General features: G+C 36.1%; 9 protein-coding genes, 1 long non-coding RNA gene and 1 pseudogene across 13 annotated transcripts in view; 3 read left to right on the forward strand and 8 right to left on the reverse strand.

The window, feature by feature from the left end:
• LOC148166779 (uncharacterized) overlaps window positions 1-753 on the reverse strand; it is a 7,792-nt gene extending 7,039 nt beyond the window's left edge. The window contains exon 1 of the mRNA XM_088048452.1: window positions 189-753. The gene's annotated coding sequence lies outside the window, so the exon portion shown is untranslated. The remainder of the gene's footprint in view (window positions 1-188) is intronic.
• Window positions 754-7,968: 7,215 nt separating this feature from the next.
• Window positions 7,969-10,555, reverse strand: LOC148166780 (protein FAM200A-like). Its single transcript, XM_088048482.1, has 6 exons — window positions 10,281-10,555; window positions 10,002-10,218; window positions 8,370-9,904; window positions 8,242-8,334; window positions 8,038-8,200; window positions 7,969-7,995 (listed from the first exon to the last, which is right to left on the reverse strand). Exons 1-6 carry the CDS (start codon window positions 10,553-10,555, stop codon window positions 7,969-7,971), a joined length of 2,310 nt encoding a protein of 769 aa, XP_087904608.1.
• Window positions 10,556-56,655: 46,100 nt separating this feature from the next.
• LOC148166781 (zinc finger MYM-type protein 1-like) lies at window positions 56,656-57,927 on the reverse strand. Its single transcript, XM_088048433.1, has 3 exons — window positions 57,907-57,927; window positions 56,921-57,847; window positions 56,656-56,724 (listed from the first exon to the last, which is right to left on the reverse strand). Exons 1-3 carry the CDS (start codon window positions 57,925-57,927, stop codon window positions 56,656-56,658), a joined length of 1,017 nt encoding a protein of 338 aa, XP_087904559.1.
• A 6,348-nt stretch (window positions 57,928-64,275) lies between these two features.
• On the reverse strand, window positions 64,276-65,540 carry LOC148166782 (uncharacterized). Its single transcript, XM_088048434.1, has 2 exons — window positions 64,738-65,540; window positions 64,276-64,681 (listed from the first exon to the last, which is right to left on the reverse strand). Exons 1-2 carry the CDS (start codon window positions 65,538-65,540, stop codon window positions 64,276-64,278), a joined length of 1,209 nt encoding a protein of 402 aa, XP_087904560.1.
• Window positions 65,541-65,557: 17 nt separating this feature from the next.
• LOC148166783 (uncharacterized) lies at window positions 65,558-66,952 on the reverse strand. Its single transcript, XM_088048435.1, has one exon. It carries the CDS (start codon window positions 66,950-66,952, stop codon window positions 65,558-65,560), a length of 1,395 nt encoding a protein of 464 aa, XP_087904561.1.
• Window positions 66,953-68,540: 1,588 nt separating this feature from the next.
• On the reverse strand, window positions 68,541-69,043 carry LOC148166784 (uncharacterized). The gene is made up of 2 exons (XR_015770932.1): window positions 68,984-69,043; window positions 68,541-68,934 (listed from the first exon to the last, which is right to left on the reverse strand). It is a non-coding gene; the product is annotated as an uncharacterized LOC148166784 (long non-coding RNA).
• Window positions 69,044-69,213: 170 nt separating this feature from the next.
• LOC148166785 (uncharacterized) lies at window positions 69,214-70,024 on the reverse strand. Its single transcript, XM_088048467.1, has 2 exons — window positions 69,724-70,024; window positions 69,214-69,671 (listed from the first exon to the last, which is right to left on the reverse strand). Exons 1-2 carry the CDS (start codon window positions 69,925-69,927, stop codon window positions 69,243-69,245), a joined length of 633 nt encoding a protein of 210 aa, XP_087904593.1. The 5' UTR covers window positions 69,928-70,024; the 3' UTR covers window positions 69,214-69,242.
• A 10,122-nt stretch (window positions 70,025-80,146) lies between these two features.
• LOC148166786 (SCAN domain-containing protein 3-like) lies at window positions 80,147-82,295 on the reverse strand. Its single transcript, XM_088048436.1, has 4 exons — window positions 82,275-82,295; window positions 82,123-82,210; window positions 81,795-82,075; window positions 80,147-81,697 (listed from the first exon to the last, which is right to left on the reverse strand). Exons 1-4 carry the CDS (start codon window positions 82,293-82,295, stop codon window positions 80,147-80,149), a joined length of 1,941 nt encoding a protein of 646 aa, XP_087904562.1.
• A 10,654-nt stretch (window positions 82,296-92,949) lies between these two features.
• LOC148166787 (uncharacterized) lies at window positions 92,950-198,098 on the forward strand. Of its 4 annotated transcripts, XM_088048465.1 has the most exons (6): window positions 151,651-151,873; window positions 156,831-157,036; window positions 176,472-176,651; window positions 192,279-192,437; window positions 193,554-193,703; window positions 197,298-198,098. In XM_088048465.1, exons 3-6 carry the CDS (start codon window positions 176,480-176,482, stop codon window positions 197,543-197,545), a joined length of 729 nt encoding a protein of 242 aa, XP_087904591.1. In that variant the 5' UTR covers window positions 151,651-151,873; window positions 156,831-157,036; window positions 176,472-176,479; the 3' UTR covers window positions 197,546-198,098. The 4 variants fall into 4 exon arrangements, with proteins under 4 accessions (XP_087904590.1, XP_087904591.1, XP_087904589.1 ...); XM_088048464.1 differs by lacking the exons at window positions 151,651-151,873; window positions 156,831-157,036 and adding an exon at window positions 92,950-93,152; XM_088048463.1 differs by lacking the exon at window positions 156,831-157,036 and having other exon boundaries at window positions 151,652-151,873; window positions 197,298-198,096.
• A 14,228-nt stretch (window positions 198,099-212,326) lies between these two features.
• LOC148166788 (uncharacterized) lies at window positions 212,327-214,232 on the forward strand (annotated as a pseudogene).
• A 27,536-nt stretch (window positions 214,233-241,768) lies between these two features.
• Window positions 241,769-245,600, forward strand: LOC148166789 (uncharacterized). The gene is made up of 6 exons (XM_088048438.1): window positions 241,769-241,901; window positions 241,965-241,983; window positions 242,026-242,057; window positions 242,114-242,266; window positions 242,408-242,539; window positions 245,092-245,600. The coding sequence occupies exons 1-6, from the start codon at window positions 241,769-241,771 to the stop codon at window positions 245,598-245,600; spliced, it is 978 nt and encodes a 325-aa protein (XP_087904564.1).
• The last annotated feature ends 23,966 nt before the right edge of the window (window positions 245,601-269,566 follow it).

A 269,566-nucleotide genomic window follows, 5' to 3' on the forward strand; every position in this document is an offset into this window, starting at 1 on the left:
GCGTTCTCACAGTTTTGAAGAAACTCATAAAAATCTCGTCGATCTCCCGAAAATGAATCAGGTATTAAAGACCTTATATCAGAGAAATTATGGACTGGAGTTGCTGGAGTTGTTGGAGTTTCAGGCATGATTATAACAAGCAATAACAAGTAGCACAAAAACAGCAAGAAAAATAAATCTCTGCTTACCGCGAAAGAATCCTGCGTTTTCTTTGGAATGTTGATCCCGATGGTTTCAATCTTCCAATGCTCCCAATCGAATGCTTCTAATCTTCCAATTAAATGTTCCCAATCCCACTTCTGACACCAATTTTTTGTTATGGGACCTTCTTGGGACTTGTCGTCGTCAAAAAGGGAAATCAGTGATGGGCACTCACAGAGACACTCAATGTACTTAATTAAAATGTATATTCGACAAAAATACGTTTACAGGGTAACCGCAACGTACGATGGTAAAAACGGAATTGAATTATAACAGGGTGGTGGTGGTTTTATATGAGTTCTAACAGATAAAAATGGGTTAAAGACCAAATGTCTAATGGGGGTCGCATCCGGATCAAAGATCAAATACATAATTTCTATTAGAAATACAAATTAAGAATATCTACCCGGATCAAAGGGCAGACGTCTATATTAGGGTAGTATCAGGAGCAAAGGTTAAGCTTAGTTATCAGAGATAAACCTACCACCCACTATACTTTAAGTAATATGAATAAAAATTAATTACAAATACATGAAATATTATTAGTGATTATAACATTTTTCCACGACCCAATATGCACTAGGGTATTATTGATAACTTTAAGTAACCATTTTATTTAAAAACGGCGCCATTGAAAGCCTATTAAATAAGCTTTCTAACGAGCTATAGAACTCAACCATGGGATCAGTAATTTCAATGATATTAAAATACTAAAGTTATTTCCGAAATCCAAAAATGTCACTTTTAAAAGAATTCCAGGCAGCGACACTATTGGTGGTTTTGTTTTGGGTACAAAACTAAATCTTTTATCGGTTTTCTGGTTTGTATGGCAACAAAAGGTTCATCTTGCACGAACAAGGGCTTTTTTCGATCTTTTTTTACAGCCGTGACAAATAGATTCTTAAACCACAATAATTGATATGATGGAAAGAAAAAACTATTATGTTATTTAAAATTTACTGGAATTGTACATAATTTGCTTTTGGAACGATTTGAGTCTCGTATTTGGTAATGAAACTAGCAAATTATTTATAAGCGCGCGTTAACTTATTAAAGTTAAGTATTTGCTCGCTTTTACTTCTGATGAAAGCAAGTGAGTATCAGTTAAGTAGTGTTTGATGTACCGGATGAAAAATATACACAAGAAATGTGCCTTTTCATAGTCAATATAAAATAATACGCATTATTGCGATGGTAATTAATGAGATGTTGTCTTATAAAAATGTCAGAGCCACCGCGTGGGGGCGCTGATGCAAGTTTTATGCGATATTCCTGTACTCGACGCGCTCAACAGATATAATCTTAGATTAGGATACAATAGATAGGTAACCTTCCCAGTCTCAACTTGACATGCAATTTAGCTCAGTCTATCAATACCCGGACGTACTAACGCGGTATCTAAGGCATGAACCACACCAAATAGCGGTTTTTGTCTTTACTAACTTTGGCATTGGTTTATGTCTTTGATAATACTTGAATCACTGGTTTTTGTCTTTGCTATTTTAACTTTTTTTTTTAATATTTGCTGGAAATTAAAACAACACAAAGATATAAAATAAAATTGTATTACGAAACAATAAGTAATGCAGTGTTAACAGATCTAAATTTTCAACAGTTCATAGCCCAGACAAATATTAACTGAAAATATGACAAAGTAATCAATTAATTATCAAAAATGCTTATGTATGTAATTTGTCTAAAGTATAAATGTAACAATCACTCAACAAAATGTGAGGCACATCTCAAGTGATACTAAACTGAAAATATATAATTTTTCCAACAACAAATCGAAAATGTCTAAATAAAATGATGTATATATGTAAATGAAGAGAAATTTCGTAACTCTCCTCCATAAAAACATTTTTCGTGAAAATGTATCACGCAGATCCTGGCACTCTTTGAACAGTCACTTATTCCGGGGTTATTTATCCGACTTTGCTATATATTTCATACGTTCGTCTTGACCGGAATGTGTACTCTAAAAAAATACTTTATTATAAATCTGGATCTACTAAAACGGTTTTGATTTTTACTTTTTGGAAGTAGTGTTATTACACCCGGGCACACAGTATCCTCTTCCTCCTGGAGTCATTATATGTCACAAACAGTTCAATTGTTCAAAAATTAAGCACTAAACTTATAATACACTAAAGACTAGGCACTTAAACCACTAAACTAACGCAAAACATTAAAATAAATAAGAAACTAACTTAAATATATAAAAAGTAAAAAGAAAAATCAAAAACTCTTAAAGACAACGGAACAAAGCCAAAAACTAAATGAAAGTGCAACTTTGCTGAGTTTGCACAATATTTGAATTCTGAGAATCTTGTAACGATTACAACGCGTGCGCTTGTTTAAAATCTGAGCGCCATCTAGAGCCAAATATAAAAGCAGTGGCTTTAGTTAGGTCGGGTTTTGATCGATTGATCAAAAGTAGCCAAAAAATTGGAGCATGACCGAATGAAGACGTCCCTTCAAAAGTTTGGTTCACCCACCCTAGACCTTGGCGTGCAGTTCAAATGAGGGATGAAATACTATAACTTCGCAATTGTTTTTTTGTAACTAAAACAGTATTGTCACCGCTGCAACTCGCTGCACTTATTTGACGAATGCGCGACCCTCTCTAACGAAGTAAAAAGAGACAATTATTGGTAAAAATAAAATGGAGTACAAAAATCTTTATTTACAAAATAATTATTGTAACTATTTAATCACTCTCGGACGAGCAACTAGAGTCTTCTAAATTTGTAATTAATGGCTCCACCTGTGTCTCTATAATTATATCGAGCTGCCACATTTTTTTTTTGGACCTCATCAACATGCCTAATTGCATTTCGCCAGTTGTCGGCGGTACCATTAGAGATCGCAATGTTGAACAGATTGCGAACATCCGAATTTTTAAATGTGGTAGTTTTAAATGAGTTCAATGGGATTTAATCCGCAGTAGTACGGTGGCAATCATAAAACATTTCGGCCAGTTTCTTTGGCTAATTCATCAACCACACTTCTTATTGTTGGTTTATTTGCCTTCACCAAAGCCAGCAATTCTGCTTTCACCATATTTTCATCACATGTAATATTTTTCCACAAAGCCACCCTTGAATTTCACCTTTTCAAGTTGCACTTGTCGGATTTTTTTCGAAGTGACGACTATGATATGAGGCATTATCCAATACTATCGTGCAACCCTCATCTAAACGCGGTAGCACTTCCTTGAACCATGATTCAAAAACTTCCGCGTTCATATCTTCATGGTAGTCGCCAGTCCATTGTCCAGAAAACCGTCCTTAGAGCCTATATGTAATGTTATTAATCGGTTTCCTTTCTCTGATGGATTCTTTAATCCTGTCGACAACCCTTTAATGAAAGCATCTCTTGGCGTTTTCACTGTTGTGTCTATCCAGACTTTTGTTACATTTACCCAAGTTTCATCCAAGTAGTAAATGCCCGTATTAGTTTCTTTTAGTTTTTTAATTTCTCGTAGATATCGCCTCCTCCAAGTTATGATGCAATCCTTTCTTTTTAGAATACTATTACGAGATCTTCCTTTAAATTTAAAATAACAGTTTCATTGTTTAAACGCTTACTATGTTGAGTTATTTTGGACTTTCGAAAAGTTTATAGATTTCAGCAACTTTCTCCTTAAAATTATAACCTTCAACTTCATTGTCTTCATTGATGTTCCTCGTTGGACACTTATCGTCATCGAGTACTCACTTTCAGTAGTTGAGGCCTCCAAGACAGTCTGTTCCATGAACGGTCCCAGGTATTCATCCAACTATGTGATGTTCTCCTGACTATCAACTTGTGAGGTTTCCATTTTAAGAACAATTGCTTTTCTTGATTACAAATCAAGAATAATTGATATCTTTTTTACTGTTGGCGGTTCATTTCGTAAAAAAAACGAGTGGACAGTTCTTCGTATAAAATTTTTATCTTCTTCTGATACCTGATCTAACACTGGGTTTGCTGGGTGGTACTTTTGGGTATTTTTATATTCACGGAGCACATTATATGCACTGGGTACGCAAGAACCTACAATTTGTAGTGCAAGGCGAAAATGTTTTGGATTGAATCCTCTCTTTTGCCTAATTTGGGAATTTGGGTTTTTCTGAAAAAGCATATTACAAAAGCCGGGTCTCAATCCTAAAACATTTATCCACTTTTTAACTGTAGATACTGCGGGAAGGTTAAAATTCAAGTAGTGTCTCATAAATTTGTTGCATGAAGTTTACTTATTGCAAGTTTTTTTCTAGTTTGCCTTGTATGTCTTCTTTTATATTTACTTTGCATTTCGATAAAAGTGCGAATATTACTATTTGTTTTAGTTTGAGGAAATATGTTATTAAAAAAATTATTTACTGTAGTTTCTTTTTAATTCGTCTTGTCGTTTGTCTAGATGTAGCAAAATTTTTCTTTAATCGTTTTTTAAGCGTTTTTTAATCTTTGTTGGGTATTGAGACAGGTTTTTCTCAAGAGGGCGAATTTTCAAACACTGATTCAGTTAATTTTGGAGGAGTTGAAACTATTGGAGTGTCCGATGTTTCAAAAAGTTATCGTTCCGATGTAAAAATATTTGATAATTTTGATTTAAAGTAAGTTTTTTAACTGTTCCGATTATTTTTTCTGGAGTAATAATTGCCTGCAAAAAAGTGGAAATTAAAAAAAATCTTATGAATTTATTTTCCGTTTCAATATTGCAATCTGAAGTAATTTATATTTTCAACATTATCTTGTGATTTGTACACGGGATCCGCAATACCCAAAATTTATAACTCGAGATCTACTATTTCCGTATCTTAAAAAAAATTAGCGACATATTCTACAGATTTCTTCCAATTTTTTTTTCAAATACTGCAGATTGTACAAAATTGATGTTTAATAAATTGGACTACATTATAAAAATACTGACTATTGATAGTTAAGGAAATGAGTGGCGTATTGCATCCACTAAAATTTACACTAGTGAAAAGTTACATGGAAAGGTTTTATTTTAAAGTAAAATATACTAATATATGGCATATTAAATATGGTTATGAGTAAATTTCTTCGCAGTTATGATGATGAAACGAATTATAATATTTAACGTTAGTTAGCAATGTTCAAACAACATTACATTTTTACAATTCTATTATTAATGGTTACTTAAATAATGACACTGGGACGTAATTTTAACGTAAATGCCAATGGTAATTGATGATTTAACGTTAGTTCGAAAGGTTTATGTAACGTTGTGTTTTCACATTTCCAATAATTGCTAATTAAATAAATACAATTTAACGTAATTAAGACGTTGAAACCAATAGTGTTATTTAACGTTACTTGCTAACTTTTATATAACGTTTCATTTTCACATTTTTATAAACTGTTACATTTAAACGTTATAGTAACGTCATTTAACTAGACGTTTCAAATTAACCATTTTTGTATAGTTTTAACTGCAACCTATTAACGTTTTATTAACTTAGCAAACGTTAAGTAACGTTACTAAAAACGTTTGTGTGCTTCATGGGTTATCAGATGGACAAAGAAGAATTTACCCTAACTAAAATTAAAATTGAAATATCAGTAAACACCAACAAAATATTTTTCACACTAATTGGCGATTATTAAAAACTACTTTGTCACGAAAATGTACAAGAACACTACAGTTTGAAATATTTACAATGAAGAAAAAGTAATGCTTTAATTGCTCTAAATTGAATATTAATTGAAAATAAAATTAAATGAATAGAAAAATCTACGCGAAACAATCATGTACACCGTGGTCCACAAGTGATAATGAGCCTGACTAAACTCAAACTGCAACCCAACATACATTTTCATAGCTGTCGTAGATATTTGAAATGAACGTCAAAATTGACAAATTTTTTGGAACAATTTACTCACGTTATTATGCTTTTAATTTATGAAGACTGCTAAGTTTTAGCATTGCTTTTACCTGCTTAAGGTTTCAGAGATTCCACATGCGATTAGAAACTGTCTTAAGTGAAAGAATTTGTCGAAACTCTGACAGCTGTCTTGTTGTAAATATAAATTTGGCAACGAATGCTATGAAAATGTATGTTGGGTTGCAGTTTGAGTTTGGTCAGGCTCATTATCACTCGTGGACCACGGTGTATATCGCCATTTTTTCAAAGGATCTGGATTTTCTGGCAAAGTGGATTTACCAGCAGCGAGCTTATTCAACTGTTTCACATAATTGAAAATGTATATTTTCAAAAACAAATGAAAAAGTTTACTTTTGATTGACTCGCTGTGGTGACATGCATGAAAATCAAAATTAATTGTCTCTCGTAGATGACTAATAACTCGGGCTGAAATTTGATCATTGATCAGTGGAAGGTATTAGAATTTTCAAATGATTATAAAGTTTGAGTAAAACTTTAATTACATTGATGTTCATATACTGCAAGCGTCGCTTGTCATCATAATATTCCCTCAACTCTACTAATCGATGATGAAGCTGATCCGTCTCTCCATAATGTTTTAAGTTACATAAGCAGATTTCACATTCGTATTTTTCAGGGGAGATGTCGTGATAGAGAAATCCACCTATATAACCTAAAACATTTGTGTCTGTAGACACTTTAGCTTCTTCATCAATTTGTCGAGGAAACCACCGATCGCTCCCAGTCTGCCTCCGACTTTCAACATTGTTTGATCTAAATAATCTCTAATGTTAATCTGGAGTTGTTCAGTTGTTCATAGGATTGAAAATTCCCAATAAGAAGTGTCTTGTAAAAAGGAATAAATGCGTAACAAGATGGATTCGTGTTTCGCACTCCACGTTGTCTTATTTGAACAAAAAGGTTTTTTATAGGGTCCTGGTTAAAAGCCCGAGCCGAAAAAGACTTTACACCTAGTTTGTTTAGAATTTTTTTGATCAATATAAACCATCCAGAGTGCGAATCCAACCATCCAAAACTGGAGATCGGGCTTTATCAGATGGTTTTGATTTTATGAATTCCATACTTGAAAAGAATTTTTTCCCTTTTATCCAGCACTTCAAATGAGGCGATTTCAATTCTATTTTTCCACACAATGGAGTCCAAGCACACTTTCCAAAACCCCCGTTAAGCACTATCAAAAAGACTATTTAGATGTGCACATAGAACGGCAGTCTGTCATCAGGCGGTAAAACCTCTTTAACAAAAAAAAAATTTGTATTGAATTTGGACGAATATGAATTTCGGAAAGTTTCGGTGCGTGTGCACAAGTTCTCTCGTGTCTAATTCATACATTTTTACAATGTGTGCCTATTTTGCCACCATTTGTTCGTCACCTTCCTTGAACTTTAAATTTTTTGTTAGTAAATTATTTCTTATGCTTTTTAAGAGATGAGGAAGATCAAATAATGGAATAATTTTGTCGTTTCCCACAATTACTACATTATGTTGTTTCCCCTCATCTCTTAGACTCTGCTGCCGTGTTTGTTCAAGGAGGGTGTCAATCGCCTTAACATTTGTCTCACAAGTTGAGGCGACAATGTGCAAACCAGTATCAGTAGCTGCTTCTACAGTGGCCTTGAAGTAGCGGACTTTTGTTTCTGCCTTCATTGTGGACTTGCAAAATGCAAACCCTATTGGTTGTTTCCACCTTCTGACCACTCCGCGCAACATAAAGACATTAACATGATCCGCTACCTCATTGATGCGTTCCGAGCCATCATCTGCAAAACCCATTATTGAATCGGAATAATTTAATAGTCCAGATGCGGTTGAAGCGACATTTCGTCAAAAAGTAGATTGCAAAATTTTAACTCTAATCTTTTTCGACTCTTTTCCGCAACTGCCTCGACTGGTATTTTGTTAAGTATTGCCTTTAAGGTACCGACAGTTGGTAACGTGAACAGTTTTGATAAAAGATTGTACGTCCTTGGACCACTCTTCCATAAAGCAATGGCATCTGCCTTGTCCTCGAACGTAAATCTTCTCCCTTTGCTGGAATGGAGTCAACTGCTCTAATTGCTTGTGCAACTCCGTATTCGCCACCGCTATAGCCGCGACTTTTACTGAGTTTCAACCATTTGTCTACCTTCTGTGCCATGGTGTAGAGCAGTGTTTTTCAATCTGTGGGTCGCGACCCCTAGGGGGGTCGCCGATTGAAAGAAAAAGGCAAGGTCTAACACTACAATATAAACACAATTTTAGTGAGAAGAATGCGCTTGTTTATTTTTTAAAAATTTATCAAATCGTGGTACTATTTTCGAAACGTTAACAATTAAATCCTTTTCTAATTGCAGTCTATTTCTTTTTTTAGTTTTAATGTCTACCATGGCAGAAAATGTCAGTTCACATAAATATGAAGTGGCGAATGGCACTAATAATTTTAGAGCTTCCCTTGCCAGCTCTGGATATTCGTGTTTTCTTTTCATCCAAAATACGTCGACACTTTGCGAATAAAATTCCATTTTAAGCATGCTATCGGCAGCTAAATCTAGAAGGCATTCTTTCATATTTGTGGTGACATCAGCGAGATCTACTGATTTGTCCAAAAAAGGGTTTAAAATCCATCTTCGCCCATTGTCAGCTTCAGAGTGCAAGTCTGGAAAGTATGTCAAAAGTTTGTCTTGTAAATTATGCAAGCTCTGTATCATGCAAGGAATGTGAGCACTTATTACAAGACTTTGGTCTGATGCGTTTTCTTCAATAATCTTCTGAACACATGGAAAAGACTCAAATATATTGTTTTGCAAAGAGGATGACCACAAGCGAAGTTTTGCGTGAAATGCTTTGACTTTATCTTTGGCTGTTAAAATATTTTCTTCTCGACCTTGGAGGTTGTTGTTCAAACTATTAAGGTGGCTAAAAAGATCTGCCAAAAATGCTAATTTCAAGAGCCAAATAGGGTCACAAAAACGACTAGCATGTTCAGATTTTGTATCTTGTAAGAACATTAACAATTCAGCTCTCAGTTCTAGAACTCTTGTAAAAACCTTTCCTTTGGATAACCATCTGACCTCTGTATGATAAAGAAGATTTTGATGAAGCGAGCCCATATCTTCACAAACGATTCTGAATAGCCGGGTTTGCAAGGCTTTACCTTTGATAGAATTTACAATTTTTATTACCTCCTTGAGCACGTCATTTAAATCAGAAGGTACTACCTTAGCAGCTAGAGCCTGTCGATGAAGAAAACAGTGTGTCCAGGATATGTTTGGCATTATTGATTTTAATTTCGCAACGAGTCCGCTATTTTTGCCAGTCATAGCTTTCGCGCCATCGCTACAGATAGCGATACATTTTTTCCAGTCAATATCGTAGTCGCTAGTGCTTTGTAAAAACATATCGTACAAACACTGGCCAGAAGTGTTGGCAGGAAGTGCTTTGCAAAATAAGATTTCTTCCATGATACTCTCGTCTGCTTCAAAGCGCACAAATACTACAAACTGAGCACAATCTGAAACATCTGTAGATTCATCAAACTGCAAAGCAAAATGTTGGCTGTTCTTTAATTTTTCGACTACTTGTTCTTGAATATCATTGACCATATCGTTTATTCTGCGTGAAATAGTATTATCAGAAAGTGGTATGTTTTTTAACTTGTTTGCCTCCTGCTTACTGACCATAATTTCAACCATATCTAGTGCTGCTGGCAAAATAAGATTTTCGGCAATTGTATGTGGTTTCCCTGCTTTAGCAACTCGATAAGCGACTTTGTAGCTAGCTAATAATGCTGACTCATTGACACCGGATGCCTGAAAATATACCAAACAATATAAAAGTGAATAGCCTTGACTTGAGCTTATGGCTTAACAACACTTTGTGGAGACTAGGAAAACACTATTTTAATACCTGAATCATAGTATTTTGCTGCTGACTAAGAGCTTTCAACTTTCGTTCGAAGAAATCCAACGGCTTATCAGCTTCTTTTTTATGGTTGGTTGTGAGATGCCGCATAAGCTTTGACGGTTTCATACTCTCACGTGATAAAACATCACCGCAAATTACACATTGAGGTTTATTATTTATGACTGTGAACCCGTATTTCAAATAGCTGTCATCGTAATGTCTTTTTTTTTCGGGTTTGATTCACCACCACCGGTATTGACACTCGTATCAGATAGTGCAGGCCTTTTAAGAAACTTATCCATATTAGAAAAAACAAAAGAATAACGCACGTACGCGCTTAACTGAGTGAGACAGTTGAAACAAAAGAAATATGCGGGCAGCGGCGCGTCCTGTCGCCGCAACAACAATACGGTGTGGCAACGTCGCAGTGGTACGCACGGGACGCCGCGCCGCGTACGTGTACTTGCGGGGGATTCCCAACAGAAATTATCACTTAAAGGCGAGTTCACATTCTTAAAGCTGATACATATGAAATCAATTTGCGCATGCGTCTCCATCAGAATGAGCTGCAGTTAAAACTACACGCTTCGCGCTCGAGGCATGCAAAATCATTAACGTAGTCTTTTAATTAAATTTTATAATTTCTTTCTCTTTCTATGGAACAAGGGGGTCGCAAGAATTTTTCAATCTGTAAAGGGGTCGCGAAATCAAAAAGATTGAAAAACACTGGTGTAGAGCTTCTTGACGCCTGGTGATGTGAAGCTGGCTTCCAACTGACTACAAATTATCAAAATAAACATGAACGATTGTGACTTTGATTAGGACAGTCAATTAATGAAGTTTAGCATTATATTAGAATTCTGTATTACCTACATTTGACGTTTTGTCGAATGTGGCCCCTCTTTAGATTTATGCCCACACTAAAACAATTGAGAACCAAAGTCGCCTATAAAGCTTTTACCCCGTGGCTAAATGTTTCTGCTTTGACACTTGCAACAGGACTCTTACCCTGCCGTCAAGGGGATGTTGACCACCCGGTTCTCTACCCCCATTAGTGTGGGAGGGGGTACAACCCGACCAGGGATTGTAACATACATAATTTGCAATATAATTGCATGTTTTGCAATATAATTGAGCCTAATATTTGAATATTTTTCAGCCGTAATTTATATAAATTAAAATGCGATGATTTTCTAAAGGTTCTTAGTCATACGAATGTTGTAACAATGACTTAAAAATAGTTTTTTCTACTAAGTTTCTACTTTCTAAAGAAAAAAATGAAACCGTTATTTGCAAAAAAAATAAATGAAATTTTATTTTTTAAAATTGATTACCGCTTTCTCCCAAGGATCGTTTAATTGATTCTTCTGCACTCTCACAATTACTGATTATATCAGTTGATGGATATATCAATCCGCCCTTATTTATACATCAGTGAAGCTCCATTGTTGAGCTTTCTTGAAACTCAATTAATTGTGACACTTATATTTTTTTTAATAAATATTTGACTACAAAGCTCGCAATGTAAGTAATTATAAGTTTTGACATGATTGACACATAGGTATGGTTAGTGTCTTCGGTGACAACTAATTCTTAAATTTTTTTTATTCTGCTGTTTTGAATCCAGAAGTACTTAAATTAATCCTGGATTCAGAACTCAAGGTTTTGCTATATAAAATAATGGTATACAATTCTCCTCAAGGTGTGATTTTAATTCCAAATGAATTAATTTTTTTAATAAGTCAACATAAATTGTTGAACTGTCAGGTTATTGTTACTTCCCGTATGCATTCTTCTTATAATTGTAAAAACAATTGTGTGCTTCTGACGGCTCTTTTGACTAGAGGTTCCCTGCCATTTGTGCTCTGGAAAAAATTTATTTTAGTGAGACGAGCCTGCCCAAAGGCCGACCCTGGTGTAGTGGGCGCAAGCGTTTCACAAGTGACCAAGGAAACCCTGCAGAACTCTGCTATCTGAAACAAAAACAACACAACACGAAACGAATCAACAAACCATTGGGTGCTAGCACTCAACATTTCCAGACCTAAAAGAGAAACGGTTAGAAACTCAAACCTGTCGTCGAAATCTTCTGCGTTGACAGCTCGACCTGGTGGATTGTGACTTTGTGGGCACGGGAATTCTGCAGGATTCTAAAAGCTAAAACATGTTGGCATATTGGTGTTAGTCCCGTATTAGTATCCCAAAATGTTAGTTTCCCAATAGTTAGATATGGTTATAAAAACCCAACGTTAACCAAATGGGAGTATTATTTTCTTATTCTGATTTATTTGCGCACTTATTCTAAAACTTATTTTATACCTTACTTTCTAAACTTATTTGCTAACTTATCCAACTATACTATGTACAGGAGAGCTCTGAAATAAAGACATTAAATAAAAGACAGAAGAATCACTGAAGAAATAGGACTCGGAATTTGAAACAAACAGAAATAAGTGAAAAGAAACTAGGTGGCCTTCGGAGATCAGTGGACCTCGCTTTTTTCGCGAACCTCGCTTTTCCGTGGCGTTGGATTTTAATTTAAGATTGCTTATCGTTATATTATTAAACAAAGAAGGCCTCGGAAAAGTTAGGTCCACGACAAAAGCGAGGTCCACAGATCTCCGAGGGCCACCTAGTAGATTGTCTTTTGACATACATTTAACATTTAGCAAAGAAATCTGTGAATTTCGGTTTTTTCGTGAACTTAGGTTTTCCGTGGCGTTGGATTTTAATTTGAAATGTCTTATTTGTTATAAATACTATCAAAACATTTTTACATATGTTTACATATTTTAATTTAACTTTCTAAAAAGAAAAACTTCTTAATAAATTTATCATGTTTATTTAGTGACAACACAGTAGCAACAATGAAAAACATTGCAGTTCAATTTCAAAAAAAAAAATCGAATAACCGTTTGTAATGAATGTATTTGAAAAAATGAGTCAACCGAAATTGAATTTGAACTCCATTAACAAAAACCATTAAAAAATAAACTAAAACAAAATAAATTTCTTTTCAAGCAAACTGAAATCGCCGTGTGACTTAAAAAAAATAAAACTTTTAACGCTAGACATCGGTCGGATGTGGTTCAAATGCTGTTTCTAAAAAAAACACGAACAATGTAAATGAAAATATTGTTGGATCTGAAAGACCATTCAGATGCAGTCCAATTCTTTAGTCTTATGGTCTTCGAGAATTATCATCTTTTGGAAAATGGAAATTCCAAAAAAGTCCATCCATATGGAAAAACAACGCCTTCGTCAACGTTTGAGTCGAACACTCTCAAATGTGTTGTCGAACCTAAAGGATCATCTTGAAATAAGTGAATATTGAGTACATGCGACATCCAGCTAAAAAGACAAATTTAATAAGGATTTTCAATGAAGAGGAATATTAAAACAAATCAAAATAAAACAACGTAATCAAACTTTCTGTGTCATTCATTTTCTCATAGTCGACATAGGTTCTCTAAATAAAACATGTTGTAATTGTAATTCTCGGAAGCTGGAAATCGAAGATAGTTTTCTCAAAAATTTCTCAGCAAGTTTGATGGATGTGATGTGTGTTGAAAAGACTGCTGCTATATTATTGTTTATCTCGTCTAAAAATTGATGTAATTGATATTCATAAATGTAAAATCTGACGTTTTTGTAAAGTGTTCGTTTACCAAGCCATGTGTCAAGTTTAAATTTGTGGTCTATCGATCTATCGCTTTTATTTTTTTTCTACTTCGACTAGAACTTGGTGTATCTTTGTTCATCTAAGTCTTCTTTAACTGTTTGTTTTGAGTATAATTTATTGATCTTTGGAACTACTGTAGTTTTCTACAACTGTTGGCTTCATTGGTTGGTTTAACGATCTCGCTAAAGCGGTCTTAAATTTTGATACGTTTTTACCTCCGCATTCTGTTAGTAAGAGGATTTATTTACAACAGGATTGCTGAATTGCTGAAAACCTTAGCCTTAAGGCTAGCTGCGTATATTAACGTTGTTACAAGGGTTGAAGAGAAGCAATTTGATATTCCGGCTGCCAAGTTGTAGCTCTGACAAATAAACATTCAACATTGTCAACAAGAGCTCAACTGGAATAACCAACCAATATTGCCAAAATATGTTAATTTATCTTCGTTTAATTAGCAGTCTAGTTTATTTAAACGTTCATGACCTTCATGAAGGTTATTCTTCGTCGGTGAAGACGAAGAAGTCTTCAGGAGCCTCTGGTATTGTTGGTCAATTTCGGAGGCTGCTGAAGAGGTGGTGATGGTGGTGGTTGCTGAGGTAGTGTGAATAAGTTTCATTATTCAAAAGATTCCGCCGTTCTTTAAGTTGTTGTTCTTTTGAAACTTCAAAGGAGGGTTGTAAACGCCGTTTACTTTTAAGTAAATGTAAAGACATGCGTGTTGGGTTGACCCAATGGTCTTTCATTAAGGGACACTGAATTAGTTCTAGGGAGAAAATAATTATAGACATACTCAAAAATGTGTTTTTTTTTCGTCCATGACTCGCTTTCTGCATCCTCGCAGGGTTGTTGCATTGGAATCTTCTTCTCTTGTGGAGCTCTGTGATGAAAAATGTGTCTCCTCGTCCTACACTTCTTCTTTTAACAACCTCAATTTTTTTTCTCTGGATGGCGTTGTTTGTGGCGATTTTTTTGCATTTAATTTCCTCAACGCAAATGGCACTAAAGGTAATTAAACGAAAGGATTTAAAATTTTAAATAATCAAAAAACGATTTATAATAGTCAAAGAGAGCAATTTTCTCTCTTTTAACTGGAGATTCTTTAATTCGACTCTAGTAAAGTATATTATTTGTAATGTACTAAAAGTTGTAAGATTAATTTACCTGCAGGTAAATTTTGGAGGATTTTGACAGTTTTTTTCTTCCTCTTCAGAACAGCTTTTGACCGAAATCTAAAAAAAAATAGTTTTTAAAATAAAATCTTTTTCCAGATATAAAAAGAAATAAATATTGAAACGTTGACAACTTGCTGTACCTTACATGTGTATTGATTGATTGATTTTACATTTATTTCCCTCAGACCTGCCATATGAGACGATCTAGGGGGATATAAATTTCCAAATTATGCTATTTTTGGAACAAAAGGTTTCAATATCGTCGGCTTAAGTCATTAAGTTGCAAAGTCCATTTTGTTTTTTTTGACGGACGTCGATAAATCTCAATTTTTCACATATTTGTTGTCAAATCTGAGATCTGAAAACTTGGAGACCGAAAATAGATTTCATTCTGAAATTATAACACATAAAAGAATCGAACGGTAAGTTTTTTGGATTTCATTTTTACAAAATCGAAAATGCGTTTGATCCAAAAATGGACTTGGCAACTTAACAACTTAAGCCGACTATATCATTCTTATTTGCTTCGTGCTCAAAAAAGTCTGCGATTTTTTGAAATTTATTATTGGCTCTCACGAAGTTAGTACTGTTGTTTGAACATATTTTATTAAATGACATAAAAAACAATCGAAAGGCCACCAAAATCTATAAAAAGACAAAAAAAATAATCGAATAGTCACAAAAAACTATAAAATGACATAAAAAACAATCGAATGGTCACAAAAAACTATAAAATGACAAAGAAGCAATCGAATGGCCACAAAAAAACATTAAATGGCATAAAAAACAATTGAATGAGAAGTAATAGTTCAATTAATTGCTGAGAATTTTCGGTGCGTGCTGCGTGAGTCAAGTATAATTTTTTACACGTGTCGTTAAAACCCCGTTTTAAAATTCTTGTATATATTTTATTTCTCTTTCTTTTTCTTTTTGTTGAACTTCTATATATTTTCTTTCTCTTGTTTTTCTTTCTTTTATATATTTTCTTTCTCTTTCTTTTATATATTTTACTAAATAGATCCATCCAAAAGCAAATCCCAAAACAAGAACAACGAACCAAACAAACTCATGCTCCATATCCTCACCAGCTTTAACAATTAACACAAACACCAGAGATTTCTTAGTAACCTAGATACGGTGATCCTATGCACAAGCGAACATATTTACTTGGTGGCCCAATATAGTATCCTTGTTTTTATCATTTCCCAATCGAACCTACACGGCAAAGGAATGAAATTTGTTTCTTAACTCAAACCAATTTCCACTATTTGATGGACCCATTACTTGTTTTAGCACATAGTTTAATTCTAACTCGTAATTCTTTAAGACTGTTTCGAATTTTCTCAATAAGGATGCAATTGCATTTTTTTTCCAATTTTTTAATACTTCCACATTATTGGGTAAATTTCCCTTCAATCTTTAACGCACTATTTGATATTGTGAATCCACAGCCTGCTATTATTTAAATACGATTACAAAATTTAATAAAAAAATATAATGAAACAATTAATTTCAAGAGTACAAACTAATGATTTTGAAAATTTTTTTCCCTCTAAACTTCCATATATTCCTTATATAGTATACAAATAGTACAAGCAGAGCCTTGTTCAGTGGTCTCGTTTTTACATGTTGGACATTTATATTAGATAGGTATAGGCATGTTGATTATGACAATACTTAACAAGTTATGGTAATAAAATTAACAAGTGAATTTATATCAAATCTGCTACTTATATATTTAATATGTTGCGACAAAATCTAAAAGAAAAAAAACACTAGAAAATTTAACCATCTTCAGCAGTTGTTTCATCAGAATTATAGTCTACTCTTGAATTTCATCTGGTAAATGAAAAGTGCCTGAGCTTTTGTTTAATAGTTTTTGGTAGAATAGATTTTGCTACAACCCTATTGACATTATTTTTACTTAACAACAGATTTAATAGTGGAAATGAAAGAAGAACATGTAGGTTTAGAATTCGGCCCCGCGTAGCCTCTTACGCATGAAAAGAAATATTCCAATGGATCTTGGTTGAAAGCTCTTGGCGCCATGTAGCAAAAACCGCGAGCTTTCAACCGAGTCCATAAGTAAGAAAAGCCACGCAGGGTGAAAATCCAATTTGAAAGAGAAGGTATGATTTTAGTTTGTCGAGTAGAAGGTGAAACAAAGTACATAGACTCAAGAATAGGAAAGGCAGAACGCCAGAAAGAAATGTGTGAAGAATTCGAGCCAACTGCGCACCTCAGAACCTTACCTTTTTGAGGCTTTAATTGGCTACCGTTGACACTATCAAAAAGCTTGTCGAAGAAGAGAAGCAGGTCACTGGTGTCCGACGCCTTCGGATCCAGATAAAATTCCGAATTTGGCGATAGTTCTGCGCTATGAAGTGCTCTTACTTTAATAGCGCTTGCTACTCTCTGGCTAAAAACCTGTGTGCAGTGTCTAACACTCATTGTTTTACCCGGTTAGGAACGACGTGTTTATCGGTCATTTTCAAAAATGAGCTGAATGGCCCTAACTTGCTATCTAACCTATATGTTTCTAGAATATGCGACGAGGATGCCACCTTCGCCTGGCCGTCCTGCTTAAAATGGAGATCCTTATTCAACAAGGAATTGCGAATACCTTTCATAAGATGCCCTTAGTGGAATAGAAAGCAATTGGTTGTTTCCACTTTCGGCGCATACCTTTCAACATAAAAACAAAAGCGTGATCCGCAAATGCAACCGTCTTATGTATGCCACCCAAATCAAAACCGAATTGAATCCGTACGACGGTCGTACGTCAATTCCGGTTGAATGGCAATTTAGTCAAACATCATGACGCAAAATTTATCTGAGGCATCAAGCTTAGCTACAGTTACCTTCAAATGCTCAAAAATCCGCGTAATGATTCCTCATCCTCTGCAAAAGACTTCGTAAAGTTTTTGCAGAGGGTAAACAAAACATCCGTTGAAGGTATCTGTAACCTATGCTGCTTTGTTTCATTAGAGGCAAGGCAAATACCTTATCTTCTAAAGAAAATCGTCTACCCCTGCTTGAATAGGGCTGATTTCGAATTTGTGATTTAATAAACAAACGCATTGGCGCCGTTATGTTTTTGAAGCAGCCAAGCAACTCCGGGTTTTTATTAACCGAACGCATCTTCTGCCTTTGGGATTGCTGGCTGCTTCTTGACAATTTTAGTTGTCTACGAAGCCCCGACAACTGCTTCCGGAGAAGACTTATAATGAATGAAAGGTAAATAAAATCACAAGAGTGGCATGCGCGCAAAAATTAATATGTGTACGAAGTTAATTTTGATAAAACTAATTTTCCCGTTTTATTTCTTCACCGACTTTTTGTATTCAGTATTTAGAAGGGACGATGGTCAGTTCGAAGTTGAGGAGTGTTTGCCAGATGTTAGGGACTAGGGGAATACCGGATGGGTTTTATGGGATCAGGTAAACGGTTGGGAAGGATGGGAAATTTCGAACTATTTACAGTGTATAGAAATGAATAAAATTTACAAACTTGTCTGTCTGAGTGGCTGAAATGCCGCCACCGTTTCCGTTTTTAGTTCAACATTTCATTCTTAATAAATATCTGATGGAATCCTTAAAATTCTAAAACTTGGAAGTAATTTTTTAAATGTAATATTTTTAGTAACTGAACTCAAATTGACCAGATAACGACGGATAACGATAAGAAATTTTGAAAAATACTGAAAAATTCTAAATTAACACTTATTACTCATCAATTTAAATTTGGTCATTACTTACCAACTTGTCTATTTGCGGATGGCCTCAACTTTGGTGGTAGTGCCACTGCCAAAGGGGTTGGTTCCCACACATCAAAACTCCGCGAAGTTGATGGAACTGGCTCGCATGTTAAAGAATGCGATGCCACTTTGCGTTCAGATACATCAGAATCAACTAAAAATAGATATAATTTTCTTACGTATATTCAGAATTAAGTTTTAAATTATTTTTTATCTTACTTATGAATTGTTTTAACTATTTTTTTTCCAATATCACATTAAAGTTAGTTTACTGCACTGTTATAAAAAAAATTATAAACATGGAAATCTTGCAATTTAAGTATTTTTTTATTTCAAATAATTTGAACTTTCAATTGTGAATAAACGGCATTTGTAGTTTTATCACGTTAAATCCACTTAAAAAATTTAAACACCCAAACCACGTTCTCGTGCTTTTTATGAAAAACTAGCTAATTATTGATTATGAATGAAACACTATAACGTTAAATTCATACTTACAGTCAGAAGTATGAGATAATTTTGCTCTTGATCCCCTATAAACCCTTTGAGTTTTCGTTTTTCGGAGCCTTGGTTGGGGACTTATATCTTCTTTTTCATGTGTCTCTTCTGAGGAGGTCGACATCCCCAGACTTCTAGCCAACGATTCTGTTAAAAGTGTTAATTAATATATATAAATATTTAATTCCTTGCATAACTTAACCATTGTACTTCCTGATGGTGGATATAGGAAGCAATTTTCATCATTTGCTTCCAAATTACCATCTGTAAAAATCATTCGTAAAAATTACCACAGTCAACACAAGTTAACAATTATTTCCCAAGCAAATTTAAAGTGGGCAGAGAAAAAATTTTAGTGTGCCTCCATAAAAACATCTGCTAGCGAAATGACCCAAGCAAACTGTATAATTTTTGGTGGACTCGCCAATCCTAGGATTATTTATCCGCTTCAGCCAAACATTCCTAATATTTTTGTTAACTGGTATGTGTACTCTGAAAAAACTTAGACATGTATCTTTAACTATTGAAATAATATTACACTTTTTCCGTGTAATTCTTCGATTTCCGCCGTTAGTGTATCAATCCCTTGTTTTTCGGCGCGGAGCTGCGTTCTTTCCCATTCTATGGGGTTGCTGGTCGACATGAAGGTGCAACTCTTTACCTTCTTTCTCATTTTGGGAAAGCACAAATTCTTCTTTGGGTGTGTTATTGTTTTCTCCACTTCAAAATGACACTTTCCAAAATGTAATTCTTTCAAAATATGTGCCTTCGTTAAACGAAGTCTTGACTACTATGGCGTCCAGAACTTTTCGATATTAAGAAAAATCTCTTTGAGGGCAAAAAGCTCTACTTTGACGCAGATTTGTTCGTCTTGGAGGATGTGTGGGTTTCCAATTCACACGTCCATTTGGAGTCCGAGCTCCGAAATTAGTGGTGTCAAGGGGGCTAAAGTCCCACTGGTGACAATCACACAGTGGAGCCCTTGCTCCATTAACATGTTCATTCTACAACCGAAAATTAGAAATGGGGATTATCATCTGAGAGAAATTACCCGAATCCGGGGCTAAAGCACCAACAACTTAAGACTTTGTTTTTAGAAGTTGCGTTAGATGAACTCTCTTCAATACCGACATGCACCTGGAAAGGGAAATTACTACAAAACAACGAAAATTCAACTCACTTTGTATGACTTCATCTAGAGGGCTTTCATCTATAGTCGTCAAAAATTGGACAATCTTGTCAATTAGGGTACGAATTGAGACCAATTCGTGTCGGTGATCTGCAACAAAGTTAAGTTTTTGTGCAGTGGCGGGCAAAATGGAAACATCAACTACTAATAGGGCGTTAATTAAACTACTAATAATAGGCACCTAATAGGTGTTTATATATGTTTCTAGCATCAAGGGTGGCAATAAAATGTCAAAGACATTTCCCGCTCATTATAAATGTGGGTTTAGATTTTTCAACTGACGTTTGTAGTTAACTTCAATCATCGAGCAAAGAAAGTTTTATGAAGAAAACTGTTCTAGTTGTGGTTTGAAACCTGAAAATCAAAAATTTGGAAACAAAACCGTAACTAAAACGTCGTTGACGTAAGAAACATAAATAATTTTCAAGATAGTTATATTCACTCTGAAGACCAAGCGGCAAAGTAGTGCACGACAGGAATTCCAGAGCCACCCTTGATGCTAGAAACATTTATAAACACCTTGTACACAGCGCAATTTTTGAAAAAATGTGGTCCAAGACTCTTTAACTTACCCCGGCTTTTGCGAACAATTCAAAAATGTAGGTTTCTTTTCTGAAATCAGCTAAATTAACTCTTGCAACTAGTGAAATTTGTTTCCTTATCAATCGTCTAGTTTTTGCAGGGTAAGTGATATAATTTTTATAAATTAATATTTTTAACCACTGGTCTTGCTTTTGCCAGCGCGCTATCGGCGTGTTTTTGCGCGTGAGTTAAAAGTGCAACAACTATTTGCAATGGCGAACTGTTGTCATTGCTTTTATCCGACAACTCAGTCTACCGCAAGTAAATGTGATGTTTGCAATGAATTGCCGGAGAATTTGTTGAGTTTAGCACAGATACAGTGGCCACTAATACAAAATTAAAAAAGAACCTTTTAAAACAAGCGTCAGACAATTATTTATTACCAACCGGTCATTTCAAAGATGGAAGCATTGCTGGTTGTAGCCAAACAGTAGGTTCATTCAAAAAACGTATTGACATCTTTTTTTCAATTTAGCAGTTTAGTTATCTATTTTCTTACTTTTTTATTTTTATATTCATTTTTTGTCTCCTACTTTTAAAATATGTTTTTTATATAGACGCTCAATAAGGCTCGCCTCTGCGTCTCAATTTTTTTTAATAAAAATGATAATAATAAATATATGCCTTCGTTAAACGAAGTCTTAATAACTATGGCGTTCAAAGCTTTTTCGAAATTCAGAAAAATGTCTTTGAGGGCAGAAAACTCTACAGCGAGAAAGTCTTTAGGGATTTCTCTGCTATTATAATCTAAAATTGGCGTTCATTGCCGACATTATTTCCTCAACACAAAGAGTGACATCAGAGGATTTAAGCTGGATGTATGTCGACTCTTCACAAGCCTCAATGTTGTGACCTTCGTCAAAAACTACGATATTGTTTGCTAACTCCAGACCTAAAGCTGTTCTAGTTTTCGGATCAAGTACAGTGCTACCTCGATAATCCGAATTAATGCTGCACGAGCGTGTTCGGATTTCACATTTTTCGGATTATCGAATTTTTGCGTTTTTTGAAACAAAACAGCGTGAAATATAATTTAAAATTTTATTATCATAGATTACATTGTAATCAACAAACAAACGAACAGAATAAACGCCAAAATAAAAACATAAACTATTTTATAACTTTATTAAAGTTTTAGAATACATATATAAGTTACATATAGGAGTATTATTTAGGTATATATTATAATGCCTGAAAAAGTATGCTTTTATAATTAAACTCAACTTACTGTTCCAACAGCAAGCGCGGTAACTAAACAAAATTGTTCTACCGTGCAAAAATTGCGTTTAAATTCAGTTCCATAAGCGTCGAATAACGGGTAATCAAGGAGGTTTGCCCTATTAGAATATCGATTTTTTTTGCAGAATCATTATCTACAGCGGTGTCGGATATTGTGGTTAAAATCTTTGACTTTATTCGGGTTTACCCTGTATATTGACAATTCAAAAACTTTATCCTGTTCTGACCTTTTACACGCTTGAGGTCGTCTATTACAATTTCTAAGTAGTGATTTAATAAACTCCGTAGTGACAAAATTTAAATTTTCTTCAATAAAGGCAAATCTATTAGTTTTATACAAATCACTAATATTATAAATCACTTTACTATTAAAAAGGAACGATTAAGCTACAATTTAAAACAAAACTCACAACTGGGCCTTGCAAAACATCTACAAATTTTAAGAAATAGTTTATAGCAAAATACGTAATACATTATGTAATACATTGTTGTTGCACACAATTTGAGGTGCAAACCTTGCATTTTTTCGGATTTTTTTCCCATTTGAATTTTTTGGACAACCAGTTGAGGTTTTTGGTCTCTCAAACAATTTTTTTTTCGGCAATAAATGTCGAATAATTGCCAATCGATTGTCATAAAACGACATCTTAGCATCAACATACCACTTTACATACATAGTAAAATAAAATTGATGTTAGTTAGGTTTAGCAAAGTATTCATAGGATTTTAATAGAAATTTCAATTTTGTACAGAAACGAACGATACAAATTGCTAAAATTAATTTTACCGGGGAATTGGACTAAAAATTTGTTGGACTTTTGAAATGGAAATTTTTGTAAATTTGCTCGTGCCTCCCAATGAACAGATCCTTGAAGGTTTTCCACTTCACTTTCTGTTTAGTTTTCTTCAGTTAAAATTTCTTCGACGGCTTCTTCAGCATGCTCCGGTTCTTCTTCAGAAAATTCTTCATCAGTCCCCAGCAAGTCTGTCTCATCGAAATCCTCGTCTGATTCATATAGTAATTTCTCCAGTTCATCCTCAGTTAAATGTCGCTTTCAGGGAGTTTTTGGGGTCCTAATTTGGACAAGATGGTAATTTTTTCTCAAGTTTCCTTGTGATAACACCAGTAGTGTTAACACTGCTAGAGGAAGGAACTATAGAAATCTTTTGAGAGTACCAAGAAAGCCATCTGATTCGTCTTGCTCCGCAGTTCGAGCCAACAGATTGAGAAGAAACCAAATTATTAATTATTAATGCTTTTGTTGAAGAAGCAAAAGATATGGGTCCTGCATAGCCTCTGATACAAGAAAAAAATTTCAACTGGTCTTGATTTAATGTACGAGGTGCCATAAATGCCCTGATTTTTTAACTTTTCCCAGTAATAAAAAATATCACTTATTTTTTTAATAATCTAATTTTAATTTTAATGATTTATTCAAATTATGTTTATGTATTGAATACCAACCTTAACATATTGTTGGAGACTTCATACGGCCATAGGGGGTTTATGCTGTTTGTGTCCTTTTGGGCTGCCTGCAAATAAGAAAAAAAAATTAAATTAAATTTTTACGAATTACTTATTCTTCAGTTAATGAATACGTATAGTAATATAAAGCTATTTTTGTTTTTGTTTTTTGAACAGCAGTTTTTACCCTTTTTATTAGAATTCAAAAATTCTTAATTAAAATCCTCCTTCTTGTTCCTCTTCTTGCTCCCGCCGCAGACGAAGGCGTTCGCGTTCTTCTTGGTCTTCTGATGCCTTTATTTCGGCATCGGATTCGTTGTAACTTATTATATGAATTATAAAATATTTTTTAATAATAATTAATAATAATAATACCCTGTATGGTCTATGCTTCTTTAGGTCTGTCCTACAGCTTGGTGGTCAGGAAAGGTGAGGTTTTTATTTAGCTTCTCGTATGCAGATGGCGCCTTAGATCGGTAAAGTAGATCCTTGTTTTTAGGCAACGGGCCTAAAGAAGCATAAGAATGCATTAGAATACTTCTTTCGTAATCTTAAAGATAAAACGCTAAAAATCAAATTTTACTGACTGTTTCTTTAAGTAGGTACAGTACATATCGCTGCAGCATGAGTCAAATGTTTCCCACCGGAGTTAACTGAGAACCTAGTAATACAAGTTAGACTGATTAAATAAACGCAACTAATTAACAGTAAAAATTAAATCCGATGATTGCATGCAATCAATCATGCAATTGAGACCCTAAAATGATTGATTGCATGCACTCAATCATGCAGTTGAGACCCTAAAATACAAAAAAGTCAAAAAACCGGAGAAAATCAAATTTGTGATTTTGCAAAGTCAGGAGAGACTATATTCAGATACAAATGGGTGTGCCTATTTGCGATCACGAATGCTTATATAAAAAACAGTTTTGCAGTTGCATATTTACTAAAAATGATCCAAGTCACAATTGCGAAAAATAGTAGTAGATATTTCCACTATTTAATACCCTTATTTTTTACAAGTGCTTACTCTTTGACAACAATTTGAAACTTCAGCGATAATCTACAATATACTGAAATTTCAGTCTCATTACTTGAATATTTAAAATAACGATGACTGCCTGGCAGTCGCAACAATAGAATGATTTACAGTTTAAAAATAATTGTATCAATTGAAAACTATTTGAGAGCTATCATATTCCTATTGTATAAAAGCGATATCCGTTACTATATCTTGCTCAAAAAAATAATTTTTTAAAAACAAATTTTTTGGCCCATCGTCGGGCCTAAAGAAGCAATTTTACGCCGGTCTGGCGTGGAAAATGGAAAATTTTGGTAACAAAAATTATAAAAAATAGCATCTAAGGCTTTTAAAACAACTAATCTTTTTTAAAAAGTAATCTGTATCATGTCAGGGTTCATGCAATTTTACTAGAAATTAGTAAGTCGCAATTGCAAAAAATAGTGATGAAATTTTTTAAATGGTTAGTAGCAGATATTTCTACTATTTAATACTCTTATTTTTTACAAGTGCTTACACTTTGGCGACAGTTTAAAATTTCAGTCATAGCCGAAAATATACTGTAATTTCAATCTCATTACTTGAATATTGAAAATCACGAATTTATGACTGCCTGGCTGTCGGAACAATAAAATGATTTACAGTTTAAATAATTTGGATCAGATGACTACTATTTGAGAGCTATCACACTCCTATCTACAAAAACGACATTCGTCGCTATCCAGCTCCAAAAATTACTTTTTTTTATAACAAATTTGTTGGCTTATTGTCGGTCCGAAAGAAGCAATTTTACGACGGTCGGGGTTTGGGAATGGAAAGTTTTGGTAACAAAAATCATAAAAAATAGCATCTAAGGCTTTTAAAACAACTAATCTTTTCTGAAAAGTAATCTGTATCATTTCATGGTTCATGCAATTTTACTAGAAATCATCCAAGTCGCAATTGCGAAAAATAGTAATAGAATCTTTTATATAAGGAGTAGTAGGTATTTCCACTATTTAGTACCCTTATTTTTTACAAGTGCTTACTCATTAGCGACAGATAGAAATTTCAACTATGGTCGAAAATGTACTATAATTTTAATCTCATTACTTGAATATAAAATGACAAATTAATGACTGCCTGCCAGTCGCAACAATAAAATGATTTACAGTTTAAATAATTTGGATCAGATGATTACTGTTTGAGAGCTATCACATTCCTATCTATAAAACGATATTCGACGCTATCCAGCTCCAAAAATTATTTTTTTTATAACAAATTTGTTGGCTTATTGTCGGTCCTAAAGAAGCAATTTTACGACGGTTGGGGTTTGGGAATGGAAAGTTTTGGTATCAAAAATCATAAAAAATAGCATCTAAGACTTTTAAAGCAACTAATCTTTTCCGAATAGTAATCTGTATCAATTTAGGGTTGATGCAATTTTACTAGAAATCATCCAAGTTGCAAATGCGAAAAATAATGATAGAATTTTTTATATGTATAGTAGTAGGCATTTCCACATTTAATACCCTAATTTTTAACACGTGCTTACACTTTAGCGACATTTTGAAATTTGAACCATGGCCGAAAATATACTCTAATTTCAATCTCATTACTTTAATATGTAAAACAACGAATTTATGACTCCTGGCAGTCGCAACAATGGAATGATTCACAGTTTAAAAATAATTGTATCAGAAGATCACTATTTGACAGCTACATATAACATTCATATTGTATGAATACGGTTTTCGTCATTATATCTTGCCCAAAAAAATATTTTTTTTGAAACAAATATGTGGGCTCATCGTCCGTCTAAAAGAAGCAATTTTACGACGGTCGGGGTTTGGGAAAGGAAAATTTCTGTAACAAAAATTGTTAGAAATAGCATCTAGGTCTTTTAAAACAATCAATCATTTCCGATAAATAATCTGTATCATGTTATGGTTTATGTAAAATTTGTAGAAATCATTCAAGTCATAAAGAACGAGACTCTAACGATTTGAAAACGCAACACAAAATACACCCAGATAAACGTAGGTTGGCGTCCATTTTGCACAATTTATAAATTTTGATCGCTTGGACCTTATTTTGCATGCCTGAAACAGTTCGAGCTCTAGTCAATCTGTCTTTTGCTTAGTTTGTGATTAACGTAGTTTCTAAAGACCTAAAATTTTGCTCTAAAAGATGCTACCAGGTTACCTTCGTGCAGAAGGAATGGAATAGAATTTTGCTTACACTTTGGCGACAATTTGAAATTTCAACCATGGTCGAAAATATACTCAAATTTTAATCTAATTACTTGAATATTTAAAATGACGATTTTATGACGGCCATGCAGTCGCAACAGTAGAATGATTTACAGTTTACAAATATTTGGAACAGAAGATTACCTGTTGAGAGTTATCACATTTGTGTTCTATAAAAACGTTATTCGTCTCTATTCTGCTCCAATTTTTTTTTTTTATAACAAATTTGTTGGACCACTATCGGTCCTAAAGAAGCAATTTTACGACGGTCAGGGTTTGGGAATGGAAAGTTTTGGTTTCAAAAATCATAAAAAACAGCATCTGAGACCTTTAAAACAACTAATCTTTTCCGAAAAGTGGTCTGTATCATTTTAGACTTCAGGAAATTTTACTAGAAATCATCTAAGGAGTCAATATCAAGTCGTTTGCGACGTTGCTAAGGCAGCTGTGATGTGATTGACGTTGCTACGTCACAAACACCTTTACCGACGTCGCTGAATAACTTGAAATTGACTTCTAAGTCGCAATTGCAAAAAATAGTGATAGATAGCGTAGTAGGCAGTTCCACTATTTATTACCCTTATTTTTTACAAGTGCTTACACTTTGCGACATTTTGAAATTTCAACAATGGTCGAAAATATTCTCTAATTTTAATCTCATTACTTGAATATAAAAAGACGAATTTATGACTGCTGGGCAGTCGCAACAATAACAATGACTTACAGTTTAAATAAATTGTATCAGATAATTTCTATTTGAGAGCCATCAGATTCCTATCTATAAAAACGATAGTGGTCGCTATTCTGCTCCAAATTTTTTTTTTTTTAACAAATTTGTTGATTCATTGTCGGTCCTAAAGATGCAATTTTACGACGGTCGGGGTTTGGAAATGGAAAGTTTTGGTAACAAAAATCATAAAAAATAGCAGTAAGACTTTTAAAACAAATAATCTTTTTTGAAAAGCAATCTGTATCATTTCAGGGTTCATGCAATTTCACTAGAAATCATCCAAGTCGCAATTGCAAAAAATAGTGATAGAATTTTTTAAATGGTTAGTAGCAGATATTTCTACTATTTAATACTCTTATTTTTTACAAGTGCTTACATTTTGTAATAGCCGAAAATATACTCTAATTTCAATCTCATTATTTGAATAATTAAAATCACGAATTTATGACTGCCTGGCAGTCGCAACTATGGAATGATTTACAGTTTAAAAATAATTCTATCAGATGAATACTATTTGAGAGCTATCATATTCCCATCTATAAAAACGATATTCGTCGCTGTCCAGCTCCAACAATTATTTTTTTATAACAAATTTGTTGACTCATTGTCGGTCCTAAAGAAGCAATTTTACGACGGTTGGGGTTTGGGAATGGAAAGTTTTGGTAACAAAAATCATAAAAAATAGCATCTAAGACTTTTAAAGCAACTAATCTTTTCCGAACAGTAATCTGTATCAATTTGGGCTTGATGCAAATTTACTAGAAATTATCTAAGTCGCAATTGCGAAATATAGTGATGGAATCTTTTATATAGGAAGTAGTAGATATTTTCACTATTTATTACCTTTATTTTTACAAGTGCTTACTTTTTGGCGACAGAATGAAATTTCAACCATGGTCGAAAATATACTTTAACTTTAATCTCATTACTTGAATATAAAAAGACGAATTTATGACTGCTGGGCAGTCGCAACAGTAGAATGACTTACAGTTTAAATAAATTGTATCAGATAATTTCTATTTGATAGCCATCAGATTCCTATCTATAAAAACGATATTGGTCGCTATTCTGCTCCAAAATTATTTTTTTTAACAAATTTGTTGATTCATTGTCGGTCCTAAAGACGCAATTTTACGACGGTCGGGGTTTGGGAATGGAAAGTTTTGGTAACAAAAATCATAAAAAATAGCAATAAGACTTTTAAAACAAATAATATTTTCTGAAAAGCAATCTGTATCATTTCAGGGTTCATGCAATTTCACTAGAAATCATCCAAGTCGCAATTGCAAAAAATAGTGATAGAATTTTTTAAATGGTTAGTAGCAGATATTTCTACTATTTAATACTCTTATTTTTTACAAGTGCTTACATTTTGGCGACAGTTTAAAAATTTCAATAATAGCCGAAAATATACTCTAATTTCAATCTCATTACTTGAATAATTAAAATCACGAATTTATGACTGCCTGGCAGTCGCAACAATAGCATGATTTACAGTTTAAAAATAATTCTACCAGATGAATACTATTTAAGAGCTATCATATGCCTATTCTATGAAAACGATATTTGTCGCTATCCTGCTCCAAAATTTATTTTTTCTATAACAAATTTGTTGGCTCATTGTCGGTCCTAAAGAAGCAATTTTACGACGGTCGGGGTTTGGGAATGGAAAGTTTTGGTAACAAAAATCATAAAAAATAGCATCTAAGACTTTTAAAACAACTAATTTTCTCTGAAAAGTAATCTGTATCATTTCAGGGTTCAGGAAATTTGACTAGAAATCATCAAAGTTGCAATTGCAAAAAATAGTGACAGAATCTTTTATACAGGGTGGCCCATCTAAGACTTTCGGGCTCAATATCTTTGTCATTTATGAACGGATTTTTCTAAAATTTAAAATATAATTTCTTGAATAGGTAAGGATGATGTGACATTACCAGCGTCTCCCTGTCTTAAAAATGTTAATTTTACTTGTCTTATTTTAAATTTTAATTAGTTAAGATTTATGTCATTTTATAAAACATCAATAATTATCCGAGTGTGCCAAAACTCAACCGTCTAGCTAGTCAAGTTGCCGAGAAAAAGAGAAAAAAGACCCTCAACATTTCCAAAAGATGCAAAATCATAGTCGGCTATGAAAAAAATAATTTCCCACGCCCAATTTTGGACATCCCTGCGTTCGGTCTGTCAATAATCGCTGACGTCAGTGACGTTCTTGACATTTGTAATATTTCTCATTTGAGGTTATGTTTACTTTTGAGCATGATGATGAAAATCATTGATTTAAACTTGCGCAGAACGATTTATCTCGATCTTTTGAAATTGGAAACTAATCACAATGCATCAGGCAACGTTTTGGTGCAAAAAATGCGTAGGCACAAGGAAATGTGAGTAAAAAAACTTGTTGAAAGTTGGTTATCACCAGAAAAATGATTGCAGATTGGTTTGCTATGAGGTGCAACTAGAATTCACGACTTCTTTAGAAATGTCACTGGTTTATTGGAAATGGAAATTCAGTGACACGTATGCAGTGAAGCGATTTGACTCATTTATGATTGCATTTACGTTAAAACAGTTATTTCAATTATGATGGAGACAGAATTAACTGATTTCATCCTTTTTCGGCAAACTTCTTTACTGCGCCTATAAAATGTAGGGTACTAGATACTTTTAACATTTTTCTTTTGTTTAATCATGTCATTAATCCAAAGTAGATTAAGCTCGAAGCTCCAATATGTGAACTGCCGTAGTCAAGAAGTCAAAATTGGTTCACACTACGTATGAAATCTAGGACGTAGTGCTGCTATCGAAAAATGCTGGTGCAGTCGGTATAGTTGGTATGCAAAAGTAACGAAGAATGCTGTATCGTTGAGTGGCTTAGAACCTACAAGAGTAACGGCAAAGACAAGCTTACCCACGTCAAAACGGAGTTTTGTGGTATTTAGTGGCTATGCGACTAATAAATTCGTATGTTTCAATTATGATTTGTAGAAACAAAGTCGAATCGACAAATGTAGGCACAATTCTGCACACTTTCAAGACCGCCATGCTAAAAGGTGTTATCATGAAAGTTTTTTCAAGTCCAAATTGGTCGTACAGTACCATTAATATTTGAATAGGAAACCAACTAATGATACCAAGACGTATAAGTAATATGGAAATCAGATACATGTACTTACCGACAACTAAGCGGTTTTGGATCACCAAAAACGCATAATAGTGAGTTACATTTTCTAAGGTCATTGCAAATTGTAGGAACACTGTTTACATCTGATATTTCAGATTCGTGTTTTTGAACTGAATATGGTGCATGATGTTGCGAGTTGTATTTGTTGCTTCAACAAACCTTGCGAACTACCTAACGATCTAGGACCACTATACCCCTTCTATTATCATATGAAAAATGTGCTTGCACGGTATCAAGACAATTTCTCACTAAGAAAGAATAACGAGTCAAAGAAGTAGTGCAAGAAAAAAATGAAACAAAATGACAATGAACATCATTTATAACTGCGTTTCTAATGAAAATTGCACACATGATATTTCTAACAAAGTATCGTCGGTCGACTCTTTCAATGGGATAATTCTTTAAACAACCAATTAATAATTTGGACGAGTGAAAAAAGACGAACAAGACTGAAAGCAACACACTGAAAATGATACTTCAACACGGACTGTTACTTTCAATATTGAACCTGTTTTTTCTCAATGAACCGCCAAAAGATGCAAACATGTAAAGGACTCTTATTGACACCCTATCGTACCCTGCTGCAAGCATTAAGAACGATTGCAGAACGTTCTGGACGGTGTTGTTGACCACCATGAACGACTATGCCACTTGGATTCTTCTAACATGGGTGGATATGTTTGACGGACAGTAACCAAGCTGCTAAAAGTGCAAAACCCTGCTTGTTGATGAATTCGATGAAGAGTCGCCGCAACATTAGATGGTAAGTGTTCAGCGAAGGAAAATGACTAGTATCATCGAAGCAATTGTTCCAGTTGAAAGCGACAAGCGATTTGCTCGGACCAAGGGGCCTCAAATTCATTCTTCGCCATCACAGAACATATCCAAAAACTTATGCTGCCCCTAATTGTTTGTGTCCATTTCGTTACAAGAAAGTTCAAGAAATGAGTTGCTAGTAAAAAAAGCCAAATCTCATCGCATCGCCAACAAGCAAAATGACAGTGACCAAACGCTTACAATATTCCAGCATTATTTGCACTTGTTATAAATGTTCAAAGTACAGACACATGTTGTAACAGTGTAAATATCTGATACATTTGTAAATTTTTGTACATTCGTTCATTACTATTGTAGAAAATATGGTGTTACATTGCCATAATTGTCACTGGTATAGTTTATTCACTGTTAAAACTTTGTACCTTACAAAAAAATACCTTGTAACAAATTATTTGTTAATCAAAGTAAAGTAGTTTCCTGAAAAAGGACGAAATCTTGTGATCATCTAATTCTGTCTTCATCATAAATGATATTACTGTTTTAACGCAAATGCAATCATAAATGAGTCAAATCGCTTCACTGCATACGTGTCACTGAATTTCCATTTCCAAAAAACCTGTGACAGTGCTAAAGAAGTCGTAAATACTAGTTGCACCTCATAACGAACCATTCTGCAATCATTTTTCTGGTGACGACCAACTTTCAACAAGTTTTTCGCTCACATTTCCTTGTGCCTATGAAATTTTTGCACCAAAACGCTGTCTGATGCATTGTGATTAGTTTTCAATTTCAAAAGATCGGGATAAATCGTTATGCGCAAGTTTAAATGAATGATATTCATCATCATGCTTAAAAGTAAACATAACCTCAAACGAGAAATATCACAAATGTCGAGAAACGATGCTCGGTTCAATGCATTGTGATTAGTTACTAAAAGATCGAGATAAAAAATCGTGAATGTGCATGTTTAAATCAATAGTCCTCATCATAATGCTCAAAAATAAACATAACCTCAAATGAATGTCACAAATGTCATGAATGTCACGGATTCATCAACAAGTCAGGGATGTCCAAACTCTAAACTCGCTGTAGAAGTCAATTGTTTCATAGCCGACTATCAGTTAGTATCTTTTGGAAATGTTGAAGTCCTTTTTTGTCTTTTTCTCGGCAACTTGACTTGCTAGACGGTTGATTTTTGGCACACGCGTATAATTATTGCTGTTTTATAAAATGACATAACTTTTAACTAATTAAAATTTAAAATAAGACAAGTAAAATTAACATTTTTAAGACAAGGATGACGCTGGTAATGTCACATCATCCTTACCTATTCAAGAAATTATATTTTAAATTTTAAAAAAATCCGTTCATAAATAACAAAGATATTGAGCCCGAAAGTCTTAGATGGGCCACCCTGTATAGGGAGTTGTAGGTTTTTCCACTATTTATTACCCGTATTTTTTAAAAGTGCTTACGCTTTGGCGACAGATAGAAATTTCAACCATGGTCGACAATATACTCTAAATTTAATCTCATTACTTAAATATAAAATGAAGAATTTATGACTGCCTGGCAGTCGCAACAATAGAATAATTTATAGTTTAAATAATTTGGATCAAATAATTATTATTTGAAAGCTATCATATTCCCATCTATAAAAACGATATTCGTCGCTATCCTGCCCCAAAATTAATTTTTTTATAACAAATTTGTTGACTCATTGTCGGTCCTAAAGAAGTAATTTTACGACGGTCGGGGTTTGGGAATGGAAAGTTTGGTATCAAAAATCATAAAAAATAGCATCTAAGACTTTTAAAATAACTAATCTTTTCTAAAAAGTAATTTCTATCATTTCAGGGGTTCACGCAATTTTATTAGAAATCATCCATGTCGTAATTGCGAAAAAAATTGAATAAATCTTTATACAGGGTCCGGCAACACTTGTGTCCACCCCCAAAATCGTCTTTAATTTTAAAGATAAAATTTTGAAAATTTGCATACGCTCACAGTTGACAAAGCTCTAGAAGCTGACGCAAAAATTTGTTATTTATCACCAATAGTTTTGGCGTCGCGACGCCTTAAAAATGTAATTTTTATTTAATTGTAAGGGTTTGTGATATCAACCCCTAATTTAATTTTTTTTGAATATAAATGTGTTAAAAATATCTCAGTTGTTATTTTAGATTCAATGCAAATTGTCTTCAAAATTTGAGAAAAAAATGCTGTTTTATCAAGTTAGTTTTCAATTTCATTACGTCAAAATTGGGAACTACGTTTACACCGGTCTGTCAACATCTTGTGTCACAAATGACATCTGTCCTTTGGCCCGCTTTAGATTGTAACAAAAGTCTTAATTAGTGAAATTGTCGCTTTGTCGATGTTAATTAACGATGTCTGGTGTCCATCAAGTGCAACATGCCCGTGTTAATCAAAATTAACCTTTGTAAAAGTGAATAAAGTGACTTGTGAAATTTTGGTGTAAACGTAGTTTGCCACTGCGCTGTCATAATTTTAAAAACTAACTTGATAAAACAGCGTTTTTTTCGCAAATTTTGAAGACAATTTGCATTAGATTTAAAATAAAAACTAAGATATTTATATCACTGTTATGTTGAAAAAAAATTGAATTCGCGAATATTTCCGCAAAAACTCAAAAGTTGCTAAAAATTATACTTCTTAGGCGTCGCGACGCCAACCAAACCGTGATAAAAGACAAATTTTTGCGTCAGCTTCTAGACCTTTGTCAACTATGCGCGCGTGCAAATTTTCAAAATTGTAACTTTAAAATTAAAGACTATTTTGGGGGTGGACACAAGTGTTGCCGGACCCTGTATAGGTAGTAGTATTCCCACAATTTTAATACTCTCATTTTTTCCTAGTACACTTTGGGGACAGTTTGAAATTTCAGCCATAGTCGAAAATATACTCTAATTTTAATCTCATTACTTGAATATTTAAAATGACGAATTTATGACTGCCTGGCAGTCGGAAAATTGTCGAGCTGTAAATCGGTGAACAGTCAATTAATTTTTCATTTTTAACCCCCAACAACCCCCAACAAAATGTTAGGGAGTATAGTTCAGTCAAGTTAGTCTGAGCCACCATAAAATCATAAAAATTAGACGGCAACCGCAACCGAACAGTTTGCGGTATTTTGTCATTCATGACAAGACATCTGGCCTGTTTAGGGATATACTTTTCCAATTTGAGACTCGTTTTTATGAGGGTGCTGCTTTGTGTAAAAGTTAAATTTCTTCACAATGCAGACCATAAATTGCGGTTGCAGCTCATCACTAGGGTACGACCAGAACCGCACCGGACACAAAACTTGCATTTGGTGCCAAAGCTATCCGTGACACTAAATCCTGAATATTTTCTTTTATTTTTTTTAATATATTTACGAATTTTACTAGGTAGTGTTAAGATTTATTTTATTTGCTAAATTTTAAAAAGAAATCAGAAAAAAAAATTAATAAATGTCAGCCATTCCTGGTTTGAGATCTCTCGGACTACCTAGGAAATAATTTATGGCAAGGTTCTTTACAACCTTGAAACCACTGATAATGTTTGCGGTAATCGTTATTGCAGGGCCATAATAACGAGTCTCAACTTGGAAAAGTATACTGTTCTTAACGCAGGGTGCAAAACTTGAGCAAATAAACCCTCATTATGTGCACTTGAGAATCTTTTGGAGCTGTTCTATTGCGGTAGCCCGCAAATTTTTATGCTTTTATGGTAGCTCAGACCAACTTGGCTGAACTAAACAAATGTTTTGAAAATGGTATATGTTTCTTATTACATCAAATAACAATAAATGGATATACAACATTTATATCATTAGTGATATATCTAATTCAGATCAGTATTATATTAAATCGAGTTTCTTAATTTAACGAAAGTTTTGATGAAAAAAAAGATAACATTGATATCATTAACAATTAGTTTTCAGGGTTTAGCCTTTAACGCCAAAAAAATATTCGATTTGTTTTACATTTTTTCATTCATTCATTCCTATTTATTTATGAGTTCTTTCGATTAATTCGTCTGACATGTGATTTACCTTTTATTGATTTTCCGAAATTTGATTTGACTGCATCTTTCTTAAATCAACTTAAACTGCCTAAAAATGATCTAAACCGCCTTAAGAAGATTTTTTTTGAAATTGCTCTTAAGGTCACATTTACCTGTACATTTCTAATTTTTACGATTGAATTGTGATGATTTATTGAAGTTGGTGTAAGTTAAACAACTAATTTTTGCTAATTTATTATTATTTTTTTAAGAGTACATATAGGGCCATCTGTTGGAAAGTAGTGCTTCTTCATTTAGTAGCTGTTGGAGGGAGACCAATTTTATCAACCCGCATGCAAAAGCAGACGTTCGTAAACCGCCCTAAGCAGACGGTTTTTTCTGCATAGGCCCGCCTTTGACACGGGGCTAAACACTCAAATTATGTCGAAAAACGGGCCTAAAGAAGCAAGTCTAATAATAATAATTAATTAATAATATTTACTTAGTTTTCTCCATTAATGCTTGGATTAGACATGCTGCCAAAAATATAAATATAAAAATTTAAACATACTTGCAAAAATAATTTCTACTTACACTTCTTTCTTCGTGTACTGACAAGTTGAAACTGAAAATTGAAACGACAAAAGAGACTAATGGCCATCTTCTTCTTCGGTGGCTACTCGAGGTCTACCGGAGCTTTGCGTTTGCAATTTCTTGACTCCGGTTGATCCATCTTTTAACTTGCCAGCGCTACAGATAAAAATTTATGAATCAACTATTTTACTAATTTACTAATTATAAGTTATTTGACACGCATCAGTTTCGTGAAGTTGCCAGACTTGAGTGGTTGTGAGAGCCCAGTTTCTGATTGTGTACTTATGGTACAAATTTGGGGTGTTTTAGTTTGAGTGATCGTAAGAAATTGAATTTCTTCTGACGCGAGGAGGTGAGGAGGCGTGTTGCGAAGAAGTCGCGGAAAGAATGGGCGAAGTAGAGCGTGAAAGGGATTCACCAATTGATGTCGACTGGCGAACCGACGTGAAAGTGTGCTCCATGTCGCTGACACTTTATTTTTTTTTGTTATTTTCATAGGAACTTCCTTAAGGTGACCAATTTTTTCTTTTCCTTATGTGATTATTTTGCCTTTTTTATATTTATAACAAAACGGATAGAGTCCACGTATCTAACTAACGGTGGACCGCTTCTCGGCACTCCTTGCGAAGTTGACGGTTCCTCTCAAGTGATTCCTTCTTGGAATTTTTTGCAACAGCGGCGCCTTGCTGCTTTTCTCCAACATCATCAGGTACCGCTTGTTGCTGCTCATCTGAGATTATCTCGGGTTTCTTTGGAGGCGGAGGAGGCATTAAACCGTCTTCGTCACCGTCGTCCGACCAATCTGTAAAGAAGGTATTATTAATCGAATAGAAAATTTTGTTTTCAATCTCCGTATTTATAAGAAAGTACCTTTACTCGACCGGTTGTTATTAATGGTCCCCAGGTCGGTCTGACACGTTGAGCTGGTGGTCGCTACTGCTGCCTCTGGTAACGTTTCGCTCAGATGTCTCGGCAACTTGATTGGTGATGGACAGGGTGACTGTTGTTGATCAGACGGGTGCTGTCTCTTAGTCCTTGTCGTCGTCCCGATTTCGACAACTTCCTCCTCAGAGTCGCTGCTTGCGACCGAAGATACCTCTGAGTGGGGTTCGTCAATGGTGGCAGCATTCTTTGTATTTTTGTTGACGCCCTTTCGTCTCGTTCATCGGGACTTTCTTCCCTTCCTGGGCATTTTTAATTGTTTTTCTAAAAATTTAAATTTAATTTGGTAAAATAACTGCTGGTGTTTGTTCTGACAAATAAAAATGTGATCTCTGGACACTACTACTTGCACTGTCAACTACTAAAGAGAAAAATGCGCGAATCAAGACTAATTTCTATAATCACCAAATAAATATGAACATTTTAACTTACATTTTAAACACTCGAAACAGTTTGGAAATGACTATTAAATGCACAAAAACGCACAACAAACGTTGAATCTGTTGATTGCTGTTATTTAATTTAATTTAAATTTAATTTTTTTGCATAGCCAACTTTAGAAGGGTAGTGATTGACGTATGCAAAAGCGGTAAATTTAAATTTTTGCAATTACCAACCTTACATATTGAAACACCTTAGTGGGCAAAAAATCGGCAATAAATGAGAAAACTATTTATCGATACATATCAAACCGAAATGGAATGATTGATAATGTTCATTTCATTATGAGACGTAAAGAACGTACAAACTGTAATCAGAGCAAGAAAACACCTAAATTTTATCTCAACTATAAATTTGAGCAATTTCGGTTCGAATTGAGCTAAATGCGTGAATCAGAGCTAATTTATAGAATTACGAAATCAATTTGAATGTTTTAACTTACATTTTAAACACACGAAACACTTTAAGCCAAAAAACTCACAATTCACAACAACAGTTGGGTGCGGTTTTGCGTTTTATAATTTTTTCGCAAAGCCAACTGTAGAAATTTTTTTACATTACTTTTTTAGAGGGGTAGTAATTGACGTATGCGAAGGCGGGTAATTTAAATGTTTGAAATGTCTGATTTATAATTTATAAAGTTGATTTTGATCCTATTATATTATTACAGTCCTTGGTAGCTCAGGAAATTAGAGAAATTACTGGTTTCAAGGGGGCCAAAGTCCCACTGGTGACAATCACGCAGTGAAGCCCTTGCTCCATTAACATGTTCATTCTAAAATCGAAAATTAGAAATGAGGATTATCATTTGAGAGAAATTACCTGAATCCGGGGCTAAAGCACCAACAACTTAAGACTTTGTTTTTAGAAGATGTATTAGGTGAGCTCTCTTCAATACCGACATGCACCTGGAAAGGGAAATTACCACAAAACAACGAAAATTCAACTCACTTTGTGTGACTTGCGCAAGTTTTCCCTAAACTCCGCAGACGAGCTGGCAAAAGTCATCGATAATAAATCGGTAAATAATTGCAGCCCTGCGGCTTTGCGCGTCCAAGAGGGCCTTCATCTGTGGTCGTCAAAAATTGGACGATCTTGTCAATTAGGGTACGAATTGAGACCAAATTCGTGTCGGTGATCTGCAAGAAAGTGAATTTTTTGTGCAGGGGCGGCCAAAATGGAAACTAAACTACTAATAATAGGCACCTACTTTAAAAGCGGGTTTTACACAGCGCAATTTTTGAAAAAATGTGGTCCAAGACTCTTTAACTTACCTCGCCTTTTGCCAACAGTTTAAAAATGTAGGTTTCTTGCAAAATAGTATCCTTAAAATCAGCTAAATTAACTCTTGCCACTAGTGAAATTTGTTTCCTTATCAATCGTCTAGTTTTTGCAGGGTGAGAGATATAATTTTTATAAATGAATATTTTTAACCACTGGTCTTGCTTTTTTGCGAGCGCTCTATCGGCGTGTTTTTGCGCGTGCGTTAAAAGTTCGCAATGGCGAACTGTTGTCATTGCTTTTCTCCGACATCTCAGTCTACCGCAACTAAATGTGATGTTTGCCATGAATTGCCGGAGAATTTGTTGAGTTTAGCACAGATACAGTGGCCACTAAAACAAAATCAAAATAGAACCTTTTAAAGCTAGCGCCAGACAATTATTTATTACCAACCGGTCATTTCAAAGATGGAAGCATTGCTGGTTGTAGCCAAACAGTAGGTTCATTCAAAAAACATATTGACCTTTTTTTCAATTTAGCAGTTTAGTTATCTATTTTCTTACTTTTTATTTTTATATTCATTTTGTTTACCACTTATATATTTTTTATATAGACGCTCAATGGGCTCGCCTCTGCGTCTCACCTTTTTTTAATAAAAATGATAATCATAAATATGTTAAAGGGATAAAGAAAGTCTTTATTTGAACGAATTTTTTTAAAAACTGTCGGAATTATGTACAATTCAACAACTGAAAAACTATCAACTTGACCAGCCTTGTTGATTCAACAAACTTCATTTTTTAATGCGACATACTGCCATAGTACTCCCCCAAATAAAGACCTTCTACATCCCTTTATTTGGTGACCCCGACGTGATGAACAGCACTGTGAGGAAGTCGATCAGCTATTGATGAAGTTTCCGCGATTTCTTCCGATACAGCTTTTCTAATTGCTTTCTCCTCGGTAGTGAGAGTCCGATCGCCATCTTTTGCTTTGACGTCAATTAACTTACACCATAACATTGAAGTTGCGTAATACGCTGCCTCTTCTTTCGTCACGATGCGGTCAATCTGCTTCTCGTCCGCACGATAGTTCGCGAACATGTCTTGTGAGATGTCGACAACCTTTGCATAATTGCAAGTGAACGACTGTCTTGGTGCGATTGGCACTACACTCACATCCACTCCAAATATCGCTTCAGAAATGATTGACTCATTTCTTTCGGAGTTGATTCAACAAACTTCATTTTTTAATGCGACATACTGCCACAATGTGCTTTCGTTAAACGAAGTGTTAATAACTGTGGCGTTCAGAGCTTTTTCTAAATTCAGAAAAATGTCTTTGAGGGCGGAAAACTCAACAGCGAGAAGTCTTTAGGGATTTCTTTCCCGTTATAATCCAAAATCGGCGTTCATTGCCGACATTATTTTCTCAACACAAAGTGACATCAGAGGATTTAAGCTAGATGTACTCGTATGTCGACTCTTCACAAGCCTCAATGTTGTGGCCTTCGTCAAAAACGACGATATTGTTTGCTAACTCCAGACCTAAAGCTGTTCTAGTTTTCGGATCAAGCACAGTGCTACCTCGATAATCCGAATTAATGCTGCACGAGGGTGTTCGGATTTCACATTTTTCGGTTTATCGAATTTTTGCGTTTGTTGAAACAAAACGGCGTGAAATATAATTTAAAATTTTATTATCATAGATTACATTGTAATCAACAAACAAACGAACAGAATAAACGCCAAAATAAAAACATAAACTATTTTATAACTTTATTAAAGTTTTAGAATACATATATAAGTTACATATAGGAGTATTATTTAGGTATATATTATAATGCCTGAAAAGGTATGATTTTATAATTAAACTCAACTTACTGTTTCAACAGCAAGCGCGGTAACTAAACAAAATTGTTTTACCGTGCAAAAATTGCGTTTAAATTCAGTTCCATAAGCGTCGAATAACGGGTAATCAAGGGGGTTTGCCCCATTAGAATTTCTATTTTTTTTTTGCAGAATCATTTTCTACAGCGGTGTCGGATATTGTGGTTAAAATCTTTGACTTGATTCGGGTTTACCCTGTATATTGACAATTCAAAAACTTTATCCTGTTTTGACCATTTACGCGCTTGAGGTCGTCTATTACAATTTCTAAGTTGTGAATTAAAAAACTCCGTAGTGACAAAATTTAAGTCTTCTTCAATAAAGGCAAATCTATTAGTTTTATACAAATCATTAAGTGTCTACTTTTTCTCGTTGACTTTCCAACGCTGGTTTTAATTTTGCCAACTTTGAAACAGTATTTCGATGAATTTTGTGCATTATATTTTTTTTTGGGCGCTAAATCTTTCTTTGAAAGATTTATTTTTCCCAAAATACCCTCTGTTCACGCAGCAGACAAAAATATTTTGTAGAAAATGAACTTCTGTTACGTTCTCACGACGGCTAAATTCTTATTATTATTTTCATTTCATTTTGTAGTTATTCTAATTTGTACTTTATATTTTTAATTTTTTTTCTGTCGCTTTTCTCTCTTTAAACTTGTTTATTTTTTTATTTGGCTTTTTTTTTGTTCTTTGCGAACTGCGAACTATACAATGAATGTTCTGCTTGACATATCGGACAATCCGATGTTGATGCAATGAGAATAGAATAGAATAGAACAGGGCTTTATTATAATAGTGTTTACAAGTTATGTTTGGGCAGTTGCCCGATACATGGAATTTTAAAGTTGCATTTCCTGTAAAGCATGCATATAGGAATTGTTATCTGGCCCCCACATATGCGAAAAAGCCGATGGTTGTTTGGATTATTTTTAGTAATATTTTCAGGTCTGTTTTAGCTTGGCGAAAAACACTAACTTTCTTGTTGATGCAATGAGAGAACGAGATTTTCTCGGCCTAAATTCTGGTTTAGGCACCACTGATTGCCTTGATTTCTGTTGTTTTAGTTCTAAACTTTTTAAGAAATTTGCTCTATTGCTTAAAAAGGTTTTGTACTGTTGCAATGTAGGAGGTTAGGAGGTTTAACACCCGATTTGTGTTCTTCCCATTTTCTTTGACTTTTCTAATTTAGAACTTGACATATGTATGATAAGAGAGTCTCATTAATCAGCCGGCTGATCCAAAGCATTTAACAAACAAAGATGTTTCTCGATGTTGTCATAAAAATGTCTAAGATTTTGGGATGACTCACACGACAACTTTTCCAAATCAAATAAATCTTTTTTCGAATTTGACGCTCTAATAGGTCCATTAAAGTACTCAATTTGGAGTCGTTTATAGGTATCTATAAAAGAACTCAAAGTAGGAAATTTTGTTTTTTAAGAATTGGCAGAACTAATTAGTCTGACTGTCATCTGTTTCCGGTCAAGTTCTTGGTCAATTTGGATTTAACGATTCGTGTTTAATAAATTGCTGCGTGAATAAAAAATGTATCAATATAATTGAATTGTCCTTTGCGGCTAACAATAATTGTCCCTAAATATAATAGATGTGATAGTGAAACTCAATAAATGTCAAATTTTAAACTGAATTTGAAAATCAAGTGGCAAGTCGTGGTTACAAAACCATTACCAATCGTGTAAAACGAAAAGTCTTTGAATTGGAAAATTTTAATTTTTTATTAAAAAAAGGGTGCAAATTCGAAAAAATAGTATAAAGGACTTGTCCCATCGCCTACGGCTCGTTTTGTACACCGGGAACTCATGCACCAAATTGGCCATTATAAAACACCTTCTTTAATATATTGTGTGATTCATTAAATTTTCATTCACAGTTTGCTTTGAGGAAAAAAATCATGTCGTAACTAACACCATTACAGTAGTTTCGACTTAATATTTGCTAGTTATCGAACAAGAAGTCAACGCACGTCCAAAATACACGGCCTACCTAGAATGGAAATTTAATGAATCACACGATGTTATTTTATGTGATTGTTGATAAGAAGTCTCTTATGTATCGAATCTGTCATGCATTAATTTCCAAGCTCGGTTGTAGTTAGCTTCGCTAACATCTAATGATTTTATGGCTTGTTTCGCTACACCAGTTAAGAATTCTTTTAAATAATAAAATTTATGAATCGGCTGTAACTCGGTACGTTGATGGATTAAAGAGTTGAATGTATCTCGAAACTAACCAAGAATTATAATCCCCACCAAACTTGCAGCCGAAAAACAACGAAACTCGGCGAGAAATCGTCGTTTTGCATCGAAATAAGCGGATTTCTCTAAGAATTTTGACGATTTCGTGCAGATTTCTGCTGTTTTCGTGCAATTGAGCCATTGAATGTTGATAAAAATTGGTGGTTTAGTGGATTTCGAGCTCTTCTTTGCGAAGACAAGCCAGAAAACGGCGAAAATCTGCGAGAAATCGTCGTTTTGCATCGAAATAAGCTGATTTCTTTAAGAATTTTGATGAATTCATGCAGATTTCTGCTGTTTTCTTACAATTCAGCCGTTGAATCTTGATGAAAATTAGTGGTCTTGTAGATGTCGAGCTCTTCTTTGCGAATTCAAGCCAGAAAACGGCGAAAATAAGGGAGAAATCGTCGTTTTGCATCGAAATAAGTGGATTTGTCTAAGAGTTTTGATGATTTCGTGCAGATTTCTGCTGTTTTCTTGCAATTCATTCAGCTGCGGGCAATTTTATGTTTGATGACAATGGGTGGAGTGAATATAAATGTAGTAAACGCTTTTACTTACAATTCTCTATTAAACACTTAGAAAAGAGTGAACAAAATTGAAGCCTTAGTTTAATCTAATAAATTGTAGTAATTAGTTTTAGATTGATCTAGTTTTTCCAGCTAACGCTTTAAATATGTGAACAAAAACAAGTGAACACTGATAATTTTAAGTAATAACTGTAAATTTTTGTAGCATGCCTTTGTCTATGCTAAAAGTTGTTTCAGTTTTGACAGTTATGGCAGTGTTTATGCACGCTAAACACAGCGATTATAAAAAGTTATATCAATTTTTCGAAAATACAGTTATGTGGTTAGCAAACCATTTCTTGGGGGAGAGTCATGAAACGCGATTGGGTGCACTGACAAGATGGAAATATTTTTATTCACAATCATTCAATAACGTACATCTTTCCTAACCTCTTAGAGGTTAGAAAGTTAGCTATTCCCATTTCAGCGGTCGAAAACAACTTAAAAGCGGTCGGTAATGAGTCGTAATCGGTCAGAAATAAAGCTCTTCCCAATCTCTGGGGGCGCCACAGACAATTTTGAACCAAAATTTTTAAATTAAGATAGCTGGATTATGTAAACAAGCGTAGATGGTAACCGCAATCGAGTTTTTTGACAAGTGATTAACCTCATTTTTGTTTTAAAAAGTGAGTTAGTCTTTATGACACTTATCAACAGCGCAATTCTGGAGGAGTACACTCTACTTCACTGTCGGACATTGTTTTTAGGAAACAATCACGAGGAGAAAACCCACATTTATTACGACCTTTGCCAACAAGCTGACAAGATGGGCACTCGAGCTCCAGGCATTAAACTTTCGCGTAGAACAACTTGCCGGATCACTTGTCGCGCAATCCATCAGAAGAGGTGGTGCGAGAGTGCGAAAATCCACGGATGGCGCGATTTGCGACAGAGACAGAAGTGTTGGTGCAACTGCAGGAGTGGAAACCGATCGCAGAAGATTTGCTAGGGCGTGCCGACATTGGCAGACGTTACACTACATGTCAGCTCCATATCCCCAAGGCAAAACGGAACAGACCAGAGACCGAATGGGACAGACTGATTCCGGACGCACTGTTTCAAATCCGCAGAAGGAGAAGCGCGGTCACGGGATTGTCACCAAGCAAGATACTTCTTGGTCAAGATTTACCGTTTCTCGGAGCGTGGGACGTTCCAGCTGAAGAGGGTGAACCACCTCGAGCAGAAGAACGCCACGAAGAAGCCCGCCAGAAGCAAGGGGCCTATTTAGAACGACGCCGACGAGAGATCAATAAGAACACGCCCACCTTCGGCAACGGGGATCGGGTGCTCGTCCGGCCGGCCGAAGATAAGCGTTACGGTCCGTTTGAGATTAAGTGGCTTGGACCGCAGCAGGTCCTTCGAAGACGACACACTGTGCTGCACGCGGAGCGAACAAAAAAAATCGAGTAAGTGGGAGTCAAAGGCGAAAATAAATAGCTTTGCTGCGTCAGGCTGTTGGACACAAGTTCCAGTATGGACAAAGACAAGAAAAAGCTCTGGACGTCAACGTAATCAATACTTCGTTTAACGATGGCACATATTTTGAAGGAATGCACATCTTTGAACTGTTGGCAAAAGCCGGGGTAAATTAAGAGTCTTGGACCAAAAAACGTTGGTGTTTTAGCCCCGGATTCGGGCAATGTCTCTCAAATGATCATCCCAGAGATTTGGAAAATAATTGATAAGGGGACATGGCTAAAACTATTGGAAACGTATCTACGACTTGGTTTACAACTTCGGTCCTTGTCTGTTGCATGCGTTCAATGCCTGCAAAATAGTTCTATCTCTCTTGCAAGGATGGAGAGTTACGGATTGGTCAATTTTAAAATTTGACATCTAGAGTGACAGGATTCGAAACTCGCTTGGAAGTGTCTCTCCAAACATCGAGAAAACATCATCCAACAACTCCAGGGTCTTCAACTACCTATTGGAAAATCAAGTCCAGGGTCCGAAACTACCTATTGGCAACCTAGTTTGTAAGAAATCAAATCAAGAATCAAGAATCAAAGATACCAAGAAACAAAGAAATGAAACCTTATTGTAAGACCTTTTAACCTTTTAGTCATAAGTAAACTGTAATTTCGACAATTAAAAATTCATGAATGATATTGACGATTTAGTTAATAACTTAGAAAATTTTAATGTTTTAATATTTTCCACATTTTGAGCAGAATTTGCGGGGTGTCTCTTGGCAATTAAAGCTTCTTTCCGCATCTCCAACACTGCACCTCTCGTGTAGCCTTCATATCTCTTGGCGGTTTCGTCTCCGTTTTTACGCCTTGAAGGTGATTTTGCGACGTTCAATACTCCATTGGAACTTTTTCTCTTATGTCCATGGAGACGGTGAGGGCATGAAACGGTTCTTGGTTTGCTTGATTTTGGCATTTAGTCGTTTAAGGCAGATCGCTGACGGACATGACTTCCAAAATGTAAATTCTTTCAAAATATGTGCCTTCGTTAAACGAAGCCTTGATTACTATGGCGTTCAAAGCTTTTTCGAAATTAAGAAAAATGTCTTTGAGGGCAAAAAGCTCCACTTTGACGCAGATTTGTTCGTCTTGGAGGATGTGTGGGTTTTAAATCCACAGGTCCACTTGGAGTCCGAGCTCCGAAATTAGTGGTGTCAAGGGGGCTAATGTCCCACTGCTGACAATCACACAGTGGAGCCCTTGCTCCATTAACATGTTCATTTTAAAACCGAAAATCAGAAATTAGGATTATCATCTGAGAGAAATTACCCGAATCCGGGGCTAAAGCACCAACAGCTTAAGACTTTGTTTTTAGAAGTTGCGTTAGGTCAGGTCAGGTCAGGTCAGGTCTCTTCAATACCGACATGCACCTGGAAAGGGAAATTACTACTACAAAACAACGAAAATTCAACTCACTTTGTATGACTTCATCTAGAGGGCCTTCATCTATAGTCGTCAAAAATTGGACGATCTTGTCAATTAGGGTACGAATTGAGACCAAATTCGTGTCGGTGATCTGCAAGAAAGTGAATTTTTTGTGCAGGGGCGGCCAAAATGGAAACTAAACTACTAATAATGGGCACCTACTTTAAAAGCCGGTTTTACACAGCGCGATTTTTGAAAAAATGTGGTCCAAGACTCTTTAACTTACCTCGCCTTTTGCCAACAGTTCAAAAATGTAGGTTTCTTTCAAAATAGTATCCTTGAAATCAGCTAAATTAACTCTTGCCACTAGTGAAATTCGTTTCCTTATCAATCGTCTAGTTCTTGCAGGGTGAGAGATATAATTTTTATAAATTAATATTTTTAACCAGTGGTCTTGCTTTTGCGAGCGCTCTATCGGCGTGTTTTTGCGCGTGCGTTAAAAGTGTAACAACTATTTGCAATGGCGAACTGTTGTCATTGCTTTTCTCCGACAACTCAGTCTACCACAAGTTAATGTGATGCTTGCAATGAATTGCCGGAGAATTTGTTGAGTTTAGCACAGATACAGTGGCCACTAATACAAAATCAAAAAAGAACCTTTTGAAACTAGCGCCAGACAATTATTTATTACCAACCGGTCATTTCAAAGATGGAAGCACTGCTGGGTTGTAGCCAAACAGTAGGTTCATTCAAAAAAACGTATTGACATCTTTTTTTCAATTTAGCAGTTTAGTTATCTATTTTCTTACTTTTTTGTTTTTATATTCATTTTTTTTCTCCCACTTTTAAAATATGTTTTTTATATAGACAGTCAATAAGGCTGGCCTCTCCGTCTCACCTTTTTTTAATAAAAATGATAATAATAAATATGTGCTTTCGTTAAACGAAGTCTTAATAACTATGGCGTTCAGAGCTTTTTCGAAATTCAAAAAAATGTCTTTGAGGGCGGAAAACTCTACAGCGAGAAAGTCTTTAGGGATTTCTCTGCCATTATAATCTAAAATTGGCGTTCATTGCCGACATTATTTCTTCAACGCAAAGAGTAACATCAGAGGATTTAAGCTGGATATATGCCGACCAAGTCTCAATGTTGTGACCTTCGTCAAAAACGACGATATTGTTTGCTAACTCCAGACCTAAAGCTCTTTTAGTTTTCGGATCAAGTACTGTGCTACCTCGATAATCCGAATTAATTCTGCACGAGGGTGTTCGGATTTTACATTTTTCGGATTATCGAATTTTTGTATTTTTTGAAACAAAACAGCGTCAAATATAATTTAAAATTTTATTATCATAGATTACATTGTAATCAACAAACAAACGAACAGAATAATCGCTAGAATAAAAACATAAACCATTTTATAACTTTATTAAAGTTGTAGAATACAGTGAAATTTCTGTTGAGCGGACACCGCTGGGACTGTGACAATCTGTCCGCTCAAGGGGAGTGTCCGCTTAAGAGAGAAAATTCAACTTAACAGCTTATATGAAGTTTATTTATATTAAACTGAATAATAATATGTTTTTTCACCAAACGTCACAAAAGTCACTATTTTTTAGTCGTTTTTAGACAGTTAAGTGGACAATTTTGCTACAAGTAATGAAAAGCGCTTGTTGACATGGAAACACTTTTGCTGCCTAGACAGAAAAAGTACTTTGTGTGACGGGTACTATTTGAGACTTACATTTGCACGATCTTAACTTTGAAACCCTTTGAAACCAATATTTTTCACAGTAAATGTCATCAATGACAACTACATGCATAGCCACCCATGTTTATATGTAGTTCAATTTGCGTTCACTCATTGTCGGTCGTGGAACTGAATTTAACGTTTGGAGAAAAAATAGTATTTGTTATTTGGCAGAAAAGTGGCTTTGCTGTCTCGCAATTTTGCATACGCTCGCCAACGCTAATGCAATTTAATTGCTCGACAAAAAGTACCACTTTTCTGCCGTATAACAAAATTTACTATTTTCGAATATAGTAAAATTTACTTTAGAATTAACAAAAACACTTTAACATAAATTAGATTAAACTACAATAATTATTCAACATTAAAATATTCCATCAATGTGGTTTGACGGGTATTGTTCGTAAAAATGACGTCTTCAAAATGTAGTTGCAATTGAGATAATATTTCCATTGCATCAGAGTCTCTCTTACATTTAGCAAATTCTTGTAAATCTGTTATCATAGCGATGCCTTCTTTATAATTTGTTACTTTCATGTCATCTGCACCATTATCTTTCTCATCATCTGACTCGTCAGAAAGATTAGTGAGGTCTGCTTGGTGTTCTGGTACAATAGAAGTTTAGTCTCTGCATTCAATTCTACATCTTCTATTATTAAATGTTCATCGACATTATAAAACTACTGTTAATGTTTAATGTTTTCGACATGTCAGCCAAAATTTTCAGTGGTATGTTATCTTCTACTGAAAACTGATCATCAGTTTGCACACGACAATCGTCGTTGAGAAAACCAGCCTTCCGAAAACAATTTTGGATTGTTTGTTGTGCTACCTGGTTGCATGCACTGTTTATAAAGTAAACATCATCTAATAAATGTATGGCCTTGGTAAGCCCATGGAGACTTCCAATTTCGTTAATTTTTGATAACAGCTGCTTCACAAGACCTAGCCTGTAATGTGTCTTAAAAGTTTTTATTATTCCTTGGTCTAAGGGTTGCACCACTGAAGTACAATTTGGTGGTAAAAAAGTTATTGTAATATTCCGTAATACTATGTAAGCCAAGAAAAACTGCTGGCGGGCATTCCTTTCGGGAAACACTTCTTTATTTCGGAACGCTTTCACCAGTCACAATGATGAAACAATTATTAAATAAATAAATAAATACATTTTCAATAACTTAACTTCACCTCTACGTACAAACTTAATAGGAAATTCGATTGAGAACTTCAACAATATGTTAAATTGGCAATATTTCTTGACTGGTCCTTGCGGTTGTTCTGAGAGGTTCACCCACCGTCGTCTTCCGTCTGGTTCCCGCAGAAGGAAGCGATACCTTCCCCCTGGTTGATTTGTTAGCCTTGGCTTCCACAGGGGAATTCGGCACCAGAAGTTTGGGGTCGATGACGGGAGGGGTATGTCGGCTAGCAGGTCTGGCAGTTCTGGTGGTACCGTGACAGGTGGGGGCGGTAGTAACCACCAGTTTGTCGGAAGCGACATGGGGGCAGCAACTGTGGGGGCGATAGGAGTGGCGGCCTCCGTCACGATTCCCATTTCTTCACAGAGCGAGTCGATGAGTTCCTGAATTTTTACTTCTGTTTTGGTATTCCCTACCAGACCAACCGCTGTTATCTCTTCTATTAACTGGTGTAAGTCCTGGGATGTTGACTGATGGTGATACTAGTTTGGGAATTATCCACTTTTGCCGATCCCCAGAAGTCCCTGGTGTCGCTGGCTGGGGCGAGACGATCGCCGGTATTGAGGATAATTCTGGTGTCTCAGGTGTCGCTGGTAGGGCGACGTGGTTAATTCCAGCCAGCTGTTTGGACTCTAGAAGTTGCGCCGCCTTTTTGCCCAGTCTGTCACATTTATTCTTTAAGGTCATAGACGACTGGCGATTTGATTTTTGTCACGACCAAAGGACCGACGTATTTTGGAGCAAGTTTGGCCGCAAAGCCCTCTTCAAGACTTGGTCTCCTACAGCTGATGTCCATGGTCGTCTTCTTAGATCGTAATACTTTTTCTGCTTGGAAAACCATCGACAAATTAATGACATCTTTGAGATGATTCAGCCGACTTTCGTGCTCGTCTTAGCGGGACTTGGATTCTCTTCGACTTCGACCTCGTCAGGAAGGTTACACAATCTCTTCGGTATTTCCAGTTTTCTCCCGAAATTGAGAAAAGTCGGCGTGAAGCCTGTTGACTCGTGTTTTGCGGTGTTTATGGCCAGCATAAAGTCGCTTAGGTCCCATTTTCGTTGATTCTCTTCACAAAATTGTGCCACCATGGTCTTGATAACTTTGCTTGCGGAGTGTACGTTGGTGTGAATCGTTGTTCAATGCCATAGTCTTTCAACAGGTGACTTAGAGCTCGGCTATCAAACTGCACTCCGTTGTCACATTGAATCACTTTTGGACATCCAAATCTGGCGATTATTCGGTCATAGAGAGTCTGGACAACGGCGGCAGCGGTGACAGTGCGAAGCGGTTGAAATTCTACCCATTTCGTGAACCGGTCTTGGCTTACCACGATGAAGGTGTTTCTTTCGTTGAACGTGGTAGTGGACCTATCAAGTCGGTGGTGACCGTATGCCAGCGATGCTGAATTGTGTACGGTTGTATAGCTCCTGGAGTCTTTGGCTGCAGACTCTTAAATCTTTATCAGCTTTCACAGGTTCGAACGTATTTTGCAATACCCCTGAACGTTCCAGGCCAATGATATCCCTCCAGGTACGGTCTCATTTTTTGACAATGGCCAGACATTCTTTCTCGGTCGTGGAATGATTCTTTTCTCGTGGCGCACAGTGGAGCCGCCGTGGAAAAAATTCATTTTTTAAAAGTGACATTTTTGATGAAATGATCTACGTACTTAAGACTTAATAAGTTATAGAATAGAAATATAATAACGATTTTTGGATTGAAAAGCGTTTTCTATGTGTAAATCCGACTAGAAGTTGAGAAACCGTAAATCCGGCCAACATAGCAGCATTTTCCAGGACTTCTTGTCACTCAGGGATTTGTTTTTAAAATCATTCACCACAATCTACTTTTCATTTATGCTCTTTAGTATCCAATATATGCATTGATTTCTAAAATAAAATGCATCGCAATGTTATTTCACAATAAATACTCATTCTTTCATGATTGTCGTGCTTTTCTTCACCTACAAAAAAAGCTCCGGCTTCCTCCGCTTTTGGACTAATCAGTTTCTGTATAGAAGAATACTGTGTACCAGCTATGTGAATTTTATCTGCCTATTCCTGCCTATCTAATCGCAATACAATTTTTAATGTGACGATTTGGTAGAAAACAACAAAACCAAACCCGACGATCCTATTTAGATTTAGAGTTTAAAGAATCTAAAAAGTTAATTTCAAGTCATAAATTGCGTAAATATTGTTAGTTAGATTTGTAAAAAATATAGTAGACAAAATCATAGAAGTTAAAAAATATCCATAAAGTAAAGTTATATGAACAGGTGAATAAAATTTGATGTTTATTAAAAAGAATCTTCCTGAAAATAGATTTAATGACTTTGGAGCATATATTAAGCATTATGTCAAATGCTGATTGTGGAATTGTTTTAATCTTTATTAATTCTTACTATGACGAGTGTTAAAAATTGACTATCAAAAACTGACCGCAATAAACAAATAATATGAAATATGTACATTTGACTTACAGAGTCTATACAACGATTTTATTTCATATATCATCCATTCAAAACTACTTAAAAATAAGCAAGATACGGGCGTCAACATTCTATCAATCACCCTGTATACGTATACATTTAACCAATCAGACAAATTTGTCGATCATTTTATGTAGTTTTTTATTCTGAATTTAATGAGACCATTCGTAGTTCAAGGCGGTTATCTGTTTTCGAGAAATTGATTTTTTCCGTGTTTAGGCGACTTCGCCCCATTGTGTGGCGTGAGGGTGCGACTTGCATTCGCAATAACGTGATTGCTGCCATTGATGTTTTGAATCAAGGCAACTCCAAGTCCTTGATCCGAACCATCTGTTTGCAAGATAAATTTTTCATTGAAGTCTGGACAGGCCAGAACGGGCGCTTGTGTTAATCTTTCTTTGATGTCCTCGAATGCTCGGCTCTGTTCTTCTTGCCAAGTCCACTTCTGTTTTTTCTTTAATAAAGTAAGTGGGGCAGCGATTTCAGAGAAAAATGCAATAAACTTTCTGTACCACGATGCAATTCCCAGGAATCTTCGAAGTTCCTTGATAGTTTTCGGTTTATTATTGCGTTCACCTTCTCGGGGTCTGTTGAGATGCCATCTTTTGACATGACATGCCGAAGATACTTGATTGATTCTTGAAGAAATTTACATTTCTCCCTATTTGGAATTAATTTAGCAGCTCGGAGACGATGAAAGAATTTTTTTAAGTTTTCCAGGTGCTCTAAGGTTCGACCCAGAACTATGATATCGTCTAGATAGGCGAGGGCTCTTGACTACATTTCAGGTCCAATTATTCGGTGCAGTAATCTCTGAAAGGTCGCTGGTCCCGAATGTAATCCAAATGGAAGGACTTTGAATTGAAACAGCCCTCTGTGTGGTGGTGTTGCGATTGGTTTGCTTTCTTCAGTGAGTGGTGGGCAAAATGGAAACATCAACTACTAATAGGGTGTTAACTAAACTATTAATAATAGGCACCTTAAACGGTGTTTATAAATGTTTCTAGCATCAAGGGTGGCAATGAAATGTCAAAGACATTTGCCGCACATTATAAATATGGGTTTAGATTTGTCAACTGACGTTTGTAGTTAACCTCAATCATCGAGCAAAGTAAGTTTTATGAAGAAAAGACTCTTTAACTTACCCCGGCTTTTGCCAACAGTTCAAAAATGTAGGTTTCTTTTCTGAAATCAGCTAAATTAACTCTTGCCACTAGTGAAATTTGTTTCCTACAATTGTCTAGCTTTTGCAGGGTAAGTGATATAATTTTTATAAATTAATATTTTTAACCACTGGTTTTGCTTTTGCGAGCGCACTATCGGCGTGTTTTTGCGCGTGCGTTAAAAGTGCAACAACTATTTGCAATGGCGAACTGTTGTCATTGCTTTTCTCCGACAACTCAGTCTACCGCAAGTAAATGTGATGCTTCCAATGAATTGCTGGAGAATTTGTTGAGTTTAGCACAGATACAGTGGCCACCAATACAAAATCAAAAAAGAACCTTTTAAAACTAGCGCCAGACAATTATTTATTACCAACCGGTCATTTCAAATATGGAAGCATTGCTGGTTGTTGGCAAACAGTAGGTTCATTAAAAAAACGTATTGACATCTTTTTTTTAATTTAGCAGTTTAGCTATCTACTTTTTTATTTTTATATTATTTTTTTTTCCACTTTAAAAATATATCTTTTATATAGACGATTTAAACTGACTGTATGCCTATTCTTCACAAGCCTCAATGTTGTGACCTTCGTCAAAAACGATGATATTGTTAGCCAACTCCAGACTCAAAGCTTTTCTAGTTTTCCGATCAAGTAGATAGTTGCATGGTGCAAAAATAATGTCTTTGTCGTGCTTCAGTTCCTTTGCCAGTGCACTTGCCCCAATTTCACCAAATCTTCTTTTGATACACTTCAATATCAAATAACAGCCTATTTTTCCCTACTATTAAATCAGTCTATCAAAATAGTTATTTGTGTATCAAGGCGAAAAAGTGTTTCTTTTTTGGCCGAGCCTTTTTTTTAATGAAAGAAGCAAGGAGAGGGTAAATATAGCACTTTTTGTCCGTGATACACACAAGATTTTTTAGGCGACATCATTAAATTTGCAAGTGAATTAATTTTTATTTACGATTTGGCATGTGTAGCTTCACAATTTGTATGAATTAGGTTTGATGTGCTTTTTGCTATTGTTGCAGCAGCACTGCTAGACATGTTTATTTTCAATAATTTAACACGTCTTTGTTGCACTTTACAGCAGTTTGTCGATTTGATTTTACCCAAATAATTATTAAATTGGTGATAATGTCGGCATCTTGATGTGATATGCAAAACTATGGATAGATGGCGCCACCATAGATCGGGCAAAAATGTTGGCGACCAGAAAAGACTTACTTTTAGGCCGCTTTTGAGGCCTAAAAATTCCATTTTTAGTTTACGTCTCTTAAAAATAGGTTTTTTTTTCAAACGTCATAAATTTGACAGATTGTTTAACCCAATTGTCACGGTAAAAGTGTAATTTTTGTGCAAATGCGGACAAACCACTTTATATGGTCAGGCTCCATCGTAAAAATAGAAATGTGTTCATTGCACTGAGTCTGCATGAATATAATTTTTTAAAGTAAAATTGACTAATCTAATTTTTAAACGTTACAAAGCAACAGATATTAGAGAGACTAAAAATGCAAGTGTGTATGGCTTAACTACGCTATCACAGTACTTGATTTGTTATTTATGACACGTACCGACATCACTCCACACCTCTCTTCCCCAGAAAAAAACGACCATCAGACAGCGATGCTAGGGTGGTACATTTTTCAAATGTGTGTCATCGAAAACAAAATTTAAGAATCTGTTAATTCACTGCTTCTTAGTCCTTTTGTGTCACTACTACTGTGAATACTCCAATTAGGCCATACAATCATTAATTGGTGCCTGCAATAATTGAAGACTTGACATAAAAACCGAGCTAAGCGCCAAAAACGTGTTATTTCTTCCATTGCAACGTTCGCATCCTTGCAATGCTATAATTGTTGAAGAATTGGTACAAAACTTGAGTTGTTTGATCTTTTGCAAGCGCGAAGCAGCTGGTAATGCGTTTAACTGTTCGCATGCAAAAAAAACATCTGATCAACTTCTGTGTCGCTAAATTGGTCAGATATTCTTCGTTAAACTTCTTGATCAGCTGATTTTTGGTCGGTTTTTTATTGAGTTTGCTTGTTATGATCGCCTTACGTTTTTCAGCGGCAGCTTCGGCGAGTTTACAATTTTCTTCTAAAAAATCGATCAAATCGCTAAATTTTGGTGTTGCGATGTGTTTGCGTTGAAGATGTCTTTACCAATTGTTCGTGCGTTCCGAATCAATTTGACCGTTGTCACACCGATTAACCAACAAATCCCGGTTTGGTAGTTGTCATTCGTGACTTCTATTGATTCTAAAACTGGCTGCGTCACCTTTGGGGCAACTTAGCAAATAATAGAATTTTCTTATGTTACTTTGTTAACTTCAGCGTGGGAAACCGGTATTTTGCACTTTTGCGACTGATTGGGAATTTTCTGTTTGAATTTGACTTATCCAAAATGATCTTTTTGCCACGCTTCCTTTGCTTCATGGAGCGCAATTGCACGCTCTCTTGTCCAACAATGGTTCTACTTTTTCCAAGCCTGTCTGAAGTTGAACAAATTGATCGTCTTGATACTTGTCAAAAAATTTGCCGACTTTTGTTAATGTTAATGTTAATCCAGGTCTCATCAAGGAAAATTATATCATCTATATTTTCTTGAGCAATTTGGCTTAGGAATCGACATCTCCACGCTGGCCTTTCGACTAATACTTTACGTCCATTGAATTTTTTTTAATTTGAACCCAATATCATCGATGACTTCTTTTAATGGGCTTTTGTTGCCGTGAAAACGTCAAAGAAGCGCACTTTTCTGAACTACATAATATGAGTCTTATTTTTCTGATGAAGTAACGAATCGTTTGCTAATTACGATGGCGTTTAGAGCTTTTTGGAAATTAAGAAAAATGTCTTTGAGGGCGGAAAGCTCCACAGCGAGAAAGTCTTTAGGGATTTCTTTCCCGTTATAATCCAAAATTGGCGCCTTATTGAGTAAGGGCTTTTATTGTCGACATTACTTTCTCAACACAAAGTGTGATATTAGAAGATTTAAACAGGATGGATGCCGACTGAATTTATATTTAATTTTTCGTAATAACTTCAGGTCACTTTTTTATTTTTTCGTTTCTAATTAACGCTTCAGTTTGATCCACAAAGCGAAGTCGAGAAATGCCACCATATACAGGGTCTGGCAACACTTGTGTCCACCCCCAAAATCGTCATTAATTTTGAAGATAAAATTTTGAAAATTTGCGTACGCTCACAGTTGACAAAGCTCTAGAAGCTGACGCAAAAAGTTGTTTTTTATCACTGATAGTTTTGGCGTTGCGACGCCTTAAAAATGTAACTTTTAGTTAATTGTGAAGGTTTGTGACATCAACCACTAACTTATTTTTTTTTTAATATAAATGTGTTAAAAATATCTCAGCAGTTGTTATTTTAGATTCAATGCAAATCGTCTTCAGAAATTGAGGAAAAAATGCTGTTTTATCAAGTTAGTTTCCAATTTCATTACGTCAAAATTGTGAATTACGTTTACACCCATCTGTCAAGATCTTGTGTCACTAATGACATCTATCCTTTGGCTCGCTTTAGATTGTAACAAAAGTCTTACTTGGTGAATTTGTCGCTTTGTCGATGTTAATTAACGATTTCTGGTGTCCATAAAGTGCAACATGCCCGTGTTAATCAAAATTAACCTTTATAAGAGTGAATGAATTGGGCCAATTGAATTTTAGCTGGAAGTCTGATTTACTCTGCAACATTTTGAGAGTTCGTTGATGTTTGCCAGAAATCGGAGTAGCAATGTCTACACATTAGAAGACGAAATAACATGAAAATCGACGAAGATTTCACGATTAATTAAATTCCCGCAAAACTGCAAATCTTCTTGACAAGTGTGACACTAGAGTTGTCAAATTTTTGATTATGTTGTGTAAAGGAGGCTAGCCATTCCTTGATTCGACAAATCCAAATCGTCATTTGTCCATGTGGGCGGGGTTAAACCAAAGTTACAAAATTCCGACTATAAAATTCAACTTTTCTACCTTTTTTTTGGCAAATTTATTTATTACCCTATCAATATTTAACGAATCCAAAATTTCTGCTTCAATTGATATTATCGCTAGATCGTTCAGTCGCTGTTGGGTCATTGTTGATCGCAGATAATTTTTTTCCAGCTTTAGTTTTGAAAAACTGCGCTCTCCTGTTGCAACTGAAATTGGTAGTTTCAATAATATTCTTAAAGATGTACTGACGTTTGGAAAAGTAGATAACAAACCGTTTTCAAAAATATATTGCAAAATTTTTAATCCCTGAGCAGATCTATCAAAATTATGTAATTGAAGCGATTTTATTTCATCAAATAATTCGGTTCCGGATATATCACGTTCTTCGCGGGTATCATCTTTAAGTTTACACTCAAGATTTCTGCAATTTTTTAAAATTATAGCGTCTTCTATAGTTTTATCTTTAATTGAATAAATTAAAAAGCCAAATACTTTCTGGTAATTTTGTAGCATGTCAAATCTTTCTTTAATAGATGTAATTGTTTGGTCAAGACTTGAATAGAAAACGTTGATTTTAAAATTAAATGTAGCGTCATTTACAGATTCATCGCTGTGTTCATAGTTAAATTGTCGTGCTTTTTTTCGCTGTCTTAAAATTTCAACAGGTGGAAACTTTGGTTCGACATCGAGCTCACCAGCTAAATCTGAAGCCTCATTCAAAATAATTTGAAATCCTTCATCGTTGCGTTGATCCAACATGAAAGTGATCAAATTATTCACCAAATTTGCACATTCGTTAATTTCTGTGTCCAAATTTTGCATCATTTTGTTTAAACTATTAATTCTTGACAAAATCTTATGCCAAACTACAAGCGAACATAAAAATTTAAACTTCTGAATTATCAAAGCCAGTGATTTTGCTTTGTGTTGCACAGTTTGGTCAAGATCGTTAACCTCTGCCATATGATAAAGAAGGTCAAAAATTTCTGAAATCTGGTAATCTGCATGAGTTTTCAAGTGAGTTGTAAATAAAATTTGGTTGTCTGACGCACCCTTGTATTGGGAGCGCGCATAAACGCCGGTGGCGCCCTCGTCCGGCGAAACAGTTCTCGTATTACATATACACAAGATTATTTTTGTACAGGTTAAAGTTGCTTACAACTCAACAGTGTTGTATTTAAACAACAAATAGTAAAATTCGTACAATGGAGCCAACGAAAATAGGCTGCGGGCGTGTTAGTTGTACAAATTGTTGCATAGTGGGATGTCACAACAATTATTCAAACACCGATAAAAACACAAAATTTTATAGTTTTTCATCCAGACCACATGAACAAGACCGGCGAAAACAATGGATAAATGCCGTTAAAAGAAATACGTAAGTGAAATTTTGAAAAGACCAGTTTTACTAACTTCAATAATTGTTAACATTTATAGATTTAACAGAAAAAGCGCTTGGGAACCCAAACCCTATTCGAGAATTTGCAGTCAGCATTTCATTGGAAACATGAAATCTAACCACCCTCATAACCCTGCATTTATCCCTACGATATTTCCAGAGGTTTGTGAAAATATGTGTTATATAGCACTAATTAATGCCAATGATAAATTTCCAGATATATAAAAAAAATGCTTTTGACATGGAAAGTAAGACAAAGAGATTTGAGCGACATGTTAAAAGAACTTCTACAAAAGAACTTACCTTGGCTATGAAATGTTCTGAAACACAGCAGGAGTTTATGATAGAGCCACTGACTGACAGTAATGTAATGATTGATGTTCCAAAATTTGTAAATTCAAGTACTCAATTCAAGTCTAATAATGTTGAAAAATCGTTTCTATTTGAATGTGAATATTATGGTAATAATGAAATTGCAACATCATGTAACATACCTTTAAATAACGATTTCAAAAGTTACGTAAATAAATGCATTGGTCCAAATAAGGAAGAAGATGTGTGTGCAGGCTTTCATGGTTTTTCTTCTATAAAAACTGATGAACAGATAACTAGCTTGGCAGGCATTCATTTTGAAATGTTTACACATATTTTGTCATTACTAAGTATTACAACACATGGAAATGACAAAATTTGTCTTAAGGGTGGAACACCGTAAAGCAAAATTTCAGTTTTCGTAACTATGCAACCCAACTTGCAGTTGACCTGACAGCTGTCAATCATCAATAAGGGTGCAAATCCTCTGTAGAAATTTTCTTTTGGAATGTTGTTTTGGGATCCAAATTTTCTACCTAAAACTGCCCTGTCCCGCAGCCACCATTGCACACAATAGAGTAAATGTTGTAAAAAATCTTTAACTAGCCGCAAGTGTGTCCTTCAATGCCAGATGTTTGTATCTCTTTGGCTTTTAAATAACTACGAAAGATTTGATGTGTTGATGAATACATAATAGATATTTCGCGAGCTGAGAATTACATACAAACTGACCTGAAAACTATAAGGTTCTAACTAACATTTGCATTAAATTGATCAGTGTTCACGTTATCAGTGATATCTTTTTAATTTATTAAGCATTTATTTAAAAAAATGGCCTATTTAAGTCATTTTGGCTTGTTAAAATATTAACTCACTTCTTTTTTATTACAAGGTGATTTTTTAAAAACGGCAGGTCTTGTAGAATTTTTATTTATAAACCGAATTCAAAAATTTTAAAAACAAATTAAATGGTTTTTAATTTCCTATAAACTAATGATTTTAAAATTTTTCTAAATGTCTTAGTATCTTTTGGGCGATACTCAACTTTCTTATTTTAAATTGACACCCATATTTTTTTTTCATAGTTTAGAAGATATTAATTTTCTTGATTCAGAAATGTGTAATATGTTCTACTTTTACAAAAAATATTAAAAAACAAAAAACATCAAAAATGAAAAAATTTACTCAATAAAAGTTAATAAAATCTACGTGCGTGGTGTCAAATAACACAATATCGTTATTGTAATGTCAAAAAGCAGCAAATAACAGAAAGTTTTCTTTCAACAAGATGGGGCTACACCTTACAATGCACAATGCATTTCTCATAGGTGTCAATTATGCAATAAAAAAAACGGAATGGCGTTTCAGCAGTATTTTAATTAAATTAGGTAGTTGTTTTTTCTGATTTGTAATTATTATTGTCTTTTGTTATTAATAATTTCAAGAAAAAATGCCGATCCTTTCTGTTATTTGCTGCTTTTTGACATTACAATAACGGCATTCTTTGTTTGACACCATGCACCTAGATTTTATTAACTTTTATTGCTTTTTTTTCAATTTTGATAATTTTTTTAAAAATATTTTTGGTAAAAGTAGAACATATTACACATTTCTGAATCAAGAAAATTAATATCTTCCAAATTATGAAAAAAAAATGGGTTCCAATTTAAAATAAGAAAGATGTGTATCGCCCAAAAGATACTAAGACATTTAGAGAAATTTTAAAATCATCAGTTTATAGTAAATTAAAAACCATTTAATTTGTTTTTAAAATTTTTGAAATCGGTTCATAAATAAAAATTCTACAACGCCTGCCGTTTTAAAAAAATCACCCTGTACATGATAGAAAATGTTTAAAAAAATCGCAAAACAGACAATTTAAATTTTCACAAAAAAACACTTAGAACCTTATAATTTTCACGTCGCGATATTTATAATTTATTAACTATTTAATTAAAAACGACAGAATCTATTACATAATATCATTTTGGGCTGATTAAAGTATTAACTTACTTCTTTTTTATACTTGATAGAAAATGTTAAACAAAATCGCAAAACAAAGAATTTAATTACATATTACAAAAAATCACTTAGAACCTTATAGTTCTCAGATCGCGAATTATGTAACCAGTGGTGGGATAGAGACATCATTTTAATTATGAGTGTGGTGAGTGACTTGTCAAGGGCGTTAGCCCGAGGCATGTAATAAGAGCACGAGATTATATGACTGCTATTCTTCGTGTGAGATACAACGTTTTATCTGCGACTTCCTAATAGCCTACTTTTTTAATACAAAATAAAAATTGCAAAATTAAAAGAAAATTGTTGGATCAACTCTAGGTGTTGACAAAAATTATCAAAAATACAAATTTATTCCCACCAATTTGATGTTTGGGAATAAATTGTATTTTTGATAATTTTTGATAAGCAAAATTAAAAATCCAAGTAATAAGATATTCATGACAAATAAACCATCTTTCGAATTGCAAATTTTAGTAATTAAAGTTATACGGACTACGGTAAAAACTGTTGTTGACTCGAAACCCATGAAGTAAAAATTCTATTTGAAAACTCGGATTCTTTTATGACAGGATGAAATTTTGGGTCTCTTCACTGCAGGCATAAAGGGACAGACACCCCATGAAGAGTATTAAGTACTTAACTGCACATCGTAAATCATGCATCCAGAAGAATGTTGAGTTGCCTATCTTCGCAAAAATTGCCCTATTTTGTGATGGACTTTTTTCACAATAACTAAAAAAGTTGCGACTTTTAAGAAAAAACGGTTTCGTACCATAATGTAAAATAAAAGTTGCTACAACCTCGGCACTTTTTTAAAACGGTACGGCTTATAACTTCTTCTGAAAATGGATTTTAGAATTTAAACGTTTTATGTTTTATAAAAACAATTAATTTTTCAAAAACCTGCTTCGTACCCTAAAACAAAAGTGTTTCAGCAACTTATTCATATTTCGTTCACCATTCCAACTCATAGGATGTGACCGCAATTTGGATTTTCGTTTTGCATTGCGAAGCGGTATTCTGCGCTTCACGGTGCGGGACCCTTAAGGATAAGTTATTAATATTTTTAATGAAAATGAAACTTGGAATTTCCTATTCTGCAGTAGGAGTGTTGTTTGGAGTTCATAGATCTACTATTCAAATAATATTCATCGCACTATTGGAGGAATTAGCACAGAAGATGAAAAATTATGTTTTTTGGCGTAGCAGAGAAATTGTGTCAAGAACAATGCCAGAAGTTTTTAAAATCAAATATCCCAATTGTCGTGTTATCATTGACTGTTCAGAAATACGAATTCAACAACCAGGACCTGTAGATCATCGCATTTATACTTATTCACATTACAAAGGCACTTTTACTGCTAAATTTTTAATTGGAATAACTCCGTGTGGATTCAAATCATTTATATCTGATTGTTATGGTGGTCGTTCTAGTGGTGGTTTTATAACTAACTCTTGTGGAATCCTAGAACTTTTGGAAAAGGGCGACTTATGTTTAGCTGACAAAGGTTTTCCAGGTATAAAGTGTGAAGATGTTATAATTGTAATGCCACCATTTCTTCATGATGGACAACTAACCGTAGATGAAGTTGAAGATACTTACAGTGTGGCCAGCTTAAGAATTCATGTAGAACGGGCAATCCAAAGATTAAAAATGTACAGTATTTTAGATCATTTTACCAATGACATGCTGCCTGTTATCGATCAAATAGTATTTTTATGTTGTATGTTAGCAAATATGCAAGCACCAATAATTAAAAATAAGGTGTAGGTATTTCATGCAAATAAAATATTGTAATTAAAATGTTTTATTTTTTTTCTTTACAAACAAAATGTAACATGTATGAAAAAAAAATTCTCGTAAGTTTTGTTTCAAGATTTTTAATGAACGCATCATCCCGTTCAACGTTTAGAATTTTGAAACTTTTGTCCTTAGGACAGTAGATTACAAACTTACAAAAATTAAGTCCCAAAATATATAAATTTAATTGAATTTGAGCATAATACGCATGCTTCTTTTTTAACGCGTATTCGTTGTTTTTAAAAGTGACAATCTTACATGTTTGAATTACGTCCAAAATTGTCATATTACCTCCTGTAAAAAAATGATAAAATTTTATTACGAAAACAAAAAATGTACTTTACCGAGTGTATCGGTTTGTAAGTGAACTGTGGCTTATCCTCTTCGAGATGGACTCGAAGGACCAGTTGTTTGACACTTCGTAATTCAAGTAAAAAGACAAAAAAAACACTCGACGATTTTTTCACGATTTTACTGATAAATGGACAAACAACAAAAATGAACAAGTAAAGAATCTCGACTATTGCGGACTTCGATGTTGATGGTTGCAAGTCTTAAGACGGACTCTCTTACAAAACTAAAAACTACCACTAACTTAAACTAAGGGTGGGGGTGCCAACCTCCGAAAATGGTGTTCGGCTAAGAGCGGAACATGCTCCCCCCGTTGAAGAATTCAACTAATTATTAAATATATTAAAGAAACTATTAACACACGCAAAGATAAAACAAAGGTTTGTACTTAATTAATGTCTGATTGTACGAGTGGACACAAACTTTTGATGGCTCGTTTCATGGTTCCGTTTTTAACTCGCACTGTCACTACACGCACTTTTTTGTCCGTTCCTGGATGAAGACTTTCGATGCGTCCCAAACTCCAGCACAACGGCGGCGTGTTGTCGTCCTTCAAAATGACTACGTCTCCGACGTTAGCCGATGGCCCTGATGTCAGCCATTTTGCCCGTTGTTGAAGCTCCCCCAGGTAGTCGCGTGTCCATCGCTTCCAAAAGTGTTGCCGAAGCTGTTGGATGCGTTCCCAATGACGATGTCAAAAAAGTGTAATAATTCTTCATACGTTAGTAGGGCTTGCCCGACAATTCGTTTGAAATGGAACTTCATCGACTTGATTCCTGCCTCCCAGATTCCGCCCATGTGAGGCGCGCGTGGCGCAATGAAATGCCAATTAACATTGTTGGCTTTTAGATATGTCGTAAAGTTTTTAAACTCTTCGGAAATGTTCAACAATTTCTGTACGGTTTTCAATTCGCGATTTGCTCCCTTAAAAGTGGTTGCGTTATCTGAATAGATACCTGAAGGGTTTCCACGACGTGCAATAAATCTTTTAAAAGCCGCCAAAAAACCTTCTGAAGTACAATCAGTGACTAGCTCTAAATGAATCGCCTTTGTGGCCATGCAGATAAATAAACAAATATACGCCCTAATGGACTTCTTTTCCCGACCTCTTCCTTCTCTCATTAACACAGGACCGGCATAATCCACTCCTACATTATAAAAGGGTCTCACGAAATTGACTCGAGCGTAAGGTAAATTACCCATCAGTTCCTTATAAAAAATTGGTTTTACACGGCGACATTTCACGCAATTGTGTAAATATTTGCGTATGATATTCCGTCCGCCGATTGGCCAGTAGGTTATTCGTATGGCGTTAAGGGTTAATTGTGGACCGGCATGTAATTGTCGCAAGTGTTCCGCTTCGACAATTAATTTTGTAATGTGGTGTTCTTTAGGAAGAACCAATGGAAATTTTTTATCATAGGCTGCATTGGAATTTACTATGCGACCACCGACTCTGATTAATGAGTTTTGATCAATGAATGGGTTAAGTTTTAGTAATGTACTGGACCTTGGCAATGTGTTGTTTTCATTTAGTTATGTTATTTCTTCGGAAAAACATTCTCGTTGAACGCATTTAATGATGCAATCCCGTGCTTGCTGAATTTCGTTTTTTTCTAAATTTATCTCGGTGTGATTCAGTGAATTACTGGGCAAAAGTTCTTTATTGTTCGAAGCCCATTTTCGCAATTCAAAACCGCCGCGTTTTAAACATTCGGTGATTTCGATTTTTAATTGTTTGGCGTTTTCGACCGATTCCGCGCATGTGATGAGGTCGTCTACGTACATGTCGTTCAAAATGTGAGATTTCGCGTTTGGAAACTGATGTTCTTCATCTTGCGCCAATTGATTCAATGTTCTAATCGCCAAGAATGGAACTGACGTTAAACCAAAAGTTACCGTTTTTAGTCTATATGTTTTTAATTCTTCGTTCTCGTGGTTTCTCCAGACAAAACGGAGAAAATCGTGAAACTCTGGATGCAACGCGATTGGAGATACATTTTAGAAATATCCGCTGTAATAAACGCAACAGCATGTTGTCTAAATCGAATTAATATTTCGTAAATGTCATTTTGAATTTTTGGCCCAGACAAAAGTAGATCGTTTAAGCTTTTATTATTTGATGCTTTCGTCGAAGCATCAAAAACAATGCGTAATTTCGTCGTAGCGCTCTCTTTTGTCACCCCATGATGTGGCAGGTAACAAATCCGAGGGTTGTTAAGCTCCTCTGATAGGACTATTTCGGCAACGTTATTGACAAAGTACTCATTTATAGCACCGCAATATAAGTTTTTAAAACCAGGGTCTTTACGAAACTTTGCTTCTAACTGTGAAAATCGCTTTATTGCTGTGTTTACCGAAATTCCCAGATCTTCTTCTTTGTTCTGAAATGGTAATGGTACCGAGTATTTACCAGAGGACAACCGTTTATAGCCTTCTGAGAATATTTTCTCACAGAGTTCGTCATCTGGCGACACGATTTGTTTTGAGGGCGGCTGAACATCCTCAATTTTCCAGAATTGTGTTACTAATTTTTCTACCGATACTGTCGATTTAATTGATTTACAGAATTTTACGTTGATTTGGCCGCTGGGTTCAGTTTTTCCAGTTATGACCCAACCGAGTTTTGTATCTTGAATCGCGATTTTGTCGTTTACGACGCGTCTTTCTGGTTGTAAAATTTTAAAAAACGTTTGTGTTCCAATTAACATATCTACCGGTCCGTTATGACTATAGGTTGGATCCGCCAACTGAATGTTCGGTTGCAAAACAAAATCTTTAATTTCAACGCGCGGCAGCATTTCCGTAATTTTTGGAATTACCACACATGACAAATAGTTTCGTATTCATTGTTTTGCGATTTTACCCTTAAGTTTGTCATCTGTTTCGGAGTGGTAGAACATTGATTAATTCCGGCGATTGATATGTCGATAGTTTCAAATCTGTTGCTTAATAAGTTGGCTAAACGAGTAGAGATAAAATTTAATTGTGACCCACTGTCTAGCAATGCTCGTACAGAAAATTGTTTTCCTGACGAGTCAAGAATCAAAACTCGCGCTGTCGGTAAAACGACATTTGAAAAGTAGACTTGCATTGTTTTTAAGACTACTGATTGGTTATTTGGTTCTGCAGAATAAAGTAACGTATGATGCAATTGTTGACAGATTCTGCATTTGAAATTTGATTTGCAGTGCGCGGTGGCGTGATTATTTCTAAAGCAATTGTCACACAGATTTTTGGCTTTAACGAATTTACTTCGTTCTTGCACAGACAAATTTAGAAATTCTGAACAATTGTACAGGTAATGTGCTTGCTGACATTTTAGACACGTACTTGATGGTGGTGACTTACAATTGCTTCGATTTTTGTGTGACGCGTGAACCGCTGTTTTTGAAAAGCATTTTTTTTGTTGTTCTGAACTTGTGTATGGTTTTCCCGACATGTGGTCGAGAGACTCTAGTGTTTCACATCGTTTTTTGAGAAATGTGATGAATTCATTCCACGTAGGTACTTCGGATGTTAGTTTTGACTGCCATTCGCGTTTGGATGCGTAATCTAACTTTTCCGCGATTATACAAATTAAAATAAACTCTTTCAATGTTGCATCTGATAATTTTTGCACCTTCAATGCTTCCAATTGAATGCAAATTCCGTCTACAAGTTTTCTTAGTAGCGTATGTGACGATTTTGCCACGTTAGGTTGATTTAATACCTTGAAAATGTGATCTTGAATGATCATCCGCTTGTTTTCATATCTGTCTTGTAATGTTTGTAGCGCTGATTTGTAGTTTTCAGCCGTTACCGTTAATGACTCGATTAGCTTGCCTGCTTCGCCTCGAAATCGCGATTTTAGATAATGAAACTTATGAATTTCTGTTAGATTTTCATTAGTATGAACTAATGCAGAAAAGGTGTCGAAGAAAGGAGTCCATTCCGAATAGGACCCTTCAAAGAATGGTAATTCTAGTTCGGGTAATTTTACGCGACTGATTGGGATTACGTTGTCGATTGTTTCGCGATCTCGTGTTGCATTTGACGAGGACGGAATTGAAAATTTGTCGAAAATCGACGTTAACGTTGTTAATGCGCTGCGATACCTTATATCAAAAGCATTAGCCTGATCGGCACTTGAAGTTTGTTTGGCTTCTTTCTCTAAGTCCTCTATCTGTATTTGAACGTTTATGAACGAATCGTTAATTTTTTCCAAAATCATCGATCTTATTTTGAATTAATGTCTTGGATATCGCGGCACCCGATGTTTGCAACTCTGCGATAAATCCCTCCAACAATGTTAATTTACGCTTTACCGTTCCGCGTTTGGATTTTAGCTCTGTTAAAGGCTCAGTCATTTTTCTGACTACTTGTATGAATGAGTTATACACTTATATGATCACACTGATTATTTGGGATATGAATAAAAGGAGTGATGCACTTACTGATTTTCCCCTTTACGTCCGGTTCTCTGCTTTTGGAGACGGCTTTCGACGTGTTTTCTTCAGGGATTCTTCGATTCTTTGGAGTCGTCTTGAGTTCTATGTACCTGGATCTCTGCTTCTGGAGATGGCTTTCAGGCGTCTTGCGGTGTCCAAGCTGACTTCAGGCGTTTCGACCTGGACTTGGGACTGATAGTCGAGTTCGGCGAGTTGAGCTTTTACTTGATGCTGATTTTCATCCGGCTCGAAGGACCAAAATGTATCGGTTTGTTTTTTCTGGGAGTGACCTTTTTGTTTGGTAGGCTTATTTCTTGAATCATCACCTATATACTCTTTCAGGGAAACTGCTTGTTTCTCTATATTAGAGGAAGATTGTGGTTTGAACTCTGGTGCAGACCCGGACATATTGCTCTTTAGGAGCAAGTTTGCATAACAGTCACCTGCTGTCTGTAACTTCTCTGGATCTCTGGGTTTGGTTTGATGAGAGGAATCAGACGGGCTCTCAGAAAATAAAGTGAGAGTTTGTTCAGGTTTATCCGATGTGAACCCACCATTCTCCTCAGTCATAATATCAAGAACTGGCGCAAACTGCTCCATATCTAGTTCTGGTGTTGGGCTACATAGTGTAGCAGGAGCTTCTCTAGGGATAAGGTGTTCTATCTCAACGGATTAATTCATCACTTGGGCTAGCGCATTGTTTAGGACAGGTATCCTCATCACAAGTTATCCCCTCGTCCATATTATGCAATAAAGGTTCCTCTACTTCTATTTATTCTGTGGGAATCTTTATATCTCCTCTTTGGACCTTCAGTATAATATCAAGGAGATTTGGATCAAAGGAATACTCAGTTCTCCCCGTTTGTAGAGATACTGATGGGGTTGATTTGCTTGTGTTTTGTTTTAATTGTTGGAGAAATCTAGAATTGTTTTGTATTGCAGGGATAGTATTCTCCTTTTCTAGCTCGATAAGGACTTCTGGTTGTCTTTGATTTCCTTCGGTTCGAGCTGTAACAAAAGCTTGGTTTTGTTTAGTTTTTTTGGATTTGAAAGGCATTGGTCTTTTTTTTGAATCCACGGATAAACTGCAAAACTGCAAATCGATTTTTTTTGCGATTTCGACAAAATGGTTTCATTGTATGTTCCTTTAAAAATGAAGACTTTTGTCGTAGAAATACATTACTGTAACAATAATGTAAACATTTTTAGAAAAATTTGCCTAGATAAAAACGCGTTTTGTCGCTCCTGTAAAATTATCAAAAAACGATTTTGTATCGATTTTACTGATAAATGGACAAACAACAAAAATGAACAAGTAAAGAATCTCGACTATTGCGGACTTCGATGTTGATGGTTGCAAGTCTTAAGACGAACTCTCTTAGAAAACTAAAAACTACCACTAACTTAAACTAAGGGTGGGGGTGCCAACCTCCGAAAATGGTGTTCGGCTAAGAGCGGAACACCGAGCTCTGGGCATTTAATTTCTAGAAGTTTCTCTGGAATCCCATCATTGCTTAAAATAATCCCATCAGCTGAGGCAGCCAACCAGGATTTATTTTTATGGATAACAAGTCCCACTTGAAAAACCCTAACATTTTCGCTTGCCTCAAACACTGCCCTAGCCTCATCTTCATATTTTAGGCCATGTTTGATTGCTGGAGTAGTAAAAGATTTGGAATTAATGAACCTGTTAATTTTGGCCATCCATTCCTCATCACTTGTATTTTTGTTTTTATTTTCACCATACGTGAACAATTGATAACACCTAAAAAGACTTTGGATTAATTAACAATCCATGTCTTACTTTTTATTACCTTGATGCTGTAATTCGGAATTTTCGCTCTTTCAACCAAACATTTTTATTTTTGGTGGTCTTTAAACATATTCGGCTACATTACCACGAAAAATATTTTCTAATGTTTTTTGACAGCAGTCATGATGAAAAACAGTAGAACCAAGAAAACAATTGTTGCAAGTTTGCTCTTGCAACTCAAATATTTTTGAAACTACCATTTCAAGTTCGCTATCATCATTCCTAAAACAAACAAAAAACACACACAGCAAAAAGGACAACTAAATTGCATTTTCAGAGTATCTTAAATAAAATTGCAGGACCTCGATAATATGGTCATTAATGATTTGGAATGTATACAACCTGTCAGTATCATGGTGATTTTTGTGTGAATTTTCAGCTGCACCTAAAATCGCTTTTAAGGCCGAATTCGAAATGTCGCTGCTCGATGGTAATGGCACAGCAGCGAACACTTTTTTCTTTGTCGGAGGAGTGTACATCTCAGAAATTTTGCGACCCTTGCTGTATTTCACATTGCCGGCCCTTTTGGATGTCGCTACAGTTCCTTGCCAAGAATTTGCCGAGCTAGTTTTACTGCTAGCAAACTCTTCATTGATGTAAATGACAAGGGCACTGATATGTTTACATTCATGTGCCACACCAGCCACACAACTGCACACAGCTTTGGTGATAAGCCGTTCTTTGTTAACCTACAATATAACTTCTTTAGAATGCCATTAACCAAAAAATGTTGTAACAAACCTCAAGTTCCACGGAGTACGGGGGCATATTCACGTTGGTTTGCCGTATAACATTGGCCTCTATAATTGAAAATTCTACGAATTTTCGCTCTAGAACGTTAAGCACGTGACCGGCTCGAACCAAAGCTATCCCCTTTTCTTCGGTCGTAGATGTTCGATGAACAAACTTAACACTTTCAAATCCAAAATGCAGTTCGATTTCCATATCTATTAATTATAACTAACACTACCAAAACACCACAATAACGCACAATCACAAAAACCTCACAAAAACTTTACACCAACCAGTGACAATTTATATGTAAACATTTCAGCTGTCACTTGTAGGGGGCACTATATTTAAAATCCGCGCGCTCCCAATAAAAGAAAAAATACAAAAACTGACCGCTCAGATCTCAAGCAGACCAACCCAAAAGTTCTAGGTGTAAAATGTATTGTTGGGTGCATATTCTATTCATGGTGCATTATTTTTGAACGCAATTGTACATCACAGAAAAATGAGAAAAAAATAATACAGAAATTACTATGTCGGAAATAGATGCTTTTTTCAATGACTGCCTAATTCTATCTTTGATTTAATTTATTCCATTATTCCTATGATGTATTCTAATCTCAAGATAGGTTCTTAATATAAAATAAATAAGAAGATTGAAATGGTTATTGATGGGGGTCATGTGATCTTTTATTTCCCGAAATAAAGGAAGCACATTAATTTCCCTAAGAGCTGGAATTTATTAATTTATTTAAATCATAATTATTTGTAGTTAAACTAATTAATTTTAAGATTTGAAAATAGGAAAAGCTGGTTCATTTCCTGACTACAAACCCAGAAATGCACTTAATAACATTGTCTACGTACTGATTGTTTTGTTGTTTATAAACGTTGGTATTATTATTCTGTGATCCCCTTTTTACAACGATTTTTGCTCAAATTATTTCTGGAATTTGTCCAACAGAAGGCAAAATCGGGCGGTAGTCGCTGGTCCTTCAAACTCAGGCAATTGCAAATCCTCCTCACAATGTTGTACCTGTACGGCTAATTTCACCTTCATTTTTTCTTTTTCGTAGCTAATATGCCTACGCCTTATGCCTTAGCAAGATGAAGCCTTTTGTCTTCCTGTAAATTAACTATTTTTTTATGAAATTTTATTTTACAGGCTTTATTGTCTTCATCAAGTAACTTCTCTAAATCCCCTAACGAATTGCGGCTTGCCAAGAGGACGTCTTTATATTATTTTTGGATTCATTTTTCGATCTCCATTCTTCAAAATGAAAATTCTATTTATCAAAAATATAATTTATTCCCAAACACCAAATTTTGTCCAAAAATGTTGACGCGCGTTTCGCTGGCAATGCATCATCAAACTTAGTTTAATCATCGCTTTGATGATGGTAGCATTGGTATTGACCGTATGAGGTCAATAAGGCTTTATCACTTTAGAACAGTGTTTTTCAATCTGTGGGTCGCGACCCCTAGGGGGGTCGCGAAGCCTTACTCGGGGGGTCGCCGATTGAAAGAAAATGGCAAGGTCTAACACTACAATATTGTCACGTCTGTGACGGGGTCTTTCAATGACGACACGGTTATGGGAGTATTTATTGTTTATTCTTAACTAATTCCTACTAACTACATTGATACTAATCTAATAAACTTAAAACTACTTACAATATGCAGATAGGGGTAGGCATTGTCCCGCTTGACCCAAAGGCTCACTAACTTAATAATAGTCACTGTTACCACTCGATGACCGCTACCACTCACTCCGTTATCTCTACTACTGGCTAACTACCCCTTGTACGTTGCCCATGTCACCTCGTTTCCGCAAGCTGACTTTGCTAGTCCTCCGTTTTGGAGTGCTAGCTAAGCCACTTGCGAAAACCCGGTGCAACGTACAAAGGTAGTTAACCTCTTAGTCGCAGCAATTATTAATTGCTGACATATGCCCACCCCTTAAGAATTGTCGTCCCGACAATTAACTTATAGCTTAAACCTTAACTAAATTATCCTAACCATTTACATCTCTATCTTATGCCTAATCTCCTCTTCTGTCCCGCACTTCCCTCATGTCCGGAAACGTTGACTCCTTGCATCCTGTCACTAGCTTCGACTAGAAGAACAAGCAGAACTTCTCCACACCTCGGAGTGGAACTCTTCCAACCGCACTGACGGGTCTTTCTACGTGCGAAAACTCGTACTGCTCTGGAGTGGGGCTTCGTCTTGGTCACTCTTGGGTTGTACGTTCTTCTTGACCATTTAGGAACTCTTACTCAGGAGGATCTTACTTAGGTTTTCAGGAAAGTTGCGTGGTTACAGGATTCTCAATAAGGGTGAGGTTAATGTAAGCAGGGAAAAAGAATGGTCGGTCTCGTTGTCCTCGCCGCTCCTTCGGCACCATGTATCAACTCAAGTAGCTTGACCTCCAGCCGTCCCTTCCAGATCACGCAGTTTCTTGTTGGTTCCGTTGAGTGGTAACTCTGCCTCCACTTTGCCCTCCGGTTCTTTGATGGTACTTCTGGAAGTCTGATGTTCCCTCTAGCCTACCACTAGGACAGTCTGGTCTTGTCGTGACATCTCGGACGGTCCATCGGTGATGGGACAAACAAAAACAACAATTACAAACTAAAATACTTAACTCCTAATCTAACCTTACAAGCTATTTACAAATTTCTCTAGCGTTTACACGTATTACCTTACTCTAAAACTGCTGACAACAAGAATGCGAAAATAACATTGTTGTTGTCTAGCCGACCTTCACCGTTTGATCAGCTGTTCCATTAATCGCGTATATCTTCCAACCCAAATAAAATTTAAAATATCCCTCTTTAAAAAAGTTTCCCGTTTTTTCCCATTCTTTTTTTTTCTGTGTCTGTTGGCTTACCTTGTTTTACTCTCTCTCCTCTTCGCTCAAATTCCTTGGTGGGTAGAGTGTAATACTGGCACTCTGCCCCTTTGCCAATCCGAGTAGGGTCTCCTTCCCTATCTCCACATGGCACGTGCTCTGCGTTACCCTACTGTCCTCCTCTGGCAGTCTCCGAGACCTCTCTTCCCGGGAAGGGTAACCGTTTTCTTCATGCTTCTTCCTACAAATCTTTCTAATCGTCCTGACGATTAGATACGAAATTAATGTAAACAACACAACAGACATTATTATAATGATCGATTGGTGCCACCGTTGTTCTTCCTCTCCCCATCCATGTGCACCTGGAGTGGTGACGGCTACCAATCCAATTGGGTTTCGACGCACCAAGATATAGACCAACCCTATAGATAATACGATGTTCCATACCAGTAGAATCGAGTCTCCGTGGACCGCGTATGTTTTTCCCAGTTCGTCGGAGATTCGATGTTTCTCCAAGGTCCTCACGATTTCGTCAATTCGCTCCCGAGATGACGTTGTATTCAAGTGTGGAACGGTGAATGTCCAATTGCTGTTTAGACACTGTCCAATGTGGTTAAATTTCAATGGCTCGTTGGTTTCAAAGTGTTTCACCACCAAAGATCCGATTGTGGACCAAGTAGCTGGCAGGACGTGGGTGGTGGGGCTCACGGGAATGTCGTCTCGATTGCATGGAAATCTTTGATTGATGATAACTTCGCCGTTTGCAATTAGTCGACAATTACATGGAACTTGCAATTTTTTTGCACCCGGGTGCTGCTGTCCTTGTCCGATTAATTGTATGACTCTGCTCCCACATTTAAGGTTTGTCCCTTCCGGCATGTGGCTAACCATGTACGTATCCTCTTCAATTTCTGTCACCGTTGTTGCCGTTGATCTGTAACATGTCATGGGGCAGTGCCTGCTCAGTTCTGATGCAGACCCTCCCCCGATTAGTTTCTGAATACACGATGGTCCGTGTAGGGAGTCAGCCGAGAACCGAGGTAAGAAGCACAATTTGTTGTTGTAAGGCTTGCAGTGGTGTAGACTGATACCCGAAATGGTTCTAATTTCCCTTGCTGCTCCCCTCGACACGGCGACATAGACGCTTTCGTGCTGGAGTTTGCAAGTTTCGTTGTACCAGGCGAAGGGGACTGTGATCATCTCATAGAGGGACCAGACGTGGGCTTTAGTTCGAATCGGAATCCTTACGTGGATGGTTAACGTCTTTTCGGTAATAGTGCAATCGCAAATTGGCAGTGTGTAAAGTATCCAGACATCTTCTTCAGAAGTGGCCATCTCCTGATTGTGATGCTGAATCCTTTCCGCCAGTTTGCTCAGATCAGCCCTAAGTACCGATGGTGGTAAGATCTGCTGTGGGATCATGTGATGCTTACAAGCTCGGGCCACCTCATTCTGCTCGATCGCAAACGCTAAATTTAAAATTCTCTTCAAATTTAGGTAGGTGCCATAAATCGCTGCCAGTGACATCTTCTTTTCTTCTGCCATTTGCACTTCGACATCATTATTCATCTCGTTGACAACTTTCTCTATCAGGTGGATTTTATGTTCTATGAGCCCAAAAGTAATTGCCGATTCGTTCTGAAACCTCGCGAACTGGTCCGACTCCATCCCTATGTTCTTTAGTGAGTCACACAGTCCAGCTTGTAGCTGCTGCATTTCTATGTTCAGCTGTTTTTCGTTCGTCGCGAGCGTTTCGAATTTCTGTTGAGTTGCAAATCCACAACACCACTCGAACCCGCTTGCAATGAAATCAAGTGCCCTTCGCCTTCTTGGTTCTCCATTTCTTCCCATTTCCGTTTCGAAAAACTGCCGTAGCATGGACCTCTCCTTTTGATACAGTCTCGACAACCTTTCCATTTCCTTTATCACCTGACATCGCGAAGATTTCTCCATTCCGACGCATCCCATGATTAATCCAGGCGTGTAGGCTCCTTGTTCACGGTCCACCTCCCAATTCGTCGTGTAGATTAGAGGAATCGTCGCCTCATATGAAATTGTATGGGGTAACGGTTTCCAGTACACCCCCATACTGATTTCGACTAAGTCCGGTTGAACAAAGTTGCCATGGCATAAAACTAACAATAACCTAAAATCACAAGAAATTTTTATCCTAATATTAAAAAAACAAACAAGGAAAAAAAAAATTGTATGCCTAAAACTTAATAATAACATATTTTAGACGTCATCGCTACTGGCCGGACTCGTCCATGGGTCGTAATAACTAAGTATACGACTGACGTGAACAATTTCCCTTTTTGATTTGTTGTTTGAACCCCGTTCGATTTCGTAATTGACGTCGTTAACCTTTCTGGTGATTGTGTATGGTCCGAACCATCTGCACATCAATTTTGGACTTTTGCCCTTTTTTCTTGCACGCATGAACAATTTTACCTTATCATTCACCTCAAATTCCAAATTTCGATGTTTTCCATCATAACGTTGTTTGTCGTATTGTTGACGTTTCGTGATGTTTTCTGCTGCGTTTGCTTGAATCGCCAACAGTCGTTCTCTTAGCTGAATAATATCCGCGTTCTCTATCTCAGCCTCCGTGAGATTTGCCTGGGAAGGCAATGTTGCTAACCTACCGAAAATTACCAAATAGGGTGGATACCCCGTCGTTGCTTGCACGCTCGTGTTGTATCCGAATGTGACTGCTTTCACGTACTGGTCCCAATCTCGCTGGTCAGTGCTCGTAAACATGGCAAGCATTTTAGCAAGAGTCTTGTTGTACTTTTCGACAAGACCGTTACACTGCGGATGGTAGGCCGTTGTGTACAGATCTTTTGCGACTCCCATTAGTTTAAGAAGTTCGGTTACCATCTGACTCCTAAAAACTGTTCCTCGATCACTTAGAAAACAACGCGGCGCCCCGTATATACAAATTAAATTCTCAAAAATAAATTTGGCTACACTTTTGGCTGTGGCATCTCGCAGCGGTCCAGCTATCGCGTATCTGGACACATATTCCGTACATACTATAACCATCGTGTTTCCTGATCGAGATTTTGGAAAAGGCCCCATTAAATCTACTGATACCATTGACCAAACTCGGCCAACCGGAATTGGGTGTAGCAGCCCCGCTTTCTTCTTAAAGTCCTCGCCTTTTTTGGACTGACAGTCTGTACAACCCCTAACGAACTTCTCAACATCCTTTTGTAGTTTCGACCAATAGTACCGTTCCCGAATTTTGTTCAGGGTTTTTGTGGTGCCTAGATGTCCGCTAAGAGGATCGCAATCGTGGTTGTAAAGGATTTCTCCAATTAGATCTTTCGGGATAACTAGCAGTTCGTCAATTCCAGTTGCATTTGCATTCTTTTTATACAACACTCCATCCTTTATAACAAAGTTTTTTGACCTTTTCCTAACTCCGATTGGTAACTCATTGTCACTTTGTTTTTCTATTGCTGTTATGAGCTCTTTTAACTCGTGGTCTTCCAATTGTTGCTCTCTCAGTTCTTGGTTTGATGTCAGATATGTGGGAATTTCATCTGCCTCTATTTCGTCGCTGACCTTTCCAATCAATACTGGGTTTCTTGACAGGCAATCCGCGTCTTGATGCTTTGAGCCGCTTCGATGCTCGATGCTATAGTCAAATTCTGACAACTTTATTGCCCATCTTGCTAGTTTTCCTGTTGGGTCCTTAATTGTTTTTAACCATCTGATAGCGCTGTGATCAGTTATAATCTTCACATGTCGTCCATGAATTAGATGTCGTAGATAAGACAAAGCCCATACGCATCCTAAGCATTCCAGTTCCGTAATTCCCAAGTTCCTTTCATTTTTTGTTAAGCTCCGACTGACGTACGCAATTGGATGGCTTTCTTGTTCTTCGTTTTGTTGTAATAAAACGGCTCCTAAGCCTTGAAGACTGGCGTCTACTCTCAATTCACAATCCTTGTTCGGGTTAAACCGTTGTAGAACTGGAGCTGTGGTCATTTTCTCCATTAAAGTTTTAAACGCTTGCTCTTTTTCGTCATCCCATAAGAATGGCGTGTCCTTCTTTGTTATTTCGTGCAGTGGTCGTGCGATGGACGAAAAATTTTGAATGAATTTTCTGTAGTAGTTGCACATTCCTAAGAAACGTTGAACTTCCTTGACTGTACGTGGTGTAGTAAATTTGGCGATACCCTCTATTTTCTTTGTATCCACACTAATACCGTTTGTACCCACTCTGAAGCCAAGGATATCGATCTCTTTCTTCATGTACACACATTTACTTGGTTTAAGAGTAAGTCCCGCATCTTGTAGACGCTGGAAAACTCTTTTCAACTTATCAATGTGTTCCTCTATAGTCTTTGAAAAAATTATAATGTCATCCAAATACAGTAAGATGTCCTTCCATTTCATGTCGAAAAATAACTTGTCCATGAGCGCCTGAAATGTTCCTGGAGCATTGCATAGTCCAAACGGCATGACTTTGAACTGGTACTGCCCCTGACCTTGAGCCACAAACGATGTGTACTCTTTGCACTCTTCTTTGACGGCCACTTGCCAGTAACCACTCATTAGATCTAATGTAGAAAACCAATTAGAGTCGTGCCCAATGTACGTCAACACATCATCAATGTTCGGTATGGGATAATTCCATTTCTTAGTCACTTGATTCAACTTCCGATAATCGATACAAATTCTCATATTTCCATCTTTTTTCTTCGCCAAAACTACCGGAAATCCCCAAGGACTATTACTGGGTTCAATTACATCGTCTTGTAACATCTCCTGGATCTGGTCATCAATAATATTGCGTTCCTTGTGAGACACTCGGTAGGGTTTACATTTGATTGGCTTAGCATCTCCGACGTCGATGTCATGTTCCACCAATGTGGTTTTACCTAGCTGCGATGGTAAACTGGCGAAAATTCCGGAAAAATCTTTTAACAATTTCTTTAGCTGTTGCTTGGCTTCATCATTCAATTCGTTGTCGATGTTATGGTCTTCTGTACGCACTTGATCAGTCTCGAGTGTTGTTTGCAAGGTAACCTCATCCGCATTTAATGTGACCGAATCTTCTTGTAACCAAGCTAACGTGGTGCCTTTAAAAATTTTTATCGGTGTATTTGCCCTTGTGCTGATGACAACGTCCAAAGAGCCTTTGTTGCAGTCCAATTGTTCCAAAAGTAGGCCTTTTTTGACTAAGAAATTCTCATTTTTCGCAATCACTAAGTTTTCTGCTGAGTTGGGAATTCCCTCGACACTTAACGTCATTTGTTTTTCTTTTCCGGGTCGTATGACGCAATCTTGGGATGCCGTAACTTTAATTCTTTGGTCAGCGTTTATCGTTGTCTGTAGTGACGTCTCGGCTGGGTCATTGAGTTCTGACCTGATTACGTCTGTCCTCGTGTCGTCTTCTTTCTTGAAATGAATTTTTCCCTTACCAAAGTCAATTATTGCTGTTTCCCGCATTAAAAATTGTACGCCTAAAATAAGTGGACTTGGCAAGTTCTCTACAATGATGGCCTCATCCTCGAATTTCTGATCATCCACCATTATACTAAAATCCGTTTTTCCCCACGTCGACACTCTATGGTTACCTACCGTTTTTAGAAAAATATGACTACCTCTTATATCTAAATTACCTACCCAATCTCTTGAAATTAAATTAGCGCTACATCCCGTATCTATGATTATGTCTATTAATTTACCCTGTAACCTACCCTGTATTTTTAAAATATCCTGTCGCGCCTGTATACCTAACAAACTATTTGCGAGGACGACATCCTGACGCGCCCGCAATGCCGCCCTTAAACTTTTGGGACATTTTCCTTCGTTCCTTGCTGACTCGATTTTTTGTCTGGATTGAATTTGTTTCTGCAATCCCTAGCAATGTGACCAATTTTTACGCAAACAAAGCATTTTCTTCCATCCTGGTTCTTTTGGGAATTGCGACAAGCAGCCGCGAAATGACCTGGCTTTGAACACACAAAACATTTGGGACGTCCATCTTTTGTTCTTGTGGTCGGTAGCGTTCTGTTGGTCGAAAATTTTGAATTTCCGGTCTCTCGCGTATCCTGGTTAGTCCATTGGCTATATTCCCTCGTCGGACTTTGAGTTGTCAAAAATGCTGCGTCCGCAGACATGCTGTTTATTAGCGTCAGTTTCTTAACCTCGCTAATTTTGAACGCTAAGCATTTAATGTCGTCCTTAGTCATGTCCGGCTTTGCAAACATATAGAAAGTTTCGGCTAATGCCGGTGATAGCCCTCTCTCAACTCGAGATCTGAAGGTCTCGTCAGACATCGCGGGGTCAATTTCCTGTTGCAACGCCAACAGTTCGAAAAAATATGCCTTAATATCTTCATTTAAACCCTGTTTTCGATTTTCAAATCTAGTCCTAACCGCTCTTTTGGAATCACCGCCTCCAAATTCTCTGAGAAAATCCTCCATCAATTGTTTCCAATTCTTTGTCGCGTTATCCGGTTTTGTTATGTATTTCTGGAACCATCCTAAAGCCGCTTTTTCCAAAAACACAGGTAAATAAGAGATTTTCAATTTGTCGTCCCTGGAGTTCATCAAGGCGACCCTGTTGTACGACTCGATGAAACTGGTGGGTTCAGAACTTGCCGGATTAAATGTGGGGGGTGCCAAAAATTTCGGTAAAGCCGGTGTCTTATTTGAAGACAGTGCATCCCGTAACGTCACGTTCGCCATTCTGTTCTGTTCTTTATCCTCGTCTTCGACTTCGTCTTCGCTTTCGCCCTCTTTACTACTACTAGAACTTTCCAACGTAATAATCTCCGAGTTTTGTTCCTCGCGTTCTAACTCAGAACCCTCTGCTTTCCCCAAAATCCTTTGAATTTCGCTTAAAGTATCCTCAGGTACGTTTCGCGCCGATAATTCAAGCTTTACGTTAGCTCCCGTATTTTGAAATTGTTCAGTACTGCGATATGTTGGCTTGAATTTTTTGTATTCCGCTTCCCTTTGTCTCCTACGTGTTACAGGAGGTGATCCCCGGTCCGTCATTCGAAATTTTAACTAGCGCAAAATCGACTCCCATCACTATGTCATCTTTACTCGACCCTTACTACTCACACGATCACCTCGGTACTTTCTCATAGTTGAGATGAAACAAATATGAAGATTTGTTTCCTGAGATCAAAACACCGCGCCTCCACCATATATGTCACGTCTGTGACGGGGTCTTTCAATGACGACACGGTTATGGGAGTATTTATTGTTTATTCTTAACTAATTCCTACTAACTACATTGATACTAATCTAATAAACTTAAAACTACTTACAATATGCAGATAGGGGTAGGCATTGTCCCGCTTGACCCAAAGGCTCACTAACTTAATAATAGTCACTGTTACCACTCGATGACCGCTACCACTCACTCCGTTATCTCTACTACTGGCTAACTACCCCTTGTACGTTGCCCATGTCACCTCGTTTCCGCAAGCTGACTTTGCTAGTCCTCCGTTTTGGAGTGCTAGCTAAGCCACTTGCGAAAACCCGGTGCAACGTACAAAGGTAGTTAACCTCTTAGTCGCAGCAATTATTAATTGCTGACAATATAAACACAATTTTAGTGAGAAGAATGCGCTTGTTTATTTTTTAAAAATTTATCAAATCGTGGTACTATTTTCGAAACGTTAACAATTAAATCCTTTTCTAATTGCAGTCTATTTCTTTTTTTAGTTTTAATGTCTACCATGGCAGAAAATGTCAGTTCACACAAATATGAAGTGGCGAATGGCACTAATAATTTTAGAGCTTCCCTTGCCAGCTCTGGATATTCGTGTTTTCTTTTCATCCAAAATACGTCGACACTTTGCGAATAAAATTCCATTTTAAGCATGCTATCGGCAGCTAAATCTAGAAGGCATTCTTTCATATTTGTGGTGACATCAGCGAGATCTACTGATTTGTCCAAAAAAGGGTTTAAAATCCATCTTCGCCCATTGTCAGCTTCAGAGTGCAAGTCTGGAAAGTATGTCAAAAGTTTGTCTTGTAAATTATGCAAGCTCTGTATCATGCAAGGAATGTGAGCACTTATTACAAGACTTTGGTCTGATGCGTTTTCTTCAATAATCTTCTGAACACATGGAAAAGACTCAAATATATTGTTTTGCAAAGAGGATGACCACAAGCGAAGTTTTGCGTGAAATGCTTTGACTTTATCTTTGGCTGTTAAAATATTTTCTTCTCGACCTTGGAGGTTGTTGTTCAAACTATTAAGGTGGCTAAAAAGATCTGCCAAAAATGCTAATTTCAAGAGCCAAATAGGGTCACAAAAACGACTAGCATGTTCAGATTTTGTATCTTGTAAGAACATTAACAATTCAGCTCTCAGTTCTAGAACTCTTGTAAAAACCTTTCCTTTGGATAACCATCTGACCTCTGTATGATAAAGAAGATTTTGATGAAGCGAGCCCATATCTTCACAAACGATTCTGAATAGCCGGGTTTGCAAGGCTTTACCTTTGATAGAATTTACAATTTTTATTACCTCCTTGAGCACGTCATTTAAATCAGAAGGTACTACCTTAGCAGCTAGAGCCTGTCGATGAAGAAAACAGTGTGTCCAGGATATGTTTGGCATTATTGATTTTAATTTCGCAACGAGTCCGCTATTTTTGCCAGTCATAGCTTTCGCGCCATCGCTACAGATAGCGATACATTTTTTCCAGTCAATATCGTAGTCGCTAGTGCTTTGTAAAAACATATCGTACAAACACTGGCCAGAAGTGTTGGCAGGAAGTGCTTTGCAAAATAAGATTTCTTCCATGATACTCTCGTCTGCTTCAAAGCGCACAAATACTACAAACTGAGCACAATCTGAAACATCTGTAGATTCATCAAACTGCAAAGCAAAATGTTGGCTGTTCTTTAATTTTTCGACTACTTGTTCTTGAATATCATTGACCATATCGTTTATTCTGCGTGAAATAGTATTATCAGAAAGTGGTATGTTTTTTAACTTGTTTGCCTCCTGCTTACTGACCATAATTTCAACCATATCTAGTGCTGCTGGCAAAATAAGATTTTCGGCAATTGTATGTGGTTTCCCTGCTTTAGCAACACGATAAGCGACTTTGTAGCTAGCTAATAATGCTGACTCATTGACACCGGATGCCTGAAAATATATCAAACAATATAAAAGTGAATAGCCTTGACTTGAGCTTATGGCTTAACAACACTTTGTGGAGACTAGGAAAACACTATTTTAATACCTGAATCATAGTATTTTGCTGCTGACTAAGAGCTTTCAACTTTCGTTCGAAGAAATCCAACGGCTTATCAGCTTCTTTTTTATGCTTGGTTGTGAGATGCCGCATAAGCTTTGACGGTTTCATACTCTCACGTGATAAAACATCACCGCAAATTACACATTGAGGTTTATTATTTATGACTGTGAACCCGTATTTCAAATAGCTGTCATCGTAATGTCTTTTTTTTTTTCGGGTTTGATTCACCACCACCGGTATTGACACTCGTATCAGATAGTGCAGGCCTTTTAAGAAACTTATCCATATTAGAAAAATCAAAAGAATAACGCACGTACGCGCTTAACTGAGTGAGACAGTTGAACAATACGGTGTGGCAACGTCGCAGTGGTACGCACGGGACGCCGCGCCGCGTACGTGTACTTGCGGGGGATTCCCAACAGAAATTATCACTTAAAGGCGAGTTCACATTCTTAAAGCTGATACATATGAAATCAATTTGCGCATGCGTCCCCATCAGAATGAGCTGCAGTTAAAACTACACGCTTCGCGCTCGAGGCATGCAAAATCATTAACGTAGTCTTTTAATTAAATTTTATAATTTCTTTCTCTTTCTATGGAACAAGGGGGTCGCAAGAATTTTTCAATCTGTAAAGGGGTCGCGAAATCAAAAAGATTGAAAAACACTGCTTTAGAAGACCACTATAAATGTGTGGACCCTCATTTTTACAACAATTATTGTCCCTCTTCCCACTTTACAACCAGTAATGTCGTCGAAAGTGATTTTCTGGTTATAAAATTAAATTGGTTAGTTGTCAAATTGACAATATGATTACACATAACGGCCTTTCAGGATGTGCTAAGGTTTTTCACTATTAATCCTTTAATTTGCAATTCAACAGACTGTAAAATTTTTCCGATTTTCTTTGTACCATGTCTTTGCGCAAAATATCCTTTAGGTAACATTTAAATGTAAAATTATTGCACAGAAATCGTTAACTTTCGCATCAAACTTTACCTCTTTAATCCATCATGTCTCGAAAAATTGAAGACATGGATTTTTTTAAACATTTTTCCGGTGATCTGTGGCATTGTCCGATGATACACTTTCACGGTGGTGCGCGACTTTCCGGACACCCTGTATGTAATCTGAAACTTTCAATTGATTTGTTCAATATTTCACTTGTGGCTTGGCTTATTAAATCCTTAGTTTGAAAGTTCGTTAAAAGGCTTTCCTGGTCAGTAATTTTTGAAATATTCCTGCTACATTTTTGCTTCAATTTTTGGTTTTCTTTTTTAAGCTAGATCAATTTCTCTTGTGTTTCGAAATAAAGTTTCTTGTAATCCTTTATCGGCATTACAATACGCATGTTCTATTTTAATCTAAAAAGAAATTGAAAAATTGTATCCATGTTTTAACAAAATTCAAAACACACCTGCTTCAATCGCTCGTCACTGTGCCATTCTAATATTCTCTTTTTCGGTTTTGAACATGCTTTGCTATGAGGGGTTGAGCATATATTGAACTCTTGGGCACTGCAGCCTCCAGAGGATTTCTAATAATAACTGCTAAAAATAAAATTTCTTTTCTAAAAACATGCATTAACTACACCCTTTTAGACCTATTATGACTACTATTGTACTACCTATGTTTTACCTTCACAAAAAATAATTCGGTCAACATTTCCACTGGCAATTGCTGGAATTAAGCCATTCCAACACCTATTTACCAAAAACCTCTTGCAAACCTTTTCATACTTACTGGTAATGCATTCAAAACTAGTTTTAGCAGATTATGCAAAAGGATAAACAAAGCGCATGCTACTAATCCACTTTTTAAAATTTGTCGTATCGCATGTTCCGCCGCTTTGCAGTCCGTAAGATCGTTTGAACCATTTCGAAGACGAACATTTGAAAACAAGGATTCAATAGCATCAGAGCTAAAACTTCTAGTTAGGATGTAAAAAAACTGCAATTTTTGAATAAGGTATTTTATACACATGTGTGTACTTCTTGCGCTAAATATTAGAGCTTCTGCCGTTTCTTTAGACAAAATTCCTTGTGCTGCCGAAATACGCTGTATTTCTTCAATGTAACTTGGAAACTTTTGCTCCAACCACAAAAGTAGTTCATCTGAACAATCCGTATATGGAGCACTATTGACGTCTTTCGTTACGACGTCTTGAATCCGATTGCTGACGTCGTGGACTTTGAAAAACTTGTACATATACTCTAAACATTTGACTGTTGCCAAACAATTTTTAAATTGTTCACCACCGTAATGAGCCAAATATCGCAACGATGCGCTAATTAGTGTTGAGAATATCTCAACAGCTAATTTTACTTTCATTTTTTTCAAATTTTTTGGAAAGAGATGTTTCCTAGTTAAATGACGAACTGGTTTGATTATTAGATTTTGTTGCATATCTGCCAATTCTTTCAAATAATCGGATGAAATAACTCCTTCCTCTGTAGCCATATCATGATCGAGGAATTGGTTTCTTGCATTTTTTATGAGATGGCAGTAGTCGAAACTGACGAGCAGCTCTAAGCCGGGACTGAAACAGTTTCTCGTATTGCCATATCGTCCAAAATTAGTGAGCACACTCGCTGTGACATGTCCAAGCATTGGATTTCAGATGTTAGTCTGTTTTTTATTAAGTTTTTATTTTCACATCCGAAATACTTTTGTAGTGTGGTATTGCAAGGTAATTTCATTATGTTTCTTCTCGGAAACTCATATCCCTTTGGGGAGCAAAATCTCCACGCAATACAGTGTCTGATGGTGGTCTCTGACCATTTTGGCTTTTTTTTTGGTAGTTGTTCAATTGATCTAATATTAAAGCAGCCCTTGGATTCATATTTGCGGCGTCCTTCTTTATTTGCTCCAAATTTTTGCACTCCGCTTGATTGCTTTTTTCTTTTTCTGTTTCAAGTTGTTGTTTAATTTTATTATATTTCAGCTGCAGGCGTTTTTAATTTGATTGCTTGTTAAAGATGTTTGAATCTCTGAATTACAAGTTGCGCTTGTACTTACACTCTGTGCTTCCAAATTAGTCGAACTATTATTTACTCCAAGCTAAAATTTACCAAAATGTATTTTTAAAGTAAAAGTAGCAGAGTTATATCATACAAATAAAGACGGCACAGCTCCCGCTGTTTGAGGAAATATAAGGGGTAGAGGGTAGATGAAATGAGGTAATCAACCGCTCTCGATGAATGTTATTTTAACCGGCTCGAAGGACCATGTTTGAGGAAGTATAAGGGGTAGAGGGTAGATGAAATGAGGTAATCAACCGCTCTCGATGAATGTTAATTTAACACTGTATATTCTGACTATCCAACAATAATTTACATACTATTGGCCTATTTATTTACAACTATTTCTACACATTAAACTATATTTTGCTGAGTGGACAAATGAAACTATTGTTAAGGTGGCAATGATGCCTTAACATCTTTCCGGGACGAGAAAAGATAAATCTGCCGGAGTGTTGTTGAGCTCCTTGTCGCCGGGAGACGAAAGTGGTTGCATCTCGACTTCGTCGATGACTGAGCACACTCCGCTGGTTGGCTGCGGGACGCGACGGCTAGGCACCGGGCACCGTGGACTTTGGTCTGTCTGTCTGTAACGAAGCAGTCTCGTACAACTAAAGAAAAGAACAATTATTAAAATGACAAGGACTACTACTGTAAGTAGGCTTGTCAAAACGGCGTGATGAGTAATCTTGGTCCATCTTCAGATATCTGTATCTGTCTATACATTTTTTCTATGTCTGCAGTGAATGATATTTTGTGGAATCTCCATCTCACAATGATATCACTGAGTTCTTGTTGTAAGAGTGGGCCTGCTAGCATGATGTCGTTTAAACTTCTGGAATTTGTCGTTTTGCACTATGCATCAAAAACTACACGCAGTTTTGTTGTCAATGATGAATCTCGGATTACGGCTTGATGAAGTATGTAATAGGCACTTAGGACCAGCACTGTTTAAACGTATTCGTATACGACTTGCAATGCTTTAGTTAGGACTGCGTGTTGTGAAAAAGCGAGCGTAGCGTGATTTTCTTGTTTCTTTAAAATGTCAAAAAAAAATTAAATCAATCAAACATGGTAAAGTTGAAAGGTAAGTAATACGCCCTACTATTATACTCGTCTAAAATGGTAATTTATGCATTTATTAAACAAATATAGATTCTTCTTGGAGAAAATTATGTATAGCTGGAGTAATAACAACTCAATACTACTGGAAACTGTGTAAGAAACGAGCACTACAAAGTAGCCGAATTTGCACTTATACTAGAAAAAAATTTGATTTATCAAACTATTCGGATGACGATTTAAAAAATTTGTTTCGTTTTACTCATTTTGAAATCAACACACTGCTGAAGTTACTGCAGATTCCACAGAATTTTAGTGTTTGCAGAAGTCGATGTACTGGTAAGAAGATACCTAGTTACTTGCGAGAAAGTGTGTATATTAAGGTAGATGTATGTATATGATATTTCAGGAATAGAAGGATTATGTATATTACTTCGTCGCCTAAGCTATCCAAATAGACTATGTGATCTTGTGAAAATCTTTCATAGAGATCCGTCTACAATTTCACGAATTTTTAATTACATGTTAAAATTTGTTTATTTTCGCAACAAACATCGTCTACAGTCTTTAAATCAAAATTGGATACTGAATAGATTGGAAGAATTTTGCCAGGTTAGATGTTAATTAAAAATAGCCAACTCGTTAAATGTTAACCATTACAGTGTTGTGTAGAAGCAGGATCATTATATCCCAATATTGTCGGATTTATTGATGGTATCGGTAGATCCATATGTAGGCCAACATACAGGCAGAGAGATTTTTACAGTGGATACAAAAAACAACATATGTTAAAGTACCAAAACATTGTATTTCCAAATGGGTTGATTGGTAGGCTGGACGGTCCATTTATTGGAAGAAGACATGATGCAGCTATTCTTAATCTTAGTAATCGACGGCTAGAACTGGCAAATGTGTTCTCTACACGTACAAAAAACTATGCTTTGTATGGTGATCCCGGGTATTCCAATTCCCAATATATTAAAGTTGGATATAAAAATCATCAAAATCTAAATGAAAAACAGAAATTATTCAACAAAACTATGTCCAGTTTACGTGTGAGTGTTGAATATGGATTTGGTAAAATTTTACAATTATTTGCGTTTGTGGACTTCAAAAAAAATCAGAAACTTTACTTACAGCACTTAAAAATGCAATATTACGTAGCAGCGTTTTTGGTAAATTGTCATGTTTGCATGAATGGAAGTCAAGTATCAGATTTCTTTGCATGCCTTCCGCCTAATATTCATGAATATTTACAATAAAACAATTTTCATTAATATTTTTTATTTTTTGATCAACAACATAAATAATTCATTCATCGTCACGTCGTTTATTTTCTTCTTCTGTAATTCTCATCTTTTCAGTTTCAAGTTGAAGTTTTTCTTGCTCCAAACTAATTCTTTGACGCTGTAGTTCATAATCCATTTCTATTTTTCTTTCTTCAAGCTTCAGGCGTTTCAACTCTATTTCATGATCTAGTTCTTGTTTGATCTTTATTAATTCGTCTTCAGGGAGCAGGGCACTACGCTTTCTTCTGAATGTTTTTGGTCCAGGAGTTGTGTCTTCTATGTTCACACTTAAAAGCTATATAATTCCCTCTGTTTTATCTACAGGGTCCGGCAACACTTGTGTCCACCCCCAAAATCATCTTTAATTTTAAAGATAAAACTTTTAAAATTTGCATACGCTCACAGTTAACAAAGCTCTAGAAGGTGACGCAAAAATTTGTTTTTTATCACTGATAGTTTTGACGTCGCGACGCTTTAAAAATGTAATTTTTAGGTAATTGTGAGGGTTTGTGATATCAACCCCTAATTTAATTTTTTTTCACTATAAATATGTTTAAAATATCTCAGTTATTATTTTAGATTCAATGCAAATTGTCTTCAAAATTTGAGAAAAAAATGCTGTTTTATCAAGTTAGTTTCCAATTTCATTACGTCAAAATTGGGAACTACGTTTACACCCATCTGTCAACATCTTGTGTCACAAATGACATCTATTCTTTGGCTCGCTTTAGATTGTAACGAAAATCTTACTTGGTGAAATTGTCGCTTTGTCGATGTTAATTAACGATTTGTGGTGTCCATAAAGTGCAACATGCCCGTGTTAATCAAAATTAGCCTTTATAAAAGGGAATGAAGTGACTTGTGAAATTTTGGTGTAAACGTAGTTTGCCACAGCGCCGTCATAATTTTGAAAACTAACTTGATAAAGCAGCATTTTTTTCGCAAATTTTAAACACAATTTGTATTTGATTTAAAACAAAAATTCAAATATTTTTGTTACAGTTATGTTGAAAAAAATTTGAATTCGCGAATATTTCCGCAAAAACTCAAAAATCGCTAAAAATTAGACTTCTTGGGCGTCGCGACGCTAAACAAACCGTGATAAAAAACAATTTTTTTGTCAGCTTCTAGAGCTTTGTCAACTGTGAACGTATGCAAATTTTCAAAATTTTGTCTTTAAAATTAAAGACGATTTTGGGGGTGGACACAAGTGTTGCCGGACCCTGTATAGTTAACTAATTACCAGTCTGGCTTAAAAGTTCATCTCTTTCCATGTCTGCAGTTTGTTTTTCAAGACGTCTTTTTGCTGTGACACAAGATGTTGCTCTAGAAGGTTGGGGTGCAGAAATTTCAATGTTGTTGTTTGCTTCAACTTCATCTTCAGCAAGAGACTCAGCATTTGTTATCTGGCTTATAGGAACGTTACTCGCATCAATATATGCAACAACTTGTTCTAGAAGATTGCCTAATTCAGTGTGTTCTTCTTCTGTACCAGTTCTAAAATGTGAAAATATCATTTGCAGCTTTTTTTATGTAATTCCTTGTTTGAAGCTTACTTATATGTTAGCTGTTCCTGCTGATATTTTTCCACCAATTTTTGAGATCTCTCTTTTAATGCTCTGGACAGAAATTGAAGATTAAAAGTTTCCTTCATGTCAGCAAGAATTAGGTCCCACTGACTTTTCCCTAGTTGATAAGGATTGTGTTCCACACATAACCGAAGCAGATGTATGTCCATTCGAAGCGAAAAAAAAGTCCTGGACTTGCGAGAACATGAAGTCTAGCAATTTAAATTTTATGAATTTATTTCTTCTTTTAATAAGTGAACAAACAGGCGTTAACTTAAATGATAGACTGATACTTACCGCTTGTGCACAGCTGCTGTTTTTATTTTTGGGTTTAAACATTTTAACTTATCCGCCAAAATTTAAACAGAAGCATTAACAACTAACGTCACTTTTAATACACGTCTCCAATACGCCAAACGTAGTGTTCGGTTTCTTACGTCGGTTTATTGTCAAAGTCAGACGCATCCGCACAAAAATACGTAAAATTGGAAAAGTCAAACGTAAGACAGTAAGAATACGTTGTACGGATACGGATACACAGCTCAGCCCTAAGTGCCTAATCTCTCCTCTGACCTTCCTCACTTTTTTCCAAGCGTTTCATATGACCTAATTCTAGGTATTCACGCATGAATTCCTTGTAGTTAAACGCGAGCTCATCACTTTTGGCAAAACGTTTTTCCAATTGTTGAAATCTAGCCATTGCTCGTGGCCTAGATTCGCCTTATGTCTTTGTCATCTTCAAACGGAATTTTGACTGTGTACTTTCCGTCTCGACCACGAATGATGGTTTTCGCAAAATGACCTTCGCAAAGTTTGTCGGCAGGAGATAATGCTGTGTTGGAGGTAGGTACTTCTTCTAATTCCCAAAATTTGGAAATTTGTTGTAATTCGTCTGATTGCGCAACCATTGTATGTTTAAATTTTTGCTGACATTGGTAGTGTTGCCAAAGAAAATCCAACCAAATTCGGTGTTTTGACCTAACAATTTATCGGTTTTCTTGATACCTTCCAAAATCATTTCTTTGTAGTCTTTTGCGCCTAAAATGATGTCTATTGGACCGGGTCTGTGGAATGTTGGATCGGCGAAAATGCAGTTTTTCTCCGTAATCTCTACATCTATTGTTTTATCAGGCAAACTTCTAGTTAATTTTGGAAGAACAAGTAGGTCGGTTGTTAATACAAACTCACTCGGAACTCTTGGCTTGCAAGCGACGGCAAGTTTGAATCTGCAATTCATTGTTTTTTCTCCTCCGATTCCGCTAATTTCTGCTGAAGCTTTTTGTTTAGGTAAATTGAACAGGTTCGCTGCTTCTTCCGTAATGAATGACGCTTGTGATCCAGGGTCAATTAAAGCTCGCATTAATTCAAATGAATTAGAAAAATTTTGGACCTTGATAAGTGCAGTTGCGAGAAGAACCGTGTCCTCGATTTCGACTAAGTGATTGGAAACATTGGAAGAAGACGGTTTTCGCGAATCTTGAGACTTTTGCCACGTATTGGGCTTGGTCTGATTTTGACTTTGACACATGGTTGTTTTTGAAGGAGAGTTTTGTGCAAAGTCTCGATGCAACAACGTATGATGATTTTTATGGCAAAGATGACATGTATAATTTGAAGGACATTTGGAAGAAGAATCATGTCCAAGACAATTTAGACATAATTTTAACTCTTTTGCAGAGTTAAATCTTTGGAAAACTGACAATGAATTGAACTTTGGACACTGATAGATCTGATGCGATAAATTACAGTACTTACAGTTATGAAGCTTTGAGACGTTGACATCCTTCATACTACGGTTTGAAGTGGTGTTCTCTCCAAGGGATTCCAGAGCTTGAAACCTCTTCATGATGAACGACATCAGGTTATCTAGTGGCTGAATTTCTAGTGGATTTTCGATAGATGACTCGTACAATTCTGCAGTCTTCGCGTCTAGCTTCTTCATCAGGATTACCGTTACGATTAGATCCCACTGAGTCACAATAACTTTTAAGGCTTTTAAGGCACCCAGGCATTCAGATGTGGTGTTGTAGACATTTTTCAAATCTTCAATTGAATTTGGACGAATTGAATGCATGTCTAAGATGTTTGAGATCAGCTTTGTTGCAATGATCCTCTTGTTGTCAAATCGACCAGTCAGTGATTTCCAGGCTTCATCATAATTACTCTCACTGATCTGGAAATGTTGGATCATTTTACCTGCTTCATCTTTCACATAAGTCTTGAGATACTGCATTTTTTCAATTCGACTTATGTTAGAATTGTTATGAATCGATTTGGTAAATAGATCTTTAAATGTGATCCACTCTTCATATTTTCCGGTGAAAATGGGGATTTTCAGTTGCGGGAGTTTAACATTGGTTGGAGATTGGTTACTTTTCCTCATGCGAAGGCTGAGTTCTCTTAACACTTCGCTGTAGAATTGCTTAACTCGAGCAAATTCGTTATTGATGAAATATGAGTCGGTCATCTCGGTCTCGTTGACTCTCAGAGTTATGTGAATGTTGTTTATCGACTCGGACTGTTTTTTGTTGTCTTCTAGATTCTCTTCGGCATCATTGATAGAGATTCCGGATGAAGATTTTAGTTGTTCTCGAATCAGAGATATTTGGTCTAACAAATCCCTTATTCTAAATTTTTGTTCCTTCATTAACTTTAATTCTTGATTCAAGGGACTTGCAGTTTGCTGTTTTTGATTGAGCACTTCGCTTCGTTTTTGGGCAATGTATTGAGCTGCCTCTATGTAAGTGTCTTTTATCAATTCGTGCACGTTATTCTTAAAATAATCCTGGTGCACAGTTGGTTTGAGCACTGTCATAAGAAGCTCCAATTTATCGTGGTTACGACTTACTTTGTCCCAGAGTTTTTCTATTTTATCTTGACGCTCGTCTAGATATTCTGTAGTCTTACGTGCACTGGAGTCCTTCTTCATGTTGGTAAGGACCTTTTTTATTGATTCGTACAGCTCCACTTGGGCCTTGACGAATTCGTTGAATGTATCCATGACTGTTATTGCACTTCACAATTTGGAAACGATGGTTGAATTGTTGAAACTGTTGTGGTTGGATTTGTCCACACACTAGTTATTTTTGGCACTTGGGCGCGAAGATAACTTGAAGGATGCGCGACGGCGACGGACGACGAACGGCCCGTTTGACCCGACACGTGAAATTTCTTAAGCGTTTGGTTACTTAAGTTAACAACTGATACTTCCACTGATGGAGTATACACTTTCGGTACTGAAGACGCGAAAGTTCGTGAGACGCGACGCGACGAGTTTTACACGACACGGAAAAATTGAACACAAATTTGCAAAGAATTGCAAAGGAAAAGGGACGTCGACTTGTGGACGCTGGTAATTTTTTAGGCTCGAAGGACCATGTTTGAGGAAGTATAAGGGGTAGAGGGTAGATGAAATGAGGTAATCAACCGCTCTCGATGAATGTTATTTTAACACTTTATATTCTGACTATTCAACAATAATTTACATACTATTGGCCTACTTATTTACAATTATTTCTACACATTAAACTATATTTTGCTGAGTGGACAAATGAAACTGTTAAGGTGGCAATGATGCCTTAACAACCAGCAAACGACGTTTTTTGGATGTTCTAAAATCGGCGTTCACAAAATGCGCACTGCAAACCACGGAGTAATCCGTTAACTTTTAGATATCTACCAAAAATTAGTAAATAATTGTGGAAATTAAAGAATCACTCAAATTACCAGCATAGTCTTTTAAGGCTTCTTTCCACTTTAGACACAAGCTCTCGTCTGCTGGGAAGCAGTGAAACGAAATTTTTTGCAAATCCTGTCATTCGCAATTTATAATACATCTTTCTTTTTGTAATATCATGTTTTTACAAAATAATCAACAAATTCAATGACAAAACAAAAATTCAAGAAGGTTTTATAAAATGTCATAGTCATGGTCATAGTCATAGTCCTCAGATTTAAATTAATATTCGAAGCGGCAATTTGTAGGCAACCAACATTGCATCTTGAATAGTACAAATTTTTGCCGCTAGATGCCCCTACTTTATGCAAATTTAAATGTCATATGTCAAACACAAAAATTTCGTCCACGCGAGAGGCCGGTTAGTCTAGAAGGCCGTAGGTATAACATTGTAGTTTGAGAACCTCTGGACTAGGCAACTAGCGTCACAGCGGTAACCGTTTGCACTAGTCGTCAGCTATATTCACACAATAGGGATCAGCTGTTCAGTAAAACAAAACCACGCGTGACGCTCACAGCGTGTACGACGTCCTTTCGTGCAACATCTTCTAAGGAAAATTCGTTTGTTTATAGTGCGTCATTATTTAAAGTAACATAAATGGTCGTGTGTAGTGTGGAAATATGTGCAAATTTAAACGAGAAAGTTTCAGGTAACCCAGGTCTCTAATCGGTGAGTGGGAGCATGTTTTTTTTTTAATTTTGTTAAGAACATGCAAAGCTTACTATAACACATGAAGACACTGGACGTGATTAATTTAACAAAACAACGTATTAACCATATAATGTTTACTGTTGCTAGATTTAAAAAAAAATCACATTTTTGCAAAATTTTCTAAGAATTTTTCTAAGATTTACAAGGTGTTTATAAATGATTCTAGCATCAAAGGTGGCTCTGGAATTCCTGTCGTGCACTGCTTTGGCGCTTTGTTTTCATAGTGAATAAAACTATCTTGAAAATTATTTATAATGTTGTTTATGTCAACGACGCTTCTGTTACGGTTTTGTGTCAAAATTTTTGATTTTCAGGTTTCAAACCACAACTAGAACAGTTTTCTTCTCACAACTTACTTTGCTCTATGATTGAAATTAACTACAAATGTCAGTTGAAAAATCTAAACTCACATTTATATTGAGCGGCAAATTTCTTTGACATTTCATAGCCACTCTTGATGCTAGAAACATTTATAAACACCTAGTACTATTTGATGTTGATTCATGGGTGGAATGATCTGAACAGCATTTTACCTTTTTAATTCATTCACATTCAATTTAAAAACTGTAGCAAGAGCAGTTTTTGTGTTGAGAATTTTTGTTAATGTTTCTGTCAAAAGTTTATTTCGTATTTTAGTTTTGTTTAAATTAAACTCGGAGAAAATGCGCTTAATTATCGCACCGGAATGTGGCAAAGTGAAATTTAAGAAATAAACACACAATTTATACTTCATTTTAGACCTTAGCGAGGTCCAAATGTTAAACCTGGTCCGAAATTTGGGACTGTACCAAAAAAGTGTGTGGATGTACTTTATAGGGACATTTTTATACACCAAAAGTTGGCGACTTTGATATTTTGACAGCAACGTCATAATTTGTAAACTTTGACAATTGGCTATCATATTTATGGAAATTTGGAATTACTTCCAAAATTGGATTTATTTTGAAGTGTTGTGCAAAGAATTGGATTCCTTTCCTGTTTGTTAAAGAAATGATAAAGTCTGTGACCATAATTAATATATAAAATAAACCTGAAACAACAAGCTCTTCTCTCATCGAGCACCTCTTGTTTCACACGAGATGGGTTTCTTCTAAGGTCTAGCATTTTGGTATATGCAACTTTCATCCAAATAGACAAAACTTACTTTTTCTGTTGACGCTTGATACTGCTGGTATTTCCTTAATAACGTGATCTTTTTCGCAATTATGTATAGGCCCTGGGTTAAAATTTTTCTGCCGTTGCATTTACGATATTTGTACCCCATCTTGTTTAAAATCCTCCACAGTGTAGTTTTTGAATATTGGAAATCTAATTCTTTTTTTGCATGGTCCAACAAATCGTCTAGAGTAAAATGTACTTTATTCTTATGAAACTCAAAAATTTTTAGTGAAATTTCTTCTCTAAAGTAGAAGTCATTAAATATTTCTGCCTGCTTCTTTCGTCCAGTTTGGGCCGATGTTGCGGACTCGTCCCTCTCTTAATGATTTTTCGAGCTTGGGTGACACTAATCTGTAAAGCATGCAATTTAAAAAGGTGCGCCAAAAATATGAGAATTGTTTACCGAAAATATGAACGACAATTTTTTTAAAATAATTTTTTTATGGCTGTCGGGTAGGCCTCTTGTAGCTCAGAAAAGCACCTACCGACAGCACCCATTTCACTCACCGTCAGGCGTTTTCTTAAACACGAAAAACTCCCAGAACTTGCTATTTCGTAGTTCAAAATTGTAATGACAATACTAATTGTAAAAATGAAAAAAGCTAGCTGGTTTTTGAGATAAATTAAAAACCGAAATGCACAGAGATAACACAAATATTGATAATGTAGATCGTTTTTTAACAAATAATCCAATTACTTTTGATGAAAAAGTGGACATAAGAAAATCGTACTTAAAAATCAACAGGAGAACACAGGGAACAATATCCTTCAAACATACATTATTATTTTTTTAATAATAACTTTCTCTAAATAAATTTAAAAATTAAGTCATAACGAACGTAAGAATAACAAAGTATTTCTAAAACCAAATGGGATACCATGATTTTTACGTCTGCAATTTTTCTTCATATTAAAAGTTCTAAAATTCTTTTTATGGTCATATAAATATAAAAGGAATTTTAATAAATTATTTAAATCGTTTATCTTATAGTTTATACTGTTAGTTTGTCTGGCACGTACTTTGTGAAAGTAAGTGATTTTGCCAAATTAAGAACTTTTAATACATCTACCAACATCAACAAATTTACATTCTTGAGAGCTATAACTTCATACTTCAGAAGTCATAGCCATGTTACCTAACTCTAAGTAGATTCATCACTTTCCAATACACATTTAGAGTATAAACGAATTAAACAGCTTTTGTCATTTTTCCAACTAGCATTTCTTTCCATCTTGGCAGTCTTCTTCTTTAAGCTCTTTGTCTGCTGCTAAAGCTAAAAGTTTTTCACATGTCTATTGATTTTACATTCCACAAATCTAACATTCTTGATTTTTATATCTTTAGTTCCGTATCATTTTCCGCAACTTGGACCATCCGCAGAAAATTCATTTAAATAGTTTTCAGCTGTATTTCAATATAATAGAAGAATGTTCTAGTTTTCAGCTGTTATGGGGAACGCTTCTGAGTGTGCTTTCAACAAATAATATCGGTATTACTAAATATGGATCATTTCTAATTTGTAAATTACAATGTTGACAATACGAACCAATATATTCACCAGTGAAGTAGTTGTGATGACGAGTTTTTTTATTTAAATTTGAAAATTGAATATCACAAATGGGACATTTTTCAGCTATTTCGAATTTATTTTTTTCTTCTTCAGTCAAGTCAGGAATAGGTTTTTCCTCGAAAGTTGATTAAAAATGTATAAATTCTATCGCATTCAATTTTCAATTCTGAATTAAACCATGAAGCGACAGTAATTTTTTTGCGCTACATTTTATAATGTAAATTTATATTTGAATTAAACGAACAAATTGTGATAAATCCGACACTATACGGTAAATGAAATTGATAAGGATGTGTAAATGAATTGTTAGATTTATCAGGTTCACAAGAGGAAATCAGCATCAAAATCAGCATAAATAACAAAAGGTTTTGGAAGTAATGCCCTGAAATTTTTGAAATATAAATTTTTCTCATCTTCTGACGGAAGAGTAATTTTAGTTGGTGAAAATAAACTGCAAATTTTTGATGAGATTCAAATTTTGATTTTACAGAAAAATGATTTAAACATGTATCACAAATATAAATATTTGTATGTGACTTTGTGATGCTTGAATGACATACTTTTCCTAAATCAGTTTTCAAACAATAATGACCAAACCTTTGATGATCTTTTTTCAAATTCAATTAATTTATATGATTTTGTTTTATTTCTTTCGTATGATATAACGGACCTTTAAGTTTCATTTTTATTATTGTAAGAAAAAACGTTTATTGAAATTGAAAGATTTTGTTTTGCAAATTTCCGAATTTCTTTTAATTGAACGGGTACTTCCATGCAAATTTAAAATTTCATAATAGTCTTGAGGATATGAAGATGTTTGATTTTTTTTCATATTATTTTGACAAGGATATAGAGAGGCTAAGACACACCAGATAAAGCATTTTCGATCATCATTCAAAATATTGATAATACCTCTGTTTTTCTTCAGTTTTCTCGGTAGTGGTATGTATACTTTTCCAAGTTGAGATTCGTTATTATGGCCCTGCAATGAGGATTATCGCAAACATTAGCAGTGGTTTCGAGGTTGTAAAGAACCCTGTCATAAATTAGTTCTTAGGTAGTCTGAGAGGTCTCAAACCAGGACCGGGCCGCAATTTTTTTTTGCTTTTCTCTCATTTTAAAATTTAGTAAATAAAATAAATCCCTGATTGGTATAATTTGTATATCAAAACAAAAACCAAAAAAAAAAACTAACAATTGAAACAATTAATCGGAATCATAATCACTTATAGACTCATCGCTATTTTCTTCTAAATTAATTACAAAAGGTCTAAAATTTGGCGACACAAAAGTATTCTCAACATCGACAACATGCCTGATACAATTTTTCCAAGTTTCCGACGTTATATCTGCAGCTTCTTGGCGGATTAAATCTACAACTTTTGAGCTTAGCGTCGGGAAAGTATTTTTTCTTCTTCCAGCAAGCTTTGGTAAACATTTTTGATGATTTCTTTAGCATCTGATGAAAGATGACGGCATCTGCTACGGTTGACGTTCGAATCATCTTCACTCTCCTCATCTGCCAACGCAGGTGGTTATCAATGGCTTCGTCTTGGTTCAGTTCCGTATTTTCCCAAAAGTGGAACATTTTCAAAATTAATAGAAACTTTGAAATCTGTTAAAACAAAATTATTGGGTAACGAATATATATTAGAACATAATTACTTACTCAACCAAACTCGAAAGGGTGTTAAAGGAGTCTTGAAAAAGACTGTTTTAGTAAAATCACAACCAGAAAAACAAAAAAACAAACAAACGCAACCGAACACCAAAAAAAAGCTCTTTACTCCACTGAGTACGAACGAGAAATAAACTTCTACGTGAAAATAGAAACAAGACTACCTGATTAACCCTTAAAACCTGCTCTTATTAGGATTTACCAACGGGTTGAGGGTATTATCGAATTATCTCTAAATTTTCCAACAAGATGAGAGGAGAAAGTTTTTCTAAGACTATTTGAATATAGTTTAAGCAAAACTTTTGTACCTGGCAGACGTCATTAAATTATAATCTGTACAAAATCTTTTTTCCCAAATTTTTCACCAAATGTTGCCCTTGTGCTTGGCTACAGAAATTAAGATAAACTAACTCTTGTGATAGTACAGTTTCAGATACAGAAAATTGTTGGATCAAATCTTGGTGTTGACAAAAATTTTTTTATCAAAAATACAATTTACATATTTCCAAACACCAAATTTAAATCTAATTTTATCCTTCTCCAATGTACAGCATCATTACGCTAATTAGCAAACTTTTGTCAAATTATCATTGGACACATCAACAGCATTTAAATCATGACAAAAAAAGTTTTGATCGAATTGGTTTATGATGGTATGAATGGTTTACTATTACGAACAGAGTTGGCACCAAAAGCACTGTTGTGTCCGGTGCGGTTCTGGTTGAACCCTAGGGATGAGTTGCAACCACAATTTATGGTCAGCATTGTAGAGCCATTTAACTTTTACAAAAAGACGTACTCTCATAAAAATGAGTCTCAACTTGGAAAAGTATACGTGCTGATTCGTCCGGAAATTGGTGAGAATTTGTTCAATGATACAGTCAGATATGAAACAAAATCGAATTGCCATCCACTTCCAGATGCTTCGAAATTGCATGACTGTAAAATTTATAAAATATCGTAATAAGATATTTGTGTGTATACATACTTGTGCGATCAGATTTTCAAATGTTCTTGTGGTGTCGTCCTCAAAATAATTTTGTTGTCCGTGTTGAACTATTTATTCTTAATTAGAATTTTGTCGTTATCCAATCCTAATTTGTATCTGGAGCACAATTTCAAGTTCATTTTCATCGCTCCCATTTCTTTTTTCTGAGTTTCTAACAAACCAATGATAACATCCAACGCATCAGACAAGAATTCATGCAAATCAACATGATCGTGATTGTAGATGATGTATGTCATGACACGAGATTTGAATGCTGGTAATGACTGTAAGAATGTTATAACATTAATTTTAAATCAATTTACGCTAAAACACTTACTTTGATTAAAGAAATTCGAGGATGCGATGCTGGAGATGATGATGATGATTGTGCTTGTTGCAGACCACTTCCTTTACGTTGATGATCTTGTAATTTTCTATTGAGTTTTTTTCTCAAGCATTGAATTTGAATAAATCTTGTCTGATTCTTCCTTTTATCCCACACAGATAATTTTGACGAATGTCCCAATATTATTTTAAATTTTTTTGACAATTCAACAATTCCTTCATGTGTTTGATTACCGACATTTTCTTCTGATTCCAAATTTAAATTATTCATCATATCTTTGATTTTTGAAATTGTTTCATCTATGATTGCTGAAAACGATGAAGATGGTGATGATGATGATGATGATGATAATGATGATTATGTATTTTGACGACGACGAGGAGGACGGAGAATTAATCGTGATGTTTTTCAAATACGAAGATGTTTGCCTTATTAGCTTTGGCAAACTACTTCTTTCCCTTATAAATTATACTGGATCCTTTGTCACTCAATAGGTATTCTCGAAGATGTTGATCATTAAAAAAATTTTCAGCAACACGTCGAGGAAGAAATAAGTCACCCTTTTCCTCGAGAGTACACACGACACACTCACCAAACTTTGTATTAATTAATTTTATATTAGCAATTTTATACGGCTGATCAATCGTTAGTCTTCATCTGCTTGAACTCGCGGTATTAATGTGCAAGAAGCAGATTTGTTTAATGCTTTAAACGCTTGCTCGGGGTTCATTATGATTGTGCGGAGTTATATGACTGTGAATCAGTAACGGTGCTAAATGAATCAATGAATGAAGAAAATGTACGTATTTGGTATAGTTTTATAGTTGATGATGATGTAGCGAGGCAAATTCTGATTTTACAATATATTGTAAAATTTATCATAATCGGTCGAAACCGGTGATGATGAAGGAGAAGGAAAAGACGATAAATTTGACGTACTAGCTAATGAATATTTTTCGTTGTGAATTTTAATACATCCTTTAAAATGACTGAATAGAAAATAACGGTTTATTGATACACCATCCACACCATGGTAATGAATCGCTTATGTACTGATACAGTCTCGTAGATGAAATGATTTGATGTGATTTTATATATTTGAATTTAATGTAATAATTTGATGAAGAATTAATTTTCAATGAAGATGCACGATGATAACAATCAAAGCATATACCGAACTGGGTTAAGAATTTGTTTCTTCTAATTTTGAGTTCGTAAAATGAAAATTCAATGCACAGGTGATTATTTCTCTGAAAATTTGGAATTAGTAGCCCGTATTCATTATCGTAGGGGTTTTGGTGCAATAACAGCTTAAAAAAGTTTTCACATCGCACCTTTTCACCCCACGTGTATAGTAAATTTCGATCCAAATTACAGTTATTACAGACACAATTTAGCCATTCCTCACAATCTTCATTTTCAGCATTGTCTACACATATTAAAATATCTTCTTCAAGTCGATGCATCCAATATTTTTTCAAAAAATGCATCCAAAGAATCGAGGTAACACATTATACAAACACACAATACTTTTATCGAAAAGAAAACACTTCATTATTTTTAAAATCACCAAGTTTTGTAAGGATTTGGGAGATAATCCACTCATCGTTTATTGATGTTAGATAGACTGTTCTTGATCACAACGAAATTACTAACAGAAAAATTGATACGTAATCATGTCATATATAATATTTGGTACGATAATTAATATCGAAATCATTACCGGAAAGCAATTAGCGCTATCCAAAGACTTATAAATTCTGGAAACCACACCTTATCGCAACTACATATTTTAACGGAAAACCTAAACCAACAAAGTAAATTGATAAAAACCTCTGAAATTGATTAACGTGCTGATGTAATAATTTTTGATTATAAGACGGAAACTTGGTAATGTAAACTCGAGAAAATTTATCTTATTAAAAAATACATTTTTTATACTCATCGCTTGTTTTTCGATGTTTTGCGCACGCTTTTCAGTGCGCGAAGCAGTGTTTCGCGGTTGAGTAGGGCTAGTCGACCGCAAAACAAAACAAAAGACAATCGTGTCTTGACAACGTGTTTCACCAGTACCTCAATTGTCATTATTTGATAATAATGACATTTGAGGTAATTTTACGATATAAATTTGATTTTTTTTACAATGATCATTATTTTTTCATCATTATTATTTGATGGCAATTGGGAAATTACTGAATTTCAACCAATCAGTAATTAACATTGGTTTTGTGTATGAATTTTTTCCTATTTCCAATAACCATACCCATTTTTTATAAAAAATATATAAATGGTTATGTATAATTAACAAAGTATTAATTTTTCTATGTAGTTTACACAAATCCGAATATGTATGATTATTTCCGATCCTTCATAAGACTGTAGTGGTGGCTATAGTAGTAGATGAAACATTGCCTATGCTTGCAGGTTGAGTGGTGGTGGCGGCGGTACTTTTAGTTTGAATAGAAGGACTAAATTTCTTAGGAGAGTATTTTCCATATAAATTTTCAATTGCTTGTATATCATCAGTGTAGTCGTATTTATTCAAAAGATTCAAAAACGTGTTGTCGTTTTGCTTGTTTATTTTCGAATCCTCATTTTCCTTAGTTTCAATACAAGGCATGGGTTGATTATAATATTCACATGAAATTGAACATATTCCCCCCCTTGAAATTAATACATAATGAAATATAAGAATTTTAACAATAAATACACTAGATATCACTTGGAATTACACAGATACGAGATACTGGTCGCATCACCTCTCCAGTTGACAGTCTTATGGTCACCACACGAATACAGCCATCATGTCCTGCGTGTAATTTCGTAATACGACCTAATTTCCAACACTGAGGCATCGCAGTATCACGAAGAACTACAAGTGATCCTTCTTGCAGTAAAATTGCATGGTTCTGCTTCCATTTGCTGCGAGTTTGAAGTTCGGATATATATTCTTTTTGCCATCTATTCCAAAAATGCTGAACTAATTGTTGCATTCGTTGATACGTATTAAGTCTCTTCTCGTTTAGATCAGTTAGATCAGGGTCGGGAATTGAATGTAAGGATTTTCCAATAAGAAAATGACCAGGTGTTTCCAGTGACGTAATATGGCTTTACGCGAATCGTCGAATTTGTTTTGTAGTAGTTTCCATGCGGCTATGTTATTTTTTTGCGTTGTTTCGAGCGCTTCAATGATTCGCGCTGCTTTACCCGAAAGAGATGACTGTAGATAATGCATCTTATCAATATTTGAGATATTTTCGTTGTTACCGATACGTGAAAGAAATTTCTCGCTGAAAGACTGCCAGTGTTCAATGCTACCGTCAAATTTCGGTAAACTTATTTCTGGTAGTTTCATTGTTTGTGGAATATTAGTAGTAGTTGAAGAATAATTGTTCGTAGTACTTGGAGTTATGGCTTTCGTTTTAGAATGAGTTTCTTCGGCTTTTTTAATTAATTTCCGTGCAGTCGTGGCGACGTTGTAATAGTCGTTTTCAAAATCGTCGAGTTCTTTGTCATGAATTTCGAGATTATTAAAATCTTCTTCGATTAATTCGTTATGAATTTCATTAAATACTTGGAATTGGGCAGTGATACTTTCCATCCTGACTTGGATGGAATCTGAATCCGGAGATTCCTTTTGAGTTTCCAAAAAAGCGCTGGAGCGCGTTAATCTGGCTTTTATTTGACCGCGTTTAGCCTTGAGAGTTGATACATTGGGCTTTGTCATGATTGCGTTAGTTACAATCCGAAATTGATAAAGACAATAGGGAGATAGAGATGGATAATTGGTAATAAGCAAAACAATCCTACCTTGTGTTGCTTATGAAGGTGGCCTTGTTGATTGCTTGTCGAGTGTCAAATGTTGCTTGTAGAGCCTTGATTCTTGCTTGTACAGTGTTGATTGTTCCTTGCAGAGCGTTGTAAGCAAAACAATCCTACCTTGCGTTGCTCATGAAGGTGGCCTTGTTGATTGCTTGTCGAGTGTTGGTCGTGGCTTGTAGAGCCTTTATTGTTGCTTGCAGAGCGTTGATTGCTCCTTGTAGAGCGTTGTAAGTAAAACAATCCTAATTTGCGTTGCTTATGAAGGTGGCCTTGTTGATTGCTTGTCGAGTGTTGATTGTTGCTTGTAGAGCCATGATTGTTGATTGTGGTGATGATAATCCGCACTGAATTGAATCACCGACTCACGAATTAAAAACACTGCTTTCACACGCGAGTACCGCGAGGATCTGGCTCGAAGGACCATAAAAGTTGTGTTTTATTGGTTTAACGCAGGGTCCTAATTCTACGATTATCGGAGAATTAGGTAGTTTTTTTTAAGCACTTGATGAATGAATAAAACTCTGTTTTTATTTTAATTAACGATGTATATTAATAAAGTAAATGGTAAATTGAGTGAAGTGTTACAGGAATTGATGTGGTTGTTAAACGGTGGTTGAATTCGTACTTGTTCTCTTACAACTATACAGAAAAATCTTAGAAAGAAGTAAAAGAAGAGAGGGTAGTTTTATGTATATGTGATATGTGGATCAGAGTTTGGGAATGTTCACGCTTATTAGTAGTAATTATAGAAGTATTAATATGGTCAGACCAAAAGGATGTAAAAAGTAATAAAATCAGAGTTGGGGGATCAAGACAGGGGTGCAGTTTAGACGAGAAGAAATAGTACATGGAACAACGAAATATTAAGAATTACAGATGAGTTTGATTAGAGTCGCAACACTTCCGAATAAATCAATAGGCATGGTTGCTCTCTCCCTCTTCTAATGGTAATAATTTATAACTGACTAATTCTTGTGTTACATTATAATTTTATATTCTCTAAGCAGGTTTTCGATTGATGCAATTTCATTTGAATGCGATTAATTTCAGATTAAAGAGTTTTTTTAATGATTGATCTTCCATATTTATTCCATATTTTATTGCTTTATATTTTTTTCGAATGTCAGAAGCAGTTTCCAAAATTTTTCTTGTTAATTCTTTATTTATTTTATCAATTTTCTCTACCATGATAACGATAAATACAAGTTGGATGCATGCAAGTTACATAATATATATTTGAAACAATGATCTATTTATAATTTATTTAATAGGTATGGATGTATATAGAAAATTACCTACCTACATATTTTATTTTAATATATTAATATTATCATTGCTAATATTTGATATGATTCCATCAAAGCCTTATCTATAGCGTCCTGAATTTAATTCGTCTTCTTTCGATATCAACAAGAATCCGTATTTATTATTCCAGCAATCTACAAATTTTACAAAATTCCTCAAAACTCATATCGGTACTACCAACATGATCATCATAAATATGTTTTAAATTTGTAATGTCTTGTTTAAGAAGAATAAGTAGATTTGCATTATCACGAATTAAATGTTTCGGAATTCGTGTATATGTTTGAATTAAATAAAAACTGCTAATAGATTTATGCCTTCCCATACTGAAATACTCTCGAATTTGATCTTGTTTCCATGTAGCAATATCATCAAATATGAATACACTATTGTTTTTCGCACTATTCGGATGGATAATATTTTTATTGCTTTCATACTTGTAATAACCCATTCCTTTAATTTTTGATAGAACGCTCTCCAAGAATTTATATTTTGGTGATACAATGATTTAGAGAAAATGTAGATATTTTCATATTTCAAACCGTTCGGATGACATAGTAGCGATAATAAAATGTTTGTTTTACCCGAACCGGACGGACCGCAAATTATACATCGAATATATGAATTCGGAAATAATTCATTATGAACACGTATTTTTTCGCTATATTGCCGCCGATAATATCATTATTTCCAACAGGTAATTTCAGATTATGCTTTGTCACTTTCATTTTTCATACTAACCTAAAATGATTACGTCAATAATATTTATATTTGCATATCAATTTTAAATTTAATCATTTCAATGTTAGTTGTCAAACGAAGAGGTTCTGGATTAGTGAATCATCTAATCAATAAACTTCCTATTGAGTTACATCTAGCCGGATATAACTATGTATGTATAATCAGTTCATTTTGAATAAATAATAATATTTCTACAAATGTTAGTGTGGTCCAGGAACAAAACTTAAACAAAGACTCAAAAATAACGATCCGGAAGTAGACGAATTAGATACGCTTGCAAGTTCCATGATATAGCATACAGTCGTCATTCAAATCTAGGCGATAGACATAAAGCTGACCGGATATTTGAAGATAAGGCGTGGGAACGAGTAAAATCAAAGGATGCAAGTTTCAGAGAAAGAACAAACGCTTGGGTTGTTACTAATATTATGACAGTTAAAAGAAAACTTGGAATGGGGATATCGAAAAGAAAGAAGAAAGGAAGTGGAAAACGAAAAGATCAAAAAAAGAAAAAAATGTTTGCTTTCGAAAAGTAATTTTGGAGTGATTAAATCCGAACTACTCTAATGATGTTAAATCGATATTAAATGAGAGCAAGATTGCAATAAAAAATGCTGGAGGTCGAAAGCGTATTAAAATTCCTCGTGTTATACCAATCAAAAATGGAGGATTTCTACCATTTTTACCGTTACTATTTGGAGGACTTTCGGCATTGGGAGCATTAAGTGGTGGTGCTGCGGGTATCTCAAAAGCGGTGAATGATGCAATAAATGCTAAACAAAAACTTGATGAAGCAAAACGTCATAACCAAACGATGGAAGCAATAGCAATTGGAGGAAAGAATAATAAAGGAGGAAGTGGAATGTTTTTAAGAAAAAATAATAAAGGAGGATATGGATTGTATCTGAGAAAATTTCCAAAAAACTACCAATCAAATTACCTCGAAGACCACTCACAAATATCGATCTAATTCGATACGTTAAGAGATTAAAAATTAAGAATTTTCGAGGAATTTTTATGAAAGATGAAATATTATCACTACTACGACATCCGAAAAAATACGAATCAGCAATAATTAATTTAGATAAGAAAAAGGACCTGGCACTCATTGGGTTTGTTACAAAAAACGTAATCAACGAGTAGATTATTTTGATAGCTTCGGAAATTTGTTACCACCGAAGGAATTAGTTAACTATTTAAAAAAATGTAAAATCTACTATAATAACGATAGATTTCAAAATCTTGCGTATAATTGCGGTCATTTGTGTTTAGCATTTTTATATAATGATAATGATAATGAAAATAAAAATTGATATAAAATACACGTTTTTATTATTCCCTATGTAGTCATGTATAAAACATTCTCATTGAAAGGTGCAAAAAGTACTCTCTCTGAAACTTATAATCCTCCTATAGAATTAGATCCCAATTTAAATTATTCACTTGCGCTAATAAGATTTTACGGAACTAATAATATTCCGAATATCGAACCGGGTACAAATAAATTTTATTATTCCGGAAAATTAAATAAACATCTATATTCACGAACACAAGCGGAAAGGAAAGCGATTAAGGGTAATGAAGAAGAAGAAGAAGAAGGTGAAGTGATACCAGAAGCTGATATTTCTGTTCCGAATGAAAAAGTGATAACTATTCCCAAAGGTGCATTCGAAATTGAAGCGATAGAAGCATACATTCAAGATTATTTGTGTGGTAGATTAGCGAGCGATAAATTAAAGCGTGATACGTTCTCACTAAAACCTAACGGAAATACATTAAAGTGTGAAATCATATCAGCATACGATATTAATTTTACTCCTACGGACAGCATCGGAAAATTATTGGGATTCTCCAATAGAAAATTAATTGCGAATAAATTACATGAAAGTGATCTTCCCGTAAACATCATTAAAGTTCATACGATTCGAATCGAATGCAATTTAGCTAAAGGTTCTTATTATCAAAATAAAGAATCGCATACCGTTTATGAAACAGCATTATCAGTCAGTCCAGCCGAACAGTTATTTATTGAACCGATAAATCCTATATATTTACCGATAATTGAAAATTCATCCATTACCCATTTAAGCGTTCAAATAGTCGATCAAGAGAATAGATTGATTGATTTCAACGATCAAATAATCAATATTCGACTTTCATTAAAAGGAATACCAAAAGAAAAATGGGATTAGTATTTAATCGAAATAATCGAAATTTGAATTCAGTCTTTACTCAAAGATTGCTCCTGACACATCGCAGCATTGAAATTTTAAAATCATTGGGATATCATGTCCTTCTCAACGGCTACAGCAAGAATGTTATTGGATCCAGTAGTGAAAATCTTCGATCAACCACTAGTGGACGATTCAATAATGAGAGCAGAACATCATACATATAATCCGGAAACCAAATCATTCGATTATAGTGATGAAATTCATATTGTAATTTCGCAAAAGGACATCTGGATCGACTTGACAGATTCGTATTTGGAGATAGCTGGAAAATTTGAAATTATCGATCCTACTGGAGCGGGTGTAACTGCTAGCGGTGAAGTCAAATTAACTAACAATTTTGGATGTTATTTGTTCGAATCGTGCAGTTACGAGTTAAATAATAAGGAAGTAGATATGGTGAGAGATGTCGGAACTGTCTCTACAGTTAAGACATTACTATCAATACCGAAAGAAGAAACAACAGAATTAGAAACAGCCGGATGGATTAAAAATGATAACGAAACCGCAAAAACATATTCAACAACAGATAAAACTTTTCAAATAAGAATTCCTCTCCCGCATATATACAATCTTCCGTATGATCGTAAAGGAGCGCTATGTGGGGAACATAAATTTCGATTAATACGATCTCTTAATGACACGAATTGTTATATCACTAACGGAAATAGATCAGGAAAAATCGTGATCGATAAGATTGTATTAAAAGCAAAGCATGTCTATCCCAACGACGAACTGAAACTGCAAATTTTAAATGACATTAAAAAAGATAGAGCAATTCCAATTGCATATCGAAAGTGGGAAATACATGAAAGATCCGCTGTCGGAATAACTGATAACGATTCCTGGCGTGTTAAAACAACTACTAATTTAGAAAAACCACGATACGTTATCGTTTTCTTTCAAAATAATGTCACGTTGGCCGAAAAATCAAAAGTCTCGCTTGTAACAATAACAATTTTATTGTGCACTATGAACACTCTCGTACTTCACAATTATTCACTTTACAGGACTTCCAAATACTAGACTATCTACAATCCTATCACTACTCCCCTATATACAGATATTCCCCTACCACTAGCCTAATGCTGGAGCGCTGCGAGAATATTCGGGAGTTCCGCGTATGAATAAGAATTATTCCACGAATCGCTCGCTCTAGAGCAGAGCGGAACGTTCCAGCGCTGGCGCTCGAAGCTTCCAGAATCTTCTCGTAACACTGCCCCCCTCTTAGTTCTGATCGTCCCGATCAGACCAAACACCTGATTCTCCGTGATATTTACAAAGTCTATTTAGATGAACCACTTTCATCTTTGAACGGGCGCTGCGTTGGATCCGATACACCACGTCGTTGATCCGCTTGATCACCTTATACGGTCCCTCCCATGTAGGTGTCAACTTCGGAGATAGGCCCTTCTTTCGTCGAGGGTTGAATAACCACACCAAGTCTCCTTCGTTGAATCCTTCATGATTAGCCGTCACATTATATCGGGACCGCATTCTGTCACTAGCCATTTTGATCCTCTGCCTCACAAGGTGGTGTGTATCCAGTAGGGTCTCCCTCAGGTTGTCGACGAATTCCGGTACTTCCCTTCGCTCCGCCCCAGGCGAACCAAGCAGAAGATCACAAGGGAGACGCAGCTCTCTTCCAAAGATAATCCTCGCTGGTGTTTCTCCCGTGGTTTCATGAATGGCAGCTCTGTAGGCCATCATAAACAAGGGCAGTCGACGATCCCAATCCCTCTGGTGCTCTTCCACTACCTTGGACAGATGTTCCTCCATCGTCTGATTGAATCTCTCGACCATGCCGTCGGATTGCGGGTGCAAGGGTGTGGTTCGAGTCTTCCTAATTCCCAGCAGCTTACACATCTCTTGAAAAACGCCAGACTCAAAATTCCTTCCTTGATCGGAATGCATTTCGAGTGGAACTCCAAACCTGCTGAAGAAATTATCCACTAGGACTCGAGCTACTGTAGTGGCTTCTTGGTTGGGAAGGGCATACGCTTCCGGCCATTTACTGAAATAATCCTGCACAACCAAGATGTACTTGTTGCCGTCATCAGTTTTTGGAAATGGCCCGGCCACATCTAGAGCGATTCTCTCGAACGGGGCTCCCACGTTGTATTGTTTCATGCCTCCTTTAGTTCGCGTTCGAGGTCCCTTGCTCGCCCCACAAACTGAACATCTCCTACACCATCGTTCGACATCTTCCCGGCAGCCAACCCAGTAATACCGCTGCCTAATCTTACTTAAGGTTTTGTTCACTCCGAAGTGAGCGCCTGATGTTCCGTCATGGACCTCCTTGAGTACTTGGGGAACTCTATTCTTGGGCACTAGTAACTGGGAGGTTACTTTCTTCCCGTCTGCGCTTTCCCAAGCCCTTTTCAGTACCCCATTTTCTACTCGCAGTGAGTCCCACTGCGCCCACATCGCCTTCAACCCTGGACTCTTTTCCGAGACATCTTCCCAACGCGGCCTTCCATTATCCGCTTCCTTCCACTCCAGCAGTGGCCCAATTTCCTGGTCCGCCTGTTGATCCTTCCGAAGATTCTCCGTAGTCCAGTCATCATCACAACCGATAACCATCCTGTTTATCGGCAATGGCCCTTCAATCTTCGCGCACTGCTTGCAATCCTTGCAAGGTCTTCTAGAGAGAGCGTCAGCGTTATTGTGTTGCTTTCCTGGTCGATGTTTGATTTTGAAGTGGTATTGCTGCAACCGCTCAATCCACCTAGCCACTTGTCCTTCGGCGTCTTTCATCTGTAGTAACCACGTGAGGGCAGCATGATCAGTCCTTATCAAGAACTCGTGGCCAAACAAGTATTTGTGGAAATGCTCTACGGATTTTACAACGGCCAGCAATTCCTTTCTTGTAGCGCAGTAATTTCTCTCTTGCTTGCTCAACACTTTGCTGTAATACTCGATCACTCTCTCTTCTCCATCCTGCACCTGCGATAACACCGCTCCAATGCCGATGTTACTGGCATCTGTGTCCAAGACGAACTTTCCATGAGTCCTGGGGTAGCTCAAAATCGGGCTAGTGCACAAAGCTAACTTCAGCCGCTTGAAACTGCTTTCGCAGTCTGATGTCCAGTTGAATGATGCCTTTGCTTCCGTTAGTTTGTGCAGAGGTGCAGCAATGTTGGCGAAACCTTCTACAAACCGCCGATAATACGTGCAAAGTCCAATAAAACTTCTCACATCGTGCTTGTCCTTGGGTCTGGGCCATTCCTTAATCGCCTGAATCTTATCTTCGCAGGTCTTGATTCCTTCAGATGACACCGTATGCCCCAGAAACTCCACTTTCTTCCGAAATAGATGGCACTTTTTCGGATTAAGTTTTAAATTGGCACCCCTAAACCGGTCTACCACTTCTTGAAGGTTCTTCAGGTGTTCATCGAAGTTTTTACCCATGACCATAACGTCGTCTAAATAAACCAGACAAGTTGTCCACGTCAATCCTCGCAACACACATTCCATTAGTCTTTCGAATGTAGCGGGTGCGTTGCAAAGCCCAAAAGGCATAACCGTAAAGTGGTACAGGCCACTTCCCGTGGAGAACGCTGTCTTTTCCTTGTCTTCGGGATGAAGTCCCACTTGCCAATATCCACTCTTCAGGTCTAAGGTTGAGAACCACGTCGACCCTGACAGAGTTGTGAGAGTGTCGTCAATCCGGGGTAATGGAAAACTGTCTTTCTTGGTAACATCGTTGAGTTTTCGGTAATCCACACAGAATCTTGTACTACCGTCTTTCTTGGTTACGAGCACAACCGGCGAAGACCAAGGACTGTTGGATTCTTCAATAATCCCTTCTTCTTGCATGGATTTTACCAACTGTTCGGCCTGCTCTTGCTTCGCCCACGGTAACCTTCTCGGTGCCTGTCTGATGGGTTGATGGTCGCCCGTATTGATTCTGTGTTGAACGATGTTCGTTCTTCCTAATGGTTCATTCTCAACGGCGAACACGTCCTTATTCTTCTTGATGAAAGCCTGCGCTTTAAGAGCCTCTTCTTCAGAAAGGTCACTCGTGTCTACCTCCAGCTTTAACTTTTTCACGGTCTTCACGTTTTTCTTTGATGGCTGTGCGTCACTTATTCTGGAGATCGGAACACACACAGCAACTAGTTCGCCCTTCTTGATCGTGACTGGAGTAGGGTTGATATTCGCCACCCGCACAGGTATTTCTTTCGTCACTTTTACTAGTGTCTTTCCAACAAGAATTGGTTTTGTCATGTCTCTAGTTGGTTCAATCATTCCAACGCAGCTCCCAAAGTTACTTCCTAAACGCACACTTATCACTTTCTCGCTGTTCCCATCCACACAAGTATTTTCACAGGCGAACGCTTTCACTCCATCTTCTTTTACTTCTGGGGTCGATAACACAAAGCTTTCGGTTCCAATCTTGAGGATCTTCTCGTTGTGATTAAAGGAAATCCCATGTCGTCCAATAACATCCATTCCCAGGATCATCTCATCCTCAATTCCTGCCACCAGCACCCGATGCCGAAACTTCATACCTCCCAACTGGACCGTGACCTCTGCCTCGGCACTTACTGTGGCGACATCTCCCGTGACTGTTTTTAAAATAGCACTCGTTGTTTCCAGAGATGTCCTGTTGTCCAACATGTCCTTTCTCACAAGGGAAACCATGGCTCCGGTGTCGACCGTCATCTTCACTTTTCTCCCATTCACACTTCCTTCAATTATCAAACTCTCAAAATTCCTCTTCAAACGCATAACGGAAATAACTTTGGGGCTTGTGCTCTCCCCAGCCAGTGTGTGCCCCTTGACACTGCTGGGCTTTAGTTTTCCGACTGCTGAGGACGTGACTGGGGACCGTTCTGGTCGTTCCTAAGAACAACCCTACAGTCACGTTTAAAATGGCCTGGTTTTCCGCAACGATAGCAGGTCTGGCTAGTTCGCTGCTTCAGTGCCATCCGTAGCTCCCTGTTTTCCTTGAGGATGTCGTTTAGCTCGGCTTTCGTGACGAAAGCGGTAGGTGTTGCCTCTTCTTCGTCAATACCCACACCTCGAATTCGTTGGTAATCGGGGACGTTCACAGAGCTCTTGAAAACGGCTTCCACCTCTAGAGCGCGCACCAGAGCTTCTTTTGCGGAGTGATAGCTGCCCAGTCGGACCGTTCTTTGTATTTCTGGATCTCGAATCCCTTGCAGGAACGTATCCACAGCTAGTTGTTCCACAAAATTCGCCGGAGCCGAAGGGTAGGCGAGCAAAACAAGGCGCTTGACGCTTGCCTCAAATTCCTGCAGAGACTCTCCAGTTCTCTGCCGCCGCGTCTTGAGCTCTGAGACGTATACTTGCTGCAGGTGTTGGTTTCCAAATCTGGCCTCTAACGCTGCCATCAGCTGGTCGTACCGCTCTTTGTCTCGACCTGGAATTGTCTCTAGCAAGTCCAGAGCCGCCCCTCTCAAGGAAACTATCAGAAATGAGGATTTTTCTTCTTCCGACCATCCATTTTGTTTGGCCGCCACTTCGAATTGCAGCTTGTAATTATCCAGTGAAGTCGACCCATCGTAAGTCGGGGGTTTCATTTCTTTCGTTGTGGTCAGGCCGGTCCTATTTGGAACTTGACGCCTTAAGCGCAGTAACTCGTCTTCCACCTGCTGTTTGAATCGCTCCAAATCTTTCACTTCCTCTTTGACGCCTTGTAGTTCTCCCTCAACGCCTCCTAACCGCTCTGTTACCTCTTTTTGAATTTCGTCGACTTTAACCATAATAGTTACGTTCATGTTTTGTTCCATATCTTTAAGCTGGTTCAAGATTTCTGCATTCTCTCTTTGTCTTCTTTCTTCCTCTTCTAGTTTTTCTCTTTGTCTTCTTTCTTCCTCTTCTAGTTTCTCTCTTTGTCTTCTTTCTTCCTCTTCTAGTTTCTCTCTTTGTCTTCTTTCTTCTGTTTCATGTTTTTCATTTTGTCTTCGTTCTTCTTCTTCCAGTTTTTCTCTTTGTCTTTTTTCTTCTAAATTCGTAATCAATTTTTGTTGTGTGTCCATTTTCGCCATCATCGAAGCCATCAATTCTTGCAGCGCCTCCATTTCTGCGGCTTGCTGTCTGGTTTGAACAGGCATAAAAATTGTCCACAATCAAGTAACAATGTCACAGTCCGGTAATGTCACGAATTTTCCGATCGAAAATTCCAGAATTTTCTCGATCACAATGCTGGACGGGATCCCACTTTCTGACACCAGTTGTCACGTTGGCCGAAAAATCAAAAGTCTCGCTTGTAACAATAACAATTTTATTGTGCACTATGAACACTCTCGTACTTCACAATTATTCACTTTACAGGACTTCCAAATACTAGACTATCTACAATCCTATCACTACTCCCCTATATACAGATATTCCCCTACCACTAGCCTAATGCTGGAGCGCTGCGAGAATATTCGGGAGTTCCGCGTATGAATAAGAATTATTCCACGAATCGCTCGCTCTAGAGCAGAGCGGAACGTTCCAGCGCTGGCGCTCGAAGCTTCCAGAATCTTCTCGTAACAATAATAAAAGAAATAAAAAAACCGAAGACGTTACAAAATTTGATCCCGTCTCTATTCGAAATATCACATTGCGGTTGAATAGCAAAACATATCCCTACGAGCCATGGCACATGGATTTTAGTAAAAATAACTACTTTGATGCCTATCAATCGTACATCGATTTTTATAAGGAATTTCATAATGAAGAAAAAGCCCGACCCATTTTGGATTACGCTGATTTTAAATCGAGACCACTATTCGTTTTCAATTGTAATAAACAAGCTGAACCTATTCTATCATCAATGATTGATTTAAGCTTAACATTTGATACTCATATTCCATTCTCTCCAAATACTAGAGTATTTTGCCTTATCGTTCACGATAAAATCTACCAATACCATCCGCTAACAGGTGAAATACATCCGTTATACTAATTTAGAATATATACAATAATCAGTTAGTATATATTTGGTTGTTATATGAATAGTAATGTGTGTATGTGTGTGCCCGTCCGCAATGTTCAAACAATTTTGTTGTGAAGAAGCAAAAAAAATTTCTATACGTAACATCGAAAATAATGCGTATGATTCAATGTTCCAATTTTGTCTTAACAACAATAATAATGGTGTATATTATGATATATATAAATTTTATAACGATCTTATTTATGCATTAAACAAGTACTTGGACGAAAAAATATCTTTTGAAGAAGTTATGAACGAAATACACAAGGCAAATCATTTTTATAAACAATTAAGTGGAAGAATTCCTGTCATAAGATGGATTTTTAAAATCACGTGTAAAAATTGTAAAAAAAGCGGAAGAAGAAGAAGAAGAAGATGAAGAAAAGATATAGAAAGAGGGAGAAAGAGACTATGTGTTTATTACGATGACAACTTTTATAGGACAATTTTTAAGGTATAGTGGGGAATTTTCTTATCCAATCATAATATTAATTCGTCTTCTATACAGGGTCCGGCAACACTTGTGTCCACCCCCAAAATCGTCTTTAATTTTAAAGATAAAATTTTGAAAATTTGCACTCGCTCACAGTTGATAAAGCTCTAGAAGCTGACGCAAAAATTTGTTTTTTATCACTGATAGTTTTGGCGTCGCGACGCCTTAAAATGTAATTTTTAGGAAACTGTCAGAGTTTGTGATATCAACCCTTAATTTAATTTTTTTCCAATATAAATGTGTTAAGACTATCTCACTTGTTATTTTAGATTCAATGCAAATTCTCTTCAAAATTTGAGAAAAAAATGCGGTTTTATCAAGTTAGTTTCCAATTTCATTACGTCAAAATTGGGAACTACGTTTACACCCATCTGTCAACATTTTGTGTCACAAATGACATCTATCTTTTGGCTCGCTTTAGATTGTAACAAAAGTCTTACTTGGTGAAATTGTCGCTTTGTAGATGTTAATTAGCGATTTCTGGTGTCCATAAAGTGCAACATGCCCGTATTAATCAAAATTAACCTTTATAAGAATGAATGAAGTGACTTGTGAAATTTTGGTGTAAACGTAGTTTGCCGCTGCGCTGTCAGAATTTTGAAAACTAACTTGATAAAACAGCGTTTTTTTTCCAAATTTTGAAAAGAATTTGCAGTGAATCTAAAATAACAACTGAGATATTTTTAAGACATTTATACTGAAAAAAAAATAAATTAGGGGTTGATATCACAAACCTTCACCATTAACTAAAAATTGCACTTTTAAGGCGTCGCCACGCCAAAACTAGGAGTGATAAAAGACAAATTTTTACGTCAGCTTGTAGAGCTTTGTCAACTGTGAGCGTATGCAAATTTTCAAAATTGTAACTTTAAAATTAAAGACGATTTTGGGGGTGGACACAAGTGTTGCCGGACCCTGTATATAGGTACACATTTACTCTATCGAAGAAAGAATTTAGTAGTTAAATAACTAGCGTGCTTGCTGGTTGTTAAAATCTAAATATTGATAGTGTTATTGTTGAACGGTGTTTTATTCCCATATTCGAAGAAATGAAGCTTCTTGTGTGCGATATTCAAGGATTTTGGGTTCCTGAGTTTATTGCAAAAGAAATTACATTATACGATGGAAAGCAGCAGAGTCATTACTTCTTCAAACCATCAAAACCGTACCATTTTCTCGATGGAAAAATACGTCAACAAGTGAACTACCTGGAGAAGCAACATCACATGATGCGATATTCTTCAGGGATAATTCCGTACGAAGAAATCGATAATGTATTGAATTTTCATTTCAAATCGGAATTCGTCGAGCGAATTGACATCATTTACGTGAAAGGAAGAGTGAAAGCAAATTTTTTGGAGGAATACTTCCAGCGACAATCCAACACCGGGATATGGAAACCGCAAATAATAAATCTAGAAACAATCGAGGACGATGAACACGTGTCGACTCCCATCGCCGCTGCTGGTTTAGAAAAATTCCCGAAAAGCATCCCAATGTGCATGTATCATGAAAATGCAATAGGAAATAGAAAATTGTGTATTTGTACAATTAATAATTCTCATTTTTTGTATAATTGGGTTCTTAATCATAACATTTATGTATAATAAATTTTTATAATCATCCATTTTAAGTGTTATTAATCGATATATGTATATATATATATATATATATACAGTTTCCTAACATTCCACCCCTTAAACCGATCGCGTGCACGTCTCAAATTTGATGTGTCATCATCATCATCTTGTTGAGCGTTTATTTTAATCGATAATCATTCAAAAATTTTACACCTATCACGCTATAATATACTTAATTTGATTGAAATGTGGTTTCGAGCGATATGCAAAGGAATTATTTTATTTCAAAAAGTTTTTAGTGACACATCTAATAAATTTTTCAGAATATTTTTATGTACACTATGTTTTGAAAATGGATTTCTACCTCATTTAAGTAACCAAGATAATGACTACGATAACAACAACTATGAATTTATGTCAATAAATACAATTTGTAATGAAAGAGAATTAAATCTATTAGTAGGTCAATATAATGAAATAGTATGTTTTAAATGTAAAAAGAAAATATTCCACTTTAAAATACATCATGTTGAAAATGTAATGTTCACTTTAATTGAATAAACTCATTAAAAAAAAAAAAAAAAAAAAACACCAATCGATTTATAAATATATATTTATATTATATAATTATATCTTTCCATATTCCGTTCCTACACGGTAGTTAACCCCATTGTCAAGTCGAGTGATAGGAATGAATTCTTTTTCTGTAATTTCATTAAATAAATTATTAAAATCAAACTGAAATATATACTCACAACATATAAAAATAGCCCATTTAAGCCATTTGCTTCTGCTCCCATGGCGTTGTTTCCCAACTGCAATGGTATTGCATTAGCCGGAATTACATCCACCGGAATAATTGCTAACTAAAAATAAATAAATACTTTACACAAAAAACTTACACACACACAAATGAACAACTTACGTATCTCACATTTGGCCATCGCCTTTTAATGTAGATCTTAATTTCATCCATTCTTTAAATGGATGTGAATATTGGAGAACATTTCTCAAATTTATATGAACTCTTTCTCCCACACACTTTTACATATTTCCGGTACCACCCCACAAGATTTAGAATACGCGCGCGCGCTCAGTCATTTTTAATTTCCTCTCATTTCAATGCGCGCGCGATCGACGAGATTTTTAAATCTCCCGCCATTTAGACGCGCACGCGCAAATTGATCTGTTTATCGGCCCACGGCGCCTCCTACCGACAACCTCTCTCAGGATATAGACATTTCGACGAGTACCCGCACACACCACATACACATCCACCCAAGTTTCAAACCATTGACTCGCCGATAGATGGCGACTCTTTATTTGCGCCCGATTGGCAGACAACCCGTAAACATTACATTCACCGACCGGAAGTCCCATTTAAAATGCATTGCACTTTTTTTCATATACCCCCTAATATACACCTACTTATCATCATTATCATCTTCTATTTCTTCTATTTTATTTTCGAATGTTACAAGTCGAGATAATAAATTTTTAATTTGAATGAGAATATTTTCATTAGAACAATTAATTACAAATATTGATAAATCTTTGATTGTGGAGCGTGTGATCGCATTTAAAAATTCATCAACCTCGAAAAAATTCATCTTATTAAAAAAATACATTTTACCATTAACATAACGAAATGCTCCAGATAATTTTTGTGTAGGAATACCAGGGAATCGATCCGATATTAATCCGACACTAATTATTTTATTAGTACACGGGTTAATATTTACAAATTTGTTTCGTTCGAGAAATAAAATTACTTCACCAGAATAAGTCATTATAGCCGCCCGAATTGGTGATGTAATATTAAACATTTTTTCAATAGTTGAAGTCCGGTTATTATTTGATAATAATGACAATTGAGGTAATTTTACGAAATAAATTTGATTTTTTACAATAATGATTATTTTTTCATCATTATTTGAAGGCAATGGGAAAATTACTGAAATTTCTTTAAAATCTGATGAAAGGAATTTCAACCAATCAGTAATTACATTGGTTTTGTGTATGAATTTTTTCCTATTTCCAATAACCATTACCCATTTTTTACAAAATAGTATATTATGAAACGCGTTTCATAATGAACATTTTGCCGCACGCAGGTTTTTAGGACACGACGAGCGCAGCGAGTAGTAAGTAGTAAGTCCGGCAAAATGCATTATGAACAAGTATCATACGCTATTTTTTCTATTTCGCCTTATTTTAAACGAAAAAACTTGATTTTGAAATCTAGGGAATTTTAGGGTAGTTGGCATTTGCAAAATGTTTGGGAAAAAAATTCGAAGTAGCCAAATCCAATTTCAGTCAGTTTGACAGGTGTGACGTTTTGAGGTTATATACCGGAGCGCAAGGGAGCCAAGAGAGCGAAGATGTTGATCATGATCGTAATGGTTCTCTTGCATCCAAAGAGTTTTTCTCCAATGAATTATTAAGCCAAGTACAACAAGAAATAATAGTTTATTGATGGATTTATCATGGTTTATCAAAACCAAAATCTAAATTTGTCAACGTTGACGGCAGGTTGACGATTTGTCTGCTGCAAACCTAAGAAAAATATATGCTTCTGGAAATATTGGCACGGGATTGGTCCATTACGATACCGAAATACGCTCAAACGCGTATCGAAATATCTTCATTATGAACGCGAAATAGAAAAAATATATAAATGGTTATGTATATTTAAAAAAGTATTAATTTTTCTCTGTAGTTTACACAAATCCGGATATGTATGATTATTTCTGATCCTTGATAAGACTGTAGTGGTGGCTATAGTAGTAGTACTTTTAGTTTGAATAGAAGGACTAAATTTCTTAAGAGAGTATTTTCCATATAAATTTTCAGTTGCTTGTATATCATCAGTATCTAAAGATTTTTTACTATTTTGATCATAAGCATACATAATAGATGAATTTATAAATGAATGAATCATTTTCGTTCGGGTTATCGTAGAAATTCCATCTTTCCGCTGAATCAATATGCACTTCCGATACATTTGAATGATTAGGATAATCAGCATGTGCTAAAACTCCTCCTTCTCCATCTAATTTACTAGAGCAGGGTCTTCGATGTATGAAATAAGAATGCACACCGTTCCCGAATGTAATATAAATATTTGGAAATGTGTTGAAATTCTCTTCGATAAACTCAAAATTGGTATTTTGCTCCCAAATTTGAAATGCATTTCGAATAATTTGCCTAATCTTCTCATCTCTCATATATGCACGCCACGTGAGATTCATATGATTCCATATTATTCTATTGTCTTTTAGAGTAAAGTCCGATAATGTATCCGGAATACCGCAACGAGTATGTTTGATAAAATTTAATGTTTCATTATCAATATCACCAGTCGCATTTATAAGATAATTAATATTCTTGAAATTCAAATAAAGCTGACTTAATTTTTGTATCATTATTTTCGTATAATGATCAAGTATTTGATTCATTATCATTGGAAAGATAACCAAATTTCATCAAATATTGTACAACACTTTTCTCTTCTTTGCTGGCATTAATATAATTTCCATAAATTATTACGTAATTAAAACTTAACCACAAAATTATTAATAAATTCGTATTCATTATAATCATTTACTCGTAGAGAAGTTAGGTAATTAACTAAACAAGAAATATAAATGCATATTTATTTATTTATATTATTACAAGCACCGATTGGGGATACACTGATTTATCATTAAAACAGCTGTACCTCTTACTGCTCAATTATTTTAAATTTATAAAATACGTATGTGAGTATACATATAAGTAGAATAATTACAATCAGTTCAATAATTGATATAATCAACAAAAAATCGTTATAATGTGTACATTTAACAAATTTAATTTTTCCGTCAACTTCATTGAAAATATTATTTAAAACATTACTCCAAAGAGTAGATGATGAATAGTTTGTTAACGTCGACGATGACGATGATGATGATGGTTCTGAAGAAGGAGGAGGATGAATCGATGACGTAATCACTTCCTCTGATGATGATGATGATGATGATGATGATGACTCTGGTGAGAGGAAAAATGATGAACTTGTTAATTTATTCCAATCCGAATCCAGATAAGATCGATTTCGAAAAACCAATCTTAATTTTAAAAAAAATCTGGATCTGGTGCTGCTGTTGAGGAACTTTCTTCTTCTTCCTGGAGTATTCCTGTTTGAAAGTCTCTTCCCATATTTTCCATCATTTTCCAATTGTCGGGCCATGTATCATTAAAATTATCGCTAAACGTCACATAACATTCTGCAATATCCAAAGTTGAACATGTAATTTGTTATTAACTAATACCTCAAATAATAAATATATTGGAATCATTTTGTTGACAAATCTCGACACTTGGGACAATTTCGTAAAGATGGCAACGGTCCGTCAATCATATCCATTCCTGCGGCAACGTTGCCACAGTAATGTTTTAAACAGGGTAAATGACTTGATGTCAAAATCTTCTTTATAATCCAATGGTAGTTGAGGATAAATTTGAAGTAAGTCAATTGATGTTATTTGAATCAATTGATTTTTATATGTTCGGAAAATGTATACTTTGTTATTTTCAAAGCACAAACTTTCTTCTAACAATTTTTTCACTGCTACATGCACTTCACTTTCAGTATTCATACTACTATTAAAGTTACAATTTATTCTCAAACACCAAATTTTTACAAAAAATGCTGACGCGCGTTTCGATAGCAATGCTATCGTCATCAGAGCGATGATTAAACTAAAAACTAACAAATAATTCGTCTTTATATACTTAAAGCTTGTCGGCGCGTACCCTTTGGCACAGGTAGTAGGGAGTAGAGGGATGAGGAGGGGATGGGGCCGTTGTCTGAGTTCATCATTACATTTTTGTTCCTAAATATTTCTAGACTTTCATAAATGTCTAGAAATTTACAATTATTTACATTTTTAATTAAACGAAGGCAACTTTCATCAATGTGGTGGTCATTGTCAAAAACATGTTGGGCAACGCTTGATTTTTCAAACCTTCTAAATTTGATATGAGCTTGATGCTCTTTGAACCTTTTTAAAATTGACCTTCCCAATATATTTCTGATCACAATCTTTACATTTAATTTCATAAATCCCCGACTTTTCTGTTGTTCCTACTCGGTCTTTAGGATTACCTAGAAGACTGGAGGCTTGGACCCGAAGTAAAAACTACTTTGAGATCCAAACCCTGGAAAATTCTTTCCAGTCCCTTTGTCACTGAAGGTGAGTAAGGGATGGTGACAAAAGAAGTCTTCTCAGGTGTTTTCTGAAAAGTAGAACATTCATTGACCAATTTTTTAAATTTAATTTTTTTAACAATTTTATTAACAATGTTGGAATCGAAACCGTTACACCTGGCAGCATCTTTAATTAATTTTAATTCCTTTGTGAATCTCAATTTGTTTAATGGAAAATTCAAAAACCTGTAAACAAGAAAATTTGGACTTGCCATCTTATGTTGAGGACAACAATGGGAGTCTGCAGTGATGTAGCGAAGAGTACTGGTTTCCTTCCTATAAACATCAAACTCTAATCTGTTCTTATTTTTAATTACAATTGTGTCTAAAAATGGAAGTTTTCCGTCTTTCTCTATTTCGCAAGTAAATTTTATCGTTGGATAACGGTTATTTATTTTGATTAAAAAGTCATCAATATTAGACTTGTTTGTATCAAAAATGGCAAAAATGTCGTCCACATACCTAACCCAGATTTTTGGAAAAGCATTTTTTGTAAAAATTTGGTGTTTGGGAATAAATTGTAATTTTAATAATTTGTCAACACCAAGAATTGATCCAATAATTTTTCTTTGTTCATACTACTAGTTAAATAATGGATTTATGTAAGATCTTTTGGAACCGATCTTTTATATGAATCCAACTTCTCTCCCTCTTTTTTCCTTCGGTTAGCCATTGTACATAAAGTTTATTATTTTTACGGCGAAGAACTTTTTCTTCAAATCATCAAATAAACATCCGGATATTTTGTTGCAGCGCGCGCTCAGTCATTTTTAATTTCCTCTCATTTCAATGCGCGCGCGATCGACGAGATTTTTAAATCTCCCGCTATTTAGACGCGCACGCGAAAATGTCACGTTCTAACGGCAAACGGCGCCTCCTACCGACAACCTCTCTCAGGATACAGACATTTCGACGAGTACACGCACACACCACATACACATCTACCCAAGTTTCAAACCATTGACTCGCCGATAGATGGCGACTCTTCATTTGCGCCCGATTGGCAGACAACCCGTAAACATTACATTCACCGACCGGAAGTCCCATTTAAAATGCATTGCACATTTTTTCATATACCCCCTAATATACACCTACTAGTGGGGAATTTTCTTAACCAATCATAATAATAATTCGTCTTCTATATATAGGTACACATTTACTCTATAGAAGAAAGAATTTAGTAGTTAAATAACTAGCGTGCTTGCTAGTTGTTAAAATCTAAATATTGATAGTGTTATTGTTGAACGGTGTTTTATTTCCATATTCGAAGAAATGAAGCTTCTTGGGTGCGATATTCAAGGATTTTGGGTTCCTGAGTTTATTGCAAAAGAAATTACATTATACGATGGAAAACAGCAGAGTCATTACTTCTTCAAACCATCAAAACCGTACCATTTTCTCGATGGAAAAATACGTCAACAAGTGAACTACCTGGAGAAGCAACATCACATGATGCGTTATTCTTCAGGGATAATACCGTACGAAGAAATCGATAATGTATTGAATTTTCATTTCAAATCGGAATTCGTCGAGCGAATTGATGTCATTTACGTCAAAGGAAGAGTGAAAGCAAAATTTTTGGAGGAATACTTCCAGCGACAATCCAACACCGGGATATGGAAACCGCAAATAATTAATCTAGAAACAATCGAGGACGATGAACACGTGTCGACTCCCATCGCCGCTGCTGGTTTAGAAAAATTCCCGAAAAGCATCCCAATGTGCATGTATCATGAAAATGCAATAGGAAATAGAAAATTGTGTATTTGTACAATTAATAATTCTCATTTCTTGTATAATTGGGTTCTTAATCATAACATTTATGTATAATAAATTTTTATAATCATCCATTTTAAGCGTTATTAATCGATATATGTATATATATATATATATATACAGTTTCCTAACATTCCACCCCTTAAACCGATCGCGTGCACGTCTCAAATTTGATGTGTCATCATCATCATCTTGTTGAGCGTTTATTTTAATCGATAATCATTCAAAAATTTTACACCTATCACGCTATAATATACTTAATTTGATTGAAATGTGGTTTCGAGCGATATGCAAAGGAATTATTTTATTTCAAAAAGTTTTTAGTGACACATCTAATAAATTTTTCAGAATATTTTTATGTACACTATGTTTTGAAAATGGATTTCTACCTCATTTAAGTAACCAAGATAACGACTACGATAACAACAACTATGAATTTATGTCAATAAATACAATTTGTAATGAAACAGAATTAAATCTATTAGTAGGTCAATATAATGAAATAGTATGTTTTAAATGTAAAAAGAAAATATTCCACTTTAAAATACATCATATTGAAAATGTAATGTTCACTTTAATTGAATAAATTCATTAAAAAAAAAAAACAAAACACCATCGATTTAAAATTATATATATTTATTTATATCATATAATATATAATAATGGTAATGGCTATACAGTAGATAGGCCCATGGACAAGTCCAGAGACCACAAGGCGTTCCTTTTCTGTAATTTCATTAAATCAATTATTAAAATCAAACTGAAATATATATACTCACCACATACAAAAATAGGCCACCCATAGTGTTGTTTCCCAACACGATCTTTATTGAATTTGGTGGAATTTCTTCCACCGGAATTATTGCCAACTAAAAATAAATAAATACTTTACACGCAAAAACTTACACACACAAATGAATAACTTACATATCTCACATTAGGCCATCGGCTTTTGATGTACATTTTAATTTGTTCCTTTTTTTAAATGGATGTGAATATTGCAGAACATTTCTCAAATTTATATGAACCCTCTCTCCCGCACACTTTTACATATTTCCGGTACCACCCCACAAGATTTAGAATACGCGCGCGCGCTCAGTCATTTTTAATTTCCTCTCATTTCAATGCGCGCGCGATCGACGAGATTTTTAAATCTCCCGCCATTTAGACGCGCACGCGAAAATGTCACGTTCTAACGGCAAACGGCGCCTCCTACCGACGACCCTTCTCAGGATACAGACACTTCGACGATTCGCGACGCAAATGTTCCGATACGACCTCTGGTGGCGCATTTTAACACTGTTGAGAAGTATAATTGATGTGAACGTGCATAAGAAATAATGCATTTGTCGCCCAAAAAAACATCTTTCTCAGGTGTATTAACATTTTCAAAGCAGTTGTTTAATTCCTTCTAATGTATTTTAATAGATTCATGTGTTGGTAACGCATAATTTACCGTTATTACGTGAAATGGCTCGCATTACAAACCAAACCAGCAAATCAACTAAACAATAATAACAGTGCTTGCAGAAGGTTTTTATTGATAAATCTACTTTTAGACAAGTGAACCAAGGAATAGCGAACGGATACATGGTGGGTAATTCGTTCTTTGAGGTATAGTAAGTGATTGACAAAGTGCAAACGTAACCTCAAAGGAATGTTACAAGAAAGTCAGTTAAAACCTATTAAATACCTCAAGAATGATTAACAAACTCTTTAAGACAACTATTTGGGCGTCGGGGAACCAATGCATCCTAAATTAACAAGAGAAGTTAACAAAGTTTTATAATACAATGATTGTAGTTTGCAATTTTGTCTCAAAACGCTTTAAATCTGGTACACATCGGTTTGTAGGTTCAGATATAACAACAATTACACCCAAAGATGTAAATTAACACTAAATATTGTAGATAAATTCATGTTTTTTCTAATAAACGACCACAAAAATACACTTTTCAATAACAGATTATGCTTTTCACCCACCATCTTTGCAACGTTCGCAGCGCCACCATCGGTCATTTGTTTCGCGAATACACGCACACACCACATACACATCTAGCCAAGTTTCAAACCATTAGCCGTTAGATGGCGACTCTTTATTTGCGCCCGATTGGCAGACAACCCGTAAAAATTACATTCACCGACCGGAAGTCCCATTTAAAATACATTGCACATTTTTTCATATACCCCCTAATATACACCTACTTAGGGTATTAATTGAAAATATTTTTGGATTGTACAAAGGACGTTTTAGACAACTAATTAGAACTGATTTTCATTCTGTAGTAAAAACTGCTCAATTGATTATTTGTTGTTGCGTTTTACACAATTTATGTATTGATACTTGTGATATGAACCGTATCAAGGAGAACTTGTTGAGGAAATGCCGTGTGTGAAGCCAAGATGTAGACTCACACAGCTAGGAGAACAAAAACGTGATCAAATTTGTGCACAATTTGAGAATTAAAATTCCATACAGTCAAAATTGTGAATAAAACGTAAAAGATACCTTGTTTTGAGAATATAAATTTATTTAATGAGACTATATTTTATAAAAATTGTTGTGTTTTTAACTTAAAATCATTAAGTAAGGTCAAATATGCATTTTAAAATAAAACAAAACAAAAAAACTTAACTGGTATTTCAAATAAACATTTTAAAACAAAACAATAATTCTAGATAGTGCATTAATTCTTGCACATTTTCTCTGCTGCAAAATATAAAACGAATTAATCAAAATTTATTATATCCAATAACCTGTCTTACCAATTTTACGCAGTAAACTTAATTTTTCCAAATGTCTCTTCTGCCTTTTTTCTTCTTTTTCTTGATGAATTTTAGACAATGCATCCACTATTGGATTATTTTTGGGATGGTTTGTTAAGGAGCTTTTTTGTACAGGTTTAGATGTCTGAGGCTTGTTAGCAATTACAATTTTTCCTGCTGCACATAGGACTTCTGGCGCAATACTATCATCTATAGCATGTATTTTTTCCAGTTTATCCTCATACTTGCATTGGGTGGGCGGTTCACCTGTTCTTTTGTTACTATCGGTAACTTTTTTTTTCTTTTTAAGATAGTTTTGAATCGGTTTTCACACTGTGTCCCTGTTTTCTCTGTATTTAAAATCTCTTTAATATCATCTGCGATTTTTTGCCACATGTCTTTCTTTCTCTTGAATTTGTTCATTGGGCCTAAATTTGATAAATATTGCTCGTACTTATCAAGCACAAGTTTGGTAGCCCTTTCACTCTATACACCTTAAATATGATAAAGCAATTATCGTCATAACTATACGCATTACGTTTCAATTTACTACACCCTTGTGATCTCTCTTCTTCAGTGTCACTACTGCAGGCATCTGCTATCTGTACGTCTTTACTAAAGGTATGACACATTATTGTAAAATCAAATAATTTTGTGGTACTTACAAGATTATATTGTCGGTGGAGAATTTCAATAATTTTATATCTTCTTTAGTAAATAAATCAGCCTTCATTAGTTGAAGAACATATTGATGTATCGATATTGTACCTGACGGAATTAAAAAAAATAAGTGCAATGCATTTATGTAGGTAAAAGGTATCTGCATAATTTTACCATTATTTAAATGATTAAAGGTTTCCTCATCAACTTCGAGGGTATACGTTGTATTATTTACTTCTGCAAATAACCGATGCATGTTTTGTCAGACCCAATGGCGCCAAACCGAAAATCAAACATGTAATAATTTGTTAGGTTATGTTCCACGCACCATAAAACAGCGACCTGCACGGGGATTCTGGTGCCACGATACGATACTATCGTATCGTGACTTGACGATGTAAGTGATTCCGGAGCAACGATATGACACGATCCTATCGTCGCCACTATCGTCGAAGCACCAAATTTGAGGTTAGACTTCACGGCAGCAATTTGGCTCCCGTCCGGATCTCAACGATACATGCTTCTCTTTCTATCATCCTTATATCTCTGGCTATCCTTACTTTTCCATCTACACAGTCTACATCATATTTTTATGCCAGAATCCGCAAAATAAATAAATAGTAAAGCTCGTAGACAATTATTTTAAGCATAATTTATTTATACCACAAATATAAAAATTAATATGGTATTTGAAAATAATATTTTTCCCATACTCACTCGATTTCTTTATTGCAAATCCTGAAAAGAGGCGTATCTTTATTATAGCAACACAAAGTAATTATTTATCAGAATAAACATTGAAATCACAATTTTTCAACATTAGGAAATCAATTGAACACTTTTGTAGCTGTAAATCATTAAATGAGTGAATACGAACAGATTCGCCCAATTTTATAATAATTGTAGTACTTGTATAGTATTTGTAAATTATATGTGTACCTAATCAATTTCTTATTACGTGTCCGAAAATTTTTTATGTATTCACTTTTCAAGAAAATTGTTTTCCGAACACTCACTGAAATAATTAACTAGATTTATTAATTGCAAATACAAAAATTGTAATTAGGAGTACAATTTGTAACTTTATAAAATCAACTACCTGAACACTCTTGTATATTATTAAATGATATGGTGAACACGAACAGATTTACTTGATTTTAGAAAATCATTGTTTTGCTAACCCCAGTTTTGATTAAAATTTTCATGATTTGTAAAAAAGTAATATGTACCACTTTTTTAACTTGTGATGCAAATAACTTATTCCAAAAATATAAATTTTATTTCGTCTGAAGTACCTAACGGTCTATTTCTAAGAAATCTGGTGCTTACAAGCGCGTTAATATAAAAACATAAAATGCAGATGTTTTATTAGCAAATATCTGCACTGCAGATTTTTTCCCATGGCTTACAAATGGTTGGTACCGTTAAGATTGATAACCCACCCCTCTACTTTAAACGAAAAAATGTTCAAATATTCAGAATTCGTTCACTTTTCAATCTTCATTTAAAGTGGTAGTTTCGGTGTTTGTTTAAAAAGTTTCACTCTGAGATGGCTTTTAAAGTGAACGAAAAACATTGGGAAATCTTAATTTCCTTCATGGAAGAGCATCCTGAATTAGCTACAGGAAGGCTTAATAATTCGTGCGGACGAGATTCCATGAAAAAATTGTGGGATTCTTTAAGTTTATTATTAAACTCAGAAGGATTTGGAGAAAGAAAAGTGGACAAATGGCAAAAGGTATGCTGCTCGGAATTAAGTAAATGTAAAAACATAGTATTATTCACGGATTTTACAGACTTGGGCGGATTTTAAATACAATTTAAAAAAAAAAGCTAGTCAAATAAAAATTGAAATGGGAAAAACAGGAGGGGGCACTAGCAAAATTGCCCCCTTGAATATTTACGAGGAAAGGGCTTTAACTTTATTGGGTTCCACATTCCATGAAGGAATCAACAGGCCTGAAAATGGCGTAAGTTCTGTTCAAACAACTACAAGTTTATTATGTGCGTATTTCATTGACTGATTATTATAATTGCAGTTGGAATTTATGAGATCTCCAGCAACCGGAGATGGACCTGTTGAAGATAACAACACACCAACAAATAGTTCTGCTTCAGTGCAATTTGTAGACAGCAGAAAAAGACTTCCACTTGACCAAAAATTACACCAAAACCCCAAAAAAACAAAGGAGGTCGCAAACGATGGAAGCAATATGTGAAGAGAGTATGGGCATTCTAAGGGAAATAAATGGAAACCTACCCAAAATTGCAGATGCGATAAATCGTCTAACGGACGTTTTGGAAAGAAAGTTAAAATAAATATCTTATTTGATTTATGTTTATAATTGATACTTTAATTAGACAATAAAAATTAATTATGATTAAAATATCGGTTGATAACATTGGTGCGGGCTTGACGACCTTCTTCAAGAAGATTATGGTTGGCACCATCCTCGTTAATTCGGTTAGGTTCGTCATCCGGCAGTGGATCATTCGCTTCTCCATATAAAGGAACCCCTTCTTGCAAACATATGTTGTGCTATGTTGCACAAACTGTCACTAAGCTAGCAACGAATTGTGGCTTATACCTTGCGGTCCTTTCTTTTAGAATGCATCTAAACCTCATTTTCAGCAGACCAAAACAACGTTCAATAGTGTTCCTTGCTGCTTTATGGGCAACGTTGTATGCTGCCTCTGGGGTACCTGGTGGCGGATCATGAACTGGTGTTAATAAATATGGCTGCAGGGGGTATCCTGAATCCCCAATCAACCAGTTGTTAGTGTCTCCATCGGCATGTATCTGTTGCAGATATCTTTGTAGTAAGGAATTCCTCCAAATAAAGGCGTCATGCGTGGAACCACCGTAATTAGCATTTACATTAGTTACAATTAAATTATTTGTGCAAACCATTTGCACATTTAATGAGTGGTATCCCTTGCGGTTAATAAAGTTGTGTTCTTCGACGGCCGGCTTAACGATTGCAACGTGCGTACAATCAATAGCACCAATTACTCCTGGAAAACCCCATTTGTCCATAAAATCAACTTTAATTTGTTGGCGTTTTCCCCTGGTATCAGGAAATTTAATATATAAGGGGGCCAAGTGCTGATCAATTGCCTCAGTCACAGATTTGATACATCTGTGAACACTAGTTTCCCGATGCTCCGCTGATAGCAGCCAGTTGCATAAAAACGCAATGCCGTTAAAACTGCAATTTCAACCGACACGCCGTGTCTCCTAATCGGATTATGCAGATGTGGTTGTAATTCATAGATTAAACGCCGAGTCGCATTTTTATTTAATCGAAATAATTCAATAAACCTTTTATCCGGCAAATTAAAAGGTTCGCTAGCATTTCGTATCTCCAGCCTATTTCTCAAGAGATTTACATTTTGTTCCCTTCGTTGAATTTCGATAAACATGATCGGCAACATTATTGCTTGAAATTTCAAGGAACGGATTTAAGCACCAAATTAATAAAAACACAAGTTACGCAAGCACGATGTACAGGTTAACTGTCAAAATGTAACTTTGACAGGCAGCCTACTCCATTACATATAATTTTCCTCTCATTTCTTCGAAGTTTTATCGAGTTCCGAACGTTGCCGACGATACTTCACCAGAATCACTTTTGTCGTCAGCCGACGAACGATATCGAGTTCGGTGTCGTATCGTCAAGTCGAATCGTATCGTGGCACCAGAATCCCACTACTGTTCGATTTGGGTTGCTTTGGGAGCGCACCGCTGTGAACGAGTGGCGTGCAAGTGACGTAAATTACGTCACAAGAACCCTCGAAGTGCGCACTAGGTTTTAAGAATCGAAAACGCTATTAACCTTCCAGTAGTCTGCTAGTTCAGCCGGACGATATTAGTCTGGTGGGGTCTGCTAGACCCCTGTCAATTTTTACGCCTAAAATAAAATTCAATATTGCAATTTGCTTGAAAATGATGTAAAACATTGTAAATTCAGTTTTCAGTAGATTTAAAAACATATTTAATTACAACGTGAAAATATAATAAACTTGCAAATCAATAAATATCAATTTAAAAGTGATCAAACACACAAAATGATGGATTCTATGGATTCTATGCAAATATATTCACTGTATAAGTCATTATCACTTAGATAATCAATTTTCCTTTCATCATTAAAAAAAAAATTCTTTTTTTGAAACGGCACTTTTTTCCGAAAACGAAAAAGTACATTTTTCATGTTCAAAGTCATTTTTTTTATGGTTACAATTTATAAAAAATCCACGAGTAAAAAATTCGCATGTGACTCAAAAAAATAATACACTTAGAGTTAGAAAACAATATAGCCAACTTTAGAAAACAGGAAGAAATAATATCGCGTCTTCCGTCTGGTGGGGTCTGAGAGGCCCGGTCAATATATTTTATTACATATTGTCACGTTGGCCGAAAAATCAAAAGTCTCGCTTGTAACAATAACAATTTTATTGTGCACTATGAACACTCTCGTAATTCACAATATTTCACTTTACAGGACTTCCAAATACTAGACTATCTTTTGACTATCCCCAATCCTATCACTACTCCCCTATATACAGATATTCCCCTACCACTAGCCTAATGCTGGAGCGCTGCGAGAATATTCGGGAGTTCCGCCTATGACTCAGCGACCTTCTAGAAACGGCGACTCTAGAAGCGCACGGAACGTTCCAGCGCTGGCGCTCGAAGCTTCCAGAATCTTCTCGTAACAATATTTTATATTTTTGCACCGACAAATGCCGGAATAAAAAACACGGCAGTTAGAATGAGTCAAAATAAGCAGCTATAAGAGATTTGGGCATTTTGAGTCAATTAGTTTAGATAGTGCAACGCTTTTTTTCAACCTCTGGGTCTGTCAGACCCCAGCAGACTGCTGGAAGGTTAAAGATAAAATTTTAAAAATTTGCATATGCACATAGTTGACAAGGCTCTAGAAGCTGACGCGCAAATTTGTTTTTTATCATCAATAGTTTTGGAATCGTGACGCCTTAAAAATGTAATTTTAGTATAGTGTAATTATAGTTTTAAGGCGACGCCATAACTATCGGTGATGAAAAACAAATTTTTTTGCCAACTTCTAAGGCTTTGTCAACTATGAGCGTATGCAAATTTTTAAAACTCCTTTAAAATTTAAGACGATTTTGGGGTAGACACATTTTTGTGTGGACCCTGTATTTCAGATTGTCCTGGTGTTAAACGCAATTTTTTATTTTGATAAATTTTATTGGTTATTGAGACCTATTTTTCAGCTGCATTTTTTTTCTTTTTAAAGATTTTTGGTACTTAAAGAGCGCTAGTTTTCAAAATTCAGTGGACCATTTTGATTTAGTAAAGTAGCATCAAGTTAACTAAAATATTTATTTAATTATACAGGGTCCGGCAACACTTGTGTCCACCCCCAAAATCGTCTTTAATTTTAAAGTTACAATTTTGAAACTTTGCATACGCTCACAGTTGACAAAGCTCTACAAGCTGACGCAAAAATTTGTTTTTTATCACTGCTAGTTTTGGCGTCGCGACGCCTTAAAAGTGTAATTTTTAGTTAATGGTGAAGGTTTGTGATATCAACCCCTAATTTATTTTTTTTTCAATATAAATTTGTTAAAAATATCACAGTTGTTATTTTAGATTCAATGCAAATTCTCTTCAAAATTTGGGGAAAAAACGCTGTTTTATCAAGTTAGTTTTCAAAATTCTGACAGCGCAGCGGCAAACTACGTTTACACCAAAATTTCACAAGTCACTTCATTCATTCTTATAAAGGTTAATTTTGATTAACACGGGCATGTTGCACTTTATGGACACCAGAAATCGTTAATTAACATCGACAAAGCGACAATTTCACCAAGTAAGACTTTTGTTACAATCTAAAGCGAGCCAAAAGATAGATGTCATTTGTGACACAAAATGTTGACAGATGGGTGTAAACGTAGTTCCCAATTTTAACGTAATGAAATTGGAAACTAACTTGATAAAACCGCATTTTTTTCTCAAATTTTGAAGAGAATTTGCATTGAATCCAAAATAACAAGTGAGGTAGTCTTAACACATTTATATTGGAAAAAAATTAAATTAAGGGTTGCTATCACAAATCCTCACAATTCCCTAAAAATTACATTTTAAGGCGTCGCGACGCCAAAACTATCAGTGATAAAAAATAAATTTTTGCGTCAGCTTCTAGAGCTTTGTCAACTGTGAGCGAGTGCAAATTTTCAAAATTTTATCTTTAAAATTAAAGACGATTTTGGGGGTGGACACAAGTGTTGCCGGACCCTGTATAGGGTGTCCCAGAACTCGCGCCCCATAGAGCAAGGGAGGGTGCCGACAGCAATACAGATAGTAAATTTCTAAACAAAAATTGACTAAGATTAATAGTATTCAAGAACTGATAAAAAGTTAATAACCAATCCCGAAAGCTTATTCGAGAAGTGGAGTAAAAAGCCATCCCAATTTCCTAGGCAACGAGAGTCTAATATTCATCTGACCAAAGGATGATAGTATGTCCATAGTTACCAATTTTCAAATTCTGTTCAGCTTCAGGATTGGCTACAGTTTTTTGACTTATCTCGGTTATTTTTTGAGTTAAAAAATTATAGTTTCGAAATTTTGGTTCAGAATTGTTGTCTCCATAAGCCCTTTTTCTCTGGGGCGCGAGTTCTGGGACAGCCTGTATATAAGTTTTTTTTTAAATTTTCTCTGAAATATTTTTTGCAATGGGACAGCTAAAGGATCAGTGGAATTAAATAATTTCTATTTTACTTCAAACGAAGCACAGTTACTCGATAATTTGAATTTCAAGGGACCTGGCAAAAAGTTCAAATTATCGAGAGTTCGAAATCTAGTGTGATTCAAATAATCGAGAGAAAGAGACGAAAAAATTCAAATAAACGAGAGTTTAAAGGCAAACAGACAATAGTCGGAATAAACAAACCAATCAGAAAAAGGAGCATAAAATCCACTAACTCTACTTTGAAGAAATATCGTAAAATTTATGTTTTGTAAGCTATTAATTCTTCTGGTGAAACAGATTTATGTTACGACGAAACTGCTAAGAACACTTTAAGTTTTTATGTAAAATCTGATTTTAAAGCTGCAAAGGATTTTTTAGGAATGGATTGTTCAGTTTTCTGTGAAAATGGAAAATACAGTATTTTTCCATCTTGTGAACTCAATCCGGGGACATACTGTAGAGTAACCATTTCGAAATTTTTGTTGTGAGTAAATCCTTGATATATTAATTAATTCTGGTTTGAATTTTGTGTGGATTTCAAAGCCCTAGCTATTAGGCTAGCTGCGTGTTACTAGCGTAGTTAAAAGGGTTAATTATTAAAAAAACAAAAAAGAAGAAGAGTCGTTTGGTTGAGAAAAAACATTTATGTGACGAAAATGACTACTGCTAATTTGTACATATATTTTCAAATAGCGGAGACGTTTTGCGTCATTAATTTCCACAATTTCGTCTATAAGATAATTACAAGATGGTAAAATGTTGTTCCCAAACATTTGTTTATATATTTTTCAATGTAAGCCATTTAAAACACTCGAATTTCTTTAAGGGATAAACGGCAAGAATAGGACTTTCAAATATTGCATTCGTTTTCAAAACCATTAGATTTTTCTAATATATTGCGATCCTTCAATGGAAGGAATTGGTTATTTCTTCTTCTTTCATTTACAATATTGACAATAGAGTTATATGTCGTTGCTCCAACTCTGTTCATTTTACTGTTGTTTGAAGTTTTGTTAAGTCTGATCTTCCAGCCTGAGCGCGTAAATTCTTTTTGCCTTTGTCTATGTTTAAGTGATTGATGTTCCTCTTGCGTTTGTGAGCAATATTGAGATGAGAAATGCTCACGTTGCAAAACTACTTTCTTCTTCCTTTTTTAAGCGATGGAGAATTTTGTAATACGTCGTCCAAAACTATCATACCCGCTTTGGCACGGTTAAAGCTTAATTCTTCAAAGTACAAACTCAACGATGTATCAATGTATCATTATAGTATGATTCTATTTTAGTAACTCACAAAACAAAGAACAACACCAGACAACAATGGTGACAGCGTACAGCAAAACCAAAGATATGGAGTATGGAAAATACAGAACAATGCTGCGCGATTGGCAAACTCTAATAGCCTCCATTTTGTACGTACTCGTGAAAAGAGAAGGCTCACGTTTTAAAGTCAATTAACTTGAATTTTCCGTGGCTTTATGATTTGTCAATTACAGCTTGATTTAGGATGTTTAGGATGTGTTGGTCGTAATTCTAGAGTTTACTGCCGGTAGAAGTTAAGTATTGCAAAGATTTTTTGTCTTTTTGTTTTTTTTTTTTAAGTTTAAGTTTAATAGTGTCAGATAAGCTTGGCTGGGGCTTCGCACCATTCGAAAGGGTCGATAGACCATAATGAATTCCCTTATTTCAATTCTTATCAAGTTCAGAATTTTCACTCATTTTGAAGCTTTATATCTGCTTTGTTTTTCGAAAAAAAATTTGTTTGTTTACTTTGGCAACCGCGACTTTTCTTTTCCGTAGCGACCACTGAACGACTATCTGATTTCTAGATTAACTTTAATAAAGCGAATTCTAAGCGAATATTGTGCAACTATTTAAAAAAATATATCTAACGCAACTTGCGGTAAGTGTCTTTACACATACTCGGAACCGTTTTAAATCATTCGCTGGCGGTCGTGTTTCAAACACGCTTCCTTGTATCTGTAAAGACTGACTTACCGATTTTCGTTACGTGATACATATACTATTTGGTTCAAGAATCGTTATATTTCTTAAAAGATCAAAAAAATTAAACGTTTAAGTTTGTGAGTAGCAGATAATATCCGAGTAGATCCATAGTCAAAACTTCGAACCGTTGAGCCATCACCGGAGTCTGACACTTCAGGCACTGATGCACATGTTTTCTGACGTCTCCTTGTTGACCAAAAATACCGTCATCATATTCTTTTCAAGATCTTCTCGACCTCGGGGTGACTATATACTGTTGAGTCATGAAACTCTTGTAGTCTCTCAGCTATTTTCGATTTTGGAATTAATTAACAATTTTTCCCATTTTATTTTTTATTGTTTATCGAATCCAAATTCGAGACAACTTCGCATCGCTTAAAACAATGGGCAAAAAATTAATATCCTTTACAATAATACAAAAGGAGAAGGGGAAAACGTCCATATAAGCTCTGCGTCCCTAGCGTCCCGTCTTTGGAAGTGGGCCTCAAGTTCTTTTACCAATTTTATTTTGTGTACTCATTTCAATAACACCCTGTATATTTACTTTACAGTTTAAAGAATTATCATGTTAGAGTGTTATAGTATTTAGCATCGTTCCTAATAAAAAAAATCGCTTTAGTAGCAGCATTTTATCTATAATTTCATGGTTTTATGAAAAATAGCAGAAATAACCAGTGAATGAACAGGCCTGCCCAATAAATGAACAGAACAAGGCTAGTAAATGAACACAGTAAAGAAAAAAAAAACAAAATTTATTAAATAATTTAATAAATTTTAATATGGTAACTACCATTAAAATAAACTAGTTTCGGTATTGTTTTTAATACTTGTTTCTTTTTATACCATATTTGATCGGGCTCTTTGGGCCACTTCCAAATGTTTTTTTTTTGCTTTATCATTTTGCATGACAGTGATTTCATCTTATTCAGATTCCTGGTCAATATTTTTAATATATCCTGGACATTTTTTGTTTTGGTAATTGTCAATGACATAGTCTCCAATGACAAATGCTGTAAATAAAAAGTTTATGTATATTATTCAACTATTATTCTTATTTTTACTTTCACTATTACTGTGTTTGTCTTTTAAGTTTTGTAATTTTCGCTTTTTATTTCTGTGGATTTTTCTGTTTGTTGCACTGTTTCTTCGATTGCTTCATCCTTATCTACCTGACTTCCTCCTGCTTTGTATTCACCAGATCTATTTGGCTTTTGTTTGGTTTTCGCTTTTTGTGTTTCTTTGGCTTTATTTTCCGACATTATTTTCTTCAGATCTTTGTGTTCTTTGCGTTTCTTTATGATATTTTCCTTTTCTGTCTTTATTCTTTCGTGTTCTGCGTCATATTCTGCCCAGCTTTTAGACGTAATTGCATAGGGCATTTTTACGCGGATTTTTTTTTTGATTCACCTTGCTGTTTTGACCAATGTAAATGTTTTTCCCATATTTTATCAAAATTTTTTTCTGTACCTCGTACTAAGGTAGTATCAGATATAATGTTAATGCTACAATTATTGGTAGGCATAGGTTGGGGTAAATTACCATTGGCAAGAATATTACTCTCAGCACTGAAGTTCTATTCTCGACTTTATCATCACAGGTAGAAGCATGACTTTCATCTTTAGGAGCTCGGTACTCGACAATATCAAAAACTTTTTTAATAATAACGTCTAACAGTTCCATACAGTTCGCTTTGGTTTCCATATTAGCAATTATATCGCTGTGTTGAAGTCATTTTCGAATGACAAATCATTAACTGGTTCGTACAAAATGCCATCTATTTGCAAAGGCAGATTATTTATAAAAGATTCCGTAAATTCTTCGGTGTTTGATTTGGTTGAGAGAGCAGGATTTTGAGTTTCATAAAAAGTATTTTGTTCATAAGCGTTACGTTTACAAAATTTCTAAAATGAACACATTTCGACCTTCAGTTTATTAATAGAGATAAATTTTTTATGCTTTTCCAAGTAATGCTGCACTACTTTTAAAGATGACTTGTAATTCTCGATTGTTAAGTCATCTTCATGGCTAGATTGGAAAATCTCCTTTCGCCTTGTGGATATGGATTTAGATTTTTTCCATTCCACTTTTAGTTCTATAATACATAGGTAATGTGAACAAAAATTAAACTGATCTTAATTATTATATGAATCTATTTAAGTAACCTAAAATGTTATTTAAACTGAAATAGAATAATAGTTAATTGGTCCATTTGTAGAGTTTGCAAGAATGGAACTTTCATGTGAAGACTTACCTGAGAACCAAGCTCTACAGTCTCATCGCCAGCATAGTCTGGCCCCAGGATTTGCAAAATCTTCAGATCTAGTTGATTTAGTAAGACTAAATCTGGATCTTCACTGGGGCTAGCACCTCCTGTTTGTCTCTGCTTTTTCCTCAACGCCATGGCTTTCGCTTTTGTCGAGGATTTCCAGACCCCCCCACACTAAAATTCATACAAAATTATTATGGATTTAAGAGGTGACCATACTAACCCGTTGCCACTGCTTTTTGTCCTTCCGGACCCCGCCAGACGCATTCAGGCTTTGGATTAGTTCTTCCCAAAGGTTGAACACTGAGTCCTGATGGCGAGCGAAAGCTAGATGTTTAAGCATAAAGTCCACCATCAGGCTCTTTTGCTGAGGCAGTGGCTTTCCGGCACGTTGTTTTTATTATTTAATTAATTAATTATTTATTTATTTATTTAATTATTTATTAATTAATTTTTTTGCACATGAAGAGGAAACGGAGCGCTACAAACTGATGTAATCAGTTTTACTCTTGTGTTAACCATATATGAAATAAACGCAAAAAACTACGTACTGTTTTTTTCTTCATGTTGTTCATTTAGTCGCTTAACTTTTATTTTCAGAAGCTTTATCTCGTGTTTTAATTTGTTCAAGTCTGTGATAGAGATAATGTTTGTTTGAATGTTCTTGCTTGAATATAATTGGGGAAATTCAGGAATTTCATTTTGTGAGGATAAAGGTTCATTTTGTCTCGGACAAGTTAAATCAGGATTCTACAATAACATCAGAATTTTTAAACTGGTAAACATGTATCTAGGCCTCAAAGGTAGCAGATATAATAAGCCCGTTTTTCACCCAACGTTTTTTAATTAAATTGTTGAGCAGATTACAAAGCAAGATTAGGATGATCTAATTTTATAGAGGCTATTTATAAAAGGATTATTAACTTAAATGTTACCATTTAAGTTCAAGCAAAACCAAATGGTAAATAAAAGTTAAAAGTTGGTGTATTGACAATTGATGAAAACGGACTTAACCCTCCGGTTCTGAGACCCAAATTTAGAATAATTTTGGACATTACATTATCTGGACTGGGATTGGCGTAATATTACGGGATGTTAATGGGCCAGAAGATGGTTCATTGCACTAAAATAGTAAATTTGTTAATTACATACATTTTTGTGAATTATCCTCGGAATTATCTAAATAAGTGAAAACAAAAATGAAACGAGAACAGTTATGTAGGTAGTATGGTCGAGACAAATTTAGCTGAAATTTGTTGCGGATACTTTTTGAATGTTAACTTCAGACCTTTCATGACAGTTGTAGTATTGGCAACGCTGCGGGTTGTCAACATAACCTACAAATTACATTTCCAGATTACATTTCTGTTTGTTAATTGCTAGGATGTCTGATAAAGTTACGTTTAAAGGCAGAAAAAATCAGTTATTAACAAAGGATTGTGAAAATTTTCCGAAAAATGCGATAGAGACGTTTATTGGAGGGCAACTAGTGCAGATCACGGTGAATCGAGTATATACGGTGGCCCAAGATAGATAGAAGAATGGTACACCAACTCGGTAGCCATTTTGTGTCGTAATTTTGGGTCCAGGTCAAACACTCGCTAGGTGTCGCTAGGATAGTGTAGGACTGTCATCGTACTGACAATTGTCAATTAACTGTCAATTTTAAACTGAAAGCCGTTACCTTAACCCGTAACCTAATCGTTTCTAAGAGAGGTACACAGTTTTTGAGTTCTCTGTACGGTGATTTTGTGTTTAAACATTAAAAATGAAGAAGTGCGTCATTTGTGGACACGTTAAACTTTTAAACAGTGATGTTTCTATTTTTAGAGTGCCTTCGGTAATATACATCTACATATTTATTTGAAAAATTACTGCTTAATCAACATTTTTTCATTGATTTGCGATTAGAAAGTCTATTCATTATTGTAATCTGATTTTAGGATAGAACAAAATTAAAGTTTTGGACAGATTCTGCTGGAATTTTATTTTCACCCAATGCGTACATTTGTATGAAGCATTTTGAAAATAAATTTATGAACGTTTTTATTACCAATGAATGTGTTGCCCGAAGAACTTTAACTCCTGATGCCTGTCCAACCCTTAATTTAGGCTGTTCAAGTAATAACTACCTAGAACAACCTCTCCCACAAACCAACCCTAATTTATTAAAGAATCTATGGAGGTTTGTATTTTTGTTTTCAGTAGGTGCAGATCTTCGTTTTCAATGGTTTTTATTTCTTATAATAATGAACATATTTCAGCAGTACCGAAACCATTCCTGAAATATCCTCTAATATACTTTTGCAACCCTTAACGAGCAAGATTTATACCCCTCGTCTCCAGACACATAAAAAGATAGCTTTGAACAGGTTTGTATCTCTCAAATGCCTATTTTAATCTATTCCTTATCACCTAATTTTCATCTATCTAATTAATAATGTATTTAAGAAGTTTTGCAAGTTCTGTTCTTTCGACGGAGTTTATGAAAATTTACCTTTTAAAACTTGTCACAGATTCATATGGTATTTATGGTAAATTACACGATAAGCACGGATAAGATAGAATGGTGTCATGAAAATTTCGAAGGAGGCCACTAAAATCAATAGATACATTTTTCCATGAGTGGTCATAAATTGCCCTTAATTATTCTCGATTACGTCAATACAAAAACGGTATAAACTTATAACAAGCTTAAAAAACTTTTTTGTCTGATTACATAATTTTTGGAACAACATAATTTGTATTTGTTTTGTTACACGTTTATTTCTAATCCAGTTATATGTAATTTTCTTGGTATGGAATACACAAAGATTTGTGCACAGGTGAGTAACCTAGTTGCAGTCAAAAAATGCACAAAATTTATAAAAAGGTATTGAAGGACTGTTATTCTTCAACTTAAAACTGTAAAAGTTGAGATTTTAACATGACTAGTAAAACTTCTTGGAGAATACTTAAATAGATATGCCACAATTACAAATAATTTTATTTCAGCCGTCCCAAACAAAAAATAGGACCCAATAACCCGACTAGTGCAACCGATGAACCTTATTTAACCACTGATTGCAATACTAATTTATCTATCCCACCTGTCCTGCAAGTTGAACAAAGTCCCTATCAGACATCCTTACCGAGGTTTGTGAATATTTTTTATTTATATTTTTTGTTCCTATAATTATACAGTATGTATATACTAATAGTTATAACTCCAAGGTGGATAAACTCTTTCATAAATCTGCTCTCTTATAAGTGAGCTACAACTAACTATAAATTGCCAAAGGTGAAACGACATCTACTGTAGAACTTCGATTATCCGGTTGCGGATTATCCCGTGCATTGCAAAACTCCACATATTTTTGCTTCCACATAAGAGAATTTAAAAAAGACCAACTAAAATGCTTTAAATATGTACATTTTTTTGCAATAAAAAAATCATAAGAAAAATTCAAAAATTAAGTGGGGAAAAAGTTTTGAGACATTGCACATTGCATACTGTACGATAACTATACATATAAAAAAATAGTCGTGTTCAGCACACATGTACTTACCACATGTATTACTTTAAGTATGTTCAATTAATTTAGTCTGAGATTTGTTTACTATTTCAATTTTATGAATCATCTTCATGTGGAATATGTACATGGTTAGTACATAAAGCTAATAGTTAAGTTTAACGAAAATAATGCTCACAATATATTTTTCCCTAGTTTCTCTCCACCTCCGCTTATGTCCTCCTCCTTGGCCTGTTTTAACGAAGTTAAAAACAAGATTGCAGATCTATCTACTTTGTTACCATTGCAATGGGGCATTCATCACACTCCACAGGAGATAGTAGTTAGCCACATTAACATCATTGATAAAGTTCCAATTATTGATAAAGCCATTGTGATTGGAAAAGAAAAGACAGAGATGCTGGTTAACAGTAAAGTATGCCCATTTCGCAAAACCTTAGTAACTTTAGAGGACGTTTTACAACTTGTCCAGACATTGGAAGTTTCAACGATTTGCAATGGAACTGGAATATCTGGTAAATTTAGCAAATTCTGTCAAGGTAACAATTTCAGAATAAACACCAAGCGTTGCCAACAATGTGCTCTGTTACGGAAAAAAATATTAAAAGCATACAAACGAACGCAAAAGCAGAACCAAAACCTTGTTCTGCAGAAAAAGAAAGTAAAGCGTCAATGCAGGCAACTAAAGAAGCAGGTTTGTAAAAAGAAGGAAAGCATCCACACCCTTGAAAAAGAAGTAACGGCGGGCAAACAACTGCAACACATGATTTCTAAACTTCCTGAGAGTCAAAAACTGGTGGTTCAAACTTGTTTAGACACGGCTTCCAAGAGAGTAAAAGGGAAGCGATATTCAAAAGAATGGATATATTCGTGCATTCTAATTAGAATTAAAAGTCCCAAGTTGTATCGCCACTTAAGAACACGAGAGCTGCTTCCATTGCCTGCTCCAAGCACGTTAGCAGGATACATCCGGCACATTGACAGCAGTTATGGGTTTCAAACCAAGATGTTTGAGCTCATAAAAACCAAATGTGTACATATCCCTGAATATGAACGTCATGGAACCTTAATTGTGGATGAATGCAAGATAACCCCAAGCAAGCATTTTGACAAGAACAGGTTACAAATTATAGGATTTGTCGATTTGGGGGAACATACGCCAATAGAAATGAGAGATCAATTGGGTGATCATGTGCTTGTGATTATGTTCCAGTCTCTTGCGGGAAAGCACATGCAAGCCCTTGGTTGTTTCTTAACAAAAGGCAACATCTCAGGGAATATTCTTTCCAAGCTGATTCTTGAAGCAACAACTCTGTGTGAAGCAGCAGGATTATTTGTGGATGTTGTAACGTCGGATGGAGCCACATGGAACCGGTCGATGTGGAAGCATTTGGGAGCAGGAAACCCTGATTCACCGTGGTGCATGCATCCATGCAATGATCAAAGACGGTTAAGAATGTGCTCTGATTTTATGCATTTATTGAAATGCATCAGAAATAGTCTAGTTGCAAAGAAACAATTTCATGTTCCAGAGGGTTGTGTCAAATTGGCTCACTTTGAAAGATTGTTGGAGTATGATGCAAATCATGAATTGAAATTAGCCCCCAAATTGACAGTAAAACATGTGGATCCCCAGAATCATGAAAAGATGACAAGTCGGTTCGCATTTCAGCTCTTCAGCAACACTGTTTCGGATGCTCTAACAATTTTGAAATGCAAAAAGACTCCAGGTTTTGAAGATGTTGAGCCAACAGTCCAGTTTTGCAAACGAATTAATAATATGGCCGACATCCTAAACTCAAATTCGCCTTTGAATGGTCTTAAACTTAATTCAGATAATCAAAGGGAATTAGAAGATTTTCTAATTTATTTGGAGTTGTGGGAGTCTTGTGCAGAACCGGAATATTTTTTAACTCGGTCTACCGCCGATGGAATAAAAGCGACCATTAGCACCACGTTAGATCTTTTAAAGTACTGCTGTACTGAACTCAATTTTAAATACTTGATGACGTCCCGGATAAATCAAGATCCACTGGAACATTTTTTTGGACTCTTACGTGAGTGTGGAGGTTCTAATAACAACCCTGAATCCTCGCAAGTGGGTCAAATTTTCAGACTGATGTCCCTCTATTCACTCGTTAAACCACCTAGAGGCAGCAACGTTACTGGTGGAGAGATGTTGTTAGGCAACTCAGAGGATCTCTTTCATTATGGCAGTCTAGAAAAAACAGACTTAACAAAACATCATATAGATCTTCAATTGGACAGCATTTTAGATAATGAGATTGGTTCTGCAGAGTATCTGACCTTTGAAGACAGTGAAGAAGCTTTCGCGTATCTTTGTGGGTATATAGCCCGAAAACATAAAACAGACAGATGTCCACTATGTGTTGATACGTTAATTGGTGATGGAATTGAATCATTTAATACCTTCATTTTTTTGAGAAGTCGGGGGCATTTGGTCTTTCCTTCAAGAAAACTTTTGGTACTCTTGCAAGAGGTAGAGGCAGTCATAAACAATGTACTCAAAGAAGATCTGAAGCACAATACATTGACTGAGCTACTACAAAGGTTAGACAGGACAAAAATTCGACACTATGTTGGATGCATTGAGCACAGATTTGAAATAACAAAAAAAGTTATTTATTCCTTCCTAATGCTCAGAATGAGCATTTCTTGCAAATAGGAAAGTAAACGACGAAGTGGAGAGATGAGGCATTCTAAAAAGTTTGCCAAATTGGCAAAGTTAGTGTAATTTTTCGTCCGCCGTGGACGTTGAGACGGAGAGGGGTTTTAGTGGGTAAAAATCTCACAGTCCATCTTGCACTCGAGATCTTCGCAGATGACCCTTTTGAAGGTTTCCCCTTTTCTCTCATAAAACAAAAAAAACAAAAAAAAAATCAGAAGGTAAGAACTCTATTCTTTAAATTTTAAGAAACGGTCATGAAAAACTTACCATTAAATGAATACTCATGTTCAATTCAAAAACTCTTGTAAATTTAAACATCTCGTAATGCTAGAAAACTATTATTGTTTCGTATGAAGATTAGTTCAACATTTTCTTAACCTCAAAATCCCAAATTGACAATTACCTGACAGTCCTTCGCTAGAGTGTCGCCATCTATGTGAGGTTTTATCTGGACCCAAAAATACGACACATTTTTACAGTAGGGAGTTGACGTACCAGTCTTATATGTATCTTGCGGTGGCCGCATCTCTCTAGCCGAACAGAACGATGACGTCACAATCGCCCTGTAGACAGCGCTTGCATGAACATTTTACGATTATTTCAATTAAATTTCGCAGAAATAATGTTTAAACTTTTATTAACATATCAGAAAATTATACAGCGATTCCTTTCACTTTGGGGAAATACATTTTTAACCATTTCTTAGCTATAATTTAGCAGAAATATTTTCCTAGTTTTTTAACTGTTGTTACAATTTTTGTTTCTGTAACATGTTCTATCTGTTTTTTGAATTAAAAATAACAAAAAAACACGTAATAATAAAAAAGAAAAGTATGTATATAATACTAGTGTTGGTTTTTTTATTTTTTTAGCATTTTTAGATTTTATGTGTGTTTGTGACTTTCTTTTTGCCCTCGCATATTCTTCTTGACTCGTATTTAATCTTTTTACCTTCATATATGTGCGTTAAAAAATATATTGTCAGCTTATTAAGTCGTTAAGTTGCTAAGTCCATTTCGAATTTTTTTAACCGAGGTCGAGATATCTTAATTTTTTTTTGGGGGAACGAAAATAGAATGGTTTTTAATTCTGAAATCATAACACATCAAAGGATCCAATGCTGTACCATTCTGTTATTCTTTTTAAACCGACGATATGTGGCAATAATGCTTTACAGCTTACAGCAGTGAATAATTTACGGTGTACAGTACAATATTTTGTTACAAAAATTATTAACAATACGTCGTACGAAAATGAGGCCAAAATGCATTTTCTAACTTGATAGTTTTGTAAAATACAATGAGTACGTTTTAAATGACCAACCGTTCTGAACTCTATTGTGTTTATTATTTTATTACGCGTTGATAAAAAATGCAAGGTGGCGTTTGATCAGACACCGACATCAAAAAGTGCCGAGTGTCTTGGCTTGAGACTGCAAATAATTTTGAAAAATATTTTAAATCTTTTCACAGTAAAGCCGTAAACAAAAATAAAAATATTGTTAAATCTATTACTAATGAAATAAAAAAAATTTAAAGAATTTCCAGAGGAAATTATTTCTACATATATTCTTCAACGCACATACAGGGTGATTTTAAAAAAACGGCAGGCGTTGTAAAATTTTTATTTATGAACCAATTTCAAAAATTTTAAAAAGAAATTAAATGGATTTTAATTTACTATAAACTGCCGATTTTAGAATTTTTCTAAATGTCTTAGTATCTTTTGGGCGATACTCAACTTTCTTATTTTAAATTGGCACGCATATTTTTTTTTAGATTTTTTAGATTTTATTAACTTTTTTTTCGTTTTTAATAATTTTTTTAAAAATATTTTTGTAAAAATAGAACATATTGTCACGTTGGCCGAAAAGTTAAACGTCTCGCTTGTAACAATAACAATTTTATTGTGCACTATAAACACTCTCGTACTTCACAATTATTCACTTTACAGGACTTCCAAATACTAGACTATCTCTTGACTATCCCAATCCTATCACTACTCCCATATATACAGATATTCCCCTACCACTAGCCTAAATGCTGGAGCGCTGCGAGAATATTCGGGAGTTCCGCCTATGACTCAGCGACCTTCTAGAAACGGCGATTCTCGAAACGCACGGAACATTCCAGCGCTGGCGCTCGAAGCTTCCAGAATCTTCTCGTAACACTGCCCCCCTCTTAGTTCTGATCGTCCCGATCAGACCAAACACCTGATTCTCCGTGATATTTACAAAGTCTATTTAGATGAACCACTTTCATCTTTGAACGGGCGCTGCGTTGGATCCGATACACCACGTCGTTGATCCTCTTGATCACCTTATACGGTCCCTCCCATGTAGGTGTCAACTTCGGAGATAGGCCCTTCTTCCGTTGGAAGTTAAATAACCACACCAACTCTCCCTCGTTGAATCCTTCACGATTAGCCGTCACATTATACCTGGGCCGCATTCTGTTGTCAGCTAACTTCATTCTCTGTCGCATATGATGATGTGTTCCCAAGAGGGTCTCACCATTCGTCTTCGGAAAAGGCCCGGGCACATTCGTGGCAATTCTCTCAATCGGAACTCTCATGTTGTAGAACGGCATACCACCTTCCGTTCGCGTTCGAGGTCTTTCACTTGCCCCACAACCCGTACATCTCCTGCACCATCGTTCAACATCTTCACGACAGCCAATCCAGTAATACCGTTCTCGAATCTTGCTCAACGTTTTGTTCACTCCGAAATGAGCGCCTGATGTCCCGTCATGGGCCTCTCTGAGGACTCGGGAAACTCTACTCCTGGGTACTAGTAACTGCGAGGTTATCTTCTTCCCATCTGCGCTTTCCCATGCCCTTTTCAGCACTCCATTTTCTACTAGGAGGGAGTCCCATTGCGCCCACAACGCTTTCAACTCTGGACTTCTTTTCGAGATATCTTTCCAACACGGCCTTCCGTTACCCGCTTCCTTCCACTCCAGCAGTGGCCCAATCTGTTGGTCTGCTTGTTGATCCCTTCGAAGGTTCCCAGCAGTCCAATCATCATCACAGCCCATGACTATCCTGTTTACTCGTATTGGTCCTTCGAACTTCGAGTATTGCTTGCAGTCATTGAAAAGTCTACGAGAGAGTGCGTCATCATTATTGCGTTGCCTTCTCGTCGGTTTCGACTTGTTGTCGGACTTCACGGTTTTCTTTGATGTCTGAGAGGCGTTCTGGCCGTTCCCGAGAACAACCCTGCAGTCACGTTCAAAATGACCTGATTTGCCCCAACGAGAGCAGGTCTGGCTAGTTCGTTGTTCCTGAGACTTCAGTAACTTCCTGAGCTCCTTGAGGATGTCATTCAGGTCCGTATTTGTGGTTGTGGCCGTAGACGTTGTCTCTTCTTTATCAACGGCTCGGATTTGTTGGCAGTCGGGAACATTCACAGAATACTTCAAAACGGCCTCCATCTCCAACGCGCACACCAAAGCTTCTTTTGCGGTGTTGTATCTGCCAAAACGCACGATGCTCTGTAACTCCGGATCCCGAATACCTTGCAGGAACGTATCCATGGTCATTCGTTCGACAAAATTTTCCGGCGCCGAAGGATAGGCCAGCAAAATAAGTCGTTTAACACTTGCCGCAAATTCCTGCAGCGATTCTCCAACCCTCTGCCGACGAGTCTTGAGCTCCCAGGCATATACTCGCTGAAGGTGTTGGTCCCCAAATCTATCTTCCAACGTCGCCACCAATTGGTCGTAGCGCTCCCTGTCTCGATCTGGAATGGTCTTTAACAAGTCGAGAGCTGCACCTCTCAATGAGACTATCAAGAATGACGATTTTTCTTCTTCCGACCATCCGTTGTGTTTAGCTGCAACTTCAAATTGCAGTTTATAGCTGTCGAATGAAGTCGACCCATCGTAAGTCGGGGGTTTCATTTCTTTCGTTGTGGTCAGGTCGGTCCTATTTGGAACTTGACGCCTTAAGCGTAGTAACTCATTTTCCATGTGCTGTTTAAATCGCTCCAGATCTTTGACATGTAGTTGTACCTCGTCTTTGACGCTTTGCAGTTCTTCTTTAACGCCTCCTATGCACTCTTCTACCTCTTTTTGAATTTCGTCGACCTTAACCATAATGGTTACGTTCATGTTTTGTTCCATGTCTCTAAGCTGGTTCAAGATTGAGGCATTTTCTGTTTGTCTCCTTTCTTCTTCTTCTAGTTTCTCTCTTTGTCTTCTTTCTTCCTCTTCTAGTTTCTCTCTTTGTCTTCTTTCTTCTTCTTCCAGTTTTTCTTTTCGTCTTCTTTCTTCTTCTTCCAGTTTTTCTCTTTGTCTTTTTTCTTCTAAATTCGTAATCAACTTTTGTTGTGTGTCCATTTTCGCCATCATCGAAGCCATCAATTCTTGCAGCGCCTCCATTTCTGCGGCTTGCTGTCTGGTTTGAACAGGCATAAAAATTGTCCACAATCAAGTAACAATGTCACAGTCCGGTAATGTCACGAATTTTCCGATCGAAAATTCCAGAATTTTCTCGATCACAAGACTGGGCGGGATCCCACTTTCTGACACCAGTTGTCACGTTGGCCGAAAAGTTAAACGTCTCGCTTGTAACAATAACAATTTTATTGTGCACTATAAACACTCTCGTACTTCACAATTATTCACTTTACAGGACTTCCAAATACTAGACTATCTCTTGACTATCCCAATCCTATCACTACTCCCATATATACAGATATTCCCCTACCACTAGCCTAAATGCTGGAGCGCTGCGAGAATATTCGGGAGTTCCGCCTATGACTCAGCGACCTTCTAGAAACGGCGATTCTCGAAACGCACGGAACATTCCAGCGCTGGCGCTCGAAGCTTCCAGAATCTTCTCGTAACAATATGAAAATTAATATCTTCCAAATTATGAAAAAAAATGACTCCCAATTTAAAATTAAAAAGTTGAATATCGCCCAAAATATACTAGGGTCGATTTGAAGTGTGACTTGCGTTACTGCAAATCCCATTTGCAACATAGCAACGCCAATCACATTGCTCATACCTTGGCAACGGTTGCAAATTTGCGTTAACGCAGTGACTTGAAATCGACCCGTAAGACATTTAGAAGCATTCTAAAATCATCAGGTTATAGTAAATTAAAAGCCATTTAAATCAATTTTTAAATTTTTGAAATCGGTTCATAAATAAAAATTCTTCAACGCCTGCCGTTTTTAAAAAATCACCCTGTATATAAGAGTTGAAAGATTAAATACGAGTCAAGAAGAATCCGCGGGGGCAAAAAGAAAGTCACGTACACACATAAAATCTAAAAATGCCAAAAAAATGAAAAAATTGTAACCTAATATTTTATCAAAACTTTTTTGTTTTCTTGTCAAAGCTGACATTTTTGGTTTAAATACTAAATAAACTTTTGTTTGATGAATACATTAATTAACAGAAACATTTTTTATTTAAGGTTATGGTCCACTTTTTCTCTGAACCCCACAATTACAGGGTGATTTTTTTAAAACGGCAGGCGTTGTAGAATTTTTATTTAGAAACCGATTTCAAAAATTTAAAAAACAAATTAAATGCTTTTTAATTTACTATAAACTGATGATTTTAAATTTTTTCTAAATGTCTTAGTATCTTTTGGGCGATACTCAACTTTCTTATTTTAAATTGACACCCATATTTTTTTTTTCATATTTTAGAAGATATTAATTTTCTTGATTCAGAAATGTGTAATATGTTCTACTTTTACAAAAAATATTTAAAAAAAAGTATCAAAAATGAAAAAATTTAGGCAATAAAAGTTAATAAAATCTAGGTGCGTGGTGTCAAATAACACAATATCGTTATTGTAATGTCAAAAAGCAGCAAATAACAAAAAGAACAAGTTTTCTTTCAACAAGATGGGGCTACACCTTACAATGCACAATGGATTTCTCGTAGGTGTCAATTGTGCAATGAAAAAAACGGGATTGCGTTTCAACAGTGTTTTAATTAAAGTAGGTAGTTGTTTTTTCTGATTTGTAATTATTATTGTCTTTTGTCATTAATAATTTCAAAAAAAAATGCCGATCCTTTCTGTTATTTGCTGCTTTTTGACATTACAATAACGGCATTCTTTTATTTGACACCATGCACCTAGATTTTATTAACTTTTATTGCTTTTTTTTTCCAATTTTGATAATTTTTTAAAAATATTTTTGGTAAAAGTAGAACATATTGCACATTTTTGAATCAAGAAAATTAATATCTTCCAAATTATGAAAAAAAATGGGTTCCAATTTAAAATAAGAAAGTTGAGTATCGCCCAAAAGAAACTAAAACATTTAGAAAAATTTTAAAATCATCAGTTTATAGTAAATTAAAAACCATTTAATTTTTTTTTTAAATTTTTGAAATTGGTTCATAAATAAAAATTCTACAACGCCTGCCGTTTTAAAAAAATCACCCTGTATAATGTTTTGTGTATTTCTCTGTGTATTCTAGTTTTAGGTCTTATATTTATATCTTGTATAATCCTTTTAATTCATGGGTACCAACACTAGTATTAGATACATACTTTTCATTTTTATTATTATGTGTTTTTTTGTTATTTTTAATTAAAAAACATATAGAACATGTTACAGAATTAAAAATTATAATAACAGTTAAAATAATATTTCTGCTAAATTATAGCTAAGAAATGGTTAGAAAATGCTTTTCCCTAAAGTGAAAAGAATCGTATAATTTTCTGATATGTTAATAAAAGTTTAAACATTATTTCTGCGAAATTTAATTGAAATAATCGTAAAATGTTCATGCAAGCGCTCTCTACAGGGCGACTGTGACGTCATGATTCTGTTCGGCTAGAGAGATGCGGCCACCGTATATACTCGATTCACCGTGAGTGCAGATTACCAAGTTGAGAAAGAAACTTATTTCTAATTTGCAAAATACGTTTTCGACAACCAGGCAACGTTGTCACATTGACCTAGGTAGGCTGTTGAAGTGTCACTTTCGGATTTCTTTATTATTTTAAGATAAAACTGTACGGTAAAAATTTATTTTGCAAATGCTGAATGTCTTCTTAACATCTAGACAATATTGTGGGAGATTTTTATGAAAATCCAAGGAAGGTTAAAATTTTAACGGCAAAAACTAACTTTTTAGATGTATTCTTATGACACTTTGACATCGATTTTCTTGAAAACTGCACGGTAGGTCGATTTTAAATTTTGGGGATTTGCTAGTGTACCTCTATTCTAAACTTTTGCAAAGTTTTATCAAAATCTTAGGAAAACGGTTACGTCGACCATACTACCTTAATGGAGTAGTGAAAACTTGGACCTGTAAAAGTAGGATTATTTCTGTGCAGGTTTTTATACTCTAGAAGTATACGGGAAATATTGTAGGAACTGCACTCTTTTTTAAGCACGTTTTACCATTTCTAGTAGATTTAAAACTTTTTTTGTCAAAATGTAAGTTGTAAATGTGTGCTGATGCAGTCGCAGGGGGCCTAAATTAATAAGGATTACGTAACTTTATTTTGTTCTATTTCATAATATTACAAATATTACCACAAAAAATGGATACAATGTTGATCCAACTTTGTCGCAAGTTCAGGTCGGATGGAAATTCATGAAAGGATTTGGAATTATTGTCTTGACATTGGGAAATCGAGCACTTTTTATGGAAACGCCTTGTCAGTAACCATAAATGCAGATAATAACGAGAACAAATCCTTTCATAAAATTTTTCCTTTACGCATAATTCTGAAGCAGAATTTTCCGTTACAGTTTCTTCCACACTCCCTTAAGTGAAAAACTTCTTTTTATAAAAAAAAAATGGACTTACATACAACCCTCTGATTTTGAGGTTCAGAACTACATATAATACTCGCCAAAATCGCGAATTACACGTCACTGAGATTTTCACAGAATTTAGTTTGCAGTTTGAGAACCTCTGGGTTGAGAAACTAGCGCCACAGCTGTAACCGTTGCAGTAGTCGCCAGCTAACTTCACATTATTGAGATCAGCTGTTCGGTAAAACTACGCGTGACGCCAAAAGCGTGCATAACTCGAAGAGTTTGTGTGGAAGGTTTTTGTGTTTATAATGCGTAATTAATTTAACCAAAACTGATTTAAATGGTCGTGTGCAATGGGGAAGAACGAGCAAAATAAAAACGAGAAATTTCCAGATGTGTAATCGGTAAGTTGAAACAAATAACCTTTCTTTGTCTTTATTTTTTATACAACTAACTGTTGCTACCACCTGAGAGGATGACTACCAGAGGCGACACTTGGGCGGTTTTGTTTCATATTTTTCTTGGTGCGCCCATTGGTCATTATCTTCAAAGGCTTTGTCCCTTTATCAAGGTGATGACTGTGCGCGGGAATTTTAAATTTGGATAAAACTAGCGGTTAACCAAATTAGCAATAATACACAGCAGCTAAAGTGTAAATGAAGTTGTAATTCCACATCTTTGAACAGAAACGAAGTTCTTTAAAATAAAATAAACAAACTCACGAGTATCTTTGAACAAAACCCTTTATTTTATTCATCAAAAGAACAAGCCTTCTATTTTTTGGTTTGCAATTTTTAAATTCACGGTTGGTAAATTTTAACAAATAAAATGTTCTTAATTTAATAAACAATTTTAGAAGTTATTGATGTGAAAATGCAGGGCATGGATGCTGTAATATTTTAATTTTTTTTGCACCTTTCATACAGGTTTTTTCCAACGCTCCCTCGATAGGTTATAAATAAAGTGCTATACTTTAATTGAACTATTTCAGAGATATCTTGATTTTTCTAAAAAAAAGTTGCACTTAACAGAAGTTAAGTTTTTTTTCCTAGTATGCAAAAATCTATTTCAACATCGTGATGTTAATTGGAAACTAATCACAAGGCTGGCGTACAATTCAATTTTTTTGTTGACTTTATGTATTGAACACCAATGTCAAAACGAATATACAGGGTTTGGTAACACTTGTGTCCACCCTCAAAATTGCCTTTTTTAAAGATAAAATTTTGAAAATTTGCATGCGCTCATAGTTTGACAAAGCTTTAAAAGCTGACGCAAAAATTTGTTTTCTATCACTGATAGTTTGGCGTCGCGGCGCCTTACAATCATATTTTTCAACTAATTGTGAGTGTGTGTGAAATCAACCGCTAATTAATTACTTATTTTTTTCAATCTAAATGAGTTAAAAATACCTCAGTTGGCATTTTAAATTTAAAATTTAAAATTTCATTAAGTCAAAATTGGGAACTAGGTTTACACCCATTTGTCAACATCTTGTGTCAACAATGTCATCTATCCTTTGGTTCGCTTTAGAGTATAACAAAATTCTTACTTGGTGAAATTGTCGTTTAGTCGATGTTAATCAACGATTTCTTGTGTCCATAAAGTGCAATATGAGTTAATCAAAATTGACCTTCATACGAGAGAATGAAGTGACTTGCGAAAATTTGGTGTCAACGTAGTTTGTCACTGCGCCGTCGTAATTTTGAAAACTGACTTGATAAAACAGCGTTTCGCAAATTTTAAACCACAATTTACATTAAATTGAATTTAAAATAAATACTCAAATATTTGTATGACAGTTATTTTAAAAAAAAAGTAAAAAAAATTGCTGATTTAGGTTATTTTCTATTTGTTTATAGTTTATATTTCAGGTTTCAGAAGCAAGAAACAAGTTTTATTTTTTTTTATGGGTGGAATTACATTTTGATTGAAAATGTTGACAGAGCAGCGAAATTACTGGTTACACAAAATTAAACCAATCACACACTTTCTGAAATCAACTTCGGCGCCGGATGACATAAGTTAGAAATGTCAAAGTCAGTAACCCGTCCTTCTTTGCTTATCAATATCTAGTTATCTGGCATCGGGAAATAGTCACTTCTTAGCGAATTGGGAAGTGAACACCCTAGTAACAGCTCACTTTCCACTTTACGAAAAGTTAAATAATGAACAATTGTTGACTGATTGTGAGTAAAATGTATATTGAATTGGCAAGTTCACTGATTTTTTCAGGATAATTTTCCCTTGTGGTTTCGCCACTCTGAATATTTTTAATATACCGTGACATTAAAATTGCTGTGATATCTTCGGCGCACAGTTTAGGAACCCTTGATGTATACAAACAGCGGAATAATTAGACGAAGTTCAAGTCGTTTGTGAAGAAGGCATCTTAAAAAAGTCATTTTTAAGTCGAGCAAAAAATTTATTAAAAAACATACCGCGTTTTTGCAATTTGCAATATTTAGTATCGTGCGATTTTCCGATAAATCTATTTTTGAATAAAGTGGTTTGATAGAGAAGCTGGAAATTATGCAATAAATGTTATTCAGCCTCTATTTTTAAGAAAACAAGCTCAACTTACTAAAGAACAATCATTGCTAAAAAGGTGTGAAAGCGCGGGTTCACATTGAGCGGGTGAATCAGAGAATTGAATTTTTTGAAACATTTAAAAATCTATTGCCAGTTTGTCTTTGATCTCGAGTTAATGATGTTTTTACTCTAATTTGTGCAATTGTTAATTTTGCTAAATCCATCTTGGACGAAGTGTGAATAAACTAATTTATTTTGTAAAGAAAGTTCTGTCACTGCGACTAAAGTCCAAAAATCCAAAAATATGTTTGTTTAACCTAGCACTCTTAATTGCAATTGCAATAGGGAGAATGCAAAAAATGTAACCTATATGTTTTTGTACCAAATTTTGTAGAATATTGTTTAAATAACGCAGTGGTGCAAAATTTTTTGAAAAATTCATGATGGTTTTGCAAAAATTGGCTAAAGAAATTTAAATATTCAGGCGGGAGCTAAACACTTTTTCATTGGTTTGACGTCACATCTCAGCTGCACGCTCCGCCTACTGATAGAATTCCGTATGCCGAACATTTGTTTAACACTAGCGTTGCAATTTATGGTTGTTTTTGCGAAAGAATTTATACACAATGGAAACGGGAGTTCAAAAAGCCGACACACAAAATTTGAGACACCTAGATGTGCAAATGATATGGGATTTTTTATCAAGAAATCCTAACTTTGCGGTGAAAGTGTCGCGGTAACTACATCTATCTTTAACTTGATATGTCAGTTTACAATGAATAGTTGGATTTTTATTATCCAAGAGAAATACAATTATAATTATTATGTTGATGTTTCTTATTCAACCGATATACTTTCACACGTTTATTCACATTTTTGCTTTGCATCATTCTCGGTCGGCGGGCGCATTTACCGCATTTAACGATAATTTCTACGAATACACTGTCAGATTTATTATTTCTTTCCCTCTCATGACACCTTTGTAGAAAAAAATATGGTTTTTACATTTTAATCTATTCTGATTTGATTGAATTTTATTTATGTACGATAGAATAACCATCTATTTTTTTCTATATTCGGAAATGATTCGTATGAAGAATACACTCTCCCTATTCGCAAGAAAATTTATAATTTAATAATTTGGTAGAAATTAAATAGGTGGTTTACTGTATTGGATTTTTTATAATCAGACCAAATTAATAACAATAACTGATCCAAAGCTTTTGTTGTTTTTTTAATTTTTAATTTATATACAATCCACTATACAGTATGTCCGCGGATTGAGTTCACAAGAAAGAAAAAAAAAGTTATTTTACATTTTACAAAAAAATGACAACGGAATAACATTTTTGCTTAATTCAAAACATATAAATCTGCAATACAAATTTAAAAATAATTAGTTTGTACTCTTAAAATCAATTTTTTCACATTTTTATTTATTGAATTTTCTAGTCGTAAGTAAATAATAATAAAATAAGAGGCTCTGAATTCAAAATATCAAATGGTGCATTAAAGATTAAAGGAAAATTTACTCAATAATGGGTAAGTATTAAAAACTCGGATACTAAATGCAGTTGCATCCGATAAAATTCGAAACAGTCGAATTACGAGTTAGAATTATTGAACTATGTGCTGAAAGCGGTGTGGATTAATCAAATATTTAAAATTGGTTTAAATTAAGGAATAAATTTTATCCTTTTGGCATTTGCTGCAAAATTAAAAAAAAAAGTTCTTTGTTAGTTTTTGTTTTTTACGATTTTAGAAACACATTCTGACTGAAACTATTATTATTTTGAACTGAACTGAACTGAACTGAACTGAACTGAACTGACTTGACCTGACCTGACCTGACCTGACTGAAGCTATTATTTTTTTCCGGTGATTTATGCGTAAAATTAAAAATAAAGTTTTTTTTCCTTTTGCAAATTCAATCCGGGGTCATACTGTAGACTACTCTATAGAATAAAAGTCGCAACTAAATAGGTAAATTTCTTCGAATAGTTTTTTCGTTAGGCCAAAGTATTTTTTTTATTAAAACCCCCAACCCTCAAGTCTTTGAGAAAATGTACAACTGACAGTTGTTTCAAATATAACAAAAGTCTTCAGTTTAAGCAAAAAAATCATTCTTTTAAGTTTGTATAAAACAGTTTAATAAATAAAGTCAGTGTATGTAGCATGTGGACTAGAGTTAAAATAAATTAAAAAATGTAATGCCTGCATGTATCATGGATAATAACATAATTAATTACAATAAATTTAAAATATTACACTTTATAGAAACATATCAGACATCGAACATCTCGCGGTCGAAAAGCATTTTTTTTCTTTTTATTGTCTTAAAGAACTGTTATAAATATTTTTTCGGGTGCATTAATATTAGCACTTTTACATCCTGGCACAAAATACCACTGTTTTGACCCCATTTTCAATTATAAAGACGGCAATCGAATTAGAGTAATACAAACGGACGGTTCCGCTAAGAGCGAAGCTGAGATGTGACGTCACAAAGCTAGCCTCGCTGTTAGGTATGTTTTCCAATCTCGCTCGAATCGGACTTTTAAAAACGCTTAAAAAATTATAAACAATTTTTTGGCAATTTTTCTACTAACGACATCATATTATACGACATGAAAATTATCGATTTTCGTCAAAATTCAAAAATGTACATTCTTCCTATTCCTTATATTCTTTCCTTTACTTATAAAAAAAATTACCAGAGGACAATTTTACCCTATAAATGAAACCTTACTTTGAATTATATCGTGCGTCCAAGTAAAATTCTGGGCTAGGGAGGTGTTGAAAACATTCAACTATTTTTCTTTTTTACAGTGTACATTGACAGATGTAGTGACCACATGTTGAAAATTTTACAACTCAATCGATGAGAATCTTGATATTGGCAAAAGTGAGGTTGGAAGTCAAGAGCATGACAAATATCTACGACAGCTATGAAAATGTATGTTGGGTTGTAGTTTGAGTTTGGTCAGGCTCATTATCACTCGTGGACCTCGGTGTATGTAACCAATGTGTTGCAGGTACTACTCATTTCCTTAGCTATTTTTTCCCACATATGCTTTTTAACTTTTGAACTAAATTCATTGTCGTATTTTTTTACGAGGCTAATCAAGAAGAGGGTATTTTCTTTTGTCCAAAGTTTAGTTTCACCTGGAGTTTTGTGTACGTTTGCATCATTTGCTCCTGGTGATGGCAGTTGATTTGTGATTGCTGTAATTTTAATTTACTTAGTGTTTTAACCATGACCAATACAATAATGTTAAGTTCACTTACAAGATGTACAGTTGTCCTTTACTTGAGATTCTGTTTCCCATGTTGGTCTCTGAGCATCTTCCAATAGTGTCTGGGCAAAGTGGGGATCTGTAATTGCACACAATTATCATAACTAGGTACATGTTTTATTGTAATTTTAACATTGATAGCTCTTGTATATTCTTCATCAGTCACCGAAATTTCATAACACATATTGCACTCGGGATCTACCAATTGTAACGTACGTTCCATGACTTCAAATAACTATACTAAACAAAAAAACAGTAGAAAATGAAAATAGTCACTCTGTTTTCAATGGTTGCTAATCTGGCTCTGCTCGTTCTTAATTCGCGCCTAATTCACCATAACCTAACATTTGACGTATGTCAATGTCAAACACCAATATTATCTGACATCTCTCATTTTAAAATCAGAGAAGAAAGAGTGCCTCTGATAGCTCTCAGATTTATTAAAAGAACGCTACTAGTTTTTTACTTTTTTACCCCCACTATAATAAAAGAACGCATTTGGTTCTGTTGGAGCAACGAAAGTTAATTCTGGAACGCAGTAAAAATTACATCCACATGCCTGAAACACATAAGGAACAGCGCTTAAACAAAAATTTTACAATATTGCTCGTTTTACCAGATGCGTAGGACTGCACTCATGTGAAAATTTTGTCTCCTGTAGAGGAGATAACGCAGAGATATTTCGCAGTCGTAAACAATTTTTCTCTTTAAATATCCAAACAATTGCTTATCCTAACTTGAAACTCTTGAATATAGTATGCCGGTGGCCCGGATCTGCACATGATTCACATATTCACATATTTTTCAAAATTCAAATGTCTGTGCACATTTTAAAAGGGGAAATTTTGGAATTTTTCTAGTTGTTGGCGAAAAAGGTTACCCTGTCAGACCATATTTAATAACTCCATTGCATGAAACTCAAATTGAAGCAGAAATGTTATCTAAGTGCTTAAACGAAGATTTCCAGCAGTAGCTATGGGGCTGAGAGTAAAACTTGATACAGCGCAAGCTGTTGTTGTAGCGACATAGGTGTTGCATAATGTTACTTGCAAAAATAATGAAGAAGTTCCACCAATAAATCCAGAACAAGAGCGAGCACTTAACCATGTTAACAATGTCTTGTGATGATGGGATTCGGGTAAATAATTGAAGTCAAGTTACGGGGAAGTTCTATTCACACTTTCTTTACACATTTCGGCATTGACAATACATTACTGGTGAGGACGATGACTCTTCCTTACTATACATTTTATAGCAACTATTTATAACAAACAAATTGAGTTGTATCAGCAGATTTACCTGCAATAACCATTACCATATATGGAAGTATTTCGCTAAAAGTAGAGGTAACTGTCCGCTTTGTTGGACTTTAAACAATAGTTTAAATAAGCAAATTTAATATATTAAGATGTTTTACCATTACACCTCCCCCGCAAGAGGAAAAAAAAATACAATTTACAATTTTTTTTTTATATAACTTAACATTACCTAACCCCATCTAAATTGTTCTTAAACTACTTTACAATTTTAATTATTAATTTATACAATCTAACATTATGTACTTAACATTTTACTTAAAATATGGCTTACACTGGTTTTTATGTACAATTATTTCCTTATCATTTAAACTTATAACTACATTTGGCGTATTTTCTTTAATTACACAATAAGGTCCTTTAAATAAATGTTGCATCTTATTTTGCACATTATTTTTTACTAAAACTAAATCACCTGTCTTATAACTAATTAATTTAGAAGTATGCTGATCGTATATTTCTTTACGTTTAATCTTTGCATTAACTAATTTTTGACTTGCGTCATGCCATGCTTCTTGCAACCTAAATTTGAGTTCTAAGGGGTAATTATCAAATGTGTATAAAGGATCTACTTTTGCATTGATATTAGACGGTAACCTTGCTATTTGGCCGAATACTAACTCATACGGTGTATACTGAGTAGTTGTATGAACCGTTGTATTATAAGCGAAACACCAAAAAGGTAACCAAGTGCTCCAAGCATTCGGGTGATGAGCTACTTGCATTCTCAAATAAGCACCCAAATGTTTATGATTATTTTCTAAAGCACCTATGGTCTGATGATGATATGCGGTAGACTTTAATTGTTTTATGTTTAAAATCTTACACGATTCTGAAAAAATTACGGATAGAAATTCAGTTCCTTGGTCGGTTACAACTTCTGCTGGTATTCCATATCTTAGAATGAAATTATCCACAAAAAAACGAGCTACAGTTATTGCTTCTTTGTTTGGTAAAGGATAAGCTTCTACAAATTTAGACAAGTCGCATTGTATTGTAAGTATATATTTATTATCATTTATATCAGGATCTAATGGTCCCACTAAGTCTAAGAAAATTTTTTGGAAAGCTGACGATGCTGTTGACGTTATAGTTAAGGGTTCTACATGAGGTTTTGCATGTTTATACCGTTGACAGTCGTCGCATTTTTTCACAAACTTTTCGACATCTGTGTGAAGACCTATCCAAAAATAATATTTTTTAATGTTCTTATACATTCTGTTAATACCTGCATGCCCACCCGTCGGTAGCATGTGAAAATCATTTAAAATAAGTTGTCTTGTTAGTAAATCATTAATAGTATTTACGTTTCTTAAAATTGACAATTTTATAGAATTTTCATTAATTATTTTGGTAAACTTACATATTTCTTTAATAAATTTTTCTTTCATTGTACACCTATCGCCTCTTACGATAATTATTTCCGGAATTTTAAATCGTGTACATATATGTTGAAGATCTTTCAACGACGCTCGCAGAGCAGACGCGGAACAAGAACTCCACTCGAAGTAAATTATATGCAACGTTGCATCATATATAAATTGTTTGTTTGAGTACTCGTATTGTTTTCCATTTAGTAATTTTTTGTACATTTGCAAATTTATGGGTCGCAATTCGATTGAATCTTTTGGTCATTTGAGAAGTTCCACGGTTCCAGGGTGATCAGTCCCGGTTACGTTTTCTTCTTTTGTCTGGTTTTGTGTTTGATTGTCTTTCAATTGTTTTGAACGTGCGCGGGTTAAAATATTTAGTGATTCGGTAACATTTTTTGACATTTCTCGTAAATCATTAATTTTAATTCTTGATAAAGCATCAGCTGTCACGTTTTCCTTTCCTTTGATATACTGAATTTCAAAGTCGTATTCTTCCAAAGTTAAGCGAAATTTAGTTAGTCGACTTGACGGATTTGCCATACCAAATAGATACACTAATGGCCTATGGTCAGTTTGTATAAGAAATTTTCGTCCATACAAATAAGGTCTAAAATGTTTTACGCTCCACACAATCGCTAAAAGTTCTTTTTCAATAGTACAGTAGTTTCGTTCTGCAGGATTTAAAGCTCTGCTTGCGTAAGCTACTGGTTTATCGTTCATATTTGATAGTACTGAGCCAATGGCATTACCCGAAGCATCAGTTTTAAGTATGAAGCAATTGTTTTCTAAAAAATCTGGATATTGAAGTATAGGAGGGTTTACTAAAGCTGATTTTAAGCGTTCAAAGGAGTTTTGACATTCTTTAGTCCATTTAAATTCAATAGATTTCCGTGTTAAATAATTTAGAGGTGCAGCAATATCTGCAAAATTTTGAATAAAATTTCTATAATAATTTGAGAAAGCAACAAATCTTTTTGTTTCCTGTGCATCTTTTGGTACTGGAAACTGCAACATAGTTTGAATTTTTTCCGGATCTGGAGACACCTGAAGCTGAAATAACGTGTCCTAAATACAAAATTTCTTTCCTCAAAAAATTACATTTACTTGGATTCAATTTTAAATTTACTTCTCTTAATCTTTGCAATACTTGTACAAGATTTTTATTGTGGTTTTATAAACTATTTCCGAATACAATTAAATCATCTAAATAAATGAAACATCTTTCGTAATTTAATCCAGACATTGCAATTGTCATTGCTCGAGAAAAAACATTTGGACTCACTTTCAATCCCATCGGTAATCTTGTCATTTGATATTGTCCTTTATTAGTAGTAAATGCAGTATAGGGACGACAAGAAGGTTCTAGTTCAACTTGATAGTATCCTTGAGATAAATCTAAATGTGAGAAATACATAGCTCCCGACAGAGAATCAAGAATTTCAGCTATGCATGGTAAAGGAAATTTATCTTCTTTTAATCGCGTATTTAGCATTCGATAATCAACCACTACTCTCCATTTACGTGTACCATTATTATCTGGTTTTTTAGGAACAACTAAAAGAGGTGCGGACCACGCGGATCTCGCTGGTTCAATAATTCCATTTTTTAACATTTTTTCAATTTGATTTTCAATTTCTGATTTCTGAGTTTGAGGTAATCTATAAGGTTTCACGTACGTTGGTGTCGCATTATCTTCTACTTGTATCGCGTGTTTATAAACATTTGTTACAGTTAAAGGATCGTCTGGTAAATGAAACACGTCAGCAAATTTTGCTATAATATGATCTACTGCACGTTTTTCTTCTTTATTTAAATGGTCTATTTTAATTAATGCAAGAACTTGTTCTACACGATTTACTGATGTTACACTTTTATTTTCGAAGTTGCATACATGATAATCATTAATGTTCCCGATTTTTGGTTTGAAATTTGTTAATTTTACTTCTTTGTCTGAAATATTTAGTATTCGAACCGGAATATGTCCTAATTTTCCATCTCCAAGACTACCCGCTATGAAAACACCGTTTTCGATTTCTTCTGGTAGAATTAAACACTCGCCCGTTGTTTCTGTTTGACAGTATCTAATTACTTCGCACCGTGGCGGAATTAATATATCTCTAGTACAATTTGATTCTATAGGTAGTATAATTTTTTCACCGTTTACATAAAAAGAGAATGTGAATTTTTCGTAGTCAATTGACGCTCGATGTTTTTCAAAGAAATCTGATCCTAGAATGCCGTGCATATTATTACTAAGTGCTGAGATAATCATAAAATCATGACGTATGCGCTTGTCATTAACCTTCAATGAAATGTACGCTGATCCACTTGACATTGTTGACCCAGATATCCCGCTAATTCTTATTTTGTTCTGTGAATTAATTGTTTGATTTTTACTTAAAAATTTTGAGAAAAAAACACTTATAGAAGCACCTGTATCTAATAGTAATAAAATTTCTTGACAATTGTATATCATTCGAATAAAATTTAGACTATTTAAATTTAAAATAACCTCGTCTTTACTGATTTGGGGCTCGAAAAAACGTTTTTTCTTGATTTACGTTCTGGAATGTTTCACTTGTATCGGTACTTGATGCTTGCTGTATATATTTGTGATCGCATGTTTCCACGATTATTTCCACTATTATTATTTCGATATGAATTTCCACCTTGTTGATTGAAATTTTTGTACCCGTTTCCCGATTGTTAATTACTTGAAGTGTCATTTCCGCGTTTAAAATTCTTTGACTGTTGACCACCAAAATTATTCTGTTTATAGTGATTATTTCCTGATTGTTGCCTGTTAAAATTTTCGCGTTTATAATAATTATTTCCGGACTGTGAATAATTATTATAATATCGTTGCGAATTATTTGGATTTGAACGGTAGTTTTGCGATGACAATCTATTAAATTGTTTTTTAGCGTTTTTATAATGGAACACCGACTCGGTTGTATGATCAAGAACGGTTTCTTCCTTAGCCGCCGCTATCGCATCTTTCAATGAGTCATATTTTCGCGCTTTTATGATAGTGCGTAGCTCACCATTTCGAATACCTCGTGCAAAAACGTCTATAGCTACCTTTTCGTTTTCTCGACGGAACGTTTCCTTTTCGTTCATATTATCTCCCGCTTGTGTCAGTGTTAAATTTGACATTAACTCAGCAATTTTTTCACCAAATTGTTCAATTGATTTATTCCCTTGTTTTGTGGTTTGTAGTTGAGCTGCTAGTGCTGCAGCGGATTGCTTTGGTAAAAAGTTTTTCCTAATATCTGCCAATAAAGACTCAACTGAATTATAATTTGAATTTAAATAAATTTTGTCTTTATGCAGTATACACGCTTTTAAGACGTAATTTATAAGTAAGGGTTTGCTGGTGTTGTCTAAGGCTGGATTGTATAGCTCAATCCCTTGAATTAATCGATAGGTACTCTCTACTGTACCATCTAATTTAGGAAGCAAGCTTGACGCCGTTTTAACCTTCCAGCGGTCGCGCCCTCTTGAGTAACAAAAACTGTCGCGCCGGGTCTGCAAGACCCAAAATTTAAAAATTAATATATTTGTAAACAATGTTTTTTTTTAATTTTTTGGTGTTAATCTTAAATTTGGACTTTTTTCTTACATGCGTATTATTTGTTTTAGGTCTGCAAAATTTTAGAATAATACAAATATTAAAAATTTATGTCGGCTTATTTTTGACGTATTTCAAGACTTACTTATATTTTAATTTTTTTTTTCTAAACAAATCAAATAAACGTTCAGTTTTTTTGTGTTTATTAGAAAGTAGAAACATGAACAATGAAAAAAATAATACATGTTTTAATCTTTAGAACAATTTTGACAATAGGGCGTGAGGTGTTGCAAACATAAAAAAAAATTTGCATTTTTTGCAATAATATTTAGTTTTTCTGTCGTTTTTAGTCTGAAGACAGTAATAACACCTTTTTCTGGTTCCTTCAGGTATGTTTTCGACCGCTTTAGATGTTCCAGCAACTTCTTGTCTTCTTTCTTGGGTATGTGTGTTAAAGGGGGTTGGGGAGTAGATCGAACGACTGTTGGTTCTATACTGAATTTATTTTATAAAAAATTGTGATGATTAAAAACTTAACAATACATTGAACTTAATTATGAGTAGTAGACAATTTCGTAATATTGCCTACATGTACGATTGCTGCTGGTCACTGACCGGGTTGAAGAACCTGCTGAACGACAAAAATGCACATATTGCATTTTGGCAAATAGTAAAAATTATTAATCTGTTTAAGCGATTAAACATATTGGCGACTCGACGACTGGAACTGGACACATCCTTGTCGGTGATCGCTTCCTGTACGTCAGCAGATTCTTCTTGTGTGCCGTGTTGTGTGTGGTCAGGGTGTACATAGTACATCTGCAACAATTGCTGACCACAGTATTCTATTCACATTATAGACAACATAAAAGTAAAAAAAGTAATTGTTTTAAAGTAAAAGTAAAAGTGTTGAACGTAAATATTGTAAAATGCCATATTTTCTAACTATCCAATAATAATAATTAATTAAAAACCCCAACTTATTTTACCGCTAACTTAATTCCACCAATTTCTACACTATGTTCCCAAACTAAGAGACTCGAATCCTTCTAGAGGATCTGCTACTAATCGATTCAGAGGCCTCAACTCAACACCTTCCTCGGCCCTTTGCTGTGGCTTGCCTCTTGAATTTCTTCTTTTTTTCCTTAACTTCTTCACTGTCCAAATTGTCACTCCAATTGTTATTCCAATTGCTGCAAGCATGCTTGTCGTGAGAATGCTAGTGACTGTCGAATGATGTCGGATTTCCTCCCAGTGCTTCTCCTTTATCTCTGTGTGAAGAGATTGTTCCTCTTCCCATAAATCTTTGAGATCATCGTCTGGTTGTATTTCTTCTTCATCCAGTCTCCGGGTTCCAGTTCTAGTTTTTGACATAGTCAAATTTACCGCGACCGGTCGGATGTAACCACCTACTACTGGTAGAGTTTCTACTCTTTTCGCTGTTAGTAAAGTCTTCTTTGTCGTTATTACACAATGCTGTGCAATTGAGACTATTCCGTATGTTTGAATTTTAGTTTCTTCTCTTTTTCCATTGCAGATCACTGCAATTTTTGTGATGACTGGCGTGACAAACAACCATGTATTTTTCGTGTATAATCTTTTCCACATTATTGACGTAATTTTCTTTTTCTTGACTGGACAATTTGATGATATGTCTGTCCTGTTGTATAACGTGTCGATCACACAATTCGGATTATTCTCAATGCTTCGAATTATGGATGGGGAACATATGTATGTTTGTTTTCTTTCCAGTATGCAATTTTTTAAATCCGTTTCACTGATTTGAAAGTACCGTTGTGTGTCGTAGTCAATTGCAATGATGTCTGTATCTACATCTAATTCCCAATACGTATTGTTTTTGATTTTTATTGGAATCGGATTCGGCTTCACAAGTTCAAATTCAACAATTTCTGCCATTGCAAAATATCCATACACCGACGTGATGTTGGTTTCATGACGAACTTTTCTCGAATTATTGGTTGTGATACAATTTCGATGTTTTGTGGTAATCTTTTTCCGGCTTCCTCTAACGCTTCTTGTAACTGTGCAGGTGAGATTATTTCATACAGATTTCCTTCACTCACTTGTAGTCGAGATAAACTACGATAGTGTTGTAATACTTCTTGTATAAAATTGTTTGCTACTTGATAAACACTTAGCATGTGGATTTCTAACTTGGATCTCTCTACCTTGCTGTACCAATATTGCATTCCTTCTACCGCTTCTAAGGCCTTACCTAATTTTACTTGATATTGTTTCAACCTTTCGTTTATCCGAATTTCTGTTTCGTTGAATTTCGTTAGTGCGTGTAACATGAACCTTGTTTGTTGATTTGATGCTTGAATAAGATCCTTTTGATTGTTGTCTAATGATTCGATGTTCCTGTACACCTCATCATTTACACCAAAAATTGACGTTAAAATGGTGCCAAAAACTCCTCTTTTTGTCTGTTTCTTGTTGTAATGTCTAAGCCCTTTTTGATCCATTCCAACTGTCTTGTTTCCTGTTCAAGATGATTGATTAATGTCTTACATTCGATGTCTTCAGCCAGCTCATTCATTTTCTGACATAAATTTTTCATCTCCCGTACTATGCTTTGTCCTGTTAGAGTGTCGTTCTTCCATTTTGAATCTTCAAATTGTATTTCAACCTTGAGTAATCCTCTATCAATTCTTGCAGTTCCAAGGTGTTCAATATAGAATCCAGGCTCTGGATATTCTATGTTATACATCTTCTCTGCCCTTGCCTTCCCAAAATGTAGTAGAAACAACAACGCTATCGTCACTACTTTCCATCGCGAGCAGTTTGTGTAGTTTCTTTTTTGTTGAGTTTGTTCTGTTTTTGTTTCTCTCCTTTGTAATTTTCCCTTTTCTTCATCTTCTCCCGGTAGGGGAATCAGTTTGTGAATTGGACGTTTCAACTCCGCGCCTTCTGCTCTTTTCACTGTTGCTACTCGTACTACGCCTTGATTATCTGCATGTGTATCTGTAATTCGTGCTAGTGGCCATTTACTTGGACTAACGTTATCTTCCTTTATCAACACCACTTGTCCCACCTTGACATTGCTTTCTTGATTCTTCCACTTATACATTTGTTGCAATTGGTTCAAGTAGTCTGTTGACCACGCCTTCCAAAAATCTTTCTTCATCTTTTGAATGATTTTCCATCGCCCTTCTAATAGCAGCTCATCGTCAACGGCGTTTGGACTTGCTGGCGACAGTAACTCTCTTCCAATTAAAAAATGCCCTGGCGTCAGCACCGATGAGTCGTTCATCTCTTCAGTGAGTCTACATAAGGGTCGCGAATTTGAGCAAGCTTCAACTTGATGCAACAGCGTAGTTAGCTCTTCGTATGTAAGTGTGGATTCTCCGACCACACGTTTAAGATGATGTTTTGTCGATTTTACGCCTGCCTCCCAGATTCCACCAAAGTGGGGTGCGCTTGGAGGTATGAAGTGCCATTGTGTTCCCTTATTCGCCAATTCATCTGTTATTGTTGATCCTTGTATCATTTCTTGAACTTGTTGTTCGAGTAATCCACTTGCACCTATGAAAGTAGTACCATTGTCTGAATAGATGTTTGCACTTGGCCCTCTGCGTGCTGTAAATCTTTTAAGTGCAGCCATAAAAGATTCTGCGCTCATGTCGCTCACTACTTCGAGATGAATTGCCTTTGTGGTTAGACAAACAAATACCGCTATATAACCCTTTGTCGACTTATGGCCTCTGCCCTTCGTTGCCCTCACTTGAATAGGGCCAGCATAATCGATGCCTGTGTTTAAAAATGCTGGAGCTGGATTCACCCTGATTGCTGGTAATTGACCCATTAATTGTTGGGCTGTTTTAGCTTTGTATCTTGTACAGACAGTGCAGTTGTTTATTATTTTCTTGATTGTGTTCTTTCCACCTGTAATCCAATACATCCTTCTCGTGTACGCTAGCGTTTGTTGATTTCCACCATGCAACGTTTGCAAATGGGCATCTGTTGCAATCATCTGTGCTAGACGACATTTCCCTGAGATGATGATTGGGTGTTTTTCGTCGTATCTTAGTAATGAATGTTCCAAACGACCACCTACTCGCAGTATTCCATTTTTATCTACGAATGGGTGTAATGTTGATAAACAACTTTGTTTGCTTATGTTGCTTAATTTGTTGAGTTCGCGAATTTCGTCAATAAAAGTGTCATTCTGCTCACTTTTAATCATATAATTGAGAGCTTGTTCCAGTTCTTGTACCTTTAATGGACCAATCATCTTCGGATTTTTCAGATTGTGGATGAACCTCATGCAGTACGCTATGACTCGTTTTGCCTTTATTAGCGATGACCAATGTTCATGGATCTTGTTCATGTCTTTATTCTTAACTTGTACATGCAAGCATTTCCTTTGCTCTAATTGTGTGGATGGAACGTTTTCGTTTTTTGGCCAATTCTCATCTTCAAATTTTAGCCACTTAGGACCGTTCCACCATAATTCGTTGTTGACCATTTTCTCTGGGGTCAATCCTCTTGTGATTGCATCAGCTGGATTTTCTTCCGATCTGACGTGATGCCATTCTGCTCCACTTGTGAGTTGGTTGATCTCAGTAACACGATTTGCTACAAATGTTTTCCACCTTGTTGCTTCACCTCTTATCCAACATAATGTTATCATGGAGTCGGTCCAGGCATGCATTTTGTAGTTGATGAATTGTAATGATTCAATTACTCTCTTCATTAGTTTTGATAGCAACAACGCAGCACATAGTTCAAGTCTCGGAAGGGTACTTTTAGTCTTTAACGGTGCCACCTTAGATTTCGCTGCCAGTAACGTTATCTTGACATTGTCCTCGTCATCAGTTACTTTAAGGTACACTGCTGCACCTATAGCTTTCTCCGAAGCATCGCAAAATCCATGTATCTCTGTACTTTTAAGTCCCTGGTGATGGTGCGTCCACCGCTCAATTGTAATTTCTTCAACTTCTTTCAACTTCCTGTAGAATTTGTTCCATTTGTCTGCAATCGTTGATGGTACTGCTTCATCCCATTTACTTTCACACTTCCAAAGCTCTTGGATCAGTAACTTTGCTGTGATGACTACGGGTGATAGTAGTCCCAGTGGATCAAAAAGTTTGGCGATTTCAGATGCAATTATTCTTTTTGTTAGTTTTCCATTGTCCTTGTCGTTTTTAGTGATTTTAAAGTTGATTGTGTCATTGTATGGAATCCAATAAATTCCCAGTGATTTTTTTACATTATCTTCAGTCAGCTCTACTGCTTCCTTGTCTCTCAACTCTGCTGGTAAATTCTCTAACAATTGTGTGCTATTACTACACCATTTGCGTAGATTAAATCCTCCTGATTTAAATAGCTCGATCAATTCACCTTGTAACACTGATGCTTCCTGTGCTGTGTCAGCTCCTGATAAGACATCATCTACGTAGCAGTTTTTTAGTACCATCCTTGCTGCCATTGGAAATCTGTGCATTTCGTCTCTGGCCAGCTGTTGAATCGTTCTGACTGCCAAGTACGGAGCAGCTCTGGTTCCGTATGTCACTGTGGCTAGCCTATATTCTTTTACAGGTTCTGTTTTCGTAAATCTCCAAAGTATCCTATGATACTCTTGACTTTCCACATCCATAAGTATCTGCCGATACATCTTTTCAATGTCCGCAGTAAAAGCAATCTTCTTGCTTCTCCATCGAAGTAGAATGTCAAATAACTCTTCTTGAATTCTCGGACCTGTTAGCATGATGTCATTGAGACTTTTCCCGTTCGTTGTTTTGGACGACGCATCAAACACAACCCTTAGTTTCGTTGTAGTACTTTCTTCTCTTATCACGTGATGGTGAGGAATGTAATATTTACCTTTTTCTTCGTCCTGTCTCGGCACTTCAACCATGTGTCCTAGGTCAACATATGCCTTCATGAATTCATTGTACTCTTCGTTATTGTTTTCTTGCTGTTCTAAGCGATTCTCCAATTGCAGTAATCTTGCCATTGCACGCGGCCTTGACTCACCGAGCTCTAGGTCACCGTCTTTCATCGGAATACTAACAACATATTTTCCGTCTGAGTTTCGAATTGTTGTTTCATGAAATTGTTTTTCACACACCTCTTCTTCTTTAGATATTTGTCGAGATGATGTCACCTCCTCTAGTTCCCAGAATCTCGAAAGATCTATATCAGTTTCTGTTCTATTCATCATCGTAACCACCTTCACATCTTTACTGTCAGATTTCTCCGTGGCCCCAAAAATTATCCAACCCAATTCTGTGTTTTGACCGACTAACCCATTATTTGTCTTCTTAACTCCGTTCAGTAACATGCTCTGATACTCGCGGACTCCTAAGATTATGTCAATGGGTCCTGGTTTATAAAACGAAGGATCAGCAATTATGGAATTTTCCCACTCAGACTCCACGAATTCAACTGGTTGACTTGGTGCATTACTTGTAAGTTTTGGCAACACAAATAATTCAGTGACAATCTTGAAATTACTTGATGTTCTAGGTTTACAAATCGCGGTTATTTTATGATGACTCGTACGTTGTTTTGAATCACCGAGACCCATTATCTCAGCGTTGATCTTCTCTCTTGGTAGACCCAATAAGCTTGCAGCCTCTTCAGTAACAAATGCTGCTTGAGACCCTGGATCAATTAACGCCCTCAAGTATTCGAATCCCTTACCTGAGTTCATTACCCTAATTAATGCAGTTGCTAATATTGCATTTCTGTCTTTACACGCTAAATGATTAGTCACCTTAACCGATTTTTCAACATGCTTAGTTGAGACAACAGGTTTTCGCTCTTCTGAATGAATTAACGAATGATGATTTTTGTCACATACCCGACATTTGTTTACGGAAAAGCATTTTTGACCGTACTCGTGATTTAAACAGTTAAAACATAGTTTTTTGTCTTTAATAAATTTCAACCGCTGGGAACTGTTTAGCTCCTTAAATTTTTTACAAGTGTATATCAAATGTGGCATATTACAGTACTTACAGTTAGCCTTGGAGTGCGACGGCTCCCATACAGGTTTCTCCACTGTCCTTGTGCCTTTGTTGGTAGCATGTCCCGACGCTTCCATGGCTTGAAATCTTCGCATGATGAAATTTAGGACCATCTCCAAACCTTGAATGTCGAAGGCGTTCGTCAACGATGATTCAAATAGTTCATTTGTTCTTGTATCCCATTTGTTTGCGATGATACACACCACGATGGCATCCCAGGAATCTGTTTGAACTCCTTGCATTTTCAACGCCTCCAAACACTCCCTTACTGTGTTGTAGATTTCTTTCAATTCATCTGCAGACTCATTCGTTGAAGTTGGTAGCAGTAGAATTTTGTTTATCAGTTGATTTACAATTCGTCGCTTGTTGTCGTACCTGGACTTTAGCTCATTCCAGGCACACTCGTAATTTGTCTCAGTAATTTCAAAGTGCTGAACTGCCTTCAGCGCCTCCCCTTTTACGCTTGTTTTTAGGAATTGAATCTTTTCAACGTTACTCAAGTTCCCATTATTGTGAATGACTTGATTGAAGATATCCGCAAACGTCGGCCATTCCTCGTATCTTCCGTCAAAAATTGGAATTTTCAACTTTGGTAGCAACCCATTGTTGTTGGTTATTCCTTGTGAACTGGTGTTCTCCTGACTGCGTATTTTCTGATCCAGTTCAATAATGCTGTTTCGATACATTGTACGCATCTTGTCAAACCAGTGTTCAGTAAAGTATTTTGAAGATCTTCCTTCTTCTTCTATTCGGTTAATCTCCACATCGTTGTCCATTATAGTCATCCATTGCCTTTTTATGTCATCCAGATATTGCTTGAAGCCATCCGTTGCCAGCTTGGCACTGCTGATGTCTTCTTTTAACATCTCCATCCGTCTTGCCTGGTCTTTTAATTTCCTCTCATCTTCTGCTGTTGTTTGCTGTCGTGTAGGCATTGTGTCACTTGAATCGCTCGTCACTTGCATTCACGATTCACAAAATAAAAAAGTACTTTCGCTACGCGTCACGTAACCGAATTCAAAAGTGTTCAAAAAGTTGTTTGTTTAGTATGTTAAGCTTCTTAACTTCCACGGCTCAAATTTTTTAAAATTCTTTCGCTCGAAGGACCATGTTAAAGGGGGTTGGGGAGTAGATCGAACGACTGTTGGTTCTATACTGAATTTATTTTATAAAAAATTGTGATGATTAAAAACTTAACAATACATTGAACTTAATTATGAGTAGTAGACAATTTCGTAATATTGCCTACATGTACGATTGCTGCTGGTCACTGACCGGGTTGAAGAACCTGCTGAACGACAAAAATGCACATATTGCATTTTGGCAAATAGTAAAAATTATTAATCTGTTTAAGCGATTAAACAATGTGGTACATTTGTTTCCTTAGATCTTCGGACTAAATGTGCTTTGGTAAGTTCTAAGGCTAGCGTTTTCAAAATTGTATTTCTTTTTATTTGGCTAGGGGGATTGTTGTTAAAATGAATTATTTAAGCATTAATCCCAGCCATATTCAACATTGAGTAAAACACCACCATCGGCCATCTTCTGGTATTCCGCGCTACATCATAAGCAGCACAAAGCTTGTCAACGGTGTCTACTCCTCCTTTTGTTTCGTTGTAGTAAGTAATTATGTGTGGTTTAGTTTGATCGCCACTTTTAGGATCAATAGCATCGTCGTCATGCATACTGGACACTAGTATAACATTTTTATATTTTTTGGGAGTATATGACACGATTGTTGAATTTTGACTGAATCCAAATACACTTGAACTTACAGGACGTGTTCTTGTATTTACAAATTCTGGCGGCAATTCTCTTTTATTTTTGCGTACAGTTCCCACATACGTCAATTTAAAATTTTGTAAAAGATCTGATACTAATGGAAAACTAGTAAACCAGTTGTCTGCAGTTACATTTCTACTTGTTCCTTTAATTGGCTGAACCATTCTTTTGACAATACTAGAAGGATCATTTTAAGTACGAAACGGACCATCCGGTTGTAAACCAACATAAACTTCCAAGTTCAAAATATAGCGATTTGTAGCATCCACAACTGCAAATATTTTTATTCCGTACTTATTGGGTTTATTTGGAATATATTGCTTGAATATACAACGACCTCTAAATGCCTCTAGTTTTTCGTCAATTGTTACACAGTCACCTACTGTATAACCTTTATTGCAATTTGAAACAAAACAGTCAAACACTTGTCGAATTGGTGCCAAACGGTCGACAGATTTTCGTTCTTTTCTAGTTGTAAGATCGTCAAACCTGAGGCACCGCAATAGAAATAGATATCTTCTTTTTGACATTGTTAGCCAAAATCGTTCAACTCCTATACCGTTCTTATCCCACAATTCATCGACATTTAGTCTAGAACTTTTGAGAACTCCGGCTAAATACAGCAAGCCTATCAGAGCTTCTATTTCTATTTTGTCCGTACATTTGCAGTCGCGTTCACGCGAATAATTTTCTGATTTAGATCGTATGTACTTATTGGTTTCCTCGACAATCAAATCTAACATACCATTGTCAAAAAACAGTCTCCAACACTCTAAAATGCTCTTAGCGTTTTGACTATAATTTGTGACACCTGGCTGTTGCTTGATAATATTTTTTGAGCGAGTTTTTACTTTTGGAGGTATATGTTTGTACCATGTTGTTGTAGAATCTTTACCTATAAATGAAGGTATTTTGGGTTGTTTTGAAGTGGTTCATCAAATTCGGAATCACTAGAATCTGCTTCTTGTTCTGTATCCGATTCAATATTATCAATTGTCATAACATTTACTTCAGTATCAGTTTCAACGTCGGAATCTAAATTTTGACTATAATCTTCATCTAAATCTACTTCATCCAACAAAGCTGACAGTCTTTCTTGTTCTTTTTCATAATCCATAGCTTTAAAAAAAGTTTGGGTAAAAGAATTTCATAAAAATTACAAAAACATTTTTTACCAATTAAAAATAGTTCGTCTAAAAAAACTGACGTTAAAGGTCGCGCTGGGTCTGACAGACCTATTTTGGAAATAACTTCTGCACGTTTTACGCACTCACAAGCAATGTTACATCCACGAGATCACAAACTCAACTAGAAAGCATTCTCAAATGGACGATTACCTGCTCCTTCTACTTCTAGAGGTATTGTAAAAAATAGACTCGCCCGGGTCTCAGAGACACGGCGCGACCGCTGGAAGGTTAAAACAAAATTTTTCAGTCATTTTGACGCTGTCTGAATTACAATTTGTACGATCAGTATCTTCTTGGCGTTGTGATAAAACAGTGACTATTTCTACAATTTTCCTGTCTATCCGTTCTACAAAATTTTTAACTAACACGTCTTCTTCTTTTGAGACCGATTTTTTCGCAAATTCAGTTACTAACCTTTCTCTTTAGTCTTTACACCTTGCGATTTCTTGTAGCTTGCGTTCGGTGACGGACCTATCCTGACGCCTTGCTGTGTTGTCCTTTTTGAGGTTTTCCAAAAATGTCCTTAGCTCAGTATTGAATTCCTCAAACTTGTCCAACATCACTTTGGCACCAACACATAGCTTTATTTTCTTCTTTTTATGAGAGTTACACTATCTTATTTAATTGCCCATATTTAAAACACCACTTCACTTACACTAACTATAGGTATAATCACTAACTTTATCTTTGTGTTTTAATTGTTGTCAATACTTGCTGTTGACCTCCTTAGAGCTTCTATTTCAAATTCACGCCTGATTTTCGTCCTCTCTGATTTCCTCCATTTCTTAATACCATACCATATAAACCCAGCAATAATTAAAGCGAAAAAGACCACCATCATCCATTCGGTTCTGTTTAGTTTCATGCTCTCCTCCGCTTGGTTTTGTCCCATTCCAGCTGCTTCAATGATAATTTGTTCCTTTTTAGACTGTCTGCTTCCACACATTTTTTCTTCCGGTTTCTATCTTCTTACGCTCTGTCCAAGGTTTGTTCCGTTGGCAAGATCGCCATGTGATGATGGGATTCGGGTAAATAATTGAAGTCAAGTTACGGGGAAGTTCTATTCACACTTTCTTTACAAATTTCGGCATTGACAATACATTACTGGTGAGGACGATGACTCTTCCTTACTATACATTTTATAGCAACTATTTATAACAAACAAATTGAGTTGTATCAGCAGATTTACCTGCAATAACCATTACCATATATGGAAGTATTTCGCTAAAAGTAGAGGTAACTGTCCGCTTTGTTGGACTTTAAACAATAGTTTAAATAAGCAAATTTAATATATTAAGATGTTTTACCATTACAGTCTACGTTGAAGACGTTTTCAAGAGCGAGGAGGCTTAAATAATTTAACTTAATTAATAACTATTTTGCCAATTTATAATTATTAATTACAAGTTTATTTGACACGAATTTTAAACTATGTATGTGTTAAATAAACAAAGACCAGGAATGAAAAAATTGCAATAGAAAATACATACATAACTTGCTTATTCTAAAAAATCACATTCTGCATCAGTCTAACTAGTCCACTTTATTATTATTAATTGTCAGTTTGTTGTCTAAATCTAAGTTTTTTATAGTTCATATTGTTTATTTCTTATTTCGTCCTCTGATCCAACTGAATATTTGCAAGTTGTGCATATATTTGCCAATTATCTTTATAATACAAAAATGGGTCATGTTTAAATTACCCGCCACAAAAAGTTCTTTGAAGAGGACACTTTTTGAATAATATTTCGCAATTTTATGCTTGGTGTCGCTTCTCGTTGTTGTTCTCTGCCACAAGTCGCAGTGTTTCGGCTACCAATTCTAACCTCAAAAAATTGTCAATGGGGCCAATGTTTCTTGTGTGCAATGAGTTGCTCTGTCCTGCTAAAAGTAACTTTGTAGCAGTTCGTCGTGATGTAATTCCTTCGTGGACCTTTACATTTATTACTTGTTTCTAATGACATTCCCAAATAGCTTGGATTAACGACATACTTACACGCTGACAAAAGCATATCAAAGATGACTTTGATTCGTTCTTTATTTGAACGCACGATAGTTAATAAAGGTCATAACAAACTGAGACGTAATGTTGGTTACTTTAATGTTCTTCGACTGTTTACAAAAATAAATACTTCTTCTGTTACGCGTTGATGCTTTACTTACATAACATCCTGTATTTGTTGGTGTTTCAATTTAATGTCACATAATAGTTCAGATGAACTTATCAGATGTTCAGATGTTTATAATCGGGGCTTTTGGCTAATCTGACGGGGGCCTGGCAACTGTCGTGTCCGATTGATTCGTCCATTACTGTATTTATTAATTTTTTTAATAAATATAAATTGGTACATTTAATTCTTAATAATGTTCCTTTTGTACTTAAATGTTAGTGTCTAATTCCACAGATTATCCCAAAACTCGTCACCTAAAAAACGCGCGAAGATTATTTGACTTGATTATTTCTCGCTTAAAAAATTTTTCGTTTTGAGAATATTTATTTCTTATTGCTGTCTGCATATGCAGTGAGGGATAGTTCTGGAACACTCAATATGTGTGCGGCTGTCCCAGAACTCGTGCCTCAAAGAGAAAGAGCTTATGGAGGCGACTACTCTGAACCAAAATTTAGAAAGTCGAGTTAAGGCAAAAAAACGGGTAGCCAATCCCAAAGCTGAACTGTATTTGAGAATTGGCAACTATGTACACATACTATCATCCATTGGTCAGATGAACATTACACACTCATTACCTAGGAAATTGGGATGGCCTTTTACTCCACTTGTAAAATAAGCTTTCGGGATTGGTTATTAATTTTTTATCATTTCTCGAATACCATTAATCATAATCAATTTTTGTTTTGAAATTTACCATCTGTATTGCTGCCGACACCATCCCTTGCTCTCTGGGGCGCGAGTTCTGGACAGCCTGTATATAATGAAACATATATTTTTAGCTATAAAGATGCCGAAAAAGAGAAGGTTCAAACTAACATGGCAAAAGGGGTCTAGAAACAGGAAGGCAGCTCTTAAGAAACTAGAATCAGCTGCTTTTTTGCTTGTCGCAAGTGACGAGAAACATCAAGTTGCCAATAGTGGAATATCAACGGCAGCACCAGAAAGTCAGCATTTCACAGGTATATCTCTATAACCTTTTTAAATTTATTAATGCAATTGATTGGAAACTGAGACGTTGTGCTTCATATTTTTCTTATTCTAATTAAGCGAGGACTAAGGTTTTAGTCTAAAGCTTGCAAAGTTTTCCTTGATTAATTTTAATTAATTTTTCTCTTCAACTTTTTTTTGTGTGAACTGGAACCTGGACAGTTCAGTTCAAGTTTATCTAATTCTAATTACCCAATTTGAAAATGTGAAAAATAACTTCTGAAAATCGTTTTTTAGTCGTCGTCAGACGCTTGATAATTGAGGTTTATGTTGTGTTCGATATGTTACTGGCCGCGAGGTCACCTTGCAGAGGCGGTGGCGAAAATCATCCGATTCGACCAGCGTTTTTCGGGCATAGTGACGATGTGACTGGGCGATCAATTCGGTGCAAGAACCTCGTGGGTTGTAAAGAAATGTTGCGAGCCCAGTGCAGAGATGTCGATATTGAAAGAAAAGACGGTGTAAGGGGAGGAAACTGTTTATTGAACGAGTGACTTTTTTTCGTGGTATTCACGACTTGCGTGTTCTTCCACAATCCTTGATTCTGTTCTTCGGTGGTGGTTTTGCTTTTTTTTTGTTTTTTCTTCGATGGCCTTGGTTCGGTGATTTTCTTTCTTCTTCGGTCGGTCTTGAGTTTCCGGTTTGAGTTTTTTTCTTCTTCTTTTTTCTTCTATTCTTCTTTCTCTGTTCTGTTCGAAGCTAGCTATTACTATATACGAGTATATAAAACGTGTACAGGCGGAACCCCTCTTTTGAAACGAGATTACCGATAATACTTTGGGAACAAATTTCTCCTAGACCGATTTTTTCTCCATCTTTTCATCGAGCTTTTCCAAAAGTACAGTTTCCCGAAAAAGGTTTAGGGGAGGTTTCGTCCTTTTCGGACTTTTTTTTTGGCGTGGAAAGAGACTTTTGAAAGTCGTTTTCGTTCATCCGGCTTTGCTGACGTGCTAGACGTTTCAAAATGCTTTGAAACAGAGAAATGTTCGTAGACATAGTGAAAAATTCTTGGGGATTCTTTGAGTGAGTTGTAAACACTTTTAAGCGGCCACCCAAAAAGGTTTACATTTATGGTAGTGATTTTTTTTGCCACTTGAAATCGATCCCAGCGACGACGAAAACATAATCGGAGATTGATTGAAGTACTCTGAATTAAACTGAACGAATTTGTGGCACTGAATTTTTTTTCATCGGTTTATAGACTGTTCGGTTTATTTTTTTAATATAAAAATTTTGAATTGATTCACTTTCAATAACAAATGACAGGCTATTTTTTCTAAAAAGTAGTATTTGTTATTTCTCCGAAAAGTGGCTTTGCTGTTCGCAATTTTGCATACGCTACGCTTCGCCTTGCTACGATACTAGATTTTAATTGCTCGACAAAAAGTACCACTTTTTTGCCGTCTGATAAAATCTACTATTTTTTTCAAACGTCAAAAATTTGCCAGTTTTCACGACCGAACCGTACCATTCTCGCTCCTTTTGCCCTTTTGCCGACGAGTTTCCAAACTAACAAAGTGGCAGGTTTTCGCCCTCTTCGGCCGTTTGGTTTTCGCGAAATCAATTTTTAAATATCGCCGTACGTCCGTTGTCGCGGGGACAAAACCATAACCATTATGTCGAGAGTGCCATAAAGATCTCTCACCATTTCAGAAAAGGGTCTGATTTTTTGTATACATAAGTACGGTAGCCGCTTTTTTTCGGCACTTATTTAAATCGGTCCAAGCAACGAAGAAAACATTAGCGGAGATTGATTTATTAATAGAGTTGGGCTTATTTTTAATAGAGGATCTCTTTGACCGTCAAGCTGTCTTCTCGGTATGTATGCGTACAAGCGTGAATTCATTATTCATCACAGATCATCATTTGATGGACAAACATTTGTTGACACGCTGTATAAAAAATTTGCATAGATAGCAAGTACCTGACGGGCTTTTTTGAAATTTTGACTATCAAATAATAATTTGGCGCGATTTTATCGAAAGTGAAGGCAGATCTCCACAGTCCACACCCATCCTCACCCGAAAAAAAACGACCAGCAGACAAGCGGCTGGTGAATTTTACCGAATCTGCTAATTTACCGGTTTAATGCTTTTGTGCAGTGAATACTCCAATTAAGCCATAAAATCACTATTTTTTACCTGCTGTAACTGTAACTTGACAGCGGAGCTTCAAATATTGCCCGAGTGTTATGACCAATATTTTTTACCTCTTTTCTTGGGATCTGAAGTATAAACAAACTGGACCGCCCCTTCCGGGCGACGAAGACTTTATTACTTAAAGTATAATCAAAGAACCGAACGTGTAATAAATTTTTTGGCCTCATGAATTGTAAACGTCAAATTAACATTCAATTGACATCTTCGGAAACACTAGATTTACAAGCGCCCTGGACGTTTACACACGCCGTGCTGTAAAAATTGCCCAAATCGTCTGCTCTTCACATGCGTTTATAAATTAAAATCACTTTACCATAATGAAGATTGATCACCAAAGTGGAATCTACCTAAATTATTATCTCAATTAAGACAATATTTCTATTTTTAAAGTAATATTAAAACGTTTTTTATACAGCGCCATCTTGTGTACTTTTTGTGCACGAACTACAAAATTGACAGAATTGACAGATGATGAAATTTACAAATGTCAGATGTGACAGTTCTCATAAATTTTGAAAAATCCAATTATTTAAATTAAAATTTTTCAGCCAAAAAATTTAATACAACTCTTGTGCGTTAACCATTTTACAGCGCTCAATCATTAAAGCACTCCGGCTACTCCGTCGTGCTTCAAACTGATTTCGCGCTGTAAAATGTAACTTACCACACGCCACTGTAAATAACTATTATTTTTCTAAATTTTGACTTTCTGCAACAAAGTCGTACTTTATTATCTCTCGAAACCGTAGCGTATCATTTTTCATTCATTTTTCGCACAGTGGGATATTTCTCGAAACAGTTACCGATGGAAATTTTATTGCAAGCGTGTGATTTTGTTACGAGGGGAAGTTACAAAAAACATGTCTACAAATAAATCTTAACTTATTCTGTTATGATGATATAAATAAAATATTCTTCATTGTATAATAAATTTTTCAACTGTCAACTACGTCTATCACAAAATAGATTTTTTCAAAAGTCAAAAATCTGACAGATTGTTTATCCCAATTGTCACGGTAAAAGTTTAATTTTTGTGCTTATGCAGACAAAGCACTTTATATGATCAGATCAGGCTCCATCGTAACAATAGAAATGTGTCAATTGCACTGAGTCTGCTTGAATATATTTTTTTTTAAGTAAAATAGACAAATTTTGTTTTTAATCGTTCGAAAGCAGTAGATATTAGAGGCTAAAAATGCAAATGTGTGTGGCTTAATTCGGTACTCACTACACAAAAAAAGTAATCTATCACAGTACTTGATTTGTTATTTATTATATACAAATATACATACATACATACATACAAATGTGGCATATACCGTGCAACATAAATTTAAAAAAGTTTGCAAAACATATCTTTCTTTGTCAATTGTCAATCAAAAAGTCTCTAAATTACTTTTTTACCACCAACTTTCCCTTATTCAGGGGCGATAGTTTCCAAACCGCTGCTAATAATTTTAGTTCATTGTTACTGAACGCATTTTCACCTTCCTCGATAATTATAGCAAACTCAGTCGACATACACCTGATAAACATTTTATGGCTTAAGTCAAACCACCCTTAGAAATAAAACTGGGTGTTGTAAACTGCAGCCGACAAATGTCTAGGTAGAGGATTAACCGATGGTTGAATAGGCGTGCGTCTACTTTTATGGTCCCCAACCGCAAGGATTAGACTGCCCGGTCCTCTCATAATGTGGCCATAAAATTTACTAGGTGTATGTCAACTGGGTTTACAATACAGTGTTTTCAATGGAATGACACTTATGTACGTACGCTTGTATTCAGTTTGAGGAATAAATTCTTAACACAGGTTGCGATGTTAGGTGGAAGATCTATGTTCTTTATGGATTTTAAGAAATCGGTATATAGTTCACCTCTTTTTGATGGGAAAAACTCAGGAATTTTCGTTTCCTCAAATTTTGTTAATCCACTGCGTACTAGTTGGTTATGCAAGAGGAGGTTCTTATATTTTTCTTCATTTTTAACCAACTTATTTCGAAGGTCACGGACTTCGGTAGATTTTTCAAAAAGTGCTGCATTACATTTAGCGAGTTCTTCGTGTTGAAACGTTAGCTGTCTATGTAAATTATGTATCACTTCGTGTTTACTATCTAGCTTTTCGTGTATATTAATTAGCTTTTCGTATGTATTTTTTAACTCCTTTTGAACATCGGTATATTGTAGTCGATTCTCTTCGAATTTATTATGGTAGTCTTGAATTTGCGCTTTATCTTTTTTTATTTTGTCCTCAAGTTGATGTATTTTGACTTTTGTCGTCGCAGATAAACATTTATAATCTTCTGTGCATTGGTTTCTCTGTTGCTGCAAGGCGTCAATTATGTTTTTCACTTTAACTTCTCTTCTGGTCATTAAATCAACTTGTTGCTGGTGTTTGCTAATAGTTTCTCGTAGAAATTCGATTTCAGTCTTGAAAAGGCCCGCCAAAAAGACATTAACATACACACAAAACATATTTAAAAATAGCGCTAAAAGACCGCGAAATTTAAAATCCAAAGTTTGGCAGTGATCGTCAAAAACGGTTAGGACCTACGTTGTGTTTGAGAAAAACAAAATTACTAAAGAAAATTTAGACAACGGACCTCGGTTCTTTAGTGTAACGGTCAAAAGCGACACAAACGGAAGAGTGAAATAAAACAACAAATGGGTTGGAGAGCTGTATTAGTAAACGTTGATCTTTGATGTTATTTGCTTTGGAAAATTGGTGTAGTTAGTGATTTAGAATGAAAAATTAAAAACTAGTCATGCAACGGACCGTTAGACCTGTAGTGAGTGTGTTTAGTCAAAACGTCGAAACTCGTTTACAGTCATGGAAAACAAAAAGCAAAATTTACATGAACACCACCACTCATTACAAGACTGGCTGGACTAAAAACCCAGTGGGATAAAAACCTAGCCTTCACAGTCAACTGCTAAGCTACCCATAATACTCGATTTTTTCAAAAACGATTACAAAGATTACAATGATTTGAACAAAAAAATTACAATTATGAAAGCGTAGTAACGTGTCTGTACGATTTGTTTTGGATTTGCGAGAAATCTGATTTGAATTGCAAGTTGATTGTCGTATTGCGGTCTGCCTGCCTCTTCTTCTCAGTTTTCGTCCAAATCATAGCACATTAGATCATCATCACATCTTTGGAATTTTCGGATAATAAAATACACCCGGGGCTGGGTTTACGGGCGACGGCGTACTTTAGCGCCATGTTGTGACAATATCCTGCGAGATTGGGAGAAACACGAGTATATTGCAGAAGAGGGTACAGAACGTAAATGGCAGAGAACAGGGAGCAGAGAATCTTTGTGGCAGAGGGGAGCAAGCGAGTTGACACATAGTTGACAGATTATCAAGTTTGGCAGTTTGGTTATAAATCTAAAATTCTCTATCTAGAAGATGGTGACATTTTGTGCCGCCAGTGTCGCTATCATGCGCAGTTTAAAGTAAGTCCACGTCGTGATAACTATGGCGGGATGGTTTAAATTGGAACTGATTGACTAAAATTTTATCAACAATATAACTCCAACATTCTTTGCAAGTTGCATGATGCCCATCTGAATGATTCTTATTCCTATAATAATTTTCTAAAGTCTTTTCAGTTTTACATTTTGTAAAAGACTTCAATTGATTATTAGCCATTTATTTATCAAAATTTTTTGTTAGTAATATAATGACTTGATAATGATGGGTGAGCAAAGTATTTTTTAAATGATAACTAAAATTTGTATGGAATTCGATTTTTAAAATTTCTAAACCAGTTTGATCTTCTATTTTTATGATTCAGTGCTAGATATTTCTATATTTGTTTGATGCAAACTAATTGGTTTTCTTAGTCATTTTTCTATTTTCTATGGATTTTTTGTCAACAAAAACCACAGATTCAGTTGTTACGTCTGGCTCACATTTTTAAGATATCGTAGAAATCAGAGTAGTTTTCTTAATTTTCACCATAAAAATCTGACTCACATTTCTAAAAAGATTATAAAAAATGGGGTAGTTTCCATAAAAAATTGATGTTTCAGTAGATAAAACAAGCCATTTTTTCAATTTTTTCCAAACTCAACAAACTTTAACGACGAAACTTGAAAATCGACTCATTTTCCTAAAAAAATTGATGATTTGGGAAAATCTGAGTTAGAACTTAGGGTTAAAAATCAGGGTAAAAAGTTAAATTCAATGTTGTTTTTTGATGTTTTGGTAGAAATACGGGTTTTTGTTGAAAAAAATGCATTGAAAATAGGAAAATGACTAAGAAAACTAGGCATAATAATCTGAGTTAGAACATTACATATTAATATTCAACTACTACTTTTTTCCACTTAGTGCCTTGTGTAAAATGAAATGATATTCAGATCCTTTATTAAACGAGATGATGGCTGCATAACACCTCATGGTGTATCCACCTCTTTTCGAAAAATCAATCCTATTCCCGCCGATGAATTTCTCAGTCATGCTGTCATAACATTCGGTGCTATTGTTCGTCATGTTTTTAATTAAACTGCGACTATTAAAAATGAGGCGATCAACATTAGATAATAAAACGTTGTAAAAGCCGCATTCTTTAAACGCTGGTACATAGTTGATCTCGTTAGGCTTAGTGCCCTTACAGAAATATTTGTCACATTGCATGTGATCACTGAATATGTGGGATATACTATTTTCAATGTCTTTCTTCAAATTAACCACTTTTTGTTGAAACGAAATATTTTCTTTTTTTCTGTACTGGATAGCACACTCCACAGCTACTCTAAATCTTTAAAGATTGCTTTTTAAAAAAGTTCTCAAATTGATGTCAATCAATTATCCTTTTGAACTAAACTTTTTGGTAGCCAGTTGTTTTAAATTATCAGAATAGTTCCTTAGGAGATGATTAGAACAGCCTATTTTCGCTATGTCAAAACTTTTATAAGGTTTTTCGTTCTGCAATTTTCGAAAAACGCTACTATCTAAATCACCAACTAAGAAAGCATATTGTCACGTTGGCCGAAAAATCAAAAGTCTCGCTTGTAACAATAACAATTTTATTGTGCACTATAAACACTCTCGTACTTCACAATTATTCACTTTACAGGACTTCCAAATACTAGACTATGTACAATCCTATCACTACTCCCCTCTATACAGATACTCCCCTACCACTAGCCTAATGCTGGAGCGCTGCGAGAATATTCGGGAGTTCCGCCTATGACTCAGCGACCTTCTAGAAACGGCGACTCTAGTAGCACACGGAACGTTCCAGCGCTGGCGCTCGAAGCTTCCAGAATCTTCTCGTAACACTGCCCCCCTCTTAGTTCTGATCGTCCCGATCAGACCAAACACCTGATTCTCCGTGATATTTACAAAGTCTATTTAGATGATCCACTTTGAAATTTACTAAATTTACATTTACTGAAATAATCCTGCACAACCAAGATGTACTTGTTGCCGTCGTCAGTCTTCGGAAATGGCCCGGCCACATCTAGAGCGATTCTCTCGAACGGGGCTCCCACGTTGTATTGTTTCATGCTTCCTTTAGTTCGCGTTCGAGGTCCCTTGCTCGCCCCACAAACTGAACATCTCCTACACCACCGTTCGACATCCTCCCGGCAGCCAACCCAGTAATACCGCTGCCTAATCTTACTTAAGGTTTTGTTCACTCCGAAGTGAGCGCCTGATGTTCCGTCATGGACCTCCTTGAGTACTTGGGGGACTCTATTCTTGGGCACTAATAACTGGGAGGTTACTTTCTTCCCGTCTGCGCTTTCCCAAGCCCTTTTCAGTACCCCATTTTCTACTAGCAGTGAGTCCCACTGCGCCCACATCGCCTTCAACCCTGGACTCTTTTCCGAGACATCTTCCCAACGCGGCCTTCCATTATCCGCTTCCTTCCACTCCAGCAGTGGCCCAATTTCCTGGTCTGCCTGTTGATCCTTCCGAAGATTCTCCGTAGTCCAGTCATCATCACAACCGATAACCATCCTGTTTACCGGCAATGGCCCTTCAATCTTCGCGCACTGCTTGCAATCTTTGCAAGGTCTTCTAGAGAGAGCGTCAGCGTTATTGTGTTGCTTCCCTGGTCGATGTTTGATTTTGAAGTGGTATTGCTGCAGCCGCTCAATCCACCTAGCCACTTGTCCTTCGGCGTCTTTCATCTGTAGTAACCACGTAAGGGCAGCATGATCAGTCCTTATCAAGAACTCGTGGCCAAACAAGTATTTGTGGAAATGCTCTACAGATTTTACAACGGCCAGCAATTCCTTTCTTGTAGCGCAGTAATTTCTCTCTTGCTTGCTCAACACTTTGCTGTAGTACTCGATCACTCTCTCTTCTCCATCCTGCACCTGCGATAACACTGCTCCAATGCCGATGTTACTGGCATCTGTGTCCAAGACGAACTTCCCATGAGTCCTGGGGTAGCTCAAAATCGGGCTAGTGCACAAAGCTAACTTCAGTCGCTTGAAACTGCTTTCGCAGTCTGATGTCCAGTTGAATGATGCCTTTGCTTCCATTAGTTTGTGCAGAGGTGCAGCAATGTTGGCGAAACCTTCTACAAACCGCCGATAATATGTGCAAAGTCCAATAAAACTTCTCACATCGTGCTTGTCCTTGGGTCTGGGCCATTCCTTAATCGCCTGAATCTTATCTTCGCAGGTCTTGATTCCTTCAGATGACACCGTATGCCCCAGAAACTCCACATTCTTCCGAAATAGATGGCACTTTTTCGGATTAAGTTTCAAATTGGCACCCCTAAACCGGTCTACCACTTCTTGAAGGTTCCTCAGGTGTTCATCGAAGTTTTTACCCATGACCATAACGTCGTCTAAATAAACCAGACAAGTTTTCCACGTCAATCCACGCAACACACATTCCATTAGTCTTTCGAATGTAGCGGGTGCGTTGCAAAGCCCAAAAGGCATAACCGTAAAGTGGTACAGGCCACTTCCCGTGGAAAACGCTGTCTTCTCCTTGTCTTCGGGATGAAGTCCCACTTGCCAATATCCACTCTTCAGGTCTAAGGTTGAGAACCACGTCGACCCTGACAGAGTTGTGAGAGTGTCGTCAATCCGGGGTAATGGAAAACTGTCTTTCTTGGTAACATCGTTGAGTTTTCGGTAATCCACACAGAATCTTGTACTACCGTCTTTCTTGGTTACGAGCACAACCGGCGAAGACCAAGGACTGTTGGATTCTTCAATAATCCCTTCTTCTTGCATGGATTTTACCAACTGTTCGGCCTGCTCTTGCTTCGCCCACGGTAACCTTCTCGGTGCCTGTCTGATGGGTTGATGATCGCCCGTATTGATTCTGTGTTGAACGATGTTCGTTCTTCCTAATGGTTCATTCTCAACGGCGAACACGTCCTTATTCCTCTTGATGAAAGCCTGTGCTTTAAGGGCCTCTTCTTCAGAAAGGTCACTCGTGTCTACCTCCAGCTTTAACTTTTTCACGGTCTTCACGTTTTTCTTTGATGGCTGTGCGTCACTTATTCTGGAGATCGGAACACACACAGCAACTAGATCGCCCTTCTTGATCGTGACTGGAGTAGGGTTGATATTCGCCACCCGCACAGGTATTTCTTTCGTCACTTTTACTAGTGTCTTTCCAACAAGAATTGGTTTTGTCATGTCTCTGGTCGGTTCAATCATTCCAACGCAGCTCCCAAAGTTACTTCCTAAACGCACACTTATCACTTTCTCGCTGTTCCCATCCACACAAGTTTTTGCACAGGCGAACGCTTTCACTCCATCTTCTTTTACTTCTGGGGTCGATAAGACGAAGCTTTCGGTTCCAATCTTGAGGATCTTCTCGTTGTGATTAAAGGAAATCCCATGTCGTCCAATAACATCCATTCCCAGGATCATCTCATCCTCGATTCGGGCCACCAGCACCCGATGCCGAAACTTCATACCTCCCAACTGGACCGTGACCTCTGCTTCGGCACTTACTGTGGCGACATCTCCCGTGACTGTTTTTAAAATAGCACTCGTTGTTTCCAGAGATGTCCTGTTGTCCAACATGTCCTTCCTCACGAGGGAAACCATGGCTCCGGTGTCGACCGTCATCTTCACTTTTCTCCCATTCACCCTTCCTTCAATTATCAAACTCTCAAAATTCCTCTTCAAACGCATAACGGAAATAACTTTGGGGCTTGTGTTCTCCCCAGCCAGTGTGTGCCCCTTGACACTGCTGGGCTTTAGTTTTCCGACTGCTGAGGACGTGACTGGGGACCGTTCTGGTCGTTCCTAAGAACAACCCTACAGTCACGTTTAAAATGGCCTGGTTTTCCGCAACGATAGCAGGTCTGGCTAGTTCGCTGCTTCAGTGCCATCCGTAGCTCCCTGTTTTCCTTGAGGATGTCGTTTAGCTCGGCTTTCGTGACGGAAGCGGTAGGTGTTGCCTCTTCTTCGTCAATACCCACACCTCGAATTCGTCGGTAATCGGGGACATTCACAGAGCTCTTGAAAACGGCTTCCACCTCTAGAGCGCGCACCAGAGCTTCTTTTGCGGAGTGATAGCTACCCAGTCGGACGGTTCTTTGTATTTCTGGATCTCGAATCCCTTGCAGGAACGTATCCACAGCTAGTTGTTCCACAAAATTCGCCGGAGCCGAAGGGTAGGCGAGCAAAACAAGGCGCTTGACACTTGCCTCGAATTCCTGCAGAGACTCTCCAGTTCTCTGCCGCCGCGTCTTGAGCTCTGAGACGTATACTTGCTGCAGGTGTTGGTTTCCAAATCTGGCCTCTAACGCTGCCATCAGCTGGTCGTACCGCTCTTTGTCTCGACCTGGAATTGTCTCTAGCAGGTCCAGAGCCGCCCCTCTCAAGGAAACTATCAGAAATGAGGACTTTTCTTCTTCCGACCATCCATTTTGTTTGGCCGCCACTTCAAATTGCAGCTTGTAATTGTCCAGTGAGGTCGACCCATCGTAAGTCGGAGGTTTCATTTCTTTCGTTGTGGTCAGGCCGGTCCTATTTTCAACTTGACGCCTTAAGCGTAGTAACTCATTTTCCATGTGCTGTTTAAAACGCTCCAGATCTTTAACTTCTTCTTTGACGCCTTGTAGTTCTCCCTCAACGCCTTCTAGCCGCTCTGTTACCTCTTCTTTGACGCCTCGTAGCTCCTCCTTGACGCCTCCTATGCACTCTTCTACTTCCTCTCTGACGCCTAGTAGTTCCTCCTTAACGCCTCCTAGGCACTCTTCTACCTCTTTTTGAATTTCATCGACCTTAACCATAATGGTTACGTTCATTTTTTGTTCCATGTCTTTAAGCTGGTTCAGGATTGCTGCATTCTCTGTTTGTCTTCTTTCTTCTTCCTCTAATTTTTCTTTTCGTCTTCTTTCTTCTTTCAGTTTTTCATTTTGTCTTCTTTCTTCTTCTTTTTGTCTTCTTTCTTCTGCTTCATGTTTTTCATTTTCTCTTCTTTCTTCTTCCTCTAATTTTTCTTTTCGTCTTCTTTCTTCTTCCTCTAATTTTTCTTTTCGTCTTCTTTCTTCTTCCTCTAATTTTTCTTTTTGTCTTCTTTCTTCTTCTTCCAGTTTTTCATTTTGTCTTCTTTCTTCTTCTTTTTGTCTTTCTTCTAAATTCGTAATCAACTTTTGTTGTGTGTCCATTTTCGCCATCATCGAAGCCATCAATTCTTGCAGCGCCTCCATTTCTGCGGCTTGCTGTCTGGTTTGAACAGGCATAAAAATTGTCCACAATCAAGTAACAATGTCACAGTCCGGTGACTCTAGTAGCACACGGAACGTTCCAGCGCTGGCGCTCGAAGCTTCCAGAATCTTCTCGTAACAATATTTTCACACCATGCATTTCTAAGCTGCGCTTGAATCTTTCTAAGATGATGTCACTTTCCATTGACGTTGATGTACTTGTCCAATTCTTAAAACATAAATGTTCACCAACACTGCTAAGTTGACACAGAGCGCAAAATTTATTTCTTATCACAAGATGTACAGTTTGGGAAATTGACACCCGATGAATGGGAACAATTTTAATAAGAAGTGGGAGAGGAGTAGTCTCAGTGGGTGGTATTACTCCCCTTAACGCATCTTAGCGACAAAGCTCTCGAAAATTGTAACTCAAATTCATTGGAAAGACTGCCTATCATTAATCATAAAAAAATAAAATTGTTGCATTTTGCATTCGAACCACCAAATCCCTCTAATAGCGAAGAATTACTAAAGAAGCAATCATGTTAACACCTCGTCTTGCCAGAAATGATAAAAAAATGCCACGACGCATGCATTCGCGCTGATGGGGGTAAATTATTTTTATCTTCCTCGCTACAATAGCAATTACTGTTTTCTTTGTTGCGCTCATCTATTTGTCCATTAATCGGTCTTGGACTCACCAAAAATTCATGTTTCTTGATGAGATTTCTTGTGAGAATGAAAGAATGCAAGAATCTCTTTCTCGCTCGGTGTCCCCCACTTTCTACTAAATTTAATTCCATGCATCGGGTGTCAATTCCCCAAACTGTAGAAGTTGTCCGGTCCTTTAGCCAACAATACACGCTGCACCGGAGTTAGCATTATATTTGGTTCGGTGTGACCTTTTACACCAACCCCCATCTGCAATTACGGTGATTAATGGTACTCCTTTTTCATCCATTTCGCCATGTTCTCGTGCGAGTGCTGCTTCTATTTTTTCCGCTTCTATCGTAGTTTTCCCACATTCCTGTTCAATGGTGCTCTGCAAATCCTTTTCCTCCTTTTTGTAGCGTCGATAACCCATTGGCGGAATGTTAAGGGTACTAACAAACTGTGATAGCTGCGAATAACCACAGCTTATGTTTATTGCTCTCAAGACGAATGCTTTGCTTTATTTTAAAACCTGTATCTCCTTTGCTGGTACATTTTTTTTTCTACTTTACACATACATAGAACATTGCAAAGTATAGTCTGAAATAAATCCCCTTCTTTCTTTCTTTGCAAGTTCTACATTTTGCGAAGAACACGAAAAAAGTCACATGACGTGTGAACGATAAAATTTCATTCACGAAATGTATAACGTCAACTAGTCACCTATGCGGTGTCCGTCCTGAAGTTCGTTCACTTTTTTCGATATCGAAGAGACAGGCGTCGAATTTTGCAAGCTAGATTCGTTATTCTCATTGCGATCGGAATCAATTTCTAAAATTCCAATGGGACAGTCTTCGTGCGAATTAGGAGTTAGAAAAGAAACGTTTTCTATAGCAGAGTTTTTCTTTGATTTGTCCCAGTAACCTATAGAATTTTAACAATATGTAGTACACATCGAATAATATACAATTAAACTTGATATAATGTACCGTCAACGTCGTTAGATAGGTATAAAAAATTGGAACAATAAGAATTTTAACATTGTAATTTGAACTTCAAAAAAGCAATAAAATGTAAGTTGTTTTGATGCATCTAAAGAGTTTCAAGTTTAAAATTCCTACTTTTGAAATTTATGCACTTGCGGGGTTATCGCCCCAGTCCGATTTTCTTTTGTTCCTCCTGCGAAAACAGGGAGTCTGGATTTTTTTTTAACATTTTTTTGGTATTCTGGGAGATCACCCAATTACCCCCTTTCAAGGTGGTGCGCCACTTTCCGGACACCCCCTGCATACAAATATTCCCCTACAACTAGCCTAATGCTGGAGCGCTGCGAGAATATTCGGGAGTTCCGCGTATGACTCGGCAATGAACCGGCGACTCTAGAAGTCCACCGCATGTTCCAGCGCTGGCGCTAGAAGTTTCCAGAATCTTGTCGTAACAATATGTATATTTTTTTCATTTTTGAATGAAGCTTTTGTGTCAACAGCATCGCAAAGTTGGCGTGTATTTTAGCAACTTCACAATTTTTTTTTTTTAGAAAAACGTAGTGACCTTTTGAAAAATGAGTTATCAAGGGATCAAGATTTCGTTTAGTTTGATAAGTTATGCTTTTTTTTGAAAGAAATTGTGCACAGTTCCTTGACAAAAATTCTTATTTTCATGCAAGAATTTCACGTGGAAGAATCTCCTTAACCTTCCAGCAGTCTGCTGGGGTCTGACAGACCCAGAGGTGGAAAAAAAGCGTTGCACTATCTAAACTAATTGACTTTAAATGCCCAAATCTCTTATAGCTGCTTATTTTGACTCATTCTAACTACCGTCCTTTTTATTCCGGCATTGTCGGTGCAAAAATATAAAATATGTAATAAAATATATTGATCAGGCCTCTCAGACCCCACCAGACTGAAGACTGATTTCAAAAGTTGTCTATATTGTTTTTTAACTCTAAATGTATTATTTTTTTGAGTCACATGCGTATTTTCAACTCGTGGATTTTTTTATAATTTGTAACCATAAAAAAATTGACTTTGGACATGAAAAATGTACTTTTTCGTTTTTGGAAAAAAGTGCCGTTTCAAAAAAACATTTTTTTTTTTAATGATGAAAGGAAAATTTATTATCTAAGTGATAATGACTTAAACAGTATTTGCATAGAATCCCTCATTTTGTGCGTTTGTTCACTTTTAAATTGATATTTATTGATTTGCAAGTTTATCATATTTTCACGTTGTAATTAAATATGTTTTTTAATCTACTGAATACAATCTTCTAATTTACAATGTTAGGCCTAAATAATATATAATATCGCCCGGCTGAGCTAGCTGACTACTGGAAGGTTAACAGAAACCAAATTTAAATTAAATCAATTCCACACTACGAGAAAGAAAAACTGAACTACACATATTTACAAAGTTAAACGATCGAAACCGTAAATCTAATTATATACAAAAATACATAAATTCACACACAATTTCTTGATTGATCGTTTAAACACACCCGATTTACACTGAACTGTCACAACTCGTATGTACATTATCGTCCTTTCCGAGATGCAGTTTCACGACGCGTCCAAGCCGTCATTGGGAGGAATGTTTTCTTTCTTTATTAACAATAAGGATTCTATAGTGGGTGGTCTGCTCGACGTCCTCTGTTACTTGGTGCGTCCTTGCAGGGTGCAAAGGTACTCTCTTTCAAATGACAAGACTTTACCAGCTGCGATCGCGACAACCTATTTGCTGAAATGTCCAACATATCTTCTTCCATAGGTTTAAAAAAATGCGATTTCGGAAAAAGTTGATTAAGAAAAATTATTGCAAATGGCCTCTTACCAGTTTAATTTTAAGCATTTATTTCCCATAACACCCCGTATATTGTATGATCAAAAATATACGTACCTCCGATATGTGAAAAGAAATTTTAATATAAAATTAAATTGAGTTTATTGCAATTATCAATTAGTCATTATTAATTCATAAAAACATTACAGATAAATGCGAGGAACATGTTTCATCGGAAAAAACGCACAATATGAAATTAATATAGTACAAAAATTAACTGCTTACCAGTTATCAAAATTTGATTGTATTAAGCAAATTACTATATGTTAATGCAATTACATAAACTTTTAATTTTTTTTTTAGTAATTGACCTAAATAAGACAAATGAAAGTGAGGAGCAGAGTTCATCCGAAAAAATCTCATCATGTGATATGCAGATAGTACAAAGGGTCATTACACCAAATCCGACAATAGGTGTAACCGTCATGGACAACTTCAATTCCGCCAGCCTCTCGAACGAAGGTAGTAATTTTTGATTGAACTGAACTAATCAATATATTGTTTACTTTAAAGCAATTATACAAACTCTTATCCACAATTAACTTATAACCACACTTATACAGGTGACCCAAAGAAAGCAGGCACATGCCGGCAGCCATACTAAACCAAAATTTGAAAACTAAAAATGTTTAAGGCAAAGTATAATCGAGTTTACCCTAAAAAACCGGCGATAGTGTTGTGAGGGGTTGCTTATAACGTGTGGTTAATTTATTTTGTGATCTAGTCGACTATGAGATTTTGTTTCAAGTCATGTAGGAGAGTTACTTTACCAAATTCGACATCAAATTTACGATCAAAAAGTTTTGCAGAAACGTTAAGCCTGTACTAAACTGCGGCTCAATGACCGACTGGTCATTAATAGTGGTTATTTCATTTACAGGTTTCTAACCTATAACTGTCAAAACTTTTACCAAGAGAGTTACGTTAATTTAAGTCAAAGCCGTCTGAATCCCAAATTATGATTACTGCATACTTGCTAGGATACGCAAAATGGAGGATACTGTTGTCCATTTGTCAGGCTGACATTACGATCCTGTTTCCTAGAAATGAAATGGTCTTTTATTTTCCCGCCATTCTACCTCAGCAAAAGCTTTCGGCATTGGTTTTATTCATGAGATTGACCAAGTCAACCGAGTGAATAAGAGTCATAACATGCGAGTGTAATACATAGAGCGCGGAAAACGTGCATTTTTACATTTTCAAATTTGTGTTAAGAGGAAATTACACAAAAATTGATTAAATGAAAATGAAATGGTCATATAAATTCACTTTTTTTTTCTTGGCTCACTCAGCCTTTTTTTTAAGAACAATTGTACAATGGTCATTATTAAATGAATTTTATCTAGATGACGAAAGCACATTTATCTAGTGTGACAATTAAATGACTGTTTAATTTTTTTATTTTTTTTTAATTTGGGCTGGTAACTGGATAAAACATTGTATTGCATTCGTGTTTTATTTACGTGGAATCCACTTAAGAACATTAAACTTTCGCAGTACGTTCTTGCGTGGACCAAACATTGTCTATATGTCTTATATTTATTAACTATTAGCCATTATTATTGATTAAAACATTAGGTGGTGGAAAAACCGAGGGGCACACTCAATCAGAAAGAAAAGAAAAGGGTGATGTGCAAATGGTGCAAATGGCCCATAGCCCAAGCACGCCAATGGGTGCATTGGTCATGAGCGACTTCTTTCCCGCCAACCTCAACCAATCGAGCAAAGGTACTAATTTAAAAATGTTGGTGAATTCCTTGAGTATTAAAATAACAGAGGAGCCACGCTTATGAGAATTTTGTAACCGCCAGTATGTGGTAAGGAAGTGGTGCCACCTTTCTTTAAGAGTTCTACACCACCACCAAATTTACAGTTTCGTGCTACGAACGAAGTTTCTTTCCAGGTTGATGATAATGGTCCACGCATGTAATATGATATCGTGTTGGGTTGAGATAGGTTCAGGTCAGATAAACAGTTTGGATTGAATTTCGTAGAACATATCGTTTCAACAAACGAATATTCGCAAGAAGTGAACAATTTTGGAATTCGTAGGTTTTTATTTTTCAAAATATGAAATACATGAAAATACAAATTGCGTTAAACAGACATAATATAATTTACCTAATTAATAAATTGACAATTGACAATTGAGAAGTTGCCATAAAAGTGAAAATGTCTTAGAAAACAATACATTATATTCAAACATATTATACAAACATAACATATAATAATAAACATATTATTAGCTATTAGTTAAGATATAGCACATAAAAGTTTTTTTCAAAAATTGCTGTTATGTATGAGAAAGAGTTTTCAGTTTTCGTTTGCTCTGTTTGACATTTTTTACATTCACGTTCAGCAGTTTATTAACATTAAATAATTTAGTTCTAATTAAATTGTCTATTAAATATTGTCTATGCGTTGAACAACCTTCGTATGGCAATAACCATTGCGCTAATTTTTGATGATCATAAATAACAGATAATATGGTATTTTTCATGTAAGAAAGGTGATGTCTTTAAAAGAAAGTCCCTTGAAATATTTTTAAGCAAATATAGACTATTTCAAAAGTTTCATCTTTTGGTCTTTTCAAATATTCAATTTGTGGTCTCTCAGAATCAGAATAATCGCGTTTTAATGTTACAATTTTAATTGGAACAATGTCTTCACCATCATTTCGTAGTAATGAACTTTTACAATTGGTAAATTTAAATTTTTTAATTGTCTTACAACAAACGTAACATGTAAAATAATTTACCGAGTTAGTTTCTAATGTAGGATTGGACAAAATTGTTTCACAGACGGTTACTTCTACAGGGGGCACTAAAGGAGATGTCTCTTTAGTAGAAGTACTTAAATTGTGATTTTCCATTTTTAATTAGAAATATAGTGATCTTCATCTATTTCGCAATTTGATAACTCGGTCGACTTTTCTAACGCAGCAGATATACAGGTTGTCCCAGAACTCGCGCCCCAGAGAGAAAGGGCTTATGGAGGCAACAATTCTGAACCAAAATTTTGAAACTATAATTTTTTAACTCAAAAAATAACCGAGATAAGACAAAAAAACTGTAGCCAATCCCGAAGCTGAACAGAATTTTAAAATTGGTAACTATAGACACATACTATCATCCATTGGTCAGTTAAATATTAGACTCTCGTTGCCTAGGAAATTGGGATGGCCATTTACTCCACGTCTCAAATAAGCTTTGCTCTCTGGGGCGCGAGTTCTGGGACACCCTGTATAATGGCTTGCAATGCTAATCTAAAATGTCTAACAGACGAATTGGGGTCGTTACCTCTTCTTTGAAAAATTTGGGAAAAAAGATTTTTTATCGGATCTTGATTTAATCGATTCGTTAACAGATACGGAAAATTTTCTTCATTATCTTTCCACAAATTTAAAATGACGTTAATTGTTTGCACAAGACCATTGAAACAAAAGGGTTTCTATTTTTGGACTGCCCAAGATTTTATCCATTCTATTGAGTCTAATAAATTCCTTTCGATTTGAGGATTATCATCGGAGATGGCACATTTATTGGGATTTCTGTGATATTTTAATTTAGAATTAAGGTTGTCAAATAGATTGTTAATTTAAAAAAAAAACTCTGCTGTGTTATTACATGTCGAAAAATTAATTTCTTTTGTTTCAATGCATGTGGACATTGCAGCGTAAAATTTTTGACTGAAAATTTGTGTTGCCAAAGAAACATTCATTTTTTGAAAATTGCTTGGCGCCATATGTTTTTCTGTTATTTTTGAGATTGGATTTGATATTTTATTTTTGGCAAATATTGTACGTAGCCTCAATGTCTTTCTATGAAATTATTTTTTTGTCACAAATAATATCCCGTGTAAATAAAACATTTCTTACATTTTTAAATAAATGCGGAATATAAAAAATTTCTAAAATTTTGCATTCATTGTAAATAAAATATGGATTTTCTGAAGTTACGTTTAAAAGCTTATACAAACCCCTATTGTTACCTCCTTGATCACATACACGTACTTTAATATTTAACTCCACATTTTTTAATTGATCCAAGCATTGCACTAAGATTTAGATTTTCCAATTGTCATACAATCCTCGAACCACAAAAGTTAGCACATGATTACCATATTCTTTGGACCTACCAAAATCACCAAAATCTTGAAAAAGTCTAAATTTTAAGAATAAAATTGAGAATAATATCTAGGGGATATCTAAAAGAAACGGAATGAACTTTATACAGAGTAACTTACAATTTTTAGTGTAAATATTTAGTTTACAAACCAATAAATAAGAAATTCGAGGTAAAATTTTTACTTGTAATCACCGTTAGAACTTTGGCAACTAATTGTAAGTTTATTAAGTGATATACTAAGAAAATCCTTAATCAACATAGCTATCAAATTGAGAAATTAATGTCTACCTGGTTGTTTTGTTAATCTTTCTGTATTTTCGTCTAATCACGTGTATTTGATAAAATGTCTCGACGCCGTCGAAATCGTCCAGGTCGACGTGAACGCTTATTTAAAAAAATGGAAAGCGCCAATTTTGACATATAACGGCCGCCGACTCCAAGGTGTCTATTGTTAACAGAAAACTTGAAGCTGATTGTGAAAATTCGTTTAAAAAAGAAACAGTTGTTGCAATTAAAATTGCTTTTGCTTTTCGGTTCTGACCCGGAATGCTAAATATGTTTATTATATTATATCATTCTTTTAAAACGCTTTAATTTTTCAGAACGCTACTTCCTCAAGTAATTTTTAAATTTATTTAAGTTTTTCAAATGTTCTATTTCAATTTTTAATGTTAAAATAAAATTTTTTTTTTTAAGTTCTAACTTCTAATTTTCTATACATTATTAATTTATTACTTCAGTTCATTTAAATGATATTGTATAAAATCGGCAAAGGTGTGGCCTAAATTCAGTGACTGATAAATAAAAACGTCTTATCTCATTTCAAAAAATCCTCCATAACAACAATTAAAAAAAAATTAAAAGCCGTGTTGTAAAATCTGTTTTGTTGTTATAACGCTAAATCTTATGTTTTGGTAGAACACAACCACAAAAAAGGATAAAACAATCAACAATTCTCTTTCAAAGAAATGACGTCATCACAAAATAAGATTATCTTCTCATTATACAATCTTGACCACTAGATGGTGTGTGACGACCATCTTGAACGATAGGTGGCGCTAGCGTTTTTTTATGGTGCCCACTGGTGTTCAAGTCGTTCGTTTGGTTACAAAAATTAGCATTGGGTGGGTTCTCTGTTATTTTTATACTCAATGGTGAATTTAACAAATCAATTTCGTTTAACGATTTAATGTAGATAAAAATTCCTGTCATCCCGCAGAATCATCGAACAGCGATGATGACAATTTAAAACTATCTTCACTTGCAAAAAAAACTGAGCTGGCTTCGAGGGAAAAAGGAATGGTGTTTGCAGATGAAACGAATCAAGACGACGCTAATATTTCTGAAGAATCCAATACCGTAAAAACAACGAGTTCTAGGGAAATAAATTTTTTTACCAAAGTTGTACGGCGTCTGGAAGCTTTTACCTCGGAAATTAACTAGTTGTCATGGTTTAATTTAAGTGAAGGTTTTTGAATTATTCTAAATGAAATATGTTCTTGAAATTTTTTGTTGTGGCTACTTTTTGACTGACTACTGTCTGATAACACTGTATCCAGTGTGTCTCAGAATCATAGTTCTTAATTTAAACTCGCCGTCATGATCTGAAAATATTTTTGTGTTGTACCGGGTGTTTCGCAGATTGTTAAACATAGGAATTTCCTGCTCTCCCGAACCTTTAAATTGAATTTTCCACTCGAAATGTCAAAGACTGTGTGACTACGAAATGATGATCTGTCACCGTGTAACTTCGATTTGTGCCTAAAGTAACCTTCTTTGTGCAAATATGCATTTCCAAAGCAATTTTATGATGCGTGTTAATTTTTGGTATTATCCACGCACAAGTAAATTTAAAAAGTAAGGTTGCTTTAGACAATGCGACAGCTTTTCAATTTTCAGTTTTAAAATGTACTTTATTGATGTATGTAAGCGTGTTCATTTATGCTGTATTTGTGTTGTAAATAGCTATTTATTATGTGCGTTGTTTTATTTTACCAATGCCATAAATTGATTATTGAGCTGTGATAAAATTTCTTGTAACAGAAGAAATAACACCGACTGAATTTCAATTCAAAGTTTTTAAAGTTTACGGGGATTCTTCTCCTTCATTTTCCATTAAAAAAAATGGGCTGCTGAATCTGTACTGCAGTCGGCACCCTCTCTTGTTCTCTGGGTAAGTTCCAAGACAGCCTGTATACAAATATGTATTTAAGTTTTATTCTGTGTAAACAGTTTTTTTTCGGCCTTAAAATCACCGTAATTTTTAGGTCTTTACTTACTTGTTGGTCAAACTTTTACCGAAGACGAATTAGTACGGTAATCAGTTACGTTAAATTTATTACTGAAATTACTTACTAGATCCATGACTTTTTGAAGACGACGCAATCACGATGGGATTTATTAAATGTTTTTCAGCCCAAAGTGCATCCATTAAAACGAAATATTCAACTTCTATCGGGGAGTCCCTCGTACCCTTGTTATACAGGGTGTTATGGAAGTGAGTACAAAAAAATTAACTGGTAAGAGAACTCACCATATGCAACAACTTTTCTTAATAAAATAACAATCCAAAATGCTTTCGTTTTTGGAATTAAAAATCAATGAAAATTTGCTGTGAAAAGCGTTACCCGCCCATGCATTAAGCATACTAACCTTCGTCTATGCCACAAAAACCATTGCTTCATAAAAATGAGTGGTTACATCAGGTTGATACTTTGTCGCTCATTTGTTTGTAGGAAAATAACAGTAATAAATTCACGAAAAACCAATTGAACAATTTGTTTATAAAAATTGCTCAATATGCCGTCCTTCACTGTTAATGCATGCCTGAATTCTCTGGGCCATTGAAGTTGGTGTTCTCACAATTATCGCTGGATTTTAGGGAATTGTTTCAGCCACAGCATTCACACGTTCACTTAATTTTTCCACTGAATTTACGGGGTTCGCGTGCACTAACTCTTTCATGTGTAACCACAAGAAAAAATCGCAGAAATTTAAGTCTGGCGAACGAAAGGGCCACAACACTGGTTCATTTCTACCTATCCACTTGTTTTCAAAGTGCACATTTAGCCATTGGGACACGGGCACTGTACAGACGCGTTACCTCGACCTTCCCCATAGAGAAGCACCATATCCGTGTATTCCATGTTCGTGTAAACCATTTTGTACCACCTTTTGCACTTTAAGAACGATCTGATAACTTTGACACTGAAAATTCACAACAAACTGAGCGTTTCTAATTAAATTACAGCTAATCAGTCGTTTTTATGACAAAAAGTTGTGATAAAGTTTAACTCAAAAAACCTCCTCGTTGCCAATTATCGCCTTATTCGTATCTGCGATTAGAAACGTTCATGTGAAGGTTTTGTTAAGACCGATTGACCGTTTTTGTGCCATATGCATTTACGATGGTATTTAGTTTTGGGTCAGACGGCTAGGTTTCGGTAGACGTCTGCCTCAGGGTCTACTAGGAACTTCCCCTTTATGACATGGTCTCTTATTACCAGACAGCGACCGTAAAGCTATGGTTTCCTAAGAAAACGGTGGCGTAATGTAGCGGCCGTAAGATAGCGGCAATGACGTCATAATAGCGGCAAGAAAAAGCGTCCGATCGTAGCGGTGGGTTTGAGTGTAAAGTTAGAAAACGTACATGATAAAGTCAGTGTGTTGAACGACCATGGACGAACTTGACGTTGCTTCACTGGGGTGTTTAGAAAATGAGTTATCTTTAGATTAAGAACCCGAAGGTCAAGTGAGGCCGACCTATTCAAAATGCGCCCAAAAAAAGGTGCTTATAAAATTTTAATTCGTCGTCACCTGCAGTGCAGCAAAATTAAATTTAGAGAATATTTTCGGGTCACCTTAGTGTTGTTTAATTACATTTTAAACTATATAAAAAAAGACATTGTGGCAAAACCCTATAGTTTTATAGCACCCTTATTTGACACTCAAATATACTTGATGCAATAAAGTAGTAAAAGTAAAAGTGCTTGTTATTATGATTTCAACTTATTTCTTTAATAGTAATAAGATTATTTTGTTAATTAAATAAATATTTGTTTCTCCAAAAGAATCTTTATGGAAAAAAATATAATTTATAATTGGGGAGTTTTGCACTTATGTAATTATTCAGGCTTCATTTCTAAGATACTACAGTTTGTACATCAAGTTGATACTTTTTTTAAGGATTGGTTTTATTAATTTTGGGTAAATTTATGTACTTTTTTAATTGTTAAATGAATTTAATTAATTACTAAAGACGTCAAACTGATGAGAATATACGCATAGCATCTTAAATGCGGCTGAGATTCCACCACCGTAACGTAACAGGCCACCGCTACAAATATTGTACGGCCGCTATTTTACGTGACGGTAGTTGCTACCGTCCTCGAGGAAACCACGCCAATGCGTTTATACAGAATGAATTTTTGACCGTCATATTACGGCCGCTACATTACGGCACCGTTCTCTTAGGAAACCATAGCATTAAAGACATCCAAGATTTGAGTGACGTTTTTATAATTCTTCAGCCCCTTTCTGCGGTTGAGCCGTAATAAAACATTAATATGCAATTGCACCCCTGATTGCTGATGGCTTGTCTGGGCTACGCCAGACAGGCCAAGTTGGTTCAGTTCCGTGAACATAAACATAAATATGATCCACTTCATTATGACTGATATTCTATTAATTACACAAAAATAATGTCTGGCGTAGCCCAGACAGCCATCAGCAATCAGGGGTGCAATTGCATCTTAATGTTTACTACTGGTAAGGCCCCTTCAGAACACAACACATTTTCAATGATTTCAGCCTGGTTTTGAAGATAACTTTTGAAAAGTTAAAATTTTTAAAGAATTTGCTCGGTTTTTCAAAATTACCCTTTTCAAAAAAGTCAACATTTCAAGGAAAATACACCGTTTTTTCAAACAAGAATACAGTTTGGTCCAAACAAATTTCTTTTTCAAAAACACTTAAAATTCGTCTTTTTACCATGTTTTTTTGTTGGGTTACTTCAGAACAAAAATGAATACGGTTTTGGCCTGGTTTTCAAAGTCACTTTTAAAAAGTTAAATTATTTAAAGAAATTGCCCGGTTTTTCGAAATACTTTGTTGCCCGTCACAACACAACACATTTTAATGCTTTTTAGCCTGGTTTTCAACGAAACTTTTAAAACGTTAAAATTTTTAAAGAATTTGACCGGTTTTTCCAAACATTCCCATTTTTAAAAAAGTCAAAATTTTAAGTAATACAGGGTCCGGCAACACTTGTGTCCACCCCCAAAATCATCTTTAATTTTAAAGATAAAACTTTCAAAATTTGCATACACTCACAGTTAACAAAGCTCTAGAAGCTGACGCAAAAATTTGTTTTTTATCACTGATAGTTTTGGCGTCGCGATGCTTTGAAACTACGTTTACACCCATCTGTCAACACCTTGTGTGAAAAATGACATCTATCCTTTGGCTCGCTTTAGATTGTAACAAAAGTCATACTTGGTGAAATTGTCGCATTGTCGATGTTAATTAACGATTTGTGGTGTCCATAAAGTGCAACATGCCCGTGATAATCAAAATTAGCCTTTATAAAAGTGAATGAAGCGACTTGTGAAATTTTGGTGTAAACGTAGTTTGCCACTGCGCCGTCATAATTTTGAAAACCAACTTGATAAAGCAGCGTTTTTTTCTCAAATTTTAAACACAATTTGTATTTAATTTAAAACAAAAATTCAAATATTTTTGTTACCGTTATGTCGAAAAAAATTTGAATTCGGAAATATTTTCGCAAAAACTCAAAAATCGCTAAAAATTAGACTTCTTGAGCGTCGCGACGCTGAACAAACCGTGATAAAAAAAAATTGTCAACTTCTAGAGCTTCGTCAACTGTGAGCGTATGCAATTTTTTAAAATTTTGTCTTTAAAGTTAAAGACGATTTTGGGGGTGGACACAAGTGTTGCCGGACCCTGCATATCTTGTTTTATCAAAAGTGAATACGGTTTCGTACAAACAAGTTTCCCTTTTAAAAACATTTAAAATTAGCAATTTTACCTTGTTCTAAGCCGTCTGGAATATCAGTATTTACATGTTAATGCATTTTGGCCCCTTCAGAACAGTTTGTTTTTAAGCATCTAACTCGTGTTTTTAAAGTATATTTTAAAATTAACATTTTTCAAAGATTTTGCCTGGTTTTCAAAGGTATGTTTAAAAAAGAAAATATTTCAAACCATTTTATTTATTTATACAAAAGAAAGAATAGTAATGTACTTAATACTTATAATTAAACAAACAAAAAAAAAATGGAATAATAAAAGTAACAATCAAATAATCTATTATTGTATTACACTCCTGGTTCACTGCAATTAGTCCAGTCAAATTCCGAGGTTTGCCATTAATTTCGCCTTATTTGACTGTATTAAATATCAATATCATTGATTAACTTCGGGGTTACTGCAAAAAAAATTGTTGATGAGGTACATACAAAAAAAATACAGGATTCAAGCATAGCATAGCAAGTTGTTCATGAAAAATCAACCTTAGCAACAACGCATGACGACAAATGTTGTGTGTGGTTGTGTTCCTTCTTCCAATTTAACACGAGCTACGTGCGACATTTTTATAGTTTTAGTTTGGTGTTTGATCCGTTTGCGGTACGCTTGTAACTCACGAAAATCGTTAATTATCTCTTTTAAATCCATATTGTTTTTTATCATTTTTATCAAGACTGCAAAAACACAAAAGTCACAAAACAGCGAACAGCCACAGCTGGTCAGTCGCAAACGTAATAAAACGTCGGTCATTGGTGCGCAAACTCAAATTATCTTCCCGCTGGATGTATAAATGGCTAGTATTAATTCCATTCGAGATTCGATTATTGGTCGATTGTTTTTTCTCCTAGTTCCAAATCTATTATAAGAAGTCAGTCCAAAGACGGTGTCAAACCCCAATTTATTAAATAAATTTTCCATTTACATACATTTTTTCATTATTTTTATTTATTAAATTTTAAAATCGTATTAAATAATAGCAGGCTGTGAATTCACAATATCAAATGGTGCGTTAAAGATTAAAGGAAAATTTACGCAATAATCCGTAAGTATTAAAAAATTGGATAAGAAATGCAGTTGCATCCTAAACAATAATTGAGAAAATTCGAAACAGTCTTAAAGAATTACGAGTCAGAATTGAACTATGTGCTGAAATAGGTAATGGGTCAATCAAATAGTGGAAATTGGTTTGAGTTAAAAAACAAAATTCATTCCTTTTTTGCAAAATTAAAAATAAAAAATGTAACGGATTTTCTTGTGTAGGGCTCAAAGAACGGCACCAAAAATTAGAATAATGGATTTATTAACGAATTTGCCAATCAATGATGTACACTCTTCCGTTACTCGGGTGGTACTGCCCGTTTCCCGCGTCCCGTCAGCAGTACCCCTTCCTTTTCGGGCGCTCGTATGTTGGGGGCTCCGTTTGGGTTTGTTACAGTCGGCCACGCTACTTCAATCTGCGCCCCTGCAGATTAAGGCTACCTAGAGACAAACCATAATTAGAAATAAATCCAATTTTAAATTGCCCCATAACCCAACGTTCAACAGCAATTAGTAAATCAGCAAATAATAGGGTCCATTCTCGGCTGGGTGACCTAAAAGAGAAGAAAATCCCAACAACAAGACAACCCAGACAAAAGGCTTTGACTTTCGAGTCAAGCCTGTAACACAGCACATCAACCCTTGTTAGTAAATACTCCCTTCGTGAGTGTGTGATTCGTTTCACACCTCACATGTGGTCCTCTCAACAGTATTCGTCTACTGTGAGCTTTCATCACATGATTCTGATTTCGTGTCAGAGTCATTGCTTATTGTGAATCGTTTCATTCGATCCACTGCACATATCCCTTTGTAGAACTTTTGGGATCTGTCTGCTCCAGGCAGGTCTTCTATGTAATACCTTTCGTGAGGTAATACTTTCACCACTATAAATGGTCCGTGGTATTTTGACAGGGTCTTCTTACTTTTCCCGTCGTTGGTAAGAACTGGTTTCCTGATCAGGACCTGATCGCCTTCCTTGTACTCGATCGGCCTGGTCCTTTTCTGGTCAAAGATTCGTTTCTGTTTTGCCTGTTCACTGCTGATTCTTTCTGCAGCCTGTCGTCTCATTTCAGCCAAAGGTTCGTTCCCTTGACCGCTCTGCACGGTATGTTGCATAAATGCATCACTTGCTGCCCTAGGTTTGTAACCCAGAAACAACTGGTATGGACTTTTACCGGTCGCAGTATTAATGCTGTTGTTCAATGCAAATTGAACTTCAGTGACTGTCTGGTCCCAATGTTCCTCGTCTTTCATGGACGTCATTATGGCACTGATGATTGTTTGATTGTACCGTTCCACCTGGCCATTTGCCCTGGGAGTAGCCGTCGCTGTGTATATCGTCTTAATTCCACACTCTTGGCTATAACTTGTAAACCGTTTACTTGTGAAAGCGGAACCTCTGTCGCAAACAATCCTTCGTGGGACGCCAAACACTTCAAATATGCCCTTCAGGAATACGATAACTGGCGCAACTTTTGTACTTTGTACAGGCTTCATGAAGACAAACTTAGTAAAGCCATCGACAGCAACCACTAAGTAGCTGTTCTTCTTCTTGGTTCGTACGAAAGGCCCAAGATGATCAATGTGTATCGTGTCCATGGGTTCGGGAATCTTTTCTATTGAATTCAGAAATCCTGGCTTCATCCCGGTCTTCCCCTTTTTATACTGGCATTGCAGGCAACTGGCTACATATTTCTTTGTGTAGCGCCTCATGCCTGGGAACCAGTAGGTGTCTTTGATTGTGTCTAGAGTTTTCTCTGTTCCAAAATGTCCTTTGTCATCGTGGTTGAATTTTAGAATCTGGTTGCGAACATGTCTGGGGACCAACCATTTGGGACCCAAGAGTGTTTTCTTATACACCCTGTTGTCATTTAGCTGGAACTCCGAGTGAATGTTTGCTTCTTCTTTATCCACCGGTTTCCTCCTCAATACCTCATTGAGATACTTGCATCTCTCGTCAGTTAACTGTGTAGACAGTATCCAGTCAGAGTCAGAGATATCAATGTAAGCAACTTCTACTCGATCATCAAGTGCGTTTCGGCTGAGAGCGTCTACATGACACATTTTAGTCCCTGGTCTGTATTCAACAGAGAAGTCATATTCTTGAATTTCTAACCACCATCTTCCTACTCGTGGTAAGAGGTCTCGTTTGGAAAAAGTCGTTCTGAGTTCATAAGAATGGTATCGTTGTTCTTCTTTCGACGTCTGTCGACTGTAGTATTGAATTGGGTGGAGGTTAACTTTGTCAGGACCTTGCATAAGCATTCCACCTATTCCCCATTTAGAGGCGTCCGTGTGTACTTCAGTTACTGCTGATTTCGGGTTGTACAAAGCTAATATCGGGCGGTCAATTAACCGCTTCTTGAGTTCTTCAAATGCCCTCTCTTGTTCTACTGCCCACTCAAAAGTTACGTCCTTTCGAGTGAGTTTCGTCAGGGGTCTTGCAATTTGTGCGAAATTCTTAACATATCTTCTAAAATACCCGGCAAGTCCAATGAATTGCCTTATTTCATGAGCGTTCTTTGATTTCGGGAACTGTTCAACGGCCTTAATCTTTCTCGTTCCGGGCTTGACTCCATCTTGACTTACTTCGTGTCCCAGATACTCAATTGTTCTTTGGAAGAAGAAGCACTTTGATAACTTGAGTGTCAGACCAAAGTTTCCAAATGCCTCAAGAACATTCTCCAATGCTTCAAGACCGCTGTTAAAATCTTTCGATGGTATCAACACATCGTCCATGTAGGCCAAAGCTTGAGTGTATCGTAATGGACCTAAGACTTTATTGACGGTCCTCTGGAATACAGCTGGAGCGTTAACTAGGCCAAATGGCATTCTCAGATATTCGTAATGACCATCAGGTGTAATGAACGCCGTTTTCTTGATGGAATCTGCTGCAATTGGAATCTGATGGTAACCAGATGCTAAGTCCAAACTTGTGAAGTATCGACTTCCAGAAAGACGATCCAGATGTTCGTCCGTCCTTGGCAGTGGAAAACAGTCCTTGATTGTTTTCGCGTTTAAAGCTCGATAGTCAATACATAGCCGTGTTTCTCCGGACTTCTTCTTTACAAGTAGAATTGGACTGGCGTATGGAGAATTGCTATCTCTCACGATTTCGTTGTCCGCAAGTTCTTTAACAATCTCTTGAAGTTTGGTTCTTTCAGAAAATGCCAATTTGTAAGGTCGATATGTCACCGGACGATCGTCATTTAAGTGAATCTCCATCTCTACGTCTTTACATCTTCCTAATTCATTCAAATTTTGAGCGAAACAGTGTCTGAATTTGTTGAGTAAATTAAGCAAAGCGAGCTTTTCTTCATCACTCAGTTGGCTGTTGACTTGAAGATTGATGTCTGGTAATTCGAATGGTTTCCGGACATCGGCAGTTAAAACTTGAATTTTGTCAGGTTCGCGTTCCTGGCAACAAATACTTCCTCTGGCAACAACTTGAGAGGAGCGGTACTCAACTGGGTTTTCTGACGTGTTCATTATGGACACAACCCCATTTGGTGCAGACACAACACATTGGGTGACAAAATGGTCTCTGTTAGGTAGAGTTCGTACTCGTCCCTCAACAAATACATCACCCTGATGTTCTTCCTTACAGAAAACAGGAACATACCCAACGTACTTTGGTGGGATGATGGTTGTCTCGACTGCGCATAAGGTCACATTAACCTTTGGAGCAAATGCGTTGAAAGCTTGAGTTACATCTTGCGATTCTGGGACGACCCTTATCTCGTCGTTCCTCACAAGCAGCACCCTGTTCGTTCCTTTCGTCTTCGTCGCAGGACAATCAGATGTCACATGTCCTAGCAGTCTGCAGTTAGAACATCTCTTCTTAGGTTTTGGACACCGATGAGCCAGGTGACCAACGTCGCCACAATTGAAGCATTTGACAGTTCTGCCTGAGGTTTTGTTGTCTGCTCTGTTCTTATCTCCAGACTTATGGGAGACTGAGACTCTGTCCCTCGAAAACTTCTGTGTGTTACCGAATCGCCTTTGAGTTAGTCTACCTCTCAAATCTGATTTACAACGATCGGATCTTTCAGTGGATGGGAGAGCTGCAAGGAACTCTGAATACAGTAACTCTGGACTGCTGTAACGTCCCGCTCTGGCGCCTGTTTTTATCATAGTATCATCAATACCGTCAATGACACATGATATGGCGTTAACATCAGAAATTTGACATGCCCTAATCAGTCCCATTTTCTCAAAGAAATAGTGTGCCCACGACTCGTCATGTCTTTTAATTCTGTCCATCATAGCTCGAAGCAAATGAGCAAAATCTTTGTGCTCAGGAAAAGTTCTCGTCAGTAAGACTTTCCATTCTTCCCAAGTATGATCGTATGTGGTTAGGTTGTCGTACCAGTTTCTTGCAACACCTTTCAGACGACTCTGCATGTGTTGTATCATGATGAGTTCAGACCAGTCATTTATTCGCCCAAGCTGTTCAATTTTACATAACCATTTAGTAATGGTCATCGCCTTGATTGCTGGGTCAAACTCAGGAATGGCATCAGAGGTCATTCTATACGAGATTGTCGAAGGGTTACTTGCTCTTGACAATCTGTCGACAACTTCTTCGAGTTCTCTTATTCTTTCGCTATCGCTGCGAGAAGATGTTGGCACCACGACCTTGGATCTCGGGAAATTACTTTCTGTATGCCTCTCTTGTCGAAGTCTCTTGTTTTGGTGTGTTCTATGCCCTTCACTACTTGACTCACAATCGGTTGAACTGGATGAGTCCATGTGACGCTTTTTGTGCTTGCCCATATTGTCAACTAAATGCTAATTAAGGTTCGTTCCTTAAAATGGTCAATTCTTGAGGTTCGTTCCTCAAAAAGGTCAGTTCTTGAGGTTCGTTCCTCAAAACGGTCGGTTTTTGAGGTTCGTTCCTCAAAAAGGTCAGTTCTTGAGGTTCGTTCCTCAAGACGGTCGGTTTTTGAGGTTCGTTCCTCAAAAAAAAGTCAGTCCTTGAAGTTCGTTCTTCAGGACGATCGAGGTTCATTCCTCAATAAAGTTAAGTCTTGAGGTTCGTTCCTCAAAACAGTCAGTTCTTGAAGTTCGTTCTTCAAGACCATCAAGGTTCATTCCTCGATAAAGTCAAGTCTTGAGGTTCGTTCCTCAAAACGGTCAATTCTTGAAGTTCGTTCTTCAAGACGATCAAGGTTCATTCCTCGATAAAGTCAAGTCTTGAGGTTCGTTCCTCAAAACGGTCAATTCTTGAAGTTCGTTCTTCAAGGAAATTTTGAGGTTAGTTCCTCAAAAGGATCAATTCTTGAGGTTCGTTCCTCAAGGGAATGTTGAGGTTCGTTCCTCAAAATTATGTAGAGTAATAATTAAGCACAATAGCTGAATTTACGTTCTTACGTAATCTGGGCGTTGTCTCAAAAACTTGTGAAAAACTGGCCGAAAAGTGGCGTCAAGGCACGTAGTGAATCCTGCCGCTGCACTGTAACGGATTTTCTTGTGTAGGGCTCAAAGAACGGCACCAAAAATTAGAATAATGGATTTATTAACGAATTTGCCAATCAATGATGTACACTCTTCCGTTACTCGGGTGGTACTGTCCGTTTCCCGCGTCCCGTCAGCAGTACCCCTTCCTTTTCGGGCGCTCGTATGTTAGGGGCTCCGTTTGGGTTTGTTACAAAAAGTTCTTTGTTATTTTTTGTTTTTTTCAATTTTAAGAACACAGCTTGATAATATTAAAGTTTGAATTAAAGATTTATTTATTTTAAATTAAGCAAGAAATATTATTCCTTTGTTATTTTTTTGTAAAATGAAAAATTTTTTTTTTCCTCCCCATTTCGTTTGTCATCGATTTAGAATATTGCACTTGCAAAACATCTGTAACAAATAATAAAAGTAACACTTGAACGTAAAGAAAAACCTTACCAAAAATTTCCAAAATGAATTTTTTTATTTTGTGTCACGCGGCTTTGCTATGTGAAAATTTGGAATTGGTTCATCCGGCTGCGATGCCAAAGCCATTACCATATCCCCTGCAATCCCTAAGGACGGCACTTCTTCGAATAGGTTATGACTGTCGGTTGTCACAGCATTTGCGTGATACCCACCAAATTGGTGGACCACGGTTGTTGGAAGCGGTGGAATATCGAGACGAGTCTCTTTTCCCATGCTATCCGTGTAATTGCCCAATTGAGATAAGTAGATGAACAGTGGCTGCGGAACGTTAAACGTCTCTTCCGAAATTGCCTTTCTGATCGTCTTCTCCTCTGATGTTTTGTCAAATTTTGTCAAAAAATGATGACGCGCGTTTCGATAGCAATTCTATTATCATCAGAGCGATGATTAAACTTGAGCATTCTTTTTTAGCTGTTTTTTTTTCACCCTAGAACAACAAAAATATTGCTAAAAAAATTATTTATGCTGAGCGGATAAAATATTTGAATATGTCATAGAATTTTGTCATAAAAAAAATGTTTAATTTTACTTATCTTCTCCTTGTATCTAAAGATTGATATGAATTATCAAATTCGTCTGTGCTAGGTGAATACTCGTCGAATAAATAAGTATCACCATATAAAGACGCAGTGTCATCTTCATCTGAAAGAAATTCTTGTAGAAGTTTTTCTAGATCCTTCTGTTCTTTTTCGTAAGACATTTTGGGTTCACAGTTTTAGAACACAGTAAAGATTAAGACAATGCTTTGCCGATTACCACCACCCAAACTCACAAATGTAAGTTCAAACAAGAAATTTTGTGGTGCAATACGGATTATTCATTATACAAGTCAAAACAGGAGTGTGATGACACATTGGTCTCACACGGCATAATTTGTCTTGGGTAACTACGGATTGCCGCGTGAGACCAATGTGTCACCACACAAGAAAAAAGTTTATTTGCGAAAAATTATTTAAATGGAAGGTTATTTAATAAAACAAATGATGTTTTAAAACATTTTAAAACAATCCAAATAATAAAACCAAAGTGGCATCATGGACCTTATTTTTCATAAACACGTTGGGAGTCAACGTGTTAATAATAGCAATAGCTTTATTCATCTTCAAAATAAGACGACAGGTTCGGTATAAAATTTTTCCTACAAGTAGCTTTACTGACGTTAAATCTTTCAGATATTGAACGAATATAAGTATCTAACAGTATACTTTTTGCAAAATTTACAACAAGCTTTTTGAAATTCATTTCACCACCTGCACTTTTTTAAGGGTTTTATTTTGACAGATATTGAAGTTTAACAACTACCGGTTGTGAGTTCGGATGTAGTTTACTACGTTTTCTCTAAAATCACGTGACATCACTGTCGCTCTGCTTGTTTGGTGTCACTTGGGTGCATATTTGACGTATTTCTTCTTTTAGCTCTTGAGTATTTGGATAACTTCTTCCACCGCGATATAAATTCTAATTGATGAATCCCCATAGGAAAAAATCACAGGAATTTAGATCCGGGGATCGAGCAGGCCAGTTTACATCTCCAAATTTGCAATTTGGAAACACGTTTTTCCTCAGCAATTGGTAGTATCGCGCCCCTGTCAACTAGTCATTTATAAAGAATGGTTCAATAATGCGATGACCCAGAAGCCCTCGAGACGTTTACGGACTGACGACCTTGTCTGTCGATTTTGATGTATTGATGTGGATTTTTTAAAGCCCAAATTCGGTTGTTTTGACTATTGGGTTTCGCACTTAATGTGAACGTGCATTCAAAATTCTTGGATTGTCATTAATTTTAGTAGCCATTGTTTTACAGAAGTCCATACGTGGAAAATAGTCATCGGGGCGTAATCGCGGGTGTTTTTGCATCTTGAAGCTTATAAATTTGTGTTCTTTTATAATTCGGTGGGCTGATGTGGATGAAATTCCTTTTTCATTTTGGATTTGGCGAACGCTCCTGGTTGGTAAAGAACAGCTAGTAACTTTTTTCTAGGATCAATTACTTAGACGACCCATAACCGTTGTACTTTCCAATTGAGGAGCAACAAGCCTTAAAAGATCTTCAAAACATGGCTTTGTTACTCTGAAATGACTTTGGAATTCTCTATCATTACAATTTACAACAGTGACTTCCACAAATAACTGAACACGACTAGGAATCCTTATTTGACCTCTTGCGACACGTCGCCGTTGTCAAGTGGAAATAGCCTCTGCAACTAGAATTTCTTCTTCATCGTCAGATTCGTTCACCATCATAAACATTTGATTATACAATTCACTGGTACTCCCTACTGAGACCACTATTGTTGCTGCAGCAGTAACATTCATAGCGAATAACCTTTAGTAGTACCTTAAGTGTTACCCCAAAATAAAATAACAACATAACCTCGAATAGGATTTGACATTTAACTCGCATCAACATTATCATTGCGCATGTTTCACCACTTTCGTCGCATTCCTATACCACAGTAGGTGTATTATTAGGGGGTATATGAAAAAATGTGCAATGCATTTTAATATGCGATATGCAAAGGAATTATTTTATTTCAAAAAGTTTTTAGTGACACAACTAATACATTTTTCAGAATATTTTTATGTACACTATGTTTTGAAAATGGATTTCTACCTCATTTAAGTAACCAAGATAATGACTACGATAACAACAACTATGAATTTATGTCAATAAATACAATTTGTAATGAAACAGAATTAAATCTATTAGTAGGTCAATATAATGAAATAGTATGTTTTAAATGTAAAAAGAAAATATTCCACTTTAAGATGCATCATGTTGAAAATGTAATGTTCACTTTAATTGAATAAATTCATTAAAAAAAAAAAAAACACCATCGATTTATAATTATATATATTTATATTATATATTTCATTACTACACTGTAGTTAACCCCATAGACATGTTTAGGGATACAAAGGTATTCTTTTTCTGTAATTTCATTAAATAAATTATTAAAATCAAACTGAAATGTATACTCACCACATATAAAAATAAACCGTTCGAACCATTTGGTTCCACCCCTATTGCGTTGTTTCCCAACACTATTCAAATTGCATTTGGCGGAATTGTTTCCACGGGAATTATTGCTAACTAAAAATAAATAAATACTTTACACGCAAAAACTTACACACACAAATGAACAACTTACATATCTCACATTAGGCCATCGCCTTTTAATATACATTTTAATTTGATCCATTTTTTAAATGGATGTGAATATTGGAGAACATTTCTCAAATTTATATGAACTCTCTCTCCCACACACTTTTACATATTTCCGGTACCACCCGACAAGATTTAGAATACGCGCGCGCGCTCAGTCATTTTTAATTTCCTCTCATTTCGGTGCGCGCGCGATCGACGAGATTTTTAAATATCCCGCCATTTAGACGCGCACGCGAAAATGTCACGTTCTAACGGCAAACGGCGCCTCCTACCGACAACCTCTCTCAGGATACAGACATTTCGACGAGTACACGCACACACCACATACACATCTACCCAAGTTTCAAACCATTGACTCGCCGATAGATGGCGACTCTTTATTTGCGCCCGATTGGCAGACAACCCGTAAACATTACATTCACCGACGGAAAGTCCCATTTAAAATGCATTGCACATTTTTTCATATACCCCCTAATATACACCTACTTACCACGACGAAAAATGTGATTCGTACTTTGTTTTAGAACGGGTTAAAAGTTCATTTTTTGATGTGACGTCAATAAAATTTTTGAGTTTACGAACGCTAAAAAACGCGCAACCGTACTTTACGAACACGCTTCAGCTCCAGGAGTGTGTTTATAAATGAGTTTTCTGTTGGAGTGTGTGACGTCAGAGTGCTGTTAAAGGTGCTGTCCGAGTGTAGCGCGAGGGTTTCAGGTGTATGAACAATTTTGTGCGTTTATTTCGGTGTTACTGTCGGTGCAATGGAGGACACGTTGGCTATTATTGTACCTATATTAATTCCATTAGCAACTGATATGTTATTTGATATTCCTATTCCATTAACTGACGAAAATGAGTGGTGAAAAAGACGAATGGACAGCATTGATATTAGTTACTAGAAAAAGACAATTAAGAACACCCCAACGTTTTCATAATTATATTGAAGATATTGTGTCTGGATATACGTCCAAGCAATTTCAGACACATTTTCGTATAACAATAGAAGCTTATGAACATCTTCTAACTATAATTGGGCCACAGTTGGTACGCCAAACTCAGTGTGGAAGAAATAGAATGAATCCTGAAAGCCAACTTTTGTCGGGATTATGGTTATTAGCTACGCCTGATTCTTACAGGTAGTTTTATTGAGCAAGATTATTATTCTTCAATTATTTGACACCCACTTTTATTGTAGGTCTGTAAGCGAACGATTTAATTTAGCGAAGTCTTCTTTGTCTATTGCTTTTGTGAGAACCATAAAACTATTGAATTCTGTTGCTCCTAGAATAATTAAATGGCCAGAGGGACAACGTCGAATGGACGTTACAAGAAGATTTTCTGATATAGCAAGATTGCCAAATGTCCTAGGTGCTGTAGATGGTACATATGTACCAATTAAAGCTCCAAAAGATGATGCTCAAGCTTATGTTACACGAAAATGTAATTATGCTTTCACACTTCAAGCAGTAGCAGATCCAAGCCTTAAATTCACCGGTATCTTTATTGGTTTCCCTGGAAGTGTAGGCGATATTCGAATTTTTAGACATTCTGATATATTTATATAGAGAAATAATCCATAATGTTGATGCATGTTTTCCCGAGGGTGAATTTCTGATTGGCGATAAAGCTTATCCTACGTTCCCGTGGTGCATTCCACCAGACAAGTTATAGAACGAGCGTTCGCATTGTTATTTGGAAGATTTCGCAGATTAAAATATCTCGACATGAATCGAACTGACTTTATTCCTGGGACGGTACTTGTGTACTTCATAATTTATGTTTGGATTCCAATGATTTCTTTGTCAATGATTACATCCATTAAGGAATGAATAACGTTTTACCTAATGATGAAAATGATAACATTGCTTTTCATGTAGTCATGTAGTTGAAGAAGGTAGAGCACGTCGAAATGAAATTTGTTTGGATCTCTATAGAAATAGGTAAAATTGAACAAATTCAACAAATATATATATATATATATATATGTGTATATATAACTAAATAACAACATAAAATAAACTTATAAACAATAAGAAACCAAAAAAAACTTTATTATAATAGAGTTATTACGTTAATTAAAAAAACTAACTACTTTTTAATAGCATTAGGAAGAGCATCCATTTTTTGTTCAAACACTGTAATTGCACGATTTCTTGCGTCGATTACTTCTCTATGACGACGTTCATTATTTTCTTCACGCATTCTTGCAGATGTTTTAATTTCTTCGGTTAATGTGTTTATAGGGGATTTCTTAGACTTTACCTGGGGTGCGATAGAACTGGCCACTTTGCGTTTTTTACATGGTTCATCATCTAATATATCTGCGTCTGGAGCCGCTGAAGTACTAGGAACTGCTACAACGTTTTTAATTGATACAAACATGTGGTAGTTTTAACTCTTACCTGTATCACCCATTATAGAAGATGCTTTTGCAATGGGTTTTATATTTGTTTTATGGCCCAAGAAACTATCCATGATTTGGAAATACTCGAAATCTGTTGGGGGTTCCCCGTTCCTTTGTCGCCCATATTATCTTTTTTCTGCGTATATTTCGCTTTTAAATACCGCCGTTTATCGTTACATTGGGTCGAAGTCATGTCAATTCCATTTTTCAATATTTTTCGGATATTTGTTTCCACATAACTTCGTTTTTACACGTTTTGGACCTAAATTTCTTTTCATATTTAATGCGAAGCTCTATGAGCATGTATATGGCTTCTTTAGACCATTTTTTGTTTTTTCTGGTTTCTTCGTTTCGACGCTAAATCTAAATGTTTCGAGCCCGTCTGGGTCCATAAAATATAATGAACCAGCTTAAAATATCAAGATATAAAAACAAAACAACTTTAACATTATTTTACCAGAGATTTGTTGGAGGCAAATTTTACGTCCGGTTTGGATAACCTCCCCATTATCATTGGTAACCACTGTTAGGTTAAGGCTGTAGAGGGCGTTTGCCGCACTTAATATTTGTCATTCTTTAGAGTGCGCTTACGCACCTCCTACGTAACCACCCCAGTTTACTTGGGAGGGTTGCTTTCTCTGTAAAGAGTCGGTTCACAACCATTTGAAAGGAACCAAGAATCTATATCAGTACTCAAATAAACGGTGAATAAACATTTCCGAATTAGCGCATTATTTCCCGCACGACGCTAACTACGTGGTTATGTGCACCAGTCGCGTAGCCCTAACAACCACCCGGAAGGTATCGAGGTTAATTTTCAACACTTGATCTACGTATTAACATTTATTTTAGTAGACATTCAGTAGTATTGGTCATTTTAATTACTTTATATTTCTAACCCAACTTTGGTACTTGCCGCCAATTCTTGTTGATGTATAAAGAAGAATGAAGAATTTCAAAGTCACTTTAGAATGAATAAACAATCATTTGAAATGCTTCTTGGAATATTGCATCCAAAGTTACAGAATATTTCAAAGTCAGGAAGACCCACAATAAATGCGAAAAGACAGATTCTGTCCACTTTGTGGCTTCTTGGAACTTCAGATTCTTATCGGTTGGTAAATATTGAATATATGCCTAAAATAACTTTGTAAATTTTTAAAGATCTGTCGGAGAGAGATTCAATATGGGTAAAAGTTCTCTCTCTGTAAGTTTTACTCGAGTCGTGAAAGCACTTAATCAGATGGCTTCTCGCATAACTAAATGGCCATCGGGAGAGCGCCTAAATATAGTAAAAAGAAAATTTCAACTAATGGCTGGAGTAGAGAACGTTGTTGGAGCTATCGATGGAACATACGTACCAATTAAAGCTCCGCAGGAAGATCCCCAGTCATACGTTACTAGAAAATGTCAATTTGCAATGACTCTTCAGGCAGTCTGTGACTCTGAAAGACGTTTTATTGACTGTTTTGTTGGGTTTCCAGGCTCAGTCTCTGATACAAGAATTATTGCAAATTCACCTACACTCCCGCTCAAAAGTATTTGCCCACCAACATTTTTTTAAGTAACTCCAAAATAATTGTTTTCTTCCGCTTTTGTTTAGCGTTTTTTATTTTCATGTTTATATACTTGATCGATGCTAACAGTAATTTTTTTCTTTCTTTAATGTTTTAGAAAATATTAACTTTTTAATTTTTTTAATGTACTTTTAGAAATTTTATAAAAGTAATCGTTTCACATATTTTCACAATCTATCAGCCTATAAATGCAAAAACGAAAGTGTTGATTGACGTTTACCGTTTTTTTAATATCGTGAAGGTGTTTGACAACAAAACTTCTTTAATTTGTGGTTGCTGAAGTTTATTGTTCTTCAAGTTTTTCTCAAAAAATTACTGGCAGTTTTGTACCGAAATGGTGAAAAAAGTTAAGTTAGATATGGAAACGCGTGCAATGATTATCGCTTACCACAGAATCAGCAGAAATAACCGCAAAATCGCAAAATAATTAATTATATTTTTAAGTGGGCAAATACATTTGAGCGGTACTGTATTAAACGACTCATTACAGCAAACAGACAACAGTACTTTCCTGGCAACGAGTTTATTGTGTGAGATAAAGCATACCCTAATCTTAATTGGTGCATTACTCCTTCCATCGATAGAGGTAATTTGACTAGAGCTCAAAAGCATTTTAATTTAATTATATCACAAACACGACAAATCATTGAAAGTACGTTTGCTCTTTTGTTTGGTAGATTTCGTAGGTTAAAATATCTAGATATGAATAAAACCAACTATATACCAGCCTCAGTCTAAGCGACATGTGTGCTGCATAACATTTGTTTGGATAACGATGATGAGTTATTACATCAATACGTAGTAGAGGGAAGAAATTTATTTTTTCATAATGAAGAATATGAACCACCTCAACATGTAATGTATTTACGAAATGATGAGAATGGCAATGACAGAAGATATAAAAATTGGCTCAACATGAATAATTATAGATAATATCATATATCGTGTAATTAATAAATTAGATCAAAATATATGAAAAATATTTTTATTAGATTCGTCAATTAGATATCTATAATACGACAACAAAAAATATTACTCTGAAAAAAAAGAAACAAATAACCAATTCTTATGTTCAAGCCTGCGACTTGAGGTTCACTTTTTGTTGATTACAGCAAAATAAATTATTGGACATAGGTAGTGTACCTCAAGTCGCACGCTTGCTTATCTTATGGCTAAATTCCAGCAAAAAAATATTTTACAGTTTGTCTACAATTTTACTCATCACATCGTTAAAGGAATCGATTGCTTTCTATTGCATCTTCAACTTCTCTTGATGACGACGCTCTCTTGCTGATTCTCTGTCTTTATACTCTTCTTCCCACTTCGAAAGTTTACACTTCTTCTTAGGTTCCTTAGCAATTTCAGGATCTGCTGTAAAAGTATAAAAATGTGCCTACGATATTACTAATGATTTCATTAAATCATTACCTTCTGAATCACTGGACGGATTTACAGAAGACGAAGAAGCAAGGGAAATTGGTCTAGCGGAATGTCTCTTTCCAAATATGTTATCAAGTTCTTTAAAAAAATTCGCATTTCACAGGCGCGCAACCTGTACTGCGAGAATCGCTCATATTGTCCAATTTTTTGTGATATCGCATGTTCATATATTTTATTTTATCATGGCATTGGCTCCCTGTGAAATTAAAACCTGCCGATTTCAAGTCTGAAGCTACAATATCATAAGCTTTATCGTTTTTCATGATAGAAGATGAAAATTTAGCTTCGTGCTTTTCAAAGAATTTAAGTAATTGTAAAGTACTTTGTAATTTGATGTGTTTGGCGTATGGTCTTCTGTAAACACTGTCGCAGTATTTGCATGGTCTGCTTGTTATCTGTATTATCTGTTATCAGTATTATCTGAAATGTTTGTTTAAATTACTTTCTGTCTTGTATAATGAATGTATAAAAGTTACTTACCAGCTTGATTGCAAACTAATACTTCCCCTTTATCATTGCACACTTGTGCACCGTCACTATCATATACAATCACATACTCGTGTAAATTATGTGTACATTTATGATCACACCCCAGCTAATCACCGTGAGTCCAAACTAACCTCACTTTTTAAAGATTTGGAGATTCCTTTTGGAGGACTAACAACGATGTCTATCGTTTCAAAACTTTTGTTCTAAGCTCAAATTGTTGATTTCCGACGTAGGTAACTTTAATCTGCGAAAATATGGTTAAAATTTAACAAAATGTTGCGAGGACTTTGAACTTTTGAACTCTTTTTAAAAACAACAATACCGATGCTTGACTGTGTTCTCTATTCTCTGCGCATTCTATTTATTTACAAACTTTGAAGATTGTTTTTAAAGCAACCTTACTATTATTTCCAAGGTCTACATCCAAGTCCGGACTAAGGGGGGGGCTAAGGGTGCTGTAGCACCGGGCCCCACTTTCCCAGGGGCCCCTTGCCACGTAAAAATTGCTATAAAAATTGAAAAAAATACAAATCTACGTAAGGCTTTCTTTGCATAATTTTATCGATGGGTCCTCTTTTAGAATTTAGCCCCGGGCCTCAAATTTTCTTAATCCGGGCTTGTCTACATCTATTAGATTTAGAGGTCTATTCCGTAACATCGATGTTCAGTAACATCGTATGTTAGTGAACATCAAAAGTTTTTAGCTGTTTATCGTCACGTTCGGAATAAAACTCGCTAATCAAAACAACTATTTAATATGAAAACAAAACAAAAGGAGGAAAAACAAGTATGACGCCACGAAATTACAACATGTTATCTCTCTAAAGAAGAACGGCAAACTGCCCTCGTTTAAGACGACTAAGGCCGATCGTGTCCTTCATCTAGTTACTGTTTTGGTAACTTCCTGTCTTCTGGTTGGCAGCTAGACGGTGCTGCCACAGGTTATTCCCTAAATTTGAACAGCCGATGTTACGCATGCGCTAATGACTGAAGGCGAACACTCGATGTTAAGTAATGTGGTCGATGTTTAAAACCTATTTCGTAACAATTCCGCCCATGTTAAGCCAAATTTTCATGGCTAGAAACATACGTTCGTTGACAGTGGCCTCGCAGCATCCGTTAGCCAAACATCCCTGTTTTCTGCGTAAACAAAACCTAGTGAAAATGAATAACAACCGGAATATTATTTTCTAAGAATTGGAACGAAGGTAAATTTAATATTTATATTTTTTGCTATTAATTAAAATTTATTAATACGAACGTAATTATAAACGGTGTTTTAGAATAATTAATGAGAATGTATATAGACGGTTAAGAGACGAAAGTGATCCATTCAACATACCTGGAAACCTTTTTAAAAAAATGTATTGATTAGATGTGGAAGCGGCCCAATATGTATTTGGATTGATTCAAAACAGGTTAGAAAACCAAATAAATTATTTTAGAATTTTGTGGATAAAACAGCGCAAGCATCTTAAATTACATATTGGTAAACTAATAAAAAATGTCGATTATAAAATTTCCTTATCATTCGATTATAAGACACATTTTTTTGACAATTTTTGCCTCGTGAATACGTGTTTCATTTTTTGAAGTTAAACAAAATCTAAACTCGAATTGGAACAAAACACTTTCACTTTTTGGAGATCTCTATTATGTACATTTTAAGGCTTCATACCTAACTTACTATTTAATTTCAAGTTTTTGACTGCGTTACATTTTTTGGGCCAAGGTAGTTATCAGAAATTGGTAGGGAAAGATTTACGCGTTGGTATATCCCAAACTTCAGTAAGTCGTTGTTTACATAATGTGGTAACCGCCATTTTCACCACCATGGCAGAAACTGTAAACTTTGGTCAAAATCGGGAAGACTTATTGAATAGAAAGACAAAGTAGGTACATAAATAGTTTGATCTTTCTCTCCTTTAGCTTCGTTCCTGTAAGTGGTAGTGATCTATTTTCCATTTCATTCTTATCGTTAGTGTTCATGTCACCATTCTATCTGTAATCGGAATAAAATAATGGCAGTAGTTGATATGTTAGCTGACTTTTACACTCAAAAGACGACGGTCTAATTTCGATTGATACACATTTCTGAAGTTGAACATCTTGTGCTAAGTATGAAATCTTTTTTGGTGTTGGTTTTTTAGAAACTTCGGTTTTGATGTTTCAACTCATACAAAATGTTCGTGGCTTCTCTTATTCAGAGTTTCTACTTTTGTTTAAGATTCAAATCAACAGCTAATATTCTTGTTGTCACTGGGGTGCATATTTGACGTATTTCTTCTTTTAACTCTTGAGTATTTGGATAACTTCTTCCACCGCGATATAAATTCTCATCGATGAATTTCCATAGGAAAAAATTACGGGGATTTATATCCGGGGCTCGAGCAGGTTAGCTTACGTCTCCATAATTTGCTCACTAATTTATCTTGAAATTGATTTCTCAACAATCTTATATTTTGTTGCAAGGTTTGGCTAGGTGCCCCGTCTTTTTTGGAGCCGTATTTGTTGATCTTCGTTCATACCGATGGCTGGAAACACGTTTGTTGTCAGCAAATCGCGCCCCTGTCAACGAGCCATTTATAAAGAATGGTCCAATAATGCGATGATCCAGAAGCCCTATCCAGACGTTTACGGACTGCCGACCTTGTCGATTTCGATGTATTGATGTGGATTTTTTAAAGCCCAAATTCAATTGTTTTTACTATTGGGTTTCGCACCTAATATAAACCTGCATTTATTATCCGTAAAACCCACATTTCTTAAAAATCCTTGATTGTCATTAATTTTAGTAACCATTATTTTACAAAAGTCAATACGTGGAAAATGGTCTTCAGGGCGTAATCGCTGGTGTTCTTGAAGCTTTCAAATTTGTGTTCTTTTATACTTCGGCAGGCTGATGTGGATGGAACGCTAATGGTTGGTTCGTTTTCTAGCTCTGTTGAAGGATTATTTGCTTCACCAGACGCATTTTTAAAACGCCAAAAATTATATAGCAGGGATTGTCGAACAGAACAACACAACCAAGCACCGAATGTTATATGGGAAAACAATACACATCTAAGCTCAGCTTCAGCTGCCTGCGTGATTTTATTTACGTAGTCATAAGAGCTAAGAAGTAATCAAATTGTTTCTATTTGCCTTCATTGATTAGCAGAAGCAAATCCTTCAGTACCATAAATTTTACAGCGTGTGATTGTTGGACGACTATAAAGTTTTTTGTGAGCGTGGTTTTAGGTTATGTGAGCAGTAGTATTTATGGATGCATTACTCTATTTTTGCGAATTTATTCTTTGAACATAGCGCCTCACCATACGTTTCACACATTGGGCGCAAACAACTTGAAAGCTGTCTGGATTATTTTTGTTTGGTATCAATAGGACAGTGACCTATTTTATCGCATCGCACTTTGCTTTTTGGAATTGGTGTCTTGGTTGTCCGTCTTACTGGAAATGACGCAGGGGCTGGAGAAGATGTCGCTTGTGACGATGGTCTTCTTTTTCTTTTGGGGGGTTTTCTCTGATTTAAGCTAGGCATGTCCAAGAAATGATTTAATTGAGCATACAACGGAGGGTTCTGAACTTTGCCGATTTTTGGGCTAAAAACTCTAAAAATGCATTGGGCGAACTGGGCTACAAAGCACTCAAAGTTGGAACTGGAACTTTATTGGAGTACTATATTATTGTTTAGGCGTGTCTACAGTTATAGCTATTTTTTATATTCGGAAAAATATTAATTGAGTGCTCAAATAATACGTACGTACATAAGCCGATAACGTACGAAATCAAAAGTTTGATTGATAACTCCAGTTACATGTTTATATATTTTACTATAATATAAAAGTTTTACACATTATTACCTGAAAGTCGAAGTTGAAACAAAAATATATACAGAGTGATTTTGAAATGGAAGCGTAATAAAAATATGGCTTTACGGAAATACGTAGAAGCCGTTTTCGGTGATTTTTATCAATTTTAAGGTAAAGGTAAAAATTCCAAAATCCGGACCTTACTCAGCGCCACTGATATGCACAAATTAACCTTAACAAAAAGGCAGAGCATTTTGTTCATTAATAATGTACCTATGCATGGTAACCTTAGTAATCATTGGCGTGGCATGAAAATTGTCAATTTATTTAATTTTGTTCTTAAAACTGAGACTAATGGATTTTTTTTTCCGCCTCTATTTGAAAATCACCCTGTTTACAATTCGATATAAAGCAAAAGTCGCACTTTAGAATTAAATAATTCCTACTTAAAATCTTCATACCTGTTTCCCTTCCAAATTGGTAATACTAGCTCTAAACAGTTATAGAGCTAACGAAAGACTAAACAATCTCTACTTTTACTGTTTTTTTTTAGAAATACTTTGCGTGTATATTTTAAATCTATGGAATTTGACGATATTTCAGCCTTGTCTTTTAATTTTATTGCAAAAATAGATTTACCATTTTTACAATAAATAATACGTTCTTTTTTAAAAATATTTCTACTCTACTGACAGCCGTTATTCACGGCAGAAAGTCAGCAGAAATTCTTGTTCAGCTGAAGTTCACAATTTTAACTTAATAGTGTCAAAACCACAGTCATGTCAAAATTTAAAAGCTGGGTTACGAGACGTAATGTAGGTAACGTTTGGTTTAGGTACTTTAGTTGTTAGTTTATAACATCTTGTAACATTCACGACAGGCGTGAGCCCCATTGACGGGATAACTCGGCCAGACTGGCCCCGCGGAGACGGTCGGGGTTCCCAATAACAGAAAGACAATTTTTTGAGCGCCACGAACTTTCGAGTATCCCGGTTTCTCTTCCCTTAAGGGGGTCAGCCGATAGTCGTTGTTAAAGTTCGACAACGAGCTGGCAACTTGCTGGTCATTACCCAAAGTAAAGAAAAAAAGGAAAATCTAAGGTAAACTAAGTAACGTGTGATTAATTGACAAACTTAGGGGGGCTTCTCCTCAAACACAATAAATCAACGAAAATTACAAACTACGAGTTTACAAAATTATGAAATGTTCAAAGCTGAACAGACGCGTCCTAAGATGTGAGGACCTTAGTACTTGATAGGAAGCGACTAACGCAAACGCATAGGCCTATGTTTTGTTTTAGAACGCAATGGTCGATAACGTAATGATAAGAAAAATGTCTGTTCAAACTACGATTACAAAGATAAATTAATGTCGAAACTTAAAGTTAAGTAAAATTACAAGAAGCAAGAAATGAATTAAAGTGAAGTTACGCAATATAAAATGAAACGTCTGGAGTGGCTGATTGGGATTATCACGCCAAATAATTCTTTGATATTTATGATCCTCCGGATGGACCAAAATCATGCGGTTCATTTTGCTAATGTCCGCGGATACTGCCTATTGATATGTGCGAAATCTACACAGAATGGAGAACAAATCTTGTTGGATAGTCGGGCCCGTCATCAATATAGCATTTAAACTTAATCCCGATAATGTTTTAAAGGAGGCATTAAATACGACCCTAATTTTGGCCCTTCCGGAGTTTGCTTGAAAACTGCATGGCGAGGCAAATAAAATCCGTCATGGCTTAAGAAATTAAAAGCGATCGACTCCATATGACCCAGTGATACATATTCGGCCATAAACTGTCGTCGGTATGCGTCTTTGAGTTCAGGGTCGTTTTCTAATCGTTTTTCCAGATTAATGAATTGCTTGATGGCTGAGTTTCTAGAATAACCCAACCCGTTCCCATGATCTGTTTTAAAGGGAAGTTTTACCGAAAATTGACCTGTTGGAGTGCGAATGGTATTTTTTTTTGTATTGTTCTTCGTTTTGGTTGATATTTGTGAATCTAATTCTAATTCTGGGTTTGTTAAGATATTAGTTAGCACGTTGACCGATTTAGATTCGACTTGATTGTTTATCATGCATTCTCCTCCCAGAATGTACCCTAGTTTTGAGTTCTGGATAAATGGCTGATTTTTATTGAGTTGGAAGGGAATGTCGATCAGTAGTTGCCAAAAAACTTATGCGCCGATTAACAAATCCACATCTTGGGCAATATTAAAATTAGGGTCGGCTAAAATGATGTTGTTAGTAACGCGATTTCGGATTTATTAAAACTAATGAGCGGTATTGGTTATGTTATTTATTATTAAATCCGCTTGTACGAGATTTTATTTCTACCTGAACGTTACCAAGTGTTTGACTGTTTTTCGCACTTACTCTGGAAATGCAATCTCCTGTAAGCTCAGGGTGCGGAGTATATATTCAGACGCTTAGTTTCGTTTAATAGTTTATTCTACTCTTAGCCTACTTACATCATTGTATTCTCGTACCGATCTGGCCCTTAGCCTTCTGGGCACCCCCGACACCAAACCACCTTCAACACCAACTAACAACTGACTCCTGTCTTACAAAACTCCATTGGTCAAGGAGCCGATGAACCCCCTCAAATCAAGACGTTGCATTTCCTATTGCTGAATTGCATCGTCTGATCGTACGACAGTTCATCGATTTCATTGACCTCACATTATGTCTATTAGGTGGTTTTAGTGTACGGGGTACCCATATCTTACATCCCCCCCGTTACAAAGTCGGCTTCCAGACGACACATCCCTTATACAGGGTCCGGCAACACTTGTGTCCACCCCCAAAATCATCTTTAATTTTAAAGTTACAATTTTGAAAATTTGCATACGCTCATAGTTGACAAAGGTCTAGAAGCTGATGCAAAATTTTTTTTTTATCACGGTTTGGTTGGCGTCGCGACGCTTAAGAAGTATAATTTTTAGCGATTTTTGAGTTCTTGCGGAAATATTCGCGATTTAATTTTTTTTTTCAACATAACTATGATACAAATATCCGAGTTTTGATTTTAAATCTAATGCAAATAGTGTTTAAAATTTGCGAAAAAAACGCTGTTTTATCAAGTTAGTTTTCAAAATTCTGACAGCGCAGCGGCAAACTACGTTTACACCAAAATTTCACAAGTCACTTCATTCACTCTTATGAAGGTTAATTTTGATTAACACGGGCATGTTGCACTTTATGGACACCAGAAATCGTTAATTTACATCCACAAACTGACAATTTCACCAATTAAGACTTTTATTACAATCTAAAGCGAGCCAAAGGATAGATGTCATTTGTGACACAAGATGTTGACAGATGGATGTAAACGTAGTTCCCAATTTTGACGTAATGAAATTGGAAACTAACTTGATAAAACCGCATTTTTTTCTCAAATTTTGAAGACAATTTGCATTGAATCTAAAATAACAGCTGAGATATTTTTTACACATTTATATTGAAAAAAAAATAAGTTAGGGGTTGATATCACAAACTCTCACAATTAACTAAAAATTACATTTTTAAGGCGTCGCGACGCCAAAACTATTAGTGATACAAAACAAATTTTTGCATCAGCTTCTAGAGCTTTGTCAACTGTGAGCGTATGCAAATTTTCAAAATTTTATCTTTAAAATTAAAGACGATTTTGGGGGTGGACACAAGTGTTGCCGGACCCTGTATTTACCAAAAATAAAAAATGAAGCTTAATTTCTAACAAAACTCTAGCCTGACTACAATTTTCCAATTTCCACAACTCTAACCTAACCTTTAATCTATATTGCTCTCACGACACTTTCACAGAAATTTGACACACTACACAGAATCTTCTTCTCGAGCCCGTCGACTGCCTTTCCATGGGTTGCGATCGCCTCCTTCTTTTTTTCTTTCATTGTCCAGTTCTGCTCTTCCCGTTCCTCCGCCGGACGACTCATTGCGGTTTACGTTTGGAATCCTGACCATGCCTATGTTAGTCCATATTACGTCCTGTCGCGTGTGACACTTCCTCCTGGCCTTGCCTTGTTTTGCTGGCGTTGGCGTTTTCCTGATGCCATTTCAGCTGCTTTGTGAGTTGGTTGGCCTTTCATTTGTAAAACTGACCCTGGACGTCCGTTGATGGCTTCCACCTGGGACCTTAACTGGCGGACGTGACCGTAGGGCCTTCTTGGGCTCAATTTGTCACTATCCCGGATCATGCTGTCTTGACAACTTTTTGGGTCCTCTCTTTTCTTTTGGTCGGATCTCGGTAGTCGTTCCGTGCCAAAGGTCTGAAAAGGGCTGGTTTTGTCGGCGCCATGGTTGGTTTGTGCAGACGTAGTGCTCTGGTCGATTGTAGTTCCCGTGTGTCTACAAGATGACAAGGTTTGCAGTATTAAGTGTCATGAGACAATGCGTGCGCAAGCGAAGTGTTTGCACTGATTTGAAACTTAAGTAGGCTTCGCTTACGCACCGAACTTATTTTAATGTTGAAAACATCTTCCCCCTTCTTCTTTTTTTTTTAAATGTCACTTGATATTTTTAACGGTTTCATTCATTCTTAATCAATGTTACGGGATTGTAACAGGGCGCCTCCACCATGTAAGATCGGGGTGTGGGGTATATATTCAGACGCTTAGTTTCGTTTAATAGTTTATTCTACTCTTAGCCTACTTACATCATTGTATTCTCGTGCCGATCTGGCCCTTAGCCTTCTGGGCACCCCCGACACCAACAACCAACTTCAACTAACAACTGACTCCTGTCTTACAAAACTCCATTGGTCAAGGAGCCGATGAACCCCCTCAAATCAAGACGTTGCATTTCCTATTGCTGAATTGCATCGTCTGATCGTACGACAGTTCATCGATTTCATTGACCTCACATTACGTCTATTAGGTGGTTTTAGTGTACAGGGTACCCATATCTTACACTCCCATTTGTTTGGGCTCGAATCCTAATTGATTGCAAAATTTTGCGGTCATTATGTGAGCTTGAGAACCTCCGTCTAATAACGCACGGCAAGAATGGTATCTTCCACATTTGTCCATAATTAATACTAACGCGGTTGAGAGGAGTACTTGTCCATCTCATTGGGTTTGGACATTAATTGACGCGGGTACGAATTCGTCAACATGGAGCAGCGAGTGGTGACGTTGGTTGCACTTTTTGCACGAAAAATTTCATTTGCCTTGAGATGTCCCATGATTTGGGCGTAAGCAATTGCCACAAAGTTTTAAATCGTCTACGATTTTAAGACGTTCCATCGCGATTTTTCCTAAAAACTGCGAGCATTGGTAGAGAAGATGCGATTCCTTGCACAGAAAACAGTTAAGTTTAGAAACTACGTTAGAATTGAACTTGGGATTTTTGCCTTTAGTTTGAGAGGCATACTTTTTTGACGGTTGTTTAAAACTAGTTTGATGTTGTGCCTTATTAGGTTCGAGATTGTTGGACCTTAGGCGGTCGGTCGATTCCAACGTTCGTTGCCGCTTTTCGAGAAACTGCATAAATGTTTCAAATTTGGGCAACTCTTTGTCTAATGCCGCTTGCCAATTTTTTTTGATCAAAAAATCCAATTTTTCCGTGATTATCGCGATTAACACTGAATCGCAGTGTTCTACGGGTACCTCTAAAACCTTTAATGCCGCTATGTTATTATTGGTCGTGTCGATTAAATTACGCAGCTCCGATGATGATGATTTTAACAATGGAGGAAAATGCAATATCTGGGCGATATGTTCTTCTACTGTTAGCCGTTTATGGTCATACCGATTTTGCAATAATTGTATGGCGCTGTCGTATTTTTTCTCGCACACTGCCAACGATTCGATAGAGCGAAATGTTTCGCCCTTCAGACAGTCCCGCAGGTAATAAAATTTCCGAATTTTACTAAGCTTCGTTTCGTTGCGAATGACTGAAACAAGTCAAAAAATGCGGACCATTCACTTAGTTTTCCGGAAAACGATGGCAATTCGAGCGATTTAAGATTGCTGAGAACGGAATCATATGTGTCCGCGCTGGTGGTATTGATTGTGGTACCAGCACTGGAGTTGGAATTATTCGTGGATGACAACGATTTGTCTAGTATTAATACTGATTTGATCGCGGATACAATATTATAATATTGGGTTTCAATCTTTAAGCGATCTTTGTCATTTTCTTCCGCCGCTGCCGCTAAATCTTCGTAAATGGAGTGATCTGACCTTGAGTCCTGCTGTGCCTTTTGTTTGACGCCTGCTTCACCGAACGGGTCTTGACAGTTGCGACACCTTGATCTCGGAACGGGTCTTGATTCTGACGCCTGGCTCCGGGATGGGTCTTGCTTCAGGTCAGATGCTTATAGTTGAGAAGCGGTCTAGCTTTAATTACGACGCCTAGTTCACCGGACGGGTCTTGACAGTTGCGACGCCTGGTTCGATGGACGGGTCAGATTAGTTGCGACGCTTTGATCTCGGAATGGGTTTTGATTCTGACGCCTGGTTCTTTACACTTCTTTACACCGGTTTCACAGATGTAGCACTACACTGTACTCGACGTCTGTATTATCCGGCTCGAATTGACCAAAATGTTAGGTGCAATTGCGGACTGTATGGTGTTTGTGCGTTACTCGAAGGACCAGAAATTATAAAAATTTCAAATGTTTGATTAGAAGTTTATTCATTGGCAGCTGATACAGAACTGACTTATTTTAGAAGCTGTGGTCTCCAAAAAATCCACCTGCACCGACACCCTCACAGGGCGTGGTGGCGGTGAAGGATGACTAATGTGGGACCACACAAAAAAGAGGTTGGCACATGTGGTTTACGTGGTACTCCAGTAAACAGGTCCACATGATTCGCTTTTAAAAAATTATCCCTAAGTTTTATACAACTTCTACGCAGGATATCAACGTCTGCGATACAATAATCCACAATTTCCTGTTTTAAATTAAACACTGCACCGTTTCTAACTTGAGAATCGTACCATCTGAGAAATGTGGCTCGATCATTGGGCTTCATAACGTCACACGCATAATATTTAACAGCAGGCAAAGATCTCACATATTCCCTATTTTCTCGAGTATTAAACAAATAGGGAAAGAATCCTTTACAGCCTACAATTTTAAAAGCCTTAACAAATTGAGAAAGAGGAAGTTGTATAAAATTTAGGCTATTGATCTAAGCGAATTGAGGACCCACACCTAATCGACATCAACTTCGCACCGGTTCTAATGACGGATGGTTGCCATTTTCTGAAATCTTTAAAAAGCGCTCGTAAAATGAAACAACCATCAAAACCCTTCAAATTATGGTCGATTGCCGTCACCTTCACTTTTCGTGTATTTCTGGCCGATCCGGAATTTCATAAACCAGCTGCAGTAGATCTGTTAATTGGTAGCGGCTTGTTTTGGTCTTTATTATGCGTTGGTCAAATTGCACTACCTGGGGGTCTAATTCTACAGAAAACGCACTTTGCATTTGTTGCCGCCGGACCCCCATCATAAACAAATTATGCCAAAATCGGTTTGTAATCTGGCAATAACTAAAGGGCCCCACAAACCTCGTTCTTGCACGACGTTTCTGAACGACGGTTTCGACGGTTGGAACGAAACGGTCGGATAAACCGAGGTCTGTGGGCAAAATCCGTCGTTTGAACCGACAGTTTTACCCACAGACCTCGGTTTTTCCGACCGTTTCGTTCCAACCGTCGAAACCGTCGTTCAGAAACGTCGTGCAAGAACGAGGTTTGTGGGGCCCTTAACAAGTCCCTAGAAGACACAGTAGTAAAATTCTTTGAACTTGAAGCATCTGGTATAAAAAAAGTAGGCAGCTTTTATAGTAGCCAGCTTTTACCATGGCGTACCTGACTTTTAGAGTCGAATATTATCTTATTGCACTCAAAATGTGGAGGGTGTAAACAGGCTATTGTGTCCGAAAATTAAAATTTACGACATCTTCACGTAGGTAGAAAAAGGTGGACCCGTGCTTCTTCTAGGTACCTACACGGTACCAGGTTCAACACGACGGTTTTTGCCCACAGACCTCGGTTTTTCCGACCGTTTCGTTCCAACCGTAGAAACCGTCGTTCAAACACGTCGTGCAAGAACGAGGTTTGTGGGGTCCTTAAAAGCTGCCTACTGTAAGTGATTCCCACTTTTCTAAAAGTCGGCAACCAACACTTCAATCTTGCCATGATTTACAGCGCCTCACAACAGTGGGTCTCTAATCCTAATCACGGTTCGACGACTACAGTTCGGCCGACCGGTGATTGACCATTAGGACCCCAACTTGATATAGCAGCCTCCAAGATAATGTAGCGCTGACCTGCTCAGATGACTTGACTTTTAAGGGTTTTTACAACGGTGCGGTTGGGGGGCCATAAATTTCGGCTCTGAGGCCTGGGTTGTCACTCAAACACTGCTTAGGGGTTCGCAATTAGGAGTAGTGTTATTTTTATAAATACTATTGATTTTTTAATAAGAAAACGCGGTTTCGTCGTCTTGTTATTTTGAATCTTTTGAGTAATAATTTTCGGTTACGTTTTAAGTTATTATAAGTATTATATTAAGTATTTTGTTCCGTTATATTACAAAATTTACTGGAAAAAATACGTTCGACGTCGGAATTCTTATTTGGTCGGAGTTGAAGGCACACATCCGGCGAAATAATACATCGCCAAAATTTAGCAAAGAAGCGATTAATTTAATTTATCGAGAAATGCACAAAATCAGCGTTTCTAGCTGGAAAAACAGTGTTGTGCATGTAATAAAGATTGAAGATAATTATAGAAAAAATTATCATCAAGAATTAATAATTAGTTTAAATGACGACGACGATTCCAGTGAAATGGAATTTGATTAATTTGTCTATTTGTTAGTTAATAAATTGTATATATTTAATTAGTTAAAAAATTGTCTCGTAATTTGTTGTTGATTTTTACATATTTTTTATTGGTACAAAAAATAAAATTAATCTGATATGAATCCTCTTAATTTTGAATTTAGCAAATGCGATCCTAACAATTTAATGTATGTTTGACAGCTTAAACCAGTAGAAATAAATACCTAAATTTATGACCCCTCAACCGCACCGTCGTAAAAACCCTTAAAAGTCAAGTCATCTGAGCAGGTCAGCGCTACATTATCTTGGAGGCTGCTATACCTACTTTCTTCCAAGAATTGAAGACTGGAGCATCTGAATATATATATATAATAACATTTTAACGCCCCCTTCATGCAAAATTTCTAAAAATAAATTTTAATACATTTTGTCGATATTTTAATAATTGAATTAACGATTGCAAAAGATCAAATTAAAAAGTCACTGTTCAAAACCCTTTTTTTTTCTCAGTTGAGTGTGGTGTCTTGAGTTTAGATTTAGTGCAATCAAACTCAAGTTTGTTGACAAAAAATTTGCCTTTTACTCTTCAAGTACATCTCAGTTAATAACTTAACTTGCATTACAACATTGCATTTAAACAGTCTATCCTATATAGAACAACAGATTAATTGCATTTCATACATTGCTTGTTATACATTTTATTGCATCTTTGACCATTTGGTCCTTTACCGCAGGCAGGGTGGAGTGTTCCTCAAGTAGTCATAAAGCCATAAAGGCAGCACCGAGTTGTCTTCCATACATGACCGTCTAGTTGAAATAAAAACTACACTCTCATAACTATTTGATTTTTAGGTACCAGCACGGCTCTATATTCGATGTGTGGCAATTTTTCTAACTTTGTTAAAATAATTACGCAAAACATGATTTTACATTTTCAATTATTCCTTTATACATATCTCATATGGTGTTACTGTAGCAACTTTTTAAATTTTTCCAAAATGATGAAAACATTCATTGAAGTGGACATCTTGTTCTGAACTTTTGAAATATTTAGTTGTGTTAAGATATGTTATTTAAAAAAAAAAATGTGACCAGATTTTTCTGTATTTCTGGAAACGTATTCAGCATTCATGTTTAGATTAAATATTCTTGGAATAATATTAAAGATTTACCTCTTTTTCTGACTTTTTGGGTTGAGAAGGAATTTCTTCCTTCAATGTGTTTCCCAGAATATGACAAAATACCCCTTTCTATCATTTTCTCTGGGTTTTATAAATACTCCCATGTTCATGAAAATGTTTTTAGTACTTGCTTCATTTCGAAAGGTGTGTGACCAAAGTTGTAAATTAACTGATTTACTTATTCTGTTGTCTACATACATATACAGGGTCCGGCAACACTTGTGGCCACCCCCAAAATCGTCTTTAATTTTAAAGATAAAATTTTGAAACTTTGCATACGCTCAATAGTTGACAAAGCTCTAGAAGCTGACGCAAAAATTTGTTTTTTTTCACGGTTTGGTTGGCGTCGCGACGCCCAAAAGTATAATTTTTAGCGGTTTTTGAGTTTTTGCGGAAATATTCGCGAATTCATTTGTTTTTTATACATAACTGTGATGTAAATATCTGAGTTTATATTCTAAATCTAATGCAAATTATGTTTAAAATTTGCGAAAAAAACGCTGATTTATCAAGTTAGTTTTCAAAATTCTGACAGCGCAGTGGCAAACTACGTTTACACCAAAATTTCACAAGTCACTTCATTCATTCTTATAAAGGTTAATTTTCATTAACACGGGCAAGTTGCACTTTATGGACACCAGAAATCGTTAATTAACATCGACAAAGCGACAATTTCACCAAGTAAGACTTTTGTTACAATCTAAAGCGAGCCAAAGGATAGATGTCATTTGTGACACAAGATGTTGACAGATGGGTGTAAACGTAGTTTCCAATTTTGACGTAATGAAAACTTGATAAAACCGCATTTTTTTTCAAATTTTGGAGACAATTTGCATTGAATCTAAAATAACAGCTGAGATATTTTTAACACATTTATATTGAAAAAAAAAAATAAATTAGGGGTTGATATCACAAACCCTCACAATTACCTAAAAATTAGATATTTAAGGCGTCGCAACGCCAAAACTATCAGTGATAAAAAACAAATTTTTGCGTCAGCTTCTAGAGCTTTGTCAACTATCAGTGTATGCAAATTTTCAAAATTCTATCTTTATAATTAAAGACGATTTTAGGGGTGGACACAAGTGTTGCCAGACCCTGTATATAAAAGGTGTAATACCTTTTTAATCAAAATGCCAAGTAGTTGCTTTGTACCTAATTGTAGAAGTAATTAAAATAAAAGTGAAAAAGTGTCGATTTTTCAATTTCCAAAGAATAAACGATGAGTGGATACAGTGCATAAATAGAAAAAACTTTGTACCTAACAAGAGCAGTGTTGTGTGAATTAAATATTTTGATGAATCTGTTATTAAACGTGAACATCATGCAATTCGTGAAGATGGATCATGATTGGTGACACCGCGTGAACGTCCTGGACTGAAGGAAGGCGCTTATCCGACAATTTTCCACAATCAGCCAAAACAACACCGTATCAAAAACATTACCGAAATCACGACTTGACCCGGAAGAAAGACGTCACCAAATAGAACTAAGACAAGAGGAGGTAAATATTTTATTTCAACAACGTCAATTAGAATTGAACACGATACAGACCATACAAGATTTATATGCTAAGGTTGAATTTTATAAAGATGACATTTTTAAAAAATTTCATGTAGTGGTGGCAGATAAACATTTATGTTTCACCAAAATTAACTTTGACATTAATTCTAAGCCAGTAATTGTAATATCCGTAACGGTTAATGACAATTTAACTGTTGTAATTCATGAAAATGTTGAATTAAAAATATTCAAAGAAATTAAAAAAATTCTTGGTTCAGAAGAAATTTGCAACACATATTGAAAGTTGAAAAACATAATTGGATTTTTAACTACATTTTCCGATTCCAAAAATGATGTAAATGACGTCGAGAAATTGTATCTACATAATATTTTAAAAAATTTTGATGTGTTACTTAAACGTAAAGATTGTCTCATTGGGGATAAATTACAGTTTTTAAAAGATCAAGTGGTTCAAGTTATTATGGGCATGCAATTTTTTTTACAGATTTCCAGGCGCCTATTGTACTATTAGAAATACAAACACTCTAACTTTGCCTAGCGATAAATATTTAAAAAAAATGAATATTAAATTTCAATTTGGCAATACTGGAATTGATGGTTCTCAAATAAATTATTTAAGAAATAAATTTAATTATTTATCAAGTAATGAACGACATGTTGTTCTTCTGTTAGATGAAATTTACATAAAACCTAATGTTACTTACAAATGTGGTAAAATTAAAGGATATGATTGTAATAAATTAGAAGCCGAAACATTTTCTAAAGCAGCCGCAACTACTATTCAGACTTTAATGATATCCTCTATTTGTTTTAATAACAAAGATGTAATAGGACTGTATCCAGTTAAAATGCAACTTTTATCACGTGGTTAGATAAATGGAATGTGTTCAAATTGTTGGAAGGTACGTCCTCTCAAAATTGTAAAAATGGAAAACTTACAAAAGACACATTTATTGCGCTGAAACATACAACACAAGCTCATATTGAGTTAAGCGATTACTTACTAAATACAGTTAACTTTGAGTATGTGTTGCTGGGAAAATTTCAAACTGATGATTTAGAAGCTCGATTTGGCCAATATAGACAAATTAGTGGGAATAATTATAATGTCACACTGACTCAAGTATTAGATCTACTAACTTTGCAATCTGCCAGCAAAGGGAAATTTTTATTGAAAGACTTTTCTGCCCAAAATGGAACAATAGAAGTATGTTGTCAATTTAATGTTTCTGAAAATTTTGAGGATTTTGAATTAAATCCAATTGATACGTTTTCAGAAACAGATTTAATGATAATTGTCTATATTAGCGGATATATTATTCATAAAATAAAAAATAAATGCATTAATTGTAGTAAAATATTATCACTTGAAAAAGATTTGGAAATTACATCCGAACATGCTAATGTTAATAAATATTTGAATATGTTGAACCGGGGAGGTTTGAAATATCCTAATCAGGATTTTGTTGATGTAGTTATTACTGTTTTCGAAACATTTCAGTTACTCATCTCTGCTCGTTACGAACAATATTTTTTACAACAAGGCTCGCAAAAAAATATTTTAGTAACTTTGTCCACTAAGGAGTATTTAAAAGTGTTCGGAACGAATGAGTTTTTGCATGAAAACTGTTGTAATTGTAAAAGAACATTATTTGACTTGTATAAATTGGCCATAAATGTCATGTCAAATATTTTGTTAAATAATTATAGTAAGATCGAAACTGATAAATGTACTTATGCAAGTAACAAAAAACGAAAGTTAGATAAATTTAATAGGTAATAGTAATGTATGTAATACTCCTAATTGTTATATATGTATTTCATTTTTTTGTATTTCAGGAATATAATATGTGTATTGTAAATATTTGTATATATTATAAGCAGCATTGTATAAAGATTTGTTAAAATCTGCTCTGGTGTATTGGTTTCTCATTTAAATATGGTTTATATATTGTATGTATGATTGAATAAATGCTTGTTTTCTTAAAATTTGGTGTTGTCATTATAAATCACAACATAATTTTTAAAATTTTACAAGTGGGAAGTTTTTAGAGGCCTTTTTATGAAGTACGGATGGCGTCTTTCCCTTTAAATCAATGCATTTTTCGAAGCGCGGTACGGCCACGATTCCTAGGCGTAGGCTCGTAAGCTATAGTTGGCTCTGGAAGTCCTAGTTGTGGTTTAAAACCTGAAAATCAGAAACTTGGACACAAAACTGTAACTGAAACGTCATTGACGTAAATAACATTATAAATAATTTTCATGATAGTAATATTCACTATGAAAACAAAGCGGCAAAATAGTGTACGACAGGAATACCAGAGCCACCCTTGATGCTAGAAACATTTATAAACACCTTGTAGTAACAATGATGAGATGTAAAAAGAACTGCGAGAAAGCATTGCACAAATGTAAAAAGCAAATACATGAGCAGAAAATGATGTACATGAGATATTTTTCAGGCGCTATTAAGAAGAGAGAGAGTTTACGAGTTTGAAGAGGTGGACATGTTTAACATCTTGATTGAGTTTATACAGAACAACTGCAAATATCTATATCAACAAAACGAATATCAGGAACAAATATTAAGGTTATGGCAAAATACAAAATACCCTGAAATACAAAATTAAATCTATTTCTAACACTACAGGAGACCATTTGAATACGAAAGAAGTGAGTGCGCAAATCAACATTACGATCAATTCCAATGAAGTGCAAGTCATGTATTTGAGTACTTCGCTCAAGTTCTTGAGCCTCCAGCGTTGACTTTGGCAGTGTTTCAACGGTTTCATCTGTATACAGTAAGGACATAAGTGTTATAAATTCTTTATATGTTGTGTACTGTAGCGAGAAATATAAAAATTATGAGACCTAAAGAAGAACTGAGAAAAAGCATTAGGACGGACATACATACATGGAAAATGCAAGTGACGCGTATAGTGAGGAAATGACTGAGAGTATATGAAATAGTTAGGAGAAGTTGAATAGTTGAGAAGTTTGAATGTGAAAAGATGTTCAGGAACTTAAGGATGCACAACTCTGAAATACAGATTGTTGCAATAAAACCTTGTGACTTTCTTAAGAAGTAACAAGAAACCAAATGCAAATCTGCAAATGAATGAGACTGATATTAGTCATATTTGTGAGTAAAACAATAAGATGATATAGTGTAACCGGTAAGTAGGTGGGAAATATATGTATTTACTAAGAACTGAGGCAGCAGTAGTTAAGATACATCAATAATATTAATTTCAGGCAAAATGAAGATTCAACGTTGTATCCAAAAGCCAAACAAATAGTGCAGCATATTAACTTAACGACAATAAAATAATTTTAATAAAATCTTTTATTCTATTACATTTTCTCTATGAATGTATAACTATGAGTTAGCCCCAATGTATTTAAGGACCTTAAAGGACCGCCACGTTGAACTATAAAACCTGTTTTGCCTATATAATGTATATTTCATGTTCTATTGCAGTTTCAGTGTTCCCATTCATTATGAGGAAGCAGCAGCGGCTTCAAGCCAATCATCTTCTGCCGCTGATGTTGGAAGCGATGCTGTATCTTCCTCCCGAGGCTGTGTATTTGCAGTGTTCAGTGCAATGACTGTATCTTGTCCCTCTGCTGTTTTATGAGGCGCCTCTTTTAGATTAAAGGTAGCAGTCAGTTGGTTCTTCAACACATTTTGATGACGTTTCCCGTTGAGGCCGATAAGCTTACACATTACAAGATCTTTGCTTATTTTTTAAGGCATTGAAACATTTCTGTTCACAACGCAGGTTTTGTGATATACTTAGCTAGTACCACATGTGAGTGGCCTTACTTCTTCCATTTTCTTGTCCATAGATTTGATTTTCAACTCATATTAACAATAAGATGAAGTTATCCGCCTCAATGCAAGAAGTTCATGTTGGTATTGGGGCTATTGGGATACAAAAGCGGTTGAAGACAAATTGGGGGAACATTATTTAAATTTAGTTCACGGAATTCGTAAAACTAGCAGGTACAAAATTCCATAACTTTATAAAAAGTACTCAAGGGTTCATATACTAAAACCAAGTTCAGTATTCCCCCAATACGTGCTGCTTAACCCCAATGTCACAATGATTGTCGACTTCGATAGGGCTTCTATCTACCTTCTATTTGGAACTGCCTGAAATTTGTGGAAAGTCGTCATACATAAAACGTCAAATAGTATTTACATACGGCGGAGGAAACAAAAACGCCATAACGATTCGTGTTGAGAAATTGCACATTACAACTCTTTTATTACAAACGATATTTGACAAGAATTGACAGTTCATAAAGCAATGTGTCCATACAAACAACACAAAATATCCATGTCATTTAGTGCGCATATAGAGATAGACAGAAGATATCGTTGTCTTTCTATTTGTAACCAGTAGCGGTACCTTACAAAAGAGAAGTTTTCATCTAGTGACCTTAATGTTGGACTGGTTGGAGCGCCCCCTACATTCAGTTTTCATGTCCAATTGAATATAAAAAAAATATCCGTTCACTAAACATAAGTCGAACTAGACGGTGTAATCGGGGAAGTGGATTACGAAGATCCAAATGTGTCCGACTTCAAGATGCTTCATAAGTTGCCGGACGAACATATATATCCTGACAAAATAAAAAAAATGAAAGTTAAGCATGCATACTCTCAAAAAATGGGTCGGTAGTAATGATAGGCTACGCACAAGGTAATAATATAAATATTATACAGGGTCCGGCAACACTTGTGTCCACCCCTAAAATCGTCTTTAATTTTAAAGATAAAATTTTGAAAATTTGCATACGCTTATAGTTGACAAGGCTCTAGAAGCTGACACAAAAATTTGTTTTCATATCACGGTTTCTTTGGCGTCGCGACGCCTAAAAAGTTTAATTTTTAGCGATTTTTGGGTTTTTGCGGTAATATTAGCGAATTCAATTTTTTTTCAACATAACTGTAATACAAATATTTGAGTTTTTATTTTAAATCTACTTCAAATGGTGTTGTAAAATTTGCGAAAAAAACGCTGTTTTATCAAGTTAGTTTTCAAGATTTTGACGGTGCAGTGACAAACTACGTTTACACCAAAATTTCACAAGTCACTTCATTCTCTCATATGAAGGTGAATTTTGATTAGCTCGGGTATGTTGCACGTTCTGGACACTAGAAATCGTTAATTAACATCGACAAAGCGACAATTTCGCAAGTAAGACTTTTGTTACCTTCTAAAACGAACCAAAGAATAGATGTCATTTGTGACACAAGATGTTGACAGATGGGTGTAAACGTAGTTCCCAATTTTGACGTAATAAAATTGGAAACTAACTTGATTAAACAGCATTTTTTCCTCAAATTTTGAATACAATTTACATTAAATCTAAAATGTCAACTGAGATATTTTTAACACATTTATATTGAAAAAAAATTAAATTAGAGGTTCATTTCATAAAACTTCACAATTAGCTCAAAAATACACTTTTAAGGCGTCGCGACGTCAAAACTATCGGTGATAAAAAACAAATTTTTGGGTCAGCTTCTAGAGTTTTGTCAACTATGAGTGTATGCAAATTTTCAAAATTTTATCTTTAAAATTAAAGACGATTTTGGGGGTGGACACAAGTGTTGCCGGACCCTGTATATATTTGTTTGAATTAAATTGTTTTTACAGGGCAAGGAAACCTACCAGAAGAAGCCATATATACCGCAGATTTTCTGTTATTTGTGGATAGGCTATTCGACAGCGTCAACGGTGGAACCATCGATCCACAAAATGGGAAAATCATCCGTTGTGCTGTCCGGGAGAAGTCGCCACATATCCCATTTTGGATTGAAGCCAAAAGAGTTCTGCGGTCTATCAAATTTGTGCGAAATGGGAAAAAGTTTGTGCCGCCCACAGTGATGAATTGGATTCGTACATTAGATGGTTTGCTGGAGCTGTGGAGCAGGCTGAAGGGACGAGTCCAGTTCTTAATAACTCGGAATCTTAACCAGGATGCACTGGAATTTTTTTTTGGTATGATTCGGAGTCATGGGGTCAGAAACATCAACCCCAGTTGCACAAGCTTTAGATCTTCGTTTAGAACGTTGATCATATACAATTTTGTTTCTACCCGCAATCCTGGCGCAAATTGCGAAGAGGACAGCACTGTGGGTGCTTTGGACTCGCTAAGGCATTTTATTTCGGAGAATAATGTGGAAACAGAAGGAGTCTGTCCTATGGTCGCAGATATGTATGCCGGAAGACCGATTTAAATTTGGCATTGTGTCCAATAGAAATGTTGTCGTGTTAGATGCCTACTTAACCGAGTATATTTACAAGAAAATGTTTAGATCAATTGGCATTTGTCGATGTTGTAGAGAGATTCTTGTGTCGCCCGACGATAGTTGCGAACATTTTATAATTAACCTTAAAGATTACACTGGAAAGGCGCTTATTCGGCCTAGGACTAAGTTTTCAACTTTGTTTAATTTATGTGTCCGGGGGTGCGATTCTCGAAATGTGCTGATTTGATTTAGTGCACTAAATATCCATATTTAGTGTGAAAAATGCAAAAGTGTATTCTCGACGTTTTGTGAACATTTAGTGTACTGAACTTTCAGTATGAAATTATTAGTGTAGTCGATAGTAGACTAAATTGCATGCTAATTTATTTAGATTGGCAAAATTTTTGATAAAGCAATGAAATTAGAAGAAGAATCTAGACGAAAATCTTAACTTAGATGTAGTAGAAGCAAATTTACATGAAACAAAAATATATAGAAAATTCTTTAAAAATGTGGAAGATAGAAAACTCCGTAAAACTTTTCGATTTACTGAAGACACATTTAATTTCAAGACCTTGCAAATCCTACTCCAAAAATTGCGGTGGTTTTATGAGATTGATATTTTTCTTCTGCAACACCACTGATTGGAAAAATACTATTTCTTTAAAATCTAACACATTCTGTTTGACTGGATCATTTCGTTCCGTTGTCTGTTGGTGTTTAATTATGCCTTATTTTAATTTTTGATCTAAGTTTTGCCACGCCTGATGTATTTTTATGTTTTTTCTTTTCTCCAAAGTTATTGGGCATTTTTTCATGTACAGATAGACATAAACTTGTCTTGTACAAAAACTAAAAGTTGTTCAGAAAGTTTAGATGATTTCTTTTGCTTCTCAATAACACGCAAGTTATACTTTTTACCCTGCGCTAAAAGTTTGGATCCACGATTCTCATGAGATTGTGTTTTCACGAGTCAAAAATCGTATCAAAAAGTAGTTAAAACTATAAAATTTGTTCATTTTGCTGTGATTTCTTGTGGGGGACTTTAATGCTGCATTTATTTTTGTTGAACATTTAACTGGAGAGGTTAATTTTTTGAGATCAGTCAACCTGACAAACTGTTTTTGCGATGTTGCCAAGATAATAATTTAGACCGCACTAAAATATTAGTGCACTTTTTAGTTTGGTGATGGAGAATACACTACTCTTGATACCACACTGATTTTCTCGTACTAAAAATTTAGTGCACATTTTGATTAACCTTTAACTTATTACTTGTCATAACTTTGAATTAGGAAAAATTTAAACAACCATGTAGGTCTTTTAGAACTTGATTAATAGACAATTTTTATTTTAATACTTTTGATTTCATTCACAGTCTTATTTCAGTGACCTTCTGCGGGGGTTGTTGATAGTGTTAAACCGCAGTGGCGCCCAATCTTGTTAATACCTGTCTGGTTTTGGAAATTTAAAAGGATCCTTACTTCGACCTAAATGCTCTCGGGCGTAAAGCTGCCGTTTGCTGTTATGTGCGCACTTCTGTACCAGGAGTTGTGACACCATCCCTATGGAAAAATAATTTTTGTTGAAACAAACAGTTGCGGATTAACTTTATTGCGTGGCAAGCGTCCAACATAAAATAAAAGGCATCATCCCATTTATTGGCCATATTGATATGAGTCACAGGCGTATCGCATATTATCGAAAGCACTGGTAACTTTATGGTAGCTAGTTTTTCTTTTCTTTTCTTCCACATTAAGGCTTTCAACGAAGTAATAGACCAGAGGTACTTTCCAGCTATTCAAACATTTATTTAAACAAACAACTATAAAATGACTCCAGGAGGAAGAGGATGCTGTGTGCCTGGGTGTAATGACACTACTTCCAAAAAGTAAAAATCAAAACCGTTTTAATAGATCTAAATTTGTAATAAAGTATTTTTTTAGAGTACACATTCCGGTCAAGACTAACGTCCGAAATATATGAGTCGAATAAATAACTCCGGAATAAGTGACCGTTCGAAGAGTGCCAGGATCTGCGTGGGACATTTTCATGAGAAATGTTTTTATAGGGGAGAGTTACGAAATTTCTCTCTCCCAACCCTAAATTTGCCTGGTAAATACTTCCTGTCGTGGTGTTTTAGTTGTAGTAACATAATTTTATAAATGTTTTATACAGGTGGTGATCTGGAGCCATCGTAATCAAATTGCTTTTTATTTCCGGAATCCCCATCAGGCAGTAAAACAATTTTTACCCCAGAAAAAGTGCGCAGTAAGTTATACTATATTATGTATGAAAACAAAATTATTAATTAACGCTTTTAATAGAATCGTTGGCAAGAGGTCTGGGAAGCGCTGCTGTGGAAGTCGGTGCTTCTGATGAAGACGAAAGTCCTCAGCCAAAAGTGAGGAAAACCGAGACCCAAAGGGTTTATAGGGGGGCTAGGGTCCGGTTGGCATACGAAGAAGCACCTTCCGATTGTAAGTATAAGCTTAAAATGTTTACAACATTTTAATATACCTCATTTATAGTTTGTCAGTTATACCCCACAAAAATGTTTACATCTAAAAAGAAAAAAGTAACAAAATTGTGTTTATTTTCATTTGTGTCTAAATTTTTAGTGGCCGCTACTTCCACGGATGCTCAAAGCATCGACACATGGGGGCCTTCGACTTCCCGGCAATATAAAGAAGTGTTGGAGCCAACCCCTGTTGCGCCAAGGGTGAGGGCCTCCTCCACACGGAAACAAGTTGGTAAGTGATAACGAATAATGTAAATTGAATCAATAAGTGTGTACGCTTTTCAATTTTTATGAAGACATAGTAATTAAGTAAGTTTTAAAGACAAACAATCAGAAAATTAAATGAAACATTGTTAAGACCGTCATAAAATTGAAAAAGGAAACTGACGGCACATTGAAGTAGTAGTAGTAGTAAAAGTAATTTATTCAGTCAGGTGATACAAAATATGACAGAGATGTTAAAACAAGCTGCTGAAAGCGCCGCTTTAGGCTTGTGCCTCTTCAGCGCAGGCACATTGAAGACCCACACATTGTAAATTTTGTAATTTTGTACTTTTCTATAAATAGATTATTATTAGATTCACATTCAGACTAGATTTTAAGGGGATATCTAACAAACTGTAACGGTAAATTCTGCTTCAAAATTCTGCGTAAAGGAAAAATTATATGAAACATTTTAAACATCCAAACGTTAAATGCAGCATCTCCCTTCAACCCTCATTATTTGTAGACGGCACTCTTTTAGTGGGTTACCCATGGTCAGTCTGCTTACTACGGTAATAAAACCATAAATAAAAACTACTTCTTAAAACCCCAGCCCGAGTGGTTTAGACTATTATTACCATCATCTTGCGGTCAGGACAATAGCTAATAGTTTTGACTGCACTGATGGCCAAATTATTATTGAACATGGCCAGTAAATCTTAAATACTTTGCTAGTTGAGTCCGATACTTTACAAATTACACCCATGAAACTTAATAATTACAATATCTCATTATTATTATTTAATGTTTATCTTCATAAATAAATTAAATTTTTCCCGAAAAGGTGGGATTTGTGTAATTGCAAAATTTAAAGAATTTAATAGATGCACTGAGATCTTCGAATTTTGTCCAAAATTTTTGTAAATGTAACAAAAAATAGTAAACATAATTATAAATAATTAAATTATAAATAATAATTATATTCTGTTGTTTTAGTGATTGATCTATCTTTTAAAACCTTTAAATTACAAGAAAATTTTCAGTCTTTTCACCACCCTAAAGTCATAATTTTGACAACAAGACGTTATACTACTGTCTGGTTGTTCTCAAAATACGTATGTGTGAATTTTGAAAAGTCTACGCATGTGAAATGCTAAAAATTATTTCGCTTTCAGCCAAGTTTTCGTATTTAATTAATCAAAAAGTCATTAAATATTCACTTTACAAAAATTATATCCAGCATTTAACATACTGCACGTTAAACAGATTCATATGCAAAAAACAGAAACCAATTTACTCAAGTAGTTTTCGAGTAATCGTGTTTGGAAAAATACATTGAATTTGCCTTATATTGAAATTTGTTCGAGATCTTAAAAAATAAAGATAAAGGCAAATATTTATCACCTAAACTATTCTAAAACAATTTAAAATCCTAATTCATCAGATATAAAGTTCAAAATTTTGAAGTGATTATCCTCAAAGCTACGTTCAGTTTGAATGAAAGAGAAAAATCTAGTTTCAGGCAAATTTAAGATTTTGTGTGTTTATGGAAAAGCTTCAGTTGTAAACTATCCCTTCGGCTACAAAATTGATTTATGGTACCCGCATTTCTACCTACCAGACAGACCTCTCTGGTACAGAGAAAAGAGATGTCACTGCTAAACAAGGATAACATGTTTCGAATATGAAATTTTCCAAACACGATTTCTCAAAAACTATTAACTTTAAAAAAAATCTGTTTAGTCGACATTATGTAAAATTAGTCTACGCATGTGGAATGCTAAAAATTATTTTGCTTTCAGCCAAGTTTACGTATTTAATTAATCAAAAAGTCATTAAAGAATCATTTTACAAAAATTATATATAGCATTCAACATAGTGCACGTTGAACAGATTCATATGCAAAAAACAGAAAGCAATTTACTCAAATAGTTTTCGAGTAATCGTGTTTGGAAAAATACATTGAATTTGCCCTATACTGAAATTTGTTTGATATCCCCTTAAAGAAAAGAATTTAAAATTTTATGAACTCAATTTACAAGAGGGTCGGTACGGCTACTACTGCAACAACCTCAAAATATAATTTATAATGGGTACAGAGACGGATTTCATTACGGTTGTAAGATCGGTACGGCTCTAGTAAAGTAGGAGAAACTCAACCCACAATGCAGAAAACACATGCTAGGTCGGGTTCGGCCCTGCGATCAGGTAGCCGGCTAAGCGGTCCTGGGGCTGTAAATCTGTGAACAATGAGTTGTTTTCTTATCTTCAGCCCCCGTGTTATCACCCTATAATTACCAACACAGTTTTCCTTTTCAACCGTTTACGTCATCCCATAAAACTCATCCGGTCTTCTCAAAGTTCCCAACATCTGGCAAACACTCCTCGAACTTTCTTTACCTGACTGACCATCCCTTAAAACTACAAACTACGAAATGCAAACTCGTAAAATAAATCAAAATGAAAAACTAGTTTTATCAATATTATATTAACTTTGTCTTTTGTGTGCATTCGTTATTATTAACGTCTTGGCTTTATTCATTTTCATTCATTATAATGTTCTAATGGGATTTTTTTCAGGAACTCGTGTGGGAGAAGAGGAACGGCTTTTGAGAAAACAGTTGTCGGGACTTCGCCGACAACTTAAACTATGTAAAAGCAGCCAGCATTCGCAGAGATTAAAGATGCGATTAATCAACAAAAATCCCGAATTGCTTGGCTGCTTTAAAAATTTGAGCGCTGCGACGCAATTATTTATTAAGTCGCAAATTAGAAATCAGCCACTTCAGGCCAGGGGTAGGCGATTTTCTTTAGAAGATAAGGTTTTTGCCTTATCTCTAATGAAACAAAGCGGCAGAGGTTACAGATACCTTCAACGAATGTTTTGCTTGCCCTCTGCAAGAACTTTACGAAGTATTTTTCAGAGGATGCCGCTGACTTGCGGAATCAATTCGCGAGTTTTTGATCATTTGAAGGTAACTGTAGCTAAGCTGGATGCCTTAGATAAATTTTGTGTCATGATGTTTGACGAAGTTGCCATTCAACCTGGATTGACGTACGATCGTCGTACGGATTCAGTTATAGGTTAGACTTGGGAGGCGAACATAAGACGGCTGCATTTGCGGATCACGCTCTTGTTTTCATGTTAAAAGGTATCCGCTGAAAGTGGAAGCAGCCAGTTTCATTTTATTTCACGAAAGGAACTGTTTCTTCGGCGGATCTCACCAGAATTATTAAAAGTGTGGTACGTAATGTGCGCCGCACCGGCCTTGAAGTGGTGGCATCAATATGCGATCAGGGCACCACAAACGTTGCGGTCGTGAACAACCTCCTCAAGAGCACTGAGGCCGATTGTCTTCGACGAGGAATTGTGAACACTTTTCAGGGGTACATCATTGACAATGAAGAAGTTGTCCATTTGTACGATGTACCGCACCTTATGAAAGGTGTTCGCAATTCCTTGTTAAATAAAGACCCTCATTTCACCCAAGACGGTCAGGCGAAGGTGGCATCCTGGTCGCACATTTTGAATGCTTATCTTGTAGATAGTAAGTTAGGTCCTTTTAGTTCTTTTTTAAAATTGACCGATGAACACGTCGTTCCTAACCGAGAAAAAAAAATTAGTGTTAGACACTGCACACAGGTTTTTAGCCAAAGAGTAGCAAGCGCAATAAAGGTAAGGGCGTTGCATAGTGCAGAACTTCCGCCAAATTCGCAATTTTACATCGATCCTAAAGCTTCAGAAACGAGGGACCTTCTTCTATTCTTTGACAAGCTTTTTGATAGTGTCAATGGTAGCCAATTGAGGCCTCAAAAGGGTAAAATTTTGAGGTGCGCTGTTAGTTTCAATTCTTCGCACCTTTCTTGCTATTCCTATTCTTGAGTCTATGTACTTTACTCCACCTTCTTCTACACAGAAAACTAAAATTCCTTCTTTATCTAACTGGGTTTTTACCCTACGTGGCTTCTCGTACTTGTGGTCTCGGTTGAAAGCTCGCGGATTTCGTTACATGATGCCAAGAGCTTTCAACCAAGATCCATTGGAAAACTTTTTTTCGTGCGTAAGAGGCTACGCAGGGCCAAATTCTAAACCAACTTGTTCTTCTTTCATTTCTACTGTCAAATCTCTTCTTATTAATAATCTTTTTTCTTCTCGATCTGTTGGAGCTAACTGCGAGGCAGACGAAACTGTTGGCTACTTAGACACTTTAAAAAGCTTTGTCGAAGTAGAAGAAGATTTGGCGGAGGCTCCTCGTGTGCCTACTCCCATTTTCGCGTCTCATGCTTCTATAGCGGATGAGGCAAGGGACGTGGACTTTGCGACAGCTTATGTCGCAGGTGCAATAGGCAAAAAAATTCGCAAGCAGTTGCCAAAATGTCATGAATGCCTTAAAATTCATGAAACAAATGAGAAACTGCCACAGAATACTTTAATTGTATTGCGAAATTATGGCTTAAAAACACTAGTGCAACCTAGCACTCAATTTACTCAATTTGTTAGAGATACGGCGAGGATTCTTTTGAATCGTTTACCGTTTATGGCCGTAAAGTATAAATTAAAGGAACAACTGCTGAATTTAGACGAAATACCGAGTCCTTTGGCTTGTTTTGTCCTTCTCATGCAGATAATGTTCCCACAATTATGAATATTGTTCTTAATGTAGTTATTTATTATTATTTATTGGTTATAAATAGAATTTTAAAAGGGCAAGACTTGAGACGGGTTAACGATGACCCCCTCACAAAATTAGCATTTGTTAAGTAAGAAAAATCTAAAAAACGCAAATAATTAATTATATTATTACCATAGAACCGATTTAATTTTAATTAATTTAATTAAAATTAAGTATTTAATCGAAATTAAAGAGCAAAGATTTAACTTTGCTTCTGTAAACCGGCCCTACGTACAGACCTGACATGACCCATTGCCATTAAGTGTTTGTTAGTGTTAGAGAAAGTAAAAAATAGCAATAATAAATATTATTTAAATTTATATAATTTTGTTTGAACATAGTATTTATTATTTATTTTTTATTACATAGTATTATATTTGTTGAGTTTGCATACTTGCTTATCTATGTACAGATTACCTGTGTAGTCTTCATTTACATATTTATATACTTACATCATTTTATTTCGACATTTTCGATTTGTTGTTGCAAAAATTATACATTTTCATTTTAGTATCACTATATGTCTAACATTTGGTTGAGTGATTGTTATATTTATATTTAAAGCAAATTACATACATAAGTCGAATAGCATGTTTTGATTGGTTGTCGGTTGACAGTTGACCATGTATGTTTTATAAAACAAAGTGTGAAAACCTATATGTTTTATAAAACAAAATGTGAAATTCAGTGTTTTCGTTAAAAAATTCGCGAAGTTAAGGAGCAAGTTTTTTTTAAATTTAGTCGTACAAATGTAGTGGGTAAATATGATGAAACTACTCATTTATGTGCAATAAGCGTTGATGACTAAGTAATTTTAAAATGTTACTTTTTCTAAGTAAGTACACAGTTATTCAAAAATTTCATTGTCCCATAGGGTACCCCACTTTACCCCTATATGCGGGGCAAATCCCATTTTTCAAAAAAATGCTCACATGTCGTTAGTTTTTTATTGTAATAAAAAACAGTGCAACAAAAATCATTCGCAATTCATTAGTCTATGATAAATGATAAATGATATGGTAAAAATTTTTGTTAATTCCTATTATTTTAGGATGCGTGACTAATTGATTGTTAAGTTCCCCACTATGCCCTCCTCTCCCCTACCTAAAAACAAACGATCGCCGGAAAAAGAAGTTTAATTCAGTAAACCCCGACTGAAAAACCGACCCTTGGTAAATTTTATTATTTATTTTTGATCTAAAATTAAAAAAAAATGCTAAGCGCGATTTGTTCTATCTATCAGAGTTTTTCAAAAATCGAAGAACAACACAAGTTATATTCTTTGCTAAATTTTAAATGGGAGTTTACTTATCTCGCTTTTTTGTGGATCTAGCAGGAATTAAAGTTTGAAACTGCATTAATAAATTGGCTTTTAAAATTTGGAATTAAGCATAACGTAGTAAATAGTCTGCTTAAATTAGTAAAACTAATATTCAAAAATTAAAATTAAACCTGGATCTTGCGACATAAAAGTTGTTGATTCTGGGAACTATTACCATTTTGGTCTGGAAAACTGTGTATAAAAAATGTTTCACATCCTGGGAGTCTTGAAATAAACAATAAAGTTGAAATTTTAGTTAATATTAACGGTCCACCAATTGCTAATAATTCTGGAAATCAATTTTATCCTATTCTTTGTTCATTATTTAACAATACAAAATTTGTAGAAATACTAGGAATTTACCATAGGTTACAAAAACCAAAAAATGTCAATGAGCTTATTAACGATTTAGTTAATAAAACTGTTATTTATTTGTTTTATTTTGTAATTCGATTTATTACGCTTAAATGCTGAATTTACGAAACCAACCCTCATTACAGGGTTGTACTCATTTTCTTTCCTTGAAAGGGTACTTCTAACTACCAACACAATGCTACTTGACTCACCCCTTCCGGAACACCCTTATTTAGTCAGGTCCGGGCTTAGCACAACTGGGAAGTCACGGAATTCTCGCAACAAAACATATTGCCACCTGCCTTATCGGCCTTAATCATTTATAATGGAATAACTTACTGGGGGAGTTTCGCCCCCTGCCCCATCGCTGGATAGCGGCTCGGATTAACTGGCATTGACCCCTTTTTCTGCAACGGAAGGACACCCATGTTCACACTCCGACCCTGGAAAGTTACTCGAACGGCTGGTCTGCACCCACGCCCTGGCAGCATCGTGGCATCTTTTTCTCTCTTCGAGTACGGTGAAATCTACCATCACCGTACCCACCCGCGTACTGGAAATCTACCCTCCAATACGCCATCTGGAAATCTACCATCCAGGTGCGACATGTAGCCCTGCGCCTTCTGGAAATCTACCATCCAGAACACTTCCTGGAAGTCAGCCATCCAGGCCGCCTGTAAATCTACCATCCAGACACTACATGCCCCTCTCACTCAGCGCATTCTGGAAATCTACCATCCAGAACACTTCCTGGAAGTCAGCCATCCAGGCATCCTGGAAATCAGCCATCCAGGCCCCGCACTCGCGCACCACACTTAACCTCCACCTTCTTCTCCTACGGTCAATTCTTCACCTCTTGGCGACCTTCTCTTTCACCGTCCAATTCCTTACTGCCTGAAGCTACACATTCTGGCGTCATTCACCCCAACCAGGAGTGCGCACAAATTACTGAGCCAGTCCAAGGGCTCTTAATTAATATGTTGTTCTAACTTTTATAATATTATTTGGAAAACAAATTGTTTCGTACATAATATTTACTCCATATTGTTAAAGATTCCGAAAGATTTGGTATGCTGGATAATTTCAGTGCATTCAATTTTAAAAGCGACTAATATTAAAAAAAAAGATTGTTTCTGGTAATCGGCCCATTTGCTCAATGCTCATGGGCTAAACCAGAGCCAACTATAGCTATAGCTATAACTATAACTATAGCTATAGTTAAGTACTATCTTTCTAAGATAAAGCAAAATAAGATAAGACAATTTAATTTCGTTTTAAGTGGCGAAAAGAAGGAGGGCTTAGTATCCAAATTACATTTTATATGTAACTTATGTCAAAGAAAATTTACTATTTCCACCACACCATCTACTGCTCTGAACCAATCAGCTGTAGCGGCCATTATGCAAATTGGGTATGGGCACTCTCATTTGGAACAATTCACCTTTGCAATTGAAGTACCTTGCATGAGTGAAAAACTTTATCAAAATTTACAAAATAACTTTTGTGTCCGGTGTAGACTGCATCATAGGTGCAAGAACCAAAAAAGTTCTTTTTGTAGGAGTTAAGAATAACTATTGTAGATTTTGTAATATTTACAAAAAGAAAGATAAAGTACTCCCTGTACATAATTGTTTTAAAAATTGGGAACAGTCAAGTACGTCCATGGAAGCGACATTAATTTTAGAAAGGTTTAAAAAGTTACAGCACCTGCATTATTGACGGTATAAACGAATTATAGGGGATGGCTTCGAAATTTTCTTAGAAATAATCTTTTAAAATTCAGAGTAGCCATTGTAAGTGCAATCAAATTTCGTAAAAATGAAAATTGTCAATTAGATGAAAAAATTGAAAATCTTAGAAAAGATATTTTAAATGGACGCGACATATACGCGACATATACATAATACTGTCGAATGTTAACACAATTGTTAATAAATTTGTAGGTGGGAAGCGGATTAATTTTTCTTTTCGGGGGTCTTACCAAAGAAGGTGTTTAGCCGCAGCAGTAAGTTATAATAGTAAAGGGACATTTTTGTATCAGTTGCTAGAAACAATGTCGAGAGAACATACAGTTGGTACATATACACACATATTTGCACAAAAAAGACTTATGAATAAAACTAAATAGAAAAAGTTCGACGTGACAGCGCAGACTCTGACTACGGTAAAAACAATAGTATAAGTGTTCACATAGATGTTATGTCACCAGATGAGTTTCTGAAAGTAAAAGACGGGTTTTTGTTAAAATTATCATAATCAAATTCAGTTATTATTGAAAAAAATACCCAAATGGGTCAACATCATCGTAGAACGTTCATTCTTTTATTTATATCGGCAATTCCTAGTTAAATACAACTTGGTGCCTTACGATGGCTTCAATTACCGATAAGAACTTAATAATTAGATAATTGGTAATTAATTTGCATATGTGCTAAGAGAATGGGGGATAAAAGCGAACCCTCAAGCGTTCAATAGGGAAACAAACAAAAATGACAGAAGAATAGTCAGTCTTTAGACGATTTTTTATTGTTTCAGCCGTACTTTCGAATGACGGTCTGGGTTATCGAGATAATTCGTAAGCTCACTATCGTGTGCCGTACACTTAAATTTAAATTTGTTAATTTAGATTTCTGTGTGTTTGTGCTTGTTTAATTGTTTTATTTTTTTTTTACCTAACGAATTTTTAAACACGCTAACCTTACCGAGTGAGTAAGAGTGCAGTGGGTGTTTCCATCCCTTGGTCAGAGTTTCCGGGTGACCCAGCCCCAAGGTAAGATTTTGATTAGAAATTGTGCGGGCTTGAGCTGTGGGTTCGCGGGTAGAAAAATAATTAGACTACTACATCGGTCGAGATACGTCGGAGAACCAGCCTAAAGCGTGAATACACGCAGGATCTGACGGAATCCCCAACGTAATTGACGATGTAACGGATTTCACACAAAAAAAAATCGAAAACAGAAAATTTTGAAAATTCACAAAACCGCAATCAAAGGAATTTCGTTATCGTTTTTGTCCGGGTTTTAGCTAACGCAGACGTTGTTTGGAATAGGGGTCCGAAGGAGGGACCTGAAATTGCAGTTCTGAGAGGTAAAAAAAAAACTTATTTATTTGGGGCCCGACCGGAGTCTGTGGCAAAGTTTCGGCGACTTCAAGAAAGATTTCCCGCGGACTTATTGGTCTGACAGTCGCCAAGTGGAAGTAGAGCAACAGATCGCGACGGCTCGATTTGAAAGTGGTGGAGGAACTATGCTGTCACACTTCGCGTACTACGTAGACTTAACGACAGTCTTAACAACCCCGTTGCCGGAAAAGACACTCGTAGCACAGATCATGCGACACTTTTCGGACACAGGGTGGGATTTTGTTTCTGTACGATATGTGACCTTCAAATCGCCCAATTAATCAAAACACGGATTTTTTTCAAAATTTTTTTGAATTCTATCAATTTATGATAACAATAAATGATTTCAACATCAAATGTTGCTTGTTTCTGAACACAAGTGGTATTTTATAATTAATTTGATTCTACCTCACATCGTAGAGGTACGATATGAAACTGAATTTTTCGCGTGTGCTAATAGGCGGCCGATTAAAATTCGCACCTCACATCGTACCTCTACGATGTCAGGTGCGATTGTGAGGTTAGAATACATAAATATTATACAACTTTTGCTGAGAAATAAGTAACATTAGATGTTGTCGGGATATTACCTTATCATAAATTTTTACATTAATACAAATACAAGAAAATTTTGAAAAAGAAATGCATTTTGAGTGATTTGGTGTTTTGAAGGTCATCGTATCGTTGCAGAAACAAAATCCCACCCACAGTCCAACTTCAGTGAGCTCTCAAACAAGGGAACACAATCGTCGAGGCGGCGGAATTTCTCCTCTGCCACAACGTTCCGGGACAGAACCCAGGGCTGGGCGAGTCAAGGAAAAAGTGACCTCAAAGGCCGGCACTTCCATCGACAAAAACGCCTTCAACGAAGAACGTCTAGAATGAGACATGAATTGCGCCACGTCAGGAGATATTGTTCGAAACTAATTATAAAAAAAGCGCCCAATTTTTCGTAGGAAGGAATGTTTAAAAAGGAGCAAAAACATTAATAAAAAAAGGAAATTTGATGACAATAAAATCAGAACCGACGATAAGAAAAATAAGATCAGAAGCGTTAAACAGTAGAAAACGTGATAACATAGATTTGTTGTTGATGTGGCAAGATTAGCCCGCATTTATAAGTCAGATTGCTTTTCCTTCGAATCTAAAATTATTTAGTTTGGAGCAACTCTGTATTATGCAACAGTCTTCGAATGGGGTTTTATATTTTGATGCAATTTGTAGCGGCCCCTTTACAAAGTATCATCAATACGAATGCAATTATTCTAAAATCTATCACGACATTGCCCGAAAAGAACACACGCATTGTCTTGCACGCGTACAAAACCTTCTAGTTTATGAATGCTGATGCGTGTTTCTTATGTCTAAGATCAAGTTTTGACTCATCCTCAATTGCTCACAAAATGGCACCCCCATAAATACCATAAATACCAATAAGGGATGAAATATCCCCATGCATCAGCAGGTAGGGGGGGGGGGGGGGGGGGGGGGGGGTCGACCCAGGCCAATAGAACAATATGCTGGAAATCGTCCTCAACGCTCTAACAATTCACCGTAGTGAAGGTGGATGTACTTGGAAGATTTTTGCTTCCTTTTGGGACACTATGAGTTATTACGTTCTTCACTACTCATATAAGAAATTTCTACGTCCTACCACTCAAGAGAACGACTCAAGTTCCTCGGATTATGAAATACCAGTTAAGTCGGACATGGAAATTGCACCAGTCACATTGCCACCTCCCAGCACAGCGCCACCACCCCCGCCGCCGCGTCCTACATATCTTACATTACAAAAACACGTTGAGAACGAACTGCAAAACCCGTTCCCAAATTATAGGGGTTGGATGTAATTGATCAATACTCTAATTATAATCTAATCTTAAAACTGCACATTTTACTCCTTACATCTATTCTAATTGCACATAGATATATAAGGAAAAGAATTTATAGTAAATGACCCTTGTATCTTTACAATTTATCTCACAATAATATTATATTCTCTAGCACTTAACATTAAAAATCTTATAAATAATCTACCTCACCTACTGCACTTAGCATAAATCAAAGATCCATTGCACAATGTACATCCTTCGGGTTTCGCGAGGTGACAGTAATAAAAGTTCAGTTCGGGATTTTGACGATAAATACATTTAGTGCTTCTTTGTCTTCTGACCTCCTGGACGGTAGGGTCTGCAGCACCCCTACCGGGTACACTGGCATTGGGAATCATCCCAACCGTGACATGGGCCGGCATGTACCGTCACGTGACGGTCCCGACAAACCAATGTCTTGTCCAAGTGGACCTAACTGCATTGTCCAGCCCACCGTGGGACCACACGTTGGTCGTCTGGACAGACGAGCAAACGGGTGACCTTCGCACCCTGAAAACCACCCTTCCCACCATCCTCCTCCAAGGCCATGTAGATCGAACTTATAACGTGACCATCATCTCCATGTCCTTTAACAATAACACTTCCTCCGAGCTGGAACGAAGATATACCACGATCCATTGTTTGCCCCCATCCCTAAATTACCGGTTCTTTCTGGCCGGTTGGATAACTGGCCTCCTTTGTGGCCTTTTCGTCGTGGTTGCTACCTGCACCTATTTGGCCCATCGCATCCAGAACCCTGCATTCCCTCTCCGTCGCCTTACAACTTTATCCCAAGAGCAGTCCACCCCCTTAACAACACCTCCTCCAGCCACTTGGCGTTTTGACGAGTCAGACCAACCCCATTATGCAACTCCTCGAGTCCCCCGTCGACTTTCCTCAAGCTCGTCTTTCCACTCCTTCCAAACAGATCTCTATGTGGACATGACAAATCCCACTTCCCCTCCCTTCGAGATTATCCACTTTCCTCCCCCCCGTTTAGAGAAACCCTAGTCCAGTAACCCACCGACCACCGGTCTTCGCTGCCCGGTTTGAGGACAGGGTGGTAAGGGCCTAGACCTTGGAGGGAAATGCCCATGTGGCAGTGCTCATCCATCCGGGGTATCACACCACCCCGCCCCTGCTCCAACGGAGCTATGGAGCCACGACGGGCTTTACCATCGACGGCCTCCACTGGTTGGAGCACGCTTCGCTCCGGGAATGGCACCTCCCGCGTGTGACCTCTCCAGCCCCCGCCGCCACTCCCTGTCATGACGGTGGCACCCAGGATTCGTCCTCGTCCCCCAACCCCGGCCACTATAACACCGGAGGAACCCATCGAGATTCCCCAGGGGGGCACTCTTTCTCCCCCTCCCCCAGCTATGGTGGAACTCACGGCGGCCCCAAACGCTGCAGACTCCGAAGACTCGGATTGGGACACCTGAGCCAAGTGGGCCCCCGCTAAGCCCCAACAATTATTTTTTTCTTATTTTATGTTTTTGCATGTGTTTTACCAAGTATAAGTGTTCTACCAGATGTTAGACGATATTTTCTTTCCACCTGCCCACGTTCTTTCAAAAACTTATGCAATTTTAGCATAACTTTTTCTGGAAAATTAGGAGCCAATGTAGCGGCCCCTTTACAAAGCATCATTAATCTGAATGCACTTGTTCAAAAATCTATCATAACATTGCCCAAAAAGAATACACGCATTGCTTTTAGCTTTGTCTTTGAAGAAATCAATACCAATACATCTATTCTAAAAATATACCATGACATTGCCTCAAAGGAATACACGCATTGTCTCGCATGCGTACCCATAATAAACCTTCAAGTTTATGAAGGCAGGTGCGTGCCCTTATCTTTAGGACCAAGTTGACTCATCCTCAATTGCTCTCAAAATTGCACCCCCACACCCTAAATACCAATAAGGAATAAAATATCACTATGCAGCAGGTACAAGGGGGGCGCCCAGGACAATAGAACCACCCATATCTCAAGTAATAAATACCGATGTAACAAGAATAAACTATGAAACGGGGTTGACAATTATTAGACAGGCTAACGTTTTATAGTATCATTAACACCTAAAAATAGGAATTCTGAGAAACTCAGAATGCTTTTAGGATAATTGGATAATTGTAGTTGGCATAATTTGGAATATTCTAAAACTTTAGATTTGAGTAATTATCTTTGATTCTTAATTCTGATTTGTTGGTATACTAAGAGACAATGATTTTAAAGTCAAAAAGACATTATAAACAATTAATAAATGATTTTTAAAATAATAAACTTAGAAAACAGACACACTACGACATCTCTTTTCCAATAGCTGAACTAAAAACCCACCCCTAACTTAGAGAAGGGGAAGAATTTAACCCCCTAACCAACCCCTAGCAACCAATCGGATTAGGGCAAAACAAAAACAACCAATCAAATATAGTTGCTGGTATTACGACCCATAATCATGCAAATGATAGACTATATAAACTCAAAGAAATTTGGTAAAAAATATACACTCTGAATCTTTTCAGTTTGAAAGTTCAGTTTTATAGTCGCCAAAGTGCTTGTGCCGTAAAAAGTTCATCACCAGACAGCAAGATGCAGACCATAACTAAACAAATTTCCACTTTCGAGTTCTGCTATGGGCCGCCGCGCCACTCCTCCCGGCCCTATGGGCTTTATGTGAGAAATGGTGAGAAAGAAAATTTTGACTAACATTCTTATTCAACTAACTCTTGTGTCGCACGCCCTTGTATGTTTAGTATTAAAACCTGGATCTTTGATGCCGTTGTTTATTGCCATGTTCCTATGTTACGCTACCATTTATTTTGGGCCAACATCGTATTAGCCTCCGAAGAGAATTTAACATTAATGGCTCCAGGAGGGTTCAATCGTAAGTTAATATTTGGCCCGATCACTCCTGTGAGTTAGAGCCGGTAAAGGAAGATAATTGCTCGGGAAACCCTAATTAATCTACACAAACAGTCCCCTTTACCCCGGCCACATTATTTGGTGACAGCGGTGGGATCAATTCACTCAGAATTGGTCTTTCAGAATTAGCCCACATGGAATTTTATTCGGGAAAATTATCTTTATTTGTCCATGGGAAATTAGGCTAACCAAAATTTATTGTTGCAATTGTTATAAGGAAAACTCGTAATTCACCATGTCGGGAGTTAACGTAAATTCCAATGGAAGTCCGAGAAATATAACTATTGAAATCACTGTGTCACGTATGGAAACGGCTGAATTTATAAATCCGCATGAACTCATGGAACAATTTTCTCAGACTCAACTTTTGAAACAAATCATTGAAAAATTAGAAAATAATAAAGAACAGGATTGGACTCAAAAAGAAGGAATCAACTTTGGAGTTATTGTTAAACTCGGTCAATAAAGTTGAAAATAATTCAGAAAACATGGCAGTAAGCACCGTTTTTTCAATTACGGAGTTAGTCCCCTCATATGACGGTGAAACCAGCGTTCGTGATTTTATTGATGCAGTCAAAAATTTTAAAACTTTGTCACAATGGGAAGATGATAAAGTGTTGATACTGGTAAAAACAAAGTGCACAGGAGCCGCACTAAGCTTCTTGCAGTGCGATCAAAAGGTCCGCGAATGTAAAACTTGGGCAGAATTTAGTGTCTTAAAAGCGGCGCGATTTGAACGACCAAAAATTCCGGGTCAAGCACATTATATTTTACAAAATTGTAAGCAAAAAGTAAATGAAACAGTTCAAGACTTTGCTGCGCGTCTCCGTAAGGCTATAAACGACACAATAATTTGGGGTGAAAACGAAGAAGAAAATAAAGTCATAACTAAGCAAACCGAAATTAGGGCCATTCAACATTTCATTGACGGTGTTTCAAAATCATATCGGAAGCATTTAATGATTACCGATCCTAAAACCCTGGAAGAAGCAATTAAACAAGCGATAAATTTAGAAATAATTGAGAAACGATTAGAGGCGGGAAGTTCTGAATCAGACTTTGGTGAAGAACAGCGGTTAAAATCTATTAGGAAAACGGTATCTTTTCCATCCCCAGTAAATTCGCGCAACGCTTCGCGAAGTCCATCACCAAGTACCTCGCGTGGAAAATCTCCCAATGCGCCTCGATCAGAAAATAATAATAATTTTGGAAACCCCCAACAAGTGGAAGTTCAAAGATCCGCGTCACCACGGCGAGATATGTCTCAAAATTACCAAAATCAATCAGGGAACTGGCGAAATCAACGTAATGACTGGCAATCGCGGCCAAGAAATTTTCAACGGCAATTACCGCGAAATTTTTCGTCGCAACAAGCACCGCGAATGCAGTGGAATTCGCGACCACCATCCCCGCGACCAAATCAAGTACCCTGGGCAAATAGGACACGGAATTATCGCCCCTCCTACTTCAATTCTCAATCCGGATGGGAAAACCCGCAATTTACGCGACCCAGAGGAAATTTTCAACCGCGCCATTTTTACGCTCCATCGCCAATGCAAAGTCCTCCCCAAACGCAACGCCCTCAAGGTTCACGAACACCTTCGCCACAAAACGCCGGAAGTCAATGTCGGATATGTGATTCACCTCACCATTGGGCAGTAAACTGTCCCCACATAAGGTGTTGGTCATGTAATGCAACTGGTCATTTGTCTACGCAATGTCCAAATAAAAATTTAAACCACTAAGGAGCGGTGTAAATAGGGGCCAGATACGCCACTCCCATAGTTCTAGTGTACGCATCGCTAAAAACGCTTTTTGCTTAAAATTTAGGAAACGTAATGTTAAGTTAGTCATAGATAGTGGAGCTGTCACAAGTCTCGTGAAATTTTCATTGGTGAAAAATTTAGATATGGAAAGTATACCCCAGTCAATTAATCTAAGAGATATTCAGGGATCTTTCATACCAATTTTTGGAGAACTCGTGCTGAATCTCGAAACACCGGGCGGCCGACAAATCCAACATAAATTTGTGGTAGTCAAAGATACTCTAGATTTTGCGGGTGAATTTTTAATCGGGCTTGATTTTCTCGTGAAATATAATTCAACAATTAATTGGAATCAAGAGTGGATGTCAATAGATAATGAGATTATTCCCTTAGAAAAGGAATCGAATAGTTCGACTTATGTAATTTTGCCTGATGGAAATCACTGTTATCCATCAATGTCAAAGCCGGTAGAATCGCGAAGTGGTCAGATCAAATGGCATCGGCCACAAAATTCGGATTCGATAGCGTCTAGTTCAAAGTTAACTAACGTTGATAATAAAGTGTCTAAATCAAGACATACCGGTCGAGAATCAAAAATTAAGTTGTCACATGCATTAAAAATCCCAGCACAATCCCAAGCGATCTGTTTAGGAAAATTAATTCATTTTGTGCCAAATGAAGAAATCATTATTGAACCAAATCTTGTACGAATTCATGGAATTCTTGTTGCCCGATCAGTGTGTCTAGCAGCCGCATCCGTCCCAGTTAAAATAATAAATGTCACTAATGCTGAAGTTGAGATTCCAGCGAATACATTATTGGGAATTGCATGCCCGGTCGAAGCTTCGTGTAAAAATTCGCGAAAAGAAACTATACGGAAAATAAGAACGACCATTAGTCCACAAGAACGTGAAAGTATATTAAGTCAATTCAATTTAGCGCACCTAGCACCACCAGAACGTCATAAATTAATCACCTTACTTGATGAATATATCGATATCTTTAAGTCACCGCACCGAAAACTTTCATGCACCACATATGTAAAGCATCGAATTATTACGGAAGAAGTTCCTCCCATCGCGAAACGACCTTATCGTATTCCGCACATGAAACATGCCGCGTTGGACAAGGAAATACAAACTTTGTTAAAAGACGGTGTGATTCGCGAATCAACCAGTCCGTGGAATAGTCCGGTTGTTATCGTTGAAAAGAAACGACATCCGGGCGAAGAGCCGGAAATAAGAATCTGTATAGATTATCGTGCCTTAAATGCGATTACGAAAACTGATTTCTTTCCGTTACCATTGTTGAATGAAGCACTCGATCAACTTTCGGGTGCAACTCTATTCAGTGTCTTGGATTTATCAAAAGGATATTTTCAAATAGAAATGGACGAACGTGATATAGAGAAAACAGCATTTTCGACACCTACGGGTCATTATGAATTTACTCGTATGGCCATGGGCCTTAAGAATGCCCCAGCATCGTTCCAACGATTGATGTATGCAGTATTTTCTGGGTTAGTTGGTTTTCATTGCCTAGTTTTTCTTGATGACGTTTTAGTATTTAGCTCAAGCAGTATTGATGAGCACCTTTATAGGCTACGTACAGTCTTTGAGAGAATGCGTGAATGCAGGCTGAAATTTAAACCCACAAAATGTAATTTTATGCAAACTTCTGCAAAATATTTAGGACATATTATTTCATCAGATGGGATACAAACAGATCCTGATAAAACAAAGGTGGTAGAAAAATATCCGCGGCCGAAATCTAAAAAGGAAGTTCGTGCTTTCCTTGGGTTATGTTCATTTTATCGTCGTTTTGTTCCCAAGTTTTCCGAAATTGCAAAACCGTTGACAGATTTGACAAAGGACGTCCCATTTCAATGGACAGAAGCTCAACAAGCAGCTTTTGAAACCTTAAAAACCACTTTAATTACGCCACCGATTTTAAAATATCCAAATTTTCAAAAAGAATTCATTTTAAATACGGATGCATCTTCAACTGCAGTAAGTGCAATCTTGTCACAAAAAGATGACAAAGGTAGGGAGCACCCAGTTAGTTATGCAAGCCGAGTTTTAAAAGACACAGAACGTCGTTATTCAGCCACCGAGCGAGAATGTTTAGCAATTGTGTGGGGAATTCAACATTACAAGTGTTACCTAGTGGGAACACATTTTAAAATTATTACGGATCATTTACCATTAAAGTACATTTTTACCGCGAAAAATCCGGGATCTAGATTGGCCAAATGGGCCATTGCGCTAATGGAATATTCATTTACCATAATTTATCGGGAGGGAAAGGAAAACACTAATGTCGATGGGCTCACCCGCCTTCGACCAATAGATACGGATCAACCCGAGATAGCGTCGGTGGTACGCACCGTAAGGCCAGCCGCAGACGAGCGACTTTTTTGTAGATCGACAATCGTGTCGCTCAGGAGTAGCCGAGGCACTGCGCATATGGACCACAGTTTTGTGGTGCGTTTTCCTAGTTTCAAAATGGATTTTTTGAGTTAGCAGCTATTGCTCGTATTATTGTGCGACGTAGAAAGAAAAATCAACGGCATAGGCGATATTGGGTCCATCTCATTGTAAGCCAACGACTATTAAAAGGCCAATTTCACACTTTATACGAAGATTTACGTGAACATCCTGACAAATTTTTAAATTATTTTTGAATGTCAGTGACTCCATTTGATAATTTGCTAAAGTTAGTTGGCCCAATGATTATAAAGAAAGGTGAAATTCTGAGTAGTCTTTTCCGACGTGCGATTTTTTGGCGCCCGTCTGCATAAACATGTTACAATGCGTGTGTCCGATATTGGGCGACAGTCGCTCGGCGACTATTTGAACGCGGAAAAATGGAACATGTTGCATCTAGAGCGACCGGTCGCTGGTAGTCGACGGTCGCCGCGTCAGAAAGTCGCTCGTCTGCATGGTAGCATTTAAAACAATGCGTTTCATTTTGGGCGTCACGACTGTCGGACCACAAAAGTCGCTCGTCTGCGGCTGGCCTAAATCCAACACCGGAATTTCAACCCTTGTTATGTAATTTAGAGACGATAAAAGTCTTTCAACAAAAGGATCCGGAAACACAGAACTTATTGAAGTCAGATAAATTCTACTTAAGTTCTAATGGATTAATTTATCGACAACGTGGAACACAAGAAGTCGATGATCAATTAGTGATTCCATATCAAATGCGAAATGAAATCATACGGTTACATCATGATACCCCATTGGCGTGTCATGTAGGAATTCAAAAGACGAGTGAGTTAATTCAACGTCTTTTTTATTGGAAAGGAATGCAAAATGATATCCGCGAATTTTGTGAAAAATGTCATAGTTGTAGTATTCATAAAACTCAACCACAGTCTCCAGCAATGTTACAAAATATACCTGTACCTACAGGAGTGTTTGAAAAAGTTTCAATAGATCTCGTGGGTCCCTTAAATTTAACAGAAACAGGAAACCGCTATATTTTAACTTGTATTGATTATCTTACGCTTTATGCAGAAGCCATTCCAATTCCCGATATCAAAACTACGACAATTTGTCGCGCTTTAGTCGATAATATTATAACACGTCATGGAGTACCTGCCATTTTGTTAACCGATCGAGGTAGTCAATTCGTGTCAGACTTATTTAAGAACTTTTGTAAACTATTAGGCATCACAAAAATCCAAACTACCGCATATAGGCCTTCAGCAAATGGAGTAATTGAACGATTACATAGATCACTCAAAATAATGATTTCTCACTATGTAAGTGAAGATGATCTTAATTGGGATTATTGGTTGCCATTTGCAAGAATGAGCTATAACAATTCAGTTCATTCTTCCACTAACTTTACACCTTTTAATTTACTTTATGGTCATGAAATGCCCTTACCATTTTTAACAACCTTAGAAGCTTCACGCCGACGATATGATATCGATGAAAATTATGCCGCAGAATTAAGTGAACGTCTCAATAAAGTTCGGGATGTTGCTCGTGCAAATTTAGAAGATAAAGCCGATGAGCGTACAGATAAATTTAATAAAAAGGCTAAAGAGCGTACTTTCAAAGTTGGGGATAAAGTTTATTTAGATTGCCCCGCGCCAAAAGGTAAAAACCTTGCAACAAAGTTCCGACCCAAATGGGAAGGACCATTAACGGTTATCGGCCAAAAAGGCCCGGTAACGTATGAGATTCGATTCTCTGACGGGAAAATAGATAAGGTACATGCTAATGGATTAAAATTATGTAAGGGTAATGAGCAACACATTCCTTCACACCGGAAGGAAAGACGTGGTCTAAGGGATACTGATTACGGACCGTTAACATATCCCTCATATGTGCCATTTTATCCGCCGTCGTCGAGGCAGGAATCGCGTAATTCGTCGCGAACGTCCGAAACAGAGACATTTTCGGAGGATTCGTCGTCCTCGGGTCGATAATGTTTGATATTTCAGATCACACCCGATCTCGCTCTCCTGCGAATAGGAGTACAGATCCATTTTTAAATAATAATCCGTTTTTAACGTCAACTCCAATTACTCAACCAACTACGTCCTCTGCCAAGGCAGAATCGTCAAACTTGAGTTCTTGGGTATCTTCAGTAGTTGATACATTAGTCGACCAAGCCGCGGATTCACAAGTAATTTATGAAAACTTTCCAAGTCGTTCGGCAGCAAATCTGCCACAACCTATTAGTAATAATGATACTCGTACGCCACACGATCACCGCACACGCAGCAGAGGCCCTGTTTCACCTAAACCTTGGGTATTGAAAAAGCACATTTAAAGCACTTAATACTTGTATCAACTTATTTTGTAATATTACGAAGGGTTAACCTTATGAGAGGACTAAGAATGGATAATTTGTTACAGCCAGCTTATGGACTATAATAATCATTGTACTATCATGTATGTCTTTAGCTGAATCGATTATTGTATACGATTGGCAATCACCATCAGCTAATATTTCTGTAATCTCGCTTAAAGATGTTGCATCCTGCCCCGACCCTGATACTCAATATAAAACAGAGCCGCGAAAGGTTCAAGTTTTGCAGAAAAAACGTTTTAATGCAGTTCAAGTACGAATTTGCCTAATTGAAATTACGCGTACAATTTATCATTGTGGTATGTTCTCACACACAAGTGTTGTCAATAATGGCTATGATTCGTATATTTATCCGGTGGGTGCAGACGCTTGTGATCGCATTCACACGTTCCACGAATGGCGAGGACCAAGTGGACACCTAGTGGCAAGAATTCAACCGAACTCCACCACAACTTCCACAGTGTTTTTAGCTGGAACAGCCAGCAGCACTGGCTCTTGTCAGGGCTCTTCGTACCATGAAGATGAAAATTCATGGGAAGATGTAGTAGTACAAGCACTACTTAAAGTTCATAATGAAGACTATTATGCACCAGTTACCCTAGATGAAAACATCTTACATCTTAGATCTGGAATTGTATGCGATTATACAAAAGGACATTGTATGGATTTAAATGTGGGCGAGGCCTACTGGACACTTAATCCGCAACAATCATGCGCGGAATATTTTGCGCTGTATGCTGGACATGGTCATCAAATTACAGAACTGGTAAACCCCAAAGACCCAATAGATTATGTGGTAGTAGAAGCCCAAGAAAAAGTGTTCGCCCTACGTCTCGGAAAAGAAACATACAACTGTGGAGCCAAGATGTTTAACACTGACCACCCTGAACTCTTAGTAATTTTGTACAATACCACGGAACCAATTCGTGAATGGGTTCAAGACTTTCAAAAAGGAGATATTGATTTAACAATCTACGTGAATACAAAATTTCTTTACGTCGAACAATCCCTGAAAACTTCATTGGCAGCAGCCCATACCTATGCTGTCCATCGTCGTTGTCTTTTACATCGAGAGATTCTTCTAAATCGCCTAGCTCTTGCATCAATTTTACCTTCTGTTACAACCTCCTTAATTCAACGCAGTATGGGATACCTCGGGAAACTCGCAGGCGAGGTCTTGTATATCCTTCAATGTGTACCAAAAGTAGCTCACATCCGTCGCGAAGATGTTTGTTACGCCCAACTTCCAGTCACAGTAAATAATCAATCATACTTTATGGCACCGTTAACGAGAATTCTTCAAACCACAGGCGAAGAAATACCTTGCAATAGTGTGATACCTCCTATGTACTACATAGACTATAAATGGGTTAGTTTTCATCCTAAACCAGCATCCTCTCAACCACCAAAAGAACTCCAAACCGAAATCGAGACAACGGAATTATTTCAACCGATCCAGAATGTTGTATCTGGTGGCTTATACAAAGAAATCGAAGTTAAAGAGGCACAAAAAGCATTTGTTTTTGGACTTGAAAGAAATGCTTTAAACAACATTTTAGTACGAAAAGTATCAGGTGAACCTGTCAATTCCAACAAATATACGGGATATAGTCTATTAAATCAAGAAGATTTGGAACGCTTAGCCCAAGATACAACGAAAAGATTGTATGGATGGCTTACCTTTATCGGAAATTGGACCAGTACTTGTCTGGGAATTTACGTCGTGTGTCGACTATTTATGTTTATGCTGGAAATCGTCCTCAACGCTCTAACAATTCACCGTAGTGAAGGTGGATGTACTTGGAAGATTTTTGCTTCCTTTTGGGACACTATAACTTATTACGTTCTTCACTACTCATATAAGAAATTTCTACGTCCTACCACTCAAGAGACCGAGTCAAATTCTTCGGATTATGAAATACCAGTCAAGTCGGATATGGAAACTGCACCAGTTACATTGCCACCTCCTAGCACAGCGCCTCCACCCCCGCCGCCGCGTCCTACATATCTTACATTACAAAAACACGTTGAGAACGAACTGAAAAACCCGTTCCCAAATTACAGGGGTTGGATGTAATTGATCAATAATCTACTTATAATCTACTCGTAAAAACTGCACTTTTTACTCCTTACATTTATTCTAATTGCACATATGTATTTAAGGAAAAGAATTTATTTATGGTAAATGACCTTGTATCTTCACAATTTATCTCACAATAATATTATATTCTCTAGCACTTAGCATTAAAAATCTTAAAAATAATCTACCTCACCTACTGCACTTAGCATAAATCAAAGATCCATTGCACAATGTACACCCTTCGGGTTTCGCGAGGTGACAGTAATAAAAGTTCAGTTCGGGATTTTGACGATAAATACTTTTAGTGCTTCTGTGTCTTCTGACCTACTGGACGGTAGGGTCTGCAGCACCCCTACCGGGTACGCTGGCATTGGGAGCCATCCCAACCGTGACATAGGCCGGCATGTACCGTCACGTGACGGTCCCGTCAAACCAATGTCTCGTCCAAGTGGACCTAACAGCATTGTCCAGCCCACCATGGGACCACACGTTGGTCGTCTGGACAGACGAACAAACGGGTGACCTTCGCACCCTAAAAACCACCCTGCCCACCATCCTCCTCCAAGGCCATGTAGATCGAACGTATAACGTGACCATCATCTCCATGTCCTTTAATAATAACACTTCCTCCGAGCTGGAACGAAGATATACCACGATCCATTGTTTGCCCCCATCCCTAAATCACCGGTTCTTCCTGGCCGGTTGGATAACTGGCCTCCTTTGTGCCCTTTTCGTCGTGGTTGCTACTTGCACCTATTTGGCCCATCGCATCCAGAACCCTGCATCCCCTATCCGTCGCCTTACAACTCTATCCCAAGAGCAGTCCACCCCCTTAACAACACCTCCTCCAGCCACTTGGCGATTTGACGAGTCAGACCAACCCCATTATGCAACTCCCCGAGTCCCCCGTTGACTTTCCTCAAGCTTGTCCTTCCACTCTTTCCAAACAGATCTCTATGTGGACATGAATAATCCCACTTCCCCTCCCTTCGAGATGATCCACTTTCCTCCTCCCCCCCCCCGTTTAGAGAAACCCTAGTCTAATCACTATTCTTTTAGCGGAGGACCACCAGGCCTATAAGGTCTTCCTTCTTGTGGAGGCCTTTTTCCTAAAGAACTTGGGGGAACTTTTATTCCGGGGTGGGCGCCCGGAATGCATCAGCTTAAAAGAAATTGACGACACGGAGTGGGGGTACGCTCCAGCGACTCAAAGGCCACCGGTCTTCGCTGCCCGGTTTGAGGACCGGGTGATACGGGCCTGGACCGTAGAGGGAAGTGAGCATTGCCATGTGGCAGTACTCATTCATCCGGGGTATCATGCCACCCCACCCCTGCTCCAACGGACTTATGGAGCCACGACGGGCTTCAATATCGAGGGCCTCCACTGGTTGGAGCACGCGCCGCTACGGGAATGGCACTTCCCGCGTGCGCCCACTCCAGCCCCCGCCGCCACTCCCGTCATGTCAGTGGCCCCCAGGGTTCTACACCCACCCCCGGCCACCATAACAACGGCTTCCTCCCCTCCCCCACCGCTGGTGGAACTCACGGCGGCCCCAGATGCTACGGCTTCCGAGGACTCGGATTGGGACGCCTGGAGTTAGGTGGGCCCCGCTTAGCCCAACCATTGTTATTTTTATTCATGATTTATGTTTGCATGCGTTTTTTTTTTTTACTAAGTATAAGTGTCCTACCAAATGTTAGACGATATTTTCTTTCCACCTGCCCACGTTCTTTCAAAAACTTATGCAATTTTAGCATAACTTTTTCTGGAAAATCGGGAGCCAATGTAGCGGCCCCTTTACAAAGCATCATTAATCTGAATGCACTTGTTCAAAAATCTATCATTACATTGCATAAAAGAATACACACATTGCTTTTAGTTGTGTCTTTTAAGAAATCAATACCAATACATCTATTCTAAAAATATACCATGACATTGCCTCAAAGGAATTGTCTTGCATGTGTAGCGGCCCCTTTACAAAGCATCATTAATCTAAATGCACTTGTTCAAAAATCTATCATAACATTGCCCAAAAAGAATACACACATTGTTTTTAGCTGTGTCTGTTAAGAAATCAATATCAATACATCTATTCTAAAAATATACTATGACATTGCCTCAAAGGAATTGTCTTGCATGCGTACCCATAATAAACCTTCAAGTTTATGAAGGCAGGTGCGTACCCTTATCTCTAGGACCAAGTTGACCCATCCTCAATTGCTCACTCAATTGCTCTCAAAATTGCACCCCCACACCCTAAAAACGGAATAAATAAATAAGGAATAAAATATCACTATGCAGCTGGTACAAGAGGGCGCCCAGGACAATAGAACCATCCATATCTCAAGTAATAAATACCAATGTAACAGAAATAAACTCTGAAATGGGGTTGACAATTATTGGACAGGCTAATGTTTTATAGTATCATTAACACCTAAAAATAGGAATTCTGAGAAACTCTAAAAGCTTTTAGGATAATTGGATAATTGCAGTTGGCATAATTTGGAATATTCTAAAACTTTAGATTTGAGTAATTATCTTTGATTCTTAATTCTGATTTGTTGGTATACTAACAGATAATGATTTTAAAGTCAAAAAGACATTATAAACAATTAATAAATGATTTTTTTAAAATAATAAACTCAGAAAACAGACACACAACGACATCTCTTTTCCAATAGCTAAACTAAAAACCCACCCCTAATTTAGAGAAGGGGAAGAATTTAACCCCCTAACCAACCCCTAGCAACCAATCAAATTAGGGCAAAACAAAAACAACCAATCAAATATAGTTGCTGGTATTACGACCCATAATCATGCAAATGATGGACTATATAAACTCAAAGAAATTTGGATATAGGGACTCTGAATCTTTCCATTCTGAAAGTTCAGTCTTCGACCAGTTATAAGTGCTTATCCTAGTGCCACCCAAGATATTAGCAAGATGCAACCCATCACCAAGCAACTTTCCACGTTTGAGTTTTGCTATGGGCCGCCGCGCCACTCCTCCCGGCCCTATGGGTTTTTGTGCGAAATGGTGAGAAAGAAAATTGACTTTGTTTATAATTCAAGTGAAAATTATTAACTAACATTCTTACTCTACTAACTCTTGTGCCGCACGTTCTTGTATGTTTAGTATTAAAACCTGGATCTTTGATACAGTTGTTTATTGCCATGTTCCTATATCACGCTACCATTTATTTTGGGCCAACATTGTATTAGCCTCCGAAGAGAATTTAACATTAATGGCTCCAGGAGGGTTCATTCGTAAGATAATATTTGGCCCGAACACTCCTGTGAGTTAGAGCCGGTAAAGGAAGATAATTGCTCGGGAAACCCTAATTAATCTACAAACAGTCCCCTTTACCCCCGGCCACATTATTTGGTGGCAGCGGTGGGATCAATTCACTCAGAATTGGTCTTTCAGAATTAGCCCACATGGAATTTTATTCGGGAAAATTATCTTTATTTGTCCATGGGAAATTAGGCTAACCAAAATTTATTGTTGCAATTGTTATAAGGAAAACTCGTAATTCACCATGTCGGGAGTTAACGTAAATTCCAATGGAAGTCCGAGAAATATAACTATTGAAATCACTGTGTCACGTATGGAAACGGCTGAATTTATGAATTCGCATGAACTCATGGAACAATTTTCTCAGACCCAACTTTTGAAACAAATCATTGAAAAATTAGAAAATAATAAAGAACAGGATTGGACTCGAATAGAAGGGATCAACTTTGGAGTTATTATTAAACTCGGTCAATAAAGTTGTAAGCATTTTGAAAATAATTCAGAAAACATGGCAGTAAGCACCGTTTTTTCGATTACGGAGTTAGTCCCCTCATATGACGGTGAAACCAGCGTTCGTGATTTTATTGATGCAGTCAAAAATTTTAAAACTTTGTCCCAATGGGAAGATGATAAAGTGTTGATACTGGTAAAAACAAAGTGCTCAGGAGCCGCACTAAGCTTCTTGCAGTGCGATCAAAAGGTCCGCGAATGTAAAACTTGGGCAGAATTTAGTGTCTTATTAGCAGCGCGATTTGAACGACCAAAAATTCCGGGTCAAGCACATTATATTTTACAAAATTGTAAGCAAAAAG

This window comes from Gnatocerus cornutus, unplaced genomic scaffold (assembly GCF_029298725.1).
Source record: "Gnatocerus cornutus isolate USDA-ARS CGAHR unplaced genomic scaffold, icGnaCorn1.1 Chromosome13, whole genome shotgun sequence".
NCBI classification, from domain to species: domain Eukaryota; kingdom Metazoa; phylum Arthropoda; class Insecta; order Coleoptera; family Tenebrionidae; genus Gnatocerus; species Gnatocerus cornutus.

Coding starts and splice junctions, on each gene's coding strand:
- LOC148166780 (XM_088048482.1), bottom strand. CDS start 10,555: ATGGAGACGCATGCGCAAATTGATTTCATATGTATCAGCTTTAAGAAT. Junction 9,905..10,001: donor AGCAAAATACTATGATTCAG/GTATTAAAATAG, acceptor GTATATTTTCAG/GCATCCGGTGTCAATGAGTC. Junction 8,201..8,241: donor TCTACACCATGGCACAGAAG/GTAGACAAATGG, acceptor TCGCGGCTATAG/CGGTGGCGAATACGGAGTTG.
- LOC148166781 (XM_088048433.1), bottom strand. CDS start 57,927: ATGCGCGCTCCCAATACAAGG. Junction 57,848..57,906: donor TGCGCGCTCCCAATACAAGG/GTGCGTCAGACA, acceptor GCAGATTACCAG/ATTTCAGAAATTTTTGACCT. Junction 56,725..56,920: donor ATTCGTTAAATATTGATAGG/GTAATAAATAAA, acceptor GAAGATTTGCAG/TTTTGCGGGAATTTAATTAA.
- LOC148166782 (XM_088048434.1), bottom strand. CDS start 65,540: ATGCTGCCGCGCGTTGAAATTAAAGATTTTGTTTTGCAACCGAACATT. Junction 64,682..64,737: donor ACAGCGGATATTTCTAAAAT/GTATCTCCAATC, acceptor TTTTGTCTGGAG/AAACCACGAGAACGAAGAAT.
- LOC148166783 (XM_088048435.1), bottom strand. CDS start 66,952: ATGATTTTGGAAAAAATTAACGATTCGTTCATAAACGTTCAAATACAG.
- LOC148166785 (XM_088048467.1), bottom strand. CDS start 69,927: ATGGAAATCGAACTGCATTTTGGATTTGAAAGTGTTAAGTTTGTTCAT. Junction 69,672..69,723: donor CGTACTCCGTGGAACTTGAG/GTTTGTTACAAC, acceptor GTTATATTGTAG/GTTAACAAAGAACGGCTTAT.
- LOC148166786 (XM_088048436.1), bottom strand. CDS start 82,295: ATGCGCAAATTGATTTCATAT. Junction 82,211..82,274: donor TGCGCAAATTGATTTCATAT/GTATCAGCTTTA, acceptor ATCCCCCGCAAG/TACACGTACGCGGCGCGGCG. Junction 81,698..81,794: donor AGCAAAATACTATGATTCAG/GTATTAAAATAG, acceptor ATATATTTTCAG/GCATCCGGTGTCAATGAGTC.
- LOC148166787 (XM_088048464.1), top strand. CDS start 176,480: ATGCCGAAAAAGAGAAGGTTCAAACTAACATGGCAAAAGGGGTCTAGA. Junction 176,652..192,278: donor AGAAAGTCAGCATTTCACAG/GTATATCTCTAT, acceptor TTTTTTTTTTAG/TAATTGACCTAAATAAGACA. Junction 193,704..197,297: donor CCTCAACCAATCGAGCAAAG/GTACTAATTTAA, acceptor GATTTAATGTAG/ATAAAAATTCCTGTCATCCC.
- LOC148166789 (XM_088048438.1), top strand. CDS start 241,769: ATGAGTCGAATAAATAACTCCGGAATAAGTGACCGTTCGAAGAGTGCC. Junction 242,267..242,407: donor CGAAGAAGCACCTTCCGATT/GTAAGTATAAGC, acceptor CTAAATTTTTAG/TGGCCGCTACTTCCACGGAT. Junction 242,540..245,091: donor CTCCACACGGAAACAAGTTG/GTAAGTGATAAC, acceptor GATTTTTTTCAG/GAACTCGTGTGGGAGAAGAG.